Genomic DNA, 219700 nt, shown 5'->3' with positions numbered 1-219700 from the left:
CGACATCTGTTGACCGCATTTCGATGTTTGAATGTCAGAAGTACGGTGCGAGTTGGTAAGCAAATAACCCGGGAGAGGGTGCTAGACTGCCATGGAATCATTGATTATTTATTTTTGAAGTAGGAGTACTCCTTATCACAGCAGGTCAAGGTCAGCAGGTGAAGTATTATATATATATGGGGGCGGCACGTGTGGCTTGATGGTACGTAAAGCAATTTGGTTACGATGTTAGAACATTTCACTATATCAAATATACACCCATCTTCTCAGTTGTTACCCTGTACATGTCGTGTAAGCAGCCAAGAATTTGCTCTGACAAAGGTTCTAAAACTAATGCTCTCCACAACACCGCGCCCATAATGAACTTTCCAGGGTTGGTATGTACATCCTGTATGTGGCCGTACAAATGCATAGGCTTCGTTGCCAGTACATATCACTCACAACTCACAAGTCGCAACACCCCCCACAGACCACATCGATACGCGCAGCAAGCTTATACAGGTAGTCAGCCCGGCCGGAAGCGGTAATATAATAATAAAGCCTATAAAAGCGCATCCCCTTTTCCGGATAGGAAACTGGAAACCCGAAAGCAATGGATAACCGCGGTACAATGCCAAAAGTTTCCCGCATGGTCGCATCACCTGACGCAAGAGCCACGAACGGAGCGCCGAAACCTCAGACATCCATAAATTCTCACGACGCCGGCCGGCAAACTTCGGCTCGCAATGGCGATCGCATGCGCTTGCACAAAGCCATTAACCCCGAACTCCCCCCTGGCCTCAAGACCACACTGCACACATGACAAAATTGACAGGTCCGTGGCTCCGTGCCACACTGGCAGATTACTACTCGTTCTGTCGACGAAAAAAAAGGGGGGTTTACTCTCATTGGCCCCATTCCTCCGCTCGGTTGCCTCGGGCGCAGGGTGGCGGTGCCTTTGCGCGCCGCATCTGCCTCGCCGCAGCCGCTGGAACGAACCTGGCATCACGCGACGCCATCACTGTGCCACGCGCGGCACGGAACCAAGACCTCCCCTCCGCCAACCTTGCCGTCCGTCTCGTCTCGGCAGCGGAGTGGCAGCCGCCCGCAGGGCACTGCTAGCTTCCTGGAGCTGGTAACCCCGCCGCCCTGTGGAGTGGACTGAAGTTAACTACCGATGACAGGACTGGACACCGCGAGCAGAACGGCCCGCCCAGCGCGCGCCCGTCAGGCTCTTGGCCGTGCATGGGTGGATACGATACGCCGCGCGTGGCCATCAGTCTGTGGTATGGCGCATGAGGGGCGCGCGGTGGACACGCCGCGCAAGCGCAATGCAGCTTGCCTAACCCTGCCTGCCTGCCCTACTGTTTAACTCGAGCGGTGGGATCTCGAAACGAATCACATCGCGGACAATCCGTAAAAAAACCGGTCTAGCCGCTTTCCAGAATCCGTCTAGCTGTTTTTGAGCAGATTGGCTTGAAAAACCAACGAACACCTCTCGGAGCGATCTATCGGGGAGACGCAACCAAGATGTTCTATGGTCGATAAGATCACCTAGAACAAATCTCATCGAGAAAAACATAGAACAATAAAATATGGGGTTGAAAGAGATTACAGTATAAGTAGGTGTATTTGTTTTTTAGAACGTTCGTGTTTTATAGCGTACGTAGGATGGTTTTATCTCATTAGAAAACATTTACAACTCTTAACACCTATATGAATCCTAAACCAACTTAGATCCTATTTGAATCTCGTAGTCTAAGTTTAGCTACTAAACTTAATTTAGACCTTGGTATAAAATGATGTTTAAAGTTTAGCTACCTTATAAAAATATTATTAGTTCATTAGACCACACAAGTGAGCTAAAGTGATCTTAAGTTTAGCCCTCAACTTTAATCAACTAAGCTTTAGATTGTGAAATCCAAACAAGCCCTTAGCCGACTTATAGCAAACTAGCTAATCAGGTTTTGCCAAAGTCAACATAGTAACAACATGAAAACCGGTTTACCTTACCCAGTTTCACCGGTCTTTACCCAATTTTGCTGCCAACACCTAACTTAAGGATCGTTTGGCTCTTGTCCAAATGCACATTCCATGATACAAGGCTCTTCATTTGTCTAAAAAGTCATGCTTAAAAGTACTGTTCGCTGATTTATTGTGAGAGAAAAATATCATTGAATGACTGATAGATTCAATAGATAAGCTTAAATAAACAAGCTCACTATTTATAAGAGTTGTTTTTCTCTCTTCTCCCAATAAATCAGGAGGTAGGAGGAGGCTTTTTTTTTTGCTCCTTCAGCTCCGACTCCTCAACCACTTTTACACGGAGCAGGAGTCGAGAGGAGCCTAGCTAAATAGGTCAGAGCAACCCCAATAATTTGGCAAAAGCACTTGCTATCCTTAGATTTGTGGCAAAACTTGAAAAACCATGGTCGTTTGGCAATTCACTTAGCAAAATTTACGCATTTTGCATCTATCGGGTGAACACACGCATATTTGCGCGAGTTCACTTGGCATCGGCGATTCTGCCCTCCACGCGTCCTCTCGCGTGCGCTCTAGGAAACTTCACCCTCCACTTCCCGTGCGCCGCTAGGACATGCGAAAACCCCCACGCAAGCGCAACCCTGACTCCTTTGCCACGATAAATTCCTGCACGACGTACACTCATTCCAATCTGATCCGTCGGGGCGGCCTCCATCCATCCCACATCGCGACGGCCTCCATCCAGTTCATCACGGCGATGTTTTGGCAGAGCGTCTGGAGCTAGGCATCGACGAAGGCGTGGAGTGGGCCACGGGAGGCGGCATTGTCGGAGAAGTTGAGGCGCGTCACGTCGCCGCGGAGGCGGTAGGTGGCCTGGTCGTAGGCGAGCGCCGCCTCCTCGGTGGTGTCGAAGGCGAGCCAGAGGCGGGTGCGATTCCGCGGGAGGCAGATCTCGATGACCCACTTTGCCCCAGTGCCGCTGCCGCACGCTACGGTACACTTTCTGCCCCATCAGCTCGATTGCCCTCATCAGCTCGAGTGCTCTCATCCCGTATAAAAGGCATGCTGCGGTACAACAAAGGAGGCATCTCGGATAAAAGGCTCGAGTGCTCTCATCAGCTCCCCCTGATAGATCTATAGCGGCAGCCATCTAGACTGTTTTTTTTCTAGCAAATAGCAAACCAAGAACAAAATGAAGAAACTGGCAGAACCCAACAGCCACACTGTACGAAGTGCATGGCGGAGATGGCCAAAAGTCGCGTGGTGTACAGTCGAAGAGACACCGCACGCCCAGTCGAAGATATTGTGCGGGGGCCAGCGAGGAGAGTCCACGCAAAAATTAGTTGATCAGTTAGAGTGGGTCTAATTTTGCCAAACCTAAATGCCAAACTATTGGATATACTATTTTTTTTTTATTTGCTATGTGTTTTAGTCACTTATCAAATGTCCAGATTTGCCAAGTTATTTTTGTCAAACTATTGAAGTTGCTTTTAGCTTGGTTCATAGGCTAAACAGATCCATCACCCACCCTAGTACATCATTTACAGGTGCCCAGCGCATAACCGTATGCACGAGTTCGGACGGGGTTCGCGGCCTATAGCTGCACTTGGTACCTGCTACCCGTATCATCCGGATTTGCCACAGGAGCACACCGTTGCGTTTGAGTGCGGAAGTACAAGAGGGATGGGGCCATCTATTGGGCGATAAGATACCTTCTCAGGAAGTGCCTCAAGGCTCAAGTTGGCCGACGTGCTTACTCAGCGTGCGGGCGTCAGGAGTTGTAGCGGCGCGCGCTCGGCTCGTTAGCGACGTGACTTGCCCAATCACTAAGGCCTTGTTTAGCTCATGAAAAATTTTAGATTTCATTACTGTAGTATTTTTATTTTTATTTTTATTTGACAATCATTGTCCAATCATAAACGAACTAGGCTTAAAAGATTTGTCTTGCAAATTACAGTGTAATTAGTTATTTTTTGTCTACATTTAATGTTTCATACATATGCCGCAAGATCCGATATGACAGAGAATCTTGAAGTTTTTTGAACTAAACAAGGCCTAAGTCAGCCCAGAAAAAAAAGGGAAGATGATGAGGTGCATTCTCAGTAGTAATAGTAATCTGTTAACGCCCGCAGCGGCAATTACTCTGGATTAACTATTTGGGATTTCAGATATGGGTTTGGGGACGGAGGTATCAAGACACCGATCAAACAGGGCCAAACTGTTTGTTTCAGAAGGTAGATCTGAAAAGAAAGTGCCGAAATCTCGGTTTCTATGGTTAGCACTCAATTGTAGCTAAATGCTAGTTCGTTCTTAGACTCAATGGGTAGTATAGGTTGAACCAAATTTTTTTCTTTTTGTTATCACAGGCACTGTTTGCCTAAACGGCCATAGACCGTTTAAACCCTGTGTAAATGCTACACAGTGGTGCACCGTTTCCGTTTAATCATCTGTTTAGTCCATTTAATTGATCATTTAGCCTGTTTAATGAACTATTTAACCCGAATAATGGTTAAATGACAGGTGCCCATCTGTTTACCGTTTAGCGTTTAAAAAAACATTGATCATAGGACACTAATACTATCGATCCCTCTAAGAAAAAAGATGGGATAGTATAATCACGCTACATTAAAGTTATTAGCAATGCATTAATTAAATTAAACAAGTTTGCAAGGGAACCATGATTTTATTTATATATATTTTTATACTTCTAAAATATGATATTTCCTGATGTACTTCCAACCATGGACGTGCTTACAAGATATGACCAACCGTGCTTATTAAAAAAAAATATGAAGACCAACAACTTGTGAAAAAAAGTGGGTCCATCCATATTACGCATTGGGCGGCCCTATCGACTGTTGTAGACTTCAATGTCGGCACATATGGCCCATTGGCCTTGCTTTCGATAATCAAGTAAAACTGGACGATAACAAACACTCACTCTCTAGTCTAAGCCCTGGACATGGAATGATCTACAAGAGGCCACAAACTTCTTTCACTTATTCACTTCTGCTCGTATAACCGTATTAGTAAAGCTTGCAAATTTTAACTACAAGCTTGTCCAAAACAACAAACATATATAAATAAACAAGGACCGTTTATAATAAAGTTGTAGACTAAATTCAAATCCATGGATAGAAATGGCCCATTATTTAGTTGTACTGCAACGACGCCAATTGTAGCCAGGAGGGTCATTACTTATGTTTCCAGCGATGAATAGCTGAACTCCAAACGGTTGCAAAACGCAGATGATGTGAGTCCGACTAGTTACAGCTAAAGTGAACAAAAAAGAAGAGGGCAAGAATGCTAGCCTTTTCAAGTTCCTATGAACTATGTTCTGTAATCTGTGAAGGATCGGAGACATTTGTCAGGATGCGTACAGATTAGTATAATACACTGAATCGGTTTGAACACATTTCTCAAAACATATACATTTGAGATCTGGCTGGCAAAGTATCTGATAGACTGACACAATTCCACCCAACATAACTCTGAGCAGGTCATTCACAACAGTTTAACGCATCCCTCAGGATTTACCTTATCAGATACTAGAATACAAATGGATGGAGACCAACACGAACAGCCAGTGATACAGCAGCAGTATCAGAGCACAACGTGTGACTACAGAAAGTTACCCCTACTTGCATGTATTCTGTCCTGGATACCTATTTGTTTGATGTAACAGTGGGCTTCTTTCATCTATCTTTCGAGTTTCTACTTTGCATAAAGAGAACTTACCTCTACTGGTATTGGCAAACATGCAATTGTACAGCACCTCCAAAGACCAGTGCAAAAAGAGGGGGGCAGGGGGGCACTCACCAGAACATATATTTTATGATGCTCGTGTCAAAAAGTCATCCACAGCCAGAGATGCATCACCATGAGAAACAGCATTCTCAGGTTCCGGCAAGTACAAAGAAGTAGAAGAAACCTGTCAAAAGAAGTACAATAACAGTGTGCTGCTCAAAAGAATCACAATATATCAGGACATAACATAATAACAAAACACAGTGCAATGCATGATCCTGGACTGCCTTGTTCAAGGTTTACCTTTGTGTCTATTTGTAATTCTCCATTGTTATCTACGGAAAGAATAGCACCATGTGCTTTTAACCATTCCTCGCATTCTTCCAGAGCCTCACAAACTTTATCAACTCCCACAAATCCCAAAACCCGTGCAGCGTATCTAACTGGTACAGTTGGGCGATATGACTTGGACATGCATTTTATAGCCGCAAAGCGCATTTGCTCCACATAGAGATCTGTAATCCAACAGCACAACGGAAAACATCTCAATGTATGTGCTACTGAAACAGTCAGTCCAATAGGGCAATAGATATGTATGTGTTTAGCTATACAACTGAGAGAAAGATCATCTTTACCCATAAGACATGAGTTCAAGTTGGGTGCCATCTTGTACAATTTGAAAAACAGGACATAGTTGGCAGACAAAAAGGCATAACGAACTTGAAGGGCATGCTTCACAGCTGTGTCTTTCTTGGCTTCCTTTGGCAAGCTGAAACAAATACATGCATCAAGGGCTCAGGTAACAATAAGATTAACAGAATCAAATATCCGCCTATTATGTGGTGGTGGAGCCAAGATTTCTGGAAAGGATACAGAGCTGCAAGGCTCTGCCACTGCTATTGCAACCTTCATGATTTTACTATGCACCAGATATACCTTGCCATAGATGAAAGCAAATCTCTTTTGTTATTAGAGTGCACCAGATATAACAAGTTGTAAGCAGAGAATTCGAGGTTGCAACCCTTGACTCCTTCTCCATATAACCTCTTCAACTGAGATTGGCACTGCAAAAGTTGCAAAGAAAACAATTGAAAACTAGGCTGTTATATTCAGAGTTAAAAGAAACCAACGCACAACTACAAACAACCAGAAATTCAGAAACCAAACACAACTACAACTACAAAAAACCAACATGGATAGTGGTAACTATCATTTATTTTTTTATCTACCTTAATGAAATGACACGCAGCTCCCCTGCGTAGTTCGAGGGAAAAAAAGATGGATAAGCTAATACTAAATGCAATTACATGGTGTTTGTGAAAAGACTGCCCAACACCTAATGTTTTGTACAATGTGGAAAAACTCGTAAGATCCAGCTGCCCTTGAATTTAAAACCAACACTAATCACGTATATCACTGTGCAATTGCTTGGAGTAGCAGGTACTCCATCTGTTTCTTTCTATAGGGCATGCAATTTCACCATTTATTGCAAAATATAAGGTGTGCATGTGAATCTATTTGCCCTTATTGCATATTATCACTAGCATTTATAAGTAGCATCTTTTCCCTTGGCACAATGCAACTAGGATAGCAGAATAGCACGTGGTACATGAATATTATTGTACTTATTTACGCAATAAAATAAATCAGAACAAGACAGGCAAACCTGATTATATTCAGCTAAATCTCCAGATTCGATAGCTAAACGTGCATGGGTTTCATAAACCTGAAACAAGAGGTCAAAATGTTACAAGGGAAACAATCATGCAAGGAAATAGTGCCCTCAAAAAAATAAGAAACAGAACACATGATTCAACATTAACTTAATAATTTTCTTGTGGGTTAAATATTAAAAAAAGAATAGATAAAATGAACCATGTGATGAATCTCTTCCTCAAGAAAAATAGTAAAGGAGACACATAGTTTATATAATATTTATACAATTATTAAACACCACAATGCAGTATACTACAAGGGGCTATGGAGACTACCTTGACAGACAGCTCGTTCTGAATTCTCTGAACAGTAAAGTCTTGCCGAATAGACTTCAGTTGATCACATTTGTAAAGATAGTTCTTTTCTGATGTTTCAACCATACAAAGAGCCTTCTCTAGGACATCTTCTGGTCGTACCTGCACAAGGAGACAACGAGTAAAAAAATAACCTAAGAAACAGGGTGGGAAGCAGTTATTTCTAGTAACATGTTTCCCTGCCTACAATTGACATGACAATTAGCAAGGCGTCCTCACTGTGGTAGGGTCAGGCGCACTTGTAAGGCGTAGGTATTGTTTCTCAATTTGCTGGCATGTTCCCTTGATTGTCAGTGCATCCCAATCAAAATCCTCCACTGCCAAACCAGCACTATCTCCATTACTTCTATTGAGAAGCAGTGACATAGCTCTACTTGTATATATGTTGTCTGTGGCAACCTTATCTGGTATAGAACTTCTAGATTTTGATGGTGTGCCTTGACTCTGTTCAAATCGCTTAGATCTATGCTCCCGCCGTTTCTTTTCCTCAGGTGAATTTGCTTGTGCAATTGAACTAGTGTAATATTTCATTAGATCCTGCTCCTTGTCAGCATCACTTAAGGCATTTCCATTTTCAGTAAGACTTGCATCACCACCAGTTCGCTGCATTTTAGTAGGCCTATGACTGAATTGGCTTAAAGGAGCTTGGCATTGGACATGCTTCCTCAGATCCCAATTGTTACTCTGCAATTTATTCCCCAGAAATAAATTCAAGCATAAAAACAAGCTTGGGGTGATGACTATATTCAAAGTTGCAGTATACAAAATGGAAGGGATTAAAGTAATGTGAAGCTGGCACAAAGGTTTACCGTTCTTTTAGTGGGTTCGAAACTACTGCAGACATTAATTTTTGCCAACTCATTAGAAATTTCCACATTGTTAGCAACATTTTCCTCTGCAACAGGCTCCCACCTACTTTTTGCAACAGGCTCCCACCTACTTTTTGTTCGCCTACTAGGACTCCTCGATGATGAGAAAGGACTTGAATCCTTCCCATTGCTGCAAAGAACCAAAAATAAAATAAATATCCCCTCTGGTTTCAAATGTAGGTTGTTTTAGATTTGTCTAAGTTAAACATCTTTAGCTTTGGCCACCAATAGCTAAAAGTTTAAATAGATTTGCAACATAAAGTTGATGCTGCTAAATTCATATTAAAAGTAACCTCATTTCATAATATATAATTATCGCAATTTGAAATATGACATCCTATAGAAATTGCCTGCAAAGTTTAACCTCGTAGACCATGTCAATGTCCAAAACAACTTACATTTGAAATTAGAGGGAGTATTAGCTAATCGAAATAGGCTTGGCTTCAGAGAGTTTTGAATTCAGCCTAATGACATGCATACTGAAAAAAGCAAAGGCACTTAACCTTTACGTAAATATAAACAAATATCAATGAGATTGCTTAAGCACAAGCATTTTAGACAGCTTCAACATACAGACAATACATATTATAAACTGCATTAAACATTCCCAAAGAATATTACTAGTGGAGGGCATAACACAATCATATCACTGCGGGTTACTGGCTTACTGCAGTCCTATGCATCCATGAAAAGACCAGCACACCTACTCACCTAGTCATATTCATGCTTGTAGCCTTTTCTGGCAAAGTAAATAGTGGTTCAATGTCCCAGTTCTTCGTATGAAGGGTCCCATCAGCAGTTGCCTTCGCAATTATCTGAAGTATCAGAGGCAAAAAAAAAAAGAGAGTTGCAAGTTAACAGATCCCAAAAAAGATTAGAATTTAAGGATGGAAGAAATAATTTTAAACTAACTTCAGAGTTGAAATGTGAAGACACTTATTTTCCTCTAATGTGGTAAATTCCATAGTTGCACAAGACAACATTGTTAATCACATGCTCATAGCTATAGCTAACCAAAAAATGACCTTGCAGAGACCTTATTACCTGAATAACTTCCTTTTTTCTTAAAAAACAAAAAAAAAGATCTTGTTTTTCTCATGGAACTGGTGGAACATTAATAATAAATTGGAATATCCAGTTCAATTCGATATTCTTTAGCAAGTTTATTTTCGAGTTAAAACATTTCTGTGGTTAGAGGAACCCGGCGGCACTCTTTAGGTCCTGGGTTTGACTCCCCGTGGGAGCGAATTTTCAGGCTAAGGTTAAAAAATTCCCCTCGTCTGTCCCATGCCAAAGCACAGGTCTAAGGCCCGGTCCTGGTCGTGGCCGTTCTCACATGGGCTACGGTGCCGCTGTGTATGGGTGGGGCAGGGGTTCGGGGTTTTTCTCGACCTGCGTGAGAAGGTCTTCTTCTTAATGCAATGCCCAGGGGCTGTCTCACCCCCTGCTGGTCGAGTTTTTTTATACAAATAGCTAGCGCAAGCAAAATGGATAAAAGAAGTAACAATATATGATATACCTAAATGGCAAGCAAACTAGAGCGAATAAAATGAAATTACTTAACCTCCTTCAAGATACATCGGCTGGCAGTCCTCTGGGCATCATCCTTGCAACGGGCAAGATTCCGCTCAACATAAGTACGAAGTGAAACAGGGAAAGATCCCTGAGTAGAATGAAGTATGTCAATACGTTAATAAATATGAAGGTGTCAAAAATGTTGTGCATGTTGCCATATTACAGAATTTATTCATTGAAGGTCTTAAATCTTTAACTTTCATAAGTTTTAGTATGAAAAACTCCGTGGGAGCAAGGAGTGTATAATATTCTAATATAAGAACAAGAGATTGCTTTTCGCGCATATAACTTTTTACAATGTTTCGCTGAGCTTAACAAGTGAGGATTCACCTTGGACTTGGATGCATCATCATGTAGCATCATCCATGATCAACAAAAAGAATGAAGCAGAGCTTACCGTAAACCTTAGCTGTATGATTGTATCAGCAAAACAGAATGAAATAAAAGGAACCTACCGTCACCTGCATTACTGCTTCAGAACCATTTTGTGAGACCGTCACATCATTCTTGGGCATGGGAACACAAACATAAGCAGGTTTCAGTGATGAATCAGCTTCCGACTTTGACTTATCCACTTGAGGCGTTCCTATTGGAAAATCTGGGGCTATTCGAGGATTTGTTGAGATCTGTATTTTGTTTAACATGTGGACATTCGATGATAGAGAATCTTGCGGTGTCTCAGGGTTTTCACAAACATGGTTGACTGAAGAAACATTTGAGCTTGAACCATGTAAAGGCAAAACCTTTTGTTGATCAACTTGGTTACTTAGTGGTAGCTGATTATGATTTGCAGAACTATGCTGGTATGCTAAGCTGACACACTGGTTCTGAAATGTTGGGATACCTGCTGCGTTATTAACATAATGGGTGTGAAACATCAGGGCGACTGGGACCTGAGAGGCATACTGGTTTTGATATCCTTGAATGCCTTGTTCCTGGGAAATTGGATAGTTAGAATTTTGCAAAACCATACTAAAACCTAGAAAAACATGGTACAACATGTAAATAACAAACACAGTTATGCCCCCATCCCTCACCCACCCAAAAAAGGAAGAAGTGATTATCATACTCATAGGCCCTTTTATGTTCCGTTTTCAATTGGCCTTTATCCTGTTTAAATGGACGTTTAGCCCGAATAATGGATAAACGGACTGTTTAGCATTTATCAAAACAACCAACACATGATGAATCAGAAGAACCATCCAAACAGAACTTCTAAGTTTGCTTTGCAGAACTACAACTTCTAGAAGCTACATACATGCTAGAAATGCAAGCCAAAAGAAGATATGCAAGCTTGTAGAAAAGGACAACCAACCAACAAAATTTAAGTACCAGAAGAGGAAACAACTGATTTGAGACAGACAATATGCTGCAAATAGAATGCCATAGATGTTTGCCTTGGTGTAGCAAAATCCAAGTTAGTGAGGTTGCAGCATATGCAGTCAACCAAAGCGAAGCATACAGAACAATCCCCCAAGGACAAGCTGCATGGAGGTTCAGGAGCCTTTGCATGCAAAAGGCAACAAGCAAACTATTCTTGACTTATAATCGTTTTGACAAATAGATTAGCACAGAAAATGATAGAAATATTTGTAGGACATGTATTCCAAAATACAAAAATCCATTGAAAGAAGATGAACCAAGAGGCTATCTGGAACACAAGAGTTTGACAGGTATAGTTCAATTCCAGCACGAATCTGGTTACATTATAGCGACCAAGACAGGCCTAACAAGGTATATGCAACAGAACAAGAAACTCGAGGGTTGCACATAATCAAGGTGACAGCTGTCTAAAAGGACAACTGACCACTTGTTCATTTTGCTCTAAATATTAAAAGGAAAGGAAAGGAAGCAGGACACTAACAAATTTACCTGTGAGGGAGGTGTAGTAGTGTTACCAGCATCACTTTTCCATGATGTAGTGCCTGGTGGAGGTGGCTGGTTGCTGCTGTGTACATAATTGGAACCAATGGTAACAGTTTTTGTATCAGGAGCAATGCTACCACTGCTAGTAAGTGCAAGGCCACCTGAAGTCTGTGCAGACTGATCATAATAATAACCCCATTGGCTGTACTGCTGTTGATAGTGGACAGAGCTCGTGGGTAGTGAACAACTCTGGGCTGCATTACTATCTGGGGTGCAACTCTGATACGATTGTGCATGATTATTTACACAACTTCCATTACCCCAGGCATTGTTTTGATGATAATAGTAATTGCTTGTTGCATATCCGGGCAGAGTCTGATGAGCGCCAGCAGTACAATATGTGTTACTTGTAGGACCAACATAAGATCCTGAACTCGGAAACAAAGTAAGAGGCTGGTAAGCAGCACCTGGACCTTGATCAACTCCTCGTTGAACAGAAGAATCATTTGCCGCTTGTGGATAGCTATAGTAATGGTTTGGATGCTGTATAGCATTGTAGTCCTGTTGAACCGATGCAAGATAAGGCACATAGGAGTTAGCCGACTGAACCACATGAGATTCACTATTTGTCACACTTTGAGTAGCTCCTGAAACTGATACATCCCTCTGGGGATCATAGTAAACTGAATTTTGATTTATATTATCCATCAAATAGTACAAGAAAATCCAGTCAAAGAAAAGCCAAAAATGATGGCCAGGAGGTAAAGATGGGTACGGAGATAGAATGGTTTGCTCCAAGCTCCTTGCTCTGTTAATTAGGAAAAACAACCAGAGAAATCATTGTCAGATCAACATCAATACAAAACAGCATATCTGGCAGAATAAAACGACTATGGAAAGAAATTTTGAACCCCAGGTTCATGGTGGGAGCATGGTAGTCACCACAAAGGCACTGCTTGCTTACTACTGGACCATAAAGCCATGATAAGTAATACTAATCATAATCAATCAGTATGGCCAGCTTCAAAGACAAGGACAAGGAAGCAAGTGCCAACAAAGATTTGTATGCAGCAACGAAGAATTATTTCCTTGCTATTATAACAGGTGATCACCCCTAAAGAAATTGTTAACAGAGCTAACTAATGACAGGATATGATACTGGCTGACCCTGACTTGTCGTTTGCGCATGCACCAAGAATAGAGGATTGATTTTGATACTGCAGCCAGTGAAACCCTTCCGCCGTTATCATTATTATCTACTTCCTCTGTCCCAAATTATAAGACGTTTTGGCATTTCTAAATCCATAGCATTTCCTGTGTATCTAGACATAACATATATCTAGGTGAATAGCAAACACTATGAATTTAGAAAAGTCAAAACGTCTTATAATTTAGAATGGAGGGAGTATTTAAAGTACACCCATGTAAGTCATGGTAGAATCAACTCGCTTGTGATGCGCGTTGTTAGGTGACAGGCAGTGATTTTCAGTGAAACAATACTATAGCCAAAGTACACAACTACTAATAATGTACTCCCTCCATTCCAAACTGTAAGTCGTTTTAGCTTTCTCCTAAGTTAAACATCTATAACTTTGACCAAGTTTATAGAACATCAAACCAAATTCATTAGATACACCATGAAATATATTTTAGTGCATTTATTTGATATTGTAGATGTTAACTTTTTTTAATAAATTTGCTCAAAGTTAGACAAGTTTGATTTACAACAAACCAAAACAGTATGTAAATGATGGAGTGGAAGTGAAATAGAAGGAGGACAAAAACATCATTCAAGATAGATAAATGCTGCATTAAGTAAAATTTGAGTTATATTCAAGCAATGAAGCATCAAAAATTCTACAGGCAATTCTACAGCCCCTTTGTTTAGCCATACTCTATAACCTTGTTTTTCGTATCTAAGAACAAATCATTTTTAGCAAACTGTAAAAACGGCGAGTGAAGAAGATAATGTCATACATCTAGCAACAGGCTGTAGCCAAGTACATGAGCGTGGCTGAAGAGCCACGGCCTAGCATACAGGATGTTTGACTGGAGGTGGCTAGCAGGGATTTGGCGGGAGCATCTGGCGGGAGGCGGCTCGGTGGCGGAGATTAGGTTTAGAGACGTAATGGGGACTAGGGGAGGCAAACAGAAATGTCGGAGGAAACGAAGGAGACACGGTCGCGGGCTACTGCCTGCCGAGTGCCGACTGCCATGACGGCATAACCTGGGACTCAGTCAGCGAACGACACTTGGGCATGGGCTGGCCTATTGGGCTGAGACACGCAATGGGCCACCAGTTGGCAGTTGCCGATTTCCCGATGAAGAAGCAAAACCTGCTTTAGGGTTCTACCGCCATCCAAACGAGAAGCAGCAAGTGCAGCAATCAACTGAACCCATGGCCATCTGCATTTGAAACGCGAACCAAGCCAGCGTAGAAAGCATCACGACACACAAATTCAGCAAGCGCAGCACAACAATCGAGCAAAGCAGCAGTGAATGACCAAAATGCTGTAATGAGTCAGGGGCAGCGGAAGCATACCTCGACCGGCTCGGCGTCGGATCCTCCCTGTATCGCCGCCGTCCTGGAGCTCCAGAGATCGAGTTGGAACCCTAGCAAATCTCTCTGAAGAGGAGGCGCCCAATCGGCAAAAATACGATCAATCGAGTCAGATCAGACGGGGGCGCCCGCCGGAAAGGCACAAGCATAGAGCACAGCGGTTGGCAAATGGGGCGGAGGCGGGATGCAGTAGCGAGGGCGGGGCGGCGGTTCCTATTTCTGTTGGGGGACTCGGCGTGATCTCGGGGTGGGAGGAAGGAGACCGCCTCGGCTCAGATTATGCAGTGGGCTTGCGAAGGTGAAGGAAGGAGGTGGAGTAGTCGACGGGCCTAGCGTTTTTTTTCCCTAGTACTAGTACTGGTTGCGGAAGGCGGCCCAACTTTGGCAGGTGTATTTTGCGCCACCAGTTTTTTTTTCTATAGTATAAATATACTACTCTCTGTACTATAGCAAACTCAAATGCCCAGATCACAAGGAATTGTTTCACAGATTGAAAGTTTGTTCACCCACAGATGCAAGCGCAATTAAGATGCCACCGCCCCAATCTGTAAAGGCTGCATAAAGCAGACAAATTTGCAGAGACCTCGGCAAATTAGGTTTCTTAATTCAGTCAAGAACAAGGGGAAAAAAGGAAAAATGTTGGGAGCAACACGAACTGCCAAGATCCAGAAAACTAGTAGTACAAAAATTAAAGACGACTTAACCTGTTGCCCGAGGAGATATCAAGTGAATCCACATTTCATATATCGGAAGTTCAGAACACGGGGAAATGCGGTACAGTGGCTCTAGAGTGATCGAACCCAACAACCTGTAACAATAAGCACTACCGATAAGACTACGAAACTAAGCACATGGGCCAGAATACTCTCGCCTCCCTCGATTTCTTGACCGCGACCCCAAGACTTTTGCCACGGCCACCAGCGGCGGGGGCACCTCTCAGCCGCCGAATCCGTAGAGGGTGCGGCCCTGGCGCTTGAGCGCGTATACGACGTCCATGGCGGTGACGGTCTTCCGGCGGGCGTGCTCCGTGTAGGTGACGGCGTCGCGGATGACGTTCTCGAGGAAGATCTTGAGCACGCCGCGGGTCTCCTCGTAGATGAGCCCCGAGATGCGCTTCACGCCGCCCCTCCTCGCCAGCCTCCGGATCGCCGGCTTCGTGATGCCCTGGATGTTGTCGCGGAGGACCTTCCGGTGACGCTTCGCGCCGCCCTTGCCCAGCCCCTTGCCGCCCTTGCCGCGCCCCGACATGGTCGCTCGAACTGGGAGGTGAGGTTTGGAATTGGGGATTTGGTGGGTGGGAAGAGATGAGTGCCTTCGGACGAAGGGGAAGGGATTTTATTTAAAAGGCCTGCGGTGGGGTGCGGAGGTAGCCTGCGCCGTTCGATGGGCACGAGACGGACGGCTGGAAACGAGAGTTGGGTAGATGCCGCGGATCGCTGACGTGGTGCAAGGCGCGGATCGCTGAGTTGGCTGCCGTGGGGCTGGGTTTTTCGGGGATCGGGCGTCCGGATTTTTGCCGTCTTTGATTCGCAAAAAATTTCAAGATTTCTCGTCACATCGAATTTTTGGATGTATACATGGAGCATTAAATATAGACGAAAATAAAAACTAATTGTACAGTTTATCTATAATTTATGAGATGAATCTTTTGAGCCTAGTTACTCTATGATTGGACAATGTTTGTTAAATAAAAACGAAAATACTACAGTAGCGAAAAACCAAAATTTTTGCAAACTATGGCCTTGTTTAGTTTGAGAAAAATTTTGGATTTCGCTACTGTAGCACTTTCGTTTGTTTGTGGCAAATATTATCCAATCATAGACTAACTAGGATCAAAAGATTTGTCTCGCAATTTACAGATAAACTGCGTAATTAGTTTTTGTTTTCGTCTATATTTAATGCTTAATGCATGTGCCGCAAGATTCGATGTGACGAGGAATCTTGAAAAATTTTGGAAACTAAACAAGGCCATATATCGATGAAGTTAGCGGTATGAAACGGAAATTGATATCTGACAGGTGGGGACATGGTTCGTCTTGATGGATTGATAGTTAGGCTACTCTCAATGCACAGTTTCATGGCACAGTTACCAAGACTCTAAACTAGATAACCGAGCCAGATGAGTTTCATGGGGATGAAACTCCTCTCTCATCTGATAAAACTCCTTCATTTAATGACTCTGCCAAGTCAGCAATTTTGCTTATGTGGCACCCTATTTAATGTGCATGACACTCTCATGAAACATGCATTGAGACTGGCCTTAGGCGGGATCATTTTCTTTTGGATCCAATTTTGGCGGGTGCAGCCTATGTTTAGCTAAAAAAATTCTAAAATTTTTCAAAATTCTCAATCACATAAAATCTTTAGACGCATTCATAGAGTATTAAATATAGGTAAAAATAACTAATTATACAAATTATTTGTAATTTGTAGGACAATTTTTTTTTAGCTTAGATAGTCTATGATTTGATAATAATTGTCAAATACAAACGTAGTCAAACCTAAAATTTTTCATTAAGGCCTTGTTTAGTTCCCACCAAAAATCAAAAAGTTTTCAAATCTTGCGGCACATGCATGAAGCATTATATATAGACGAAAACAAAAACTAATTACACGGTTTACCTGTAAATCGTGAGACGAATCTTTTGATCCTAGTTAGTCCATGATTGAACAATATTTACCACAAACAAACGAAAGTGCTACAGTATCGAAATTCAAAAACATTTCACATATAAACAAGGCCTAACTAAACAAGACCTTAAGTTGGTACGTGCATGCGCCTTTTAAGCCGTCACACTTTTAGAACGAGGATATTGTCAAGCAGTCGTTCATTCTGGTTGATGTTGTAGCTATCCTACGAACACCAACGCGGATCCAACATGATGATGTAGGCATGGCTTTTATTCTGTCAGGTCTGCTTACAGACTGCTAGATATGGCTCGTATCAGGGACAATGAGGGACCTGAAGCAAGCACCTCAGAGAATGCAGTATGGCGAAAAATCTGGAAGCTCAAGGTGCCACCAAAAGTTAAGGTATTCTGGTGGCGAATTGTCCATGAGTTTCTCCCTACTCGACAAATACTACACCACAGGCATGTGGAACCGATTGCGAACTGCGAAGTGTGTGGTGCAGATAAAAAGTCTATCAGACACTTTTTGATTGAGTGCTCGATCGCCAGGTCATTCTAGGAGCAGCTAAAAATAACCACTGGCGTCAAGCTCCCGTCCCTACATGGGGAGACTTGGGCACAAGATCTCGTTGAAGGAAGAGTTTGCACGGAGCTTGATCAAGCAACAATTATCACTGGCATGTACGCGCTCTGGATGCAGCGAAACAGACGAAGACATGGCGAGGCGTCTCCACCGATCCGAGTGGCTGTGCAATGGGCCGCAGACCTGGCTTATGACCTGGGTCAGGTCCCATCTTCGGCCGCCATTGATAGAACCGAGAGCTGAACTTAGGTGGGAACGACCACCTCAAGGGTGGATTAAGTGCAACACAGATGAAGCATTCTATGAACAAACTGGGCAAGAGGCTATGGGTGTGGTGCTGCGAGATGATGCTGGAGCTTTTGTGAGAGGCAGTGCCAAGTGGTATGATCATTGCCTGAATGCCCTCACTATGGAAGCTATTGCTTGTCGGGATAGCCTAGCCCTAGCGGCTCAATCTGGAGCTCAAAAGATTTGGCTTGAAACTAACTGCCAGCAGGTGGTGCAGCTTTGGCAAGCAGGAGCTAATCAGAGGTCGACCGCTGTAACGATCCTCCAGGAGATTCGGGAGCTTAGTTTACTTTTCCTTGATTTCAAGTTTTCATTTATTCCTAGGAATTGTAATAAGATAGCACATGCTTTAGCAAAACGGGTTACAGGTGACACACGAGCTGGGTGGTGGTCTTGTGCCCCGGCTTATGTGTTGGACCTGCTGTCCTCAGATTGTACTCATGCTCTTCCTTAATGAATGAATCTCCTTGGCCGTCAAAAAAAAAACTTTTAAAAGTTTTGTTAATAGATTTATTAAAAAATATTAATAACATTTATATCTTCAAATAAATGTATTGTAAAAATATATGCAATTATCATTTGAAGGCATATATATGCAATTATTGATCTAAGTATACTTATTGTGCATCATAAATATAAATAATCTTTTTGTATATGTTTAGTTGAAGTTGAGTACGTTTGACTCCATACGTCAAACGACTCCATGTGTGAGAATGATAGTTAAAAAGGAGACAAGAGTACACGGTATTCTGATGAAATGTTTAGTACCAGTCATACAACATCACGTCACAAACTGTGACGATACTATAAAAAATGTGTCAATTGTTTGGTTGATGACTCAACCAAGCCAACCACGCAAATTTGCATTATAAACGGATGTTGTACCAAAATCGATGCCTCAACCGTGGCACCGCCGCCACACCTTCGGTGTGGTTAGCGGTGGTCGGCAACCAAACATCCTTTAAGTGTAAATGTATGCAATTTTTCGAAGGTGGAGTATAGCTAGCAACCAACACCTCAAAACACACAAAAATATGGCATGTTCCGTCCTAACCATGTTCAAGATTAGAAGACAACACATAACCACTCTTGGGATGGGACTCGAGGCATCAGTTTTGCTCCATCTTGTAGGGACAGAGTGGATTTGGCGCCCTCCATGCATGTCTCCGCTGTTAAGTTCAACTACCGTATTTTCCTCCAACGAAGTGTTGGCAAGATCCAATAAAATTTGTCGGCTCTATGGTTTGATAACTTGTCTGGACTATGGAGGCAATCTGTCTAGCCTGCAGTTCATGCTATCATATAATGATCTCCATGGCTTCGGTTGAAGATACATTGTTTTCATTTTTCTCCATTCAACAATTAATCTTGGATCCATTAAGAGCACCTCTGTAATACATCATGTGAAGTACAGTCTGGAACGCGATACAACTTGAGACACAGGGAATCTTAGGGATGGTATTTTATAGAGTATGTGGTTTTAGAGATTTAGGTGGAGGAGTATGAATATCTGCGCAATGTGACTGCTACGGCATAAATTTAGCTAAGGCCTTGTTTAGTTCCCAAAAAATTTTGCAAAATTTTTCAGATTCCCCGTCACATCGAATCTTTAGACGCATGCATGGAGTATTAAATATAGATGAAAATAAAAACTAATTGCACAGTTTGGTCGAAATAGACGAGACGAATCTTTTGAGCCTAGTTAGTCCATGATTGGATAATTTTTGTCAAATACAAACGAAAGTGCTACTGTGTCGATTTTGCAAAATTTTTTGGAAGTAAACAAGGCCTAACTGATCTGTGTCAGGAAGACAAACAATGGTTGCTACAAAGAAAAAATAAAAGTTGCTACAAGAAAAATCAGGGGGGGTCAGTTACATGGTTGGATAGGTGCTCCGGATTCCAATCTAGAGACCAGAGAGGATCAAATGTGGAATCAAGGAGTGGATGAGGACTCAGGAGGCCAATAAGTACTATATGAGAAAGGATTTCGGCTCGGTGAGCTTGGATCTTGCAAGTTGGAGGGACAAATCAGTTTGTTCTGATGTTATCTTTCTATGATTTTTTTCTCTTGGCTAAGGGTTAAACTGGAGAATTTGGCACTAAACTAGTGCGAGTGCCGAGTGGTATGTCATTCGTGGTGCTAATGATTTAAACCGTCTTTAGACTACAGTTAAAAGACCAAACTTGGTCCTAAAACTAAAAAAAATGAGTTACAGGAAAAATTGGTACATATTAAGGCCTTGTTTAGTTCCAAATTTTTTTAAGATTATTCATCACATCGAATCTTTGTATATATGCATGGAGCATTAAATATAGAAGAAAATAAAAATTAATTGCACAGTATATTTGTAATTTGCGAGACGAATTTTTTAAGTCTAGTTATTCCGTAATTGTAAAATATTTGTCACATACAAACGAAAGTGCTACACTAGAAAAACTAAAAACTTTCGCGAACTGAACAAGGCTTAACTGCATTCAAGAGGATCAATCTGTAACGCAATAACACATATTGTTACAGAGAATCTGGCGTACATCAACAGGGCATGTTTGTTTCGTGCCTAAGCTTGTCAAGCCTAATTTTCAATAAATTGTGGCTGCCACATAAAGTGTGATGAGTAAAAACGAAGTCACATTTGTAATTAAGTTTGACACGAAAAAAATTTTATGACATGAGGGATAGAGCGTTAACAAAGTTTGGCACGCTAGTTATGACATTGAACCAACCAGCCGACAAAAAACTATATGTTTAAATTAAAAAAATCTTAAAGAGTCAAACCATCTTAAATTTGACCAAATTTATATGATAAAATAATAATATTTATAATACTAACTAAGTATTATTTGGTTCTTCATTAATTATATTTTTATAGTATATTTGTTTGATCTTATAAATCTTTATAATTTTTTTTATAATTTTAATCAAATTGAAATGTATTAACTCTTTAAAATTCTTAGAATGAGTTAGAGTTTGGGATGGAGGGAGTAATCTTTAGCGTGGTAAGATTTTATCGTGAACGAAAATAGCTACCGAAGCAAACATTTATCTGCTACAAATGGTGCCCGACTTCCGTTAACGCGACATAAATGGTGCCAATCGCATCGAATTGCCGCAGATAGCGAGGGCGCGCCATACTATTTTTGTTGCGGCAGGCCGCCCGCGCCCAGCCCCAGCCACAGCCACACGGCCCACACCCACCCACCCCCGCGCGCGGCGGGCGGCCACCCGCGGCGGCGCACCTGCCCGCGCCCCCCTATCTCGCCATGCCTTTCTCCATGGCCACCGCCTCGCCTCTTCTCGCTCCGGGGCCCTCCCGGCCCCGCTCCAACCCCCAACCTCGTGGCCAGCGCAGCGCAAGCAGGGGTAGCAGCAGTAGACGTGCTAGAGGAAGGTTTGGACGAATAGAAACTAGAGGCAAAGGTCGAGAAGGAGGAGGTGGACGGGATAAGGAGTGACGACGGAGGGAGCAGACCGCGATGCTGCGGCGCGCGGCGAGCAACGCCTACTCGTGGTGGTGGGCGAGCCACATCCGCAGCACGCAGTCCAAATGGCTCGACAACAATCTTCAAGGTAGTATCTTGCCCGCCACAATGCTTAAGAATAAATCCTCCACATAACACGAAGATATGAGAATTCGTGACCTACAACCTTTTAACGTAGTTGTAACCTTTTCTTGTGCGACAAATTTTCTCGCTATTATCTCTTTACAAGCAGAAAACGATTAGCATTTCTAATACCATGATACGAATGCGCATTATTTTTCTCACATTTTTTCAATGTATCTTTTGTTGTCTTTGCAGAGATGGAAACGAGGGTGAAGTCCATGATCAAACTCATAGAAATAAATGCTGACACTTTCGCAAAGAGGGCAGAGCTGTACTTCAAGAACAGGCCTGAGCTGATAAACCTCGTCGAGGAGACATATAGATCTTACCAGGCACTCGCTGATCGATGCGATCGGATATCAGGGGAGCTCCACAAGTCAAATCACACCATAGCAACTGCGTTTCCAGAGCAAGTACAACTCTCACTGCAAAATGACAATGGCGATGGATTCCCAAGGGGTATCACGGGGATCAATCTCAGCAAAGGAACTAGCCCAGCTCCAAAGAGGGCACAGACGCATAAGAGGATTACCTCTCAGATGAGCAAAGAAAAGGCACAAGAAGAGATTGAGATGCTCCAGAAGGAAATTTTGGTGTTACAAACCGAGAAAGAATTCTTCAAGAGCTTATATGAATCTTCACTGGATAAGTACTTGGATATTGAACGAAGGGCAACAGAGATGCAAGAGGAGGTATGGAGCTTGCAAGAGACTTATAATACCAGTGCAGTTATCGAAGACAATGAAGCTCGAGCTTTGATGGCTGCACGGGCCCTTATTTGCTGTGAGGATACACTGATTAACTTGCAAGATCAGCAAAAGCGATCATCTCAAGAGGCAAAAACAGAGTTCCAACGAGTCATGGACGCAAGAATGAAGCTAAAAGCTTTCAAAAGTGAGTGTGGGCACCCTGATAATCAAAAGGAGCTAAGTGATCAGCAATATGTAGTGACCAGCTCTGCACATCCATCTACAGAGAATAATGACTCCATCCCACAAGACCGTAGGCTCCAGCTGCAGGAAATATGCCAAAAGATCAAACTGCAGTTTGAGTTGTGCTCAGAGGCATCTGTAGTGCATCTAGCAGGAATGGTTGATGAATTTGTGGATAAGGTGATCGCACTAGAAATTGCAGTTACATCACAGAATTCTCAAATCAATAGAATGAGAGCTGAGGCAGATGAGCTGCACAAGCGTCTGAATAGTTTGGAGGAAGGGAAGGCAGGTTTAGTTGGGGATTCCAGCAAGTTGTCTGAGAGGTTGAGGCAAGTTGAGGAGGTGCTGCAAACAATTCAGCGGATTGAGAAGTCTGTGCACACTGAAAATAGAAATATTCACAGACAATTAACTGATGCATGCAACAGTCTTACTGATTTAGTGGAGAAGGTGGATGCTCCTCTGAGCGAAGAAACAGTAGATTCATCTGAAGGGTCTAAAGGAATTGCTTCCGAAGAAGATGCAGATAAGCCTAGCACACTCTCTGATCCATTTCAAGCCGATTCAGGCACTGCAGGTAAATTGATGGATGAAGACTCATTGGACTCATTTGATATCTCTAGTGAGGCACAGGAAGAAGAGGCAGATGGCACCTTAGGGTGGCAACAAGTAGTTTTGAACAGGTTAGAGGGCAAGGATAAAATCCTCTTAAAAGATTACGCATCCATCCTTCGGAACTGCAAAGATACAAAGAAGCAGCTTTCAGAAATAGAGAAGAAAAATCGAGAATATCATCTTGAGGCTATGTCAGAAATGAAAGAGTTAAAGAGTGCCAATGTAACAAAAGATGATGAGATTCGCTCTCTTAGGCGAATGTTGAGCTCCTTACAGTACAAGATCAACACCTATCCAATTCAGTGTGTTGAGAAGTCTGAAGAATCATCCAAAGCAAACAATGATCCTTGCCTAGAAGACAAAGAGATTGGTGAGATAGAAGAATACATGAAGAATTGCCAAAATGAAGAACCACATGTTTCTTCGTTAGAGGAGAAATTCAGAGAAGAAATTAGCAAAGTATTAGAGGAAAGCGTGGACTTCTGGTTGAGGTTTAGTACATCGTATCGTTATATCCAGAAATTCCAAAAATCATTTGATAAAGCGAAAGCTGAAGTGGATAGACTTACTGATGCAAAAGCTCAGGAGGGCTTAGACACTGGTTCTGCTGGTCAGTCTGTTAGAAAACAAGAGTCGGCTGCCCTTGAAAAGAAACTCCGTGACTTGAGTACTGATCTTCAAGTTTGGTTGGAAAAGAATGTGCTGTTACAGGAGGAGCTTGAGAGTAGATTTTCACTGCTGTGTAGCATACAAGAGGAGATATCTAAGGTCACAACATTGGATCGAACCGATGAAGCCCACTTCACTCCTTTCCAGGCTGCAAAGTTCCAAGGTGAGGTAAGTAATATGAAGCAAGAGAATAACAAGGTCACCAAAGAGCTGCAGGCTGGGCTTGACCATGTAAGAGGCCTCCAAGTGGAAATTGGGAGGACTATTTTGAAGCTCAGAGACAATATTGAACTCTCCATTGGGAGAAGCAACCGAGCACAGAAGAACTTCAGATCTCTATCAGCGAAGGCCGGGGTACCTCTACGAACTTTCTTATTTGGTTCTAAGCCGAAAAAGGCATCGTTATTTTCATGTATGCCTGCGATGCCAAAGCCAGTTTCTGACATGAGGCCAGGGCATTTTAGATAAGACCGGGTAGAGTGTCAGCTAATTTTTTCTTTTGTTTGATATGAGGCTTCTCTGTAAACATGTTAATTTTGATTGAATGCTTAGTCTTTGTAGGTTTTAAACCGGAAAGGATCATGTAACCAACTTAATTTTTTCACTGATTTGGTCAGTGATGTGTAATCTGTAGTCCTGTACATCCTTACTGCCAAAACACTAGAAGAATCTGACATGCAAATGTATAACGCCACACTCATTTATGCCACTGCTGTGACTTTTGGGTGGGATAGTGTTGTAATGTGTTCAGTTGAAAACTTGAGTTGTTAAATCCTAACATCAGTTTGTTATTTGCCTACCCACTAGAAAAAGTAGTGGTGCAACTATTTGCAAGTTGACCATCTTTGAGAAAGTTTGGTCTTGTGGTGCATTGTACAAGCTTGTCAATCAAATGTTGCTATCAGTGATTTATTTTTCCATTTTCAAGTTCTTTTAGGTAATTAACTATCATGGATGAATAACACACCTCGGCGAGGTGTAAAATATATGTTGGTAAATGAGAAATAGGTTATGCATTTAGTCAAATCAAATGTCAATCTACTCTCCCAAACAACACTCGGAGCTATTAGTTTGAAGCTTCACATATTCTTGTCGTTTCTGATGGTGACATTCATCATTATCCGGTGACCTTTTCTGGCAGGATTTTGGCGAAGCTTCATGATTTGATCATCGATCTTGCTTTCAGGTGACAATGTCATTGTGCATTCAGGGCATCCATAAAGTTGCAATGTTATAGAGATAAGTGTGCGAAAGCTTCGTCATGTTTGGTTGATGTCTGATCCAAACTTAGCTTGGGTGTGTTGTCTGATTCCATTGACATCTGTAAAAGAAGTCATGTTCTGCAATAGAAATGGCACTGCATGTGTCTTTCTTCTATTACTTTCTTTCTTATTTAACAAAATTTTGTAGGTTTTCCCGTTTCATTGAGAAAGTAAGGAAGAAAGAGATGGCTGAGGCTATCCTCTAAGGAATATAAACCTAATTGAGATGAGTCTGGTAAGTTCACCTGTTATACATTTGAAAAAGCTTTTGATACAAGATTAACTGTCATCAGATTTTGATGTGTATAACAATCATTCAGACAGTCCATCTTATGTGTCAGAGATAAACGATCCAGAAGTTCAAATGCTTATGCATTGGTTGTACGGATTCACCACCTAAAGGAAGAAAATAGGGTGTACTTAGCATCGTGATTTGCAATAATAATTGAATATGCTAGCCAAATAGGATAAAAGTTGTCACGAAGAACTTGGAATATAATGAGAGGGCATGTTTTGGGGAGATAACTAGGGCCTTGTTTAGTTCTTTGCCGAAATTTTTTCGGGACACCGTAGCACTTTCGTTTGTTTGTGGTAAAAGATTCGTCTCGTAAATTTCGATCAAACCGTGTAATTAGTTTTTAATTTTGTTTATATTTAATATTCCATGCATACGTCTAAAGATTCGATGTGACGGGAAATCTTGAAAAGTTTTTGGATTTTGAGTGGAAGTAAACAAGGCCTAGCATTAATTTTGCGAATGTATCACAGGGAAAAAGCGCAATAAAGCTAAACCAGTAAAAGAAGTACTACTTCACGCTAGAAACTGCATAGAAGTTACTGTGAAAATGTTAGGGGGGTGAGGTGGGGGGAGGACAGAGGACTGTTGTAGTCCCATCTGCTCTGCCCCATGCACGTTTTGCCTGATGTGGAACAATTCCTCTTATCTTAAACAGGCTTGCTCAGTGTTTTCTTCTGCTACAAGAGGTAAGGCCTTGTTTAGATGTGAAAAAAATTTAGATTTCGCTACTGTAACATTTTCGTTTGTTTGTGGTAAATATTGTCCAATCATAGACTAATTAGGGTCAAAAGATTCGTCTCGCGATTTACAGTCAAACTGTGTGATTAGTTTTTATTTTGTCTATATTTAATGCTTCATGCATGTGCCGTAAGATTCGATGTGACAGAGAATCTTGAAAACTTTTTGGATTTCGGGGTGAACTAAACAAGGCCAAGTGGTGAGGTATCTCCCTGTTTTTTTCTGGTCCAATGCAAACTGTGTAGCATTGAGCCCTACAAGATCTTTGACAATGACGCATATCTTTCATATCAAACTGTCTTGGAATATTTCAGTAAAGCATCTCATGTTCGTCTAACACCAGCACTACGTCTTATGGGGCTACACGGACCTTTGTTCTGCAGGACTATTGGGACCTTACTGTAGCGAATGAAGATAAGGGCTGTTTGCAAAGCTCGAGCTGCTTCTGAGTTAAGCTTAGCCGAATCGCAACAGAAGGCTGTAGTCCAAAGAAGCATATCTCTGTCTAACTACAGTAACTATTCTACACCTTTGGTTTCAAGCTGCATTTCAGGTTTGTGCTCCTGTATTCACAGTAACTGGATGGATCTATGCAAGTGAAGTCAACACAGGTAGGAGTACTGGGAGGAGTGCATCGTTGTCTGTGCAAGTCAATGTCTAACAGTCCTGTGCTCTCAAAAACTGTTAAAGTAGTGTTGACTCGTTATGGTCGCATTCTCTTATCTGACGGTGAAAGACCATCCTGTCTATACTGCAGTGGAAACCAAAACACTGCGAACTTCATTTTCAGAAGGTTCACGCACACAAAAATATCTTTGGAGATCAGTTAACCAGAGGCGCAGTACCTCATTGATCCCATTTTATTTTATATAGAAAGGGACACTGGCATCAAGCTCCTTGGGTTTTGTTAATCGACGTATACTTAGACCTTAGTTGGAGCATATTCGCTAGCTTGTGACACCTAATTTTCATTCTCCTAATTGTTAACTTCAGAATGACCTTTTTTTTTCTATCAAAGGGGTTAGAATATGTCTCTTTTGTTTAGGAAGGAAGAGCATCTGCCTTCCAATAGCGCCTTAATTTCCTATATAAAAGGACAAAACAACTTGTCGAGCAACTATTGCCCAATTCCTCATAATTCAGCTGTAAATTTGTGGGTTTGATGCTCTTCGGTCATGCAGACTAGTCTAGATATAATCTTATAATAATGGTCAAATTGTAGCACAGCGTGAAAGTAAAGTTCAAAGTTTGACCAAGGGTAAAACTGCTCGCTCGCCACATATTTTGGAACAAAAAAATATATATATAATGCTGTATTATGATGTCCAACCGCCTCACTCACCCGTCGGATTCTACATGGGCTGCTCTGCATCTTCGACGGTGAGTTGCTACAAAATAGGTAAATGTTTATCCTGCTTCTTTCGGTTGCATTACTGTTGTACAGTAACATGTTATAAGAGATCGGATGGCTCAGATCACTCGACGGTGCTTCACACATAATTATGCCCGGAGACATCTATTTCGCGTATCTATCCTATCCATCAATCACATTTCCTAGTTCCTACCTTCAAAATTTAAATGGTACAATGTTCAACTATTGAAGCTTTGATCTGACTGCACAGACACATTCCCAGGAGCAGTACAATTATACTGCCGCGATAAGATTTTTTTGGGTGTTAGGGGTGACCCCGCCACCTTTCAGCGCACAGCGCCCTGCACTAGCACTAGCAACAGCAGAAGAGAATACACGGCAAGCCTGAAGCCTCCCCCTCCACTTCTTATACGCGCACCCCTCCCTCTCAAACTCCCCCCAAGGCTTTTCCAAACCCGAAAACCACAGTCGGCGCAAAGCCCCAAGGCTTTTCCACGTCCAAAAGCCATGTTCCGCCAGTCCTCCTCCTCCTCCGCGTCCTCCTACAGCGACGCGCTCATGCACCACCACGCCGCGAGCTTCTCCGCCGCCGCCGCGGCGCTGTCCGTCACGGTCCCGGCGCAGATCCCCCGGGCAGGCGGGTACCTCGACGGCGGCGGCAATGTTGGCGCCTTCTCGTCGCCGCCGTCGTCCGGCTACTCCTCCTCGTTCCCGTCGTCGTACTACAACTACAACAGCATCCAGAGGAGCATCAGCTCGCACTCGCTCCCGATGCACCTCCAGCTGGCCGACGTGTCCCTCGGCGGCGTCGGCGGTGGCAGCGGCAGCGGCTTCTACTCGCCGTCTTCGCCGTCCACGCACCAGCTCACGACGCTGCCGCCGCTCTCGTCCTCCCCGTCCTCCTCCTCCGGCGAATTCTTTGAGTTCACCTCTTCGTGCCCCGTCCGCCGCGTCTTCAGCACCGGCGATCTCCAGGTACCGCGTCCATGCATCGTGCATCTCGACGAACCTGGCTGGCACATAATTCATCGGACCTGCATCCAATCCAAGGTAATAAATGAAACAAAAAAAAAACTGAAACTCTGCTGATGTGCTGCCAAAATGAACAGGGGATGAACGGGTCGTCGCCGCCACGCCCGGTGCCGTCGGGCGACGGCTGCGGCCAAGAGGGAGGTGGGCCGTTCTCACAGAAGGTCGGCCGGTACAGCGCCGAGGAAAGGAAAGAGCGGATCGAGCGCTACAGAGTCAAACGGCACCAGAGAAACTTCAACAAGAAGATCACTGTAATTGATCGCATCTCCTTCCCCTGCAAATGATTCAATTTCTTCTGTCGCCGCCGAACTCTCTCTTCAAACATCCATCCATTCGTGTCAGCTAACGTCTGATCACTCGTTGCTGGTCCCCGCAGTACGCCTGCAGGAAGACGCTGGCGGACAGCCGCCCGCGGGTGAAGGGCCGGTTCGCGAGGAACGGCGAGACCGACGGAGAGGCCGACGAGCGCGAGGCGTCCGACAACAGCTACGAGTACGGATGCAGCCACAACGAGCTCAGCAGCAACGGCAACACCTACAGCGCGGGCAGCTGCTACGACGGCGGCCACTACAGCAATAGGCCGAACGGCGCCGGCGGCAACAGCAACGGCGCCGTCTCAGCATTCAGCGGTGCCGGCGGCAATAACAGCAACGGCGCCGGCGGCGACAATGGCGAGTGGTGGTGGCGGGCGCCGGGCGCCGCCGCGGCCGACGACGAGGTGCAGCGGCAGCAGCGGCAGGTCGTCGGCTTCGACGACGAAGAGGAGCTCTGGGCGACCCTCGGCGACATGCTGTCGGTGAACCTGGCCTCGTAGGGCGAGTGATCGCGGAGGCAGGCCAGTCACCAGTCACTAGCGCCGATCGAGCAGCCCCGGCCCGCCAGGGGGGATGGAGCGAACGCGACGTGGCGTTGGTGGCCGGTGGGGTCCGGTGCACGCGCGAGCACTCAAGAGCTCCGCTCCGCTCGATCGGGGCGCGGGTGCGCGGCGCAGTGCGGTGTGGTGAAGAGGTCTGGTCGGCGTCGTTGACCTTCCCCTTGTGTATGATTGATTGCCTTGTAAACTTTTAGCCAGAGACATCATGAAGCAGCAACAACAACAACAAAAAAAAGTTCGAAAACATCGTCCCGTCGTCTCTAATATCATGTGACACTGACAACAGCTTGTGCTCCGTGAGATCCGTGTCACTTCCAAAAAGCTGCTTGAATTAGCCTGACTGCCTGAGGATTAACCTTGGTACCGTGCTGCTTAGAGCTAATATAAGCTCCCGTGACAATGTTCTTGCTCGCCTTTCTCGATCGCGCCCAATTTTGCAGGTCGATCGTAGTAGTTTTCGTTGTGCCTGTCTGCTGGCACCGCACTTGTTTAAGGGCCTGTTTAGATTGAGAACGAAAATTTTTTGATGTCACATCGGATATGTCGGAAGGATGTCGGGAGGGGTTTTTAGAAACTAATAAAAAAACAAATTACATAGCTCGTCAGAAAACTGCAAGACAAATTTATTAAGCATAATTAATCTATCATTAGCATATGTGGGTTACTGTAGCACTTAAGGCTAATCATGGAGTAACTAGGCTTAAAAGATTCGCCTCGCGATTCTCAACTAAACTGTGTAATTAGTTTATTTTTTTATCTACATTTAATGTTCCATGCATGTGTCCAAAGATTCGATGGGATGGATGAAAAAATTTTGGGTGGGTAACTAAACAGGGCCTAAGACCTCTTTTTGTTGTTGTTGTGAACAGCACTTGTTTAAGACTTGAAAATGGAGCCGTGTCATATGATCCGTCAGTGATGACAGGATATGACAAGTCATGTCAGAGCAAGTATTATAATGGGCTGTAAGCTGGCTAAATGCTAAGGTGGAGGAGAGAAGAGAAGAGAGAGAAGAAGCGGGCTATAAGCTTACAGCCAGCTTAGGCACAGGACCAAGAAACTTTGTGAGAGAGACAAGTAGGCCATATATTAATAGTAAATAGCTAACTATTGTATGGGTGGACTGGGAGAAGGCTGTAACAAACCTTACAACCAGCAAATGAGCTGTATTATTAATCTCGCTCTCACGGCAGTTTGCTCACTTGGCTGGCCTACCTCCCTCCCTAACCACACCACACCCGTGGGGGCTACGACTTCTCCCGGTGCTGCGGGAGATGGATGGCAGGTGGCATTGCAATTGCAATGCAATGGCACAGTCAAAGGGGGCCGGGCCGGCCGGGGGTGGAGATCACTGTCGCGGCGTCGTGAACGCGGGCGAGGCGTCCGTGACGCGCAACCAACCTTCCCGCCCGGCTTTTGGAGGTGTTTCAGCTTCTTCAGTCACTTCAATGGCCGTCTCGTCCGTCTCGGCCTCTCGGGGATGTTCGATCCCATTGGCTTGCCCGCGCACACGGCGCACCACACGTGACTGGCAGCTAACTCGATCGACTCCAGTCGCCGCGGGATTGGTAAATTCAGTAGCTGTTCGGTATGGGTCGTGTCAGCATCTGCATTTGTCTGGGTTGGGTCGATAATTTGCGTATTTAACGATGAGAAATATGACTAGAGAAAGTGCTAGAAAAAATATATGACTAGACAACGCGCGAAATGTCCTTCGGAGCAACTTTACTCGCAAGGCGGCATAGCACGGGTAGTTAGCTTTATTTCGTCGTTATAATGTTTGAAGTTTTGTAATTTGAAAATGAGCTTTTATATAATTGGTCCACACTTCATATGCCCACATTGTATCTATTGGCGCAAATTTCAATGTAGCTATTGTCAATTAATTTCTTAGTTTAAAGTTACCGTCACTTCTCTCTATCTTTTTTTTTTCTTTTTCCCTACTTACTCCGTCTATCCCTACTAAATAAATTCCTAGATTTATTTTAAGTGAAACTTTTATACTTTGATCGAATTTCTAGAAAAATCTATCCAAATTTATGACAGCAAAATTTAATAAGCATATATATTATACATGAACTCTTAGTTTAAATCTAACGCGTTAGATCTTTATAAATTCAATGATGTATTTTTTTTTCTGTAAACAATCTCTTAGTTTCTTAACCTTGTCGGCAGTACTAGCATCCTTACCGGTTGAAATACAGATAGTCGGCATAGTACGGAAATACGCCTTGCTTGCTTGAGCATGACTCCCCCTGATTCTAGCATTTTTATTCTTTCCTATATGTCCCTATATATGGCATAAGGAAGCATACATAAATAGAAAATAAAATGAAAGAAAGGAAAAAGAAATTCGTCTCAGATTTTTCAGTCAAGATAAGCTGAAAGGGTGAAAGTTATCACAAACCGATTGCTCCGAAAGGAAAAATTCGATTCCTCACGAGAGCTGAAAAATGCAATTAATCCCTACTAGTAGTAGCAGTACCACCAGCTTTTGACCACTCGAAGCATCACGCAAAAATTTTATCGTCAGGGAATAACTTAAAGCAGCTATCAATTGCGCCTCCAGATGTAGCAGGACAAAGAAATGCATGTAAAGGGACATTCAGGCAGGGAAGAGGAAGAGGAAGACAAGGGCATGCACTGAGGCACCCAACGGGAGAGCGAAAGAATTCAGTTCCAATCCTTGCCGATATCTGGAGTATATTTTTCTCAAGCGTGATCTTGGGAATCATCCATCCAACTATCCAAGAGATAGAAGAAATGGGGGCAAAAAAAAAAACTTTTGGGCGATTGCAACGGGCACCATCATCCATCCAGTACACCGATCAAGGACAGGATACCGTAAAGATGAGTCAAACGGGAATAAGAACTACAACTCTGCAAGCAAGTGTGTGTTCTTGCGTCTCACAATGATTAGGGTTCAGAAGAGCGACGGAGAAGCCTCTCCATGCATGCTTTCAAGGGGTACGGTAGAGGTGCTAATGCAATACAAGATGAAGCGGACAGACTAAAGAGGCCAATTATGTTAATGGCTCTTGCACTTAGCAGAAGGCTAGCTAAACTGCCTCGATCTCTGAATCTCTCCCAGTTGTATTCCGATGACGACAAAGCTGTCATTTTCTTGACTGTCAAAGGAGGAGGTTAATTTCGACGGTCATTCGTTCCTTACTGTCAGTCAAAAAGGTAAGGTAAAATAAGCCAAACTCACCCGCATCGGCATATATACGGCATGTGACGATGGCGAGATTCAGCATTAACATGCAGGAACTCAATTCAAACTCTTGGTGCAGTTAACATGTCCATGATTGACATGCTTTTGCATGTGTGACAGTGGGGTTCATGTGATCAGTTGCTAGGATAATTACATCATGAGAGTGACTGATGCGTCTTTGCACTTGCAAGGCGGTCTGTCGACTGTCTCCCTACTGCTATAATTCACCTACTGACCTTTTTTCTAGCATAAGACATTCTGAAACTCTAGCACATCACATGAAGGCCATTACAGTACAGGCCAGTTTCTTTCGGCTGGCACGTAAGTTTCCAAGGGGAGATGTTTTTCAAGTCATCGACGACGCGTAGGGTAGGAATTGGCAAAAGGGGTTAGAATTGGGCTAGGACGAAGAGAACCCTAAAATTAAGGGCGCACTAATTCCCCCCACTCGGCCACTCTGGTCAGTATTTTAGAGGAGGCAGCAGCAGACTGCATCTTTCATTAATTCTTTCTCGCTGCTGCCTCTGCCTCTTTGGAATTTCTAGCTTTAGCCAAGGCTATCTCAGCTCTCTTCCTTTCCCTCATCTCCCTAGAGGCGGGGAGTGTGGCTGCCGATTCTTTGTCGGCCGGTAACAGGGGTGCTTTGCGCAGATAATCTTTGTTAACCAGCTATGATTTCGGTTGCGTGCAATCAGTACTGCTTCGTTCTTGAATTCTTGTTTTGATGCTCCAGTTCATCAGCTTTTTCTAAATGCTCACGCTGGAAATGCTACTAATCTACTGCAGAATATATAGGTAAAATGCCGCCTTCTGCAGCTGCTATCCCTGAGCCTTTTTCAGGCAACGCCGCGCGACAGTTGATGTTGGCTAATAACGCGCTAATTTTTCAGGTAGACTAGTAGCCTTATATAGCTCTATGATGATGAGAACTGGGGACAGAATGTGACATGCAGTTGTGTTAGTGCAGCGCATATTAATTTTATAATGATCAACAGCGCGCAAAAAAACAATTTAGAATTAACAAAAACATTTAGAATTAGGAGCACCAATCCTACCACTTTCTCCAGTGGAGGAGGAAGCAAAAGGGAATCATGTGAGGTGTTGCATTATATGTATATATTATTTGAATTACTTATACAAGAAGTGAAGGCCCAAGAATCGAATGATGGCCTTGCTTTCGTGGATAAATCAATCATAAACGGAACACATGGCATGAACATCAGAAAGTGCACACTTGGATGCTATTGTTGACCCTAGTAAGAAATGTAGGGCATGCAGTAGCCCACCGCAACCCTTTACCCAATTAGCAACCTCTTACACGGGGGGTAGAGCAAAACCAAAAAGATGTGATCTTTGAGCACTCAAAGGGATCCTGAATGGGAAAGTAACATTAATCTAATGACAGATTCGAAATTAAGGACCCTGAATGCAAGAATAAGGTCAAAAACTTTTACAGCAATTCCAAAGAAAGCAGGAAGGTCATTGTTACGGCCCTGTTTAGTTTTCCACCCAAAATTTTTTCATCCATCCCATTGAATCTTTGGACACATGCATGGAACATTAAATATACATAAAAAATAAACTAATTACACAGTTTGGTTTGAAATCGCGAGACGAATCTTTTAAGCCTAGTTACTCCATAATTAGCCTTAAGTGCTACAGTAACCCATATGTGCTAATGACAGATTAATTATACTTAATAGATTTGTCTTGCAGTTTCCTGACGAGCTATGTAATTTGTTTTTTTATTAGTTTCTAAAAACCCCTCCCGACATCCTTTCGACATATCCGATGTGACATCCAAAAATTTTTCATCTCCAATTTTTCATCTCCAATCTAAACAGGGCCTAAAAAAGTGGAATCAGAGCAATGTCGGAACAATATATTTACTGATGCTGCGCGACCAACTCGCGTGATATCCACTTTATAATGTTAATGAAATGTCCCTGTACAAATGTAGCTGGCCACTTAGCCAGTGATATCTTGCCACTTGCTTAGGGGGTATTTGGTTGGAGGTATTAAAGTTTAATAGTATTGTAGCATTTTCATTTTATTTGACAATTAGTGTTCAATCATAGACTAATTGGCTCAAAACATTCGTCTCGCAAATTATTTTTTAGCTGTGTTTTTAGTTTCGTAAACAGTCTACATTTAATTTAATACCTTATGTATGTGTTCAAATATTTGATGCGATAGGAGTTAAAGTTTAACTCCCTCAACCAAGGGCCTTAGCGTGTATAAATATAAGTGCTATTCTCAACTCTAGGTGTAGAATATTATTCTACACTAAACTATTGTACTGAACAGAATTTAGTAGCGTTCAGTACTTGTGTTTCAATATTTTTCAGTATTTCAGAGTCCTGGGTGTAGTCATAAATGCTGCTCAGTATTTTTTTCTGCTCAGTTTTAATTTGCGGTATAGAATAATATTCTACACCTAGGTTTGGAGTAGTTACTCACATGTCTATATTTCTAAATTTATATGCCACTTGAGTACGGAAGATGGGAGTAACTAATGGTAGCCTATCAGCTTAGAGCATGTTCGTTTGAGTTTATCTAGCCTATCCGCTTAGAGCATGTTCGTTTGAGTTTATCTGACGAATCTACCAGTCATTTAACAATATTTTTCTCTTATAACAAATGGTTTTTTAGCCAAACGAACATGCTCTTAGATATTTTCAAACAATGCATGCATGGCAGCAATTAGAGTTTTAAAATATAATAGTTTCTGTTGTGATTATCAAATAAACTTTGCGGAATGGTCATAGAATTCGTTGCCTAATATATATGTTCTCATGTGAAAATATTTATCACAGTCTTTTTCTGCGAGCAATTTATCACAATCACCATATGCATTCAACACAACTAAAAAAAATCTTTGGTACTGTTGTCAAAGAATAGTGATTGTATCTTTTGGATCTATTCCATGATTTAATCGCGTTGTTTTCTATGGTAGATAACATGCTTGTCAACGGCAAGATGTCTGCGATCGTCAATTTCATCATATATCGGTTCAGTCTCAGTTTTTTAGAGATACTCATAGAAGTTGGATATGTCTACGTGATTCATAGAATAAATATGCATGAGTGTTTGTATTATACTGTGATTTAAAAAGAAACACGAGTCAAGAACCGTAGGTACCAGGTAGAGTATCCATGCTTTCAATCCAGTAGTTTGGTAAAATAACTCTTTATTTTTATTTTTTATAAAAAAGGAGAAAAAGTGAACTCCCCTCCACACACACTCGCCGTCCATCGTTTTTCTTGAAAGATCAAGGTAAATTGGACGCGTGAGTAAATTGAGAAAATAAAGAGTCCAGATAAGAAAGCAACAAGAGATAAATAAACTACTAGAAAAATTGGTTGGTTAGAGCATCTCCAACAGTTATGCAATTGTACTTTGTATTCTTAAAATTTGCTAAAAACCTTAAAAGTTGCTCTTCAACAGTTTTGCATTTGACTTATGTATTTTGGCAAACTTGGCATTTGATGGACCAAAATTGGCATTTTTGCATAGGCACAATGGCTTGGCAATTTTGATATCCCGAGAATCTTGGACTCTTTGTCGTGCCCGTACTCCCCACGTCGCGGTAATTTCCCGCGATACGACTCCTCTCCGCGCGTGACTCTTTTCTTTCCCCCGTGCGCCGCCTCCTTTCTTCGCGCGGGGACGAAGGAGATCCATCGCCGCCTCCTTTTCTTGCAGCGACGCGAGGCTAGGAGATCCATCACCGCCTTCTCTCCTTCCTTCACGCGACACTACGTCAGGTAGGAGATCCATCACCGCCTCGTTTTGTTGCAGCGACGCGAGGCTAGGAGATCTGTAACAGAACCGCCCAATTTACAAGAGATCAACTATGAAAAACTCCCGCCAAAGCAGTTGCTTTAACATAATCGAACTCTCATAAACCCGGTAGTCCGTGAAATCACGAGGAATTTCAAACCAACCATCATACAAGCCAAGATCGTAGTGATTCAACATAACAAGTCATATGTTACATCCATTTTACAAGTAGTTTGACAAGTCCAGAGTTCAATATAGTTATTACAACTTGAGTTGAAAAGTAGCGGAAGCAAAGTAATTTGAAACTAATATTGCCCTCATTTCAAATACATGCCAGTATCCAGGTCAACTCCAACAAAAGCAACATAGATGAGGTAACTAAGAAGGATCATGCCCATGATCTTACTCCTCTATTATGGTAGGAGTCATCCAACTCTTGCAGTAGCCATGATACATCACAACCTGCAACAAGTGGGAATAAACCCTGAGTACGAGAAGGTACTCAGCTAGACTTACCCGTCATAAACCAGAAATAATATGACACCAAGGAGTATGCAAGGCTTTATTAGTGGAGCTAGCTTGACAACACTTTTTGCATAAAAAGCTTAAGTTGCAACTAAGTAACCTTTCAGGTATTTAGCTCAAGTTAATAATCATTAACCTGTCATCTAGATTAGCACCTGTACTAAAGCAATCACTTGATTAAGATACAATCATAGTACCCATATTTGATGTGGCATTACCAACATCATCATACCATAACCATCCAAGTGTTCCATAAACATTACTACGATGACGAAGCTCAAGTCAAGTGCTCACTATCCAGGAGCGATGGCGATTCGAATCGATTTCTAACCAGCTGGCGAGTTTATTCCCCACACAAACCACACTCACTGATCAAGTGAGCTACAGATCACCGTATTGCACTATCCAGGACCAATTCGCGGGTTCAACAGGCACCGCCCGTACCCGAGGACCGTTCCGGCGACCGAGGTATCCAAGGTATACCAAGGTTGCGCGCCGCGCCCTCGTCGTTCTCCTCAACCATCACCAATACAGCGCGTACATCGGGCCGATTCTCGGCCCGGATAGTGCTCAGGCTTCGCAGTCGGAACGACTTATCCTTCCAGCTAAGTGTGGGGCATGCGTTCAACATGACAAGAGGGCCGTCAACAATCGGTCCTTAATCGACACAGGCGGGTATAGATAGGCACCCAAGACCTCCATGTCTGGTTACTTCTCTACCATCATCCCGCCCGGTCTCCAATTATTCCTCCTCATCACTTGGTTATTTCCATGATAGCATATATAGCCAACCTTTTCAAGTGTCCACCTATCTCGCTCAGGTGACGGGACATCACCTGGCTTCTACCGGTCTAAGCATAGCTAAGCATTTAGATTCGATCCTGAATCTACATAGGGTTATAGGTATATTTGTTGGACAAGGAGTGTTATATGCAGCAAGGGTTTCACCCAACTCCTATACTTAATGCAACAATACATATATAACATATATTCTCAATTGCATTCAAAAGTAGTGGGAGACTTATAATGCTCCGGGGCTTGCCTGGGATTAACACGGAGTCAGTTCAATTAGTTGTTCCATCTTGGTGACATCTTAGGTCGCAACACTTGCTTAGTCCTTCCACCTTCGGGATGGGTCCACCCAACACCGTCTTCGGGTTTGTTCCCACACCAAGACCTTCACGTGATTCATCTAGCGCACCTAGATGAGATGCAAGATGCAAGTGCATGAATATAAAGAATAATAACACAACATGCATCACAGAAAAGTATGCAAGACATAGGCATCTAAAGTTATTTAGCTAACATCACACGACCAATTATATAGAGCAAACATATCAATAATGACACAAGTTTTACAAGGTTACAAGTGTATTACTTAATCACCATTAAAGACATGAATCACAGTTTGCACACAACAAGTAAAGCAATCAAGCATTCATGCATTTTCAGCAGTTTTGGACATACATGCAGCAACTCAGTAAACAATTCATAAATAGAGCTACACAGCTCAAAAAACTATGAAATAGGACATTATGGAAAGATTATAAAATCATCTACAATTCATCTTTAATCATATTAGCATGATTAACAAGTTAACCAAGTCAAACATGCATGACCATATAATCTGGTCCAGGAATTTCCAGAGTACAAGCATTTCAAGGGATGAACTTCATACTACTGTAACTCATAAACCACTTAGCCAAATGATATGCAACTTTACCACAAGATATGTTAATAAATTATCTACATATTTTATATAGACAAGTTGCACAAGAAACATCATTTATATCATGAAATTAGTTGCACAATCAAAACTGCTCATGCTGCCCAAACAGTAGGGGTACAATTACACACAGAAAACTGATAGGCAATTCAAAGCAGCATAACTGGAGTTGTAGACCTCCAGCATACATAATTCTTATATTTGTGGAAAGCTTATAAAGTTACCTACAACTTTCTTATTATCATCTAAATATGATTCTACAGTTAACAAGGTCAATTAATCCCATGAAGGCATCTCTGTCCAAAACATAGACAGAATCTGTCATGCTACATTAAACAGCTATAACTTGAGGTTCACATGTCCATAATTTATGGTTGTGTACTTTCTAGAAATCTTACGAAATTGTGAAAAACTTTGTTATAAACATCTAGAGCTAAATCTACCACTAACAAGGTCTTACATTACAAACAATGCAATCCTGTCTGGGTTTAGACAGAAACTGGAAAGTACTTTAAACCACTATAACTAAACATGTGCTTAACCAAAAATTGTGATATTTATATTTTTGGAAAGCTTATGAAAATTACTAAAACTTACATATTTTAATCCAGGCAAGATTCACAACTTAACTGAGCCAAACAATACAAACATGCAGATCCACACCGAATAGGAGCAAAGCAACATAGGGCATTTGTTATTTTTATAGCTCTTAATCTATCAATTCTAAATTCATGAAACAATTACCAGACATCAAACATCATGTGCATAGCATGTCACAATATTTTGACAATTATTGGACCAATACTACAGCAGTTATGAAAAAGACAAATATAAAAAGCAATTAAAACCTAATTGCATAAATCTATTTTTACGACTAAAACTTCAAACTAAACCATGCCATATTATAGATATACTGCATAGAGAATTTCACAAGGATTCTAAAAAGTCCATATTTGCTATTTTACGACGTTTCTGTGAATTACTATGCATTAACAAAGTTCATACAAGAAATCTGCAAAAACAAAAGATAAAGGAAAAACGATTTTACATCTGGAACCCTGAACTTTATCCGAATCAACCCGCCGTCCAGAGCACTATTCATATGAGTCTTGACTTCACATTCCACCCCTCACTTTTGACGAATTTGAGCCCGAGGTCCCTGGTCGCGAACAGAACAGGGGAGACTCGCCGGAGCTTCCTGTTCCGGCCCGTCGGAGCCTCGTCGGCGGCGATGGAGGGGTGGGGAAGCATCACGGCAATGAGCCGCACCCGTAGGTGTCCACGGCTCGGCCAAAGGTGGCCCGTGGCGGTCCGGCCACGCACGCACACCGACGGCGGCGGCGGCGGTGGCACGCCGGCGACCACGGCGACGGATTCGGACGGCGAGCGCGAGCACGAGATGTAGGAGATGGAGGCGAAGCTACTGACGGCGCTTTCAGGGAGTGAGGAGGTCCGGAGCAGCGAGAACGCGGCGGCAGGAGCTTCCACGGCGGCCATGGCGACGGCGCGAGCAGCAGGGCGAGCACCGAGCGAAGGAGGAGCGAGCGAGGGCAGAGAGTGAGAGCAGGGAGGAGTAGGGAGTGCAGCGCCCACTTCTGGATGCGCTAGGAGCTGGGCAGCGCGTGGCAATGGAGGTGGGGGCGCCCAGCTTGCATGGAGGACGCGTCGACATTTCGTCGAGCACGTGGCGGACAGTGAAGTGGCCGGCGTGGGAGGCGATTTTGGGCCTTCTCCAGGCTGAATTTAGAGATGGGCCAAAAATGAAGTTTGCTCACCTTGGCCTGCTCTCCAACTTTGATTAAGGGTGCTCAATCATTAGACCAACATATTAGGAGATAACTTAATGCAAATTCATGAGTGTCAACGTATTGATGGTGATTAGCAAAACCAAGAATTAATGGTCCAAACCATGTCAAACATGATGCAACTTTTTGCATGCTCTTCTCCAAACAATTATCCACAACTTTTATTCTTGGACCAACTTGAGTTGCTTTACAAAAACACGAGAACGCGGCATGCCAACGGGTCGATGTCCATTTAGCGATAAAATAATCATTTGCTGTTTTGGGAGCCATTTTTAGATATCCAAATGAACTCCAAATTTGATGATACTTGATCCATTTCTTTCATCAAGAAGAGTACTCCAACTCATATTAAGAAATCCAACTGAGTTACTATATGAATTTGGATAATAAAATGTCATGAATGAGCTAACTCACTGCTGTCACTTTCAGGGACTTAGCCAAAAATCTGGAGGTAGCAAATCAGCACTGAATTGATTCTTGAGAGCTCAATTTGATTAGGATAGGGACCAAACTAGCTCTTGATCCTTAAACAAAGTTTGTTCTACAGAAGCAAAACTACAACTTTCATTTGGGGTCAAACCTCATCACTGCAACAGAAGTCAATCTTTCACTTTGGTCAAAGCAGTAACCCGATAAAGCTCCAAATAGGGTTTTAGGCCAATTGAAGCATTTTCTCGACATAAGCTCAACATGAACCCTTCATAACTTTTGTTGTATAATTCATCTAGAGTCATATGAGCAAGTTTGGAAGGTTTGGTTCATGACCTATGATTCTATTTCCTTAATAGAGTCATTCCAACAAGGATATAACTTATCATTTCATGTGACTTCTTGATTCCAAATTTCACCAAACTTTTCCAGAGACCAACATAGAATGGGGATGGATATAAGACACATGAAAAAGGTTCCATTAGCATCATCAAAGAATACCTTTTAAAAAGGCATATATGCAAGCAAGGTTGCATCCACCAAGCCCAAGTTGGGGTTTACTTTCATAGATTGACTTTGACCTCTTTATTACCATTGAACTTGTCATGTTTCAGCTCAAACCTAGTACTTAGCAAGTGAAAAACACCTGGGGTGTTACAAGATCGATCGCAGCGACGAGATCGGAACTCGACGACCTGGACCAAGCGGCGACGTGGACTTGCGGGATGAACACGGCCGCACGACGTGCGAGAGAATTGGCGGCGACGAGCGAAGGAATTGCGCGCGGAAAAGAAAGCACCCCGCGACGCACGAGAGAATTTCCCGCGAAGATGAAAGATTCCCGGACAAAAATAGTTGGGTCCACTATTTTGGGAAATGCCAAGTCAAAAATGCCAAACACTTGGAGATGGACTTATTTTTTCTTTGGCAAAATGTTTAGGGACTTGGCAAACTCCAACAAATGGCAAATTTCAATTGCATAACTGTTGGAGATGCTCTTAGAAATAGTCTGGAGTTCTTAGCGCAAAACCATTTAGGAAGCTATTTAGCAGACTGTTGTAGAAAAATAAAATTTAATATTACTGTTAGATTTATTAATCTGACAAGTAAACTATACTAATAAACTTCCTAAAAATACTCTTGGAGAACACTTTGGAATGATACTTTCAACGAGCTCACTTGGAGCATCTCCAGCAGCTTCCCAATAAAACTCTCCTAATAAACTAATATTAGGGTAGCCTAATATCATTTGATAGGATTAGTAGGAGAGATGCTATAGTAGATCAACAATAATCTCTCCCAGTATATGAGACTCACTGTCAGTTACCATTTTTATTTTATTTTATTTTATTTTTTCTCCCTTGATTTTTTTTCGCACGAAACACAATGAGAGGTCGTAATCGGCTCTATGGTCATGGCGGGATGAGGCCCTATAGGTGGCTGCACCTGTGCTTCTCTCCCTCGGCCATGGCGACCATGCACGCGCCTTCTCTCCCTCCTCCCTCGCAATAGTGCCCTCTGCACCTTTGTAGCATCTCTTCTCTCTCCACGGCACTAGAGGACGACGTGGGCTCGTCGTGGTGCAGACTTGGTCCGGACACCCCGGAGGTCCTCCATCGCGATGCCAGCGTTCTCTGCCCTAATGCCAAACATCCCTGGACACTCTAGCTTCAGCCAGCCGCTGGCGTGTCTTCAGACCCACCACGCGCACACGCCAGTCCTGAGCTATAGCATCGCTCGCACGAATTGCCAGAGCAGAAAAGTGACAGTTATTGCGGGGCTCAACATATTGGGGGAGATGCACCTATCTCTTTATTTGAGGAGAGATAAGCAAGATATTAGTGGCCATTGACTGCTAGAGCAGGAAAAGTGAGAAATACTCTAACCACGTGCTTTAGCGGCGAATTTATTCTAGATTTTTGCGGGGCTGATGGACATAGTAGACACTAGAAAGACAGTAACGTTGCAAATACTGTGTATATGTCGATATGCAATACGCTTCTTTTCACAAAACAATGGTAAAACCATTTTGATACCGTGTACTACTTCGATAAATGAATTAGGTGGGAGAAACTTGCCTTCCCCTCCGTTGCAACGTAAAAATATATATACCACTTTTAAACTATTTATTAAAGTAGCCAATCTTACAGATAGCTTTTCAGTTTTTAGGGAAAGAATAACTTTTCCAGTTGCAAAGTCCTTTCCCGTCTACTCCGTAGTACTGTAATTGTCTAGCTCCAACTCTTTTGGACTCTTTGTTGGGCCTTGGCCAGCCCGTTTTCTCCCCTCAAGGCCTCAACGTAGGTCCACGAGTCACGACCATTTCATCAATTACGAACTGAGTTTAGTCTAATTGGTTAGACCTCTTGTGAAATGAGCTTAGCCTAATAACTGATTAGACAACTTGCGGTACTATTTATTTGGGTTCACATGGATTTCGCATCAATCCACGTGTACTGAGTGAAACTTAAGTTAAATTTTATCTAAACACATATAGTTTGAAGCAAATCTGATAACATCCAAATAAGTTCTAATATAAATTTAAATTTATCCTTTCGATAGGGTTGTTCGAGTGTTTATCACAAGCACAAAGGAACAAATTCATGTGTGATCTTGGAGTCCGTTCGCACGTATAAGCATGAGTAAAATGCATCGGCGGCTTCTAAAAAGCAGCGGGTGTTATCTAGGTCAACTTTCAAAATGTACATCCAGATATTTAAATTTAAACTAGGCACATGGTACATAATAGGTCCAAAGGATCCACGCTAAATTCGTTTACGGCGGCCATGGTGGCTCACATTGGCACCGGTGATGCTTTATTAGTTCCTCGATTTGCCAGAGCGTGTCATTATATATATATATATATATATATATATATATATATATATATATTTATATATATATATATTTATTTATTTCTTTGTACACGTACGTGTAGTTACTCTCATCTTCAATAAACTACATTGTGTATGTATTCATACTTGTTTATCGGTTTGAGTATGTTTATATACTTATATTAAGATACTCTAGATCTTACCACGCGAAAATTTTTCAAAAAAATTATATTTTAAATATATTACTAAAATGCCACTACTATATTATATACAATAAGTATAACCATATACTCTATGTATGTATGCATACTTAACATATATATCACTCTATATGGTCTAATATGATCATATACTTTGTCTATATACATTTCGTCCGGTCATATACACCTTAAATCTAGAGATATAGAGATGAGAGTAATTACACGCGCGTGTAAAAGAAACACGTCATATATATATATATATATATATATATATATATATATATATATATATATATATATATATATAAACTAGGTCTATGTTATGTCATGGATCTAGTCACGTTTGTGGATGTATACATTTTGAAAGTTTAAAAATCTAGATAACACCTTATGTCATTTTTAGGGTCCAGTCTTGCACGCTGCTGCCGCCTAAACAACCATATCAGCAAACAGATAAACCTGAGATGTACCGTTTGTCTTGTTTAGGGACCTGAACGTGTGTTGCTTGTAATGCAGTGGCATGGCTGATTGTGTTGAAGGGGAAGAGATAATTAGCAACTATGCCCCTTCATCAAATAAATATTAATGCAAATTGTGGTCGCTGATTCTTCAGCAGACGAGTAATGAAAGTTTCACACTTAGACCTTGTTTAGTTGGTGAAATTTTTTGCAAAATGTTACTTGAGCATTTTCATTTGTATTTGACAGTTGTTATCCAACCATGGACTAACTAAGCTCAAAAAATTTGTCTTGTAAATTACTGTCAAACTATATAATTAGTTATTTTTTATTTATATTTAATATTCTATATATGTGTCGTAAAATTTGATGTGACAGATATTACCATTTTGTAAAATAGTTCAGGAACTAAGATCCTGTTTGGTTGCGTTTGTTAAACTTTAATTTCCATCATCGAATATTTGGACGCATGCATGAAATACTAAATATAGACTATTTACGAAACTAAAAACATAGATAGAGAGCAATTTGCATGACGAATTTTTGAGCCTAATGAATCTATAATTAGACACTAATTATTAAATAAAACAAAAATACTATAGTACCGTTAAATTTCTTAGGAAGATGTATTTCTTACTTATACGAAATCTGCACCAAACAACCAAGCTTATTATTTTGCCACGTGTCCTATAACTGTTCCGCCGTTTGAAGCGGGCACAACATCTAGCATTTCTAGAGCTTTCTCTCGAGCTCAACCCTAAAGCAAAAAAAAACAGCGGCTAACGCTGCGCAGGGGGCGCTTAGGCCTAGCGCAGCTAGCTGACTACCGATACGAGTCGTCATGCCGGCCACCGGCAATGTCGAGTCGGGCCAAATCGGTCGGACTCCCCCTCCTACTGTGCTGCCTATACGTATTTGAAGAAGAAGATGGAGTGATCAAGAGAATAGACGGAAAGGGAGGAGGTAAACTTTGAATCTACAATGGAGATGAACAATAGAAAGTGGGGCACGAAAGTTATACAGAGGACGAGGTTCCCAATGCAAGTATGTCTATTAACTTTTCTCTTTTTCTGAAAATGACAAAAACAGCTGTTAAATTATAAAATTCATATAAAATTAAAACAATGTCTATGGAAGTGATAAATTTCAGGTTAGATAATTTATGATTTCTGCCTTGCCGCTACTCTTCTCTTCGTGGGCACGTGTGTTGCAATCACATCCTTAAGCGTTGAGTAGAAATCTTATGAAATAACAATCCAATTAACTTTGAGAATTACTTGTACACTAGACAAATCATAGAATGATATAACTATATAAGTACTCAGGTACCTCGATATAATATCCTTGTAATGAAATTTTGAGAAACTGTTTCAACTTCTGATTATGCTTTTGCTGTGAATATTAATCATGAGAACTTAGTTCAACTTCAAAATCCTCATATATCATCAATGGATAATCTCAAAGTTCAGTTTTTTTTATTTTAAGGTCTTGTTTAGTTCACCCCAAAAATCAAAAACTTTTCAAGATTCTCCGTCACATCGAATCTTGCGTCACATGCTTTCAAGATTCTCCGTCACATCGAATCTTGCGTCAAAGCACTAAATATAGACGAAAATAAAAATTAATTGTACTATATGTAAATCACGAGATGAATCTTTTAAGCTTAGTTACTCTATGATTGAACAATGTTTGTCAAATAAAAACAACAGTGGTATAGTTCCGAAAACCAAAAAGTTTTCGAAACTAAACAAAGCCTAAATATAAGGACTAACTCCAACGTGCTCTAAAAAGCTCCAACATACTAAGTACAGTAAACCTTTTGCCATAAATTAAATATTAATACTATTAATTCATTTAATAAAATTTAAAGTTCAAATCTGGTACATTTATTAAGAAGGTAAAATAATAATAATAAAAAGCACACACTCCATGGGGAGCGCGGCTCTGGGTTTTCTAGTGGACGCGAAAGTCTCCGACCTTTTCACTCGGATGCAAAACCAGCTAAAAAAACGTACCCGTTGCCTTCCGACTTCCGTCAAAACTCAAAACCAAAACAGGAAAAAAAAAAAATCCTCCGCCGACGCCCGCGCGGCTCCTCGCCGCCACCGCCCGCGCGCGCCCTCGCCGCCGCCGCGCACGGCTCCGGTTGCTGCGTCACCCCACCGCCGCCACCCACCTCCCCTCCTCGTAAGTCGGCACACCGCCGCCGCCGCGCGCGCGGCTCCGGTTGCTGCCTCCCGCCGACGACGCCACCCGCGCCGGTCGCCTCCTCGCGCCTCGGCACACAGCCGCCGCCCTGCATCACCCTGTTGTTACTGCCTGCCGCCACACACTTCCCCGATCTATTGCTCACACTGCTGTTCGCAAGGTCAGATTAATCCCTCCGTTTTTTATCGATTTATTTCTGCTGGATCTGGCATTACTAGTTCTGCTTTTATGGCGTGATGAATTTGTTGGTATTCTGACTGATGTAATGGTAGGATCACTGAGTTCTGTGTGACTATGTACTTCTTAATTTGACCTAGGGTTTTAAGGGGGTGTTTAGTTCCCCTTTCATCCCAAAAAAATTATGTGTTTTGGTCCGTCATTTTGCATAATGGAATTAAACACAATGCAAAGTTTTTGGCAAAATGGTTGCCATTCTCCATTTTGGATTTTGGCCTGAAGAGGCAAAAAAAAAAGCCCAAACGAGCCTCGAGAGGCCATAATGAGGGCAATAAATTCTGCATTTTGGATGAAACTAAGGCCTTGTTTAGATCCAAAACCCTTTTGAATTGGGGTACTGTAGCACTTTCGTTCGTATTTGGTAATTATTGTCTAAATATGGACTGAGTAGGCTCAAAAGATTCGTCTCGCAGATTACAGACTGTGCAATTAGTTATTTTTTAATCTATATTTAATGCTTCATGCATGTGCCGCAAGATTCGATGTGACGGGAAATCTTGAAAAGTTTTTTAATTTTGTGTGTAACTAAACAAGGCCTAAACATGACCCTGAATTTTTTTGCATTTTGCTTTTCATCATTCCAAAGTAGTTTTTTTACAACTATTCCAAAGTAGTTGACATTTTGCATTTCATGAGGAACTAAACATGCCCTAACTCGAATTGATTGTGTAATTCTGTAGTTGCTGCTTAGGATTAATTGTGCAATATGTTGTGAATCTCTAGTACGATGAACTGAAATAACCTAAGTTTAGTAACAATTTTGCAAGTTTTCAAATGGTATCATCATTAAGAATGCTGACCATGGGCAACTGCTGGCCTTGTATCGTGTTTCAGTAGCCAATTCCTGAATCCTGTTGTGTCATATTCACTTGTCTGATTGACATAAGTCCAGTGAGCAAATGGTGGCATTTTACAAAATTTAGCTCATTATTTGTACTAAACAGCTTTTTGTTTCACTGGAGAATGCACAGAGAAGCAGGTTCAACCCAACATCTACTTGTGTGCTCAATGTGGGCATCATTTGATTATTCCACTGAAATTTCTAACCTAATTTGTGTCTGATTGAATCAGAAATTTTATGTACTCATTTCTCGAGCAGACTTAGAAAGCTGAATTCTAATGATTATCGGAGTAGTGGGTTAGTGTTAGAAGTTGGGATAGTAAAGCAGATTAGTTTTCACCCTTCCCTACCCTAAACAGTCCTTGGGGAAAAAAAGTAATGATACCTGACACTTCTCACAGCCTTTTCCCTGGAATACCTAGTAACTAGTCTCAATTTAGTTTAATTTTGAAACTATAATAGCAAAAGTAAAGCTGGTCTCAATTTAGTATAATTTTGAAACTATAATAACAAAAGTTAAGCTGATGTTGTTAGAAGAGTCAAGGAACTATTGGGCCTTAGCCCATTAGGGTTAATTAGTCGCTTGCTTAGGGGTCAAGTAAGTCTTGCTTGTAAGTCAAGTAAACCTCTCTATATACAGAGAGAAGATGTATCAATCTAATCAAGCAAGAGATTAGAAGGAAATCCCTTCTCTCTTGCGGGCCGTGGGCAGAGCCCCGCGGCTGGCATTCCTAGCGCCCAAAACCCTAGCCTCCTCTCTCACTCTCACAGCCGCCTCCCTATGAACAGTATTCGCGGGTACTGTTCACGCCATCAGCCGCCGCTCTCTCAACCCTAGCAGCCACATAACATCTGGCATCGGAGATCTCAGGTTTGATTCGATGTGGACCTCGCTGCCGCTGACCGCGGGGGCATCCTCATCCGCCGGTTCCGTCATGTCAAATGCAGAATTGACGGCGGCGGTTCTCGACCTTGGCAAGAGGGTGGCCGGGATTCAGTCCTACCTCGTCAGTTTGGGCATGCAGCCGACGGCCCCGGTTTCCGTCCACCAGCCGTGGATGTCGCCCTCTCCTTCGCCGATCCCATCCTATGCTATGGCATCAACGATGGGGCTGGTGTACACGACGGCGAGCACCCCGACGGTCGCTCCAGTGCCCACCACCGGCGCTGTTGTTGTTTCCGGTGTGCCAAGCCTCCAACACCCATTCACCGATGGGATCATCTATAGGGGCGCCGACATCCAACAGATCCAAGATGAGGGCGAGATGCTGCAGCAGACCGAGCAGCCGATGGCGACGAAGCTGGCGGGGAAGATGCTTCGCTGCCAGGCGTCGGCGGCAGTGCGGCTGCAAGCTGCTGCGCGTGGCCTCCTTGCACGTCGGCGGGTGCGGAAGATGCGCAATCTGCCGCTGATTCAGCCCTGCACCTATTTGCAGCTCCACCACGTGGAGGACTGAGATCTCATCCGCTGCGTCGGGGATTTTCAGATTGCAGTTCCGCCCACGGGCAGCGTGCATGCTGTTTTTCCCGCGGGTGGACTCAAAGTCTTCGGCGTCGGCAGTTGGAAGCCCTATGCTCTTCTATGTGCGGTGCAGACCAGCAGCCGTCCAGCGGGGAGAAGGCTTGGTGTCATCGGTGGGAGCGCACTGCCTAGCGTCGCTAGATTCCGCCACCGACCACCGCGAGGGTGCCTTCGCTGGTCCCTGTTGCGACCACTTCCTGGAGGCCACACACAAGCACATCTTTCATCCAGATGGTCTCCATGGGATCCAGGTGGATGGTGTCCGCCTTATGTGCAGGGGTTAAAATTAAAGAGTCCCAATCCATTTCTAGTTGAGAATAATAAAGCAAGCCGAGATGTAAAAGACTTGTTTTTAGGTGTTACGTTTGTGTCTTGCGGAGTCATTGTTAGTGTCGTTGTTAAGTTGCAGCTCGAGGACGAGCTGCATGTCCAGGTGGGGTGTAGTGTTAGAAGAGTCAAGGACCTATTGGGCCTTAGCCCATTAGGGTTAATTAGTCGCTTGCTTAGGGGTCAAGTAAGTCTTGCTTGTAAATCAAGTAAACCTCTTTATATAAAGAGAAGAGATGTATCAATCTAATCAAGATGGAGATTAGAAGGAAATCCCTTCTCTCTTGCCGGCCGTGGGCAGAGCCCCGCGGCTGGCGTTCCTAGCGCCCAAAACCCTAGCCTCCTCTCTCGTTCTCACAGCCGCCTCCCTGTGAACAGTATCCGCGGGCACTGTAGCACGGGTACTGTTCACGCCATCAGCCGCCGCTCCCTCAACCCTAGCAGCCACATAACAGATGTAATGGTCATTATTATGTTTAAAATTTGTATTTGATTATGTGGAAGTTGATTCCTAAACTGGAAATCCAATTGGAAACCACCAGTTCAAGCGTGACCTGCTGACAGATGAAAGTACCAGTGTTAGTTTTGAGGTTCAGGATGGAATGTTTATATTGCTGCTTGACAGATGAAAGTACCCGTGTTAGTTTTGAGGTTCAGGATGCACTGTAAGTTTTCATTTTCTAACACAATTATCCATGTACTTCACTGGTATGTTCCAGTGTCCATGCTGAAACCCACCATTGGTGTAATAAAGTCCCATGTAGTATCAGTTCTTTCTAGGTGTTCACTAATATAAGTTTTATGTCTCAAATTCACTGACTCATCTAAATCCTGCACAATATGATAGTTTGATGAACCATGAGTTCCTTGGTTCATTGCCACTTGTCCTGTGAACTGTTGATTGAACTCTTAGTGCTAGCAGTCTAGCACATATGAATTTGTTTCCTGATTTTTCTATATTTTTTCTATAGAAAACCATGGAGGGGGCTGATGGCAAGCAGGATTCAGAAACCACATTTATCGTCAAAGTTCACAGAGAACCTGCCATCATTATCAACGGCGTTCCAGATTTGCCCTCTGATTCCACAGCTGGTTCTCAATCTTTAGTAAAAATTGACACAAAACCTCAGGTTGATCCTCGTTTTGGTGGATGGTTAGAAGGGAGGAAAGTGCAGAAGCTTTTTGGAGACAGGCATTACGTCGGGAAAGTGGCCAAGTATGACAGTGAAAGCAATTGGTACAACATCATTTATGATGACGGAGACCAGGAAGATCTTGAATGGCGTGAACTTGAGGAAATTCTACTGCCATTGGACATAACTGTTCCACTCAAAACACTTGTTATGGACAAGTGTAAACTTAAGGGATCAGTTTCTGACTTCAGCAAACCTAAGGTGGGTAGACCAAGGAAAATGTATGCTACAATGGATGACAGTATGAAGAAAACATCACATGCAGTTGCAATATCCCAGGGAAATGATGCAAACAATCAGATGGCGGGTTTGCTTCCAGCTTCTATGCCCAATGACATGAGTGGCCAGTTAGTGACTGTCATAACAGAAGGAAATGCTCAAGCACGCTTGCAGGCTAGTAATCAACCTAGAAAGAGGGGCAGGCCTCGAAAACATATTATACCCTTACCTGCTAATATTCAGCCTAAAAAAAGAGGCAGGCCTCCAAAAAACAGGAATCCACAGAGCGCCGAAAACGCACCAGATTCTCTGGCGCTTGTGCCAGTGCAAGATGATACACAAGAATCTTCTAGGAATCAGAACAGCGCCCTCATTCGCAATGCAATGACAGCTCGGGCAGAAAAACTGAAAAGAGAGAATTTGCGTGCTCAAAGCACACGATCTGGAACTCGGTTATTCTAGGAAGAAAGTAGTTTCACTTCTCCAATTTAGATATCTGAAGCATTTCAGAATCTATGTATCAAGGTGACATCTAGCTTTGTACACATATTTTGTCCAACCCCGCGGACATCAAAACTTGTAAAACTAAATCTGCTATGCCAATGCTATCGTATTCTTTCCTATACAATTATGTTTTCAATCCGTCGAAGCTTCAAGTATATGTGGTCTCAGAAGTTCTCCTTGTGGAAATGGAACCTAGTTGTGGTTGTCTGGCTGAATTCTTTCGAAAGATCCTTTAGCTGTTTTGTGAGCGTTGGAGATCCACAATAGAAAACTCCTGGAATTTTTTTAGAGAAGAATATTAATTGATGTACTGAAGCTGAAAACTTTCGTGTCACTCGACGTTCATTGGCAAGTGGCTCACCTATGCGAGAGTTCCTGTGTGCATTGGCCAAATCAGAGAATACCTTTCTCCAGTTTGGTCTTGCAAAATGTGTTCGGATCTGCAACAGAGAGCTCCGTTAAACAAAACAAAACAAATAACACAAGCAAAACAATTTACAGTTGAGCATAAAGGAAATTATCATATACTTTGCTGCCGGAGACGATATCCACGCCGTTTTTGGCATGCTGAAGTGACTGGACCATGGCAATCAGAGCTGACCTTGCATCGCCTTCTTCATACACGCTGGTCAGGTAATTGTGCATCTCTATAACATTCTGCAGTAGCCAGATTTCATCTTAGTTTATGTTCTACTGTAGAGGGATGGCATGTGAAGACGCAATTAAGAGAAATGAGAGTGTGTACACTGTGATCGCTCTCGGCCACCTCATTCATGACTCCTTTGAACCACTCGAAGGATCCTTGCTCTCTGGTGACCCAGTAGAAGTAAGCCCTTCCTGGACCATTGTTTTTGAAGCTGCCTATCTCAGAGCCGTGGATGCTTTCCACCTCCTGTTTAATCAACTCAGTACAGTTATCAGCTACCCTTAATTTTCTTAACAGTATCGAAAATATGCATTAAAAAGGAAAATTACTTCGGTGGATTTTAGGTTGTTCAACATATCCTTCAGTATGCTGATGAAAGGAGTTGCTCCTATTCCAAGACCAATTAGCAGAAGAATGTCATATTTCCTGTAATTTTGTGCTGGTGCACCGTATGGCCCGTCTATATAGACCTTCGGAAACCTAAATAAAACACAGCAAAGCCAACCAGGTTAATAAATTCTTAAAGTCACAGTAACTTCCAAAAAAAACAATCAAACTATAGGATGTGCAAAAAAAAAAGAAAAAGAAAAAGAAAAAAATAAGTTAAGCACCTAGTGTCCTCTGTGCGTGCGTCTGCCACAACTGTAGTTTCAAGTCTTGTAAGGGTAGCCTTCTTGGAAGTTACTTGTGCCTCACAAGCCTGTGCGAACAATCTACATTATTCTTTTCTGATAGTCCACATTATTGATTATTCTGCTACAATTTTTTTAAAAGCAGTCTTGCTACTCTTCCAACTTCTACAGTTGTGCTGCCTCAAACTAACCTTCCCGAAAAGCATCCGAAGTTCGGATGTCCAGTCACCCAGCGTGCGGATATGCACACTCAAGTAGTCATCGCCTGGTGCCGAAGTTATAGAGAAGGGGTGCCTGCAGATATCGGAGAACTGTAAGCAAGAACCACAGATAAATTGTTCTTTCAAAAAAAAAAGAACCACAGATAAATTGCTTCTTGGAGATGTATGCAACAATTTACGAAATGATACCATTCGAAAGGTGAGACTTCTGGGCACTTTACAAACAGATACATCCCACTCTTGTACTTGAAACCCTGTGGCTTCTTCATGTGAATAGAGAGCACATTTCCAGGATAAATTGCAGCCTGCATATACAGTCAGAATGGACCAGTCAGCATTTGATTAATGATTAACAGTCAGAATGAACCAAAAAATTTTAAGCCCTGTTTAAATTGACTAAACTAGGTTGCTAGCTGCTAAACAAACTCTAACTGATCTACACAGTTCAGCTTATAGTCCAGTTTATAGCCCTTTTTGAACTATTCAACCAACCCGCTTATAAAAAGCTATTAGCTGACTCCCTCCGGCTATTGCATCTTATAAAAAGCTTAACCGATCCAAACAGATCTTAGTTCAATAGCTTACCCTCACAATTTCCGCATGGTAGTTGTTCTCACGAAATTTCCTGATGATTCTTTCACAGGCATAGAAGAGGACAGGGACAATCAGGTACATCCATGTCTGCATGAACATGAACAGTTGAGATTTTTTTTTTTTGGGGGGGGGGGGGTGGGGGGAGTTTCATCTCAAAGCAAGATGGCAGAGGCTTACCGTCTTCTTGTACCACTCCCTGGTGAGGAATATGAAGTAGGAATGCACCACCAGCAGGATATACGCAATGACCAGCAGGTGGTGGGCGTACCAGAAGGCATTGAAACCGGCAAGGTGGTGCAGCGGCGATGGCAGCTTCACCACACTCCGCCTGAAGGAATGTGTTGCCAGCGTGAAGGAGAAGGACATTATGATGATCATCAGGATTCCGGTGACCCCGGGTATGCTCTCCAGCAAGTCCGGGTAAGTCGGCTGCTTGTAGTGGAAGTTGGACCCCAAGGTAGCCATGAATTTGTCCGTTGGGCAGCTGATCAGCCTTGGAAAGTCACAGGTCACGTGTGCGAGCGTGTGGATCGCTGTGGCGATCGCGATTGACAGCGCCATGATCTTGTGGAAGTTGATGTTGTCATCGAAGGGAATGACATGACTGAGCGCGGTGGACCTGAGCGTCGTCAGTGTATTCCGGCAGACGGGCAGCAGGATGAGGGCCATGTTGAGCTTGAGGATCTCGGCGGCGCCCTTGGCAACGCAGACGCAGTAGCCCATCACCTGGAACGCAGTTCGGCGCTTGTACTGCTCGAACTTGTACACGAACAGAGCGAGGTTGACAACCAGCCACAGTGTCACGAGCCATATCCGCTTCCAGTTCTCGTGGATGAAGTCCACCGTCTTGGACAAGTGCCGCTTCAGCGGGTTCCGGTACCGCGACGGGATCATCGTCCGCGCCAGGCTCGACGGCGTCCGCTTCAGCTTCTCGGGCGCCTGCGCGCTCACCATGCCCCGGAGCAAAGTCTCCAGTTGCCAAATCTGCATTGTTTGGAGCACACTGTTGGTTGTAAGCAACGCAAACCATTCATCATCCCTGTTGGACAGAAAGCAAATGTTGTTTCTGCACGGGCATGACCTCAATGTAGCCGCGGTCGTCTGGGTCGAGTTCTTCCATGATCAGGGACGCATATGTCGCGGCGTGACCCTTCAATTTGGCCAGCTTGTTCGCTGACGCGCTCAGTATAATAACCTGCCGGGAGAACAGATTGAAAAGCAAATTAGTTTGTTGATGATTTCATCCATATATTCCTAAATATTCGATCATCCGAATCGTGATAAGTTGCCCTCGCTCACCTCTTTGACCTCATCTTCCGTGAGCATCCCATCGCCGTTCTTGTCACACCTGAGTCAGACGCAGAGGAGAATTCGTTTCATCAGTAGTTGAATAATGGCCGTGCCGTTGGGGCGGGAACGAGGGGGCGGTGGACCTTTACATGTCAAAGAAAATGCGCAGCCGCGAGTCGAAGTTCTGGTCGGTCATCTCCTCCCAGAACTCCTTGAGCTGCTCCTTGGTGATGCCGTCCTCCGGCTCCAGGTTCCGCCTCCGTGCCAGCGCCACGAACAGCTCGCCGGCAAACTCCTTGGAGTCCCCCATGCCTTGAGAATGGGACCAGTCAGTCAACCACGGATCATCCATTGATAACGGGCACCAGCAACACGAACAAGCTCGCCAGCAAATGATTTTACTGATACGATTGCACCTACTTCAACTTGCGTTACTAGCTAGAATCTTGTTTGTTCGAGCTGATCGATTACTGCCCAAGGACCATTTCGGAGAAAATTCATTAAAATTAGGGAAGAGTCTTTTTTCTTTTCAGAATGATTTGGGAAGACCCTTGGGAAGCCAATGACGATGGATCTCAGTTAGGTAGGCTTGTGAGCTTCTCCTGCCAACTCACTGGGGGAAACAGGCACAGTTCATGGTACCATGAAAGAACTGTTTCAAGCACAAAACGAAAAATAAAGCAAACAAGAATTCCTAAAGCAAGCACAAGATTCCGATGCACATATGTCATATTGTCATGTCAGTGTCTTGCGGTTCTTATCAGCATCTCAGCGATCGATTGTTTGGAGTTTAGTCTGGATCACCCCCAAGCACTTCGGCAGCATATGGCCAACCGACAGAAGAGGCAATCTCGATCGAGCAGGAGCAGTAGTACACCAGTACTCTACTTACCGATGCACTTGCCGAAGCTCTCCTTCTGGAGTCGGCCGCTGCCCTTGGTCATGTCGTCGAAGCGGCGTTCGACGGCCTTCCAGCCCTCCTTGCCGCCGGAGGTCTTGTCGAGGAAGCGCAGGCCGCGGAGCCCCATCTGCGCGCTGGACTGCATCCGCGTCATCCTCCCCGGCCGCATCCCAGCCACCCCCTCAGGAACCTTCATCGACACCCGCGACGCGAACTGCCGCACCCCCGACGCCAGCCGCGACGGCTGCTTCATGAGCCCGCGCGCGAACCCTCCTGGCGGCGGCGGGAGCCTCCCCGCCCCCGCCCCCGGCACCGGCACCGGCGACTGCGCCCTGCTGCCGCCCCCGTCGACGACGGTGATGCCTTCCAGCGGCGGCGATCGCCGGTCCCCGTACCCCGCCATGTCTTGGCCCACCAGATAACCCGCAATGCCGCTCGCCGCCGGCCGGCTCGCTCTCAAAGGAGGGGGATGGCGGCTGGGCCCACCTGCGGGTGAGGGATGGTGGTGGGGGGCAAAGAGGAAGCAGGGGGGACAGAGATGGCGGGTAACATGCGCGTCCTCTCTCTCCCAGTTATAGCCGTTGAGGCGCCACGCTGCCACGGCGATCTATCTGGCGACGGCTCGCAAGCCGTCGGATACGAGATCGGCGGCCCGCATGGCTGTCCCCACCCGCCGCGAGATATCGGGTTGGTGGGGCCGTGTGCACCGCCGCCGTATCGCGCGAGTTTTTTCTCTTCCCTTCCGGCGTTAGGTAGGGCGGGTTGAGAAACGTGGAGCCTGCACGTACTCTTTTGCCAGGGACGGCGGTGGCCGGAGGCTGACAGAGTGGGCCCGGGAAGAAAGGAGGTTTGTTGGTGCGTGTCGTGTGTGCACGGCTTTGCCGCTGGCAGATGGGCCACGGCAGTCATCGGAAGGTGGAGAACAAAAGCGAGGCATATCAATGTCCATTTTGTTGTGGAGTCTTTGGACTATTATTGATGATGAATTCAACTCTCAACGGTTTTGGTTTATACGGAATGCATAGTATATATGTGATCTGTACTGGATTATTATGGATTATTATAGATTATTATAATGATGGAGAGTACCTTTTTTTTCTTTGAAAAAAGAGATGAGTAACACGGAAGAATAATATATATAAGAAATGAAGGATCATGCACGTATGGTTTTATCATGCGAGCCACGTTTAGTGAAACAGTGCATGTACGTGCCAAATTGCCAGCCTCTCAAGTATATAAGAGTATATATATATATATATATATATATATATATATATATATATATATATATATATATATATATATATATATATATATATATATATACGGAATGCATAGTATATATGTGATCTGTACTGGATTATTAGGACAAATCAAAAAAACTGCACTACTGGCAGTATCAAAGGCCCCTACAGAGAACTTGTGCCAAGACCCACCACGCACACTGTCACACTGATGTCGAATAATACTTGTCGCGTACGATGAGGAATTGATGATAATCAGAGCTTGAAAATTTTGTTTTATTTCTCGAATACAACCTTCAAATGTTTTTTTTCCTGGAACAAAAAACGTGCAACTAGAACATAATCTGGAGCCACACGATCACTGGCTTGGAGTCCGATCCAGACAAGGTTATCCTGCTGATGGCGATGTTACTGTCGCCGTTGCGTGCAAGGCCCGTGTGCATATGCATAACGCCATGTTTGGAAGTGTACAATACCTATCGCCAAACATGCTACTAGGAAAAAAAATCCTACTCCTATATGTATACTGTCTCCATCAGAGAAAATACATGCAAATCACATTCTTTTTGGCTGCAGTCTTTTATATCTCAAAACATTTTTTTTTACTGTAGACAAGCATTGCCATAGTAGTGTGTATGCCTGCATGCATGTTGAAGTTTGCTTGTTCCCAAGAAACACACACGGGGCCAAGCAACAAAACCCCTTTTGCTGATTGAAATGACTGGACTGGGGATGGTAAGGGTAATAATAAAGCTTGATGTGATTCCACGGCAAGAAAACCGATGGATTGAGAGAACAGAAACACTTGAGATGAGCTGCCGGGCTGCCGGCCATCTCCTATATTCTCATGCCGGAGCAGCAACGAGACGGATGGCCTCAGGATTTGGTGAGGTGGAGATGTCAGAGGCCCGAGCGAGCCACGTGATTTCTGATTGGGTTCAGACAGAATTCGTGTCGCAGGTAATTCATGCTTGTACCTTGCTTGTGAGTGCGTGAATGTTGTCTGCATGCAGCCAAGTATATCTATATATCATCAGGCTTTTTTTTACACATCGATCTGAAATTCGAGTATATCTATATATATCATAAGGCTTTTTTTTACATATCGATCTGAAATTCGTAGGCGTGTACTGCGTGTCGTCAGGTAGCCTCGCTTCTTTTCAGTTTGCAATGCAAAAGGCCAAAAGCATCAGATGTGCAAGCCATGAGTTGCCCGGTGGAGCTTTTCGGAAAGGCGCCAATGATCTGAAATCCTGTCTGCAATACTTTATTTTAGGCATCTTGACGGTCTATCATTAGGTCTCTGAACAACTGCTCAGGAGGACAACTTTACCATTACCCTCAACTTGTCAATGTCATCAAATACTATAGGACCCTGCATGCAGAAAACACATTTTGATTTTTTTTTCTACCCCATGATTTATATGCAGTGGTATAGTACTTCGTGCTTGCTTGGTCATTACGCACGAAACGACATGGAGGTTAGCTCACCAAATTTCTTGACCACGTACTCTTCTCTAATCGTGACACACAGCTAATAGCTTCTTTCGGTCGTTGGCAGCTGGAAACTGCATGCAATTGCAAATTTGCAAGGGCAATCGACAGCGCTGCAGAGCCCGTCTACCGGTAGGAGCTGAAGCTGGCGCCGAGCGACCGAAGAGAAGCCGTGGCCGTTCATTCGACCGCCACGCGACGCCACACCCTGGCCGTCGCCCATGCCGCTTTCGCAGCTACGACGATTGCTGGAGATGAGACACCTGAAACCGGCCAAAAGGAGGGAGGGAGCGATCGAGTGAGACGGCGGCGAGAGTGGCCGGCGACTAATCGGCTTTCGCTTTGGCCGCGCGCGAGCCAGTGGAGGTGGAGCTCGCTGTCGGTGGGTCTCTCTCAGTGTCACGCACGGTGGTTAGCCGCACGTGCTCCTCGGCCATCGGGGGGCCTCCGGCGTCCGGCCATGGCCCTGCGTGGCTGCGTTTGCTTATCATAGTTTGGGTGGCCAGCTCGACTGACAGTGAGCTTACCATAGTTTGGGTTTCCTTTTGCAATCAGAATTCAGAAGGAAAAGGAAGTTTATTATGATGCTCCTTTATATTAGACCTAATGATTAAGTAAAAGCTGAGTCGTTCATTTGAAAAATCGCGCCACTAATTTCAGAAAGCAGTGTGTGTGCATGGCAAGAGCCTCCGATCGATTTCGTTAGTCCAAGCAATGTTCACACACCCGACAAAAATTAGACGGACACATCGTTTCTAGACCAAATTAAAGCTGCTGCCTCCCTATGATTAGGTGCTCCATCATTGCCAGAGTTTTTCTTTATTAGGTGGTGCCTCCGATGATCTTTGGCAACGGTTCACCGGATTCTTCAGCTAGCTACGCGCGCGGAGAGCGAGGACGGCCTGGCCTTGTTAAATCCGTAGCCGTGTGCGATCGACGTTGTGCTTGGCACTAAAGAAAGAGAAATGGTGTCTGGAATGGAATGTTCCAAGCCGCTGTTGTTTATACGCCAAGTCAAGGTCGCCCACCCCCACCAGCTGCCTCTCTCTGTAGTCTGTTGACGAGCCGAGCAGTTGACGATCTCGCACGAGAAGAGCGCCGAGAGCTGGGTGGCGAGATCGGCGTGGTCGTCGCGCGCGAGAGGATGCACGAGCGCCTTGCACTTGCAGAGGTCGCGGTCGTAGCGCTGCACCGCGCGCATGTCTCGCACGCCGGCACGCCGCCCGATCAATCAGGCCGCGGCCGCGGTGGGTCGTCGCAAATTTGGTGCCGAAGAACTGGGCCGCACGTTGGGTTTGGTGGGGGGAGAGGGAGACCACGCCACACACACATACATACTACCAGGGTGAGTGCCGGCGTCCGGATGAATGCTCGCGTTTCCGACGCGATTTTTCTTTACATGCCGCGTAATGCTGGGTACGGACCTCGGCGAAACCATAGGAAAATGCAGGTGCGTTCGTTACGTTCCTTGGCTCCTCTTGTTGTTGTTTAATTTCCTGTATGCTTCGTTCCATCGGCGACTATGTGGCAACACTGGCGAGCGGACCGAACGATTATTTTACTTGGGATACACGAATTAGTGAGATAGGAGTACTAATTTGGATTACTAGTACATGCATCAGTATTAAATACGTACTTTGGATGCGCTCGATCAGCGCATGGCTGTGATCACTTTTCTGACGGTTGTTTACCTGTTTCCCTCTCTCCCTGCCTAGCTAAAAGGCTAAAGAAGGCATTCATTCATTCTGCACATCCATCGGTATCTACTACGGTACGATCGTTAGGAGAAACCGAGCTGATCCACCGGTTTATGACATGATATGACACCCGTTTCAATCATCAGCTAGCGCTCAACCGATCCATCGAGCTTCCTGCTGCTCTCGGCCAAAGGGAAACGGTCGATCGAGTCTCGCTTCTCACTGGTAGCTCGATCGTCGTTTTCAGCGATCAAACGAGAGCACTGAGGGAGTCTTTGTGACGTCCTGGGTGTTCCAATATGACTTTAAGAGAGGCTTGGCAAATCCCATCCCCTGATCCAGATGGTATCATCGTGCGCATCAGTATCAACCAGCTATATATGAGCGTCCTGTCCAGAGATGGAAAAGGAGAGGTTCAAGCTTATTATGTGGGGGGCACAGCACAGGCACTGGAGCAGTGCATGCATGAGGCAGCTCTGCGTAATTTTGACAGCCATCATGAAGAGATGGCTATCCTATCTTGATCATATACAGGTAACAGGACATGATATGGTGCGTCTAGATGCCGTTGCTACCCTGGTGACCATGCATGCTGGTGGTACGATACGGTTCATGAATGAAGTGGACACTTCAATTCCTTGCTTGCACATCAGCAAGCTGGGGGGCTACAGAAACCATTTGAAGGAGTACACAATTATATGGGCCGGGCATTATAACACAAACAACATTTGTACAGTGATTTATTAGGTGGCGTGCATATGCATTTTGGTCTGGTCGTCAAACCAGGACAGACTCGTCTGGCGTGTATGCACGGTCAGTAGCATTTTGGTCTGGTCAAGGTTACAGTTCAGTCCTTGCTGCTAAACCGTGTGTCCATTTTATTTTCCAAGATATGGTTGCACGAAAGCTGTATCCAATAAGGAAATTTTGGCTCGCTGAAATTTGGCTGCTACTGCTGAGGCTGATTTGTTGTAAGAGAAATTGTTTCTTCACTAAAAGTGCTACTGAAGTAGTGCTGAAAAACAATTTGATAATAGTTTCAAGCTTCGGTTATGCTATTGCTACCTGAGGTATAAGGAAGGAAGCACAATGTTTAAAGGAAAATTGGTGGTTGCCATATTAATCTTATGGTGCACTTCTATCAGTTGGACATCACTACTGGTTTATAATAACATAGTTCAATAAATTGTTTAGATGCAGTTGAGAGTTTATAGTAAATTATATTTATGTTGGTTAGGTGGGTAATCTGTGAACGTTCCTTGGTAGTCACAAGAGTCTTAATAAGTAGTAGTAACACCTCAGAGCAAGTATTATAGCAGGCTGTAAGCCAGCTAAATGCTGATGTGGAGGAGAGAGAAGAAGAAAGAGAGTAAAAGCGGGCTACAAGCTTACAGCCGGCTCAGACACAAAACCAAAAAAATCTGTGACACAGACAAGTGGGCCATGTATTAATAGTGATGAGCTAACCATTATATGGGTGGGCTGCAAGAAGGCTGTAAAGAAATCTTACAGCCAGCTCTCAAGAAGTAATATTGAGAATGTTGGGTTTATTCCGGCGTGTCTCGCAAAAAATTAATATTGAGCCTCCATTAGCCTCGAGTAGTAATATAGAGACTACTGAATTAAAGACAAAAAACGGACGAATTGAAAGCGAGCACTATTTGGCAATGGATACCGAATGCTGACTCTTTTTCCGATCAACTTTGTTTGGGATAGTTTTTTTGTTACTCGAGGCTAATGGAGGCTCAATTATTATATACCGTCGAAAGACATTCGCAAAAATTAATATCGAGCCTCCATTAGCATGAGTGGCGGACCCAGGGGCAGGGCTGCCCGTGCTGCAGCCCGGGTTTATGACTACAAGAGAAAATGATTTAGTTCTTTATTACATGGTTCAGCACGGGGCATAGTAGATTTCTAGGTCCGCCCCCTGATTGCATCTGATTCTAATCTTTGTTGTCTCTAGTCTCGATTATCAGATAGCGCACCAGATTCTAGCAGTTTATGGATGTCATAATCACTTTATTCTTTCCGAAGTGAACTAAAGATGTGCGGTACTTGTCAAGTACTCCTCTAGGCATTTTACTTGTAGCAAAATTACTAGGGTGATGATAGGGTCAGCCTCACTGCTTCCACACATCTACTACCTGTTCCGTTCAAGAAAACAACTAGCGAACTCATCTTCACCTTTCAGTCTTTCACTCACTCTTCAGTGTTCAGTCCACAGTAAATTAACCTGAAAGCCGCAGCATGATTCCTTACCACTTCAGGTAAAGAAGTGGCATTAATAATCAGCTAGTACTAGTAGAAAGAATAATGTTGCGCTGTCTTTGTTCCGCCACTGCTGAGAGCGCTCCTTAGCGTAAACCTGCTCCCTCCTTAGCATCTCTCGCTCACGCAGGTGACAGGTGTGGCTCTGGCTGCGCGATCATCAGACAGGTGGATTACAGCGACACCGACGCAGGCATGGAAAGCATTGGGATGGGATCGACCACACCCACCAGGGCCACACATGTGGGATTCGCCATCGCCGTCGCCCTCCATCTCGCGACCTGTCCATTCGTACTCCTACACAATACTGCCGTTGTCCCTTTCGGCTCTTGCATCAGCAATTCAGAATGGCTCTATTCATTTTCATATCCATCCATGGAATTGGAACCGATGTTTGGTCAGAGATCCAATTGTGCGGAACACCCCTATTGCACTATCTGGTCGCTGGACAGTTGATACACAGTGTTCTAGTAGTACTACCACTGTACCAAACTCATCAGAGTCTATGAGGTCTTGGCCAATACAGTCTGCGTCCGTGCATCTCTTTCAGGACCATTGTTACTTACTAGTCCAGGAATCTTAGGAACAGACGATTTCCTGAGCAGGCGAGAAGAAGACACCCTGAATTGTTCCTTTGTAAATAAAAACCTGTTCCAATCTTTTTCACGAATATTTTGTTGTGTTCCTTTTTCTGAAAAGATAATGTTTTGTTCGTCTGGTGCAACAGAGATCAGAAACACACTGTCCTTCTAGTTGCATTCCGTAGCAGCTTTTTGCTAGCAAGTGGAACCGGTTGTTTTCACCCTGTCTTTTTTTTCAGCAGGATTTGCTGTGCTCGCCCGTGGCGTGCAAATTTCCACGTAAGCAAAGTTAGAAAGCCTAGTATATATTTGGTGGTATGAGCTGCGTGTGATCGTGCGTCGAGTGTCGAACCCTATCACTTTTGAATGGTGATGCCTTTCGATGCGTCCTCTTGGCATCAAAACAATGATGCTGTACCCGTTTGATGAGACCCTGCCCCTACCAAGAGAGTGTCAGCGTAGTCAATGTTATGATCCGTTTGTTAGAAAAAAAGAAGCCTCGATTAAGACTTCGATTCAATCCCATTGCCATTTCTTTATTTTCAGGAAAAAGCTTTATCTCGTTGTTGCAGTGCAGCGAGGCATTGTTGACAAGGCATGACAGAGGCTTCCATTGAGCTAAATAGACACGCCACAATGATTAAACTTTGGTAGTTAAGTAGTTCTACCGTTATTTATCTCTAGTGGAGAAACTTTCTTAATTTTGTCTAATGGTGTGAGTAATTGAACTACTATCTTTCTGCTCCTCCTCTTTTTTGTTACTGTATGTTGCAAGCAGGTGAACGAATTCATCCTGTTCGCCCAAGAAAAACGTCTGGCCAAGATATGGTTGGATTTGTTTGGAGGACAGGTTTCTTAATCAAATAAATTTTAACAAAGCACATACCAACTTCCGTTGTAGTCTAGCTGGTTAGGATACTCGGCTCTCACTCGAGAGACCCGGGTTCGAGTCCCGGCAACGGAAACCTTTTTTTGTCTTCCATACCTGTGTAGCAACTAGCAAGCTGCGGTGCTGTGCGGGTGGGCATGGCAAGCTGTAGTGAGTGGGCCACGGAAGCTCGCGTGTAGCGCGCGGTGGCGATACCACTGTGACCTCGCATCTTAGGCCTTGTTTAGTTCGCAAAATTTTTCGTTTTTGGGTACTGTAGCATTTCGTTTTTATTTGACAAACATTATCCAATTACGGAGTAACTAGGCTCAAAAGATTCATCTCACAAATTACAGGTAAACTGTACAGTTAGTTTTTATTTTCGTCTATATTTAATGCTTCATGCATACGATCAAAGATTCGATGTGACGGGGAATCTTGAAAATTTTTGCGAACTGAACAAGGCCTTACTCTATCAACTAGTCTCATTTTGGTCTAAGGCCTTGTTTAGTTCCAAAAAATTTTGCAAAATAGGAATAGTACAATTTTCGTTTGTATTTGACAAATATTATTCAAACATGTACTAACTAGACTCAAAAGATTCGTCTCGTCAATTCCGACCAAACTATGTAATTAGTTTTTATTTTCATCTATATTTAATACTTCATACATGCGTCTAAAGATTTGATGCGACGGAGAATCTGGAAAATTTTGCAAAATTTTCTGGGAAAAAATCCGTTCAAAACTGGGAAGACCGAGTGACCGACACAGGCCTTTACCAGATGTCTGGTACTGGGAAGACCGAGTAATCGACAAAGGCTAGTGGAGGGCTCCCGTGCAAGCCCAGTATCGAGACTACTTTGGCGGCCCGATGGCCGGACCACTAGAGAAGGTTAAGATTTCTTCATTCAATTGGGCCCAAATACGATTCAACTGCTGCTTCGATAACAACCCAAACTGCGGGACAATTGCTTTTGTGGAGGGCGAGAATTACCTGCACCACTTGACGATTATCTAAAATGTACGGAACTTTTTTTTACTGGTTTTGTTTCCTTCTGTTGAAGCGTCTCCTTGCGTGAAAGCAGAAGTTTAGCCAAGCAGGACAAATGCAGAGAGGGGAGAGTTGAGAAATGTGCTCGAAGCCAATGCAGGTTACTGCGATGACACTGCGAATCGATAAGGCAACCAGGCTGGCAGGCAGCTTTGCTAGCTGCGGATTTATATTCCGAATTGCTTGTACACACGCATACAGGTGAATTTGCAGCCGGTTCAGTGGAGTTACCTCCTGAATCCTAAGTTCCTAACCAAACACCCCTGCCAGGCTCCCAGAAAACTATCGCAAATGTCAGCACATGTGCCAATACCAAATCAAACGCTTTAACGCCTGAAAGCGCACGTCAAATGCTCGCTACAAAACCCACTCGTTCGGCAGAGCAATTCAAGCATCCATCGATTCGATTCATTAAAACTTCCGCAGAGCAATTCAAGCATTCATCGATTCATTCATACTAACAGCCGAGACAATGTTATTAGTCCTATCCTGTCCTGCCAGAAGGCAACTAAACTTCAGAGACCATGACAATTGCCATTGCCGGATAGGAGAAGCTAGACAAGAAAATTTACTTTACTACTGTATAACTAGGCAACAGCAATCAGCAGCATAATTTGGACGGGGTGGAGATCAGTCGAACACCTCGAGCGCGTCGTACTCCGAGCCGGATATGGCGTCGGCCATGACGGCAGCCGGAGTGAGGTTGCCATCGGCCTCCAGGAAGAGACGCACCAGGTTCTTGGAGTAGCCGCTCACCAGCGCCGCGCCCTTCTGTGCCGCCACGACCGGCATGGAAGCTTTCGACGTCCCCACGTTCCAGAACACCACCTCCGGCGCCGTGAATCCAGCGTCCGTGAACCGACTGCTGATGCCCTGGTACTCCGTCTCCCACGCCGCCGCGGAGCCAGCCCAACCGTCGAAGTCCATGTCGCTCAGCACGAACACCCTCTTCACCATCATGTCGCTGCGCAGCCCGCCCGCCACCGCCGCGCCCAGGATCTTGCTGAACACGCCCTGCAGGTTGGCGCCCTTCTTCCGCGTACCGAGGGTCGCCACCACCGGCTGCAGCTTCTCCTTGAGGTTGGCGCCGTGGAGTTTGTGCAGCTGGTGCGTCTCGTCGAAGGTGATCACTCTCCCCTTCCACGGCTCCTGGCTCAGCTCCGAGATCAGGAGCCCCAGCGCGATGGCTGCCGACACCGCAGGGTCCGTGGCGGCAGTACCGGTCATGAGCCCGCACACCGCAATGCAGTTGTCCAGACGGCCCTCGGTGGCCAGGGCGTACACCATGCTGCGCCACTGAAGCTCCTTGGCCTCGTCGTGCTCCCCCTTGAGGGCCGCGGCGATCAGCTCATGAGGCAGCACCGCGCCTGCAGCCATCCTCGCGTGGCCCGTGCGCACCTCGTCGAAGAAGCCTGCCACGCGGGGCTTGTCGCGCTTCTGGAACGCCTCCTTGTACCTTTGCATCGCCACGGACGCGACGCGCTCGTACGGAAGATCATCCAACTTGCCCGCGCTCATGTACACCTCCGGGAGCTCGAGCGCCTTGCGCAGGGGCACCAGCACCTCGCGGCGGAGACGGTCGCGGACGCGGTAGCTGTAGTGCTTGTCGGAGATGTTCAGGTAATCCTGTCTCGACTCGCGCGGGAAGATGCGGCGGGCGATGGCCTCGCAGAGCAGGGTCGCGCGGTCGTAGGACGAGCGGAGCGACGGGCACCACTTGGCCGCGAGCCCGATCTTCGTGGTGTCCCCGACTCGCAGGTGTTCGACGTCGGACTTGAGCAGCTCGGCGAATGTGTCGGCGACGCGGTCGTAGAGGTGGCGGAAGGCCTCGTCGGAGGCGTAGCGCGCGAGCGCCGCCTGCGCGAGTTGCGCCTCTTTGTTGAGCTTCTCCTTGGCAGCCTGCGCCTCGCTGACGCCGCGGCGGCGCTTCACTGGATGGCGACGGTCGTCACCCTTGCGCTGGTCCTGATCCTCGTCGCGGGGGCCGTGGAGGACGAGGTAGAGGATCTCGGGGAGGTCCTTGAGGCATCCGAACTTGGCGAAGTTGGCGAGGTTCGCGGCGAGGGTGAGCGGGTGCCGCTCGTGCATCCAGAGCGCGGCAGCGTAGAAGCCGTCTCTGTCGGACTTGCCGAGGCCGCGGACGCCCCGGAGATGGCAGACGAGCTTGAGGGCCGTGCGCGCGTCGTGGGACCAGGCCGCGTCAAGGAGCACGGCGAGGTCGGCGTCGGAGGTGACGCCTGGGACGACCTGGAAGAAGAAGTCGACGCAGGGGTCCCCAGAGGAGGCGTACGCTAGCGGCCGCCCGGACTGCGGTACCACCTCCTCCTTCATCGTCCGTCCTGGCGCAGGCGAGTCTTCGTCCATGGGTGAGGGTGAGATCTCATCGGACGAGTGGTCAGGGGATGAGCTGCGGATCGGCTTCGGCGGTAGATTGGCACCAGCGACGAAAGCGATCGGAGGGCCGACAAGGGCGGCGGCTGGGGCCATGGCGCGCGGCGGCGGGGTTTCGATAGACGCGAGATCGAGGGGAGGGAGGCGAGGGTTGCAACTTTGGAAGCCTGGAACTGGAAGACGTAGAAGATGAGATCGGGACGGTATGCGGATTGGAACGCGAGATTTATGGGAGTGGGGAGGCGGCGCCGCGGCGGCTTCAGGTTGTAGCGGGCAAGAAAGGCCTGCGCAGTTGCGCACTGCGGGGCGGAAACGCTGCATGATGCAACCGACTTCATACCTGGGATTCTCTGTGAAGATGTCGATTGTGGCGCTCGTGTTTCCATGTACTCTGTGGCTCCAATCAAAATTTCAATTTCTTCCATAAGTTGAGGCACCAAGCCAGGACTCAGCGTGGATGAGCGGGGTAAGGTCTCGTTTAGATTGGAGATGAAAATTTTTTGGTACGAGGAACTCAACATACTTCCCTAGATAGTAAAATACACCTTTCCTGAATAAATCAATTTCTACCATGTTTTTTTTAATAAGGCCTTGTTTAGATCTTTTTTTATTCTACTATTGTAGCATTTTCGTTTATATTTGACAATTATTGTCTAATCATGGACTAAGTAGGCGCAAAAAATTCATCTTGTAATTTACAGATAAATTGTGTAATTAGTTATTTTTATCTATATTTAATGATTTATGTATGTGCTGGAATTTTGAAAAGTTTTTAAATTTAAAGGCCTAAGTCTCTTCTACTGCAAGTCCAGCCGAAGATGCAGCCACCTGAACAGGCCCATCAATAGCTATGTGAATTAGAAGCCCAAACAATAAATAGAAGGCCCAGAAGACGAAGAACATTTTCAGCCCATATGAACCAAGACCGAACCTTATCTTCTTTCTCGCTGTCGTGAGCCTGTACAGGCCAACCCGCCACGATGCTGGGACCTGGAAGCCTGAACGGCCAGTTTGCTGCCGCAGTGCCGCGGGCGAGCACAATTCCACTACAGCGGTCGTTCATTTAAAATGAACTCAGCGAACGATTTAACTCCGACAAAGTATAGGAGCGATCCGCTGATTTCATGCTGACGTCACTTTTAAAAAGCGAAATATTTATTTAAATTTGCTATAGCTTTTAAATGGTTTATTCTATTTGCACCGGTGTTTTCTGCGCGACGAGACAAACAAAACTAAATCCCACTTATATATATTTTGAAAAACTTTGTTTTAGTATAATTTATCTGTACTAAGTATTTATAACATATAAGTTATAACTATAACTTAGTTGCACAAGTTATACGAAAAAGTTATGTACATAAATTGTGTTTTATAACTTTTGTGTTTCTAAATTGTAGTATAAGTTATAAGTTAACTCTTTCCCTTGTGCGTTAATAACTTTATATGTTTGCACTGGCACAAGCTATAAGTTTAATTTATTCTTTTGTGTTTAATAACTTGTGTACATAGGTAGTTCTATATAACTTGTCTACATAAGTTACTATGATAAGTTATTTCATATAACTTTTGTACTCAACTAATGTGTTATAAGTTAGTACACATAAATTGCTACTAAAATACTTTTTTTAAAATAAATGCAATTAGGGTCTATTTTTATTCGTCTCGTCGCATAGAACACAACGGTATTGTTCCTTTATGTTTAATAACTCTTTGTAAATAAGTTGTGTTTTGATAACTCTTGAGTTTAAGTTTTTCACATAACTTATATGTTATAAGTTATATATTATAAGTTAGTACGCATAAATTATTACTAGAAAAAAATCTTCGAAATATATACAAGTGGGATCTAGTTTTATTCATCTTATCACGTAGGACACACCGGTGCAGACGGAATTAAAAATAAATGTACCATTCAAAAGTTATAGCAATTTAAAATAAATATTTTTTTTCTCTGTATGCGTCAGCGCCGATATCAGCCTACGAGGGATGATGGTGTGTGGAGCGGAGAACCCAAAAGATAATGAAGCACACCCACGCCGTTCAAAATAGGTAAAGGTGGAATTAGTTTTTTTTTCTAAAAACGGAAATAAAAATATGTCGGAAATTTGATCGCCAGGATCCATTTCAATGAACGTTCGCTATTTAGTCTCGTCGGCGCGCGAGGCCTCATGGATCCCCTCCCTCTTCTCTGTGTTTCGAGTCTTGTCATGAAAACACTAGTCACTCATGTTTTTTTAATCATGGAAGAAAACATCTGGCTTCACTCCCACAAGTATAAAATCAACCAAAATTATTACGGGACACAAATGCTTAAAATGAAACATCTCATACACCAAGTAATTTATTCCATAGTTCAACTTTCATACAAATTTAAGCGTGTAGTATCACTATGACATCATGGTACAGTCCAAATTTAAAATACATATAACACACAAAATCTGGTTTCCCAAGATGCAACACTGTGGTCTATTTTATATCATTCTATTAGAGCACTCACAATGCAGACTCTATGATAGAGTCTAAAGTTATTTATTACCTCGAACAATGTAGACTTAGAGTCTAAATAAGACTTGGAGTCTTATTTTTTTCTACCTCTTTCTTTAATAAATATGTTGTCACATCAGCAAAATACCATAAATAATATGTAATTAATTGTTTTGAACTCTGTGATAGAGTCTTGCATTGTGAGTGCCCTTATATACACGGAGAGTCCGGAAACAAGGTGCATCTGCACCTCAGGTCATTAAGGCAATACAAAGTAACTTGGGCTTCCACGACCTCCATATATAATTGTAACTTTTCTTTAGGTCTGGTTTAGTTCACGAAATTTTTTGAGTTTCGCTATTGTAACATTTTTGTTTGTATTTGGTAAATTATTGTCCAATCATGAACTAACTAAACTTAAAAAATATGTCTCATACATTGTAGACAAACTGCATAACAATTTATTTTTTTATCTATATTTAATGTTTCATGCATGCATTAAAAGATTCGATGTGATAAAAAATTTTGAAAATTTTTTAGAACTAAACAAGGCCTTGGTACATGAGCAATGTCCTGCAGTATGAATGCACCCTTTAGCCCCAAAATCATATCCATTTCCACTGCATGACGGCTACATATTTTGGCAGAAATATATTAACAGAACATATGATTTGTCTCTGCATTACCAACACCTGCCAACAGTGCAAATGTCACAAAAATACACAAGATCAGTTCGCACACAACCAGGTGGTGGAGATGAGCGGGAGACAGTTTAAGGGAGCTGGTGGCCATGGTGGCGGTGGGGAAGGAGAGAAGAGGAGGAGAAGAAGGTGGTGTTGTGGGTGAGGTAAGATTGGCAAAACCCTAGCTCACCACAGCGGGGTGGTGGTCGTGGCTAGGGCAAGGATGCCAGAGTCAGAAATGGAGATATTGAGTTTTTTTAACTAAAAACTACCGTGCGGAAGATGCGTGTTCTGGAATTTTAAATCCTGCTCGCACCCGGTGTCCATAAGTAAACCTATTATAAAAATAGAAATCTACAAAAGAGCAGCATTATTTTCGCCTGCTCCCGCTGTAGCTTCCGGACAAGCAATCATCTCGGGATAGGCCCGACCGCCCGACGGCCTCAGGAGTCAGGAGGCATGGAGCCAGCAGCCATGGACAGTCCTTCGTGGAAGCATTCATCAGCACATGGTACAGCTTGAGTACGCATGGTATAAACATACGGTCTAGTACAACTAGAATCGGATAGACCAACGAAGCACAGATACTACAATACAACCACATGTGGCTCTCTCTGTTAAAGCGAAAGGTCTTCGCCGACGTTAAAAGGAAACGTTTTCTTGTTTTTTTTTCCTTAAACTAAAGAAAACGTTTCCTGAATTGCTTCGAGTGCGCCACAAAAAGGGAATGAAATCATACTGAATCGCATGTATTGTCTGCCAAAAGCCTCGAACAATGCTACCTATCACGGTTACAACTCCCAGTGAAGGCCGGGTGAGAGTGAGGCCGCTGCCGAGGCGCTCATTTTCTTGTCAGGACGGGCGCTGGTTCTGCTTCACAGGTACACCCTGTCCCCTGCTTGTTTGTCGAATTCCATCTAGCAGACATCTCTTCCGTATCCAGCCGTTAACGCCTTTTTCGCACCGGTTTGCAATGCACACAGGCTCGCTGCTGAACGTTTAATCCGAAGGCCATGCCGTATAGCATGCGTGGCTTCGGTTAAATTAATGAGCGTGACAGGACGGGTGGTTGCCAGTGTGTCCGGACTTCCCAAATCCGCCTGCCAAGTGATGAGACGGGATGGGTGCACGGTTCGTGCCACTCTGTAGCTCACGGCAGAGTGCGGATGCAGCAACCGATGGGAATTGCGAGTGCGAGGACGTTAAACTCTCCGAGACGCTGATACGTTGGATCTCACCTCTGTGGTAGACTGCGAGCTGGGCCTCACCAAACACGAGAAGATGACAGTGCTAGAGTATTTTGTATATCATCACGTTTTGGATCACGTCGACGTCGACGTCGACTCGCGGCCCTTTCTCCCTCCGTTCTCTTCCATTTCCAACAGCTGCAGTGCATCCGTATGACGCTGAGCCTGATGTGAGGCAAGCAACCAGCGACTCGCATATGGTGCGGAAGATAAAAGCCGTCGACAGTTACAGTAAAAAGCAGGCGCGGAAAGTGGCCGTAAAAGGCTACGTACGGCACTCGACCGCTAGGCTGTGCCGCTGCTGCTGCAGATGTTTCACCTGGCCACCTGGGACCTGTTCGTGGCCGAAGCTTCTCTCTCGCCGTCACGGATCGCGATCGCGTGCAGTAGGCACGTATCCATCATCTCGGTTTGGACCGACACCCAACCGGTATTTGCGACAAACCAAAACACACCGACTGAATTCCATTGTACTAAGGGGCGAAGCTACCGTAAAATTTATGGTGGTGCACAACGTTAACAACAGTATAGAAACATGTCTACTTTCAATTAATTTATATGGTCAAAATAAGCTATTTAGTACTAAATATGTTTTCTTGCCCGGTGCCCGTGCACCACCCAAACTCAACGTGGCTTCGCCCTGATTGTACTGTGACCTTCTTGTCTGCTAGTACTACAGTATAGTATAGCTTCAATTCGATCGACCACGTAACGCATCACTTGTGCTTGTGCACGATACTTTCAGACCACAGAAACGGGCACAGCTACCCCTGACGCGGAGGATCGGGATCTCAGCGTGTCACTGAACAGTGAACACTGAGGCCTTGTTTAGTTCCTGAACGAAAACATTTCGTGACACTGTAGCACTTTCGTTTGTTTGTGGTAATTATTGTTCAACTATGGACTAACTAGGCTCAAAAGATTCGTCTCGTCAATTTCGACCAAACTGTGCAATTAGTTTTTATTTTCGTCTATATTTAATACTCCATGCATGCGTCTAAAGATTCGATGTGACAGGAAATTTTGAAAATTTTTTCATTTTTTGGTGGAAGTAAAAAGGCCTGAACCCGCCCATTTCTCCGATGTCTCGACGAAGCACAACCGGCCACGAGGGCGCGCCGACCGCCAGGGGGGCGGGGTCACCCACTCATTTCGTCACTCCAGTCTCCGCATCTCCATGCACCTCGCATCTCCAAGCAACTCGTAATCGTAACCCCAGATCGTTCACACATCAGTAGAAAAGCGAGAGAAAACCCATATAAAAGGAGAAAATAAAAATAAAAATAAAAACGAATATTTAGATCCTCTTTGCTAGAGCGTTTGTAGGCCATCCCAACGCGGGATAACAAATATGTTAGCTTGAACAAAAAGTAGAATACACGAAGACATGGAAGGGCCCTCAATGCAAACTACCACAAGCCTAATCCACCTGCTGCAATACCAGGGCTTGGTGCACTAAGGCCTTGTTTAGTTCACCTCAAAAACCAAAAAGTTTTCAAGATTTTCTGTCACATCGAATCTTTCGACATATGCATGAATCATTAAATATAGATAAAAAAAAAATCTAATTGCACAGTTTAACTGTAAATTACGAGACGAATCTTTTGATCTTAGCTAGTCCATGATTGGACAATATTTGCCATAAACAAACGAAAGTGCTACAGTAGCGAAATCCAAAATATTTTCCCATCTAAACAAGGCCTAACGTCTCTCTTCTTTTTTCAATGTTTTTTTTTACGCTTTGCAGAGCAAGACAGCAAGCCACTGTTCCGCAGCATCACAACACGCATCGATCTGCCTGCTGCCGCCTACTTTTGTCAAAGGATGTTTCCCCTGTAAGACACTCTCATACATTGTGGAGCTATCATTCATCATGATATGGAGGACCAAAGCGAATATGGGCTCCGGGACAGTACTCCATGCCCTTGCGTTGGAGAAGCCCTTAGGGCCTTCGCCTTTGCATAAAAACATTACATACATTAAGAAGTTGTCACAATGGTTGCTTTGTTAACTGCTGTTAGTAGAAAAATAAACACTGAAAAATGTTTCTTGCAATGATAATAGAGAGTTTTGAAATTTTCCAGTAGCACGAGAGCAACTGTGATCTTTTATAATGACGCTTCTGAAAGGGAAAAACTTTTTAAAAAGGGGGTTTCATTTCCTAGTCCCAGCTGGGCCCAGCTCCCAATGCCAAATCCCCGTTAGCCAGCCAAGCGGGCGCGACTCCGCTGTTTCACGCTGCCACGCAGATCAAATCTCAAATCTCACAGCAGCTGACTAGCAGAGCTGAGAGCAGCAGCACAATAATAATCGGGTCGCCCACACCCCTAGTCCTCGCTCCCACACCCGTACGCTTCGCCGCGCGTCGCTTTTGCCACCCATACGCCAGCGCCACCGGCCGACGTCGCGGGATTCGCCGGGGACGCCACGCCACCGGCCGCAGGCGACCAGGCAGACGAGGAGGAGGGTGGTGTTGGTAGGGTGGGGGCGGCGCTGGGTGGCCGACGCCGCGGGAGATGAAGGCCAAGGCCCTCCCCTTCATCGCCTTCGAGCACAAGCGGTTCGTTCCCGCCCCGCCTCGCTCGCATCTGCACGCGCGCGCATCTCGGCGTCGTGCTGGTTGCTCTACGCTGTTTTCGGGGGGTTTCCAACGGAGTTCTGGAGTCGCTGTTCCAAACTTCCGCGCGTGTGTTTCGGAGATATTTTGGGATTTATCTGCTGCGCGGGGATCTCGATCCGGGGCGAGATATTGAGGGGCCGAATTTGGGCAATGCAGAGCAGAGCCTAGATCTCCGCGTTTCTGCTGTGATGAATTGCTATTGGTACCGAAATGATGGAATTGTGGTTTTATCACGCTAACAGGATCCGTGTGATGCGGAACTGCCGAGCTTTTTTGCTTTTTTTTACTGTACTTAGCATAGACGAAAACCCAAATTAGTGGGCGGGATGAGTTTCAGCAAAACTGAATTACTTGTAGTAGCATTACCTGCAACGAGTACATTTCTGACTGGTGCATTGGGTGGTGGTACAGAGACGCCTATGGCTTCGCCGTGCGCCCACAACACCTGCAGCGGTACAGAGAGTATGCAAACATCTACAAGGTGGTAGAGCCGCCCCCCTGGTGATACCTAATTATGTTATGCATCGTGTTGTTTCATCGTGCTGAGTTCCGTATTTGGTGCTGCTGAGTCTGCAGGAGGAGGAAGAGGAAAGGTCCGACAGATGGAAGAATTTTCTGGATCGGCAGGCTGAGGATGGAGAATCATCTGGAGAGGATGCCAAGGTTGCACCATCCAACGAGGATGAAGGAGCTGCTGGCAAGAATGCCAGGACAGAGCCAAGACCACATAAGATCCAAATATGGTCTGAAATCAGGCCCTCTTTGGGCCATATTGAGGAGATGATGAACTCACGTGTGAAGAAGAAGCAATCTTCTGTTAACGAGGGGTATACGAGGGATGAACCTCGCCCTGATAATTCTGAAGAGAGCAAGCCGTCGGAGGATTCTGATGATGAGTTCTATGATGTAGAGAAGGTTGATCCTAGCCAAGAAGTGCCTGCAACTGACATAGCCAATGCTGACTCAGGTACAAATAAAGGTGCAGATCAAGAAGAACATTATCCTTGGAAAGAAGAATTAGAATGCTTAGTCCGTGATGGGCTTCCAATGGCTCTGAGAGGAGAGGTACAACCTGCATTTTTCTAGCATATAATTTATCAACTGTCTATTAAAACATCAAATCCTTTTGATCTGTGGTGGCAGCTATGGCAAGCTTTTATTGGTATTGGAGCTCGTCGGGTTAAAGGGTACTATGAGGGCCTCCTTGCAGCGGATGGTGAAAGAGAAGACAACAAATGTTCTGATTCTCCAACTACAGAATGTGCTGATGGCAAACCGAAAGCATCTCAACCATTTTCTTCTGAAAAATGGAAAGGGCAAATAGAGAAGGTATATAAAGTTTTATATTTTTTTAACCAGGTTCTATATTCATTTGTTGATGTCATCTCTTACTTCGGAACTTTTAGGATTTGCCTAGAACATTTCCAGGACACCCTGCCCTTGATGAGGATGGCAGAAATGCCTTAAGACGCTTGCTCACAGCTTATGCTCGACATAATCCATCAGTTGGTTACTGCCAAGTATATCTCTACCTTAATTTTTATTACTATTACTTTTCATGTCAATGAATGTCATTAGCTTGTTATGAACCCCTTACAAGTTTTCAGATGTGATTCTATTTGAATATATCCTTCAACACATTAACAGTGCTTAACAACGGAAATAACCATTGGGAATTTGGCAGCCTGCACTGTTGCCAATTTGCCATAAGTTGAACGCCAGCCATAAACAACAAGATCGTTAGAGGCCATATTTTTGAAGGAAAAAAAAACTTTCAAAAAAAGGACCAAAAGTAAAAGATGTACACTAAATTCATACAGAACTAAACTGTGTGCATATGTGGCTGTTCTTTTACTGGACGATACATATGATAATTCCTTTTCTTTGAAAGGAGCAGGTTCCGTCGATGTAGATTTTGTGTTCATGAATTGTATCTTTCTGTTTGCTGCATATGCTGTGAATGCATAGTAAAACGCACCTCAACAGTTTTGCACTTCTCATTTAGAAATGTCAGGTTATGAATATTTTAAAACTTGACCTGTGGGGGGTAAGACGCCCCCTGGGCATTCTGCTTACATGCCGTTCTTATCAAAGTAATTGTTCCTTTTATTTTTTTATGCTGCTTTATGTCTTCCGATGATAGTCAAAATGTTATGCAATGGTGTAACATATAGGTTAAATATGTTTTTGAAGTTCTAGTCTGCAACAATGAAATGTAACTTGTAAAAAGAATCTCCCTTTGCATGGAGTATTATAGTTGTCAAGCATTCACACTCATGTGCTCACTGACTACTCATAGCTAAGACTAATCATAAAAATATTGCAGGCAATGAACTTCTTTGCTGGTTTGCTACTTCTATTGATGACAGAGGAGAATGCATTTTGGTAGGTTATGCAGTGGAATTTTGTGGAATATTTGTGGTATTTTATGTTATTTCCGCTGAAATGTTGATTTCACAATTGTACCGCTGGACTAAACATCTTTTGGTATGTTTCTATTGTGTCCAGGGCATTGACAGGCATTATGGATGACTATTTTGATGGTTACTTCTCTGAAGAAATGATCGAATCTCAGGTATTATGAAGTATCATTTTCTGTATGTTAATGTTTGCCTGCTATTCGATTCTTTGATCTTTAATCTGTTCTGTTTCTTATTAAATCATCTGTATTTGGTTTCCCCATAGGTGGATCAGCTTGTTTTAGAGGAGTTAGTCCGAGAGAGATTCCCAAAGTTAGGTGTGTAACTTATTCCATAGATATTCCATTATTTGTACCACATGACTGTCAGACATATTAACAGCACAAGATTGACAAGAACATTCATATATTTTTTTCCAGTAAATCATCTTGATTACCTTGGTGTACAAGTTGCGTGGGTCACTGGTCCATGGTTCCTATCTATTTTTATGAACATGCTTCCCTGGGAAAGTGGTAAGCCTTATTTTGTGTTAGTTGGAACATTTACCTTTTCCTTTTCAAAATTATGTTTCTCTGCTTTTGCAATATAAGATAGGTCTATTGAGAACTGCATTACAAACAGTAGGGCCTTTAAGGGACCGTGATTTCTATTGCAATACTGTAAAGTGACACTTTCTACCCTGGGTAGTTGTAGTGTAAGGTCTGTTGTCATAAAATATTTCTTATAGTTGATGCTCCCTTGGTCTTTGTGCGAGTAAGCTTGGACTAATATTCTGTTTCTTGAGTAGATTATAAGCTATTATCTTCTCTAGAAACATTCTTAGCATTTTACTGCTATTTTAAACATTTCAGTGCTTCGTGTGTGGGATGTTCTTCTCTTTGAGGGAAACCGTGTGATGCTGTTCCGGACAGCCCTTGCACTGATGGAGTTGTATGGTACTGGGGTCCCTCCTTTTCTTGCCAAGTATATCGGAAGTTACATTCTGGATAGAGGTTTCTGACCACTATTAATTGCAGGTCCTGCACTTGTGACAACAAAAGATGCTGGGGATGCAGTAACCCTTTTGCAGTCTTTAGCTGGTTCCACTTTTGACAGTAGCCAGCTTGTTTTAACAGCTTGCATGGGATATCAAGCTGTAGGTGAAGCAAGACTGCAAGAATTGAGGAATAAACACCGACCATCTGTTATCTCTTCAATGGAACAGAGAGCAAAAGGTCTTCGTGTCTGGAGGGACACCAACAGTCTTGCATCTAAGCTATATAATTTCAAGCGTGACACTGAACCATTGGTGTCGTTATCAGAAGAACAGTCAAATGATTTAAAAGATGGTGATAAGAACCAAGAAGCCAATTCTAATAATGTGGATGATATGTATCATGGCCTCACTGTCAACTCTGAGATTGACTCTCTGCCTGATCCTAAAGACCAGGTATCCTTCTCAATATGCTAAATTTTCTTTCATCTCCAAATCATAAGGTTTCACATTAAACTTAAGGGACAAACTGAATAACATAAAGAAATATAATTAACTGATACATAAACATTTCCATTAGTGAGGTTGTTTGATGTTCAGTGTATTTATGTGAAATTGATAGTCTCATGCAAAGTTAGCATTTGAAGAAAGTGTTTGCACCCATCCTTTTTAGTTTTTGCTTCATATGTTATATGAAAGATAAAATGGTTGGTCAGAAAAGCAAGAGAAGTTATATCTGGTTCTTATTGGAGCAAATTGCTTATTTATGAAGCAAATGACTTGGTTTTTTCTTGAAAGAAAATTAGTTAAGGTCCAATAGTTTACGATGTATTCCACAAGGATTATTGCTTGAAATCTTTTAGCTTAACCTGCATTTTGCCACTTTCTCACTATGATGATTTATTCAAATGCATCTGGCATTACCACTATTCACTAAGTGACAGAACTCCTGGCCCAATAAATCATGCAGGTGCTAGCATGTCCCTCAGGAACTGTAGTTACAGGTTTTGTATCTTGTTGGCGTCTTGTAGCAATTTCTGCATCCTGCATATCCTCCAGCATTGTGAACAAATCTGAATACCGGCCTTCGGTTCCTATGTTTTATCCTTGAGTTTCTGTACTTATATTCATACTTAAAATAGTTACTTTTGCTCTAGTAATCTAGGGATTTATATTTGGATGTATTAACTCAGGTAGTCTGGCTGAAGGGTGAGCTGTGCCAACTGCTAGAGGAGAGAAGATCAGCTGTTCTGAGGTTGGTTTCAAATATCCAAGACTCTGACCCTTAGGTTGATTGAGTTATTTCCTGTCAACATAATATGAACAAACATGTACATGCACCAATGTAAGTAGTCATTAATCAATTCTTGAAGTTAGGCCAATCAGGTTACAGTTCCTGTCATGTTTACCACTTGCTGAATCCACCTTGTTGTTTGTGGCTGAAACTTGTTTTTCTTCCCACCTTCATCACAATGCCCTACCAACAGAGTTCGTGTAGATGTACTGAAAACAGTTGTCTTTATGCGTCAAAAGTTAGTTAAGGTTGATGGATTTCAGTCCAAATTAGTTGAGCTTACATGTTTATCATATGGACAGTGACTTTATTCACTGATGTCATCAAATCACCAAAATTATATGTATGACTTTAGTCGTGTGGGTTGTGACTTCTGAAGTGGTAAGCCAGTGATCCTTGCATATTGTTTACTTGCAACCTTGGGTACCCATGGTTTATATCTGGGCCATTTTTTCAAAGATTAACAGGAGAGGATGAAGAAGATGATACATACTTTTTTTTTCAAACACGCAGCATAGCTGTACATCATTATCTTAAGAAGTAAATGGAGTCTAGTAGACGATTTATACAACCTGTAGTGGGGCAAAAAAACCATGACTTGCCAAGTAAACACTAAAAACACGACCACTGAAAGATGAGAGATATGTTCCTTACAACTCATCTTCAACTTTCTTCCAGGAAAGCCTTTCACCAAACGATGGTGTTAAGAGTGTACAAGATGCATTTTCTTTTCGTATTTAGGAGTGGACAATGTGATCCTTTCAATTCTAGTAGAAGGGGCTAAGCCCCATTTAGTGTGTCTACATTAGAAGAGTCAATCCTTTTGTTAAGTATTCACTATGATTATTAAGCATTGGTGCTTAACTCTTCATATTGCTTTTTTCCTGTCATCTGTATCCAGGGCTGATGAATTAGAGACAGCACTTATGGAGATGGTTAAGCAAGATAACAGAAGAGAATTAAGTGCAAAGGTAAATGCAAATATTATTCTTTAGAATGTTTGTCTCTTATGATGTTGATTTTGCATGTTGAACCCAAAATTTGCAATATAGTATCATCTCTTTTTGAAGTCAATTTAACAGTTAGATTATGCTTTCAGTTTAATAATTATTGTTAGCTAAGTAGTTAACCTTACTAGATGGAAATTTCTTGTTTCCTTGGAATATGATTGTTTCTACATTTGCTATCTCCTAGGTTGAGCAATTGGAACAAGAGTTATCCGAGCTAAGGCAAGCTCTATCAGACAAGCAGGAACAGGAACAAGCAATGCTTCAGGTACAGTTCTTGCACATGTGATGCTCTAAATGAACCTTGTTACCACTATATCATCTTTAGTCACCCAAAACTAGGTCAACTGCAGGTTCTGATGCGTGTAGAGCAAGAGCAGAAAGTCACAGAGGATGCCCGTATCTGTGCGGAGCAAGATGCTGCTGCTCAAAAATATGCTGCACATATACTCCAGGTTAATTCAGTTTGATCTAATCCATGCCGTTGTGTTTGTGTGCTATGTCTTGATCTGAGTTTGGCTGTCAACAACTAATTCTTTTTATCTTCCTGCTCTTTAAAAATTGTTTCTATGGCATATATTGATATTTAAATGGAACTACGTGTTGTAATGCATATGCACCTGTATCTAGGTTGCTTCAAAAACGTACAACAGTCTTTGCAATAGATAGTGGATACATTTATATTGTACACAGCTATATGTTGCGATGCACTAGCACGCAGTGCGCAGTGCCTTTTTTGGCCACAACTAAACCCTGCCACTGTTTGCAATATGTCTGGGTTGTTTAAATAAATTGTATTATTATTATTATTATTTTAAAAATGAGATACCTCTGCTTATATTGAAATGAGATACCACTGCTTAATAAGTTATATTATTTATTAAGCCTTTGTGGCTGCATGTAGAGTGCTTGGAGAAGATGGTTGAGCTCTCTCCCATTTTATTATACTGGAGCTCTCTGGCTTTATTGTTAGTATTTTGGCATGAATATGTCACATCATTTAATTAAGCAAGTAAATGTTTTCTTGTTCAGTTTTATGATTAGCTGCTTGTATACTTATCTATTCAGGAGAAGTACGAGGAAGCTATGGCTTCACTTACGCAAATGGAGAACAGAGCAGTTATGGCAGAAACTATGTTAGAGGCAACCATTCAGTACCAATCTAGTCAGCAGAAAGCACAGCTGCCATCACCCTCTCCTTCTCCAAGGTACTATTGCTCTGGTCTTGTTTAATGCAATTATTACCAGATCGGTACTAACACTGACAAAGCAATAGCACTGAACGATCAATTTATTTAACTACTTCATTCTATTTTTTTTCTTGTCCGGTTATCTGCTATTGCCCTCAGTTAGGAACCCCCCCTGGTCTCTTTCCCTATTTTCAAACGGATATAGATGTGATTTGATAAGTAGCCTGTTATGTCGCCGATAAGGCGGCAGTGAAGGTAGAGCTGGAGGTGATCCTCAACTATGCAGATCCTAGTCTCAGTTAGGAGGAGAGCAAGGTTTTATGGTTTTACCCCTCGGCTCCCTATTTTGATTGAAGGGAAGAAGAGATAGGCTAATTCATTCTTGATTCCCAATTGTTGGAGCCGAAGGCTATACATAGGCCTGTGGCCAGGTTTCAATCAGTCCCTATATCTCTTTCTCAATCTTTCTATCTTATTGCCTTAATTCTCTCTCAATTTCATCACCTTCTTAGCTAAGCTCTAGCCTTGCTTATTTGGTTTGATCATCAGCCACTGGTAGCTGCCTGCTTGCTGGCATGTTTGCCGCACCTTTCTAATGAGTTGCCCCACATGACATAGTCTTTCCATTAGACACTCAACTCATTTGCTGTTCCAAATGCTAACTAGATATTGTTTCCTATTTTTTTTCCCTTACAGGACCTCAACTCGAGATGCATCACCAGGCCAAGGGAACCAAGATTCATCACAGGAGTTCCAGCCTAGAAGGATAAGTTTGCTTGCCCCATTTTCCCTTGGATGGCGAGACAAGAACAAGGTACATTCTTTTGGCAATTGGATTAGGAATTTAGGATTGATTCAATATTATAGAATGCAGTAACACAGCTATAACAGTAACTTCTTTACCTGAACTCCTAAGTGACGAATGTCACAATGTGGTTCCTCTGATGGTTTTTTTTTCTCTTTGAAAAATATGGCAGGAGCTCTGTCTTGTATTAGTTAGAAGAAAATAAGGAGTTGCAACTTAAAAAAAAAAGAACAGTAACCTTGCTAACAAAAACAAGAATAATGACACCAGAAAAGGAACTAGTAGGGGATTAATAAAGCTAAACACAATACACCATAACCAACCAAACAGCAACATCAACTAATGTGGGAGTACAAAAAGCTTGCCACCTGTTCCCAGCACACTCCTTAATATGGTCGAATACCTTATTGGCTGATCCATGATAAGTCATTTTCACCTAGGGAAATTTTGATCATGCACATGTAGGTGCTGAAAGTGTGTTTAGGAATGCTAGATTAGCTTCTGTCTTAAACTTCATCTGAGGGAATAGTGTGATAAGATAATAAAAATTTTGTGCACAGCTATTCTCAAACCTTCCAGTAGAGTGCAAAAGGAGCAAAACATTCCAATTATTTCTTTTAAATTTAAGCATCAGTTTTACGTGATGGATGCATGTGCATGGACACGTGTCATGAATCCACATTCCACAGTGGGTGCCCATGGTTGATCCATGGGACCGTTCCCATTGATTTTTTTTGTTCCCATTTCACTGACTCAGTTTTCTAGAGTTTGTGAGGAAAATATTCTGGTACCTGAAAAATCCTGAGAGATGTTTCTTTTTGTCATTGTTCAGATGATGAAGGTAATCTCCGGCCTCTGTATCAGCCAAAGATGCACACAGCCATTTTTATTTTAAAATTTTTGAACTTGCCATGACTTATCTTGTTGTGATGCGCCTTTTGCATCATTTGGAATGGCTGTTCAAAATATTGAACTTGCCATGACTTATCTTGCTGCTTGCAATCCATACTTGGCGAAATTTGATCCTCTATACGACCTAACTTGAATTAAGAAAAAGTTCAGACTACTATTATACTCAAGTTATTCCAACTGATCTAGCAGTCGGGGAGGGGCTCACATTTGTCATTCTGGAAAAGTGCCTTCTTTGTATAATGCTTCTCTAGATAAATTATGCAGTTTCTTGGAGTGTTCTTTTATATGTTTGGATTTAGGTCTTGTCTCTTCTGCTTTGCCTTTCCTTAAAAAAGAGCGGTTCTGCTTTGCCTGATCTTATGATTTCTGTGCCCTGCCTTTTGCATAGGGCAAGCAGAACGGCACTGATGAGTCAACAAACGGTAAGCTCAATAATAACACCGATCAAGGGGTTGAAACACCCAAAAAGGACGATGAAAAGAAAGGTGATTCACCAAAAGAGGACTCACCAAAAGAGGGTGAACAGATGATCCAAACACCCCAAAGAGACAGCGAGCCCAGATTAGAGACGCCCAAGATGGATAGTGAGCCACCAAGTGTCGAAACGACGACAAGCAATATGAATGGGCAGGAAGACCAGTTGGAGGAAATAAAATTGGATTGACATCCTGTGGCTGGTCTTCACCAATGTTGCTGAGTCACAACATAAGGTGCCATTAAATTATGTATTGGTGTATTCATTTTCCCCTCCTTTGTACCTCTTTTCTTTTAGGTTTATAGATTCTTTGAACCATAACCTGAGGGGAGAGAATGAATAAGTTATGTTTGCCTGTTATAGCTTTGTTGATCGCCTGTAAGTTATCAGTACACATGGAAAAGACTTACCAAATAGAAGATTATCACAAAAGCAATTTTTGAAACAGATTGGCGACTTTGTGGTTGCTTGTGTCGCTAATTATTTTGTTGGCCACTCCGCCACTGCATCCGACTTGATGCAGTATACAACAACCCGGGCTCTGCCTCTCTCTTTGTTCTATTCTCTATCATTATTCATTTCCATCTCTTTGTCCCGTGCATCTTGTTGCTACTTTACTTTAGCGCGCTTCTTTTTGAACTTTGAAAGCACAAGGGCACTCGGAACTCCTTTTCTTCACAGTTCCACTGTCAGACATCAACACAGCATCTTTGTGTCGTAGTGATGCCGCATCTGCAGCATGTGCCATTCGTGCGCCGTGATTGCTTTCAGACATGAGTGGTGTCACGTCTTGCTAGGCTGCTAGCACTATCGTGTCCGGTCTTTATACCAACAACCCGCCAGTTCTACGGTCCACCTGAAAGCCCCGTCTCACTCACACGGGGGAACCACTCACTAGTGGGCTAGTGGCTAGTCCAAGCGAGGTGCCTGAACTTTCTTCCAGTTCCCATTGCCACTGGTGTCTTTTTTTCCTCCCCTTTTCCAAATTCCCAGCCGAAATTACAACTGTGGTTTTTACAAACAACGGTATGATTTTATCAGGGCGACATAGGTTGATGTGTTTTTTTTTATTTCTTCCATTCCAAACAGAGACCATCGGGCAAATCTCTCTCTCTCTCTCTCTCTCTCTCTACTAGAATTCCCCGATTAGTCGATCAACAAGCACTCTATTTTCCCCCATAAGGCCAGCACTCCAAAATTCCACACCAATCTGGCCATCTCAGTCGGTGAAGCTAGATTGTCTTTTGGTTTCATGCTGCATGGCTATGATGCTACCTCCCGCCGCGTACGGCTTACGGAGTACAGAAGAGGGACGTGGCCACGGTCCATGAACCGACACCGGTGCAGAAAAAACAAGGCCCACCGGCCGGCCACCGGACCACAGTGATCGCGGAGCCCCGCCCACCGCCCACGCGGCCCCAGCTGTGGCTCCTGGTGCTGGTAGGCTTGTATCGCTGGGACGGCCACGCGATGCGCACAGAAACCTTAAAGCTCCCAAAAAAGGGGGCCATGCCCTGACGCCCACACGGCATGCGCACTGCAGCACCAGCAACCGGGGTGCCCCAATCCTCCAACCACTCCTGACATAGAACGCGCCTATTTTCGCCATGTGATCCACGCTCTCCCGACCAAACTGCTCCGTGCTCGTGCTCCCCCGGACCCGGACCCGGACCCTCCCTGCAGGGTGCAGCCTGCAGCATCCAGCAAGTCTGACAAAAAAGGGTGCCCGCCTGCGCAACGCGGTCTGTGTGGACAGATCTGGCAGTGGTCTCATGTGTTGCTGCTACGCTGATTTGCTTCCATCATGCATGTTTAGGCCTAGTGCACTCAAAAACTAAATACTTTTCAAAATTCTCTATCACATCAAATCTTGCGGCATATACATGCAGTATTAGATATAGACAAAAATAAAAACTATTTGCACAGTTTGACTGTAAATCACGAGATGAATCTTTTGAGCCTAGTTAGTCCATGATTGGACAATGTTTGTCAAATAAAAACGAAAATGCTACAGTACTGAAATCCAAAAAAATTTCGGAAGTAAACAAGACCTTAGTTTTAAATTTTTTTATCATATTGAATTTTTAGACATATATATAGAACATTAAATATAAATAAAAAATAATTAATTATACAGTTTACTTGTAATTTGTGAAACGATTCTTTTTAACCTAATTAGTGTATAGTTGGATAAGAATTACCAAACACAAACGAAAGTGCTATAGTAACCAAACCAAATTTTTTTGTGAACTATGATTTCTCTTAGTGTTATGAAAAGAAAGAATTTTATATTCCAAGCATTTTATCTGATTTAGTGTTTGTTTAATTGGATTGCTACTGCTATTGATTAGTACATATTTGTTTATTTTATTTGCTTTTTTTGAAGTCTTGCATCCTACTCAAAACACATAGACAATTATGTTCATTTGGTTTGATAATTGAGAACACAAAGACAATTATGCTCATTTGGTTCAATAATTTTAAGAATTAAAGCATATCTCTACCTCACATGACAAGTATGAATAAACCTAGTGTGGTTATTCTTACTATTGATCATGCCCTATGTCCAGGACCAAAAGAACATTTCTATAGTGGAACAACAAAGTTATGTTGACACCACAAAACAAAACACTTATGTACACCAAGTCATTTTAAGTCATATGCGCACTTATATGTCATCTCATGAAAATAAAATTATTGTGCATAATTATGAAAAATAAACAACATTAGCGTATATTCCTGATCATATTCAGTTGCATTTCTTCAGACTGGGCAGAAACTTGTAAATTCGTATCAGAATCATTTCGTTCATCAGAAGCATCAAAGGTGATATTCTCCTAATTCCATATGGTCTGTTCACCCAGAATTGGTTGATATTCTTCTACATCAGCATGCACTATAGTGCATTAGCACAATTGTATATATATCAAATTTCATTCATGTACTCATATCACTTGCAGAGATAAAGTCATGAGAGATCTTAGTTGAACTGATTCCTTCTTGTTGCCCTCCAACAAGTTGGGCTTGGTGCGCTTATAGATTTGGAAGGGTTCTTCCTCATTTGGTGGCTCCGCATTCAAGTCTAGTTAGGCCTCATGGTTTTAGAAGGGTACTTCACCTGGTGGCTCATCATCCATGTCAGCTAATGTCTTTCCTTTGATCTAGTGGTTCTACATTTAGATAAAAAGCCATAGCTTAGCAGCTTGGGAACGGGGACATGATCCACGTTTCTGTTCCCATGTTTCACGTTCTAGGAATGTCTACGTTTCATAAACATAATGGTTTTTGTTCCCACATTATAAAATGATATCCCAAATTCTGTTCCAGTTCTTGTTTCGGAATCAGGGACTGAAACATGAACGCTATGAGCCATAGGTGCTCTACATCGTGAGGAGGAAACAAAAGGAGTGTTTTGGTGTCTACCATGCTTTTGTAGGCTGCCAAACTGGTGGCAATAGAAAGTTTGTAATGTGTGGTCACGTTTTTAATTTTATTACCATTTGCTTCCAAATTTAAATGTGTATTTATTATGTGGCTATTATTGGACCGCACGAGTTGGTCAACACGCTGTTTGAGGCATTATATAATATAAAATATATTGTATTTATGGATAATCCTTTCGACATAATGATTGCCTCCTTTGGAACTCTTGGAACAACATGTTAGGAAAGAGTATAGTAGGAGCACGTATGTAATTTTGTCTTCACTAACCTGACATCAAACTTGAGAATACTAGTAACAGGCTAACATCACAAATGTAGTTGGAGATAGAGATGCTCATTATTTCATGGATGCTTGAGAGCTCATTCTATAGAAAATAAATATAGCTTCAGACTTTTATAATGGCTGCCTAATGATGAAGTTTTGGAAAAGGTATTGGTATATAGTTACCTAGACTATGAAGTAATATGATGTTGCGTGCTCACTTGCCGCAGAGAGAGAACTACATGGTTCAAAACAAGTCTTACAATACATCTCTCCTAAAAAGAATGCAACTCTAATTTAAGATTGAGTTAAACTTTCTAATCAAAATAGCAAGTTGGCCCATGTAAATAGAACGTAGCTAGTTTCATTATTGTAGTATTTGGATTTTTTAAATGAATATCCTTTTTGCAAATAGTTTTGCTTATTTATTCGATCGATGCACTTTTACTCTATCTTTTGTCATGAACTCTAGCTCTGACTTAGAGCTATTGTCATCCCTTGTGCCTTCCTATTATCATCTTGTGACCGCGTAATTTCAGTTGAGGCTAATTCAAGGAGCCTTCAGTCTCATCTTTGGTGACCTATATTGGCAAGAAAAACCATTTTCAAGCCTTTATCTAGCTCTTGGGCTCTATTATATATTTAAATTCGAGATGATCTTGCATCTTCTATTATGGTTATGGACTATAGTTTCACTTTTCCCCCATAGTATCATTTGTCTCTTGCTTTTCATATCTTGGAGTCGTTCGCTAGTCTAACAACAACATGTGGTGCCACATAATCATGAGTCAGCTTAATAGACAATTTTTGTAGTGAGTTGTCCTTTTAGTTCTCTCGTAGTAACTCATAGTTTCTTAACAAAATGCAATGCTCGAGAAAAAGAGTTTACAGATAATTCACTGCTCGGAAGAAAAAGGCAAAATGAGGTGATGCCATGATGGGATTGGATGTAGTATGATAATAATTTTTGTGCCGCCATTGATTATTAAAGCCCACCATTTATGTGTCACTTAGACTGACAAGAACAACCCTGTTTAGAACTAGAACATGATGGCACATAAGAAGTAGGACTGGTTGGCTCGATTAGTAGGATCATGATTCATAACTCACGAGTTAGGTGAAAAGATAAGTACCCCTCACTTGGAGAAAAAGTATTATTGTAGATATATGTGTCACTTCAACTGACAAGAACAACCACGTTTAGAACTAGAACATGATGGCACATAAGAACTAGGACTAATTGACTCGATTAGTAGGATCATGATTCATAACTCATGAGTTAGGTGAAAAGATAAGTACCCCTCAATTCGAGAAAAAAGTACTATTGCAGATATATTGCCATAAAAGTCTCATGACCACTAAATACGCTACTAACTTAGAAGATATGCTAACATGACACAATATGATATTAATGAACGAAGAGATTATCAAAGTTTGATGGAGTAAAACCCCACTAAGACTAGCCTAAAATACATCCTTTTTCAGTTTAACCAAATTACTAATACTTAAGATACTAAATAAGTATCATTAGTTTGGACCATTAAATATATTTTCACAATATACTCATTCGAAATCATAATTGTTTGATATTATTTTCTATAAATTTATTTAAATTTAAAATAATATGATTAGAAAAGTTGTAGGGTTATATTTTTTGGGGGATGAATATAGAAGAAAAATTTAACATGTAATTGAGATTCTTAGTAACATACTACCTTGTGTAGATTATTTTAGAACATTTACAAAGCCTACAAAAGATACAGATTTAGTCATTAAGTTTTCAAACATTTGATTAGTGTATTTTTTTTTAAAAAAATCAGCTTTATGTTGTCTTCAAATTTTGCCAACGTAGTTTCTGATATATTTATTTTTTATGTTGCAGTTATACCTTATTATTTGTTCAAGAGAAAGCAGTGTTTAACTGTTTTCCCGTGCTAGAAGTTCGAGAAAGAAGCGTTGCGTGTAGCACTGGCATTAGCATCTACATTTAGCTTGAGACTAATCTTTGTTGTTTGCTCTAATTGCCATGGCTAGTCCCACACTCCTACCTAATCTTTGTTGTTTGCTCATTGTCATTGGTCCGCCGTTCCATTCATGGCTTCAACGTGGATGGATGAGGCGAGGAAAAAGGCAGCGAGGAAAAGATTGAAGTGGCGCTTCAGTGCTCCTGCTCCCCCACTCCCACTCGCAACAAGAGACAGAGACTACCACTACGCACATGGCTCAAAACACTTGTGAACTTTATTCCCGGACCTCAGTCCCCACTCTAAACAAAGATGAACGCGCGTTTCCATCTTCCAAAGCAACGTGTCTGAAAACTCTGGCTATATGCCTATATAACACTAGGTTTGCACGCTCCCTCCTCCAGCCATCCAGCCAGCTCACGCACACAACACAGCTCACGACCAGCGACAGAGCAAGCAAGAAAGCAAGCAAGCGGAGCAATGGAGTACTGGTACCCCTGCAACGGCAGCAGCGGCTGCAGCAAGGAGAAGAGGCCGCCGCTCAAGAGGGGCCAGCTCAAACTGCAGATCGCCAGGACCCTGCTCGGCAGCCTCGCGGCGCCGGTCGCCAAGAACCGGGATCGCGGCTTCGGGAGTTAATCAGTGGTAGGAGGAGTAGAGTAGAGTAGCTCATGCCGTCGAGGGGGTGCTTGTAATAGGGAATGTGCAATCTGATGAATTTTCCTCTTTAGAACAGGATGTGTTGGTGTCAAGTTTTGCCGCGTTCGTTCGTTATCCTTGCGCTCTTGCTCACCTTCAGCCTCTTGGTTGGCTCCTGCTAGAACAGAGCACCAAGCTTAAGAGCCCTGTTCTTGAATGAAGCAATGTAAGTAGAGCGAGAGGACTACAGTTCCTTGCTCTTCTTGTCTACAGCTACCAAGTTCTAACAGTCTACAGTTCTGCTATAGCCTAAAGCATTGCTTTGTGTGGTGTTTGGTGCTTAATTTCAAAACTGCAGTGATCAACAAATTAGCACTTACCAAAACTTATCCTACCATTAAAACATACTAATAGTCCTTAATGTATTTACTAATGACAAAGATTAGAAGACATTGAACAAGACAAGCTTGTCAACAGATTTTATGGGTAAGCTTGTTAGCTAGCATGTATAGAGAATATTTTCCCGTGATGGATATCCATGTCCAAGTCACCGACACCAAACATTGCTCATCCATGGACCACTATCTCTCATCCAGGGATATCCACCCTAACAAACACACCTCTATTGGTTGCATGTGTTGTTGGTGCTCGATTTGTTTTGTGCCTTTGGATTCTTCAGTCACTATACAAATACTATGTGTTAGTAGTATGTGAAGTTTGATCAAATTTATGTAAAAATCGCTATATTTATAATACAAAATAGGTACTGGCCTGGATTCATCATCCCATTTCACCTTAGATGAGACCTAAATTGACGATATCCCACAAGTCTTCCAATTGGAAAAAGAGTTCTTAGTAGAACCTTTCTCACAGGAGGAGTTTAGAGTTGCAATTTTCCAAATGGAACATAATAAGGCCCCCTGGCCCGATGGTTTTCCTCCAGAGTTCTATCAAGTTTTTTGGAACGTACTAAAAGATGACTTGATGGACTTGTTTCTGGATTTCCATCAAGGGAACCTGTCTTTGAGTCGCCTTAATTTTGGAACCATTATCCTTTTACCCAAGAAGGAGGATGCGAAGGTGATTCAGCAATACAGACCTATCTGTTTACTGAATGTATCCTTCAAAATCTTCACCAAAGTCGCAACTAACAGGTTAACTACCATAGCGAAGAAGATCATAAGACCCACTCAGACAGTCAGACTGCCTTTTTGCCAGGAAGAAATATACTGGAAAGGGCAGTAATTTTACATGAAACATTGCATGAACTTCATACAAAGAAGAAAGACGGGGTAATTTTTAAAATAGACTTTGAAAAGGCATATGACAAGGTTAAATGGAGTTTTTTACAACAGACATTGAGAATGAAAGGTTTTTCACAAAAATGGTGTCAATGGGTGAAAACATTTACAGAAGGAGGTAATGTTAATATTAAAGTTAATGACCAGCTAGGCTCCTACTTCCAAACAAAGAAAGGTTTAAGGCAAGGGGACCCCATGTCGCCCATACTATTTAATATAGTAGCGGATATGCTGGCTATACTCATTGCTAGAGCAAAAGCAGCAGGGCAGGTAGAGGGGGTCATTCCAAATTTAATACAGGAAGGGTTATCCATCCTTCAGTATGCGGATGACAGTTATCTTTATGAGTCATGATTTTCAAAAGGCAGTAAACATGAAATTGTTGCTGTGCACTTTTGAGCAATTGTCTGGCCTAAAGATAAACTTTCACAAAAGTGAAATTTTCTGCTTTGGCAAAGCAAAAGAACATGAAGAGTTTTATTCGCAATTGTTTGGCTGTGCGCTTGGAAAGTATCCATTTCGTTACCTTGGACTGCCTATGAACTCTAGAAAACTCAATAATAAGGACCGGAAGGAGATTGAGAATAGAATTGAAAAGAGGTTGAGTGGTTGGAAAGGGAAAATGCTTACAGTAGGGGGACGTTTAGTTTTAATAAATTTGGTGCTGACCAGTTTACCGATGTTTATGATGTCTTTTTTTGAACTACCAAGAGGTGTTCTTGAAAAAATAGACTGCTTTAGGTCCCGTTTCTTCTGGCAAAATGACCAACATAAAAAGAAATATAGATTGGCTAAATGGGAGGTTTTATGCCAACCTAGAGACCATGGTGGAATAGGCATATACAATTTGGATATTCAGAACAAGTGTTTGCTGAGCAAATGGCTCTTTAAATTGCTGAATGAAGATGGCATGTGGCAGGAACTGTTGAGAAATAAATACATCAAGGATAAGACTTTAGGGAGTTGTGTTAAAAAATCAATGGATTCACATTTTTAGAAAAGCTTAATGAACATTAAAGATTTGTTTATGGAATTTGGCTCGTTTAAGATCAATGATGGAAGTCAAACCAGGTTCTCGGTTGACACTTGGTTGGGTAATAAGCCGCTTAAAGACAAATTCCCTTCCTTATTTAACATTGTTAGAAGGAAACATGACTCTGTAGCACAAGTGCTTAGTTCAATCCCATTGAATATTTCTTTTAGAAGGAATTTAGTGGGGGCGAATTTAAGTGCGTGGAATAGGATCGTTGCTTCTATACATGATTTAAATTTAACGGAACATAGGGATGAGTTCATCTGGGGCTTATCTGCATCTGGAATTTTTACGGTCAAATCCATGTATGCTGCGTTAATTAACAATGGGGTTAGGGTGTCAAAAGATATTTGGCAAATTAAAGTACCGATGAAAATTAAAATATTTCTTTGGTACTTGAAGAAAGGTGTAGTCTTAACTAAGGATAACTTAGTGAAACGTAACTGGGATGGCGACAAACATTGTTGTTTTTGTCATGTTTCGGAGACCATTCAACGCCTATTCTTCGACTGCATTCATGCCAAGTTCTTATGGCGCGCTGTTCACTGTTTGTTTGGGTTGTCACCTCCAACTGGCGTGACTGACCTCTTTTTGCGCTGGTCGAAAATTGGAAATAAAATTTACAACTCTTTGTTATTAACAGCAGCTGCAGCGCTTTGCTGGACAATTTGGCTAACAAGAAACGAAGTGATTTTTGATAAATGTAGACCAAAATCTTTCTTGCAGGTACTCTTCAGAGGAACACACTGGCTTCGTCAGTGGGCAAATCTGCAGCGGCATGATGATCTTCGAGAGCAGCTGATCCATGTTGGAACTTACCTTGAGACATCAGCTCTGCATTTTTTTAGCGCCCGTGGATGGTTAGCTGCTACATATATTGGTCATGTTTAGTTCCAAAATTTATTTCGTTTTGCTTGGTCGATTTGTTGGCTGTCAAGAACTCTTTGTAATTATTGGTCTGATTCTATCAGTTGATAGAAGAAGCAGGATATAAACTATCCTTTATCTAAAAAATGAAACACACATATACATATATATTTGATATCATAACGTTAATGTTTTTAACATTAATACTTTTACCTATACAAAAAAATGCATCTAAAATCATATTCTTTTCTGGACAGGTATAGTATAAAGATAAGAGAAATCATGCAATTTTAGAATGAGGCAACGTGCCTTTCCTCTTTCTCCGTGGTGCCTGTCGTCCAACTACTGAACTGAACTGTGAGTAATAGAAGCCGATGAGTATCACGGAGGGGCCATAGCCATGCAACAACTCGAAGTAGCAGTCGCGGCCAAAGATTGAACCGTCCTCCTCGTCCGTTTCGTCGTGCAGCTTCTGCAGCGTTGAATCATTTGGTTGCATCACCCACTAACGCCTCCGGCAGTCCGGCCTCCCGCCTTCCCATGGGCTTAACCTAGACAAATTATCCGATACCCGTTACCGTACCCGAATTATCCAGACCCAAACTTGAGGTACCCAATCCTAAATTCGGATAACAAGTTTGATTACCCGAAATTAGTTTGAGTAATTTGGTTAATATCCCCCGGTACCCGAATTACCCAAATATTTGTCTATGTCTTTGTATTTATCATGTGTTGTTAGTTAAACATTAGAATTTATCAATTTATTAGAATATAATTCTCTTTTTTAAACAAGTGACCGTAATATATTATTCTCTACAAAATGCTATTGAAATTCTATACAAATTGCTGCTGAAATTATATATAAATTGCTATTGAAATTTTGTGCAGTGTGTTGTCTTATGAAAATTCAGGTAAATCGGGAATACCCGAACCTAAACCTGAATTGTCGAGTACCCAAAATTGCGGGTAGTGTTTTTCGAGACTAATATTGGATAACAATTTTTATTACCTGAAATTTTAATTACTTAAATTACCCGATTCGAAAAAAACGGGTACCAAACGCCCAGGCTTCAGATGGGCTTGCCGCCCGACGCTGACACGTCCAATAGAATAGCATACCCGGGTGATCCGAGTCCGATGCAAACTCACAAGTCACAACGCCGCACAGGCAATCCATGGATCAGGACGCTCTGCAACGGGACTGCCTCTGCGTATCCATTGATAAACTAATTTAGACGAATTGATAAACTAATGTTGTGCGTAATAACACAAGACTACTATAATACTTTAGGTGGCCCTTCTGAAGTTCTGATGATATAGATCAGCCCGCATTTGTTATACATATAAATAAAAGCATATCTGACCATTTTACCACTGGGATGCAAAAACTCTTGGTATCACTGCTGGATATAAGAGATCTCAATAGTGATAATTGCAATAAAAGCATAATGTATTTATTCAGTGATAGTACTAGGCTAATGCTGCGCACGAGAAAAAAGAGTTTATGGACAATTCATAGCTAGGATGAAAAACCAGAATGAAGTGATGGGACTGGATGCAATACGATAAATTTTATGCACTATTAATAATAATTAAAATCCATCATTTCCGTGTCATGTTGAAAGACAGGAACAACCCCTAGGTTACGACCAGAACACGATGGCATATTAAGGCCAGTCTCAATGCATAGTTTCATGGCACAGTTACCAAAACTATAAACTAGGTAACCGAGCCATAGGAGTTTCATGGGGATGAAACTCCTCTCTCATCTCATGAAACTCCTTCATTTAATGACCCTGCCAAGTCAGCAATTTTGCTTATGTGGCACCCTATTTAATGTGCATGACACTCTCATGAAACATGCATTGAGACTGGCCTAAGAAAACTAGTAACGATTGGCTCGATTAGGACAGCTTCTGTGAGATATCATGAGAGTTTGATGTGCATAATATTGATGTGGCATAATATAAATGAGGAGTGGTCACAAAAGTTTCATGGAATAGAATGAGTTTTATGGGGAAGAACTACATTGTTTCAATTATATGAGTCTTATAAATAGAGATATGGAATCTTCATTAAAATTGGCCTTAGTAGGATCAAAATTCACGACTCACAAGTTAGGTGAAAATATAAGTACTGCCTCACTTTCAGGAAAAAAAGTACAATTATAGCTATAACATCATAAGAGTTTCATGAGCATTAAATAAGCACTAGATTAATAAAAATGCTAAAATGACATGGTATTAATGAAGAAAGGGACTACCAAAGTATTATGTGTGTAAAATAGCACAATATTATTTGATAATTAAATAATAATATTTAGTACTAATATTTATATATATAAATTTGGTCAAACCAAAACTGCCTGACTCCGGAAAAACTAAGAGTTTCGAGTTTTTTCATCGAGCTAGTACAACTTTATTCCGGGATCTCGGCTGATAAAATGAAGAACGCGCATTCTCAATTCCCATCGGACGCAACAAGTACTAGAACCTCAGCTATAAAAACATACACCCCCTGCACAAACCATCCATCCATCCGGCTCTTGTTTTCTCCACCAGCAACGCTTACGGGCTAGTAGAGAGAAAGGAAGTGGAGAAGCTTTGCAATGGAGAGTGGGTACCCCTGCAACGTCCGTGGCTGCAACAAGGAGAAGAGGCCACCGCTCAAGAGGGGCCAACTCAAGCTTCGCATAGTTAGGACCCTGCTGGGCAGCCTCATGGCACTTGCCGCCAAAAACAAGTGTTTTAGCTTTGCTAAATAAGCGATCAGGGTGCTTACGGTAGCAACAATTAAACCCAGTTTGAGACTGAGGATATGCATCCTTATCTTGTGCGCCTCATATAGAGATTGCAGACCGAAGAGTTCATATTTTCCTCTTTGATTTGGTATCTTTTCTTGCTAAGTTTTACCTGTTTTATTGCTTCTCCTCTTTTGCTCACCTCTCTTGTAATGCATCTTTGTAACATCCCTGATGTTACGAACACTAAAACTGGATCATGTCATCATAAGCATTGCAAAGCATATTTGTTGAGCACATCATTATGCATCAACTTAAAAATAAGTTTATTTTGGTTGATTGTGCTTAGGGAATTAAAGTGTGTTTATCGTGCTTGTGATAGTTGTTTAATCCCTAGCTAAGGAGGGTGGTAAGGGAATAGCTAAGAAAAACCCCTAATTTCAACCCCAGTTTTTGCCCCCTTTGGTGCAATTTGAAAACTAAGCAAAATTTGAGGTTGAGTTAAAAAGCAAAGTTGTAGATCTTGTCAAGATGTACAACTTTAGTGTTTTGAGTTTTTGAAGTTTCAGTACAAAATTCAAAGTAATTTTGAAAATACAGATTTCCAGAAATTGTCCCCTTTTCCAATTTGAATCCCTAATTCAAAACCTATTTGGAATCTTGAAAAGTGGCCAACATAAAAGTTGTAGATCTCAAAAAGTTAAACAACTTTCATGTTGGGAATTTTTCAAGTTGTTTTGAAAAATCAAAAGTAATTTTGGAATTTCTAATCTGCCCCAATTCAAAATTGGAATTTTTCCAATTTGAGATTTGAATTTCAAACTGTTTGGCTCAAATTTGTCCCTTTCCATTTAAAATCAGCCTTGGACCCTTAAAGATGTTTTGTAGCATTCAAAATCCTGAACAAGTTTCATTTTGACAGAAATTTGACTTCTATTCAAAATTTGGAAGTAATTTAAAAAAAACAGCGAAGGAGGAGATAAGGCCAGCTACAGTAGCCGGCCAATGGCCGCTCGCCTGCTTCACCTCCCGGTCACTGCCGAGTCGCCGTGCTTGATTTGCCGCCTTTCACGCATGCGACACGCAGCTGGGTGACGTAGCAAAGACGAGCAGGAGCTGGCAATCGCTGACCGCCGTGTCCTTCTTCCATTTCCCTTCCTCTGTTTCCGCAGCCAGGCAAAGCTCGTCGCGTTGCCGTGCTGTTGCTGCTGCCGCTGCCATGCCACTGCTATACCACAACCCAACGATCCATGGACACAACTTCGCATCACTCTTGCGCTTTTGCTGAGTCTTCTTGCGCGGCCTCGCACCATCGGAGTCAGCCTAGAGCCGCCATCTTCTTTCTACGGTCTAGAGCACCGCCGAGCTCCACCTCCGCGTGGCCACGCTCCTGCAGACCACCTCCGACCGAGTAGAGGACACCATAAAATGCGCATGAGTCCGAGAAAGCTCCCTCACCACTCCGTTGCCACAGATACGCATCCCACCGTCGAAACCGCAAGCTCCGACGAGCTTCCTCTGTTTTCAGCTCGCGCTAGGGACCTCGTGCAACAATTTGATGTTTCTCAGGGGTCTAATTGCAGAGACTGTGACTCAGGTGAATAGTGCTATAAGGACTTGTTTGTAGATGTTTTGTTAAATCTTTGAAAATTCATATCTGGAGTTTGGTAGCTCCAATTTTGGTGAACCAAATTTTGTTGTGCTCCTTGAAATGTCTAGTTTTTATTAAAAATATGGAACTGACTATGTTTTGTAGTAAAATAATTAGTTATGATTTATGCCTTTTAATTATGTTTAAAAAGGAGAAATTCATATCTAATTCTGTGTAGCTCCTATGGGCCTGAAATTTTTTTGGTGTTCTTATGATGCTATGTGAGTGTTACAGTAAAGATTTCATGTTCAGTGTATGATAGATGGTTAAGTTATTAATTTATCTTGTTTAGTGCTTATTAAATAGTTTAAAATTAAACTAAAAATAAATAAATGTAAAATATGGTTCCTGTACCTTTATATGAGGTTGTTATATCATATAGGTACATAATTTAGCTATGTGTTTGTAGAAAATGTCGAGTTTCTTATTTATCTTGCTGTTACATGCTTCCTTGTGATGGAAATTTATCTTTTTCATGGAAATTGCTATACTTATCCAAATGGCATGAAACTTATACAGTAGATTTTGGAGAGCATATATGAGCTGCTGTAGTTTTCTCAGAATTTACTGTGTACTTTTGATATATGGTTATTGCTTTGTCTATTTACCTAAATAAATTAATAAAAACATGAAAGGAATTTATTTAGGGATGACCATGATGTTTTCTAGTATCTCTTTGAGGTATTTCAACTATTTGTGAGCTGGGTTTTGCCCAGGTCCAAGTTTGAAACATTAATGAAATGTTATTTGTCTATAATTAATTTATTAGTGATTTCTGGACAGTTTCTGGAACCTTATGAATTGCTCTAGGAAGATAATGTTGGATGTGAAACTTGTCTATAACAAAGTTGTATAGAATTCATGTATCTAGCTGGTGTTAAATTTTGGTGGCATTTGGCCCTATAGTTTCTGAGTTATGCCTGTTTAAATTTAAGTTTCGGAAATGGTTCCTCTCTGTCAAATTCTAGATCAGTTTCTGTAGTTGTGCAATTTCAACCTACTAAACTTATGAATCATGCTTTCATGATAAAAGATGAATTGTAGTAATTTTCATAAGCTTTCCAAAATGTTATGGATCATGACTTTTGGTGATCTAGAACTCTGGTTATAGATGTATGAAGCTTAATGTCTGATTCTGTCCAAGGTCTGGACAGAATTGTTTATTCATACTGTTTGGCCATGTTATCTATTAAATCAGTTCTCGAAGATAATAACAAAGTTGTAGAAAATTATCTAAGCTTTCCAGAAAGTCTAATATCATCTTTATTGGATGTTTGGATCTCTAATTATGGTTGAATGAAGTTGTGTATATGCTGCTGTCCTGGTTTTGTGTGCAAATAGAATTGTTTGCTTTTAGCTAGCCTTTACTTAAATAATGAGTAACTTAATTTCCAAATTATAATTTGAGTGCTTTTGGGATTGTGTGATGACCTGAGGTCATTATCTTTTATGACCTTTGGCATTTAATTATTGTTTGATGTTAATACTTAATTACTGCCATTAATATTTAATTAAGAATTGATTAAGATAAATAGAAAACCTAATCATTTTAGGTTTTGATTGATCTTTGGGATTGATTGACAACCAGTGGTTACTTGGCATGATATGCTCCCTGGTTAAGGATTCTTTCATGTAAATGATCTTTGTTGCTTAATAACTACACAACATTGCTTAATGAAGATGATAAAATTTGCTTAGTAGTAATCTATGCTTTGATAACTAAGTTAGTTTATTTCTATACCGTGAAGGTAAGTTGTACTCGAGGTAGTTATGATTGTTGTTATCATCCAAGAACATGTAACCTGTCTTTATCATGTCATGAACATCTCATTGATCATGCATATGCACTTCTACGTGTAGACTACGCTCCGGAGGAATCTGATCCTCAATGGGTTGCTTCCGAGTTTGTGAATCCATCTGGTTTTGCTGAGTTGTCGGACTTTCCTTCCGGTCAAGGCAAGCCCCGGACATTAAACCCTATCCTTGTATTTTCATAAAGTTATTTATATCACTTGAGTTAATATGATGCATTAGGTGAATAGGAGTTGAGTGAATCCTATTTGCTGCATTATCTACCTTGATGATTTCAATATTTACCTTGATACTTGCTTTATGAAAATGTTTAGTATGCTTAGCCCTGCTTATTAGATAAGTTTTCAAATGAAAGAGTTTGAAGGGTTGTTGTGGCATACTTTTATGGTCAATAATGTTTCAACTTGAGACCGGTCGGTGGACTTGCTTTAAGAATGGAGTCTTAAAGTAGTGTCTCCAACTGTGTCGATTAAGGACCGTACCGTTGATTGGCCTGTTGTGATTGAGAACTTTGAGTACAGCCCACATGCGGCGGTAAGCCTTACCTATAGCTATTCCGATACTTGAGAACGGCTAACCGCGTACTGGGAGTGGAGAGATGGCGAGAGTAGCGTGTACCCACCTTACGGATCTGAGATGACCGGGAAACATCTAGATTGGCTGTAGGATGGTGGTGTACTGTACTCTCGGGTGACGCTGGACCCGTTCTTGTATGGGAGGATCTATAGAAAAGGTTGACATATGCAAGATTAAGTTCTACATATGTCGTGTGGTACTGAATCCCCAGCTGGGTTTAATCGATTCGAATCGCCGTGTTTCCTCGGATATGGAGCCTCAATCCTCGTACCATCATCGTAGTAATAAGTGAATCTTGGTATAAGAAAGATATGGTTTACTTATGAAAGTTTGATAATAGTTTTGATTAGTCATAAATGATGATCTTGAGTTAAAACTTGAAAGTAGGTTTTACTCTTAGTAAGCTTTTATGCAAAAGAAATGCTTTGATCTTGCTAAAGCTTTACCTTGAATCCCTATAGCCTGCATACCTGAGTCTTCACCTCTTTTATAGTCGGTTAAGTCTTGTTGAGTACTTTTGTACTCAGGGTTTTATAACCCCTGTTGCAGGTGCTGACTTAGACTGCTAATGGAGGTCATGTCGGTGGGCGCGACATGATTTATCCATCTCTTCTACCTTAGAAGCTTCACCTAAGATGCTTCCGCTACTCTATACACCTTTTGGAAATTTAGTTAAGTTTATACTTCATCATATGTTGTAAATTAAGTTATAAATCTTCCGCACTCTGATGTAAGTTATTTTTGTAACAAATGTTGTAATGTTGTGGTAACTCCATGTTGATCCTGTACGAGTTAAAATGTGGATGATTCGGGGTCCTCCGAGGGCACCCGACAGACTTCTTGAGTCATTTGGAACTCGTGCACGCTGATCAGAAGTCTTTGAGACAATGATGGGTGCATGTGGGCCACTTAATTCAGGAGGTTCTGCCACAATCTTCAAACTCCCATCTTTTGAATTAAGCAATCCCGTGGCACCACTTGTGCAATCCATGAATCACAATTCTCTACAACTTGAACTACATATGCTTATTTGATGATAAACTAATGTAGCAGCATAACAAAAGGCTATCAAAATACTTCTCATCTAGGTGGATGATAATGATATCCATTTAAATAAATTTTGGTTAATTTTGCAATGTTGTGGATCTACCATTGAAACCTACCACCATAATATTTTCTTTTCTATTTGCTTCCTTTAGATATGTCTTCAGTGAGTTATCATGCCTTCATATAGTGGTGGAGCGTGGGGATTAATTAAGGGGGTAGAGGCTAAATTGTTCAATAAAATTAATGTATAATTTATTGCAAGAGGTTGTTGATGCAAATGCCTTGTATTTATGCAATATATATCTACAAAACAATCTACTTTTAAGCTCTATACAAAGAATACTAATACTTTTTCCATATAGTGCAACCTAGTTTAGAGAACAAATGAGGTATACATGGGGAAAGGACCTAGTTTCACCTCTGAGGCTCCACCAGTGTTGTCATAGGATTCCATCTTTGAATAGCCCGTGTAATATGCTTTTGTTTGAACCTAGAGCTTGAGCTAGAGACCATAAAATAGACCTTCTATGGAATGGAATTGTTTAAACGTGTGATACATCAGCTTTTCAACCTTTCTTGGGCTTTCTACTTTGAGTTGGAGAAACATTCTTTGACCTAGTTTCGACATTTGCATTTACATGTCCATCTTCATTGCTTGAGTCATCCAACTCTTAGTGGAACACGATGCCCACTTCCTCGCCACACTCATGCATATCCTACTCCATGACCTTAAAGTAGGCATCAAAACAAGCTCCAAGTTAGTTGTTTAGTGCATATTGCCATTCACATAATATGTGCATTCGATAGTGGATTCTTGTTTTTTTATTTTCTATTATGCATGCATTTGTAAAATATATGTGGGCATCATAAGAAAAGCAAGTTAGTTTTGATTATAATATTTTATCCCATTCATTAAAAGGATAACAACAATGGAATGCATCTTTTCCTTCTTTGTGCAATCCATTTAATTCAAATCAAATTGTGTTGTTGTTTGATATCTTGTTCACATAATGAAAAGAGCTTAATGCCAAGTATTTAGTGTATGATAGATCTTAGTGTTATGATAAGAAAGAATTGTATTGTCCAAGCATTTAATTTGGTTCAATATTTGTTTAATTGACATTGCTACTACTATTGATTAGTATATATTTGATTATTTTATTTGTTTTTTATAATACTTTTTTACTACTCAAAACACATAGACAATTATGCTCATTTGATCGATAGTTGAGAACATAGAGACAATTATGCTCATTTGGTTTAATAATTTTAGGAATTTAAACATATGTCTATCATGACAAGTATAAATCAACCTAGTGTGGTAATTCTTTACTATGAATCAAGCTCCATGTCCCTAGACCAAAAGAGCTATTTCTATGGTGGAACAACGAAGATATGTTGGCACCACAAAACCACCCACTTATGTACACCAAGTCATTTTAAGTCTTGTGTGAACTTATATGTCATCTGATGAAAACAAAATTATTGTGCATAATTATGAAAAACAAACAACATTAGTGTATGTTACTGATCATATTCTGTTGCATTTCTTTATACTGGGTAGAAACTTGTAAATTGGTATCAAAATCATCTTGTTCATCATGAACATCAAATGTGACATCTCCATCTGCTTGGTATTCATCATCAATAGGCTACACATGAGGTCCATACGGCTTGCTCACTTTTAACATCAGATGCACTATGGTGTAGTAGCACAACTACTATATAATATAATATTTTGTAGCTAGCTACACTATAATATATATATATATATATATATATATATATATATATATATATATATATATATATATATATATATATATATATATCAAATTTGATTCTTGCACTCATATCACTTAGAGATGAAGTTATGAGAGATCTTATCTGAACCGATTCCTTCTTGTTGCCTTCCAGAAAATCTCATCCCCAACAAGTTGAGCTTGCTGCGCTTATTGATTTGGAAGGGTTCTTCCTCAATTGGTGGCTCCCCATTCAAGTCTGGTTAGGCCTCATGGATTTAGAAGGGTACTTTGCCTGGTGGCTCATCATTTAAGTCTGCTAATGTCTCTCCTTGATCTAGCGGTTCTACATTTAGGTCAAAAGCTATAGGTGCTACTCTGCATGGCGAGGAGGAATAGAAGGAGGAAACGGAAGGAGTAATCTAGTGTCTACCAAGCTTTTATAGGCTGGCAAATTTTTAATTTGACTATTGTTTGCTTCCATGTTTAAATGTGTATTCATTGTGTGGCTATTATTGGACCGCACGTGTTGGTTACCCAGGTGTCTGAGCCATTATATAATATTAAATATTTTGTATTTATGGAGAATCATTCATATGCAATGATTGCCTCTCGTGTAACTCTGGGAACAATACAATAGGAAAGAATATAGTAGGAACATGTGTGTAATTATGTCTGCACTAATCTAACCTCAAAACTTGAGAATACTACTAACGTAACATCACAAATCTAGTTGGAGATAGAGACGCTGGAGAATTAGCATCTATATTTGGCTTTACTAGTAATTAATTGCCATGAGGATAATCCATCCATAATCTCGTTGGTTACTCATTAGCATGCTTATTATTTCATGGATGCTTGAGATCCCATTCTATGGAAATAAATGTAGGTTATGACTTTTATAATGGCTCCCTAATGATGAAGTTTGGGAAGAGGTAGTGACATATAGCTAGCTAGACCGTGAAGTGATGTTGCAACCTCACTCGCTGCTGAGAGAGAACTATATGGTTCAAAACAAGTCTTGCAATACATCTGTCCTAAAATGAATGCAAATCTAATCTAAGATTGAGTCAAGCTTTCTTAAATTTAATCAAACTAGCAAGTTGGCCCGTGCAAATAGAACATTTTTAGTTTCATTATTGTAGAATTTGGATTTTTAAAATGAATATCATTTTTGCAAATAGTTTTTGTTTATTTATTCTAATGATGCACTTTTACCCTATATTTCATCATGAACTCTAATTTTGACTTAGAGCTATTGTCATCTTTCATGCCTTCCTATTAATTATTGTCTTGTGACTGTGTAATTTCAGTTGAGGCCAAATCATGGAGAATTCGGCCTCATCATGATGAGCTATATTGGCAAAAAAAAACCATTTTCCAAGCCTTTATCCAGGTCGTGGGCTGTAGATTTAAATCTGAGATGATATTGCATCTTCTACTATGGACCTATAGTTTTACTTTTTCTCCCTATAGTATCATTTGTTTTGTCACAATGCTTTTTATGTCTTGGAGCCATTTGCTAGGAGTCCAACAACAACGTGTGGTGCCACATAATCATGAGTCAGCTTAACAGACAATTTATGTAGTGAGTTGTCCTTTTAGTTCTCTCCTAGTAACTCATAGTTCCTCAACAAAATGAAGCGCTCGAGAAAAAGAGTTTACAAACAATTCACTGCTTGAAAGAAAAAAGGCAGAATGAGGTGATGCCATGATGGGATGGGATGCAGTACGATATTTTTGTGCCGCCATTGATTATTAAAGCCCACCATTGTTGTATCACGTCAACATGCAAGAACAAACCCATTTAGAACTAGAACATGATGACACATGAGAACTAGGACTGGTTGGCTCGATTAGTAGGATCATGATTCATAACTCATGAGTTAGATGAAAAGATATATACCCCCCTTACTTCGAGGAAAAAGTACTATTGTAGCAGTTTCATGACCACTAAATAAGTTACTAACTTAGAAGATATGCTGCCATGACACAATATAATATTGATGAATGGAGAGATTATCAAAGTTTGATGGAGTAAAATAAGCTTTACACGAATGGAACCCACTGAGACTAGCTTAAAACCATCCTTTTTCTGTTTAACCAAATTACTAATACTTATTATACTAAATAAGTCATTAGTTTTCACCATTAAATATATTTTCATAATATACTCATTTGAAATCATAATTGTTTGATACATTTTTCTATAAATTTATTTAAATTAAAAATAATTTGATTAGACAGAATGTAGGGTTGTATTTTTTTTTGGGGGGGGGGAGTGGATATAGAAGAAAATTGTAATATGCAATTTAGATTCTTAGTAACATACTACCTTGTCTAGATTCTTTTAGAACATTTTCGAAGCCTACAAAAGACACAGATTCAGTCATTAAATTTTCAAACATATGATTAGTGTAATTTTTCAAAAAAAAAACAGCTTTATGTTGTCTTCAAATTTTGCCAACATAGTTTATGATATATATTTTTTGTTGCAGTTAAACCTTATTATTTGTTGAAGAGAATAGCGGTGTTTAACTGTTTTCCCGTGCTAGAATTCGAGAAAGAAACGCTGCCTGTAGCACTGGCATTAGCATCTACATTTAGCTTGAGACTTAAATTGCTTTTACATAATAACCTCTAATTGCCATGAGGCTAGTCCCACACTCCCACCTAATCTTTGTTGATTACTTATTGGCCCACCGTTCCATTCATGGCTTCAGCGTGGATGGATGAGGCGAGGAAAAAGGCAGCGAGGAAGAGAGTGGAGTGGCGCTGCAGTGCTCCTGCTCCCACTCCCATTCGCTCCAAACAAGAGCAGCACATGGCTCAAAACATTTGTGAGCTTTATTCCCGGACCCCAGGTCTACTCTGCAGAAAATCAAACAAAGAAGAACGCGCGTTTCCACCTTCCAAAGCAACGTGTCTATAAACTCTGGCTATATAACACTAGGTTTGCACGCTCCCTCCTCAAGCCATCCATCCAAGCTCACGCACACAACACAGCTCACGACCAGCGACAGAGCAAGCAAGAAAGCAAGCAAGCGGAGCAATGGAGTACTGGTACCCCTGCAACGGCAGCAGCGGCTGCAACAAGGAGAAGAGGCCGCCGCTCAAGAGGGGCCAGCTCAAGCTGCAGATCGCCAAGACCTTGCTCGGCAGCCTCGCGGCGCCGGTCGCCAAGAACCGGGATCGCGGCTTCGGGAGATAAGCAGTGCTAGCATCAGGAGTAGAGTAACTCGCTGAGGACATGCGCCGAGGTCGAGGAGTGCTCGGAATGCAATCTGATGAGTTTTCCTCTTTAGAACAGGGTGTTTTGGTGTCAAGTTTTGTCCCGTTCGTTCGTTGGTTCGTTCTCCTTCCGCTGTTGCTCACCTTCAGCCTCTTGGTGGCTCCTGCTAGAACAGAACACCCCCTGTTCTTGAATGAAGCAAATGTACGTAGAACCAGAGGTCTACAGTTCCTTGCTCTTACATGAGTACATCTACCAAGTTCTAAAAGTCTGCAGTTGTTCTGCTATACAGCCTATAGGCTATAGCATGGTTTTGTACGGTATTTGGTGCTTAATTTCAGAACGGCACTGCACTTGAGGCAATGGATGTTTGATGTTTCCCCTCTATCACCGTGCTCTCCGAATCTAGCAGTGCCGAACTGAAGTAGTAATAATCAAAAGCGATGATGCTACTACAAGGGCCATTTCATTTCGCAGACAAACGCATGTATGTAAGTTTGCTCCATCCTTCATCGTCTCCCGGCCTCCGCCGCGTCGATTCGTCAGATTCCGCTGGTAACCGATCAGCTGCCACGCGTTGAGCTGATCGTGCCGTGCGGGTGCCACCTCTGCTTATCTGACGATAATCTAATGTTAACAAAGAAAAAATCAGGGTACTTTGTGTGGCTCTTTGGGCAAACCAATCAACCTTCAATTGTTTTGTGCATCTTTATATCGTTTAATATTGACTTGCAAATCTTATGCAGTACTACCAGTACGAGATATCCGAGATCTCGACAGTGTAAAGTTACTAAAGTAATCCCTTAAAAGCTATCCATGTTTGTTCCATATGATATGATACTATGAACACTAGAGCTTAAAATATTTCGACAGAGACACGCACTCTCCTTGCTAATCATCCGCAAGAGAAGCTCTGCAACTGAACAGAGTGGTGGCTGCACTGGAAAATTAGCATACCACAAGAAAAGAAAATCGGGATATGGGGATAGGATGCATATATAATACAGCGAAGTAATGTAATGGTTAATCATTAACCATCATGTGTCGCATCGCCACTCGCCAGGCAGGAATTCCACTACAATCACGATTTATTAGGCTAAAAGATAGCTCATTGAGATTACACGGCTGGTGAAAAGTATGTGCAAGGTGAAACCTCTCCAATCATGATACAGGCTGTTTTAGGATGTCGACACTCTCATGCGTTGTTTAGCTCCAGTACATATACTGCTTTCTTTGCAACTGGGATTAGACACCACCATTATACTCAACCCAAGCCAGAATTCCAGATCTATACCGGAATCTCACAAGGACATGGTGTAAGGTATTACTCATCACCTAGTGCCTTTATAGATACTACCTCCATCCCAAATTATAAGTCATTCCAAGAATTTTAGAGAGTCAAAACATTTCAAGTTTTATCAAAATTATAGAAAAATTTATAAAGATTTATGAGATCAAGTAGATATACTATGAAAATACTAATGATACTTAGTTGGAATCATAAATATTATTATTTTACCATATAAATTTTGGTTAAACTTGTGATGCTTTGACTCTTCAAGATTCTTAGAATGACTTGTAATTTGGGATGGAGTAAGTATTTAAGTTCTATGTGCATATCTCTACAACAAGAACCATCCCCTAATGAAGAAGCAAAAAATCCCCACCACCAGATCCTAGTAAGCATGTATCTTTAAGCCCATTACTGGTTTGAGAAGGTTTGGCGGCAATAATTCTTTCAAATAGCCTGCATAGTTTTGCAATCATCTCATTTGACTCTCCATCATTTCCAACAAAGCTCAAAACTTTTAGCGCATTGCGTTGTGCGTTGTGCAAGACGAACATTTTGATGAACCAGCTATCCATCATAGGACTTACGCCGCCACCTTTGCTATCATGGAGGATGCTGAAGGTGGATGTATAGAGGAGAAGCTGCCTCTATCAGAGGATGTTTTCTTTGTACTATCCTTGAACAAAAGGAGACGCCGGAGCATGCATCCCGAGGCGCCATTTGCATCTTTATTTATCATGAGATCTTTGCCTAGTTCCTATTTGCCACGAGGGCATGAGGCTAATCCCTCCCTAATCCTGTTTTCTGTCCCTTCACGGATGCTTCGAGTGACCCCAACTCTGAAAAGGTGCGCGGGTGGGAACTGCGAGTGTGAGAAGTCAAGCGACGTACTCCCACTCCCACTAGCAACAGAGAGAACCACATGGCTCCAAACAAAACAAGCCTGCACTGCAACTTTATTCGCCGGCCCCAGGAAATGGATGAACAAACATTTAACAAAGAAGAACGTGCGTTTCCACCTCCTTTCTCCCTACGCAACAACAACATGCCTGAAAGTTCCGGCTATAAAAATGCACGCTGCCTTGCACACCACTCCCCACCCAAGGCCAAGTAGCCACTAGCCAGCCAGCTCTCGCCTTCTCCACCAGCAGCGCAGGCCACCGGGAGCTTCAGCAACGAGGAGAAGCTCACGCACAGATCGAGAGCGAAGCGAAGAAGGTAGAAATGGAGTACGGGTACTCCTGCAACGGCAGCGGCGGCAACAAGGAGAAGAGGCCGCCGCTCAAGAGGGGCCAGCTCAAGGTGCAGATAGCCAAGACCCTGCTGGGCAGCCTCGTGGTGCCGGCCGGCGCCGCCAACAGGGAGCGCAGCTTCGGGAGATGACTTCAGATGTCTAGTGTGTCGTGTCGTGCTTGACGCAGGGATTGTGCAAACTGATGTGTTTTTCCCCCCCTTTATTAGTTTGGTAGTTGTAGGGTCAAAATTTTGCCCCTTTCGTTCCCCCATATGCAGCTTAGAGCTCTGTTGAGTGAAGCAATGTGGAGAGAGATGTATATTGCTCTTTGTTGTTTTACTATGTACAAACTAGTACAGAGCAATATAAGTTATCATGATTTGGCTGGTAATTTGGCGGCTAATTTCTGAACCGTGTTGTAGTGCAGATCGAATTGGGTTTTACCTTTCCTGAATCCTGCTTCGTTCGTCCAACTCTCATCAACTTAGGCCTTGTTTACTTTTAATTTTTTTTGTAAAATAGGAATAATAGCACTTTGGTTTGTATTTGACAAATATTGTCCAATTATAGACTAACTAGGCTCAAAAGATTTATCTCGTCAATTCCGACCAAACAGTGCAATTAGTTTTTATTTTCATCTATATTTAATATTCCATGCATACGTCTAAAGATTTGATGTGACGGGGAATCTGAAAACTTTTGCAAAATTTTTGGGGAACTAAACAAGGCCTTAATTGATTTCTCAGCTGCTCATCTGAATCGAACAATGGCTACTGTGAACTGAGTTCAGAAAACTGAGTGGCGGCTGCTGAAGGGGTTAGATCGTGGCAAGATTTGAAGCTAGCTGCGATGGGGGTTCGTTCTTTGAGAGATTCTCTACAAGTGTAGTGGCCTTTTGGGTTGATGGTAATCGACATGTACTTGTTATGTGTATCTGATCGTTTTAATATTGAGTTGCAAATCTTAACTGCATCTGTACTAGATATCAGAGATCTCACCAGTGCGATCGAATCCCCCACAAAAGGAGATTTATATACTTGTTTGATAACTATCGCCACTCTTAAACAAAGCCACAATGCATGCACATCCTCCCCTGTTAATCATTGCAAGAAAAGCATGTAGTGGTGGCTGGCCTGAAAATTCGAGGAGCACAACGAAGTATTTTATTAAACATTCTGCCAACAAGTTACGCTGATACCACTTATCACATCATACCGCCAGGCAGAAATGGCACTACAACCAGAGCACCGTGATAGGAACATTCTATTGTAAAGTACTAGAACAATACCCTGCATTGTTGTGAAAATAAAGTTATTGTAGTATGTATAAGATGTACCATTAAATAAAACTAGATAAAAGCTAATAGTAGAATCCAATAAAAAAACTACTCCATTCGTACTAAAATAACTGCACATCTAGTATCTCCTAATATATTCCACTGTTAATATAATGATAATAATTATGTATTATTAATATTGGTATTTTTTTGTATATATTTGACTAAACTTAAAAAAATCGATGAAAAAAATATGTATTGTTATTTTGGGATGGATGGAGTTATAAACTTAAATGACTAAACTCAAAAAAAAAATATTGAATGGAATCATAGGAAGATGTGACTTGTGACATAGGTTGTGTTTGGTTGAGCTTCTAAAAAGTGTTTCTGCTGTAAAAAACAGAAAGCCAACCAAACAGGTGAAATCTAAAGTTGTTTTTCTAGAAACAGCTGCTTTCGTGTAGAATAGTTTTGGAAGTACATTGGACCCAAATTTTAGATTTTGGTTTTCTGTGTTTCACATATGTTTCAAGAATGACATAGGGGATATTTCATACTTACTTTAGACAGACAACTTGTATATTGATAGATTAAAAATAACAATTGCACTTAGTAAAAGATGCTGATAGCTTGCATGTAAATATGTGGGAGATGAATGGCACTGCGGAGGATGATACGTGAATATCTTGCATGTGAAGGTAGAAAAGTTATTAGTGGGTTTGTTTCTGTAAGAGATATAGATTACTAGAATATGAACGATATATGCGCAATGATTAGGAACACTAAGTTAAGCTAAGAGATAACTTAGTCTGGTATATAGAGATGCTAGTGAAATCTCTGTGTGTGTGTGTGTGTGATATATATCCAATATGAACTATTTGGGATTCTCGGATTCATATAGTTCCCTCTTATCTCTTTCGCTTGTATCCACAACACTGACAAAGTCTGCATAAACATGGCACTTTATCAATTTTAAAATTATATATGTTCTTTGGCAAAGAGTGTGGAAATATAATATTTTTATAATAGAGTAATAGATCAATTGTATCATGTTCCCATGAAGTCTAAATACTTTTATGAACATTAATGTTCAACTGGTCTGAAGTATTCTCAATTGTTCTTTTTTGAAATATTATACTCAATATGTTCTAAATTGTATGTTACTTTAGTTTTATTCTAAGTTAAATTTCTCTGATTTTAACCAAATTTATAAGAAAAATTTATCCTCATATCTACAACTTGAGATTGATTAATTAAATGTATGCTAACAGTAAATTGAATTTGGAATGGAGTAGAAGTTAATATATTTTTCTAAAGAATAAAGAATGTTGACTATAAACAAAGTTAAGTCATTTTTTTTAAAAAAAGAAGTAATTTATACTTTAGAACAGAGAGAGTGTAGAGAGATCTACTATGTGACAGAATTGGACTACGGGTCTAGTATGCAATTTTATTCCTTTTTTTCCCATCACCTCGAGCGATACGATGACATGGCAACGTGTGACGTCGGCACGTGAAGTCATGCGCACGTCGTACAATCTCTCGCACTAGCACGCTGCTATCTGGGCAAGATTATACTACGCTACGCCGTATCTTGGACGGCTTGCAACGCCGGGCATCGTGCCGCTCTTCAGTCTTCGTTCGCTGAATCCGAACTCCGAACCGACGCACTGCGACTGCCAGTCTTCGAGCATCAGATGCGCCAAGCCGGCATAATTGCCACCTCAGTCGGCCAGAGCCGCTTGCCGTTGACGGCTTGACCGGCGAATCGGCGCAGTGAGGATCCATCGGTGGCTCGCCAGGAGGCATTCTCTGCTCCCCTTTTGCCTTGCCTTTTTCCTCCCCTATTTATACCTGGTTGCGGATGGGGTTTGGTGCCAGGTAGCCACTAGCTTTTCTCGCTAGTAGTCACGAGAGCACACTAGAGGTCTACTAGAGCAGTCAAGCAATGGCAACTGGTGGCTGCGAGGCTGCTCCGGTCGGCAGAACTCGCCTCGTCAAGACGCCGTCGGGGAACCCGCTGCCCCGGCGGAGGGGCCAGGTCAAGGAGAGGATCGTCAGGGACATTGCGGATGCCCTGGCCACGGCGGCGGTCCTCGCCTGCGGCGACCGGACGGTCGTGGGCGCGGGCAAGAAAGGCGAAGGGGGCAGGGCGCCCGCCGCGACCGCGTCGCCGTCTCCCGGTGCCAAGAAGAAATGATCTGATGGATACGATACGACTGCATCAGCCAAATTTCAGCGAGCCGAACATGGCTGCAAAAACTGTACACACATGTTTCGTGTGATGGTACGTGCCCCATGCGTGAATCCGTGAGTTAGTTTCAGTTGTTTCAGGTTACTACTTACTAGGAGTACTACACTAGTATTACTGAACTGGTCAGCCAGGGTTTGTGGGAAGGATCAACGAGTATTGTGGTCTGATCCTTCCTCGTAGTCTCGTTATGTATAACCAAGCAAGATAACAAGATATATCTACGCAGACACCCTAGTAATATATTGAGCCAGTATTTTACTATCTTCTGATCGATCAACTTTTGGCTCTCGAAGTAACATTATACTAGTGTGCCTTTTGGCCTTCTGCATATCACGCGTGTGGAAAGGAAAACACGCGTACGTATCATATGTACTAATGTACTAAGAATGAAGGACAACAAGCCTATCGGCGACAAGGATCAGCGATCGTCGATTCTTAACGTTAACTACCATCGGTTCGCAAGGTTTCTGAAGCAACCAAAAAAATGAAAACGAATCTCAAGGACAAGGAGCACGTTTCGTTTTTTTGTACATTTTAGATGTGCATGCATGAACGTGTGTTAGTGTTCCCCAGGGCGAACACGCCTGATACGAGCTGAGATGGTTCTTTGGGCGACGGGATTTCTGCGCTAGCTTGTAAGATTGCTGGGCCATCACCGCTCGTGGCGCGGCTCATAGGCAGTCCGGGTTATGCAGAGGGCCGTTGATAGGCAGAAAAGGTCGCGCACCAAAAAGAAAAAAATAGTTATGCAACAGTTTGCAAAAAAGGCCTTCGCCAACGTTTTTTTTTTCTTGTAGCCCCAAGTGTAACGTAGAATTAGATTTTAAAAAAAGTAGATATTCTGCATTTGTCATAGTAGCTTGCAGAAGCTACATATGCTTGAAGAGAGAAGGTGTTCAATGCTAAAAAAAAAGAGAGAGAGGAATTTGCATTGTATGAATAATAGTCTCAACATTTTCTAGTATCACTTTATTTGTACCAAAATCACTAAAAACATTAACCTCCATTAGTGGTGCCCTAATATGAAATAATTGCATGCCGAACCACCCACTCATACCAGTCTTCGAGTTTTAGAAAACTAATTAGGCCTTGTTTAGTTCCCCGAAAATTTTGCAAAATTTTTCACATTTCCCGTCACATCGAATCTTCAGACGCATGCATGAAGTATTAAATATAGACGAAAATAAAAACTAATTACACAGTTTGGTCGAAATTGACGAGACGAATCTTTTGAGTCTAATTTGTCCATGATTGGACAATATTTGTCAAATACAAACGAAAGTGCTACTGTGTCGATTTTACAAAAAATTTTGGAACTAAACAAGGCCCGATTTTGCAAAAAATTTTGGAACTAAACAAGGCCTTATTAGAAACTAGTATTCTGCCTGTTTCAAAATTTAAGTTATTCTAGCATTTGCACTTTTACTTTATATACGTAGACATAATAATGCATATAGCATAATCATCGGTTTACCTAGCATTTTTTTCCAATGACCTTTTGGAGAGGTAGCCGATGTTTTTTTTTTCCAAAAAGCTTTTGGAGGGAGCCGATGGCTACATCTAAACATGGCAGAGATATGTCAGTACTGCGCAGCTGCCGATTAATAACGCGAGTCAACTTATCTCTGCATAGTACATGCCTGAAATGCGAATATCATTGCAAATCATCACCATGTAATGTTCGCATCAAAACTTTGTTCAGTCTGCGGAAAACTAAGAAAATGTTTAGTCCTGTTATTCACAAGTAGCAACATATTTCCCACAAAGGGCACGAGATAAAAGGGCACACAGCAAACATCAATTGTCATGTGTGATCATAATACTGGTCGTCATTTGTTGATCATTGCTCCCTCAAGATAGCTAGTGAAAGACTAAGAAATCTATTCCACTTGCATCTGTGCTCCACGTTTCTTTGATTGCAAAAGCAAATAGATCGGACGGGAGTGCAAAAATGGAGAGCTGTCTCAACAATCTTCCATTGTAGCACTGCTCAAGATGATGTTCCCTCGCCTGGCTCTCGAATTTGGATGGAAGTTCTCGACAGGCTTGCTTCAAGTTCATTCAATTCATCAATGTCTAAGTCATCGTCAACATCGATATCTTCATCGTCAGGCTCCTCAACCTCCTTGCCATTACATGCTGATGAACTTGGACCTGCAGCCTGACTTTTATTGCTCTGTCACATGGGAGGAAAAATACATGTTAGAATAGATTCATAGAGAAAATAGATATTTGTTAAAATTAATTGCAAATCATCCAGCGTATAGATATATCAGAGTATCCTTCAAATTACATGTTAAAGCATGCACTGAATTGGACGATTCAACAGGTACACAAGTAATGCACCTTTTAAGTAGAAGTTAAATAACAAATGTTCCTTTTTTTCGATGATAACATGGTTGACTATGGCGGGCGCTAAGGCCCAGAGCAAGCGGGGTAGGCAGATGTAAATGTTTGTTTAATGGGTGCATTCATACACACACAAAAAAAAGTTGTGGAATCGGGAGTGTTTGAGGGAGACATTTTTTCTATCAATGAAACGGCACATCTTTTCTGAGCGTTCGAGAGAGAAAATTCTATAAATAAACTAAGATAAAAGTGACATGAGATGCACAATTTTTTAGTGTATTGTTACTTATTTAATAGTTAAGCCCAGGCCTGTGTATTTCTTTTCTGCGTTCAGGATAAGAGATATAGCTAGTGAAAATCATCACAGCAGCAAGACATCCTTATCTGAGAATAATATTAGGTGCAAGATAAATAAATAAATAAATCTACGTGCAGTTCATAGACCCAGTTCGGATTAAGACATCAAGTTACTTCTTTGATTCCTAAATGCTCCCAAAGATTACCTAACTAGTTTATAAATGATAATATAAAAATAATAAATGGCCACAAGTGGATTCGCTTGTTGGCCCCTGAAAACAGTTCATCAGAAACCAAATCTCCTAAGTCCACCAATTTCCCGAGTCGATTGGGTTGACAAACAGGAATGACGAACGTGACACGCTACTTGATAAAGGCTTTGACAAGGCCGAGGTGAGATTGTTCCTGTGTTCCCAGAACAGGAACGACGTGCCCAGGATGAGCATCACACCACATTCTCAGTGACACTAATCTAGACACTACTTAAAAGAGTTACCAACATAGATCCATTATAAAATGTTTTAATCTTCTCTCAGAATGAAAAAGAAAAAGAAACCTCTAAGAAAAGGCCAAGCCAATAACCCCTTAAATCTAGATCTGATCTGTCAACATCCACTTATGTTTTGGACAAGTTGAAGACCAGGACTTCTCATGGATGTAGAGTGGATATGGTAAAACCATGTATAGGCACAAATTTCATGGCCAAGCTCATACGTGGAACAAGTTTGGTGCGTTTATCGAGCCTACCTATTCTTGTGTTCATAGAGATACAGGACATGTTTATGATATATGGATTGGGGATTGACATGACATGTACCACTTTGCTTCCATTTGGATGAACGGGTACAGTTGTGTGTGTGCGCGCGCATACCCTCTTATATGTATGTGTGTTTTGTGGGCATGGAGGGCTGGGGCCAGGGGCCTAGGTCGTCTTCACACTCTCAAATCCCTTACCTTACTAACCTATTATTTCTTGGACCACGCCTACTTGAAAGAGAACAAATATCAGCCAAGGAAGGTACACTTACCGATTCTTCATTGGCCTCAGGCTCTTCCTCTCTCTCATATACTTCATATGCTTCAGCATCATCAACGAACACACTTGCATCAGCCATGAACAACTCACGACCACTGGAAACGAGAACAGGTATAACCATAGTGAGTACACCAAGTCGGGCAGCAAAAGGTTAGCTAAAAGAAAATAAGATTACCTCATGCGATCATTCTTAGCCCTCTCTGCTTTCAAGGCAGCCTGACCAGCTTCTCTTTCTTCTGCCTTCTTCCTCTTCCATTCCATGAATAACTCTGTCGTCATAGGGGTTGTAGTCTTTGTTTTTTTACGCTGTGAGATCAACACAACAAGATACAAGAACAGTGTCAAAAGAATCCAAATACACAACAGTTGGTCAAGGGTGTGGATGTATGCTCAGACTACCCAAAGTTCAAGTCCTCGTCGAGGCGAATTTGGGTGTTCATTTCCTTCTTAATAAAATGACACCTAATTCCTTTTAGGTTGGTCTAGTTTCTTTAGGGTAAACAAGCTTCACTGTGCCAGAGAAAAATGATGCCTATTACACTTCATTACCTGATCTTCAATCTCATCTTCAATAGCTATCTTCTCACTCTCTTCCTCTAGTAAGGCCTTCATTTGCGATTTCAGTACGTATCCAGGCGGAAGGGCATGCCTGTAATGGCACTCTTTGCCGCCATTTGGGCAAACCCAGAACCATCCATACTGTTTCTTCTCCACAGCGTCAAGAAAGTATTTGCATACCTACACAGAAGAAGAAAATTACCCAAAAATGCTTTCATATTTAACAAAAGTTTGCAGACTGGATAGAAAAGGTTAGGCTTAAAACTCCATTAGTGTAAATAATTTCATATTACCAACTAAAATGGTCAAAGGAACAGTTGCAAGGACTTAAAAAGGTACTCCCTCAGTTCTAAATTAGAGGGTGTATGCTTTTAGGCTGGCTGTTTAGATTTAGAAGACGCACAAAGTTAACTAAGTATCAGTTCACCAGCATACCCCTCATCACTATTTGCATGCACATTCCATTCAATCTTTCGGCCAGCTTCCAAAGTGTTTTACTTGGCAATATTCCTGTGCACAGGCAGGCAGACATGCAACTGTATGTCGCTGCCTATGTTACTGTGTGCAAAGAATGATGTATCGAAGTTAAAAAAAAAAGCTACCAGCACTTAAGACTAAAGGGTAATTTTGTCACTTTGGGCACCTCCTTGGTATCTGAGTCAGAATAAACTATTATGAAAGCTACAGCAGGGTCATGATACAAAATGTAACGCTAGTTCAGAACTTCAGATGCCAATACATCAGAATATGATAGCATGGTAAATCTATATAAAATTTGCATTCAGGAAAAATATTCAGTGCCAGTGCATTGGCATTCAGTTAGTATATCACAGGCATGAAGTTTTTGTACAAACATCAGTTTGCTAGCCTAACCCACTAGTAAATTTTATAGCTCATGTGTTCACTTTCTTAACTCCAGAATGTTTCGACAGTTATAGACAAGATGGCCAACACAATTCTAACTAGTTTGAAAACTTGATAAATGCAGATATATATTAAAATAACATGCAAAGTGACATAGAAGATGACATGGTATGTGACAGGCAAGGATTAGATATTGACTGCAAAATAGGCTCAGTGTAGTGCATACAATATCGGTAGGTTTGTTTTGCTGATACTCCATCTTTTTAGATTCAACAACCTTCTCGAGAGTTTCCTGATCCCAGTCCTCCATGGTTTCTGGCCATAACAAATAACATGTGAATTTAAACAAACCAATTCTAAGAACTTGCACAGAAGGCGGTATCCTATCATGTTTATATATTACCTGCATCACGCTTGTCTGTGTAGATATCAATCTTTTCACCCTTCCTCTGGACATTCAGGTCGTGAGAGAATTTGCACTTAAAACCCTTCTGGCACTGGCCAGCCTTGAAGAACTCACACACTATTGACTTGGGATCAACACCTGCATAGCGTAATCTGAGGCATCAGCATCTATTAGACTGTAAACAGGGATAGTAGCCGTAATACCTTAAATTCCCATGTTGCTTCCTAATAACTTGCTACATTTATGTGCACCCTACAGGGCGTGAAAGAGCTCAAATGTGTTCAAATTTCACAATGTACAACTTATACTAAACAAATTAACCAAACATTGACAATCGATGACAGTAATATTACCACTTTGTGACTAAAAATGAAATCGGATTGAACTAGCACTCTTCCATCCACACATACAATATGACAATTCAAGACTGCTAAACTCGAGGAGATGAAGCCGTACCAACAGGGACCTTAGGCTGGCTGACGGCAACCTTGAAAAGATCATTAAGCTCCTTCTCGCGCGCCTTCTCCTCCTCCTTCTTCTTCTGCTCACCCACGTCCGCATCCACATCCAAGAAAAAGAAGAAACGTTAGAAGAGCGAGGCAATCGGAGGGAGAAGCGATGGAAGCAACGGGGAGGGCTTTCGATCTGAGCGTTCTCCGGTACCTTGGCGGCGGTCTTCGACGCGTCGGGCTTGGGCTGGACGGCCTGGTGCAGGGACTGGACGTACTTCTGGACGTTCTTGCTCTTGTTCTTGTTCTTGAGTCCGAAGGTCTTGTCCTCCACGACCTTCTGCTTCTTGGCCAGCTCCGCCTTCGACGGCGCCGCTTTCTTCGGCGGCATCCTGCCCCTCTAGTCCGATTTCCGCCCTCGTGAAGGTTGGTCCGGGTTCCGGACCGGCCGTCGGGAGGACGAGGAAGCGGCGGCGTGGTAGGAGGGTTTCGTGGGTTTGGGTCTGGCTCCTGCCTGAGTTGAGGGAGGGGAAGGCGGAGGCGGAGGCGAGGAGGAAAGTTCTAGAGATGGTGGTGGTCTGTGGTCTCGTGGCGATTTGGGGAACCGGGATTGGATGGTGGTTTGTGGATCCTGGGCTGCAACTGGGGCACTGGGCCTTTGGTCTTTCGGCCTTGATAGCCTGGTGGAGGTCACCTCCTAGTATTTTTTTTTAAAAAAAAACGCCGCCGTATTTGCTTTAGGCCTTGTTTAGTCAAAAAAAAAAATTATAAAATTTTTCAGATTCTCCGTCACATCGAATCTTTAGACGTATGCATGAAGTATTAAATATAGATAAAAATAAAAACTAATTGGACAGTTTGGTCGGAATTGACGAGACGAATCTTTTAAGCCTAGTTAGTCCATAATTGGATAATATTTGTCAAATACAAACGAAAGTGCTACTATTCATATTTTGCAAAAAAATTTAAAAGCCTTAATAATTTTTGAATGCGTACCGATTTGATTCCATCATATAGATGATCGACTGAAATAGATGGTCACCAAGACACCAGTGCGTTGGAGGCCTCATTTGGGATTCTGCAACATCTTGCTTTTGAACTTTACAGTTTTTTCGGTTAATATGTTCCGAGTAATAATATGGTACACGTGGGGATTCTCAGTTATTGTGCTTCGTAAAATCTTATTGAGGCTTTTGTATGGATATATATATCCTATCCACCCATTTCATATGTCTTAAAATGGATTAAATATAAACATGATGGATAGAAGAGCACTCATTTTTTTAATAAAAATAGCAGGAGCACTGACATGTCATGTTAGAATAACTCCAAAAGTTTAGCTAAAATTAGTAGTCAAATTCTATTGTTTAGATATTTTATAAAATAGAAATCTTCTTAAAAAAAGAAGAAGTTCACAGTAGGCTTGCTATTTTACAAAATCAGATAGTCAGTGTTAGTGGTTGGCTATATATGGCCACCGAAAATTAATGGATAGCCAATTTTCTATTTTACAGAACTAGATAACATATACATTGAAGCCTACTTTTTGCTATATAAATTCTAAAATAACCTATATAATATGAATAGCCAAGCTTTTAGAGTTGCTCAAGTGGCTCTGCCTAGGCATATTACAAAAGTTGTACCAATTTCATAATTTCTTCATTTAAAAGAAATATTTATAAATCAGAGCGATTAGCTATTATTATTTTATAGAAAATACATATATAATCAAAACCACCTTAGAAACAAGAACTAATCTTCTCCTTTGTCTCAAAACCACGACATTAATGATTTCCTTATTTAATACCACATAGTTCTAATAAGGGACATATGGGTGATTTTGATGACCACTTAACATAGTTAGTAAAAAAAGGGGATGAACAATAGTGCCAAATATATAATGAAATTTTAACTCAGGCCTTGTTTAGTTCGCAAAAATTTTCAAGATTTCCCGTCACATCGAATCTTTGGTCGCATGCATGGAGCATTAAATATAGATGAAAATAAAAACTAATTGCACAGTTTACCTGTAATTTATGAGATGAATCTTTTGAGTCTAATTACTCCATGATTGGACAATATTTGTCAAATAAAAACGAAAGTGCTACAGTGGCCAAAACTGAAAATTTTTGCGAACTAAACAAGGCCTCAATGTTAGATAAGGAACTTCAATTTCGGGACCTTAGAAGCAAAAACTGATTTTTTAATGTCAAATAGATAATTGTCTCAAAACTCACCCTACAAATCCAAAGCCTTTCTATATATCCACATGGTAGACCAAGTCCACCATTCCAATCCTAGGCCAACTATCTCGCCAGCATCACGACCGTAGGCTCTATCCAGAAGCACGGATCACAAAGCAAGCAGCAGCCCCGCCAAACCCTAAACACCAGAGCCCCGCATATAAATTCCTTCCCCTCCATTCTTTTCCCCTCTCCTGCCGCCGCCGCCGTCGCCGCCGCTGCTCCAAGCCCGTGTTCCGCTCCTAGCCGCGCCGCCGCCGCAGCGAAGCGCTCCAGAGAACTTCCGTCAACATGGGGTATTTCACTCTCTTCTGTTGCAGTTATCCAATCTCTTCTTGTGAGCATCTGTTTTCTGGTCATAGCGATTATGAGTGTGGTTTGGTGTGACTACATAAGTGCATTTGGTTGCGTGATGCGCAGTTTTGTTTGCGCTGGTGTGAAGTACACTACGTGATTTATTCGGATTTCGTCTCAGTATCCGCGTGAAGCTTATTGACGGTCCAGTGCTGATCAGATTCTACAACGTCAGCGCTAAACATATTCATAAGCGACATTAATCCGTTGCTGCTGTGTAGCGATATCTTTCTTGATCCAGTTACTTGGATGTGGGAAGTTATGCGTGGTAGCATACACACCTTCATTCTTCTTTACGTTTCAAAGAGTCGCCTTTGTTTTTGTAAAATTTTATTTGAAGTTCTGCGAAAGTCCTGATTTGAAGCCTTGAAGCGACTGACATTTTAATCCATTTAAGAGTCAGCAATTAAGCTATTCAATTACTGCAGGTGTAGTGGTCGTTATTTTTTGTTTTCTCAAGCATTTTAGATGAATATTCTAGTATACATTAAGGTGACGAAAAATTTATTAGAACTAGGTAGACTGTATTTAAGTGTGTCAGTAGTTTCGACTTCAATCTAGACGCAATTATCTGTTTTGTTTATGTAATGTCCAACTGTCACTTGGTTCACATTGTATACTAGATAAATTTCTGATAGAGATTTCATTGATTATATCTAGCTGCTCTTTTCTAACTGTTGTGGTATTGATGCTTTCTTTCTAACACTTTGTTAAAAAGGCTTTGGGTTCAATGCATTTGTCAAGTTTAATGTGGTAGTCTATCACATTTTGATAGACTACCACATTAAAATGTTCCAACATGATCCTTTTTTTTTTCTGTCTTCGGTAAACATTTTAAGTTGTCTGATACAGGAAGACACGTGGTATGGGAGCTGGGCGCAAGCTCAAGACCCACCGAAGGAACCAGCGGTGGGCTGACAAGGCATACAAGAAGAGCCATTTGGGCAATGAGTGGAAGAAACCCTTCGCGGGGTCATCCCATGCCAAGGGCATTGTTCTGGAGAAGATGTAAGCAGATGCTACAAGTATACGTTTTTTTTCTTGGACACTTTGCTTTTAACTAAACTGAGCAAATAAATGTTGATCATATTGCAGTGGTATTGAGGCCAAGCAGCCAAATTCTGCTATCCGTAAGTGTGCTCGTGTTCAGCTTGTGAAGAATGGCAAGAAGATTGCTGCCTTCGTGCCAAATGATGGTTGCTTGAACTACATCGAGGAAAATGTATACTCTTATCCCAAACTCGTACTATTGTCTTGCAGCCTATGGTGCAGCACAAACTTAACTTGTCTCATCTCCTGTCCAGGACGAGGTGTTGATTGCTGGATTTGGTCGTAAGGGTCACGCTGTGGGAGATATTCCTGGTGTCCGGTTCAAGGTTGTCAAGGTCTCGGGTGTGTCTCTGCTTGCCCTTTTCAAGGAGAAGAAAGAGAAGCCAAGGTCTTAGATTGCTCTTGCACTCAAAATCAGCAAGCATGGAGTCTAAATTGGAGGGTGTTAGATGTTTAAGAAGAATGGTTGCTTGCTATGTTTACAGTGCACTCATGCAATTGTTAACCTAAGATTTTGTTTGTGAAAACGATTTCTTTAAACACACTGCTTCTGTTGAGTACTATCATGAGTTCTATTCGCCTAGCTTGAGATGCTATAATGCTCTTTTCTGGTTACCTGGCACTTGTGATTGCTTGTTTTAGAGGCCAAATTCGGTAGCATTTTTTTTTTCTGTTCCTACCATGTAATTGCCTTGCAGCATTGCTCATCTTGATAGAACTTAGGGAGACTAATTTAATGTTGTTGGTACCGGTAAAGATTACTGTGTTACACAGCCAATTGTTACGTTTTATGCTGACGAGCATGTAAATCATAGTGGTCATTGGAAGCTCAATAATTAAGACGAGGCCCTTGCTTTGGAATCGGTTTTAATGTATGGAACTTGAACTAATGATCACGAAACGAGGAAGTTGCCAATGCCTGGACTTTTGACGTTGTGCTCGTTGTTGGAGGCGGCTAGTTCTTCGACTGTGGTGGTCAGCCTCCGCCGAACCTCGCATCTGGGTGTTGCCCTTTCATCGGCGAAGCGATTTGCTCCAGGTCTCTACAGAGCCCATTCGACTTCGCCGCCGTAGTCCGTCATCGTCGAGCAACAGTTCTCAAGTTGGTTTGGGCAACGAGTTCAGCCACCTGACATCATCTGTCCTTCCAGCTCGCAACTTCACATTTTGATGTGGTTTATTTTTGTTCTCCATCTATTTCTTCCAGTGACCACCTACTGCAGCTCTATTATAATGTATGGTGGTTTCCTCAGAAAAAAACCCCTTGTTTATTAGTACGTGTGAATTCGTGTGTGCACGTTGTGTAAACTAATTTTTCAAGAGGCAACTCCTTTGGCATGATCGTGTCATGACTCAACTTGGTTACACAAGTTAAAGAGACTTAAAGACCGAAAAGGTTACTTTTAAAATAATAGTTTTGATTATGTTATTATTAAATGTTTAGTTTAGAAATTATAAAGAAACAATATGGAGTGAATGATGACATGAATCTGGAATCTTTAATGTACACTAGTAGGCGTTAAGACTTAGTGTCTGTTTGGTAGGAATTCAGATTCTCATAGTAACATTTTAGATCTAGATTCTTTTTAAAAAAAAACATTTTAGACAATGAATCAGAATTAGTGTATGAAATAGTTTGGCTAGTATGGTGGTTTTGCCTACATAGGTATTTTTCAAAAATAATAAAATAAAGTTAAATCATAAAATTTTATAGTTAAGAGTATTTTCAAGGAACTCTCTAAATCCTTTTTGAATGCTAGGAGTAGAGATTTTAATAAATAAAAAATTGCCCCCAATAGCTTCTCTAAATGGTTATCCAAATATAGTCATCTTCTATTTTAGATTTTTCGTTAGCCGAAAATAAAAAATGAGAATAACTCCCTAGATTGCGCACAAGATATAGCAAAAATGATGCAGTGTTAAAAGATATAGAAAACTATTTATGCAAATGACTCTCAAATAATAATTTAGATAGTGAGATTTAGAAAAGCTCTTGGAGATGCTCAAACTCACTTTAAATAAAGATAAAACTAGTATATTTTTGTCTAAAACTACAACCTACCTATTAGTGTTGAAGTGCTCTATTTAGAGTTTCTAGATCTTATTTGTTCATGTTTCTAGTGCTTCATTGCTCGTTTATCACAATCACTATTTATTTGAGCTATATTTTTGTGCTTTACTTATGTTGATCACATGACATTTGAGCCTTTGCCTTATTAAGCAATCAAGATAGAGTAAATCACTAACCAAGCAATGCCTAGATAGTGTGTGTGGCGGAGCATGGCTTGGGTTGGCGTCACCGTTGTGATCTTCCATGTACACTTGGAATCCATCATATCTTTCTGGTTGATCTCCTAATCTAATAATTATAGTGGAAAACGATAATAACATCTGTGACTACAAAAGCAATAAACATAGTAAAATGGATGAAACAAAAAAAGTCAAAGCAACTTATAACGAGTAAGATCCAAACAAGTTTAACACTTTAAATAGATCATCAATAACCATATGATAATTTTAATTTTTCTAATGATTTATTATTTTTATTTAAAATGAATTAGTTATTAAATTTCAGAGATTTAATCATATATATACGAAAAACCCAAACTAGCTTATGGCTAAAGCTGTCCATTTATATTTTTATAGTTTGATGGCCAAAGTATATGTTTTAAAGCTTAACTGTCAAAATCGGATATATTATTCTACATCTGAAAAAGGAGTCCAAAGTTCCTTATAGTTATAGTAGTAGAAGAAAAATGGCAGAAATAACATTTTTTTTAAAAAAATAATGGCACAAATAGCATCTAAACCCCCGAGTCCACTTTCATAATTAAAACAAAATAGAAGTCCACTGGCAGGAGCTGGACCACGGGCCCAGGGCCAGGGCCCACTCCCTCCTCGTCCCTATTTACAGGCGACGAACGGCCCGGATACCTCGGCTTCCTCCATCGCACCCACCCGGAGCGCCTCCTCTTCTCCAGCGTCCGATCCCCATTCCCCACCTCTCCTCCTCCCTCTGCGGCCAGCTCCTGCCCCCTTCTCTCCCCCTCCTCGCCCCTCCGCGCGCGCGTTTTTATAAGGTACGTACGGCGCGTCGACACGCTGCGCGCTCGCCACCTTCCGATTCCCGGCGGTGCTTTTCTAAGCTCTGACGCGATCGATGCCGTGTGGCTTCGTCTTGGCGGATCTAGGGTTTCGGCGGAGGCGCCCGGTCGCCGGCGATGGCGGACGACGGCGGGAGCCACGAGGGCGGCGGCGGCGGCGGCGGCGGCGGAGGCTACCGGGAGCAGGACCGGTTCCTGCCCATCGCCAACATCAGCCGGATCATGAAGAAGGCCGTCCCGGCCAACGGCAAGATCGCTAAGGACGCTAAGGAGACCCTGCAGGAGTGCGTCTCCGAGTTCATATCCTTTGTCACCAGCGAGTGAGTTGACACGACGCCCGGTAGTGTAGCCTTGGCCTTGGATCGTCTTCTCCTTTTCAGTTTGAGACAGTTTCTGATGTATGTGGCGACGGCGCGGATGCTGCTTGCAGGGCCAGCGACAAATGTCAGAAGGAAAAGAGAAAGACGATCAACGGGGACGATTTGCTTTGGGCGATGGCTACATTAGGATTCGAGGAGTACGTCGAGCCTCTCAAGATTTACCTGCAAAAGTACAGAGAGGTAATTGATGGCTTGCCCTTACTGTGTTGTAGAAGTGGATCTTCTGTCTTTACTTTAATGTTTTTGTACATCTTTCTCATGGTGTTTCTTTGTGTACTTTGCATATCCTCTTCTGGTGACGGGCTGGTGATTGCAGATGGAGGTATGTGATCTTCATGCTTTTATTTTATTTTATTTATTTATTTTTTGTCAGAACAGCACGTATTTGACTTTGCTTTGGCTGAACTGTAGAAGTGTACAGTGTACACAACATTATCAGGTTACTAACCTATAACACCTTAGTTAGAAAACATTGAGCACTTGACAGGAAATACACAATCAGTTTAGGAGCCTGCAAACTAGTAGGCATTAACACCTGAACAAGACTGCTAGTTCGAAACAGTGCATACATGATCTCGTTTGTTTTCTAAATTGCCTATTGTTTGTTGGATTGCGTGACTTACCAAGCAAGCTCCTAGGCAACTAGTGTTGTTGCTGTGAACAAGTTAATAGTTTCATGTACTGTTTGCACATCCAGGATGCAACTGAATATTGATCAATATTTTTTGGAAAATTCTTGTAGGGTGATAGTAAGCTGTCTACAAAGGCTGGCGAGGGCTCTATAAAGAAGGATGCGATCAGTTCCCATGGTGGCACCAGTAGCTCAAGTAACCAGGTTAGTATTTTTTTTTATATGTATTGGCCACCCCTCCCAGTTATACTTGAAACTGACTGGTAGCGCTGGCAGTGGCCAGGCTGCCCACTCGCGTTCGAATCCCAGTCTGGGCGAACTGCCGGGTGCCGCATAGGGACCAAGCGTGTGGCTTGGTGGCGTGTTCTGAGACTGCTCAGACAGCCCATCTGCGTTTGAGCGTGCGCTCTGCACGGGTGCTCTTACCTGTTCGAGTCCTTACATGATTGCTAATGCTCCTGACAGATTTAAGAAACAAACTCGAAACTGAACTACTCATGTTACTTACAGTTGGTTCAGCATGGAGTTTACAACCAAGGGATGGGCTATATGCAGCCACAGGTAATCTATCATACTGTAATTTGTCAGTAAAACAATGCTGCAGCAAATAATTCATCTCACTAAACCGTAAACATGGCACAAATTTTCATATAAACTGACAATTTTCTCTCTGTATGCACTCAGTACCACAATGGGGATACCTAATAAAGGGCTAAGACAACCAAATTTTATGGTAATATTGTTGCTCCCTGAATATTTTTCCCCAAGATTTTGTATATGCATGTTTCATGCCTTTTTATTTGTTCTGACAATTGCTTATATCTCTCCAGTGTCTATCCATCAGCTAGGGAAGTCTCTGCATTGCTTACCATGTTTATTGGCAGAAAACAGAAGGCACCTACAAAGGGTGTTGATTTTTGCGATGGCTGCCTCTCAGTTGTAAATTGGCTTCCATGAGAATAGTTCACCTATGGTTTAGCGCTGCTTTTGTCTGTATATTTAGAATGGTTTGACTGCTGCTATTTTTGCTACCTATTACATTCACAGATATGTATTATTAAGCATAAATATAATGTAGTAGTCCTAGGCCTAAATAATGGTGATTAACATACAAGTCTGCTACCAGTCTACTCATTTTCTGGAACAGGATTCATGCTTGGCTTTCCCTCCAGCCTGAATGCGAAGCTTGTCTGAATCCTAATTTGTGCGTCTGTGCTGTGGGGATATCAGAGCATGTCGTCGAATCCCTTATGTTGTATCTCCTATAAGTTATGTTATTAGTAGAGTATCTTAAAATCAATTTTTATTTAGGATATAGGAGAGCACTGTTGTAGCATATTAATAAAATTTGTCTCCTATATTTCTTTATTTAGGTATACGGAAGGTGTTGTCTCCTTTCTTTAGGAATCAAAAGAAAGGGTGTTTCTGGTCTCTTAAAAATTATACGTATATAAGATGAGCTATCTCCTAAAATGTTTGTTTTTTAGGTATATGATGTTGGATAGGATATTTATGGAGATGCTCTAGGCATTTCCATTGGTGGCATTGGTCTACACAAGAAAAATTATATGGTGCTCTCTTTAGCTAAATACCATGTTGCAATATTTTAAAAAATCATTACCAAATCATGTACACAGTACACCTAAAGTTAAAAGTAGCCACAACAATTCAATTTGGAATTCATCTTTGATGCTGGAGAAGTACCACTGTTTGCACATGATGAATAGTGCCAGGTTAACTGCTTACCCTCCCATGGAAGGGTGGTTTTGATTTTTAGGTTAATTGTGTAGTTTTGATTAAGATTTTATTAGTTCATTACTCTAAACTAAATCAATAGCTTACTTTCTTCATAGAATAAAATATTGGATCTTCTCCCCTCTTTCTTGTTGCTTCATAAGAGTGAAACCATTTTATGGGCGAAACATGTGGGCTCTTTATCGATTGATGGATTGCTTCACTCACTACATCATTAACAAACAAAAGAATAAATAGAGGGATTTTAACCATCTGTGCAAAGGTTTTCTCTTTGTTATTTTTATAAATAGAAGAAATAGGTAACCAATTTCTAGGTATGGAATAAGACTGTGTTATGAAAATAAGAATTCCACGAGCTTTTTCGCTCTAACTAAATAAAGGGGACCCACTAAGGCCTCCCCAACCAAAATTTTTTCATCCATCCCATCGAATCTTTAGACACATGTATGGAAAAATTAACTGTAGATAAAAAAATAAACTAATTACACAGTTTAGTTGAGAATCGCGAGACGAATCTTTTAAACCTAGTTACTCCATGATTAGCCTTAAGTGCTACAGTAACCCACATATGCTAATGACAGATTAATTATGCTTAATAAATTTATCTTGCAGTTTCCTGACGAGCTATGTAATTTGTTTTTTTATTAATTTCTAAAAATCCCTCACGACATCGTTCCGACACCTCCGATGTGACACCCAGAAAATTTTCGTTCCCAATCTAAACAGGCCTTAAGTTCCTACCTTTTCATGTTTACAACCTGATACTCTAAGATGAACCTAGTCCAGAATAGGAACTATAAAAGAAAACATCTATTAAGGCCCTGTTTAGTTCCCCACCCAAAATTTTTTCATCCATCCCATCGAATCTTTAGACACATGCATGGAACATTAAATATAGATAAAAAAATAAACTAATTACACAGTTTAGTTGAGAATCGCGAGACGAATCTTTTAAGCCTAGTTACTCCATGATTAGCCTTAAGTGCTACAGTAACCCACATATGCTAATGACAGATTAATTATGCTTAATAAATTTGTCTTGCAGTTTCCTGACGAGCTATGTAATTTATTTTTTTATTAGTTTCTAAAAACCCCTCCCGACATCCTTCCGACACATCCGATGTGACACCCAAAAAATTTTCGTTCCCAATCTAAACAGGCCCTAAACCAATCACAAGAATACCTACTTTGCATGAGCAGGAGCCGCAGGGAGCCCTATCCAATGGGACCTTATAATTTGAAACGATAAAAGTATTACTTCTCTTTTCAGATATTGAGTTGAAAGTGAAAACTTCATGCGAAGTACCTAATTTGGTTGGAACGTTCAGTTTTTTTTTATAATTTCCCGAGTCATCAAAACTACCGTGCTTTTTTCTTTCTTACTCTGAAATAAAAAAAAAAAAAACACCGCCTCTACATGGTAATCGTTTGTGTCGTTGCTACGAATTATAGCGTTAGGTGCGAGCAGGTTGCCGCTCGACACGGAGAATTACAATCATCGTTCGCACAGACGCTTCTCTCCACTAAGTAGCTGTATGAAAATTCCGCCTAGCTAAACGAGCAAGTTCGTGAGCCACTTTGTTACTCTCCCTCCTTACCTTCATAATCTTCCAGTCCAGCAGCATTTGCAGGTGCTTCTTCTTGGTTTCTAGGATGGTCCATCGCAATTCTGATCTATCTGCCTGGTTCGTCTCCAATGCCGCGACCATCCTCGCTAAATCGGACTCCAGCCCGTACACGTACACCCTCGTGATACCAGACAAGGCCCTTCGGCACATGGTCTACTCCTACTGCTTCATCCGCCGACGCACATCGAAATAGCGAGCGGCGCAGTGAAGGCCCTGTTTGGTCACTGCACTGACAGAGATGCGAGTGCGGGGGACATGGTAGCCTCCGGTCTTCGCCAAAAATTCATGCCGCGACTATCTGGGAGGGCTCAGTCAGAGCTTATCGTGGTAGAAGGAATTCTGCAGCGAACCTTGCTGCAGGAATCAGCGATCGTCGCCATTCTGCAAAGCCAACGGCAGCCTAGATACCGGGGCAATCTACCCGTTGCTGAAAGCGAAGGGCCAACCAAATGATGCGAGAGCGGCATTTATTTGGCAGAACTCAGCGCCGCCAAGGTCCAATTGTTCATGTGGCTATTACTTCGGGGCCGTATCCCTACTGAAGAAGAATGCGGTGCAAGATGCGGTTTGTGAAGTGTGCAGGGAAGCGGAAGAGACCCCGGAACACATAATCAGTGGGTGCACAATCAACAAGCAGTTCTAGGACTGGGGTTGACGGCAATAATCGGAATGTCTGTCGACAACATCCACAACTTAACACCCACGAGTGCAATCCCTGATCAGGAGTTCTCAACTTTTGTTGCCTTAGCCTGCTGGCAGCTATGGAAGGCCAGGACCGCCACAGTTTTTCAGAGCGAACTAAAAACACTGTCACAGGTGTTCGGAGAATGCAGGAACGCGGCTACGCTGTGGCGGGTTAGAATACCGAGACGGAAAAAAGGAGTTGCGGATCAATGGTGCCAACTTTTGGAGATGGTTATGCAGGCATAGATGCTCCAGAGGCTCAGAGCTTGCCAGATTTTTCCTTCCTATTATTTTGTAATCTTCCCCAATGTCAAATGTCCCGTTTTGGGCCAATAATGAAATTCAGGTGGGGAACTACTCAACCCCCCCCGACGTTAGGGCGTCCAGCATTTCACCTTGCCCGAAACTCATCTGGAGTCTCCCTTTGTCCAACCTGCACCAGTGAATCCCGATAGTTTAAAGAAAAAAAAATAGATCTGACATACTCACCGAGCCAGAGGCGTGTGTCGAATTATTGTGTAGGAAAAGCTAGAACAACTTATAATTTTTATAATTTAGAGTGAAGATTTTTACAATTTAGAATGGAGGCATATGTTCTTCCTCGGATCAATCACATAAACATGGCATTCCGACAACAAATCTAGAACAACTGAAATTGGCAGACATCAGCATCAATTCGTGGTGGGCTGGCGTTTACATCCAAACATCAACAATATTTGCAAAAAATACTCCCGTCCGGCAAAAGAGGCCTGCTCCGTGAAAACTTTCCAAACGTTAGATGTAAACTTTCCAGACGAACTAGTACGGTTAGAATGAGTTGGCCACCAATATTGTTACCTTGACGGGGATTTGCATAAAAAGTTAGAAACTATACAATGTGTAGGACATCAATATTTCCAGGTGATTTACAGAACGCAACTTGCGACTGAAAAGGGAACAGTCAATTTATCGGCAAGGCCAATAGTAAACTTAAGCTAGCAAAGCTAATCCAAATTTAACCTATCACACGGACCACACAAAAGGTCTGCCAGCACATGAGCATTAGTCACATCAGACAAAGAGCAGCATTTAAAAAAGATTAAAAAAGAATAAGCACAAGGACAACTATTTATTTGAATTGTAAAAAAAAACAGTAAAAATATCTTGTATGCCTTTTTCCAGCCTCGGCATATGAATGGCCAAATACATCTTTTCCATTCATAAGCGGTAAGGGCCAGTCATGTTGATAAAATTTAAAGCTAAAAGTACGCGGGCAAATCTACATTTCTATCTTTTTTGTTAGTAACTATAATCTGCATCTCCGTTGGAGGAACTGTACCATGAACCTGCCCTCTACAATATTGCTGTAAACTTACAAAATCTCCTTCCACAAGGCTGGCAATCTCAACATGGACTGCACTCATGCGCTGGGAAGAAGTCTAGCGGTCTGCCAAAATGCTGTGTATCAGGGAAAGTCCATCTTGCCCACGAAATTTGACACTGTGCTCCAAAAATTCCTTTGTAAGAAATGAACCAATCTCTTTACGTGCTGAACTACATATGCATCAGTCTTCGTCATCTGCTAGCAGAGCAAATGAAAATGGCTTGAACTTGTAACCATCCCCGTGATAGAACTTGTTCATGAACTCAACCCAGTGCAGACGTAGTGCATGCAGGAAGGCACTCAGTGTTTCCATCATGAGCAATATGAAGGCAGTAGCAAAAGCAAAAACTATAAGCCCCCCTAACTTCACGATAAGATTGTCATACCTATTGACAACAGAGAAAGCAATCTTAGTATGTGATCATCAAATTTTGCTCATCATGCAAGTACAAAGGAGAAGTGTCGGAAGGTTTCTTATAAAACCAGCAGACAATATATTGAAAACTAGCTGCGGAGTTTGTCAGAGTAGCAGCAAGTGCTCACCCCCAGGCAAGTAACAGCAGCTTCTCATAGAAAACTGTTGACAACTCTGAATGCGCCAAGCTGAAACCAACAATCAGTACACAGAAGTGAGGAGTTGAAATGGAGAAAGTTAAAACTGGCAGCAACCAACAAAACATCACAATTCACAAGAGACAAACCTCAGAGCCCAAAGTCGAAGATAAGATGCAGTATTTGAAACTGCGCCAAGTACAAACTCAATGGAATGTATCATTTGATGCACAAAAACTTCGCTGAAATTGAAATCATCATGACGTGCTCGGGCAGAATCAGGTTCAGAATCTGGATCCATTTCAGATGTCCCGAGGAAGCGATAGGTGTGACCTTGAAATCTCTGCATCCAGGTATGCAAAATTAGTTATTTTTGCCTTGCCTACTTAAACATAAAAGGAATTTCAATTTGTTTCTCATAAACATTGATCATTTACGTAGATTTATTGAGAAATTCTGAGGCTGCACTAAGTAAAAGGGCCATGGTTAAAGAGAACTTAGTACAGAAAATTCCCTTGATATATTTTTCAAGAACAATTTCCAAATCACAATACCTCCTTATGAAGTTTCTTCAAGATAAAAGGTTTTGGGAAGAGCATCCATGGAACAGCGACCAAAGCCAGAAGTAACAACAATATCTGAAAGGAAAAGGCAGATAAGTTGGCACACCAAGGATGTTAGAAATACAGAGTATTACTTTTCCTTTTTCAGAAGGATGCACTTAATTGAACCTGAAGTTCCTTTTGGCCCCAAAACAGTTGATTTTCTCCAAGATCTCCAGCAGGATCAAGGAACATATATATCATCACATGATAAAGATCAGCTTGAGAGCCCGTGCACCACTTGATAAGAATCAGGAGTGCCAAGTAACCAAAAAGGCTATTCAGGAAAATCATCTGTGGTATGAATTGATACCTGAAGAATGTGCACAGTTAAAGCACTGCAATTTCTCTCTATTTGGCTGTATCAGAAGAGAAGATACAAAAGAATATACAGCACCTTATGTCAAGGGCATTTCCATGAAATCGTGCGTCGAAATAACTTAATACAATCCCCAGGTTCATCTGGGCAACACCCATTAGTATAGACATCTTCATCTTTAATGAGTTTAGAAAGGGTAGCTCAGACCGACTTCCACGCCAGCTTGGATCCACCCCAAAAGGATAGGGGTCACGGACTTTGATGAGACCAATAGTATGTGCATCACTGAAGCAATAAGTTAGGTGTTAAATCTTGGCGGAGAAACATTCAATGCATGGCTATCTGACATTAAAGTGAGTTACATGCAAAATTTGCTTCCTTGACCTACTGTTGCTATATGTTAATAGAGGAGGTCAAACATTACATTAATTACCAGCCATTCAGAAAAGGAACAAACAATCGGATAAAGGCTTATAGACCATCAATAAAAAATGGCTACAACCAAGCAAAAAGTATGGCTCTCTAGGCCACATACTTCACTATAGACAATGCACTAAGAAATTCACTGTCACAATTTGACTAGTAGGTGCACATGATTTTAGGTCGAAACTTAAAGACTTTTGTATGATTGATGAGCGATGGCGCATATGTCCCTAATATTTTATGCATATCTCTTTGATAGTCATACAAAAGATTAAGGTATAGACTTTTTGTAATTTGGCATATTTATCGATAGACTGTATACCCTGGGATAGCAACTTTAGGGCCTGTTTGGATACAAGGGGTAATTGCTAGCTAGCTAACTAAAAATAAGCCAAAATTAGCTCTAGTGCATCTAAACATGAGGGCTAATAGGAGGGCTAATTTTTTAGCCAACTAGCTAGCCAACCACAAGCTAATTTGGGCTATTTTTTAGCCCCAACTAGTAACTAGCCATGTGTATCCAAACAGGCCCATATTAGTGTAAACCTGAAAGGTGAGAAGGGGGGGAAATGCACTTGCTCTCATGTAGCAAATTGAAGATACAGTGATAGTGATCATTGTGAAATTAAGATACTGTGATCAAATAAAGCAGGGATTTCGCCAGCAGCCACAAAAACAGAATAACTAACAAATAATTGAGCTAACGTGGGATTTTAATTGATATTATGACCTCCAGCATTTTAGAAAATTCAGAGAACAATGATCTCATTAAAACTTGAACACATTGAAGAGTAGGCACACCTGCAGCTTTTGTCCCGGCATTCATATGCAGATTTGCCAAATATATGGAATGGAACTGAGAAGAACTCATTGTATATAAGGCCACAGTATATTGAGAATATTGCCATCAGAAGAATAACATATCGTCCGCCGAATGCCAACTCCATAAAGCTGCTAAGCTTCTGAAATAAGTTATAAACCAAAGGTTACTGGAAGAGATTAAGTGTGCTTGAGCAGACACTGAAATAAATGGCAAGATACAAAGTTCAAATTAAGGCTCCTGAAGCTACACTAAAAGAAAAGGATAGATTCCAAACAATTTCATACTTATAAAGGAAAACTTTTTAAAGCACATATTTTTTTTTCAAACATGCAGGAGAGCTGTGTATCTTTATACTTAAGAATACCCCAAGCGTTGCTGCGGGAATGCGGTGGATGACGTGGCATGATGATGTGGACAAACAAAACACTTATGTGTCTTGCTGACATGGACATTATAATTGTATGGCTAGTGGATTTTAGTTGTAAGTGATAGGCATTGCTTAGTTGGACAGCTTGCATGTTGAGAGAAAATATAGTGACTTGGTGACATGGACACTACAATTGCATGGGCTAGTAAATTTTTAATTGTGTATGATAGTGGGTTGCTTAGTTGGATAGCTTGCATGTTGAGAGAAGTAGTTAGTGGGATTTAGCTTTATAGGAGTATAAGATTAAGAAATAAAAAGGGCAACAGAGCCCTTCACAGAACCATACCAAGACTTATGTCCCGTTCAAATTCCCTATAGATTTTTTTCTTCTCGAACTACTCAAGGGATCTGCATGTCATTTCATTAAGATAGAAGAATACAAGACGAGCTGGATTTAGAAAGAAACCCAGCTCGCCAAACAAACAACACCACACCAACCCACCCTAACCGAGAAGGAAAGGGTGGGGGTGGTTCTATACAAGACCAGTACCTGAACAACAAAACTACTCTACAAATCAGGCAAACTGGACCAAAGACCTTGTGAGCAATTCATTAAGCTTTGATGCTCAAGCCATGCACCACAAACTGCACTCATCTCCTAGGATTTGCAGGAGTGTATGGATACTAGGCAAGGCTCCTTCAAACACACATGAATTCAGTGCTTCTAGGATTCCTAGGATATGAGAATGATGAGATAATTTAATCCTTTCCGCATCTCCTTTGGGACTCCCCTAACAGCTTTTCTCCACCAGTTGAGAAGAGGACGTCTGTGGTAGTGGGAGCTACAGCAGATAAGTTCAGATGCTGCAAAATCAAGAACCACACCTACCGAGTGAAAAAACAGGAGGTTAACAGGTGCTGGACTGGATTGTCTCCTCTTCCTAGTCGCATAAGGGGCCGGCATCCTGGTGAGGCAGACCCCGCTTAGCTAAGCTATCGGCAATCCAACAGCGGTTCTTGAAGGCCAAGCAAATGAAAAACTTGCAGCAAAGAGGAGCCCACCTCTTCCAAATTTCCTTCCAAGGAGAGAATTTAATTGAACTCGTGAAGAAAGCAGCATAGGATGATTTGCTTCTATAAGAACCTGACTGGACATCTTGTTGGGTATATAGGCCATCAACTTGATCCCATAAAAGCAAATACTCAGTGAGGACCTGCACTGTCAAGGCCCATTGATGTCGGCCACCCAGCTGTTTTCCAGGGTCTGAGCAACAGTCCGATTCTTGACAACCCTCTTTGGGATCAACTTGATCAGGTTGGGAGCAATTTCAGCAACTGTCCTGCCACTCAACCAGTGGTCTGCCCAAAAGCAAATTGTTTCGCCATTAATAGAATTTAGATCAGCTGGTTGGGTTCCTTGTGGTGAAACCTGCCCACCTGGGTTCAAGTCTCCGACTTGACACAGGTGCTCGCATTTTTCTGGATTTATTCCAGGATTTAACGCCGCTATGCTTTCAGTGGTAGGCGACATGTCCGTCGATAGTGAGGCGCCTGTGGTGACTTCGTCAATCTCGAGATTTGCTGGTCCAACTTGGTTCTTCGGAGGTGCTCATAGAGGTAGGGTGTGCATGCGTGCGTTCATAGGGGTGAGTGTGCGCTCGTGTTTGTGAGCGTCTGCGTCTATAACTGGGTCTAAAAAAAAGAATGGAATTTAGAATCCGGATTCTAGATATAAATAATCTCTACTTATTTGGATCCTAGATTTTATATTGAGATAATAGTTATTTTGAAGTATTATTATTTTCTCTATATACCCTTAAACATTTTTACCCAATATGACTGTGAATTGGCACCAACTACAAAGCAAACAGGCATGCAATGTATGTGTTCCATCAATGGTAGTGAGAAGAATCTAGTATTATCCAGCTTTCCACGGATTCTTACATTGGATTTTTTTTACCCTGTGTTATCCCTCCCGTTTGGCTGTTACTTAGATTCTTTTTATCGGATTTTCATAATCCAAGAGGGGTTCAAATGGGCCTGAAACAGACAAGCATCATTGGAGCCAAAGGACCCAGAAAAACTCTTCACTGGGTTTCCTGCATGCAGATGTGTTAAACTGGATTCCATTTGCATTACAAGAGTGATTTTCCAAACTCGTATGCAAATATATCACGACTAATTACTAAATGGGTTATCTGCCATATTTCTGAACAGGTCCTGTGACATAATAGGTTTCTCTTTTGCCTCTAACTCATCAGAATGAAGTATAATACATTCAAAAAATGTTAAGGAGTGGATTAAGAATATTCTTTAGGTGCTAAAATTCCTTCATGATATTTAATACAGTATAACACAACACATGATTTGTTTCTAATGGCTATGCTAAAGAAAGAATAAAAAATAATCAAGTTCAGCACCATTTACCTGAGAGGAAAGTCTCTTCTCGCGAACTATAAGAACCAAAGCTCCTAGTAATAGACATATTCCATGACCCCAATCTCCAAACATAACAGCAAAAAGAAATGGGAATGTCACAACAGAATATACAGCCGGGTTAGCTTCTTGATATCGAGCAACACTGCAATAAAACAAAATCATAATCATAATCAACTCACTATGCAAGGTTCATGATAAACCTGTCAGACAAAGCATCTCTTTCATAAGAAAATAGCTAAAAAAATATTGAATATAACGAACTTTCCCAGGCAAAGGTAATCACATCAAACACACACCCAATGATTCAAGGGATCCCATGATCCAAATAACCACAAAGGTTTCAATAAATAATTACCCATGTAAAAATCACCAACATTAAATGCTATAGGAAAACACTGAACACACAACAGCCTCAATCACTTAAATGTTAAAACAACATAGGAAAAAATTTGCCCTGGACAAAGTAGCTAGCGTTACTCCAGCTAATTTATTTGATAGCATAGTGATAATTATAATCACTAAGCAACTACTTAAAAGGCAGAGGTATATAATAAAATAAAATTATCCATCATGAAAAGTTTTGCAGCTATGCGCATACCCATATGCATCAACTATTTCCTGGAAAGCATTGGTAAACTTATCAGTTCGGAAATATGTAGGTGGTGATTCAATAGTGTCCATCTCATGAAATATTGTTCCAACTTGTGAATTGCTGTGAAGCGTGGCACGCTGCAAACAATCCTTGATCTGAAATGCAAGTTGAAGTAAGAAACATCTTCTGAAACTTCTGTTCTGTCAAAAATGAATGATCATAATGATTCAAATTAAATGTATTGTTTCTGACCTGAGATTTAGCAAATATAGGACACCATCCTTCTCCAACAAGGCACTTCTTTGTCACATCAAAGTTCAACATGTTGAGTGTGTCATATACAGCTTTCTCCTTTTTAACCTAAAAGGAATACAAAAAAATTTTGGTTCATAACTGCCAGAAACAGGAAAAAGTCCACATACCATGATTTTAGGTGTGAAAAAGTTGCAGAAATAGAAAATGATAAATTGGTATTTACTTTATTACCATGATTGTCCACCTCCACAATTGTGATCCTATTGACTCAAGAGCTTTGTTTCTGTGCTGGATTCCAGCATCCAAAGTAACTTCCAGGTCAGAGAGACGAGCCGATACCTGGCAGAAGTCATAAATTGTAAGTTACTATCATCAAAGACTCAAGAACACTCTAATAATATAGCAATATATAGAATCAAATCACATGTTGCATTTCAAAGTAAGAAAATGAACTAACAAAATAGTGTGCCAAACAGGGAAATTAATACCTCATTGAAAATTTGTCTCTGCTTGACCATCTCCTCAGGAACAGGGTAGCAACTTGCTCCAAATGAATCACAAATCTTTAGTATCTTTGCTTTTGCTTGTTCCCCAGAAAAGAAAACTACAAAAACAGTTTTCTCTACCTGTCAAAATGTTAACATATTATTCAGAATCTTTTAAGATACCAAATGAACTAAATTGGTTTTCTGAACGTATTGCATTGATTTTAGCTGAAGTAAATGAAAACTAAAAAAAGAGTCCAAATAATGCGATCAGTAAATATTTTGAAGCAAATTTAGAAAAAAAACTTTAACTCAATGTACACAGAAATTAGCAAGGGCAAACCATGATGATCAGACCTCTTCACCAGATATGGGATCAGTAACAGGTTCCCCTGCAGATGCCTGATTGAATAACATGTTTCCTCTTGTAGCTCGAAAAAGCATCCGCTCAAAAGCAAGTGCCTTCGACTTTAATATTATTCCACTAACAAATCTCACTCCAGAATTTCCATGTGCTCTTTGATGCACTCCCTGGGAACAGTTCTGTTTATAATGGTGGAACAGGCAATGGAATAGTGTTAACATTATGGATCAGGGCTAAAATAAGACCTGTTCAAGCAAATAGGCATTTCCCTCGTCTACTCCATTGTCATCTATGTTTTCATCTAGCTCACGCTCAGCTGAAGCTGCATGGTTGTGAGAAGAAGCAAGGATGCCACCTGCCTGCAAGATGTTGTTTGAGAAAACATGGAATGGAAAGAAGAGCAAAATACTATTTAAACCAAATTTGATATGTTACTGGAAATGACTAACTACAGAAGGTGATTGTGCTTGCCAAGCAATGTTGCAGTTTGTAACATAACAAAAATCACCTAACATTGCCTACAGTATAAATTTCTGGCATGTTTTATTTTCCACAAGAAAATTCACTAGGTGTATCATTGAAGTCAAAACTCAAAAGAGATATTCATCTTTCATTGAAAATACATAAGAAAACACATGGATCAGTAATTTCAATCAAGTCACAAGAATGAGATACAACCTTTGACAAGACCAGCTTGAATTCAAGAAGCTCATTGTATGTCTGTTGTAGCTTGTCACTATTTGTATTCATCTCAAGCAGTTCATGCTCATGTTCACCCAATCTTGCCTGGAGAACCAACAAAAGCAAGTTTTTATTCTCACTCAAGCAAGCTTTTGTTTTCACTTAAAACAGCAACCTTCGAAAGAAAAAACATAGAAAACTTTCTGCTACAGGAAAGATGAGTAATGCACCTCTAGCTCCTCCAAATCAATATCCGGTTCAAGTGCAGGTCGAACAGAAGATCTTACTCCTGCCCTGTTGATCTGATCACTGAAAAATCTTAGTTTGCGTGACATTTCTGCACATCGCTTTACCTGCAAGGGAATTGAGGTACATTTGTCAACATAATAAAAAAGTTACTGAGACCATGAACATAAAATAAAGAAAGCAACAGCCCAAACAATAAGTTTGAGTACTGGCCACTTCATCATCATATTGTTTCTGTATTATGGTTTTCTTTTTTACATTTTCTATCATCTACCATACTGTATTCAGTGCTATGAGCATATTTCAACTGTCACTTGATTGGCAATACATTACTCATGATATCAAATACCATAATGCAATGAATATTTTTACCCTCCCCCCCCCCCAAAAAAAAAAAGAAAGAAATACACTGCATATTTATTTACCCAAAATCTTGTTTCCCAGCTGCTTCCAACAACTTTGGGAAACAAAGAAAGTTCAGAGTATTAATCTTGACCATTTGATAGATTGCCTCGGTTTGATTCTGTGTGTTCTCTGTAATTATTTTATGAGAGAACAGAAACATTCATTATTCACAGTGTGAAAGTGAAACACCCAATCCGTAATGCTTCTAACGGAGAACTGGACTATATAATTAATATATTTCAACATTTTTTTTTTGGGGGGGGGGGGGGAGGAAACGTGTTGATGTTGCCTATTTTTCAGAAGAAGAAAAATGACCAAGAACAAAGGTACCAGTAATCTTTCTATTTAAACTTTCTTGTGTTCCATTTAAATTCCAGCAAATGAAAAGAAAAATCCTAAAATATTTTATTGCTGTGCAATTTCCTTTAAGTGATATATCTTATCAAAACTGGAAAAACTAGTCATTTCACTGCACATTGGATTAGTCCTAGCAACACAAGGAATACTATCTGGGAATTACATAACTGTAACACCCAAGTAAAGATCTTGTTTAACAAATAGAATAACTAAGTGATGAATAAAACAAAAAAAACATGGTTCCCAAATCCATGTCTAAGATAAGGCATTTGTGTAATAAAAAAGGTGCATGCAAACTAAGATGATCAGCGAAAAAAATGAATGGAAGAATAGGGTAAGCTGGAATACCTGGTTGACAAATATACGCTGGAAAGGACTCTTATCCTCATTCAACTGCAAAAGATAAGAAAAGATATCAGCAAAATCCATACTGTAACAGTCAACAGAAAGAGGAACATATCGTGTTGGAGTTGGACGATGACATCACAAGAACAAGGTAAAAAAAAACAAAATAGTGTCTCTTCTTCATATATGGTCACTAGTAGCTCAAAACAAATATAGCTTCCCCATGCAACCCCTCTCCCTCCATTTAATCAAACATCAAGTGAAGAAAAAATAACAAGGAAAACAATAGGTTTTGAAACCAACCATCCTTACCAATTTACCTTCAAACAATGTTACAACAAACTGACAGTAACATGTGATGCCTCAGAATAAAATCTAACATAATGATAATGAGTCGGAATATAAAATAAAAGGCATATATAAAACTAAGAGAGTAAACTGAAAATGACATGCCAAGGTTTAAACACCTAATCTCAAAATGACAAAACATCATTACTCATTTCATTGAACCAATTTATCAGTCTGACTTGCTACATTTGCTTAAAAGCAGAAGACTATGCGTAATGGTACAAGTAACAAAGAGTATAACTTAACTCTATAATATTTTGTTCGCACAGACAGTCAAAAGCACACACAGTGGCAATTCTTTTGCATACACTGGCTTAAGGTCAACACAGATGGATACTGTGAATATGATCACGCGAAGCTAAAGCACAGTGATCCAATTTCGCGCTTGTCATGAAAAGCCCTCCTGCTCTCCTACATTGACCCATTCACGTGAGCCATTCCCGTGAACCTGAGTCCTCAATGAGATTGCTGGGCGTGTTCCTCTGATCTAAACCCGACCTCCCACGCCAACCGATCAGCGCGGACGCCCAAGCCAGCTCAGACGTGAAACGCGCGCCAAACCGGGATCGAATGACACCGGAGATCAAAACACTAGCTCTCCAATCCGACCACGGCCTAGAGCTAGATCCAACAGAGCGCAGAGCGTGACGCGCGCGAGCGGGGCCGGGAGAGAGATCACGACTCTCGAGGCTGGATTTAGGTAGATCCGGGGCGAGAAAGCCAGAGGCGGTGAGGTAGCAGGGAGCGGCGGAAGAGAGGGAGGGGCACTCACGTCCTTGAACTGGAGTAGGCCGAGCTCGCCGAGGTAGGTGACGGCGAGGCGCGAGCTCTCGGCGGGCATGATGAGCTGCACGAAGCACATCTTCTCGGACCGCATGTGGTCCATCGGCGGCAGCCGGTCGAACACCCCCATCCCGCCCGCCCGCCCGCCCGCCGGAGCGGAGCGCGGCCTCCCGAAGCTTCCAGAAGGCGTCGCGAGCGCGAGGAGGACGACGACGCGGTGCGGTGGCCGGTGGTCGGGGTGGCGCCTCAGATCTGGCTCTGAGAGGGTAGGCCTAAATTCTATTTTCCACTCTGTTCTGCCGAGTGCGCAACTGCCATGAGCCCATGACCCATCGGTGACGGAGGGAGGAAGCGGCTCGGAAGGGAGGCGCGCAGTCTCTGGCCCGTGGGCCACCACCTCCTGGTGGGAGGGGACCGGTCGAAGGTTTCGGTTGGGCGCTCGGGCCCCCGGGTTTGGTGTTTTTTACGCAAGTAACCCTGTCGGTCCCGCGTTTATCGGAACTGGGCCTGCCTTTGCCTTTGCCTCCTCGTCATGGCCAGACAGACGACCGTCGACGGACGTGAATGGAACGCAAAGAGCCACAAGGAAAGGAAACAATCTGGCGCGCGCGAGGCGTGGGATCAATGCGCTAGCGGCTGGGCTGTGTGGCCTTGTGGGCGGAATATACGGGCCGTATCAGAGGCATCGTTTGGTACAGCCCATTTGCAGATTTTCTTTGTGAATTTCGAACCGAATCGTGTCCTGGCCTTACCCTTTTTGATTTCTGCAATAGATCGGAAACTCGCCTGCATTAGGAACCGGATCTATTTTTCATGAACGGCAGGGGGCTCCTGCCATTTTAGTTCAATTTCGAACCGGGTCTGTTTCTGACAGCGGATTTGTGTTGCCAGTCGTATGTATACGTAGCTGTTAACTTTTGACTTTGAGATTTTTATTACGAGATTTCGAACCGGGTCTGTTTCTAACAGCGGATTTGTGTTGACAGTCGTATGTATACGTAGCGGTTAAGTTTTGACTTTGGCATTCTTATTACGAGATGCCGCGTTGCTCCAGTCCACAATCTCCGCTGCTTCCCATTCCAATATGACTTGTGTTGAAGTCTTGCGTTGATTATTTCCTGCCTCATGCGTCTAGCCTAAGCACGATTCTCACTTTCCCGACTCCGGATGTTTATTTCACTGCTTATATTATTCGGCAGCTCTGCACTATGTACGCCGCCACGCCGGTGCCTCGTCAATTTCTTCTCGTCTGAACTGGAACCGCGCGCACCGTCAATCCAGTCAGAAAGGTTCGGGCTGGACGCACCTGCATCTGGAACCGCCTGTCCGTCTCGGCAGGCTCTCCCGGACGGACGATCGATCACCTCGTGAAAACGACGTGCCGCCGATACACAGTAGGGTATGCATGTACACAATTCTACAAAGACGAGGCCGGCAGCCACACTACACCCACTAGGGTCAGGGTGTGGTCAGTGGAGCTATATGCACGCGGGCTCGAGCCAGGCTACAGGATCGACGTCTGATACTGACCCAGCAGCGAACGATTGAACGAAAGCCCTAAGGGGCTCATGACGCAGACGTACTACGAACTACGAGACGCCGACGGTGGAGCGTGGAGCGCGATCCGTATCCCTTCGCCATTACTTTGGTGGTTAGGAGCAAACCGGGCGTGGGCAGTCGTTGATGTCGCGATCGCGCGCGCGCGGACACGAGCGGAGCCGGCGTATTGAATGCAGTCGCTGCACGCGCGCGCGAGCTAGCCATGGATGATGATGGCGCGGTGGACGGAGACGGAGCTGGACGTAGGTGTCAACCGAGCAGTGGATACGACGGCAAGCAAGTCAAGTACGTACGATGCCTACCCGCCGCCGGCAGCTGCGTCGTCGTCGATGGCATCTACGTATTCTGAGTTCAGCCACCGTACCGCACGCATGCGAGTTGCTTTCAGATCAGATGAACATATATCTTGATGGGTATCGGAGGATCCGTCAGTAAACCTTTGGCTTCAGTACTCATCAGCGACTAAACTTCAGAGCGGTACATGTAACTTCAGGTCAGTACATGCATGTACATCACGGGAAGGAATTCACCCCGTGGAATCACGTGTTGGTCTGTCATAACTCGCTATACGCCCGATCCCGGGCGTACGTACGTACGCTCTGTGAAACGATGGCTCGTCACGAGCGGCCGGATTCACATGCACACAGTACGCCGTCCGATCCCCATCCGCCGATCCGCGCGCACCCAGCCGCGCGCGCCGGCGAGCGGGACACGCCTTGGCGCCTTGCCGCTGCTGCAGACAGCAGACCTGCATCGATCGCTGCTGCTCCGCGCGCGCGCGCGCATCGCTGCTTGCCGTCGTGTAGCCGATGCGCCGCAGTCCCGCGCGCGTGGTCCGCGTCGAGCGCGCTCGAAAGTCGAAAGTGAGATACCATTCATGTCGTGTTACGGTTACGGACGGGGGCTGGTCTCTGCTCTGCTCTGAGCGGTCTCCTTGTCGCCCAGGCGTGTGACCGTATCGTACCGGTGGGGGCACCCCCGGCATGCACGCCGGAATACTAGAGCACAAAACCGTGTGGATCATCTGCTCGTCCTCTCCGGACTGACACTGTAGATCTGAAGTTCTGAACAATTTGAAGTAGCGCCGTACGGACATATGCTTCGCCATGCGGTTAATATAAAACACCTGCTGGTTCTATCTGTAACAGTAACTGTGTTTGCCGCTGCCAGCAGGAGTGTGTGTTGTAGGCAGTGCAAGACAGTGGTGGAACTGATGCACGACACAGTGAAACGTTACTACTCGGATGCACCAACACTCACGAAAGCGCGGGAGTGGGAGTTTGCTATGAGGCCCTTTGGCATGGTTCGTCGTGGCTCTGGCTCTTCTCGACACCAGGATGAAGTTATCGTGCAACCACTCACGTTCTGGAAGCGTGCCACCTGTTGTTTACCTCATATCTGCCTCCTCCCCAACCCATTTCTCCTTTCTCATGCCTCTCCTCAACGGCCCTCTCCCTCACCAACGACCATTGCCCCGACGCGGCCGCGCAAAGGTTTCGCCGGAGCCCCACGGTTGTAGCCGTGATGCCGCCAAATTCTCCTCCCTCATCCCACAGTAGCCCTCTCCCTCACCAACGACCATGGCCCTCTACGCCCTTCCTGACACGGCTGCCTCCACCACCGCCAATGCCCCTAACTACCCAGCTACCTTCCCTATCACCTAGTCGCCTTGCCTCCCCCCGGCTGTCGCCTTCGATGTCCGTTAGAGTTTGCAGGAGTTAGGAATAAGAGGGAGAGAAATTGGAGAAAGAGAGGGCACGATTATGAGGAGATGAACTTACCTCAAATCCTAACTCCGGTCTCTAATGCTAGTGAAACGCTCGCCAGAACCCTAGCCACTGACATAGGCGCGGTCAAGCGCAAGTGCGTCACGCATCGTCCATGAGCCGGCTCACGTCACACACTCACATGCCCCGTCGTGTAAAAGCTTTTGCGCAACCGTATATGGCACCATAGAAGTTTCAAGTAAAAAAAATAAAAGAGCTCGTAAAATCAGTTGTCTTCACGAGTTTTGTGAAGAGCCACTGCTACCGCCACAAGCTATGCGAAAAAAGATCCTTAGCATTTTTTAGGAAAAAAATATTTATGAGATCTGCATATCTTTGCATTTAATAGAAAAAATAGTTTTTTACGGTAGAAAAATTAGTTTTGTTAGAAGATGCGCTTGGTTTTGGCGGCGTACAAGTTTGTGCATAAGATATTCAAATCAGTAAACAGCCCGGAATCCAGCTTTATTTGAATAGCAATCTCCCTTTTTTCAATTGAACTACGCGACCAAATTTACTTGATCTGGTTTCAATTCACAGCTCTCCCTCTTTTCAGATCACCAACAGATCAAGGCCTTGTAATTCTAATATTTTTACAAAATAGATACCGTAGTATTTTCGTTTGTATTTGACAAATATTATCCAATCAAGAAATAACTAAGCTAAAAAAAATTCATCTCATAAATTACAGTAAACTATACAATTAATTATTTATTTTATATATATTTAATGTTTCATGTATGTGCTATAAAATTATGATAGAGAATGTGAAAAATTTTGCTAAATTTTTTAAAACTAAACAAGCCCCAAGCGAGGCCGATACTCCTCTGAATTCTGAACGTCTCTCTGTTTCACGTGACCAGAGCGAGGAGAGCGTCGGAGCCGATCGCCGCTCCACTGACAGCGGAGGCGCTGCGAAAACACGCCCTTTTGGTCTCGATCATGCGGTTGCCACGTGCTTCGTTACAGCGCTATACGCCTTTTTCCGTACTTCATCAAAACAAAGCATCATCGGTCATCGAGTGGACAACACGGGGTGATCATCATTATCCGAGATCAGCGATCGACGTCCGAGCCCCCAACGGCAACATCAGGATCAGGGGGGGCGTTGAAACAACTCCTGGCAAAAATATTTGCCGAAAATCATCAGGTACGGATACGACGATCTCATTTTTCATTTGATTTTCTAGCACGGAGCGGGAGACCGAGCACACCGAAATGATTGTTCCTCATCTCGCATCCGCAGCCGGGGCAGCCTTCTCTCAGAAATCCTGACTAGCCTGCTGTCTGCTTTCCTATACTGCTTACTTAAAGAAGAAGAAGAAGATGGCATCCCACTCCCCCCTGTGCAGGTGCAGCGCAGATGCATTCTCTCCACAGCTCCGTCCCCTTCGGGCAATGGCTCCGCGGACTCGGAGTCGGAGCATGAGATGAAGGCCAAGGTCAAGCAACGGAGACCCGGAGAGGAGACGGAAGGCATCCTCGTCGTCGCCGTGCAGCACAGCAAGTCCTGGATAGGTGAGGTGAGGCTGTTTCTTCTTCCACTTGCCGTGTCCTCACTCAGTGACTCTCCATCACATCATGGGCGGTTGCGCTATGCAAGCATGCATGACCGTGGATCCAATCAATCAGGCACCGACCGAATGCTCGCGTCGCTACCACTACCACCTCCTCTGTTCTGTTGGAACTGGTCCAGGAGTTCATAGCTCTCGTTTCGTTTGCATGCATTTCTCGTTGGAGGAACCATCTCCGCTCCGCTTCCTCACACAACACAAACCTGTCAAAGTCTAGCACCTACTACCCTGCTGCCTGGTCTATTAGTAGCTCACAGTATCTTACAGCTTACTCCTACTGCTACTACTTATCTACCCAGGCACGAACAAGCTGTAAAGCCTTGGATCATCTCCAAGCCTTTGTCTCATCGCCTCCACTCATCCCAAGGCCCCCACCCCACAGCTCATGCGCGTGGCTATCAAGAGTTAGTTATCCGGAGGTACGTAAGATAGCATTGCAAAGCAAGACCAACACGCGTGTCTCTTCTTCTGGCTTCTGCCTGCTGTTGCGCTTCATTCTGCTATCAATCAATCGAAAAAAAAAGAGGTTGCTCTGTATCCGGGCGTGGTTTTCGTTCTGTTAAGGCTCCAACTACTTATGCACCACGCGCATGATTCCAGGCAAGCAGCGCAGCGGGGCGTCTGCTGAGTGTGGGCGGCGCCGCTACTGCTTTTTGTGTGGGCGCGTTGAGTGAGTGCAAAGACTAAGCGAGATCGAGAGCGAACAAAAGGGGGAGCCGTGGAGTGGTGGGTTCTTGCTTGCTTCAGGCCTACCTTTCGGCAGCCTTAAGCTTGGTGGTTGTAGTGGCGCGCGTATAATGCGTTTATCCTCCACCAAAGGACCGACCGGACCATCCTTGTAGTATCCATCCATGTAGCTGCAGTAGGCCTCTACTTAGTAGCGGAGATCATGAGCTGCAGAGAGCCAAGGCATCGCCCGTGGCAAAGCTTAAAGAAACCTCACCTCACCATGTGTCCCCCGGTTTAAGGATGTCAATTGTTTAGAAAACCACACGGCTGTCGCTGTCCCTGTCGACGTCGCTGGCTAAGTGGTTGGAGGACTGACTAGTTAGTGCCAGATTAGCCGGGCAAGCCAGCAGCAGCCGATTCCTCCGTGTTGTCCATTATTTAGTTGCTTTGCGCGCGTGCAGACAGAGCGAGCTAGCCTATAGGCTATCTATAGCGAGCTCCGCCGTCGCCATTGCTAGACACCTTAGCTTAGCTCGCTCGCCGGCCTCTCGCATCAGTCTCTTTCCTGCCTGCCGCCCCGCGCTCGTCCATGACAAAAGCGAGCGGGAGCTAGCTGACAGCCGCTTTCGTCTTTTGTCCTGTCGCAGGCAAGCATTCCTCTTGGTCTTGGAGGCGTGGTGGTAGCCGGTAGCTTGTGCTCTGTGCCACCGAGCTCCCGCGGCCTCCGGAAATAAAGATTCGTCATGCAGGCGGCGGCCAAGACAAGGTTTGTTCATGTTCAGTTTCATCCCCTTCCATGCTAAATTCCATGTGCGGTCTGATGATTGCTGCATAGTATGCATTTTTTTTTCTTGTTTATTTATTTCTCTCTGCGTCAATCTTGCCGATGTTCATTAGATTCTCCTCTCCAAGTCAATGTCCGTGCTTCTCTCTCTCCTCTGCTCTTCGCTCTTCAGTTTGGCCATTAGCCCATGTTCCACTCTATTGGAGGTTGGAGCACGCACGAGTTAATCGCCTACTCTATGACTGTACACGCCTCACGAAAGTGCAGGGAGAACTGTTCATCCATTCATGTTCGGACCTCGGCTCAGTGGTGGCGGCAAAGCAACAGAGGCTCCCACAGCTGCAGTCACAGGCTCACTCACAGCTGCAGCGCCGATTTTACACGCGGCTAAGCTAGCAAGGTTTGAGATGGAGTTATGCGACTGGGCGGCTCTAAACTAATGCTTTCCTCCTCATCACCATATGTGTCTGTCCCCTCCTTTCCCATTTATTTTTTACCTTTTCATGGAGCCGAGCGAGGAGGAAGCGGCCAAGTTTTCAAATCACGGCCGCATGTGACCGTGACTGTTCGCAGATAGCTCCATGCGCAAGGGGTGTCCCGTTCTTGAGCTCGGAGCCAAGGAGGACAGGCAGGTCCACTTGTTGCCTAACCAGCATCTGTAAAGCAAAGCCCCCTCTCCACCCCATCACACACTCTGCCCGCTCGGCCTTTTGATCCCCCCGCCCGTGCTCACCTACGCGGCGGCGGAGGAGATTATGTTAAGCTAATGCCGCGGCCCCTTTCGTCGACTCCTGTCCCGGGTCTCGGCGTTGGCGTTGCTCCTCCCCTCCACTTCCTGTCGGCCTCTTGCGCTTTCCGGCCTCGGATTCTTTGTCGCGTGCCCCCATTGCATCTCGCTGCTGCTTCTTCTTCTTCTTCTTCGCTTTGCATCTGAGTTGAGCTGGAGCATCGATCCGCCTCGTCCTTCCGGACGCGGCTTCGGCTCGAATCCACCGCCCTTTAGTTTGGTTTCCAATCAGAGGCAGAGCTTCCAACCGGTTGTACTCGATTTGGATTTTGGAGCTGGAGTCTCCCCACAAAGCAAAAGCTTTCCTTTTTCTTCCTTCCCCTTTGCATTTGACATGAAGAGAGACGCTACAGTTTGCCTTCTGTTCTGAGCATGTTGTCCTTGAACAAAATGCATTTTCTCAAGTTGTATTCCAGCAGCAACAGCTCCAGGTAATGTGCTGCTCGGGGGGTGTGAGCTCGCCGCCTTGCCTTGCCTGTTCTTTGTAGTTTTTGAGGTCCTCGAATTCTTACCTGATGTTGTGGTTGGTTTTCTTTTGGCATGCGTGAAGGAATGGCTCCTTGGAACACCCCACCCGGACGTCCTCCCAGGGCAGCAACAAGGCCGGGCGGACGGCGAGGATGGCCGAGTCGCCCACCGGCCTCAGCCCCAAGGTCGACCGCCGCACGGCGGTGAGCGCCGAGAGAGAGGTAAATGGCGAAAACCCCCCTGTGTCTCTCTGCAGTTGCTCCATTTCAGAATGCTGTTAGATACAGTAATTTCGCCTGGCAGAAGATAAAGCAAGCTTCAGTGTTTCTGTGTGGTAGTGGTAGTACGTCGGTGCTATCATATCAGGGGCACCGTCCAATTAAGTTCGTGACAAGTCTTTGAAAGACTGTTAACTGCTCTTAAATGCGTCGAATTTCTATACCATTTCTCATGGTTCTTGTGATTAGACGGTACCGCTTATATCTGTAGTTTAGCTCTGATACTCTCACTCAATTAGGAGTGGTTGGGTCTCGGCGTCTCGCTTCTGTCTCTCATGATGGAGCAAACTGACAATTAGACTGAAACAGACAAGTATTAGGTACTAGCTAAGTGCCCAAATCAAATGGTCCAGAGATATTGAATGGCTAGCAAATCCGTGACATAATTGAAGCTGGTCCTCGTGTTGCTACCAAACTGGTGGATTAAGATAGCGGTACCAGTTCTGCTACCATCAGTGTCGCTGCAACCAACGGCAAAACAGGCGTATCTGATAGAACTGACTCAAGCCCTTGTTTGGGACCGGGACCAGGAACCGTAATTGACACCCGTGTTTTATTCTCAATCTGTACTGATTATGATCTTGAGAAGCACCCTGACAATAGGAAGGCTAATTTGGTAGTTGCACTTTTTAAACACTCCGATAGTTAGGCTATCAATCATTTTCTCGTACAGAAAACTAATCAAAATTATCAACTAGCATTTGGTTGCAAGATTATCACCGACATTTGAACAGCTACATGTTCTTTTTTCTGGATATACTGGAGATGAGTTAGACAGTTAACACAACAACAGCATTTCTCATGTCCACTGCATTGGTTAAGCTCGCCAGCGTCTCCCTTAAAAAAAAGAGACTTGCTCAATTCAGGTGTCTTGAATTTTAGCTGCTTTGATCCTTTCAAGCCACTGTTATTGCATATATTTATACTGAATTTATAGGTTTAGTTCGTTGCAATTTATGTAGGCGTAATTTGCAATTAAAGGTTTTGAGAATAGAAAACTGGTTAGATAAAACCACAAACTCGACGAAATGTAATCCGTGCTGGCACAAAGACAATCAACAATTTACAAATGTTTCTATAGTTAGATAAATCACAAAATTAACAATTTACTGTCCTAGTTGGTTTCTACAACAGTGTTGTTTGAAATCATATTAAAGTTCCTGCAATACGGGAGAAGTGAAAAAAATAAAAACTGTCACTGTGGAAATCAAACCACCAGCGGTTTTTCAAACGGGGCTTCAGGAGTAGTACAGTACTAACACTACCATCAGTGATCTTGTCGGCATTAATTTGTCCTTGTGTGCAATGAAATCACCAGAAAAGGAGGCCACCGACGACGAAGCTGTCGGAGCTGGAGTCCCAGCTGTCGCAGCTGCAAGACGAGCTCAAGAGGGCCAAGGAGCAGCTCCATTCCTCCGAGCTCTCCAGGAAGCGGGCCCTGCAGGAGGCCGACGACGCCAAGGCGCAGGCCGCCGCGGCGTCCGCGCAGGCGCGCGACTCCGAGGCGCAGCTCGCCGAGCTCTCGTCGGCCGAGGAGGCCCGCCTCCTGGAGCTGCGTCGCCTGTCTCAGGAGCGCGACCGCTCGTGGCAGTCGGAGCTGGAGGCCATGCAGAAGCAGCACGCCGCGGACTCGACCGCGCTGGCCGCGGCGATGGGCGAGGTGCACCGCCTCCGCGTCCAGCTCGCCGCCGCGGCGCGCGCCGACCGCCGGCAGGACGTGGTGGAGGCGCTGGCCACCATCGACGAGCTCAGGGTGAAGCTCAAGGCGAGCGAGGAGGCCGAGGCGCAGGCGCGCGCCATGCACGAGGAGTGCAAGCAGCAGCTGGAGGCGAGCCGGGCCACCATCGACTCGCTGCTCACCGACGGGTCCAAGCTGATGGACTCGTTCAGCCTCGTGGTGAAGGAGCTCGAGGAGTCGCGTGCCAAGGTCAAGACTCTCGAGGACGAGATCGCGGAGACGTCGTCGAAGGCCGCAAGCGACCGTTGCAACTGCTCGGGCTCGGAGTCGGAGGCCGCTGAGCTGAGGGCGGAGCTGGAGGCCGCGGAGGCTAGGTACCAGGAAGAGAAGATCCTTAGCACCGTCGAGACGCAGTGCGCGTACGAGCTCATGGACCAGATAAAGACGGAGTCCGACCTGCGGCACGGCAAGCTCGCGGCGGCGCTCGAGGGCGCAAAGTCCGAGGTCATCTTCCTCAAGGCGAGTCTGTTCGACAAGGAATCCGAGCTACGGAGCGCGCTGGACGCGAACAAGAAGCTACAAGAGGAGACGAGAAGAGACAGCTCGGCCGACGCGCTGAAGAAGCAGCTGCAGGGCGCGCTGCACGAGAATGGGCAGCTGAAGCAGGAGCTGCGTCAGTACGAGTCCGAGAAGGGCTCCGCAACCGCGAGGACGGCGGAGGCCGAGGCGGCCGAGGCGGCGAAGAAGGGCGAGATGGAAACCGAGCTGCGTCGCCTCCGGGTGCAGGCCGAGCAGTGGCGGAAGGCCGCGGAGACAGCCATGGCGCTGCTGACGGTTGGCAAGGGCGGGAACGGCAAGGTCGTGGAGCGGAGCGAGTCGTGGGAGGGCGGCAAGTACGCGGGCCTCTGCGAGGAATTGGACGACGACGCGGCCGCCAGGAAGAACGGCAACGTGCTCAGGAGGATCAGCGGCATGTGGAAGAAATGAGGGTGATCGGACAGCGGAGCGGTGGCCGGCGGCCGCGGCCGCGGCGAGGGTTGTACTACTCTGTAGGGAGCCCTGGGTCTCTCTGGTGTAATTGTTTTGCCGGTTCTTGTGGTGTAAAAATGAAACATAGTAGAGTGATGTACTGGTTGGGGGTAAACGTGCTCATAGCTGTATTATACAACGTGGTATATGGAGGACGAACAATTCGTCCGGGTGTGACAGGGTTGTGGTAGGTCTCCTATGGTTGCATCCGACAGTGTCTAGTCATGAAGAATTCGAATTTGATACTTCTTGTTTTCTTTTTTTTAAAAAAAAGGGAAGTTCGGTTGATTCCTAACCACATTGGTCCACTGTTTTTCATTTTCGGAATGACAGGGGATCTATCTTGATTAATATGGCGCTCGTTTCGGATCTTTGATCTTTCATTTCAGTTGGTAGCGTGCAAGCAAATGAGTATTTCAGCCCAGTTTATGTGGCATCTCAGCCCATTCCACGGTCCAATTGGCAACTTTTTACGGTCCAGTTGGTATGCACAAAACGGTCCAACGTTTACCAGAAGCATATGACGATTACCAATTTGATTTATTTCCAACGCAGCGGTGCCGCCACGAACTACGTGACGATTACATACACCATACTAAAAATGCAGCTCGGTGTTCCGCTTTGGCTCAATAAAAAACAAACAAGCCATTATTGTTCTTCATCATTTCATTTCATGATTCATCACCCATCAGTATGCTCCTAACCTCCTGTACATCAGAGCAATCGAAGCCTCATGTCGGGGCCTAGTTGGAGCAATTGACACAGACGAGTCTATCAGTGCAACTAGGCTGCTAACCCACCTCAGTAGCCTTGCACTGCAGTAACAGTGATTAAGTATAGAGTTCAACATAAAGCTTAACTTGCTGGGAAGGCAGGCAATTCACTTTATATTTAGCACCCCTCTTCACGTGGATGCTACTTCAGGCCTCAGGGTGGAATAGTAACTCAAAACCTCTGGCTCTATACTATGTTAAATTACATGCATCGACCAGTTTGATCCAAAAAAAGAAAACTGATGAGAAGGCAGACAATTCATGTGACTCCATGATCATAAACATGAGTAACAAAACATAATACCAAGAAAATGAATTAATTACAGTAGAGCTCAGGATGCGATATCGTGCACTCAAACCTTTGTTACACATAGTACTGAAAATAAAGAATAACAGCAAGACTCTTACATATTGGACTACATCATACACATCATTACAGCACTAAGTTTGTGAGAACCTTATTCAGATTCCAGAACCAGCAGATTTCACTGCTTCTGTGTTCTGCACTGAAGGCTCATGAGGAGGGCATGCCAATTCCCATGCCGTAATCTGCGCATTGGAAAATCCGTGCCTTCAGGTGGCTGAAAGTGGTTCATTAGAAAGCAGTTAGAAACAAAAGGGTTCAGTAGCATGACCACATAAAGAAAGGTTTAGGAGTTCCTAATATGATTAGTAAAAAAACATGGGCAAGTGACTGCAGACTGAAAAGCAACAAAATGACCCACAATTCTGTTTCAAAAAAGACAAGACCCACAATGAGGTGAGAAGTGGGTTTGTAATTGTAACTATCAACCAGCTACTTCTTTATTGGGCCGTTATACTAGTTTCCTTGGGAGACCTTTTTTCTTCTTCTTTTTCAGTGTTATAACCCCTCTGATATCCTAGTGACTTGTGGTTATTTGTAAGGGCCATTAAGGAACCATTTCCTTGATCTCTCTTTATTATATGATACACAGCTCTCACGCGTTTCAAAAAAGAATAATTAAGCTGCACTTAGTTAGCATTTCACAAAAAATGAAACCTTGACATTTGTATAGCAAACTAGATTATGATTTACATTTTTAACTATCCATCCGAAACATAGCTCCAAGATGCTTATGGATAAGAACATTTAGTAAGGGCACTCACAATGCAGACTCTATCATAGAGTCTAAAGTTATTTATTACCTCGAACAATGTGGACTTAGAGTCTAAATAAGACTTGGAGTCTTATTTTTTCTACCTCTTTCTTCAATAAATATGCTGCCACATCGGCAAAATACCATAAATAATATGTAATTAATTGTCTTAGACTCTGTGATAGAGTCTTGCATTGTGAGTGTCCTAATGTGCCGGAAAAAAATGGTATAAGCAAAGATGGAATATCCTAATTCCTAAGTCACGATAAAGTTTAAAACAATGAATCCACATCATCTGCTGCTTAAAAAGAACACTAAAGGATAAACTCTATTTTACAAAGAAGTAACACGTTTTTCAGCAAACATTTTTCTATGAGATGAATTCAACTAACTGCTGCACTCAACAACCAAAATCCACGCTTATAATGTTGAAAATCAGTTATCAATTAACCTGCAAGAAATAGAGATACACATTCCTGGATCATAATGCATTTTGTTTCAACAACCTGCATTGTGACAGAGTGCTGTTGGAATATTTACCATCAATCTCTGAAAATATTTATCTAAATTCACTGCTGAATTACACTATCACTGTCCAAATGTTCTAAAATGCTTGGCTGAGTTAGAGCCTTAGAGCTTGCTCATTCCAACTTCCAAGTTCTAAATAGTGTGGTTAATTTCAGCGCACTGAACTTTTGCCAACAGAACTGAAGCAGCTCCTTCATTCATACTGTTTTTTCTAATAAAACTGATTTAGCAAAACTAGGAACCTATTTCCCAATAAGAAAGACTCGGCTAGAGCCCAGATAACATAAACAAGGAAAATATCAGACACCATATTGCAGTTTTCAGACTTAATAGGACAAGTTTCTGTTCCCCACTTCTGAACAAAAATGTAATCAACACTCTATTTGTTTGCATACCTTTCGAAGACGTCAGTGGCGAAGCGGGATCCGTTGAAGCAGATGAACCAGAGCAGGATCAGCACCAATATGTCTACTCTAGTTAAAGGGAGAACATTTCAATAACAGTAACATAAACTCCAGTTACTTCGAAAGGAACACCGAATCAGAAACCTCGACCAACAAATTCGAAGAAATGCTGGTAACCCACGTGGGGAATCAACGGATTGCCTGGCCGATAAAAACATTTCCCGCAAGAACGAATCCAACAAGTGCCCACCCAAACCTAAGCCCTGTCGAGACAGAGATACCCAGAATCAGACGCGGATCTAAGATAAGCCCCTAGTTGATGACGGTGTCGAGCGAAGCAAGGTCGGAATTTGTAAGGTAATAAAGAAACTGAATCCGATCGAGTCGCGGCGGAAGGATACTGAATAGGCAGCGCTCCCACCAATCGAGCATGTATAGGCCCATGGTGACGTTGTAGAGGTGGATCTTCTTGCCAACCCAGCTCATCTCGCCGGCCATCTCCTCTGCAGGGTTCTTCCTCCTTACGGAGCGCTTAGCCCTTTCGGATTCGGGAGCGCCTGTGTTCCTCTGGTTCTAGCTGAATTTCTGAACTCTGAATCGATGCTGCTCTGTCGGGGATACGAAGGTTGTCGTTTATAAAGAACACAAAGAAAGGAAAAGCCCGACCGATTCAGTGACGTTTTTGGGCCACCCGGTCAGATTTGAAGTCATCGTCAGCCTTGGTCTAGTTTGGCCGCCTAGTGCACCTGACATTTTCCAACTAGTACAGCACGAACTCGTACCGGGTCCCACATGAGAAGGTAGGAGTACTGGCAACTGGCATCCACATTGGTACTACGTATTGGTAGCACGCGTCATGAGGGTAGCCGTACCCTGCACATAGTGCATACTGAAAAGCGTCCTGTAAGCTGTATTCACCGTTCACCAAAATGCCGTTTAATAAACGGTAGTAGATGAGATCCAACCAGATCATTGAGTAGGTCCTAAATGGTAGTGATTGGAGCAGTTAAATCCGTTTGAACCATCTAAAACGGTGTATACAACCTAAACGGAATAGACTTAAATGTGATTAAACATGTAAAACGATTGCAATACTCCACTGTTTAATCAATAAGACAATTACAATTACCATATTGACACTCGGCTAATTAGAATTGTAAATACATAAGATGGACTGTGGTATATTTTCATTTCCAAAACAATTGTGTTTGCTAGAATTCATATTTTCTTACATATACATAGATGTGCATATATAAATTTTACATGCATACGTATTTATATTTTAGTGGTATTATATAAAGCCAATTAAATAGTTTAACTCCATTTAAATATTGTTAAACAGTGTAAAAATAAAAAAAAACAAAGGGCAACTTACGGTTTACCATTTAACGTTTAGGATAACATTGGTCGCAGCTGAGGATTTTGGACCCCTAAAACAATACATAGGCAACGGATAATCAAGAGCACCGACCGAAGGCGTTGGCATAACTTTGGCCTCCTATGATATGCTCTTCTTAGGGCGCCTCTAATGGCCTTTACAAATCGCCAGCTTGGATCAAATAAATATGAAAGAAACCTAAAGTATCATGAGAGGATAGCAAAAAGGAGGAGAGAGTAGTGACACAGATTTATTTTAGAGTATCACGAAAGAAATATATGTGACAATATTTTGCAAAGAAGGAAATGATACTCTAGTATTTATTTTAGAGTTGGAGAAAAAAAGGTGTAACAAAGCCCCCTGTGACAATATTTTGCAAAAGAAGAAAATGATACTCTAGTATTATCTTTTAGGTAATACAGTATTTTATCAAACATACTAAACACATTGACGTCTTGCTATTCTAACCGTTGCAAAGATAGGACAGCTGAAGGGATGGGGATTTCAAGCTAGAAATAAACATTATTGTACTACATTATGAGCTTGTTGCGTCTTTAGAACATTTCTACTATTTTTCATTTATACTATTCTTGTGATACGCTATCTAAAACATTGGAGGGTGAAATATTAGTGTTTGTTATGTCATTGTCACCCTATCCCTATTTTGTTCAACGTGAGATCACATCCATTTATTCCTCGAACTTATCGGAACTTTTTTTTTCTTCCATACTATTAGTATCAAGTTAGGATCTGAGCATCCGGAGGAGGCCAAATGTACCATCCCTCGGGGGCAATCATCACAGTTTTTCAATTCTAATCAGACCATCGCTTGTAATCCGTACGTTTTCTGCTAGCTAGTAGTGTTTTTCTCTTACAATAAACAAATCAGTGAACAATATTTTTAGTTCTTAGACAAGCGAACAGACTCATATTTGTGGTACTGTTAACAATTCAGATCTGATTGTCCGGAGGAGGCCAAATGTATCATTCCTGGGGGGCAATCATCACAGTTTCCCAATTCTAATCAAACTGTCTTTGCGGTACTGTTAACAATTCAGATCAGCAGTCCCTAGGACAGCAGCATGTGCGCCAACAACACCAACCTCTCCAGGAAAAGGAGCTCGTTCACTGATCACTTGATCGGATATGGCTGTAGTAGGGCCTTGTTTAGTTCCAAATTTTTTGGCAAAATGAGCACTGTAGTAATTTCGTTTGTATTTGACAAATATTATTCAATTATGGACTAACTAGGCTCAAAAGATTCATCTCGTCAATTCCGACTAAACTGTGCAATTAGTTTTTATTTTTATCTATATTTAATACTCCATGCATACGTCTAAAGATTCAATGTGACAGGGAATCTGAAAAATTTTGCAAAATTTTTGGAAACTAAACAAGACCTAGATAAATAGGGTAGCGAGCGTAGGGGCATCAGAGAATGGATGTGGTGTGAGACCACGTTCCGCCATCAGAAATGGCGCGCCACTACAAATTGTTTGCTGACGGGGCGCCTCGATCCACATGGATCGATAGAACGCAGCCGAACAGGACGTTGCACTGGCGTGGGAGTGGAAACAGGGCGCATGACGACGCATTTCGTGCCTTCGCTTCCGCTCCTGTATCCTCCTCCTGCAAAGGCTGCAAGGTCGTTGGGTGTGGCAGCATGAGAGGCCAGCCCCGGCCCGGCGGCCCGGGCAAGCGACCTGTCGCTAGGAGGGAAATGGGTCAGCTCGGACGGTCGGACCACGGGTTGATTTAAATTACTAGCTAAAATCATAATGGATATTATGTGCCGATCCAAAATACTGTCACTCTACTTTAGTATTCATATATGTACACAGCATGGGCTTTAAATTACTAGTTAAAATCCTAATGGATATTATGTGCGGATCCAAAATGTTTATTATTCATATATGTACACAGCATATGGGTCATACACTGAACAACTAATTAGGCGTAATTACTATACTCATGAAATCCATGTGCTTATAATTTTATAGAACTCCCAACCAGTGCACAACCAATGCCATCCTCGTGGTGATGGCCCAAGTTGACCTTAACAATGCTGCATGAGCTTAACAAATTCTGCATCGGGTCACAATTTTTTTATTGAACCTCAGTAATTGGGTTGAATACGAACGTGTGAGCTTTGAGTGAAAGATGATTCATAATGGGCACAAACATGTGAATAAGGATCGAGACTTGGTATCATCAGGGTAGATGATGATGCAACAATCTTCTTAAGAGTTGAGATTACATGTTACGAAACCAATCCTCAACCTAGGTTAACCGATGGGTCACTAGGGCAATACCGTTGCGGCCACGTCAAAACTGCAGCACCGAATTCGTCCATCACCCTTGCGGTGGGTTTTTAGCGTCAAAATGAACTAGGATACGACGGCGAGGCTGTAACCGTCGCAGCAAACCAAACACGCACAAAAAATGTGGTGTGTGATAGAAAGACAGGATCTACTAGCAGTATATCGAGTCGGGATACTAGATACAAATAAAGACATCGGTACATATACACGCAGTAGATCTATTACATCGAAATAGAATTAAAGAGACACATAGATCTGGGAGTTTAGGTTTCGACCGTCAGCGGCGGGAGCAGATCCGGAGGCGTCCATGGCGAGGGTGTTGAGGTTGCGGCGATGTAGATCACGGCGACCTTCGGGCCTCCAGCGGCACTGCCCAACGACGGCGGAGAAAGGAGATGGCGCAGTGGTGCTTCCCGACGCCACTGCGTAAGACGATCGGATGGCCTAGGGTTTGTCGAGTGGGTGACGAACTTAGGTTAGCGTGTCTGCGGCCCCCACTCCTGTTTATATATAGCGCAGCGCGTCGGGGGCCCACCAACCATGGATCGGTTGGGCGCCCCCGATGAGGACGCGATCCAGAGGGAAAAGGCCCCAGCCGTTGGGTTGGGTCTGAGATCAATCTAACAGTGTGGTGCAACAAGGTAAGACCGCAAACTAAACGCACCCTAGATCTAACTCCATGGATCCGTTTCAACCTTACGGTTACGGCTCATTGGCTTTGTTGTAGGCGGGTGAGCTAACACCTCAATAGCATTGATCGACCGCCGTTGCCACCGTTACCTCCGCTGCCCTGCCTCGCCGCCCCCGTCGTTCCTACCTCCGCTGCCGTGGGGAAAGGTAGCTGGGCGACTTGCCTCATTGCCCAATCTGGCATTCGGCACGTGCGAGAGCACCAGGAACCGAGGGCAACACAAGGATGCCCATGGCCACTAGCCCCCCCGTGGCGTGGCCTCCACCGAGTTGGCAAGATCCAGCATCCAGGACAGAGGACACCACGACCGCGAGGGGCTGGCGCGCGTAAAAAAAAAAAACACACAGGCGAACGGATCTCATCTCGCAGGTCGCAGCCTCTCCGTTGCACTGACACCAACGCTATTCTAATTTCTAATCATAGGGAGTATGATGTGCCATTGCCAGCCGTTCCATCGCCTTTGCCCTTTGGCCTTTGCTCTCGTCTCCACTCTCCAAAGCATGGGCCTATCTGCCTATGGGAGTAAAGAATGGCTGGCAGGCAGGCAAAAAAAACAGCAAAAGATAGTACTGTAGCCTGTATACAAAAGGCCAGCAGCGTTTCACTGGTCACTGCATCGTCAACAGATAAAAGCTGTAAAAAACGGCCGAGCGAAGCCTTTCCAGGCCTTTTCCAACCTTGGAACGTTTAATGACGGAGTCACCGAGGTGTAAATGGCCCCATTTAACACGGGCATTTAACGGGATCAAGTTGGAACGGCGGGTGGACCCCTCTAACCTAAGCTAACAGCGTCAATTACATGTGGGCCTTGCAGTTAGTACCGGTGGGCGCCGCTGGGTGCTACTCCTCCTACTTCCGTAGTACCTGCTCTACGGTTGCCCACTACGTACAGGGTGCCGGAGCAATCCCCGCGAAGATAGAAAGACCCGCGTCCGTCCATGACGTGTGGGCCACCAGCCGGTTGGCCGGCTGCGGGAGCGGAGGCGCGGCGCGGGGCTGCAGCTACAGGCTGCAGCCTGCAAGGCCTGCAGCCCACAGCCACAGGCCAAAGCCAACGTCTCCTGCTCGTACCACCAGTCGTCGCCACTGGTAACGTCTTCTGCCGCGACTGGTCCGCGGCCGCGGTGGGGCCCAGCTGTCATGCCCGTCCCGCTGCCAATATATAAGAGGTGAGCAGGGACAGCGCCTTTCGGCTGGCACCCGGAGCGTGACCGTCACGAGGAGGGAGGAGATCGGGAACGGCTCGTCGCCGCCGCCGGGCCCCGCTCCTCACCGCACCCCACCTCCGGCTGCCCGCCTCCCTCGCCGCCGTGGTCCGCGGCCCGAAGGGCAGAGCGGGGCCACGCGCCCAGGCGGGGGTGAACAGGGCGGGACGGGGTCGCCGGCCGGGCGGTGGGGTGGGCGAATCGATTCTGCGTGCGCGGCTGGGCAAGCCGATAAAAGGGGGCGCCTTTGGACTGGTGAGGAAAGCGAGAGAAAAAAGGTTTTGGGCTGCTTGCCCTTGCCCTTCCACTTCCCATCCTCGCCTTCTACTTTCCTTTTCGCCCCCGGTTTATTTTTTTTTTCTTCGTCCTGGATGCGTTGGTCGCGTGTTTGATCTGACTATAAGCCGCCGTAGAGGAGGAGGAGGAGGAGGTGATATATGTTCGTGCGGTGGGCGGTGGCTTCCGAGGGCGACCAGAGTTAGGTCCTTGGCGCCTTCAGTGCGGTGAGGAAGGTGAGGGTCTCAGGGCTTTCTGTGGTTGCTTCACTAGCTTCGACGTGAAAGCTTGTCTTTCTCCCGGTAAATTGGGATCTTTTGGGGGGTTTCGCCCGCCCCGGTGTTTGATTCCTTTTGGTTGGCTTTTGCCTGAGGTTTTGTTTCGGGTTTTCCTGCCTGGTTTTGCGAAGCGATTGTGGAACAGGGGGTGCGGCGGGTGCTTCAGGCACAGGTGTTCGAGAGTCAGTCATCCCGTTTGTGTTTCGTCCTTCCGGTGAGTAATTCCCCGCTGAGCGCTTGATCGAAACGCCACACGAAGTGTGTCAAAACGCGCCTTTCTTCTTCGTTCTGTGAAGTTGCCTTTTATGGCGAAAAATTGTGCGTTGGTTCGAGAAGAACACGCCACACAGCTTGCCTGTAGGCTCAATTCCACATAGTTTGTGGTTTCTTCTGCTCGATTCAGTCAAATATTTGGTGTATCGTAATCCTGCTAGTTCGTGGTGAAGACGGGATTTTATTTCCTTTTTTTGGCTGTACGACATTTGAGTACTGGGAGCTGGGAAGCTGTTCCTGTTGTCGATTTGTGGTAGAACCGTACAACTTCTCTTCATTTCGCATATTCTCTGGTACTGGTATTATAACTTTCTTTTTTTAGAATTTTTATTACTCCTGGATGCATGAATTATGAGAGAGTCCAAGAACACTAAGTAGAACGTTTGATCCCTGGTTTATTACTACAGATTTTTTTTCCGTATTTTCCATCATGTTTTGGTTGCAGTTGCAAATATTAGATTCTGCTGGTCAAATATTTGGGTACAGCCTTTTTTTTAGTGGAGACATTCTGGCACCCCTTTGATCTGTTCTTGTACTTGCACGCTTGCAGCTAGACATTGAAGGCGCAGTAAAAGAACCCAAAGAATGGGTAAGAAAGGAAAGTGGTTTAGTGCGGTGAAGAAAGTCTTCAGCTCCTCTGGTACAGATGGAAAGGAAGCAAAGGTATGTCGAAATTCCCTATTCACAGGGTCATCTGTTCTTTCATTTCAATCTATATGACTTGTGGGCTTGTGGCTACTATGAAAGGCTGAGAAAGCAGACAAGTCAAAATCCAAGAGGAGATGGCCATTCGGAAAAACGAAGAAGCACTCCGAGCCTTCGATCTCAACGGTGGCAGGGACTGCTCCGGTAGCTCCGTTGCCATCACCACCACCAACTCAGCCCCACTCTCTGGAGATTAAAGATGTCAATCCACTTGAAACAGACAGTGAGCAGAACAAGCATGCCTACTCTGTTGCGCTTGCATCTGCTGTCGCTGCTGAAGCTGCAGCGGTTGCTGCCCAGGCTGCTGCGGAGGTTGTCCGCCTCACAGCAGTTACCACGGCTGCACCAAAAATGCCTGTTAGTTCAATGGAAGAACTTGCTGCCACCAAGATTCAGACTGCCTTCAGGGGTTATCTGGTAATTCATCTGCACTTGTAGGTCATTTACTACTTGCTTCTGTTATCTTGTTGATGTCATTGCACTAGCCCTATAGTAAGAAAATTCAGATCCTCTGATGACTGCTGTGGGTCACTGTCTTGAACTTATTAGCACTTGAGACTGCAAACTAACTTTTGGTTAATACTCGTATTTTGTAAGACATCTGATTTGGTTGGTAAAGCGTTGCTATCTAATTCATCATTGTGTCTCTTAATAATCTGTTGTTTTTAGAATACAGCCAAGATCTCACTTTGCTGGTCTCTTTCAAACATATATTTGCCTGATGTTTCCAATATTATGGTACTTAAATGAGATGCTGATGCTAATGTTACAGCTGAAAAAACAAGTTAAAGCGTGACTGAACATGATCTATTGAGAATACTTCCACTGATCTCATTGGATTCATTGACCAATATGTTATGCATGTTTCGTTATTTTTCTTTCTGTGATATTAATTGCTTACTAAATCTGCAAAAATAAATTTCATTTTTAGGCAAGGAGAGCATTGCGGGCACTAAGAGGGCTAGTTAGATTGAAGTCGCTTGTTGATGGAAATGCTGTCAAACGCCAAACCGCTCACACCTTGCAATGCACACAAACAATGACAAGAGTTCAAACTCAAATCTATTCTAGAAGGGTGAAGTTGGAGGAGGAGAAACAGGCTCTTCAAAGGCAGCTCCAATTGAAACATCAAAGAGAACTTGAGAAAATGAAGGTGAGCACACCATTTTGATGCAAGTCTCTAAACTACATTGATATCTATAGGAAAACAAAATAATGTTTTTCCTTTATCCCTATGTTTTGTACCATAATTTAGAACATAATGTTGCACTCAAGTAGAATAGGACAGTCCTGATATAAGAGATTTCTGACACTTAATTTTTCTTATCAGATTGATGAAGACTGGGATCACAGCCATCAATCCAAAGAGCAAATTGAGGCCAACCTTATGATGAAACAGGAAGCTGCAATGAGACGAGAAAGAGCCCTTGCATATGCATTTTCTCACCAGGCTAGTTGTCTCTTTTGTTTCTGTGGAGTTAGCATATTATTTTTCTTGTTTAGCTAGCTGGCCCAACTTCTGTTGCTACATTGATTTGTTCTATGCATGTAGCTCTGTTTCTCACTCTTTCGCCATTCTTTTTTCATATGCAGTGGAGGACTTCTGGTCGAACTATAACCCCTACTTTTACGGAACCTGGGAACCCTAACTGGGGCTGGAGCTGGATGGAACGCTGGATGACCGCTAGACCTTGGGAGAGCCGATTGGTGGCATCAGACAAGGATCCTAAAGAACGTGCTCTGACAAAGAATCCAAGCACCATTACTGTTCAAGCCGCATCTGTACCCCGTGCCATCTCAATCCAGAGACCAGCTACACCAAACAAGTCAAGCCGGCCACCAAGCCGGCAGTCACCTTCAACTCCACCATCGAAGGCCCCATCAACCTCAGGAAAGACCAGGCCAGCAAGTCCAAGGGGCAATTGGCTGTACAAGGAGGATGACCTGAGGAGCATCACAAGCATCCGCTCTGAGCGCCCAAGGAGGCAGAGCACAGGTGGAGGAGGCTCAGTCCGGGATGATGCAAGCCTGACGAGCACACCACCTCTCCCCAGTTACATGCAATCGACAGAGTCTGCAAGGGCGAAGTCTCGATACCGCAGTCTACTGACTGAGAAGCTTGAGGTTCCTGAGAGAGCACCTTTGGTCCACTCTGTTGTTAAGAAGCGCCTGTCGTTCCCTGTCGTCGATAAGCCAAGTGTTGTGCCGACAGATAAGCCAAAGGAAAGAGTGAGACGCCATTCAGATCCTCCGAAGGTCGATCCTGCAACACTGAAGGATGTCCCTGCTGCTTGATCAGGCCTTGTGATTTAGGTTTTGTGTTTTTTTTTTAACTCCGTGATGTATTATCTGAGTTAGGTTGTTTTACTCCTGTCATGTATGATCTGTCCGGGTTGATTTGAGATAATTCTAACTGTGTTTACAGACAATGCGTGATGCTAAATGTATGTGTGGTTGGCTTTCAATGTACGGATATGGCAATATTTGACTAGACTTTGTTAAGGTGCAAATACTACAGTCCATCTGTCCATTCCTAAGAGCCGTTATCGTTGGCATATCTCAATGGTCTTTAAATTTTCTTTTCTGAAGATGCTATGCGCACGGATATCAATCGAGGCACTTCACCAGTTCGGCAAGGGAGATTTTTTTAAAAAAAAGGCCCAAAAAACTGAAATATTAAAAAGAGCCTTTTTTTTAAGCCAAAGAAGTAAAGAACGTGGTGTGACTAGCTGGCATGGCCAAAAAACACTTGTCAGCTGAGTTACGCCATAGTGAATGGCGTGATTGTCTGATTGAGCATTTGAGCAGAGCAGGTGAGTTAAGCCAACACCGTTTGCATGAATCATTCGCTTGTATCCGGTATCATACTTCTTCTTGTAGTTTTAAATATTAAAAATCTTCTTGTAATACTACTAATAACCTCTTTAGCTTTAAAATAGACCAAAAAGTCTGAGAAAAATTATCTAAATTTATAGTTCGGATAGCATGCGTGTTTAGGTAAAATCCAAAGTTTCTTAAAACACATGCTCAAAGTTTAGTTTTAATTCAAAACTAAATTTAAAAGCATTCGAATTGAATGTGTCGAGTCACTAGTTACTACCATGACACCTAAGTGCTCTAAGGGTTGCTCTATGATATAGTCGATTCATTGCGATAGTATAAGCGGTTTGCTCCATTCAATTTCCTAAATCCTTGGCTCATTCATGGCATGCTCTTCTATTAGCATTATGCTTAATCTCTTGGCCAGGATTTCATATCCCTTATCATGTCATAAGCCATCCTGTATCAATATTTGCATGTTCAAATCTATCTATCCATGCTGCTATTAGAACATCTTTTCTTATCTCATAGATACACTTTCATTTTTTATATATCCACACCTACCTCTATCTTTCCACCATGTTCTCATGCAGATGGCAGGAAAGGGAAAGGGGAAGGCAATAAAGGAGCCTAGATAGAAGAAGGTCAAGACAAAGAGGCGCTGAGAGTGCATGGAGCAGGCCACCCTGGCCATGCTAGTTTGGGATTCAAGTCAGAGCCAAGGCAGCGGTCGAAGGATTTCAGAAAGATAGACCCGTATAACAACAACTGTTTGAGGAAAGTTAGTCGATGAAGACTAGCTGGACAGACATTCACCCAAGAGTAACTTGAGGAGATGAGACAATTCTACTCCAGACACTAGATCTCCACCTTAATTTGCTCCGGAGGAGTTGTCACTAACCGCTACCTGTCAGCGCCCTCGTACTAGAGGATGCTTAACAATGCCCTCTCTCTCTCTCTCTCTCTCTCTCTCTCTCTCTCTAGAGAGAGAGAGAGAGAGAGAGAGAGAGAGAGAGAGAGAGAGAGAGAGAGGCACAATAGGTTGAGCATACCAAGCAACCCTAGTACCCCAAAGTTCAATTTAGAGACTTCTAAGGCTTCACCATTAGGACAATCGAGAGTATTTGTTTTCGTGCCCCAGAGGTGTGGTTTCCTCGAGTCAAGGAGGAAGGCACCAGTAGCAAGTTTTGGACCGCCACTCATCTAAAGGAGGTACTGTGATAGGGGGATGACCCTAACCGACTAGAGGCATGTTGGTTGTATAGGGTTGGAGCGTGCAACAGGTACACCAATCTGGGGGCCCTTCAAGAGGCTTCAGGGCTTTGTTCACTTGTTCATCAAGGTGGATGGAATCGTAATACCATAGTACCTTGGGTTAGAGAGGGAGTATGTTCCCCAGTTTTTGCTAGAGATGGACCATAGAGGCTGTACAAAGAGATACCAAGGACAGACGTTGGAGTGGCCAAGTCAGACAGGAGTGTACAAAAGATTTCTATAAAGATGCTTGTTCCACCCGGTTCTGCGAGAGTTGGAGGCTCGTTCACTACACCAGCAGGTCAAGCAACCCTTCATCGATGGGTCTCTCTGCACGCCAGATCGTTTGCTACCAGAGGTGTACAACTGGTACGTCTTACACATTGCATTGCCCCTGGGGCTGGGGTTGGGGGCAACAAAGAGTCATTGATGAGTTTGCAGCAGTGGTTGCTTCTTTCACTCTGGACCAGAGAGCAATTCGAGTTCGTCGGCTTCTTTTTTAGTGAGAAAAAATGAGATTGAGAACATAGTTGCAGATGCGATCAGAATTGGACATAACTGGATTTACCCTTACCTGATGAGAGCTACTTGTTGAGTAGGATCACATATGCGAGCCACCAGGAGATCTACGAGGTGTCTACCCATGAGCTCCTCACTTACCTTAGTCCTTGAGGACAGGGAGAAACACACATAGGAGGACGGAACACTCATCGCGGCTGAGCATGGAGCTAGATTTGGAGGGATAGTTTGATTGACCTCGACTCGAGGACTGACACTGAGAACAATAAGAGCACTCTGAATGGAGAAACTACCTATAGAAACCACACCTCCAAATGCAGAACCTGGAGCCCTTGTCCAGCAGCAGACCCAGATGGCCCAGATGTTCACTTTAATTAGTGGCTGCATTGGCCATTGGACAGCTCTTCCGGGATGTAGTTGCAAAAAAAATTGCAAAATTGACGTTGTAACATTTTCGTTTGTATTCGCCAAACATTGTCCAATCATGAACTACGTAGACTTAAAAGATTCCTCTCGTAAATTACAGACAAATTGTGTAACTAGTTATTTTTTTAATCTATATTTAATGCTACATGCAGTGCCACAAGATTCAATGTGACGAGAAATCTGAATTTTTTTGCAAAATTTATCAGAAACTAAACAAAGGCCTTGGTGATACTCAGGGTCAGCCGGTCATGGACAGCCTCAGTTGTCAGCTGGTCTACGATTTTAGAGGTTTCTTGCCGGTGCCAGTCCAGAGCTTCCCTGAGTCAGACTGGTTTTGCTCGCCCTGTTGCTCCACCAGGCACCAGTGTACCCAGAGACAGACCCCAGAACTTCACTTGTGCTCACAGAGACAGGCCTGAGAACTTCACTTGCGCGAAGTTCTGTTGTAGCTCCAGAGGTTTCCGTGCCTGCATCCGAGCCAGTTGTGCTTTTTTATCTGCTTATTAGCTATTGGAATCTTTTGCATAATTTTTTTCTTAAATATTGTAGTACACAACTTTTGGTCAATATATACAGCTATTATAATATACACTGCTGCTACTGAGAGTGGTAATTCCATTTTCTGGTGAGAATTAGCATGAAAATGGCCAGGTCTTCCAAGTTCAAACTATGCATTACCTGCAAAATGCAACAAGATCTTGCACTTCTGCAGTACACACTGCTGACAGCACTTTTTCCAAATGTAGTGCCAGCCTAGAGTGAGTGGATGCCCTTGGCCTTCTCAATTGCGTCTTTGATCTTCCGAGTTGGCTCTTCAAAAAGTATCGCTGGATCATCGAACTGTGCTGCGAGGCTGGTCTCATCAAGGAATGCACGGAACGTGTCGGCAACAGAGCTGGAGAGCGACTGCAGGTTGTACCCGCCTTCCAGGAAGAAGACACAGCGGCCACCACAGAGTTCCTTCGCCAGCTGCTTGATGCTGAATGCCAACATGTAGAACGTGCCTGTTGTGAACTGCAGGCCAGCCAGAGGGTCCAGCACGTGTGCATCGTATCTGAGACGTACATGATCGAGTCAGTTCGGCTAGCCTAGAACACTGATGATCTGTGGGTTCATATAACCAAGGGAGTTATTTCTCAGCACGTTCATGAGCTGAAGAGCTTGGTTTTAAGGATGGATAGGAGGATCTCACCCGGCTGAGACAAGGATTATATCAGGCTTGAATCGATGAGCCGATGGAGCAATGACCTCATCAAATGCATATCTCATTGCGTAGTCACCTGCACCACCGGGCAGAGGAAGGTTGAGTGTCGTGCCTTCACCATCACCCTGCCCGACTTCATTGATCTTACCAGTACCAGGGTAGCTTCCAAGCTACATCACACATGGAAAACAAAGAATGGTTCAGCACCTAGTTGCATAAAGAGATGTCACAGACTCACAGAAAACAGGGGTACAAAACCTGGTGAGTTGAGAGGAAGAATATGTCTGGATCAACATAAAATGCATCGGATGTCCCATTGCCATGGTGAACATCAAAATCTATTATCATCACACGCTTTAGTCCATGTTGATGCTGAGCGTACCGAGCTGCCACTGCGATGTTCCCAAAGACACAAAAACCCATGGGACCTTGAGGAACAGCATGATGTCCTGGTGGCCTTACTAAAGCAAAGCCAAGGGGCGGATTAGGACCTAACTTTGACGCTGCGACCTAAGAAAACATGCAATATTTCTCGGGAAAACAGCAATGCAAAGTTATAAAAAAAAACATGCCGAAACCACCATAATAGTCAACAGAGAGAAGATTAGTTACCACTGAATCAACCAATGTGATGCCGGCACCAGCTGATAGAAGTGATTCTTGGAAAGTCTATAAAGAAAATAATGGAACGACTTAAAATGATGATATCTAAAATTTTGCTGATTCCAGTAGTATGCACATTAATAGGTGAAGATGGAACAATCAATGAGTAGCAACTTAAAATTATATCACAGAAAATTTGAGTGATGAAATCAACATGTCCTATATACTTTAATACCTTTCTTGAAAAAAATTTGGGTGATGCCTTAGTGCCAGTTCAGACTTCATTAAAGTGTTCCTCAGTGTCAAATTTATGGATCAGAATTTATGCAGTTATCCGTAACATCAAAATCATAAGGCGTCTGAATGAATCACTAGTTCATACTTCTCATGACAACCGCCAAATAAGAAATAATATATAATGCTATCAGTTGTAAGCATGCTGAGTAATACTCTGTCTATTTCCTAGTTCCGACCAAATTAATACTGGCACGACACAGTAGAGTGCATGCACAATTAGCATCAGAAGCATGTAAAAACGAAAAGGGCACATGCATAAAGCATTACAGTCTCTGTAGCGTATGTTGGTCCAGTCCCTTCAATAAATATCAGACCTTCATCTGAAGCTCTACGCATAGCCTGCAGCCACATTCTGCCACATATTAAGCAATTTGCAGCATTATTTCAAACCTATCTAATAGGTTTTCACCAGTGAGAAAAGCAACTTATTATCAGAAAAGTAAGAATAAATAAGGACAGCTTGATGACAAGTACCTTTTCGAGTCCAGTGATGTAAGATCTTGAATGAACTCGTGCAACATCATCTAGAGAAGCCGGGTTGAAATTTTGAATTTCAAGAACCTGTGAACCACGATGCTGAAAACTAAACAAATGAGATGACATTTAACTTACGAATACTCGTCCTTTTCTAGTTAAATGCAATTGTACATGGTATAAGAAAGAAACATGCCAAAAACCCAGAAGGTTTGACTAAAGGCAGAAGGAACTGTTGAAACATAGTGAGATAAGACAATGTCCTCAAGTTGATTGCTCATCCTATTTCTTTTTATATGACTCAATTTTAGCATGGCTTCAAATAAAGGTAAACTGAAACAATAAAGGTGTTTTCTTTAAGGTCAAGTTCCAAAAATAGTTGTGAATATTTGAAGTAGTATTGCTGGTATACCTTGGGACTAAGCTCCAATTTCTCAAGAGCATCAACTATTGCAGGAACTCTTTTGTTAGATTCTGGATGGGCTTCCTGAATACCAAAAGGAAGAATTATATGAAATATAAAAGTTTGAGTCAACAAGCAGCTCATGAAAATGAATAGCACAGCATTCATGCAACTGAATGTATTCTGCTATGAAACAGGAAACCTGAATTGCTTACTTTGTTATGACCCAGGGCAGGAGAGGTACAATAGAGAATACGAGCATCGAGAAGTGAATCATCAGGTATTGCTAAATTCTTTGGAGCATTGCTTTTCTCTATAGAAGCTTGATCCTGATTTGCTGAGCACTGTGCCCTCCAACTCCTGATTTGTTTTTGTTCTCTTCCCGATGTTTGGAAGATGCTCCTCCAAATTAAGGGATGAGGATGATGACTTCCAAAGGCACAGCAGTGTCTGAACAAAGGCGACATCCTACCTGAAAAAAAGAGACAGATTTCCCATATACGTTACACGAATCATTACAACTGCATGTGGACAGAAAATAGAAAGCTAAGATCAATAACTTAGGCACCAACTGCACACTCCAACTTGGTGGTTTGTAATAAATTGGAAAAAATATTGTCATCCTTATACAAGAAAACTGCTTAGTATAAGCACTATATCATGTGAAAAAATTGAATATAGCACGTACAAACTCCATCCTACCAGATGTAAGTCAAACGTTTGATGAAAAATGGAACAACAAACGAAATTACCACTCCGTACTAATATGTGAAATCATTTTTATGAGACGAGTGCCAGTAAATACCAAGCTCCAAATGAAATCAAGGTCTTTCCCAATCATCTTCTTCTCTACGAGTAACTAAGGGTGTGTTTAGTTCCCCATAAAATGCAAAATGCCAACTACTTTGGAATGATGGAATGCAAAATGCCAAAATTTTTAGGGTTATGTTTAATTCCATAAAAAATGCAGAATTTATTGCCCTCATGAGGGCCTCTTGGGGCTCGTTTGGACTTTTTTTGGCCTCTTGAGACCAAAATCCAAAATGGAGAATAGCCACTTTTTGCCAAAAATTTTGCATGGTGTTTAGTTTTATTATGCAAAATGATGGACCAAAACCTAAAGTTTTTTGGATGAAAGGGGAACTAAACACCCCTTAAGCAGTGTAGTCTAGTCACACTCACACCCCACTCCACTCTAGCATAACATAATTACATAACCGAGCCACAGTAAAAGGTGATAAAGTGTCAAGGCATATAATTCTAGCATTTGGTTTTAATCTGGGGGCAGAGCCAACAACAGGACCTCTTGATTCCAACAGCTTCCGGCGTGTAAATCAACATGCAGTCTTATAATTCCTATATAAGAAAATTCTTATATAGATGTGCTGGTTCTGCTTCACATGAACATTTCCACGAGCAGTTGGTGGCAGAGGCGGACCCAGTAAAGGACACAGATGTACCGTGTATTTTTTGCCAAAAAAAAAACCGAAAAAGCTTGTAGGCATAACATAAGCATTCTACACTAATAATTGGGTAGAGCTTGGGTTTGGTGGGTGCTCGTTTTCGCACAGCAAGGGCGGAAGAGAAGCGGTGCGCATACCTGGTGGGTGCTCGTCGCCGGCGAAAGGTCCCGAAGATAGAGACCTGGGCAACTGGCGTTAGGCGGTGGCGGCGGCGGCCGCCCCAGTAGTCGCCACCGCAGTCCACACTCCACGGAGCGCACGCGGCACGCGATAGGATAGGACGGGGAGAACCGAGAGTCCGAGAGTATGCCGGGGGCGGGGGGAACTTTCGATGGAGAACAAAAGGCAGGTCGCGAACAGACGCTGTTTAGATTGGAATGAAAATTTACATCGCATAGGTTGGAAGGACGTTGGGAGGGATTTTTATAAACTAATAAAAAAACAAATTACATAGTTCGTTTGGAAACTGCAAGACAAATCTATTAAGCATAATTAATCTGTCATTAGCACATGTGGGTTACTGTAGCACTTAAGGCTAATCATGGACTAACTATGCTTAAAAGATTCGTCTTGCGATTTTCAACCAAATTGTGTAATTAGTTTATTTTTTATCTACATTTAATGTTTCATGCATGTGTCCAAAGATTCGATGGGATAAATGAATAATTTTTAGGTGGGAAACTAAACAGAGCCTTATTGAGATTTTTTATTTTTATTTTGCCCCTTCAATTCTAGGTCTTATTTAGTTCTCGGGATAAAAAAATTTATCGTATTGTAATACTTTCTGTATAGCAATTATTATATCCAACTACAGACTAACTAAACTTAAAAATTCATCTCACAGACAAATAGTACAATTAATTATTTTTTATCTATATTTAGAGCGGTCTAGCTCCGGGTGAAGGCGACGATGAAAGTTGCTACGGCGCTGCACGCTAGCGGCGGCGGCGCGGTGCTGGAGCGGCCGCCGGCATTCGATCAGTCCCAGCTCGACACGCTCCCCGTCACGCATGAAGGAGGCGACCCCGGAAGGGCCAAGGACGGGATCGGAGGCGCTCCGGGAGCGGCGACAGCTGCAAGGTTTTGCTCGTGGATGACGTGCGCCACACCGAGAATGTCCGTGGCAATCGTTACCACAGTGCTGTCATCACGCATCTCCAATCAGGCATCCAGTCGTTTGCCTTTTCTTGTACCACAGTACCACCCAGTTAAGTAGTAGTACGTAGAATGCTAACTTCTGCAAATTGTTGCCACTGATGTTGCAGACTTGCGGCATAGTATGAGGACGTGTGTGCTTATTAGGCAATCGAATATTAGTACTGTTTTTGTGGAGGTGTTGTGCAAACAAGCGTTACTATGATTAACAAAAGGTTTTTTAGATCCACCGTGCCCAGTGTCACAATGTTCATTCGTGACGCTGGCGGACACAAGTTTGTATTTTGCGTCCAGACCTCGGTGGTTTGGGAACATGCTGCCTCTCATGCACAATACAATGCAACTTGTGTCCGTGAGCGGGTGCTGAAGATATATATAGGACAAGATTTATTGTCCATTGATGTTGGAATAAAGATAATACTCCCTCCATATTCATAAAGAAGTCGTGGTCTCCAAAGCATAACTTTAACTCTTTGTTTTTATAAAAATATTTATCAAAAATAGTATATGTATATTTTTATGAAAGTATTTTAAAAATAAATATATTTATATGGTTTTCATATTTTCAAATTCATCAATTTAAAAGTTATTCATGATTTATATTCCTAATGTTTGACCCAAACCTTATCCAAAACAACATTTTTTATGAATATAGAGGGAATATAATATAACAAGGGGGCCAGGGTCTATATATACCTTATTTAGGGCGTCTTTAACAAATGAGCAATGGACAAAATCTTGAACCTTATATGGATCTAAAAAGAAGCAATCCAAGAATATGCATGAAATGTAGTTGTGAATCAAATTTTATGTTCCAATGTGGAGGTGTTTTGATTTAGAGTCTCTACAAACTAAAGTCAACTTTGTACATATAAAAATATGCACAAGTATACATAGATGCAGCGCCAGCTTTTTTCTTTATATATTTTTATCCCAAATTTGTTACATAAAAGCGTATCTGACCATTTTATTATTGGGATACAAAAGCTCTTAATATCACTGCTAGATATTAGATATCTCAATAGTGCAAAGATAATTGCAATAAAAATGAACCATGTTTAATCAGCTATAGTACTAGGCTAGAACCTCAACAAATCAAGGACATTAAATGAGCTAATCTAGCATAGTATCGAGGTGGCATAATATAGATGAAGGGAAAATGGCCAAAGTTTCGTAGAATGAAATGAATTTAATGAGGATAAAATTTATTTACACTATTTTAATTATATGAGTCTTATAAACTGGGATATGAAATCTCCAATTGGACCCACCCTAGTAGGATCATGATTCACGACTCACAAGTTAGGTGAAAAGATAAGTACTTCACTTTTAGGAAAGTATAATTATAGCTATAACACCATAAAAGTTTTATGAGTATTAAATAAACACCAAATTAATAGGTATGCTAAAATGACACCATATTAATAAGGAAAGATATTACCAAAGTTTTATGTGGGTACAATGACACAATATAATTAATATTTATGGCTACTAGTAGATATAATATTATATTCAGTAATTAAATAATGGTATTCAATATTAATATTTTATTTGTTAAACTAAAAACTGCCTAACCCCAAAAAAAACTAGGAGTTTCGAGTTTTTTCATCGAGTGAGTACAACTTTATTCCTTGACCCCGACAGATAGAACGAAGAAACATGCATTCCCAATTCCCATCTCTGAACCCAACAGGTGCTAGAACCTTAGCTATAAAAATGCACGTCCCCTCCACAAACCATCTATCCATCCGCCTCTCGCCTTCTCCACTAGCAACACCAGTTTCCCCATCAGGAAGCGGAGAAGTTTTGCAATGGAGTCCAAATACCCCTACAACGGTCGTGGCTGCAACAAGGAGAAGAGGCCGCCGCTCAAGAGGGGCCAACTCAAGCTTCAAATAGTTAGGATCCTGTTGGGCAACCTTATGGCACTAGCTGCCAAAAATAAATGTTGTGGTTTCAGTAGATAAATAAGCAGGAGCAGTGCTTACAGTAGCAACTATCTAACTCAGTTTGAGACCGAGGATATGCATCCTTATCGTGTGGCGCTTCATGTAGAGACTATGCAAACTAAAGAGATCATGTTTTTCTCTTTAATTTGGTTTCTTTTCATGCTAAGTTTTGCTCATTTTATCACTTCTCTTATGGTCACCTCTACTGTAACACCTTTGACCTCTCCTCTTCTAAATTAAGCAAACTTGCGATGTCGCTCGGGCAATCTATGAACGATGATTCTCTGCAACTAGAACTACCCATGCTTATTTGATGATAAACTAATGGAGTGCATGACATAAGACTACCATAATACTTCTCATCTAAGTGGATATTGATGTCCATTTGAATAAATTTTGGTCTATTTTGCAATATATGTGGATCTACCATTGAAACACGCCACCATATTTTTTTTCTTTTTTCAATTGCTTCCTTTAGATATGTCTTTAATGACTTAGTGTGCCTTCATATAGTGGTGGAGCGTGGGGATTAATTAAGAGGGTAGGGGCTAAATTGATCAATAAAATTAATGTATGATTTTTGTAAGAGGCTGTTTATGCAAATGCCTTGTATTTATGGAATATATCTAAAACAATATACTTTTGAGCTTTGTACAAAGAATACTAGTAGTTTCTCCATATAATATATACAACCTAGTTTAGAGAACAACTGAAGTAGGGGGAAAAGACTCAGGTTTACCTCTGAGAGGCTCCACTGTTGCTATCGTAGGACTCCATCTTTGAACAACACATGTAATATGCTTTTATTTGAACCTAGAACTTGATCTAGAGACCTTATAATAGACCTATGCAATGCAATTATTCGAACGTACTTGTGATACGTCAGCTTCAACCTTTTTTCCGATCATAATCTTGAGCTTTCTACTTCGAATTGGAGTAAGATCCTTTGACCTAGTGCCAACATTTGCATTTGCATGTCCATATTCCTTGCTTGAGTCATCCAACTCTTGGTGGAGCACGATGCCCACTTCCTTGCCACACTCATGCATATCCTACTCCATGGCCTTAAAGTAGGCATCAAAACAGACCTCTAGGTTAGTTGTTTAGTGCATATTGCCATTAACACAATATGTGCATTTGATAGTGGACAAAATATATCACGATATGTTCTAATCATATCAACTAGCTTATCAAATGAGTCTAGAAAAGTAAAATAGTCAACACAAGCAAGGTTGCAAAAATATAATGTGAGATAATAAATCTAAAGTGATGACTTTTTCCACGTATCAAAAATCTTGTGCTTCCTAGTAATTCTTGTTGGAGCCCCTTGCAAGGAACGTTGAGCTCCTAATTGGATAATCTCATGGATAGTCGTTGTGTCGTCCTCCACATGAAAATGGATCTTCGCCTTACCTTATCCACCATGCTCCCCTCCGCCTTCACTGAGTAGAGCTTTGGCCAAAAGGCTGATGGTCTCTCCTACCTTGCACAAGTCTGGTAGCCACTACACAAATGTGGTTCAAGGGTCTCACAAAATTTATAAGCCCCGGATTATACGTCTTAATGTGTGTTGATGATCTATTATGCCAAATTCCACCTCCAACATATCTTGAATAACCACAATTTCAAAGCTAAGACCTAGAAGATCTTTGTTGAAGCTAATTATTCCCGTAAGATTTGATGTATCCGAGTACTAGAACTCATGATCTAGTATGAGCATTTTTGGACAAAGTCACAGGTCAGCCTAGGCTAGTCCATATTAGCTCCTTGTGTCCCCTTTGCTCCTATGCAAACAAACACAAACACAACACATCAAGAATGTGGGATAGAGGATCAATGATCTAACCTGAGCAGGCCTCCACTCCTAGATTGAAGGGCCCACACCTAGTACTATGAAACAAGGACATTTTGGTCCACTGCTTGGATCTCATTCTAATTTGGTGGAAAGGTGAAGCATTTCAAATTTATTCTCAAACTTTGCTCAAGAAGAGCACAAATCTAAAGCAATTGAAGATGGTTATAGTGAGTTAGTTGTTTTTTACTATGAAATAAATGAACTTATTTACTCCTTTTGCACCTGTAGGAGCATCAAGTCCTATTTCAAGTTTATCCTTCGCTTGGCCCTACACATGCACACCAAGTATCAACCTATAGGACAATCCAAAGTATCAATAGAAAAAGCGGTTACATAAGGTGGACGGCCATAGGCCTAGGTGAATCAAATGAGTTTGTTGACCCTAGGCCTACAGGCATTTTCATTTGCAGTAAATAGCTTGTAGTTTACCGTGAGTATATTTATCAATAGTTGTGGTATAGATAGTTACCAATGTGGATGTGATGTCTAGACTAGAAGTTGCCTTGGATTGCACTCAACCCCATATAGCCATAAGAGTCGGCAGGTGGTGACAATCCTATCTATTCTTTGTATTGCACCATGTTTGAATCGTTGTGGGACTTTACACTAGTCGTTGTTCACCCTCATCGCTTCATGTTCACAACCTGCTTTTGCCCAAAGTAACAAAGCTAGTGAATGCTACAACCTTATCAACATCATGTGTCCCTACACCCATCAACATCATTTTTATTGTCTCTTTCATCATCATCCTAAGTCAACTTAGATTTGTTCTTAGCACACTTCTCATTCCATGTGAAAAGTACTCTAGAATACTCTCAGGTGAAAGCCACGTCAGTATTTGTTGGCTCTTGGCACAAAATTTAGAAGCCAAGGGTGTCCTCAGAGTTATCTCTCCTAGTGTAAATGAACGATAGATCTTCTTGGATTTCCATGCCTTTAACATCCCTAGAAGCAAATCATCCTTCATCCTAATATGAAAACCCATTGAACCAAACAAAAAAATCAGAATGGAAGAGATTTTGTTATTTTCGCTCTAACATGTGGTACTAGAGTAGAGTCAGAACCAATAACCAATGTTGGACCATAGAGAATTGACTATCATTGCCACTTTAGCTGATTTGGCTCGACCAAATTGGAAGGAAGAAGTCGAGCACCTCATTCAAAATGAAGAGCCTAGTAAAAATAAGACCCAACGATCCTAATCACTACACCCAAACAACCCCCACCCCCCAAACAACCACAACAGTTCAAACAGCCAAAGAAGGTTGGAGTTTTAAAAGTGAAAGTCTCTAGCGTGGGGGCTCCCTTAAACAACCGTTGCTTTTCTGACTGATGCAATGATTCGGTGGTCCGGTCATTGCTGTTCTTTTGGGGGAAGAAGATAGCTCTACTCCTTGTCATCATCAGAGCTTCGCCCGCCGAAGCGCCTCTATTCCTGCGCCTGCGCCTGCGCTGTCGAGCTCGAGCACCACGAACCATGCCAACACAGCTCACACGATCCCTCACTCACATGCCCTGTAGCAGTCCGCGTGTTTGGTTTGGTTTGGTTTGGTTTGCTTGGCCCTTTCCAGTTTCCACGTTCATTCACGCATGCGCGCACGCGACTGGCGACGGACGCCGCTGCTGCCGCGGAGCAGCAGCTGATTTTTTCCCCCTGCCTCCCGCGCGGTTTCCCTCCAACCCTCCACCCCATGTGCCTGATTTCAGCCGCTTCCGCCGCCCCGCCCTTCCCCACGGCACAGCTCGGCTGAGTCGGCTCTGCTCTGCTCTCACGCGCACCACCACGCCACTAGGCTCCCCGACACCCCATTTGCCGCGCCGTGCTGTAGCACGCAGGTGTAGACGCCGCCCGCCTAATCCTGAAAGTTTTCTTGGAGAGGCGCGTTCAGGCAGGGCTGGTACGGCGCGCGATCTGATCCGGACCTTTTCCCTCCGGCGCCTGAGCTGTACCCGTGCCAATCAATCATCGAAGCGGGTGAGGAAATCTCGGCACATTCGGCTTGTACTTGCCCGCACCTACCGCCTTTGCCGGCCGCGCCGCGCGCTGCTGGTCAGAGCCAGAGCCAGAGGCACCGGACGAGGTCAGCTGTGCCTCCGCGGCTCCGTCCTCCCTTTGACGTTTCAAGGAGACAATCGCTCGAGCTCCTGAGCTGTCTTTGGTCAATGGGAGTGGCTGAAGGTGGTGGCGTGCGGACCTAAAATCCCCACTGAAATCAAGGCAACTGCGCAAGCAATCTCCCTGGTCAGTGGTCAGCAGCAGCAGCAGCAGCTGGAGTGCTGTTGCGTATACTCCGCGAGTGCGAGGACTGTGCTGGGTGCAAGCACAGTTCTGCTTCCACTGCTTGAAATCTACTTCCACTCCAGCCTCCAGTGTCTTAAAAGATCTCCAGGGGAAGGGGAGAGCTGCATTGGCAGCTTGCTTCTGCCCATGCCCAGGCATTGGAGCTTGTCGGCAATGACAATGGGTCACCAATTCGCGGCTTTGGTGGTGGTGCTGCTGCTAGTGTTAGCGGGGGTGGCGGCCATGGTCACTGCTGACCAGGAGAGCGACCGGATCCGCGAGCTCCCGGGCCAGCCGCCCAACGTAGGGTTCTCGCAGTACTCCGGCTACGTCACCGTCAACCCGGCGCGGGGGCGCGCGCTCTTCTACTGGCTCGTCGAGGCCGTGCCGGCGGCCGGGCCCATCGCGCCGCTCGTCCTCTGGCTCAACGGCGGGCCTGGCTGCTCGTCAGTCGGCTACGGCGCGTCCGAGGAGGTCGGCCCGTTCCGCATCAGACCAGACGGCCAGACGCTTTACCTCAACCCCAATTCTTGGAACAAGGGTGCGTGCTCTTTGAGCTCAGTTGGATATGGAATCGATTCTGCAATGCTGGTGCCGGATGTGGGCTGATTTGTTTCCGGTTTGCTTGCTTCACGGTGACTGCAGCGGCCAATTTGCTCTTCCTGGAATCGCCGGCCGGCGTGGGGTTCTCGTACTCGAACTCGTCGCTGGATCTGTACACCGCAGGAGATGCAAAGACAGGTAAAACTGATCCATGGCCATTCTCGTGCGAGCTGCCCAGTTACCTTGGTTAATCAAGAATTCAGGTACCAACCCATTGTACTTGCCTTTGTCTTGTCTTGTAGCACTGGATGCCTATGCTTTTCTCGTGAATTGGTTGGAGAGATTCCCACAGTACAAGTACAGGGAGTTCTATATTGCTGGAGAAAGTTATGCGGGTAAAGTTTGTGGTCACAAGTTCTGAATTCTGTTTGGGCGGGCTCATTTTAGTGTGAAAAAGTTGAATTGTTTGGCCTCTGATGCTTGCAGGACACTACGTTCCACAATTAGCCCAGCTCATATATGAAAAGAACAAGGGCATTCAGAATCCGGCAATTAATTTCAAAGGATTCATGGTAAATCTCAGGCTCGATTTTTATCTGTACTAGTTCCACTTTATTTATGCTTGTTTCTGAAGTTCTGTAATTCCTGAAAAATTAAGGTAGGCAATGCAGTCACTGATGACTACCATGACTACCTTGGTACCTTTGAGTATTGGTGGACTCATGGTCTGATCTCTGACAAGACTTATCACAACCTGAAGGCGACATGCTTGCTTGATTCCTCACAACACCCTTCATCTGACTGTGTCAAGAACCTGAATCTAGCCAGTGCTGAAGAAGGCAATATTGATCCTTATAGTCTGAATACAAAGCCATGCAATGACACCGCCTCTCTCAAGCTTGGCTTGGGTGGACGCTACGTAAGTGCTTTTCTTTTTTCCTTTCTTGCATTTCCACTGAGTAATCTTATTGCGATATTATTTCACATATCTACTTTTCCAGACTTCCATTTCTTAATCACCGAAATAGTGATTCCTTTTACTTTTGACACCATTCACACTCAGCAGAGAGCAATGCAATGTCAATCGCCAGATGCTACTGAAACTATCTGATGGTCAAGCATGATGCAATTACTTTAACATGATGTAGTGCTCCATTTAGATATCAAATTAACACGGAGCATAAACAGAATCAATTTTCTGTCAACCCAATTGGTTCACTGTTAGTTTTGTGCTGTAGTGGTTCAGAAAAGAGCAAGAAAGGTCCATCACAAAAATTAATTATTACTTATGGCAACAGCCAATGGTACATAAGGTAACTGGATGGAGTACACAGATTCACTAACAAGGAATATACAGTTTTGTGATTGCTGCAGGCAAATTTCCATTTATGCACACAGTGCATTTATCCAACTATGACATCTAACACTTGATTGTTGATTGTGCATTTATACTTGTGTTGCCGTGTTGGAAAATTTACATTGGATGTACTTGTATCGAATAAACGGATACAGTTCTGCAAATCTCTACTGTGAATGAAGTTATGTTTGTTCTTTTTCCTAATTATTGTTCATTAACATTGCTTTCTAAACTTGATTCGCTGTATATTTGTATCAAAGAATATATTTGGGCCATTTCCTTTCTATGTCTAATTACATGTTCCCATCCACAGCCTTGGTTGTCCAGAGCCTATGATCCTTGTACTGAAAGATATGCAAGTATTTACTACAACAGGCCAGAAGTGCAGATGGCAATGCATGCAAATACAACTGGGCTTCATTACCCTTGGCAAACATGCAGGTTATAATGATTGTACTTGACAGTAATACATATATTTGATGTTCCTTTTTTAGGCATGTGAACTCATGTACACTATCTGTCACAGCGATATCGTTGGATCCTACTGGGCAGATTCACCAAGATCTATGCTTCCAATCTACCAAGAACTGATAGCAGCTGGTATCAAGATCTGGGTTTTCAGGTGAGGACCAGTAGCTTTAGCCTCTCTTGTGTTATTTTTCATGATAGCAATTTACCAGGTGTGCTAAAATCTGATACATATTTTGGTCAGTTCATGGTGAGTGATATCATCAGTTGTTATCTATAGGTGATTTCATGTTCTGTAATTGTAATATCATTTTACCATTTAATATTGGTATCAGACTGCTTATGTAAATGGATGTTTTGTCCAATCATTTAAACTTATGAATGAATCTTTTCTCTCTTTGGTGAAAAAACTCCGTATATCATGGGTTGCATTGACTGTTGACTTAGGTGCATTTGTCCTCTTTACCTGTTCACAGTGGGGATACAGATGCTGTAGTTCCTGTAACTGCGACAAGGTACTCAATAGATGCTCTCAAGCTTCCAACAGTGGTAAATTGGTACCCTTGGTATGATCATGGGAAGGTCAGTACAAGAACAGTTCGCTCTATTAAGAAAATTCTGGAGCAGAATTAATATTCCAACTTAATCTTAATTTCTATTTTCTGATGTCACAGGTTGGAGGTTGGAGCCAAGTTTACAAAGGACTAACCCTTGTAACCATAGCAGGTGCAGGACATGAAGTGCCACTGCACCGGCCTCGACAAGCTTTGATTATGTTCAGACACTTCTTGCAGAATAAACCAATGCCAACGCAATAGCCGGTCCAAGCAGAATTATAGTGTAAACTACCACAGTCATATTTAAATGTTTTTCAAATTCTTTTTACTTGATTTGATTGTTATTGTTACAACATATTATTCAATTATCTCGATTGAATGTATGTATGCCCAGTAGCAAATAGGGATACCTGAAATTTGTACTGCTGGAGCTAAAGAGCTCCGCTGTATATGATAATGATAATTTTTAGCATCACTGTCCTTCGCCTTCAGTCTTAAAATTTGCTTAAGAAAACAGCTTCTGTTTTTCCTATTTGCATATTAGTTTTTTGTGGATCATAACCATGTCATCCAACTAAGGCCTTGTTCGTTTCTACCGGATTGACCTGTTTTTGGGCCTATTACAGGTGGATTATTGTAGCCTATTTTCAATCTGAATGAAAACTAAAATGTCCGTTCATTTTGGGCCGGTCTAGAATGAAAACTAGCCTGAAACTAAAACTAGCTTCTCTTTTCCTAGTCTCCACAGCCGGAATGAAATCGGACCTCCTATCATCCAGATCGGTTCTTGACCTAAGTGGAGGAACGAGTGGAGGAAGTAGATCCACTTGATCCTAGCGTGGAACTGTTTAAGGGCTGCAACGATTCCTGCGAAACCAAACAAGGCCTAAGGTGCTACTAGTTTGAACCCAGCTGCCCCTGTTCCCTGACTACGTATGCTTCCAAGTCCTTTTTCTCAGTGAGCTGCTGCATATATAAGTGCCTTAATAAAGAAAGAAATTGCATTGCTTGTGGGCAACAAATTAAGGGACTAAGCTCCTAGAACAGCTTCTAGGGGAGATTTGCCAAACCGTTTTTTACCCCCAAAAAAGTGATTCTATATTGATTTCAATTTCTATATAGAAATTGTCATAGAGAACCATATTTTATCCACAGATTCTCTTCTCTCGGACAATCACTTCCCATAGAGAATCATGAGTAGGATTTTATGCACCCAACAAGCCCTAATTGTGTCATTTGGATGCCTACAGTAAAATTCAAATACTAATAAGTAAATTATATCATTGTACCAGTATATGCTTTTTCTCGAGAAAGGAAGAGAGCTATAAAGCTCAATCATTCGCACATGCAAGTGAGATGACTAATCAAAATTGCAATTCCATGACTTAATACAAACACTATGGATCAATCGAAATACAGCAAACTTAATCATTTTCCTAACGCCAAGCAAAATTTCAACAACCATGTCGCTGCAAACTTACCGATGTACAGAGGAAACAAAGAGCCACTACAAACAGCAAGATGACTGAAAGCAGCATGCAGATGATCAAACCTCTGAACAGTCTAGGCATGCCAAGATGTTCCCTTGCTGCATTTTGTCCTCCAGCACTGCATACACCACTCGCATCCCCATCCCCAGGTTGCAGCAAATTCAAATTCAACAAGAACACGGTGCAGCAACAGCAACTCGACGCCTGCCATCATCGATGTGTGAAGGGAACAACAGCAGCAGAATCATCTGACGACGGCTGCAGCGCGCTGATCTTGATCACGTAGTTCTTCTGGCTCGACGACACGATGCTGCTGCGGCCCGAGCCCAAGCCGGAGCTCCGGCGCATGTCATCCGAGGAGCCGTCGCCGTCGCCGTCGAAGAGGCTGGAGCTGGAGTAGTCCCTGGCGTCGTCCTCCTCCTCGTAGGCGTTGCCGATGCGTCCGCCGCACTTGCGGCAGAGCAGGCGCGCCCGCCTCCTGAAGAGGCCCCAGGAGCGGGCGGAGCGGAAGTAGGGCATGCAGGTGACCTCGTCGGCGAGCGTGAACCGGGTCTCGTCCACCGCGACGAAGGCGACGACGCCCTTCTTGATCTGCTTGCGGTACTTGGAGCACCCGATGCCCTCCGTGTCCCGCGCCGAGGAGCTCAGGTTCAGCGCGTAGCCGCAGTACCCGCAGCTGCCAGTAAACAGTGGGCGAGTGTGAGTGACATGCTGCCACTTGCCAGTCAGGAAAAACCACCCGACAGTTTCAGGTGCAGAGAGGGCGTGAATGCTATCTGTCGCTTTTTGCAGAGAATTTGGCAGTTGTATTTCTCAGTTACTCTAATAAAAACCTTAGTCCTTAAGTAACGAGTGACACACCGAGTCTGGGTTTTGAGTATGAAATTGGGGCTTCCACTTGTTCTTAGCAAAGCTTGCAGAGGGCCAATATCGGGCCAAGGAAAATGATTGGGGGAATTCGCATCAACCTCGTACATAAGAATCGGATTCGACACACAGGAAAAACGCCAAATACTACGGTTCTGTGGAGAACTACATAGCGAATAGCAGTAAAGCGCAAATGAAAACATCCCGTACTTCCTAGCGAGGATCAATGGATTTGAAATGTTTTGATCCAGGGCGGCAACAGAACAGAAGAAGGAAGGAGGTTGAGAAGCGGCAGAGAGAGAGAGAGAGAGAGAGAAATAACCGGAATCGCCTAGGAATCGAAATCGAACCTATAAGTGACGTCCTTGATGGAGGAGTTTCTGTCGAGAGACCTGTCCATGGCGGGCCGACGATTGTGGCGCTCGCTTCGCTGGAGCATCCACTTTTCTCTCCTGCCGATCAGAGAGCGAGAGAGAGAACAGACGGGGGCGAGTGCGAGTGGGGAGCGGGGGTCAGGAACGCGAACGGCTTAAAAAGGGGGTTGTTTGGTCGGGTTGCGCCACCGGACACGGAGGATTGGCGTCCGGCCGGGGCCGGGGCAGGGGCCGGGCCGTTCTCCTGCCGCTTTGTGCTTTTTCCTTGGCCGATTGCTTTTGCGTGCGCCGCTGCTTATTATACACTCCTGCTGATAGTTAACCAATTCTTTAATCAGCGTCCTAGTTTGATTAACTAGGCAGCGGCCAATTGGGATCGGCCAGCGCGTCATGGATTTAGCATGGGCGCTGGCTTCTGCTATTGCAGCGACGGCCGTGCGGTGCGCGGATATGGATGCCCAGGGTAGTGGAGGCGTGGCAACGTGACAAGTGCAACGAGGGGCACGCATGTTTATACGGGGGGGCGTGGCCGTGACGCGCTATCCTCGCCAGCGGCGGCGGCGGCCGTGAGCCCGTGAGACACCCGGAGAGACCGCGAGAATTGGGCGGCACGTCCGCACGGCAGATCGTCAGGGGTTAGGCAGGATCGGCGAAAATTGCGAAATCCCCGGCCACGACGTCCAAATCGGCATAGCCGCAACCGCGCCGGGCAAGCTGGGCCTTTGTTTAGATGTTGAAAATTTTTAAATAAGTCCAACCGTAGACTAGGTTTAAAAAATTCTTCTCACAAACTACAGTTAAAGTGTGTAATTACTTATTTTTTATCTATATTTAGTGCTCATGTATATGTTGTAAAATGAAATTTTTTAAAGTTTTTAGATTTTGGGGGTGAACTAAAAAGTCCTAGGTCAGGCGAATTCATTGCGGAGTGCAAATATTATTGTGACTTGCTGTGGTTGGCGCCAGGTGGAGGCTGAGATTAGGTGCCGCGTGGGCCGTGATGTTTGGTCAGCGTCTCTGCTTTTGCTCGGCCATGCTCTCATCGGCATCTTGTGCGTCGATTTGTCATGATTTTTCATCTCAATGCTGAGCCGTCGTCATCGTCATTGTTGCTGAAGATTGAGTATAGGTAGTATGGGAACGAACCCTCGATATCAGGAATCACCAAGATAGTGTACCTGTACCAATTCTTTTTGGAGGCTACATCATTGGCTGATCAGTAGTACAGTTTCAAACGACTACAAAGTAGGGACGGAGTTTTCCCTTCATTTTTGGTTCTAACAAAACAGGAGGCAATCTCATGTCTCAGTTTCAAACATCTTGAAAGTACGGGCAGAGTTTTTCCCCCTTCATGTTGGTTCTAACAAAGCATGAGGCCCAAGTTTGAACTCAGATGTGCATTTCTACATAACACTTTACATGTTGGTTGTTCACTACAAACTTGTAGAAGATCAGCCAGCAGTCTTGGCAATGATGTTCGGATTGCGAAATGTTTTTTAGTCCTCCACCACAAATGTTATCCCATCATGTTTCTTGAAATAGTGTGTAGTATGATCGACAACCTGCAAAGCCAGAAACACAGCTGTGTGAAGCAAATGCCACGTTCTGTGCTCCACTTCAGATTACAATAAAACGGGGAATTCCTCACTGTTTCAGTAAACATTGAGTTGCATACAATGAATTTATCCATAAACAATGGAACAGTAAAGCCACGGAATTTCATTTCATATCATTAAGGATTTCACAGCCTTGGGAGACACTGGGAAGTCGTTTGGTAATGATGATAATTTTTAATCCAAAGCATCCTAATTACCTCGTAAATAGCCAGAAGTAGCAATTTTAAACTTTTAGTTGTTCCAACTTCAGCAAACAATAATCCAAATCAGGTTATAGATTCTCAGTCCTTTGCTGTCAGAATAGTTGGGGCTCTGTCAGGTTTTCAACTTCAGAAACATAAAAAATCTAGGACTCCCAGGCCAGCTTCCCTAGACAAAAATTCAATTTGATAACATGGTCATTATTACCACGTTATATTACAGTATGAACTAAGTGAAGGCTTCATTAATCATGATATGGATACTTTGCAAGCTGATACGTGAAAAATAAACAGAACCAAGTATATTTACAAGCAAGTTAACAGGGGCTATTTTTGGTTAAATTGTTTTATTAACCAATCTGTCGAATCAATTGATACTTGCACAGGTATTAACATATGAGATCTGCATATTCTATTTAAATCAGATTTGTGAAGTCTAACAAAACAGGTAGGACATTAAGTGACCATAGTACAGAAATGCAAATTCATCATAATGCTTGCTGAACTGCCCAAAAAGGCTGAAAGAAAGGTAATCGCGTGAAGAATATACGAGAACATCAAATATGAAATCTCTAAAACAGAGACATACATTTCCATTTATCTACAGTATCGTATGAGCTACTTCTGAAAGAAACTATGATCCAATATTGAAGCAGCACACTCTCATGCCCGATTCATTAAAAAAAAAGAGTATGGTGCATTCCAAACAGTGGTACATGTCTAGACTCGGTGAGATTTATGTGTGTAGTACCGAGTACACTGCACTACTTCCAGGGTTTTGTTTGCTAAGAATATATCATGCTCCAGGAGAACATGTAACTTCCAGTTTAATAACTTGCTTACTTAGCACTGAGATTACAAAATTAAGAGACCTAACTAATTATGGTATGATTACTTGAATGCTAATAAGCGAAAAATGAACAGAACCAAGTATATTTACTAGCAAGTAAACAGGAGCTATTTTTAATTAAATTGATTTATCAACCAATCTGCCAAATCCAATTTTACTTGTACAGGCTAGCTATTAACACATGAGATTTGCATAGGTTATTTAAAGCAGATATGTGGGTAATGTTAATTTATGCCCCTCCATGTGCATAGATCATTGGATACATATGGGGATGCTTGTGCAGTAGGAGAGAGCAAGTGCATCCGATGATGTATGCGCATGAGACCATATGCTCTTAGAGGCAAAATCTTTGCGTCCTACATGAAGTCTAACAAAAGAGGTAGAAAATTCAGTGAGCAACTAAGCATAATACAGAAATGCAAACTCATATGAATGCTTGTTGGACAGTCTAAAAAGGTTTTTAGAGTTTTAGTTGGTGAATCACGTGAACAATACACAAAACACAAAATAGTAGGGATTGCTAGATATCTCTAATCTCTAAATCTAACATATTCATCTCAATTTATGTACAGTAACAATACGAGCTAATTTTGGAAGAGACTATGCATGGGCATTAATTCAGCACCGTGCCTAGGGTCGGTGAGAGTGAGATGTATGTGTGTAGACTGTAGTACTGAATACTGACACTACTTCCAGGGTTTTGATTGCTAAATATCTATCGCGCTCCAGAAAAACATATAACTTCCAGTTTTATAACTTGCTGACTACTTACCAGTTACCACTGAGGCTACAAAACTAAAGAGACTTAGCTAATAGGGAGCAATGTGTAACACTTTTTTTTCTGTCAGGATCATCCAGCACAAAGATGAACTACTAGGGTCTAATTCAGTAATTTAGCACTCACGTTGGTGTTGCTCAGCTCCAGATTATAGAAATCAACAGCATCCGCCTTGAACAAAGGCCCGGCATGCCAGGTCCCCTTGTTCAGCTTGAGAAACTTGGAGCCTGAAACCCGGAACACGCAGACCTCGGCTGGATCAGGAGGCAGGTAACAGTGCCCCGCGGCAGACTGTAAGAGCTTCCTCCCCTCCGGGCCACTCTGCTCGGACGCTCCATCCACGATCGACGGCTTGGCCACCCCGAGGTACCAGTCCTGGCCGCCGATGGCGCCCAGGCACTGGGTCACGCTGGCGTGGTGGGTGATGGTCGAGAACTCCAGCGGCCGGTCCTGCAACCGCATGATGTAGAACCTGCGGCGGAGAGAAGGGAGACGAAAAGCCTCGAATCTCTGGTCGAGTCTGGACTACACAATCTGAATTGGATTCCTCTCGTGCGGGAAGGATATCGTGGATTACGTACCTTGGGATGCCGCTGCTGAGGTCGAGCTGGGCGTCGTGGGGGCCGAACTCGTCGCCGTCGGGGGAGGCGGTGATGACCTGCCCGAACGGAGCGAAGGACTCGGGCGTGGCCTCCACCGCCCGCAGCTTCACGACCTTAACCTCCCCCTTGCGTTCCATCTGCGCGGGCTGCGCGGCGCTGGCGCGCACGGCGGCGATGCAGGTTTTTAGCCCTGTGACGCTGCGGGGACGGGGTGGAGCCGGAGGAGAGGGGGAAGCGGTGCGGCGGCAGGGGCTGGCATGGAGGCGGAGGGGGATGCACCCGCGGCCCAGGCCCAGCGCCTGCATCTTGGGTCCTTTTTTGTGGCTGGAGTGGAGGACCGAAGAGGTGAAAAAAAGCCCTGCGCCCAGGCAGAAAAGATTCTGGCGTTCTTCCAGTTGCTGTGGCATTGCATGGCGTGCGCGTGTTCGTTCCCCTGGACGCGCCACGCGCCAGCCCTGTCCACACAGTGATTTGTCATTATTTTTCCCGGGTAGTTTGACATTACTTTCACCTTGGACACGCCAGCCGCCGGGTTTGTAAATTCGTCCGTGTCAAGGCATAATTTTATGATACACTTATCAAGATTATAAACTAGATAATTGAGCCATAGGAGATGAGCCTGTTTAGATTTGGAATTTTTTGGCCTAAAAAGAAAAAAATTTGTGGAATTGGAGCCTGAAACTAAACGGAGCCAAAAAAAATTTAGGGCCAAAATTTTGGACTACAACTGTGCACGCACTCTCATAGAAGCCCACCAATAACAACTTGAGCTACAGTTGTCATTGATGGGCTTTGATAGGAGTGCGTGCACAGTTGCAGCCAAAAATTTTGAGCCTAAAATTTTTTAGCCCCGTTTAGTTCTTAGGCCCCAATTCTATAAAAAATTTTCTCTTTGGATCAAAAAATTTCAAATCTAAACAGGCCCTAAAACTCTTCTCCAATCTGATGAAACTTCTTTATTTAATGACCCTGCCAAGTCAGCAATTTTGCTTATGTGGCATCCTATTTGATGTGCATGACACTCTCATGAAACATGCATTGAGACTGACCTTATTATTACGCTTTGTGAAGAATAACAGTGATTTGTCATTATTTTCCGACCCAAGTTAAGCTTTTGCTAAGATTGAGAATAGTGTGAAGGTGAACATCACCACATCGTGTCCAAACGCTTTATTACGCTTTCCATGGGAACATCATGGTCATGGCCCCCTAAACAACACTGACAGAAACGGCAAGCACAAATTCGGGCGTGGAGCTCACTAGCTCAGATGTGCATGTGTACACGGCAGCCACAAGCCCATAAAAATGGTTGTTCGTTAGAACCTCCAGATACAGAACATCAGCTAGTTGCCCTGCAAACTCGTTTCTGGTAGGCAACACCGCGACACACTGCACGTAGATAGCAAACTGCACTTTAGTCCTCGACAATGAAACATACCCCATCATGTTTCCTGAAATGGTGTGATGTGTGATCAACAATATATATATAGTATTTTTTTTTTGAAACCGAGCTTCGTATATTAACCCACCAGGATTAAGGGATTTTATAGACGCCGACTCTAAAAAGCAGAAGAGCAGTTTAGTGAAGCAAATGCCACAATCTGAGCTCGAATGCATAAATAAAGACAGTACACAGTCAGACTTAGCAGCTTAGGACCCTGTTTTTTTTTGTTTTTTGCGAGGTAACTTAGGACTCCAGGGCTTATTTGGATATGCATGTATTCACCTTAATCCATATGCTTATCCAGGTTCACCCCTTGGGCAGCACAACACTGACGAACAAGACAACACCAAGGCTCAGCTTCGTCATCATGTGTGGCTTAGCCCAAACCCCGCCTAACATGATAGACGGTCGTACGATGTACCCACTACGGGTGTGGGTCTCATGACCAGGAATTTAATTCTCACCGAACCGATCATATCCAATATGCTCCCGAACCAACCACAAGAGGTCAGGACAACATAGCCGTGTCTAGAGGAGTGGGAAGTCTTCAAGGGACCCTCCCCGTACAGCGACACCACGACTTCTTCTTGAAGACACAAGCACTGGGACGGAGACCACGACATCCACACACGAGCCCATACCATGCACGAGAATTGGTGAACAACCACCATTCCCACAGTTCCGCTGCAATTGTGGCATAGTGCCATCACAGCAGTACAGCACACCATGTCGCGGTGTGGGGAGCAAGACCGTGACGACCATACCTGGATGTGCATATAGAAGCAAGGACAAGACATGATGGATTGTTGGCCAAGCTCATAAGCTTCTCCCACCCTCGGGCTCTCGACCACTTGGGGCGGGATAACCCTTCACTTCTACATGTACCCTCGACCCCCACGGCTATATGAGGGGAGATGGTCCTTCTTCTTAGATAATTGAACTCTTGTACCTTAGAACCCTCCATCCGTAGAACCCTAGCTTGCATCCCCCGTGTTGTAGGCCTTTCGAAGCACTTGAATCGAGAAACATGTACTCATAGTTGCTAGCACTAGACATAGGGGTTCATCCGAACTAGTATAATTCCTCATGTCTCGAGTGCTAGCCATTGACTCCCTTGAGCAGCGCAACGCTAAATTTATTGGCCAGTCCATATTATCGAAATTTTGCTCGAAAAATAACATTAGCAACATTGAAATCTGAATTTGAAATAGGTTTTGAATCCGAATTCAAAATAGTTTTTTTAAATGTGAAACAAACATTAACAGAGTCGGGCAAATAGAAACAACCGCCTCCATTAAAACTTTAATAGAGGCGGACTACATAAGACATCCGCCACGGTTAAAGACTTAACCGTGGCGGGCTGCGTAAGCCAACCACCACGATTAATGCGTATTTACCGTGGCGGTTGACTTACGTAGCCCGCCATGGTTAATAGCTTAACCGAGGCGGTTTTAAAACCGCCTCGGCTAAGCCATGATTAACCGTGACCATATGTCTGTGGCGGTTGCAAAAACCACCACGGTAAATGCAAAATGCCCGCCACAGTTAAGTTTTTCTGTAGTAGTTCATAAAATAACGACAAGTCTTGAAGAGATCATGGTCAGACGGCTAAGGATAATTTGGTGGGACAAGGATGCTAAGGATAACTTGGTGGGACATGGAGTGGTCAATAAAGGACACTATAGGAGACCTAGCTAGAGGTCATATTGTTTTTTATATTTGTTTCACAACTGTTCTAAGGGAGATAGAAAGTGGGGTTGGTTTTATACTTGTTTCAACTAAATAACTTATTATTTTTTACAGTACATAACTTATAATAAATTTCCACAATTTACAGTAGCCTTTCTACCAATTTACCATTTACAACTAAACTGGACAAACCCGAAGCCTTGCCAAACCGCTTTAGGAACGAAGCTAGAGAGTGAAGATGTTCTTTGTCTGTGAAGGTGAAGCCAACCGAATTTGACTTCTCTGGTTTCGGTTGGTCTTTTGCGTGGCTTCTTTACACGAAAAAGCCTAAGGGCTCGTTCGTTTGTGGCTAATCTTGGTAGGATCCTGATGAGAGTTATCTATATAATTTAGTGAAGCATCCCTGTAATCGAATGTGGCTTATAAAGAGTTAAAAACCAATGTAACAAATAGCCGGGAAACTAGACATTGTAACATTATTTGTACTCGTGTTGAATTTAGCTCTTTTAAGTGGCTATTGCTTGATTTTAGCCATAGAAAAATCTTGCCGTTAAATGCCTATATATAGCCCGCTAGTCGTCAAAAACTGACTAGCAGTGTTTTTTTTTAACGTGGACCACTGGGTACTCGTATAATCCAAGGAGAGAGTACGTTCTGCTGTTTAATCCAAAGGTAAGTGGATGGCATGGCATTTGTGCCAAGCTGAGGCCTGAGGCCGATCCTGAAGATCTTTTTTTATACGAATCCTGAGGAGCTTTTGGACTGATCCAGGGTGTGACATCATAATTCATAAACGGCTGTATTGTATCGGTCTGCTCTACTCAAACTGCCACCGCTAGAGAACATATACAAGCGGGGCACGTCTAGTAGACGACATGCATATTTTTAAGGGCCAAATGAGAATTTATGAAAGTTATTATCTTCTGCAACTCCCTCCACGAACACGTCTGTGCATGGCATGACGGATGACAATGACCCTGTTTGCATCCATGGAGAGTTAGATTTAGCTATTTGGAGCTCAAATAGCTCTAAAGTATTCAAACATGAGGGTTAATTAGATTAGAGTTATTTACATCTAACCCAGCTCTAAAAACTATCCCTTCAAAGAGGTGCTTATTTGTACTATTTGGGGCTATTTAAGGTGGAGCTCACGGAAAAAGAGATTGGTTGTGTCGCATGAGATCCCCACTCGCGATGCCTCCCAGCCACGACCCCTCCCGGTTACCAGCACTGCTGTCTCTCAACTCGCCTCGCCGCCGCCGCCTCCCAACAATGGCAAAACAGACCGCAAGGTACCATATGGAGCAATGGCAAAATGACCCACCGCCAGTAATGGCAAAACAACACGCAAGGTATCATGTGGAGCAATGTCATTTGTAAGCGGGAGGAGGCCACACAACAGCCGGCCACACCAAATCTGACTGGGAAGGAGCCAAATGAATAGGAAAGTGCATTTATTGTCAATCTAACCTTTGCATCCAAACACCTTTTTAACTAGAATTAGTTGAGGGCTAGTTAGAGCATCTCTAAGGGTTTTGCATTTGAGGTTTGCATTTGAATAATTTGTCAAAAAGCTCCAAAAGGGGTATCCAATGGTTTTGCATTTGGAGTTTGCAATTTGGGTAACTTGGCAAATGAGGGAGCAAACTTGGCAAAAATGCCAAGTTGTAGACGGCTTTGCAAACCTGATCGCACGTGCAAAGTCACACGCAAGGAAAGCGGGCGCGCCTGGAGACCTCCTATTTTATCCTTTGCCAAGTCCAAATGCCAATTTTCTTAGAGATGACCTATTTTTATCCTTTGCATTTCGTTATGGGAGTTTGCAAACAACAACAAATGCCAAGTTAATTTGTCAAAGCCTTTAGAGATGCTCTTATGAGCTAGAGAATAACTTTAACCTCTAATTTAGTCAGAGTATTCAAATAGGGCCAATATCATACGAGTATAACGAATATCATGGACCATATAGTATAGTAATTTGATCGAGACTTGTCACGATGTTTACTCCTTGCAGAGAGGCATTTCTGTATTTTTTTTTCCTTCTATCTACGAGAACACGTGGTGGATATTACTTGAACGGTTGAACCCAGCTAGATGAGGTCCCGTCTCTGTCTACCCGGCTTTGGTTAGGTACCTGGGTGCCTCCGTGCCTGCCTGTTACCAAACCACTATCCAAGTAATATATATGAAGCATGGCCCACACTTGTTTTTCGTTATTCTTGGAACACAAAGGGGATCAAAGGTACTTTGGTATGATCACCAAGAAAAGAAATGCTGAGAAAAAAGCAATGTCTTTGGTTCAGATTCAGATCATGGCGTGTTTAGAGCAGGCCGGAAGGAATATTGTGCTGTGACATTTTTTTTTGTACTTGTTTGCAATGATCATTGATTCATTTCTCACGCTTTTATAGTCACAGAGATGATTTTTGAAGCAAGAACTCTGTAGTCTATATATTGCTATAATAATAACCATGCTTAGGATTGACTAAAAACCTTTCTCTACTCTGCGATTAGTCCAGCAAAGACCATGTCAATCCAGGCGGTTTAAAGTTTAGTGTATGACAAAAAGGATAATGATGGTACCCAAATCAAACAAATCCAGTTGAGTTCTACAACATATATTTAAGCTGTACTAATGTGAGTCAACATCACTGTACCGCCATCGATGTTTCCATCGCAGCAAAGAGAAATACGTAGAGAATTAACACAGACTGGACGTCAAGCCAGTACTAGAAATAGCGAAATGTGCAAGAAAAAACTGAAAACTGCGTGGTGCGCGTACGATAATTACCAGTCGCGGCAAACTCGCTAGTCCAGCTGTATTATCCCTGACAAGTAGGGACCCCTGAATCTACACCTATCACCAATACCCTATTCCGCTAAGCTCACCCGCCCACAAAAACACCACGTACACGGGCGCGGGCGCGGAGACCGACCACCACCTCCTCCGGGCTCCGGTTGCCTCCGGCCTCGCCTTCCCTCCATCCTCCTCCCCGTCTCCAGCCCCCCGGACGGGCAACCCCCCCGTGGCGCGACAGTTCGTCGCCGGTTCCCATGGCGGCAGCGGAGGTGTACTCGCCGACCGCTGCGGCGGCGGCGCAGCAGCAGCAGCGGGGGAAGGCGGCGTCGCAGGCGTGGCGAGCGGTGGTGGGGTGGATCGGCTTCCTCCTCCAGGTCCTGCTCCAGATCCTCCGAGGCACGCCCTCCTGCGCCCAGCTCCTGTCCTTCGTCGGCTTCCGCTACCCTCTCCTTTCCGGGCCCGCGGCTTCGGAGCCGTCGCCGGAGGTGGCCTTCATGCCGCTCCACTCCGAGATCCCAGCTGACGCGGACGCGGCGCCTGCCCCGATACCTGCGCCTGAGCCCCTGGGCCGCCTCACGGTACGAAGATTCGTTTTTTGTTCGATTCGGTGGAGCTTTGGATGTCCGGGGTGGGGGAAAATGGCGCCTTTGTGGAGTATATGGGTTTCAATCAAATAGTATAGTGGACTTGGGACGGTGGGAATTGCATGTTGATCAAATTGGATGATGCTTCGTTATTTGGGGGTCATTGGGATTAGGTGGAGTGGCTGATTTAAGGTTAATCGAGGTTTGGTGGCTTAGTTCAGGTGATTTTTTTTTGTTTTAAAACAATTAGTATTTCGACTGTGTAGCAGGCTTTCCGCCCTCCCCTGAGGATTATTGTGTTAGAGGTTGTCATCATGACTTATTAGCATGGGCAATTAGTTGTGCTGCAATTGCAAAATAAGGGCTTGCTTGTTTTAGTAGTACGGACTTACGATTGCATTATCTCCTCTCTAAACTGGTCGCAATATGTTTCCGTTGATCTTCTAGTGAAACTGTGGAATAGTTCCAGGATACTGGTTCCCTGTCATTGGGTGTAGGTGACTAGATAACCTGCCATCATTGTTGAACATCTTGATTGTAGCTGGATTATGACATATCTTATCAGCTGATTATAGATGATCCAATACATGGGCTGTTATACTGTAAGGTATGCTCATAGTTGGATTTCTAATAGTATGGATCGGCAAAGAAGCTTATAGCTTCACATAAATGGAGCGAAAACTGAAAACTGGAAGTTATATTGTTGCTAAGCATTACTACTTAATTGCCTTGAAATGAAGTCAGCTTGAACATTTTCTCTTGTGTTTACCCATTGAATATTCTGACAACATTAGAGCTGTCTGTTCAGGTAGTGCTTGACTTGGATGAGACTTTAGTTTCTGCATATGAATCATCTAGTCTTCCTGCTATTGTGCGCACACAAGCAGTTGAAGCAGGATTACATTGTTTTGATATGGAATGTATATCGTCTGATAAGGTACCAAACTTGTATCTTTGCTATATGCCACTTTGTTTATAATGATTTGAATCATGACTGATAAATGAGTTTTTGTTTTTTAAAACATTAAAGGATGTTGAAGGAAAACAGAAGGTGAATCATGTGACTGTTTTTGAGCGCCCTGGTTTGCATGAGTTCTTGCTGAAAACTAGTGAATTTGCAGATCTTATTCTTTTTACAGCAGGTTTAGAAGGTATGTTTGCTGCTGTTATTTTTCGTAACCATACGAGCCCAATCAATTTTCACGCATTTCCTCACTTAACCTATCCATGCTTCTCCTCAGGTTATGCTAGACCTTTAGTCGACCGAATAGATGTTCACAATAGATTCAGACTTCGTCTCTATCGCCCATCAACTGTTACCACGTAAGTTACATTACCTTCTCTATACAAATCATGTTGCACCACCACTGTGTTACTTCATATTTCTTGTGTTGAGACCTGTTACTTTATTGCGATGTTTGCAAACTTAGTTAGCATTCCAGCATCTCTATTAAGCGGGGGAAAAAAGCAGATATAGCCAATGCTTGTACACAGAAATCAATAATGATGTTCATATTGTACTCATGGAATGCTAGTGGTGTTTAGATTTTAGCGTTCATTTTATCTTCTTTACCAAGTATTTCTCAGAGTATCTGCACTCCAGAACTTCTACAGTATATTCAATGTGCATTTTTATTGGGTGTCTTGATCTATAGTCGTTGTCTGTGTACAACTATGGATGCTTCCTTTAGCATGCATGTTTTGTGCTGATTCACCGAGTTATTCAATCATAATACACTTGTTTCTTGATGTTTTTTCTCTTCCTGCCTGACTGATTCACACAATACTTTTTTTTTTTTTGCCAATGGTCTCATATCAATGGATTGCATAATTGCAGGGAATACAGAGAACATGTGAAAGATCTTTCTTGCGTGTCAAAAGATTTCGGCAGGATTGTCATTGTCGACAACAATCCGTTCAGTTTCATTCTTCAGCCTTTGAATGGAATACCTTGTGTTCCATTTTCAGCTGGACAACATTCTGATGACCAGGTAACTGACGAGAAGCACGAGTTTTGCATGACCTGAACTTCAAGCCTCAAAAATTGCACTGATTTTTTTTTGATTAACATTTCAGCTCATGACGGTTATATTTCCACTCCTGAAGCATCTTTCCCTCCAGAAAGATGTCAGACCTGTATTGCATGAAAGGTTTCATATGCCAGAATGGTTCCAAAAGCATGGGATCCCCCCAACTAATCAGGCTGTGTAAGTTTTGCTGCCGTACAATGGAATTGTTTTGATGAAGGCTGAAGTGCCTATTGTGCTATAAGCCCCTTAAGGGAGAGCACTTGTACATTATTATCAATATTCATTTAGGGTTCCTGATAAAACCAAATCACTGCCTATATGGAGTTGTCACATCCGAAGATAAGAAAATTGTAATCTAGCATGACGTCAGATTTGTATCTGTGTAGTGGAGCATTTTATATCAATTAATTGTTGTATATCAGCTTCTGTTGTAAAATTTGATTGTTGACAGTTAAGATAGTCTAATGAATAGTTCATGGCTCATCGATGTCAAGTTTACACCTCGTTTGAGCTTATCAGCCGAATCTGCCAGCCAACTGCCATGGCTTATCAGCCAAACAAACAAGGCGATGCCGTCTCGGTAAAATGGCACCATTAACGTATTCATTATGAATCTAACCGTCCGGTATGTAATCATCAATATCAGCAGTAAGCACAAGAATTAGCACAGATAGCATTGTTTGAACCTTACTCACCAATGGCAACAACCATAAGTCAGTGGTCTTTGCTATTTATCTGAAACATTGTCGCCGGATTCGCTGAACAAGTCACTCGAACATGGAGCCTTTTATCTGACTTTCTGGACATCGAATTCGTTCGAACTTCTTATCTGGTTTATAATATGGGATGCCTTATCAAACTTGTATGCTCTCTCATAGACGCCGGCAGCCACAAGATAAAGCTCTCTCTTGTCGATGCTTGGGTCATGGCTTAGCTCGCCAACCAGCACTTCCAGCGCCTTGAAGTCCTTCTGAGCACCAAGGAGGCTAATCATCTGAAAGTGCACCCGGTCTGAGAACACACAACCTTCCTCCCTCATCGCCTGGTACAGCGCCGCGGCCTTGTCGAAATCCTTCAGCTTGCCATAAGCATTCATCGCGGTGGCAATCGTCTCCGAGTCTGGTAACTGGCCCAATTTCCTCATTTCATCAAACACCTCGATCACATTCCGGTGCCTTCGGTTCTTCGCGTACAAGTCCATCATTGCTCTGTGCACCGATGAGTCCTTGATCTCGCCGGTGTTGGCCGCACGACGGAACAGCCATGCGGCCTCTTCCAGACGACCGGCACTCGCCAAGATTTTGATGGCTGTCTCCTTGGGGATGCCCTCCGGGTCTTTCAGATCGCGCAACAAACGCTTGGCCTGCGAGACAAGCCCGGCACGCTCATACGCCACTACCATTGTCTGGTACAGCACTGGGTCGATCTCCGTGCCAGCTTCCCTCAGCTTCTCAAACAGCTTGGCAGCGCGGTCGAGCTTCCCGGCCTTCACCCAGATGGACAAGATAGTGGAGTAAGTGATGGCATCGGGCTGGACACCAATGGCCTGCATGTCCTGCACCAACTTCCCGGCTTTCTCGTCCTCCAGCGACTTGCCGTAGATGGCAATCATGGTGTTGTACGTCACCACGTTCGGTTTGACGCTGCTACCAGCGCCACCATTGCCATCGGAAGCGCTGCGCATGAGGTCGAACAGGTGAACCGCCTCGCCGAACAACCCGGCATCGCCGTACACACGGAGCATGGTGTTGTAGGTCACCACGCTTGGCGGCACGCCTGCCCGGCGCATGGACCAGAACAGCCGGTCCGCCTCGCGCGCGAGGTCCAGCTGCCCGTACGCGTTGAGGATGATGTTGAACACCGAGAGGTCTGGCTTGACGCGCGCCACGGCGCGCATGTGCGAGAACAGCGACACGGCAGCGAGGTGCCGCCCCCTTCGCGCCAGCGCGGCGAGGATGGGGGAGTAGGTCTCCGCGTCGGGCGCGACGCCGTCGGCCGGCATGTCGTGGAGCAGCAGCCGCTTGGCGTCGCGGATAAGGTCGGACTTGCAGTAAGCGGCGACGGCGGCGTTGTACGCCTTGAGGTCGGGCCTGATCCCCGCGGCGCGCAGTCGGGAGAAGAGCGCCAGGGCCTTGGGCGCGTCTCCACCGCGGAGGGCAAGGTGGATGAGGTTGGAGAAGAGGATCAGGTCCGGAGCCACGGCGTCATCCTCCATGAGCGGCAGGAAGGTGAGCGCGTGGTCGAGGTGGCCCGCGCGGGTGAGCGCGGCGAGGAGGGTGGAGTAGGAGAACGCGTCGGGGGTCACGCCCCTCTCCCGCATCTCGAGGAGGAGGCCGGAAGCGAGGCGGAGGTCGCCAGCGCGGCAGGAAGAGCGGAGGAGCAGGTTATAGGGGATGAGGAGCGCGGGGGCCGGGAGGTCCGGCGCGAGGAGGTCGAGCAGCGCGACGCCGCGGCGCGGGTTGGGAAGGCGGGAGAGGAGCGCACCGAGGAGGCGCACGGAGACGGGCCGGTGCGGGGCGAGCACGGCGGCCAGGTCGGGAGCCGTCCGCGCGGCGGAGAGCGCGGTGACGAGGGCGGGGACGTCGATCGTACGGTCCTCGTGCTGCCGTTGTTGGAGCTCGGCGGCGGACTTATGGCGCTGGTGGAGGGGGTGAGAGGTGGGCAGGTTGGGGTTCAACCAGACGGATTTCGCGGCGGGGACCCTGCGGTGAGAAGGGGATGGGAGCGCCGCGGCCGCGGCTGTAGTGGGCGGCATTGGGTGTCGGCGTGGCCGCGTGGGAGCGGGAGCGGGAGTGGCAGTGGCGCGGCAGCCTGGAAGAGAATGAGAGATGGATATGGAGATTTTTTTTTTTTTTGAAACTAATATGGAGATTTTTGCCGTGGTGGCGACGTCACGCTCACTCCAGGAAAGGGCGAAAGGCGGCGGCATCCGAGCAGTGTGCGCTGTCCCTTGGTCCATTGGGCTTGGGCTTGGGCTTGCATCGGCCGGCTAGCGGCTGCGGTTGCGCGGGCTGGGATGTTTGCTGCAGCTGCACGAGCTGGATGTTTTTGCTCAGGAGTAGGGATTCAGGACGCAGGAATTCACAGGGTAGTCACAAACTCACATGACACATTGTCAAATTCGAAGCATTTTATTTATTTTATTAATTATATTACCTCAAAAAATAGGATATGACGATCTGCCATCACCGCTGGTCCCATTCTTGTTTCTTCAATAAGAAATAAGTGATTATAACCCACAATCAAATCAAAGAGCATCGTGAACGGTTTACATCAAAAACCGTTCGCGTGTACTTGAAAATCTAATACTACAAATTGACATTGGACACATCAACGATAGAGCCAACAATGATGAAACATTGGACAATATTTTCTCATGTTATCATTAACGGATCAGATTGAGTACAAGAGTGGGCTTTCAACTGTACAGATACACCGCGGAAAATTTTCTGATATTTACATACACTCATGAATCACTCACAGATCAGGGGTTCACACCAAGAATTACCCTGAATACACAAAACCTGCCCCCACAAAAGGAGGGCTCTTCTAAAAATGTAGGAAAAGAGTAATGATTCACGTTAATTAAGAGAAACTCCAAGAAAATCGATATTTTTCAATAACTTTATGAGGGCTCCAAATTAGGAGACAAACTCATCCTTATATGTGAAGAAAGCACCGGATGGCTTCTCATTAGTACGCAAAAGAAAGCCATGGATGCTGTAGTGCTTCATCAGCTGTAGGTCTTTTCCTGGGGTTAATTTGCAACAGATAAGACAGAAAATCAACAAATTCTGAATCAGGACATTGTAAGTGTCGTCGCAAGGAGGATTTTTCTGGGATCAAATACTCTAGCTGATCTGTCTCCTGGATCCAAAAAAGGCAAAGATGGGATGTGTTAGGGTTTACTGCTCTACAACCAACAGTGCTATATATGAACATAGTGAAACTCAGATTAAAAGAAACTTAGGTCTTCTCGATTCGAACTAATAAACTGACAAGGGCATAAAGTTATGTCTTTATCGTATCAAGTGAGTAAGAAGCCACATAAATATAATTCTGCAGCATATTCAAAATTAAAATCTGGTTAAGTCGGGTTAAGGTGCAACGAAAATTATGAAGGCGAGGGAAATAATCAGAAACAATTCGTGCAATATAGATTTTTCAAATAAAGAATACTCATTTAGCCTTACCATAGGCAGGTGAGCAAGTATGAAAAGAAAATAATCTTACCTCATTCTTGGTAAAAAGGTCATAATCATCAGTGAAATACTTCTGTGTCTCCTGCCCCAATTCTAGCATTTCCATGTCAATTGGGCCGATTATCCCAATCATTTGAGCAAGCATCATGGGCACAGGTTCGTTAGGAAATAATACCTGTTACATGTAATGGACGGAAGCTATAATTCCAAGGAAAACAAGCACCCAAACACCCAATCCACAACTCTCCAGCTTACATGTGCTCACAACATTAATAAAAAGATTAATTTCTAATTCTGGTTTGGAGTTATATGTTGGTATTGCATTGATACAAGAAAAGAGGACTCAAAATTTTGCCAAAATAATACTAAGACCAGTTTGTTGCGCTTATTAGAGATATGTATAGTCTAACACATCTTTAATACTGCCAAGCATTTCAAGTAAATAAAACATACTTACTTCACCAGTGTACAGTTCAGAAAGGATGCAACCAAGAGACCAAATGTCAATCCTCTGATCATAAGGTAGGCCCAGAATGACCTCAGGAGCTCGATAAGAGCGTGATTGGACATAGAGGCATAAGTTGTCTGTCAAGAAGCAACTGCTTCCCAGATCAATGACTTTAATTTCACATCTACTGTAGCTTTTGATAAGAATATTTTCTGGCTTTAGGTCACAATGAATGATCCTCAAACGGTGCAAGTAAACCAAGGCCTCTAAACATTGCCGAGCTATAACCTACAACAAAGGCAAACTTTCAAATTGCTACAACTTTGTAACTTTCTGAGTGAAACTCAATAACACACATAAGTACATAACTTAAAAGAGTTGGTCATATTTTCCAAGGCAACCATTTCAGGGTATCAAATAAGTTTGCTCAGTTAGAGTCCAATGGTTAAACAACTGTGTTTAAATGCATAGCATGTTAGAAAAATTTCGTCTAGGGGCTGACTACAGGGTGAATGAAATGGTCATTATATACAAGTGCAATCTCATTATAAGTAGCAGTTATGGTATCATGGAGTACATCTCAGTGAAGGATAAAGAACATACCTGTATCCTAGGCAAATTAAAATACACCTCACCACCAGATTCCTGATTATATTTCTGAAACTCATATAGATTTGCTCGCAGTAGTTCAGTGACAATAAAAAGGTGTTCCTGTCAATATTTGCTCGCTATCAGCACCATGCAACATCATGAGAATTGAAAAATCCCACTAAAATCTGCCACCGTACATGCATGAAGCAATTCAAGTACACTGGTATAATATTACACTTGATCCTTTTTAAGAAAATTGCAATAGTGATTGAGACCTAGCCATCTGGATTATATCCTTTGAGATGCCTTGCTAGGAAGTTAGGATCCAAACAAGTTGAGTCAAAGGGAGTAACTTAGCCAGTAATCTCTCTTATGAGGCATATACCTGATGGTAGAAATAGTCATAGAGGCGCAACACATGGTGCTCATCTAGTGGATCATATTTGTTCACGAACTTCAGAAGTTTTATCTCATCCAAGCTCTGGTCGAAGAAATCCTTATCATTTTTAATTATTTTAAGGCAAACATCCATTCCTGTCTGAAGATCATGTGCTTGCACAACCTTGCTGAATGCAGCCGAGCCTAGATATTCAGTGATATAATACCTTCCAGCAACAACTGAATTTAAGACAATGGGGAAATCTTTGTTTTCTTCAAAGCCAGTCCTGCAGTGGATGCCTATATTATATAAGTATGAAAATCGATCAACCAACATCCAATTTAACAAAGAGAATTCAAAGTAAAAAAGAGATTGTGAACCTGTTCTTGCGGTGGATAATTCTCAATTCAAATACCTCATATTCTCGGTGAAAATCAGAGAGAGCAAGATCAATATTTGTCTCGGCATCTTCCTCAGCTTTAAGAGCAGTAGAATGTTGAACATCTGCATTTAATAATCCAACATTTTGAAACTCATATGCTTCATCAGGATCACCACTTTCAGGGAATGGCTGTATCCTACGACCTTTCGGATATTCTTTATCAATGCCGCTTTTCAGATTTTTGTCACAGCTGCCATTGAGCTCACCATTGTCCGTGAAATCATGTACACCGTGATCTATGAAATACATGAAGAGAATTAGACCAGCACATAAGCAAAAGATAGCCTCTGACAAGGACCAGGACAAATGGACAACTGATACTAAATTACTCACGAATATGAAGATGGACTAACGTTATTTAATACGACTGGCTACATTGCAAATACATTAAAAACAAGGCCATCATATTTGAAATGTGTGTTTTAAAGGCCCTGATTGTATTAGCAGTTGTTTAACCAAAGTTAGGTTCTAAAACACAGAACATCATTTACTAGCATAGACAAACTCTGCTTCTTTAGAATTTCGAAAGATAATCCATGAGAAGCCTAATCATAAAATGGTAACCATACTGAGGAACTGTAAATATTACATAAAAATGTTACTAGCGCCTAGTATAACATTTCCCCCCTCCATTTATTAAACTACACATTAACCAAATTGCAACAGAGATTTAGCTTTCACAAAGCAACTCCGCAGAATCTAACTTCTTCATTGTTATTATTTATTCCCCCTTTTCCACCTACATTAAATTCAATAAATAAATCACATTATCTTTGGCCATAAAGTGGATTATAATGGTCAAACTATATACTGTGCTGCTACCAAAATTCAGCAACCCCCCTTCAAATAAATAAATAAGGAGGTGGAGAGATGAACTCTCTAGTGGAAGGCTTGAGAAGTACTTACTCACAACAGCATCTGTATCAAATGAACTGAGCATTTCAAGCTCCTTCTCCATAACACTCAGCTCTGAATCATCATCTCCTCGTCCAGGATCCCTCGGCATACCGCATTCAAACATAATATCTCCACTCTGCTTCAACTGAAACCCATCCTGTGCACAATCATCCAGTATCTCTGTCTGGTCATCCATGATTTGGTATCTCCCATACACAGTGGAGCTTGAGCTCCTCGCCACATCAAGCTCGTCATTCTTAAGTCCCCCTCCACAGCAACCACAAAGTGGCGATGAGCATATGTACACCTCAGCGCAACCCTCACATCGGTCACCACCGATGTGTTCATGACGGTGGTTATGGCCTGCACCAAGCTTGCCTATCTCTACCTGCTCCGAGCCATCGTGAGCATCCAGTACAAACTTGTCCTCCTCTTTGCCTTCGTCATCCTCATCGTCCAGCTTGCTCGGGAAGAGGTGATCGTCGTAGAGCCAGTCCTCTTGGAAGAAGAGGTCGGTGGTGTCGTACTGGCGCGCTGTACCAAACTCCATCTCGGATGAAGACGCGTCCGACTGCGAATGCCGCGGCGACCACAGCCCATACGGATTCAACAGCCCTATAATCAACAAAACAATAATAAGGGTTTTCGTTCAGAATTGGTAAAATGTGCAGAAATTCAGCACTAAACACTGAACCAAGCGCAGAGACGGAAATTTAAGTGGCGTAGAGGTTTAACAACTCTCCTACGAAATCGAAGATCGATTATGTTATAAAGTTCATCTCCACAGAAAAACACATACTCTAATCCAATCATCAGCGCCGAATTGGCCCCCGGGAGCCATAGCCGCGGAAATATCGGCGCACAGATCGAGATTGTGTGATACGCCCACGGAAAGCAAGGAGGAGAGGGTTTAAAGCTAGCGACAAAAAAGCCTCGTGCCTGGGTACCTGACGGCGTGGAGCGCATGCTGACGAAAGCTGACGAGGACGCCGAGCCGGAGCTGGAATCGGGGCTCGCGGGCGCCGGCGTGCCAGCGCCAGCGCCAGCACCGACGGCGGAGGCGGGCATCCGGAGCGGAGGGAGATGGGGATCTAATGCGGCGGCGTGGCTCTCGTCCCCGGCGGCGGTGCGTGCAAGGACGTCGTCACGGAGCGCGGAGGCCGTGCCGGCGAAGCCGTGGTCCGTGAGGAACGCCATGACCTGGTCCAGCCCCTGCGCCGCCATGCGCCGCCGCGAAGGCGCGTGGTTGGTGGGTGCTCTCGGTCTCGGTCTCTGCCTCTCGCTCAAGCGCGTGGCGCACGGGCGCGGCGCGGTGATGTAAGCGGTTGCGTCGCCATTGGGGTGAACTTGGAAGCGAAGCGAGAGGAGTCTTCTTCGAGTGAGAGGACCGGGCGAGACGGACGAGGAGGCAGGCAGCGAAGTCAGAGGAAAGAGAGAGAAACAGAGAGGATTGGAGAGAGAGAGAGAGAGAGAGAGAGAGAGAGAGAGGCGCACGGATCGCAGCTGTTGCGCGTAGGTTGCCGCAGTTGCGTTTCAGCCCCTTCGGCGGTTGGCCATGTGTAGGCAGGCAGTACAGTATAGTTAAGGCCATCAGATTCTGTCACCCCGGCGACACCTGTATGCTTGATGACCAATTTTGCCATTATTTAAGGTACGGTTTCGCGGCTTGAATATTTTAAAAATGGTTATGGAAAATTGAGTATATTTATTTTTTAGTAGAACAAGCTAATTATATTTGCCCACGCGAATGTAGGTTCAACGATGTTTGTGATAACAGGGTTGGTCTTTTCCCTGCGTCTGCATAGCTGTTCCATTTTCAAGGGGTTGCCAACATACCAATCACCAATTCCCAAATCCATCGATATAATCGCGGTGGGGTTACTCAATATACTTTCGCTTTTCAACTTTTCAACGAGGGAAAAAGCGGGAGGAGTCCGCGTGGAGCCCCTGCCCCCTAGCGGCCGAGCGACGAGGGCCCCTGTTCCAATGGGCCTGCAGGAAAAGCCAACTGACGTGGAGGGGCCGCGCGGACGCCACCAAGCGGGCCCAGCCGCCCAGGCCCCAACTCCTCCCTCGCAATTCGCAACACAATCCCCGCTGCCGCGCCGGTGGGGCGATCGCGCGGTGGGTGGTCGGGTGCAGAATGCGATGAGGGAAAAAGCGATCGCCGAGAGGCGAGTCCACCCCCCGCTCCCCGCACCCAAACCCACCGGCGGCACGGGCACCCCCGGCCCCCGTCGCCCCCACCCAACGCAACCTTTTCAGGCCTTTTTCACTGTGCCCGCCCGGCGGAGCCCCAAATTATTAACCGGCGGCCTCACCGCACCGCACCGCACCGCACCGCCCCTCACCCCACTCACCGCTCGGCATCGACCACACCCCAGCCTGGAGACGAGAGCGCTCGCCGCTCGGCACCGCCCACACTGGAGCCCCCGTCCCGTCCCCCGCGTCACGTACGCCACTTTTCCGTGATCTGCCTTGCCGGGTGCAGTGCAGGTAGGGGACCAGACCGACGAGCCATGCTCCGCGTCCGCGGCGCGCGGGCCGGTCGGGCCGTCGGGGTCGGCCCGGCCGGTGGCTGCCACGCCACACCAATCGCGCCGAGGTGCCCGCGGCCCGTGGGTACGCATCGGCACGGCACTACTCGTCTGTAGCTAGCGCGTTGTCTGTTCTCCGTTTTGGTGCAAGCAATGATTGATCGCCATGATAGGAGTGGGCCGAGTGCGACGAGTACATGGCGAGCGCGGACAATCGCGTCGCCTATACATGAGTACGCAAACCTTGGCAGTACCCTCGCTAAAGTTAATTTTGTTTTCACCTGCTTGTGCTGTGCCAGTGTCGCCATGCTTGAGCAAAGCTTCCGGTTGCGGACGGTCTTTCATTAGGGGAGCACGTACTACTCTGGCTGCTTTCTCTTTTCTGCGGCACGATTAGCTTAAGCATTCAACACAAGCCAGCCAGATCTCCAAAGCAACTTTTTTCTGTTTGAGTGGTGGTACTTTTTTTTTTCAGATGCAGTCATTCTGACGTTACTAGAACTTCCTTGTAAACTTACTTCTGACACGTAAAAGCGGAGCTTTTAAGTGTAGCAAGCAATACCACCTCACCTGGTACTTTGATGCGTGCTATATATCTTAACTGCGTTTCAAGTAGTATATGTTGGACGGAGCACCTACCACTACGAGAGTTATTTTTGTTCCCCTGCATTTTTTTTTCCCCAGTGCAAAGCCAATCACTAGGTGTAGGTGCTGTCATTAGCAGCCCATCAGAGTCGTTACTACTCCGTAGTAACTTTAGTAAACAGCCGATGGAAATGGAACTGTACTTGTATGTACGCGATAGCAATTGCAGGCAAGCACGAACGCATCAGTGACATGTGCAAACACGAGGGCCCTTGCCGGGAATTGCCATGAAACTTTTCAAGAAATATAAGCGCGGCTTTCGTTAATCGATGCTGCCAAGGGAGTAGTGACAAGTCCACCTAACGACGGCCGTACGTATCGCAAATTCCCCTTGCTGAACGCTTAAGCAATGATTGGCAGTGTAGTACTAGCTGGCGTAATGGAGCCTGATGCCCTCATGGATGTCTGACCCCCCCAGCAGTTCGTCTTGGTGGTCGATGAAACTTGGCTACTTGCACCGAGTCAGATGCTAGCAGAAACCAAAACGATACAAGAAAATGTTCAGAGAAGTTTGGGGTGACGCTAGAAATGAGGTAAAACAAAAGGTCTGGAGGGTGTGTTAAATAAACAATCAGAAGACTACAAAACAGGCCACTCAACAAAGAAGATCCACGGAAGATCATCAGTTAACCATCTGGAGGGTGTGTTAGGCGCACCTTCCTCAGACAGGACATCAGAAAGCGATGATTCACAGGCGCGGTAGTTGTGGAAGCAGGTCCTTTCCCTTTTGATCAAAACAATTAGGGAGATACTTTTTTATTTTAAAAAACCAGTTATCAAGGAGGAAACTCTGCACCAGAAGGATAATGATTGTACCGGCACCGCACCGGCCGACTGAAAGAACACCCACATTCCCTCTGCTTTGGTGCTGTGGTTGCTGTTGATGGCTTAGGAGTAGGACAGTAGGAGTGCACTTAATTGTAATTCATTATTCTTGGTGACTCCGAGTCTAATCACTCGTGGTTTCATGTACTCCCCACGTTCCAAATTATAAAACGTTCTTATAGACATATATTATATATCTACATACATAACAAAATGAATATACCAAAAAAAAAAGTTAAAACGACTTGGAATTTAGAACCAAGCGAGTAGCAAGTACTCGTAGTGGTACATGCAGTAATGTGCCTAATAGCTTCGCTCTAAAGCTCTCACCGATTATGTACCCAGTGCAGCAATGTGATCAGGTTTCAGGTACTTCGCTTAATCAGTGCGCTCTGCCTTTTTTGTGATACAAGCACCTTTTGGGGACAAAAGATAATCTATCCTCGAGCGCATCAAAATGTGAACCCACACAAGCTAGGTCCTGGATCCATAGATGTCTTTGGACCACGTACCAGTAGCAGTCATAGGTCCGACCTGCATCGTGTTGGAGAAAGGGAGAAAACTCACAAATGGGAAATGGCAGCTCATGAGACCTCCAAAGCACGTCCCCCCCCTCGGGTTAAGTTCTTTTGGTGGCTGGTTATGCATGGTAGATGCTGGACGGCGGATAGACGTTTTCGTCATGGCCTGCAGGAATCCAATTCGTGTGTTCTCTGTGATCAAGCGCCTGAGACGCTGGACCATCTACTACTTCAGTGCCCGTTCGCGCGAGAAATGTGGACACGTTGCCTCAGGATTTTCCATCTTCAACATCGAGTGAAGGTCCTAGAAGGGGCGGTGCTTAATTGGTGGATCAGCTCCAGGAAACATATCCCGAAGGGAGTTCGCAAAGGTTTCGATTCGCTTTTCTTTCTTGTTGGTTGGCTCATTTGGAAAGAGAGAAATGCCAGAACCTTCAATGGAGTTTCCAAGTCCCCGGCAATCTTGGAAGGTTTGGTCCTCGAAGAAGCTAACCTTTGGTGCTTAGCCGGGTTCAGTCGTCTTCAGTCGCTTTTGACGTTCAGGGATTAAGTGCTGCTGCTCTGTCGCTGCTTTGTTGCTTTTTCTGTTTTCCTAGGTTCTTACTTGCTGCTGTCCTGCTTTCCACTGGCCACTTGGTTTTGGTAACTGTGGTTACCATCCAAGCAGTGCACTTGTATTTTGTCCCTGATTTCTACTTAATGAAAAACGTGCTACGCACGATCTCAAAAAAAAAAAAGTTCGTTGTGGGTGAAAAAAACCTCAAACCCCAAGTTAGGACTGACAGAGAGGTAAGCGTGGGCATGGGCAGCTGTTCAAATTCTGAATCAGGCAGAAGCAGTGGTAATTTCAACGGAAATTCACTTCAGCGCAGCTTCAGCTGAAGCCTGGGCTGCACTGGATCGAGTCGAGCGACGAGCGGCAACACTGGGTCACTGGCGTCGGCGGTCGCGTTCAGAGAAGGACGTGGAAATCTGCGAGACCGAGACACGACGCGAAAACAAGGTCGATCTCCTTCACCTCGCCAGTGACCAGTCACCACACACAGTCGGCGATTCGGTTTTGGTGAGGCCGTGAGGGACGGCTGCTGAATTGTCGCGCGGTCCTCCTTTCCTTGCACGGCTCGGTCGCTTTGGCGCCGGTTTACTTTAAAAAGGACAAAAGCAGGCGGCGAAGGGGAAATGGCCGTAAGCTACACCGAAACCGCTCGCTTTTACAATTCCCCCCTGACAGTGATGAGCCATCATGGCTAAAAATAATATTTCCTAATTTGTTATAAGAGAAAAATATTTTGTCGCTTTATGTTGTACTTTTGCTTTCCTGTTTATTTATTTCTCTTGTATATATATATATATATATATATATATATATATATATATATATATATATACGGTAGCGCTATTCTACACCGCAAGTCAAAACTGAGCAGAAAAAATACTGAACATTACTGAACAACGTTCAGTATCATCTAGTTGTACACCTAGGACCATGAAATAGTAAACAATACTGAAACACGAGTACTGAACAATACTGAACTCTGTTCAGTATTACTGTTTGGTGTTGAATAGTATTCTACACCTAAGGTGTAGAATAGCATATATATATATATATATATATATATATATATATATATATATATATATATATATATATATATATATATATATATATATATATATATATATATATATATATATATATATATATATATATATATATATATATATATATATATATATATATATATATATATATATATATATATATATATATATATATATATATATATATATAGAAAAAGACTGTAACCTCCTGAGATGGCTTTGGGCTTGAAGACAAATGTGGGCCGATGCGAGCAAACCGGACCAGTCGCGGACAGAACTGCATGAGTGCAATTTGATGGGCGCCATTTATAATTACGCACCCCACATTTACAGAACAGTCCGTGAATAATTAGCTTCACTTTACAGAACAGCATCTCGGCTTCAGTAACTTTGCACTGTGGAGTGTGGTCACAAGTTCAGAGTTGTCGAGGTGTCTGGGACTCTAGGTTAATAAGTAGCAAAAGATTCTACGATGAGAGATACATGTAGCGTGGATTAATGTCACGGCTATATGCACCTAAAAATATTCTACGATGAGAGATTAGATACATGTAGCTTTAACCTTTTGTCTCAGCCAATAGCGTTTTTTTCTCTCACAATAAATCAGCAAACAGTATTTTCAGTCATTAATTTTCAGACCCACAAACATGCTTTAGGAGATAGAGTAGTACATTACACTCCCACGCAGTCAAGGAATTGGCCATTTTATTCGCCTAGCTAAAAAACAATCTTAATATTAATATTGAATTATTTTAAGAGAAAAATAATATTATTTCTCTAAAATGATACGGCTGATAAATTTAAACTATCAGGGCATCTCTAAACTAACGTCTACTTTTGGCCAGGTTATGAGCTGCGGGCATTAGCCTCGCGATGGACAAAATTGATATGGCGCGCTACAGCGTCGCCTACGGTCTACAGAGCGGCCGAGGGGGAGTAGTGGCTTTCTTTTGGAGTTTTCTATATCACTCAGGCTATTTTTAATCGCCTTTTAAGTCAGAACTTTTGTGTACGTACTCCTCCATCTCAAATTGTAAGTCGTTCCAAAAATTTTGAAGAGTCAAAGCATTTTCACGTTTGACCAAAATTATAGAGTGAAATACTAAGATTTGTAACGTAAAGTGAGTATATTATGAAAATATAATTAAGAAAAAATTTAATGATATTTATTTGGTGTTATAATAATTATTATTTTATCATATAAATTTGGTCAAACTTTGAAAAATTTGACTTTCCAAGATTTTTAGAATGATTTACAATTTGGAATGGAGGGAGTATATTATTGTCTGGTGTGCACCAGGATGCACTGCGTCTTATGCTAGCTTGTTTGGGCCCAACGCTTTCCTTTGATGGGCTTGATTCATACTCCTTCTCGGCCTATGTTTTTTGAGTTTACTGATTGACACACCTCGGCTGAAATGCTTTTGGGCTGACTCTTTTCCAAGATTTGCTCCTTCATGGGCGTAACTCGTGTTCGACAGGCCAAGTATTAGAGTTTGAGTCATGACTAGTCTAAATCTAACTATAATTTGGAGCAGGGAGTATAAACCTCCTTTCTGTAATATTGGGATCCATATTAACAGACCGTTTTGCAGCTAACTCTTAGAAAAGTACATCAACATCTGCAATATCAAGTTACTTTGATTAGATTCTTCATAAAATTTCTTGACAATGCATTTATTTGAACTTATCGATATTTGTACTTTATAAACCTTATTAATCAAAGTTTAGGAAGTATGACTTAGGATAAAACTAGAGTGAATTATAATTTAGAATAGATGTAGTTTGTTTGTAACGCTAAGGAACTTGTCAAACATTGAGCTCTTTTGGTTGATTCATCTTTAGACAAATGAAAGTTGGATGATCATCGTTCATTGATTGAATATAGCTGAGTATGATTAATAATTGTAATAAATATATTTTAAGTTATTAGGAAATATCTATTTGACGTCATTAACCATTCAAGATCATCACTAGTACTTTTTCTCCCTTGATTTCTCCAAAGAAAGAGACCTGTTGAGCTTGAATTTAGTTTTAGGTATCTCAACAATCATACTTAAAGAAAGTACAAGTGAAAAGTTTAATAGTTCATCAATAACAATCATACTACTGTGTGGTTTTGGTGACTATCTTTTTAGCTAGTACCCCAATTCTAATTCTGTAAGACCTTTGCTTCCAAATAAAGCAACATGCCAGTTAAGTTCTCTAAGAAAACAGCCCACAGAAAGACAAAGGCAGAGGCAGGTAAGTATTAATACGTACTATAAGACTGATCATTTTTCTTAAAGATGAGGTCAAGTTGGAATAACACTGTCAACAACTAAATATAATTTAATAAGGCCTTCTCTTTCGAATGAGGAAATAAACAAATGATTATTCAGTTTGGAGTAAATGGCATTCCCAACCTAGATCATGCTTATAATGATTAAAAATAACTCCAGCCTCATTGCCAACTAACACATATCTCACGGTTGGGTGCATTGTAGTTATCTCAATAATGGCATGCTCCAACGGAAGAGTACTGTTAGCCCGAACTCGATGGTGTTCCTCTCGTCATAGATGAACGATATTTTACGGTTATCATCATCATCCATTTCAGGCTTCGTTCATAAATTACTTTACATCTTATACATGCTGATCGTGAGTTTGGGTATTTTTGACAATTACAAGGTCAGATTTGCTTCAAATATATAGCTTCATTCATATAGTATGTATGTAGTTATGGTACTTGTTTAAAGACCGTGTCAATGTCAAAAGTTCACTTATTTATGTCTGAAAGTATATTAGTATGCTGAAATATACAAAAAAGTGTTGTATGAGTAGCTCCGCTCTTGACTTCACTAGTCAAATAGGACGACTGAGAAATAAACAAGTCTCTGTGACTGCCCAAGCCGCCTAGGAAAACGTCGCCTGCTCCTTGCTAGCGTCGCCGCCGCGTCTAGATAGGGTCACTCTCCTTCTTCTTCTTCTTCTCCGGTGCGTCCGCTGAGATTAGAAGTGAAAGACCCATTCCTTTTTTCGCAGTTTATTTCTAGTTGCTTAGAGTTTAGTCCAAATAAATGTTTTGGTGAAATCAGATAATTTTCGGTCCGTATCGTGCTTCCTACAATGTTTCCGGTGATTGCCACGATAAGATCACCGTTGCAAGCATCAATTTCATTGGTAAACGGCTAAGTGGTGGCCATGATATGCAAAGAGAGGGGTGCTTATGGACGCCCCCAGGTCCCAACCACTGGCGGATACAGTGGGTATTCCTGGTATTCCTAGGAATACCCAACTTTTTTATGCACTATATATATAGTACATTAGCATTTCTATATTTAGCAAATAAAATTTTTCTCTCATTTTTTAGTTTATCCTTGTATTCCTTTTTCCATTTAGGTTCTATTTTAGCTCGATTGCCAGAAGTATTCTATTTTGTTGTTCCTACAAATGAAAACCTAATTATTTATCTCCAGACCACATGCACATGCCACCAAATATTAGTACAAATCATATCTTATTTCCAAACTTATTTTCAAGACAAATCGGAATATGCGCATGACAACATGTATAACAAACTATTCTTTTCGTGTGAGTGAACAAGGTATGAGTGGGAGGCAATTCCATAATCCCTATTTCTAAATCTCTAAACCTAGCCGACCAGCATGACGTAGTGGCGGCACTGCTGGTTTCTATTATCCTAAGCTCCTAGCGGCGCGGGGCGTGCAGCGCGGGCGTGGCCTCTGTCTCTATGCTACACCTACATGGCGACCGATGAGGGCGCACGTCGCTCATGAGGTTAGAGGCAACAGCTGAGTGGTGGCCCACCAGACATGAATAAAGGAATACCTAAGATCTAAATTCTGGCTCCGCCACTGGTCCCAACGAAGCAGCTACGTACTCTAGGTCGCGATCTCATCGTTGATAATCGTGGAGAGGATTTCAAGTTTTAAAGGTGATGAATCTGCATCCTATATTTGCTGCTCTTGGCGATGCAGATGTTGATATTTTTCATCAGTTTAAATGTGTTTTGGACTCATCCCGAATCGCCGGATCTTGCGGCAATGTCTATTGTTTTCAGATTGGTCGTTGGTTTCAGATAAGTACCGCACTTTGGCTCTGGCATTCAAGGGAGGCCTAGGGAAGAAGAAGAAGATGGAAGAACTTGGATATATATAGAATATAATTTGGTGATGTACTATGCCGAGTTTTAATATAATCTCGCTGCCCTTCAAAGGAAAAGGTTATATCAGAATATAATTTGCGTCATGCGTGCAAAAAAAAAGATTTCTTCTCTTTTTGTTGGTTGATTGATTGATTGATTGATTGATGAAAACGAACCTAACTATACTAATTTTTTTTATCCGTTGAAATCGAATGAACCGAGCTAGCGTCCATTAACAAAACGCACTAACGATTATATTCCTAAACAACAATATTATCTAATCGTTCCGAACTGCTGATCCCGTTGGCCAGACGGCGGCAACACAGTTTACTACGAATTGCTCAAAACAAAAATAAAAAGATAAGAGAGAGTTTACTCCAGGAGCTGACCGCCGATAAACAAATGGTGGTGTCGCCGCAAGCATGATTCGTGAATCGTGATAAGAAAAAAAAAGGCCGGCGGCACGAACTCGTCGCATCGCACACACGACACGGTGACGGTACCGTGCACTTGGGCGCATGCTTCCGTCCTCGATGACGTTATAGTTCGGCACCGTGGGTCGGCGGGTCGGTTTCCGCCGGCGCCGGGGGTTTTGGTCAAACGCGCGCTTGCAGGCGCACAATTTCTGCTGCTGCTGTTGCTGCCCATGTGCAGGGTGGCTGGCCGGCCGCATGCATGCTTCATCTATCATCTTCCCGTCCGTGGTCTACGTCTTGAGAGTTCAGAGTCACAACGCACGTAAATTCCAACTCTGCGACAACTCCGTTAGCAGCCGCGCGAGCTGACCGGCCGGCCGCGCTGTTCCAGTCGACGCAGATCGGAGTGCGCTCACGTTCACGTAATAGCCAGACCATTTGTGTTCGTCTGACTAGTACACGAGTGCTTATCTTCAACATCCACCGACCACGTACCGTGCAGTGTGTGTGTGTGTGTGTGTTGCGGATCGCTAAAGTCTCGAGGTAACTTGAGCAATATGCCGTGGCTCATCGCTATAGCTGTTCATGGGAATGCATGCTTCTTCTTTTTTTTTTAATGAAGCTGTTCATGGGAATGCTTACGTTCAATCGTGTGCATCAAGTGCAGATCATCGATCGATATATATGCAGCCATACACCTTGCTCTTATCCTTCTCGCTTTGAGCTTTGAGTTTAAAATTGCAAAAACCTTTGTTAGCGCATGATGCAAGTCAAGAGGTTGGGGGCATGAACCCATGAGCGACGGTAGGCAGCCTATACTTTCCGTGTTTCTTTTTTTTACATGTTTATCGTATTAGCTTTGTCATAAGTTAAACATGTTTATTTTTAACCATCAAATTTAAGAGGTTTTATATAGTTTCAAAAAATATAAATTATATACTACTCCCTTCATCCCAATTTATAAGTCATTCCAAGAATCTTGGAGAGTCAAATAAAGTATTTCAAGTTTGACCAACATTATAGCTAGAAAAAATAGAAATGTTTATAACATCAAATAGATATTACTATGAAAATATAACTAATGAAGAACATAATGATACTTAGATGGTATCATGAATGTTATTATGCTATCATGTAATTTGGTCGAAGTGCTTTGACTCTTCAAACGCCGCTCTTGTATTTTCAGCCGTGGGCTTGTTGCTTCAACCAATTGCCAGCGATTGTGCTGACCTGTTTTTAGAAGTTTGTTTAGTGTCCGTGTAGCGGAGTTGGGTCTAAGAATCCTCTTGTAATTTTGAGTTGTAAACATTCAACTGTAGATGTGGAGGCTGGAATGGTTATTCCGCTATCTAAAAAAAATCTTAGAATGACTTAGAATTTGGGATGAAGGGAGTATATATGAAAGTATTTTTCATAGTAGCGAATCGCTACATATAAACTTTATGTTGTTAACTTGAAAATTAGAAAAGTTTGATTTAAGACAAAGTTAATATTACATATAAAAAGTAACTATATAAGGGAGTATCTCTGAGACTGATCGAGAGCTACTAGCCGCTAGTGGAGGTGGAGAGTGTGCCAGTGGTTTTCGTGTCCAATACACGCACATGCCGAATTGCTGCTGATGGCTGACTGCTCGAACCAACTACTGATAGTGGCGTGTAGTGCTAGGGGGATGAGAAAGAAAAGGCAGAATCGGGCCCGAGCGAGGAGCAATGGAGCATGCTGCCGGTGTGTTCTTGAGCTGCTCTGTCGACGTGGATCTCTTGCCTAACCTTACTTTAACGACTTTCCACAGTCTACCTCAGCGTGTGTTGTCTGCCCCCTAGCTCCCTCCACAATAGTGGCATAGTGGCATCATCAATTCATCATATCCTAGTATATATTCCAATCCAACTTTTGCAACTTTACTCCGGACTTCGATCAACAGCAACGTCCCATCGATTCCTCCATTGTCGAAAGGTACGGCAACTCCTGTAAAGATACGGAGTACATGTTCTACTGCAGTTGCCAATTTGGTGGTATAGGAATAAGATAGGATAGGGGGTGGGGCTAGCCCTAGCCAAATGCAGTACAGTGGAAAAGTTAACAGGAGCCCGAGCCCCTGCATCTCACGTAACGTAGCAGTTGAAACGGAATATATACTCCTGGCTAGTACAGTACCAAAATGTTCCAAATCAGGGGCTTGATCCAATGATCCGTTTATAGACATGACACGATCAGTGCGCGAGGCATATATCGGGAGACACATCAAAAGATTTGGATAGAGTTTAGCAGGCATGCATATATTTCCCAACCATGCATGCATGCATTTACAGCGCATATATCAATGGTGATTATATATGTTATGTGCACCAAGTCCAAGTGCACTTACGAAAAATGAATTACTACTGCACACGCGACTAATGAATGAAAAATGCCTACCCAACGAACAAAATTCATATTCTTAGTGGGTGTTTAATTAGTTGGGGTTGTTAAAGTTTAACAAGTATTATAGTATTTTTGTTTTATTTGATAATTACTATCCAATCATAGACTTATTAAGCTCAAAAGATTCGTCTCACAAATTACTTTCTAGCTGTGTTTTTTTAGTTCTGTAAATAATATATATTTAGTACTTCATGCATCTCCAAACATTCGATGTGACAGACGATAAACTTTAACAAGACAAACCATCATACAGGACCTTAGCCTGTCTATGAATCTGCCAATTAGTATATATGACAATATTGCTTAAATTTAAAAATGCTTCAGCCTACGTGCGCAGCTGTGAGCAGCAATGGACTGCTAAGCAACTGCATGCACCACACACACATATATACATACGATCGATTATAAATAGTAAGTAGTACCAAAGGTAGTAGTAATAAGTTGGTTGTACACATGTGTTATTACAATCAGATAGTAGCCAAACTAACTTCCAGATCGATTAACAATTGCCATGCATTAGGATACACATGCAGTTGTTTATTAATCAGCTAGTACTGTACTGTACGTAGTAGACAGGTGGTGGCTATTCTAATTATTTTTCTGGCGATGCCTGGCCCTTGAGAGCCTCGATCTGCGCCTTGCCCCTGGCGCCCTTATTCCTGATGTAGAGCCTGTACTCGTCGAAGGTCATCGGCGGGTAGAGCGCCGGCAGGTTCCCGGCGGTGACCAGCCCTGGCGCCGGGGAGATGGGGACGTCGCCCTTGGGGTTGTAGAAGAGCGCGAGGGATATGCGCTCCTCCTCGGCGTTCACGACCACCCGGTGCTCCACGCTCTTGTACACGGAGTTGCTCAGTATCTGTTCATGAGTGAATAAATTCAAGAAGATTAGTTAAAGATGCATGAGCGAGGTTTTCTATATATGCACGTATGAACAGTAACATGCAGCATTAATTTGTATTCAAAAGGAAAGCAAAGGTGGAATTTTTATATACCACGTAAACAGTAGCATGCATATAGTACATAGTAACGGTTACAGTACGTACGTCGTCTGTACATGTGGAGCAGGGGACAGTTAACTTGTACAGTACTACAGTCTACCGGTGGAAATACTACTAGAGGGTAGGCCGGTGCAACATACGGTGGTTGGCGTGAACTGGCCGTGTGCACCTGTGCATGCATGTGCTTTCGCGTGCGTGGCTTGCGTGCTGCGATTCGTCAGTGTTGTCACCGTAACATGCATGCAACTCTGTCCACACACTATACCTACGGAGTAGCTGCTTCTGCACGACAAATCTAAGATTGCGTTCGATGATCACACCGCCCATGCATGTGTCCTTATGCAAACTACACTGATGATCTCTCTCTCTCTCTCTCTCTCTCTCTCTCTCTCTCCAGCATGCACCGACGATTAATTTGATTCAGAGTCAACTACCTAAATTAATACACAGGTTCCTCGCAAAAAGAAAAAGGTTTATTAGAGCAGAATCAAAAACTATTCCTGACAATGCAATGTACATACACGCGTACAGCTAGCGTTAGTGCGCCGCCGCGCTCGCCTTGGTTGGAATTTAAGAATTTGATCGATGGCTAGCTGCATCTCTCTGGATAAATAACTGATGAATGATTAGTTTTTTTAGTTTACTTGAAGAACAAAATGATCCTATATATCAAGATCTTATCTAGTAGTGCCGACTAACGACAAGACCAAATACTTCACGTTTGTACAGGTAGGTATACGTGACAGTCACGATCGTAATCCGTCGACTAGCAGTACCTCTAGAAAGCTACGCATCCTGGAGCTGGAAGTATATATTTTTATTGAGCTTTTCTAGAAGCCGGAGACGACGCGCGCGCGAGCACGCTATATAGCTATAGTACAGAGATACTCCAGCGCCAACGTGCAGAAGATGCAGAATGATATTGTTGCATGCATGGTTATATATATATATATATATATACCTGGACTTGGTCGCCGACGTTGACGATGAAGGCGTCGCGGACGGGCTGCACGGTGACCCACTCGCCGTCGTCGCCGCGGCGGACCTGCAGGCCGCGGACGTTCTCGTCGGCGAGGAGGACGGTGAGGGCGCCCGGGTCCGAGTGCGCGGAGAGGCCCAGCGTCAGGTCCGGCTGCGGGCACCGCGGGTAGTAGTTGGCGCGCAGCGTCGCGCCGCAGTCCGCCCCGCCGAACGCCCGCTGGAAGTGCGCCTCGTCCAGCCCTAGGCTCACGGACAGCACCCGCATCAGCAGCTCGCACACCCGCACCACCTCGCGCCCGTACTCCTCCGACACCTCCCTGTATATATGTCAGTACGAGTATATTGTACGTGCCTGTCAGTAGCTAACAGTACTGTAACAACGATCATATATATGCATGTATTTTGTATGGTGCATGGTGCCTGTTTTTTTACTGCAACGAGCACGAGCAGGCCAGGCATCTACTAGGAGCGAGCTAGGAGCAAGGTCTACTACGACAGGGACACCGGCCCCTTTTTATGATTTATCAGCAGGCACGTGCTGTGCTACCATAGCTAGCTTTGGAATTGTAGACCTGCGCTCTGCGCTGTACATGGCTCTCTCTAGGCATTTTGCATGAAAGCACCATGGACCTACTTTCCGTTTTCATGCACGTGCTGTATTTAGAAGCTGAGTCATTACTACGGCGTGACTGAGTATTATTCTCTATGGAGTAATTAAG

General features: G+C 43.2%; 24 protein-coding genes and 1 non-coding gene across 51 annotated transcripts in view; 12 read left to right on the top strand and 13 right to left on the bottom strand.

The window, feature by feature from the left end:
- LOC8057762 (SAC3 family protein A) lies at positions 4626–15149 on the bottom strand. 8 transcript variants are annotated; one of them, XM_021455957.1, is made up of 14 exons: positions 14592–15149; positions 12056–12857; positions 10639–11118; positions 10173–10271; positions 9320–9423; positions 8549–8738; positions 7959–8423; positions 7701–7841; positions 7376–7435; positions 6646–6773; positions 6345–6478; positions 6013–6224; positions 5782–5893; positions 4626–5182 (listed from the first exon to the last, which is right to left on the bottom strand). In XM_021455957.1, exons 2-13 carry the CDS (start codon positions 12755–12757, stop codon positions 5795–5797), a joined length of 2814 nt encoding a protein of 937 aa, XP_021311632.1. In that variant the 5' UTR covers positions 12758–12857; positions 14592–15149; the 3' UTR covers positions 4626–5182; positions 5782–5794. The 8 variants fall into 8 exon arrangements, with proteins under 8 accessions (XP_021311632.1, XP_021311631.1, XP_021311634.1 ...); XM_021455956.1 differs by lacking the exon at positions 4626–5182 and adding an exon at positions 5189–5306; XM_021455955.1 differs by lacking the exon at positions 4626–5182 and adding an exon at positions 14027–14455 and having other exon boundaries at positions 5336–5893.
- LOC8085439 (histone H4) lies at positions 15294–15927 on the bottom strand. Its single transcript, XM_002456551.2, has one exon. It carries the CDS (start codon positions 15855–15857, stop codon positions 15546–15548), a length of 312 nt encoding a protein of 103 aa, XP_002456596.1. The 5' UTR covers positions 15858–15927; the 3' UTR covers positions 15294–15545.
- Positions 21323–24726, top strand: LOC8085437 (protein NETWORKED 2A). Its single transcript, XM_002458680.2, has 2 exons — positions 21323–21681; positions 21912–24726. Exons 1-2 carry the CDS (start codon positions 21588–21590, stop codon positions 24401–24403), a joined length of 2586 nt encoding a protein of 861 aa, XP_002458725.1. The 5' UTR covers positions 21323–21587; the 3' UTR covers positions 24404–24726.
- On the top strand, positions 27609–29775 carry LOC8057761. Its single transcript, XM_002458679.2, has 3 exons — positions 27609–28580; positions 28715–28888; positions 29014–29775. Exons 1-3 carry the CDS (start codon positions 28113–28115, stop codon positions 29449–29451), a joined length of 1080 nt encoding a protein of 359 aa, XP_002458724.1. The 5' UTR covers positions 27609–28112; the 3' UTR covers positions 29452–29775.
- On the top strand, positions 46518–51672 carry LOC8155557. The gene is made up of 2 exons (XM_021456458.1): positions 46518–46853; positions 50592–51672. The coding sequence occupies exon 2, from the start codon at positions 50598–50600 to the stop codon at positions 51492–51494; it is 897 nt and encodes a 298-aa protein (XP_021312133.1). The 5' UTR covers positions 46518–46853; positions 50592–50597; the 3' UTR covers positions 51495–51672.
- LOC8057760 (putative respiratory burst oxidase homolog protein H) lies at positions 51489–56378 on the bottom strand. The gene is made up of 14 exons (XM_021456457.1): positions 55812–56378; positions 55069–55231; positions 54929–54977; positions 54711–54824; positions 53807–54613; positions 53621–53716; positions 53225–53340; positions 53006–53108; positions 52794–52882; positions 52512–52662; positions 52282–52428; positions 52065–52193; positions 51898–51976; positions 51489–51810 (listed from the first exon to the last, which is right to left on the bottom strand). Exons 1-14 carry the CDS (start codon positions 56221–56223, stop codon positions 51701–51703), a joined length of 2565 nt encoding a protein of 854 aa, XP_021312132.1. The 5' UTR covers positions 56224–56378; the 3' UTR covers positions 51489–51700.
- On the top strand, positions 63999–64071 carry TRNAE-CUC. The gene has a single exon. It is a non-coding gene; the product is annotated as a tRNA-Glu (tRNA).
- LOC8085436 lies at positions 65657–67738 on the bottom strand. The gene has a single exon (XM_002456549.2). It carries the CDS (start codon positions 67736–67738, stop codon positions 65657–65659), a length of 2082 nt encoding a protein of 693 aa, XP_002456594.2.
- Positions 74097–83963, top strand: LOC8057759 (TBC1 domain family member 8B). Its single transcript, XM_002458678.2, has 18 exons — positions 74097–74391; positions 74863–74932; positions 75028–75516; positions 75595–75780; positions 75858–75971; positions 76778–76836; positions 76960–77026; positions 77137–77188; positions 77291–77383; positions 77723–77806; positions 77888–78300; positions 79038–79099; positions 80040–80109; positions 80333–80413; positions 80499–80600; positions 81214–81353; positions 82032–82149; positions 83441–83963. The coding sequence occupies exons 1-18, from the start codon at positions 74348–74350 to the stop codon at positions 83714–83716; spliced, it is 2520 nt and encodes an 839-aa protein (XP_002458723.1). The 5' UTR covers positions 74097–74347; the 3' UTR covers positions 83717–83963.
- On the top strand, positions 96547–103249 carry LOC110433543. 2 transcript variants are annotated; one of them, XM_021455905.1, is made up of 4 exons: positions 96565–97373; positions 99288–99383; positions 102780–102866; positions 102946–103243. In XM_021455905.1, the coding sequence occupies exons 1-4, from the start codon at positions 97205–97207 to the stop codon at positions 102972–102974; spliced, it is 381 nt and encodes a 126-aa protein (XP_021311580.1). In that variant the 5' UTR covers positions 96565–97204; the 3' UTR covers positions 102975–103243. The 2 variants fall into 2 exon arrangements, 1 of the variants encoding a protein (XP_021311580.1); XR_002451011.1 differs by lacking the exon at positions 99288–99383 and having other exon boundaries at positions 96547–97373; positions 102780–103249.
- LOC8085435 (zinc finger CCCH domain-containing protein 11) lies at positions 113529–118451 on the bottom strand. Its single transcript, XM_002456548.2, has 8 exons — positions 118065–118451; positions 117858–117942; positions 117399–117539; positions 117222–117310; positions 116123–116311; positions 115749–115879; positions 115566–115668; positions 113529–114067 (listed from the first exon to the last, which is right to left on the bottom strand). The coding sequence occupies exons 1-8, from the start codon at positions 118239–118241 to the stop codon at positions 113882–113884; spliced, it is 1101 nt and encodes a 366-aa protein (XP_002456593.1). The 5' UTR covers positions 118242–118451; the 3' UTR covers positions 113529–113881.
- LOC8085434 (40S ribosomal protein S23) lies at positions 120236–122112 on the top strand. The gene is made up of 4 exons (XM_002458677.2): positions 120236–120389; positions 121300–121455; positions 121543–121669; positions 121752–122112. The coding sequence occupies exons 1-4, from the start codon at positions 120385–120387 to the stop codon at positions 121890–121892; spliced, it is 429 nt and encodes a 142-aa protein (XP_002458722.1). The 5' UTR covers positions 120236–120384; the 3' UTR covers positions 121893–122112.
- LOC8057758 (nuclear transcription factor Y subunit B-3) lies at positions 124431–126859 on the top strand. Of its 2 annotated transcripts, XM_002458676.2 has the most exons (8): positions 124431–124577; positions 124689–124921; positions 125032–125161; positions 125298–125303; positions 125724–125816; positions 126123–126173; positions 126297–126345; positions 126443–126859. In XM_002458676.2, the coding sequence occupies exons 2-7, from the start codon at positions 124719–124721 to the stop codon at positions 126315–126317; spliced, it is 504 nt and encodes a 167-aa protein (XP_002458721.1). In that variant the 5' UTR covers positions 124431–124577; positions 124689–124718; the 3' UTR covers positions 126318–126345; positions 126443–126859. The 2 variants fall into 2 exon arrangements, with proteins under 2 accessions (XP_002458721.1, XP_021312076.1); XM_021456401.1 differs by lacking the exons at positions 126297–126345; positions 126443–126859 and having other exon boundaries at positions 126078–126173.
- LOC8085433 (V-type proton ATPase subunit a1) lies at positions 130758–141773 on the bottom strand. The gene is made up of 18 exons (XM_021456400.1): positions 141418–141773; positions 140301–140345; positions 139175–139297; positions 138942–139049; positions 138509–138622; positions 138257–138430; positions 137903–138040; positions 137646–137753; positions 137412–137519; positions 137166–137314; positions 136556–136709; positions 133740–133900; positions 132594–132800; positions 132326–132509; positions 132149–132232; positions 131744–131937; positions 131586–131645; positions 130758–131428 (listed from the first exon to the last, which is right to left on the bottom strand). Exons 1-18 carry the CDS (start codon positions 141556–141558, stop codon positions 131224–131226), a joined length of 2457 nt encoding a protein of 818 aa, XP_021312075.1. The 5' UTR covers positions 141559–141773; the 3' UTR covers positions 130758–131223.
- LOC8057757 (interactor of constitutive active ROPs 2, chloroplastic) lies at positions 145760–152319 on the top strand. Of its 6 annotated transcripts, XM_021457029.1 has the most exons (6): positions 145760–145904; positions 146001–146277; positions 146628–146747; positions 147645–147763; positions 149119–149257; positions 150633–152319. In XM_021457029.1, the coding sequence occupies exons 4-6, from the start codon at positions 147741–147743 to the stop codon at positions 151977–151979; spliced, it is 1509 nt and encodes a 502-aa protein (XP_021312704.1). In that variant the 5' UTR covers positions 145760–145904; positions 146001–146277; positions 146628–146747; positions 147645–147740; the 3' UTR covers positions 151980–152319. The 6 variants fall into 6 exon arrangements, with proteins under 6 accessions (XP_021312704.1, XP_021312705.1, XP_021312702.1 ...); XM_021457030.1 differs by lacking the exon at positions 146628–146747 and having other exon boundaries at positions 146001–146272; XM_021457027.1 differs by lacking the exon at positions 146628–146747.
- Positions 153035–155549, bottom strand: LOC8057756. Its single transcript, XM_002456546.2, has 3 exons — positions 155246–155549; positions 154836–154908; positions 153035–153375 (listed from the first exon to the last, which is right to left on the bottom strand). The coding sequence occupies exons 1-3, from the start codon at positions 155340–155342 to the stop codon at positions 153309–153311; spliced, it is 237 nt and encodes a 78-aa protein (XP_002456591.1). The 5' UTR covers positions 155343–155549; the 3' UTR covers positions 153035–153308.
- On the top strand, positions 160431–164481 carry LOC110433920 (protein IQ-DOMAIN 1-like). 5 transcript variants are annotated; one of them, XM_021457034.1, is made up of 8 exons: positions 160453–160694; positions 160853–160951; positions 161125–161207; positions 161817–161929; positions 162014–162388; positions 162903–163124; positions 163302–163421; positions 163565–164481. In XM_021457034.1, exons 4-8 carry the CDS (start codon positions 161852–161854, stop codon positions 164264–164266), a joined length of 1497 nt encoding a protein of 498 aa, XP_021312709.1. In that variant the 5' UTR covers positions 160453–160694; positions 160853–160951; positions 161125–161207; positions 161817–161851; the 3' UTR covers positions 164267–164481. The 5 variants fall into 5 exon arrangements, with proteins under 5 accessions (XP_021312710.1, XP_021312707.1, XP_021312709.1 ...); XM_021457031.1 differs by lacking the exon at positions 161125–161207 and having other exon boundaries at positions 160454–160694; XM_021457033.1 differs by lacking the exon at positions 160453–160694 and having other exon boundaries at positions 160724–160951.
- On the bottom strand, positions 167160–171798 carry LOC8085432 (histone deacetylase 14). Of its 4 annotated transcripts, none has more exons than XR_002450772.1 (10): positions 171572–171795; positions 170187–170443; positions 169981–170055; positions 169569–169670; positions 169362–169433; positions 168807–168863; positions 168453–168704; positions 168183–168364; positions 167669–168044; positions 167160–167457 (listed from the first exon to the last, which is right to left on the bottom strand). XR_002450772.1 is itself a non-coding variant. In XM_021455313.1 (10 exons), the coding sequence occupies exons 2-10, from the start codon at positions 170436–170438 to the stop codon at positions 167744–167746; spliced, it is 1221 nt and encodes a 406-aa protein (XP_021310988.1). In that variant the 5' UTR covers positions 170439–170443; positions 171572–171798; the 3' UTR covers positions 167476–167743. The 4 variants fall into 4 exon arrangements, 3 of the variants coding, with proteins under 3 accessions (XP_021310988.1, XP_021310987.1, XP_002456590.1); XM_021455313.1 differs by lacking the exon at positions 167160–167457 and having other exon boundaries at positions 167476–168044; positions 168183–168270; positions 168343–168364; positions 171572–171798; XM_021455312.1 differs by lacking the exon at positions 167160–167457 and having other exon boundaries at positions 167476–168044; positions 169569–169655; positions 171572–171797.
- On the top strand, positions 178011–182090 carry LOC8057755 (serine carboxypeptidase-like 27). Of its 2 annotated transcripts, none has more exons than XR_002451702.1 (9): positions 178011–179215; positions 179320–179415; positions 179520–179612; positions 179704–179789; positions 179876–180136; positions 180888–181015; positions 181101–181196; positions 181490–181624; positions 181717–181858. XR_002451702.1 is itself a non-coding variant. In XM_002458674.2 (9 exons), exons 1-9 carry the CDS (start codon positions 178822–178824, stop codon positions 181858–181860), a joined length of 1404 nt encoding a protein of 467 aa, XP_002458719.1. In that variant the 5' UTR covers positions 178031–178821; the 3' UTR covers positions 181861–182090. The 2 variants fall into 2 exon arrangements, 1 of the variants encoding a protein (XP_002458719.1); XM_002458674.2 differs by having other exon boundaries at positions 178031–179215; positions 181519–181624; positions 181717–182090.
- On the bottom strand, positions 182867–184601 carry LOC8057754 (uncharacterized protein At4g08330, chloroplastic). Its single transcript, XM_002456544.2, has 2 exons — positions 184307–184601; positions 182867–183765 (listed from the first exon to the last, which is right to left on the bottom strand). Exons 1-2 carry the CDS (start codon positions 184393–184395, stop codon positions 183300–183302), a joined length of 555 nt encoding a protein of 184 aa, XP_002456589.1. The 5' UTR covers positions 184396–184601; the 3' UTR covers positions 182867–183299.
- Positions 185485–188783, bottom strand: LOC8085431. 2 transcript variants are annotated; one of them, XM_002456543.2, is made up of 3 exons: positions 188356–188783; positions 187901–188246; positions 185485–185892 (listed from the first exon to the last, which is right to left on the bottom strand). In XM_002456543.2, exons 1-3 carry the CDS (start codon positions 188781–188783, stop codon positions 185827–185829), a joined length of 840 nt encoding a protein of 279 aa, XP_002456588.1. In that variant the 3' UTR covers positions 185485–185826. The 2 variants fall into 2 exon arrangements, with proteins under 2 accessions (XP_002456588.1, XP_021313601.1); XM_021457926.1 differs by lacking the exon at positions 185485–185892 and adding an exon at positions 185946–186315.
- LOC8057753 (CTD nuclear envelope phosphatase 1 homolog) lies at positions 194403–197421 on the top strand. Its single transcript, XM_002458673.2, has 6 exons — positions 194403–194887; positions 195702–195830; positions 195924–196044; positions 196135–196216; positions 196731–196884; positions 196970–197421. Exons 1-6 carry the CDS (start codon positions 194564–194566, stop codon positions 197102–197104), a joined length of 945 nt encoding a protein of 314 aa, XP_002458718.1. The 5' UTR covers positions 194403–194563; the 3' UTR covers positions 197105–197421.
- Positions 197533–199727, bottom strand: LOC8057752 (pentatricopeptide repeat-containing protein At5g39980, chloroplastic). Its single transcript, XM_002456542.2, has one exon. It carries the CDS (start codon positions 199676–199678, stop codon positions 197711–197713), a length of 1968 nt encoding a protein of 655 aa, XP_002456587.1. The 5' UTR covers positions 199679–199727; the 3' UTR covers positions 197533–197710.
- On the bottom strand, positions 200273–205482 carry LOC8057751 (serine/threonine-protein kinase ppk15). 4 transcript variants are annotated; one of them, XM_021456313.1, is made up of 8 exons: positions 204830–205439; positions 203892–204497; positions 202924–203221; positions 202550–202829; positions 202177–202284; positions 201583–201861; positions 201157–201300; positions 200273–200787 (listed from the first exon to the last, which is right to left on the bottom strand). In XM_021456313.1, the coding sequence occupies exons 1-8, from the start codon at positions 205104–205106 to the stop codon at positions 200617–200619; spliced, it is 2163 nt and encodes a 720-aa protein (XP_021311988.1). In that variant the 5' UTR covers positions 205107–205439; the 3' UTR covers positions 200273–200616. The 4 variants fall into 4 exon arrangements, with proteins under 4 accessions (XP_021311988.1, XP_021311990.1, XP_021311989.1 ...); XM_021456314.1 differs by having other exon boundaries at positions 200293–200790; positions 205377–205482; XM_002456541.2 differs by having other exon boundaries at positions 200293–200790; positions 204830–205437.
- Positions 217306–219700, bottom strand: part of LOC8057750 (probable 2-oxoglutarate-dependent dioxygenase At3g111800) — a 4530-nt gene continuing 2135 nt past the window's right edge. The window contains exons 3-4 of the mRNA XM_002456540.2: positions 218962–219298; positions 217306–217858 (exon numbers count right to left, since the gene is read on the bottom strand). Of these exons, the coding sequence (XP_002456585.1) occupies positions 217595–217858; positions 218962–219298 (601 nt within the window). The 3' untranslated portion in view covers positions 217306–217594. The remainder of the gene's footprint in view (positions 217859–218961; positions 219299–219700) is intronic.

This window comes from Sorghum bicolor, chromosome 3 (assembly GCF_000003195.3).
Source record: "Sorghum bicolor cultivar BTx623 chromosome 3, Sorghum_bicolor_NCBIv3, whole genome shotgun sequence".
NCBI classification, from domain to species: domain Eukaryota; kingdom Viridiplantae; phylum Streptophyta; class Magnoliopsida; order Poales; family Poaceae; genus Sorghum; species Sorghum bicolor.
The sequence above is the reverse complement of the archived record's forward strand: the minus strand, read 5'-3'. Positions and strand labels throughout refer to the sequence as shown.

Excerpts from the sequence above, each read along its gene's own strand:
- LOC8057753 (XM_002458673.2), top strand. The coding sequence starts at position 194,564 with ATGGCGGCAGCGGAGGTGTACTCGCCGACCGCTGCGGCGGCGGCGCAG. Across the intron at positions 194,888-195,701 it reads AGCCCCTGGGCCGCCTCACG|GTAGTGCTTGACTTGGATGA; the intron begins GTACGAAGATTC and ends CTGTCTGTTCAG. Across the intron at positions 196,885-196,969 it reads GACAACATTCTGATGACCAG|CTCATGACGGTTATATTTCC; the intron begins GTAACTGACGAG and ends TTAACATTTCAG.
- LOC8057757 (XM_021457025.1), top strand. The coding sequence starts at position 148,941 with ATGTTGTCCTTGAACAAAATGCATTTTCTCAAGTTGTATTCCAGCAGC. Across the intron at positions 149,000-149,118 it reads TCCAGCAGCAACAGCTCCAG|GAATGGCTCCTTGGAACACC; the intron begins GTAATGTGCTGC and ends GCATGCGTGAAG. Across the intron at positions 149,258-150,632 it reads CGGTGAGCGCCGAGAGAGAG|AAAAGGAGGCCACCGACGAC; the intron begins GTAAATGGCGAA and ends TGAAATCACCAG.
- LOC8085439 (XM_002456551.2), bottom strand. The coding sequence starts at position 15,857 with ATGTCGGGGCGCGGCAAGGGCGGCAAGGGGCTGGGCAAGGGCGGCGCG.
- LOC8085431 (XM_002456543.2), bottom strand. The coding sequence starts at position 188,783 with ATGCCACAGCAACTGGAAGAACGCCAGAATCTTTTCTGCCTGGGCGCA. Across the intron at positions 188,247-188,355 it reads CTCAGCAGCGGCATCCCAAG|GTTCTACATCATGCGGTTGC; the intron begins GTACGTAATCCA and ends TCTCCGCCGCAG. Across the intron at positions 185,893-187,900 it reads TGGAGCTGAGCAACACCAAC|GTTGTCGATCATACTACACA; the intron begins GTGAGTGCTAAA and ends CTGGCTTTGCAG.
- LOC8057759 (XM_002458678.2), top strand. The coding sequence starts at position 74,348 with ATGAAGGCCAAGGCCCTCCCCTTCATCGCCTTCGAGCACAAGCG. Across the intron at positions 80,414-80,498 it reads AGGAACAAGCAATGCTTCAG|GTTCTGATGCGTGTAGAGCA; the intron begins GTACAGTTCTTG and ends GGTCAACTGCAG. Across the intron at positions 80,601-81,213 it reads ATGCTGCACATATACTCCAG|GAGAAGTACGAGGAAGCTAT; the intron begins GTTAATTCAGTT and ends TTATCTATTCAG.
- LOC8057755 (XM_002458674.2), top strand. The coding sequence starts at position 178,822 with ATGCCCAGGCATTGGAGCTTGTCGGCAATGACAATGGGTCACCAATTC. Across the intron at positions 179,416-179,519 it reads CGCAGGAGATGCAAAGACAG|CACTGGATGCCTATGCTTTT; the intron begins GTAAAACTGATC and ends CTTGTCTTGTAG. Across the intron at positions 179,790-179,875 it reads TTAATTTCAAAGGATTCATG|GTAGGCAATGCAGTCACTGA; the intron begins GTAAATCTCAGG and ends TGAAAAATTAAG.
- LOC110433543 (XM_021455905.1), top strand. The coding sequence starts at position 97,205 with ATGCGCATGAGTCCGAGAAAGCTCCCTCACCACTCCGTTGCCACAGAT. Across the intron at positions 97,374-99,287 it reads TTGCAGAGACTGTGACTCAG|ACTACGCTCCGGAGGAATCT; the intron begins GTGAATAGTGCT and ends TTCTACGTGTAG. Across the intron at positions 102,867-102,945 it reads TGGCTCCCCATTCAAGTCTG|CGGTTCTACATTTAGGTCAA; the intron begins GTTAGGCCTCAT and ends TCCTTGATCTAG.
- LOC8057751 (XM_002456541.2), bottom strand. The coding sequence starts at position 205,106 with ATGGCGGCGCAGGGGCTGGACCAGGTCATGGCGTTCCTCACGGACCAC. Across the intron at positions 204,498-204,829 it reads CATGCGCTCCACGCCGTCAG|GGCTGTTGAATCCGTATGGG; the intron begins GTACCCAGGCAC and ends TGTTGATTATAG. Across the intron at positions 202,830-202,923 it reads ATTATCCACCGCAAGAACAG|GACTGGCTTTGAAGAAAACA; the intron begins GTTCACAATCTC and ends CATCCACTGCAG.
- LOC8085432 (XM_002456545.2), bottom strand. The coding sequence starts at position 170,438 with ATGTCGCCTTTGTTCAGACACTGCTGTGCCTTTGGAAGTCATCATCCT. Across the intron at positions 168,705-168,806 it reads TCACATTGGTTGATTCAGTG|GTCGCAGCGTCAAAGTTAGG; the intron begins GTAACTAATCTT and ends ATGTTTTCTTAG. Across the intron at positions 168,045-168,182 it reads ATAATCCTTGTCTCAGCCGG|ATACGATGCACACGTGCTGG; the intron begins GTGAGATCCTCC and ends TGTACGTCTCAG.
- LOC8057756 (XM_002456546.2), bottom strand. The coding sequence starts at position 155,342 with ATGGCCGGCGAGATGAGCTGGGTTGGCAAGAAGATCCACCTCTACAAC. Across the intron at positions 154,909-155,245 it reads GTGGGAGCGCTGCCTATTCA|ACATATTGGTGCTGATCCTG; the intron begins GTATCCTTCCGC and ends TAACTAGAGTAG. Across the intron at positions 153,376-154,835 it reads GCCACTGACGTCTTCGAAAG|CCACCTGAAGGCACGGATTT; the intron begins GTATGCAAACAA and ends AACCACTTTCAG.
- LOC8085436 (XM_002456549.2), bottom strand. The coding sequence starts at position 67,738 with ATGCAGCGTTTCCGCCCCGCAGTGCGCAACTGCGCAGGCCTTTCTTGC.
- LOC110433920 (XM_021457035.1), top strand. The coding sequence starts at position 161,852 with ATGGGTAAGAAAGGAAAGTGGTTTAGTGCGGTGAAGAAAGTCTTCAGC. Across the intron at positions 161,930-162,013 it reads CAGATGGAAAGGAAGCAAAG|GCTGAGAAAGCAGACAAGTC; the intron begins GTATGTCGAAAT and ends CTACTATGAAAG. Across the intron at positions 163,125-163,301 it reads GAGAACTTGAGAAAATGAAG|ATTGATGAAGACTGGGATCA; the intron begins GTGAGCACACCA and ends TTTTCTTATCAG.
- LOC8057761 (XM_002458679.2), top strand. The coding sequence starts at position 28,113 with ATGTTCCGCCAGTCCTCCTCCTCCTCCGCGTCCTCCTACAGCGACGCG. Across the intron at positions 28,581-28,714 it reads TCAGCACCGGCGATCTCCAG|GGGATGAACGGGTCGTCGCC; the intron begins GTACCGCGTCCA and ends CAAAATGAACAG. Across the intron at positions 28,889-29,013 it reads ACTTCAACAAGAAGATCACT|TACGCCTGCAGGAAGACGCT; the intron begins GTAATTGATCGC and ends TGGTCCCCGCAG.
- LOC8085433 (XM_021456400.1), bottom strand. The coding sequence starts at position 141,558 with ATGGGGGTGTTCGACCGGCTGCCGCCGATGGACCACATGCGGTCCGAG. Across the intron at positions 140,346-141,417 it reads GCCTACTCCAGTTCAAGGAC|TTGAATGAGGATAAGAGTCC; the intron begins GTGAGTGCCCCT and ends TATCTTTTGCAG. Across the intron at positions 136,710-137,165 it reads GAAATAGTTGATGCATATGG|TGTTGCTCGATATCAAGAAG; the intron begins GTATGCGCATAG and ends GTTTTATTGCAG.
- LOC8057762 (XM_021455957.1), bottom strand. The coding sequence starts at position 12,757 with ATGGATAATATAAATCAAAATTCAGTTTACTATGATCCCCAGAGGGAT. Across the intron at positions 10,272-10,638 it reads AAGCAGTAATGCAGGTGACG|GGATCTTTCCCTGTTTCACT; the intron begins GTAGGTTCCTTT and ends CATTCTACTCAG. Across the intron at positions 6,479-6,645 it reads TTGCTTTCATCTATGGCAAG|CTTGCCAAAGGAAGCCAAGA; the intron begins GTATATCTGGTG and ends TATTTGTTTCAG.
- LOC8085435 (XM_002456548.2), bottom strand. The coding sequence starts at position 118,241 with ATGCCGCCGAAGAAAGCGGCGCCGTCGAAGGCGGAGCTGGCCAAGAAG. Across the intron at positions 117,943-118,064 it reads CGTCGAAGACCGCCGCCAAG|AAGAAGAAGGAGGAGGAGAA; the intron begins GTACCGGAGAAC and ends GTGGGTGAGCAG. Across the intron at positions 115,880-116,122 it reads AAGATGAGATTGAAGATCAG|CGTAAAAAAACAAAGACTAC; the intron begins GTAATGAAGTGT and ends TTGATCTCACAG.
- LOC8057760 (XM_021456457.1), bottom strand. The coding sequence starts at position 56,223 with ATGGCGGGGTACGGGGACCGGCGATCGCCGCCGCTGGAAGGCATCACC. Across the intron at positions 55,232-55,811 it reads GAGCTTCGGCAAGTGCATCG|GCATGGGGGACTCCAAGGAG; the intron begins GTAAGTAGAGTA and ends CCCATTCTCAAG. Across the intron at positions 52,663-52,793 it reads GCACGCACAGAGGACACTAG|GTTTCCGAAGGTCTATATAG; the intron begins GTGCTTAACTTA and ends TGTTTTATTTAG.
- LOC8057758 (XM_002458676.2), top strand. The coding sequence starts at position 124,719 with ATGGCGGACGACGGCGGGAGCCACGAGGGCGGCGGCGGCGGCGGCGGC. Across the intron at positions 124,922-125,031 it reads ATATCCTTTGTCACCAGCGA|GGCCAGCGACAAATGTCAGA; the intron begins GTGAGTTGACAC and ends TGCTGCTTGCAG. Across the intron at positions 125,817-126,122 it reads CCAGTAGCTCAAGTAACCAG|TTGGTTCAGCATGGAGTTTA; the intron begins GTTAGTATTTTT and ends TGTTACTTACAG.
- LOC8085434 (XM_002458677.2), top strand. Across the intron at positions 121,456-121,542 it reads GGCATTGTTCTGGAGAAGAT|TGGTATTGAGGCCAAGCAGC; the intron begins GTAAGCAGATGC and ends ATCATATTGCAG. Across the intron at positions 121,670-121,751 it reads TGAACTACATCGAGGAAAAT|GACGAGGTGTTGATTGCTGG; the intron begins GTATACTCTTAT and ends TCTCCTGTCCAG.
- LOC8085437 (XM_002458680.2), top strand. The coding sequence starts at position 21,588 with ATGCTGCGGCGCGCGGCGAGCAACGCCTACTCGTGGTGGTGGGCGAGC. Across the intron at positions 21,682-21,911 it reads GCTCGACAACAATCTTCAAG|AGATGGAAACGAGGGTGAAG; the intron begins GTAGTATCTTGC and ends TTGTCTTTGCAG.
- LOC8057752 (XM_002456542.2), bottom strand. The coding sequence starts at position 199,678 with ATGCCGCCCACTACAGCCGCGGCCGCGGCGCTCCCATCCCCTTCTCAC.
- LOC8057754 (XM_002456544.2), bottom strand. The coding sequence starts at position 184,395 with ATGCTCCAGCGAAGCGAGCGCCACAATCGTCGGCCCGCCATGGACAGG. Across the intron at positions 183,766-184,306 it reads ATCAAGGACGTCACTTATAG|CTGCGGGTACTGCGGCTACG; the intron begins GTTCGATTTCGA and ends GTTTACTGGCAG.
- LOC8155557 (XM_021456458.1), top strand. The coding sequence starts at position 50,598 with ATGGAGGGGGCTGATGGCAAGCAGGATTCAGAAACCACATTTATCGTC.